The sequence below is a fragment of the Enhydra lutris genome, unplaced genomic scaffold (genome assembly GCF_002288905.1).
Source record: "Enhydra lutris kenyoni isolate GAN:26980312 unplaced genomic scaffold, ASM228890v2 scaffoldscaffold5, whole genome shotgun sequence".
In the NCBI taxonomy this organism is placed as follows: Eukaryota; Metazoa; Chordata; class Mammalia; order Carnivora; family Mustelidae; genus Enhydra; species Enhydra lutris.
In genome coordinates this window covers 40,285,331-40,573,688 of record NW_019154089.1, presented here as the reverse complement: position 1 = coordinate 40,573,688, position 288,358 = coordinate 40,285,331, and the positions used below count along the sequence as shown (strand labels likewise).

Genomic DNA, 288,358 nt, shown 5'->3' with positions numbered 1-288,358 from the left:
GGAAGGAAACCTCCTTCCTCCATACCCCTCCCTTCCACCCACTACTATATTTCATGACCTCAAATAATCCCCAAATCTGGGGAACATTAGTAGAGCTTCTCCAGCTGAACCCCCCACCCCCACTGTCTCCAGTAGGTAAAGATAGTGTCTGAGGTAGCAAATGTCAAGGTTTAGAGAGAAGAGCAATATTCATTTTTAATCACAGAGATATTCCATATGAAATAAAAGGACCATTGAAGGAGTCCTGTATAAATGTCTTAAAAGCACAGAACAATATCCTGGGTGAGGAAATGATAAATAATAAGGCATTCTGCTACTCGTTAAGGGACAGAAGCCTCTTGGACACCATTAATACTTTCAGCATCTGCCAGAGGAAATAGAGGGCTTTGTAAGGGACAAGATGTTTTTTAAAGGTGGTGGTAGGACTGAGCAGATGTGTGTCTATTCACTGATTATACTACAGTGAAATTTAGTGAATAAAGGTTTAATAATTAAAACTCAGGCATAAACAACATATATCAAACACAATTTATCTAAGAAACTAAAGAGATAGATTCAATTCAACTCAGATACTTGGTTCTAGTACCCACTGTGCAAATAATGCTGTAATTAAAAGTTATCTCTTAACCTTTGGGACAACCTCCAGAATCTCTATAAAATGAGACTTCTTGTAGATAGTTTTCAGACTTTTGGATTAAGGGGGGCAAATGAACTCCACAAACAGAAGTCAGTCCTTCCTTCACAAGATGGGAAGTAAGCTACCTGAAGAATTTATATAATGACATGGAATGGCCTTTGGTAGGTACTTTCGCAAGGCTCACTGTCTTAGAGTCCAAAAGCAGCAGCATGGGGACAAGCCCCTGAAATTCCTCAGAACTAATAAACTATCCTGGGAATGGTCTCACAGTCCTTCTAAATGTGGATAAGGGAATCAGCAAAACTGAGGACCTCTGGAAACACTGAGAATTGTACTTTTTTCTATTCTTACCTCTCTGTTCCTATCAGAAATGACTGTTAAACCCAAAATAAAGCATTTTGGGGTGGAAAACACCCTAAAACTGGGGTTCTTCCATCATCATAAGCCTGCACCTACAGAGTCCAACACTATCCCTGTTTTGAGTATGAAAAGGAGAAGAAAATCTAGTATACCTGCAGTGAATTAATTTCTTCATTAGAAAATCATTCAGTCTGAGTCCTCAGAGTCCAAGTTCCTGGGAGAAAATTAGTAGGAGCTTTAATTCTTTAGGACTACTAAGGGAAATTTAAACCATTACTGCCCAGATGCTGTCTTGTTCTGGACCCATCCCTAGTGCCTTTGTAGTGTGACTGACTTCTTTCCAGAATCTGGCTGGATAGTGAGGGAAAGTAATTTGATAACTACTGAAAATTTTTTTATTAAGATCAAGTGTTCTCTCAGGGTACTTAGCCCTCTCTCAGTGATTTAGTGATCTAATTTTTTTTTTCTTATCTCAAAAGCTAAGCTTGAAGTGTGACTCTTGAATATAGTTTTGCTATTTCAAATAACAACCACAAGATAGCAGAATAGCTTAATTTGAACTCCATCTGGTTAGGTAATAGATTCCTAGCTGATTAAAGCAAATCAGGAAAGGTGAAGAAAATGATTATGATGTGGTATAGGACAATATAAAATTAAAATAAACTTAACTATTTTTAAAATAATTTTAAGAATTGAATGCATAAGTGCATTATTTCTAATAGTCAGCCCAAAAAGGAATATTATATAGCACTATATAAATTGCACAAAGTGAATACTTATTAATATAATAATGGTCATTAACATTAGAACCCCACTTTCAAGTCATTAGAGACGAAAATGATGCAGGTATACTTATAAATCTATGTGTTTCTAAATGATTCCCAGCCCTTATTATTCTGAATGTCTCTAAAATTTGCAGTTTAATTATAGAATGAATAACAACAACAACAAAAGGAAGAGAATATTGTGTTAAGAACTTTTTTTTTCTTAACTACTTCAGCAAAAAAATATTCTCTAAGAATATTTAAATAGAATAAAATGTCTCATCATAATCGTCATGGATGATTCTTCACAGAGCTGCACTACAAACATGTCTCAAGAATCCTAGCCAGTCCCTGGAGATTCACAGAGCTTCCTTCACATCTCTCCAAGAGCAGAGCCTGAGAAAACAGATGGGTCTTCATCTATGGCCCTGAGGCCAGCAGTCCCAGCCTCTGGGAATAGTCAGGGGAAGAGTTTCAGGGCCAAGGGCCCTTCTCAAAAAATCTGCTTCCTTTTACCCAGAATTTGAAGTGAGGCTATAATTCATGCATCATTGGATATGTTGCCTCTCAGTAAATTACTGAATTTCCCCACCAGGATCAGTACAGAAAAAGAAATTGAGAAGATTGATATGGGGAAGAAGGCAAACCACTTACGGGACACATTCATTAGCAGAAGTTAAGTACTACATAAGGTGTATTGGTGCTATATGATATAATTATGGAATGAAGTAAAATGAGTATCAAATCAAACAATTAGACTTGGTCAATGCTAATGAAAGAGAGACACTAAACTGTAACTATGCCTGTAAGAATAAATACTTAATACCATAGCTGGAGATATAAGTATTTAAAAGGCACAGTCTGTTGGGAAATGATGCAAAATATTTTCTTAGTCTAAGGATTTTTGAAAATTATTTGTGAGGATGAATAAATCTCAACATGTTTTTTAGGAGCAAAGTAGGAATTCAGGAAATACATGTTGGAATGACTATACTCATCTTCCTTTTTATTTCTGTCTCTGAAAAGAATTGATTTTCCAAAAATAAAAAAAGAAGAGTTAGAGAATCATAGGTGGGAGTAAGGCACGAGGAGATCTCACTCTGTTTTTAGCATTACATTTTTGAATACATTATTTCTCAGATATACACTGAAAAAGTTGTCTTCAATTTGTAGCTCATAATTAGGAAAGATTTACAGATATCATGGTTACTCCAATATATACAACAACTGTCTTCCTTCATAACTCTTCCTTCCTTTCCTGTATAGCCTAGAGCATGAGAGATGAAATTAGCTTCCCTTAAGCATAAACCTTTTATTCACAACATATAAAAAGATGACAAATCACTGAAAAAAAAAAAAAAAGTTAGGCCTGTTTGTCCTTGAATCCTATCCAAAAGCCATATTATATTTTCACCTAAAAACCAATGAACCTCAAATTTTATCTCCATGTCAGACTGCTCTCCTGACACCTGTATTTCTTTGTTCACTTGCTTCATGGACTCCTCAGTCTGGATAGTCTAGAGACTACAAAACTTTAAGGAACAAATGAATTTATATGTGTTCTTGCCAAAGCATCTCCTCTTTAGAATACCTTTCTTCATTAATTCCGTTACCATCCATTGACCAATCATGTATTGGATTCCTTCTCTTCATCTTCTCTGCCATTGCCTTAATTTAGGACTTTATCTCTCTTACATACATATCTCTCATACATACAACAACTTTTCAAATTACATTGCTGCCTCCAATATTGAATCCTTTCATTTTTCTACCGAAGAATTTTCTGAAAAATAAATCCAAAGAAGTTACTCTATTTAAAACTCTTAATACTTCCCCTTCAGGAGAAAGCCAAAGCTTCTTAGAATGATATACAAAGTCTTCCATGTATTCTTGAAGTCTTCATGTCTAACCTCTTCTCTTTCCACTCCCTTACCTTCTTTATGTATTAATTACCTTGTGTTCGAGACATTCAGAAATATATGTAGTTTTCCACTAAGTTCCAATAAGTCTATAGGTCACTGTTCAAACTCTTCATGCTCTTTGGGTATAGCACTATTTTCAAACTTCTGGGTAAACACTTCCTTCAAGTACTTTAACATCTAGATCTCTCAATATTTCTTGCTCTACTAAATTTTCCCAAAGTCACCCACTTAGTATATGTGCTGCCGAAGCGAGCACAAGTCACCCGCTTAGATTTGATTGCTCTGTTCTTTGTATCAGACTGTATCTAGAAAAGAATTCCAATACTGTATGCATAACAGTTTATTTTAAAATAATTTTTGAGTGTCTTCTCTATTAGACTCTGAAATTCTTATAACAGAGAAACATGTTCTCTTTTTTTCCCTTGTGTTCACAAAGCTTTGGAGAGTGATTGGTAGGAAAGAAGCATTACAAATTAAATTTAAAAGTACTTCAGAACTGAGTTAAAGTATATAAATGCTATGATTTTTAGGTAATCATTCTAGATATTGTGTATTGACATATCTACATTATACTACACTTAAGGATCTAATGGAAGTCTCAAGCTATGCATGTAAGTAAAAATATAGCAAGATAGGAAGCAATATTACTGTGGGAAATCAAGGAAAGATTTTTTTTTTCTAAAAAACAGGACTAGAGGGGCACCTGGGTGGCTCAGAGGGCTAAGCCTCTGCCTTCTGCTCAGGTCATGATCCCAAAGTCCTGGGATTGAGCCCCGCATCGGGCTCTCTGCTCAGCAGGGAGCCTGCTTCCCTTCCTCTCTCACTGCCTGCCTCTCTGCCTACTTGTGATCTCTGTCTGTCAAATAAATAAATAAAATCTTTAAAAAAAATTCAGGACTAGAAAGATTTCATAGGGAAGAGAAAATGGATGTGGGAATTAAGAGAGTCATGAGGCCAAAATCCAGGCTGAAGTTCACCAACTTTAATTGGAATGAATCAGGATCCTCAAAGTTTTATAAGCATGAAAATGAATGTTCAGAGCAAGGCTTCAAAATGATAATTTGATAGCAGTAAGTAGGAGAAATTCAATGAAAGCTAGATACAAAGAGGCCATTTAGAGAATTATAGTAATATTCCAGACAAACTGTTCTGAGGTACTTGATATTTGAATCCCAGAAATGGAGTTGCAGGTAGAAAAGCAAAGAAGTAGGAATAAACTTGGGATGTTTGCAAGACAGGATCAGTGAAACTTAGCAAGTTATTTCATTCAGAGCCAAATAAAAGGGATACACACCCAAGAACAATTAGAAGTTTTAAATCTGAAAAATTGAAAGTATAGTGATACCATTAATAGAAACAAGGAATACAAGAAGAACTTTGAAAAGGAAGATTACTTCTGTTTCTGTCACATACTTAGAGACAGTGGTACACCAAGAAAGGATGTTCAGTAGGCAACTGGAAAGCTATCTCTAAAGTCAGAGAAAGATTGTGACTGAAAGTACAATTTGTTCCTTCATCTAAGGAAGATATTTAAAGACACAAGAATGAGTATTCATGTGAAGGGATAAAATGTAGGAAAAGAAGAGGTTGAGAAAGAAAGTTGGGGACAACTTACATATAAGAGACTGGAGGAAGAAAAGAAGCCAGAAGAGGAGAAAACAAAACAATCATGAATAATTTATGATGATTTATACTTAAAGCAAAGTATAAATATAAAAAAGCCATTGACAAGCTCTAATGACATTGAGGTATGGAAGTTGTGCTCCAATGAGATAGCCATTAGCTACTCATGCCTATTCACATTTAACTTAAATTTAAAATGTAGTTTCTCAGTTGCATTAGTCACATCTCAAGTGTTTAGCACCGTATGTGGCAAGTGGCTTCCATTTAAAAAAATAGTGCAAATATAGAAAAAGCCCATCATGGCAGAAAGTTCTTTAGACAGTGTTCGGTTGAGGAATATAAAGCCTGAAAGAGAGGTGCCTGAATGGCTCAAATCTGTTAAGCGTCTGCCTTCAGCTCAGGTCATAATCCCAGAGTCCTGGGATCGAGTCCCATGTTGGGCTCCCTTCTCCCTCTGCCTGCTACTCCCCCTGCTTGTGCACTCTCTCTCTCTCACTCTTGCTCTATCTCAAAAAAATAAATACAATCTTAAAAAAAAAAAAAAGACTGAAAGAAAAGTCCACATGAAAGCAGTCTTTGAAGGGATTTAAGGGCATTGGCTTTATAGTTAGATCAAGACTAATTCCTCCCTATTCCATTTACTATCTGTGTGGCCTTACATAAATCACTTAATCTCTTTGTACTCAGTTCCTAGCACTTACCTCCTAGATGTCTTTTCTAAGGGACTACATGGTACTATGCATGTATTTTACCACAATTCCTGGACCACAGTTAGTCTTCAGTTAAGGGGAAGTAGCAACAGCAACGGCAATAGTAGAGATCAGAAGGGAGAGAAGAAGCCAGACTGCTGAGAATTATAAAAAATATAGGTGTTCTCATATATGGCTGCAGCAGGCCTAGACCAGACCTTAATAAAACAGAAAGGATGGCAAATTATGCAAGTAACAGTTTGGGAGTTCTTTAAAAATAAGTGCCTTAGAGGATGCATGAGCATAAAGGATGACATAGAGAATACATGAAGAGGGAACAGATAGGCAGAAAGCTGCAAGGTTGTGTAAACATTACTTTCTAATTGAAAGGATTTATTGAAGGAATTATTGTATTATCTATGGGAGATAATCTCACACAGCAGTGTGGAAATTGGCTAAAGGAACTTTTATGGGGGAAAGGCAAGAAGAGATCAAAACAGAGGCAGAAGGTATGTCCCATTGTCCCTGTTTTGGGGGCAAGTGTTGGTTTTATTTCTAAACTCAAAGTTCATTAATAGTTGCTGCCTGAAGTCCTATTTTGAAAAGATTCTGAAGCTGTATCTGAACTCTCTAGGGAAGGATACATGAATAAAGAGCACTTCTGCATGGACATAGAAATGTCACCTGAAAGTCAACTCTACATGTGAACCTGATACAGTTGGTTTCAGGGAACTAAATGGTCACAGCCAAGAAAGAACTTCCCTTGGATTTTCTATCCCTGAAGATCTCCTGCTCCTGGAACACAAACTAGAAGGGCTTAGATTCTTCCCTTGGAGAACTGTACTCTAGAGTCTCACATCCATGTAAGGGATAAAATGTAGGCCATGCCCTCTTCCTTCCTTCACCAAATACAGGGTAAGTTCCCCAAGTGCTCATTCCCCACACTTTCAGATGAGATCTTCCTGACGGTCTCAGTGCAAAGATAATCCCCATTTGCTCTCTAAGTCCCCCTGAGGCACCTCTGGCCCCCACCCTGGTGAATGTTGACATTCTTTCCACATACCATTCACAGCCACTTAAGCTTTGAAAGGCAGAGAGCAGTTATAGGCCCCATGCACTATGTATTTCTGTATGAACTTGGAGTATCTACCAATCATCCGCCAATATATTTGACACTGGTGATAAAATGATGAAGAAAATGTCATTCCTAATTTTAAGGCAATTAAGGTCTTGCACATAGTAGGCACACAATGATTTCTTTAGTTTCTTTTTTTTTTAATTTAATTTTATTTTTTCAGTGTTCCAAGATTCATTGTTTATGTACCACACCCAGTGCTCCATGCAGTACGTGCCCTCCTTAATACTCACCACCAGGCTCACCCAACCTCTCACCCCTTCCCCTCTAAAACCCTCAGTTTGTTTCTCAGAGTCCACAGTCTCTCATGGTTTGTCTCCCCCTCCCATTTCCCTCTCCTCTCCTTCTCCCAGTATCCTCCGTGTTATTCCTTATGCTCCACAAGTAAGTGAAACCATATGATAATTGACTCTCTCTGCTTGACTTATTTCACTCAGCATAATCTCCTTCAGTCCCCTCCATGTTGATACAAAAGTTGGGTATTCATCCTTTCTGATGGCTGAGCAATATTCCTTCGTATATATGGACCACATCTTTATTCATTCATCTGTTGAAGGGCATTGGCTCTTTCCACAGTTTGGCAATTGTGGACATTGCTGCTATGAACATTGGGGTATATATGGCCCTTCTTTTCACTACATCTGTATCTTTGGGGTAAATACCCAGTAGTGCAATTGCAGGGTGATAGGGTAGCTCTATTTTTAATTTTTTTGAGAAATCTCTACACTGTTCTCCAAAGTGGCGGCAAAAACTTGCATTCCCACCAACAGTGTAAGAGGGTTCCCCTTTCTCCACATCCTCTCCAACATTTGTTTCTAAATGAACTGAGAAAATAATGAGGGTTTTGACTATATAAAAGGGATGTTAATTTCAGTCATTATGCATTCTTTTATGTATATTATACCTAAAAACTGCCTAGGAGGTGCCTGGGTGGCTCAGTCGTTAAGCGTCTGCCTTGGGCTCAGGTCATGATCCCAGGGTCCTGGGATCTAGCCCCACATTGGACTCCCTGCTCAGCGGGAAGCCTGCTTCCCCTCTCTCATTTCCCCTGCTTGTGTTCCCCCTCTCGCTGCATCTCTCTCTGTCAAATAAATAAATAAAATCTTAAAAAAAAAAACAAAAAAACTTCCTAGAACAACAGTGATTATGCTCATTATTAAATATGTCCAGATAACCTAGTTGTAAATGTATTTGATTAGATCAAATGTATGAATTTTGCAGATTCCCTTAATATTTTTTAATCATAATCAAGTAGCTCCATACTTGGAAAAAGAAAGGAGAATATTGGCTCATGCCATACTTCTCAGTCAGTTAAAATCCCGGCATAGTTGTTCATGTTCTATACCCTTCTTTCCCTTCCCAACAAAAATATTCAGTTTTGGAAGAGAAACAAATTCCTGGATTAGGTCAAGTTTTGCCAGAAATATAGTGGCCAGACGTTACCACATATTTAGCTGTTTGGCTTTAATATTTTTCTTCCTTAAATTGAATCATTTATGACAGGTTTATGGGGAACTCAGAGAAAAATGGGAGAATCTGTTTGAATGATCCTGTTCAGTAGAAAAAAGAACTAGAATGAGACCTTTTCTCCTTTTACCTAAAGTATGGCTAATCCTTCTGGTTTTATTCTCCATGATCAAATGACTGAAAAATTAAAGAGTTTGGGAAGTGAAACAAGGAGTGCTTAAAAACTCCGAAAGCTAAAACAGAGACCTCTCAGAAGTTCACTGATCCATTCCAAAAAATCAGGGCGGTGTGAAGTTGAAAGAAGCCTTGGTCCTTAGATCTCAGTGTGTTGTACAGGGGCTGTGAGGCTACCGGAGCCCAACAGAGCCTTTCATTTCTTGCTGAAGCAAATGTTTCTATGTAGATGCAAGAGCTCTGTAAATCAACCAAGCCTTCCAAATCAGTGCCTCAACTCTCTCTCTGTTTATATACACTAGGCATATGCTTCCTGTGACCACTTCAAAAGAAATATAACTTTCTTAAATATTATTTAAGTGCAGGACCATGGCTGTGAAAGAGAGAAAGTATAACAGACTTTGAATCTTTTACTACATGGGTGGAGAAAGAAGGAAGGAGTGATTGAAATGTTACGCTGACCAGTCTAGGAAATGGGTAATAACTTGTGATTAAATGCAGATGTTAACCTGAAAAATTCAGTCAATCACAGATATTAAACATGCCTGGAAGCTATAAAAAAGCAGGGAGTAAGCCAATGAATAACATTTCATTGAAGGTCTGTAGTGACACACAATTCACACTGGGAAAAAATGGTCTAAATTTAAATTACTTCAACTTTTCCATCTTGTATAAATGTTTATGTACAAATGAACAGACCATTACATGGACTAGTAACCAGGGAACACTGGCAAATTGAATAAATCAAAATCAGAATAGAAAGAGCCATGAATGACAGGTGTATAAGTAGCACTTGGAAAGGAACAAGCTGAAAAATATTCCATTTGAGTAAGCATAAACCGCACTAGAAACATTATAGATAGGTTTTAAAATCCAGAATGTCTGTTATATCTAAAGATAATACAATAGTATAGAAAGCAGATTACAATTTGCCATAAGTGGCATTTCATAGCTAATGAGCTAGGCATTTCATAGCTAATACTCCCTGGCCTAGCACTGGACTTGGCACATAATTGACACTCAATAAATGTTAGTTCTGATTTATTGTTAGTAGTATTCCTCAAAATAAAAAAAAAAAATCCACATGTTATAATAATAAGAGAACTTCAAATAGAATTCCAATAAGTAAGCATAATTGTAACTATTCTATATATAAATGTGTGTGTATATATACATATTATATATAGTTTCTCTCTCTCTACACACACACACACACACACACACACACATATACACACTTTTTTTTTTTTTACCAGCAGTCACCACTTTTTGCCATGCCCAGTGCCAATTTAACATTGTTAAGCAACTATATTTCAATTGGAGCTCCAGTGAGTCTCTCATTTATCATTTTCAACTGCTGATGTATCACTTTTACCAGCTGATTCTTCAAAGCCCAATTATAAATGCAGTCAGGAGTTAGGTGATAGGATAGAATAACCACAGGTTACAAAGTGGCTTTTTTGAAAACACAGCTGAACTATTTCCTACCATATTTGCTTTCCAAAGCAGCTTATAAGATTCACTCTAGCAAAATGTGGGAATGTCCCATATCCATATGACAACAACAAAAATGTGTCCCGAGAATTACAATGATAATCAGATCCCATTAGGAAGATTGAGAGAGAATTGCATAATTTTAAATAGTAAACAAGCAAAATGAAAGATATTGGTGTTAAAGAAACCACTGAGACTGAAAACTGAGTTCTTGGTGCCACTGATCCAATTGTTTATATGTTTTTCTCCACCAGATTAAACGATTGACACAGTGTTGTTGGTCTACAGGAAGAGTTTTGTTGAAAGAAAAAGGGAAAGGGTTAGGATTAAGGTCAGGGTTAGGATGGAATTGGTGAAAAAACAAACAAGCAAACAACTGACTGACTGACCATGTAATCGAATATAGAAAGCAAAGAAAGTAGGCCTATAGCAGGTTTGTAAATGGAGTAAAATGGAGTGAAAGTGGTAAGAGTCTCGAGATCCAAGAACAGTGGCTGTGCAAAGTAGCTCAGATCCTTTTACTATGAGCCAAATTAAGCACAAACTGCTAGTCTACAGAATCTTTCTGAGGTAGAAAGAGAGAGAGAGAATATGAAAGGTGAGAAGCCACATTAAGTCTCGTACCTACAGTCCTTAACAGTAATCAAAGAGGGAAATTCCAGTGAATGAAGCACATAAAGATTCTGTGAAATGTCATTTCTTGACCATATTAGTTTTCACATTTTGTTGGGCCATTGTTTGCAAGGCTAGTAATGTTATCGGTTTTTACAGATCAGTTTTCCTTATCACAGGGAAAATGCTCTACAAAAACAGAGGCTGAAAAACACCTAGAAAACAAATCCCACAGGAAATGCCCTGTGTTGAACTGGGAAAATACGAATACCAAAGAGCAGAGATAGCCATTGTCACAACTGGAGCCATACTACAAATTTTGAAGTTTTAGTTTCTCACTCAGTGGTATATATCCATAAACATGGAAATATAAGTAAATGTGTTCAGTTAGAGAGAGACTATTTCCATAGCTTTCTTCCTTTTTATTTCCCCATGGACACTCCAAAATAAAAATAGAATTAAACCTATCTCCTGTAATCCAATTTAAGTTTAAAATATGGTTGGGTATATTCAGGGATGAAATAATGAGCATATTTGAGGCTAAAAACAGTCTGTAATCTCTTCAAAATTTAGTGAAATTCCATCTCTTGTCAGTTGTGGTTTATCCAAGCATCTTTGCCTGAAGATCTCTATTTGATGAGGTGAGTCATTTTGTTTATCACAAACAGGCCTTTTCAAATGAAACACTCTTCTAGGTTGGTTAATATTCTGTCTCCATCACAAGATAGATCTCCATGTTCCTTCAATTTCTGAGACTTTGTGGGTTTTGATGCTTATTTTTAATCTTGAGAGTTCTTTATCTGAAAACAATGATTCCGTTCGAAGGAATGTACTTGGATGCATCATAGCGTAAATTAAGACAGTACCAATGAAGCAACGTGTGAATATATACAAACTAGACTACAAACTCAACAGATCTTTGTACACCAGAAATGCTTTTCATTCAGGAAAATAAACATAATTAAAACCAGAAAAAAATAATTGCTTATAATTCTAGGGTGCCTGGCTCATAGGTGGTCAGTAAAGATTTATTGACCAACAGAGTGAATAGATGAATGACTGAAAAATAACTTGGGATTTATAAATGGATTCATCTGAAGGATCAAAATGCATATAACAGTTAATTTGTTGTACTCAAAGAGAGGAGGTAGGTGCAGTGAAGGTGCTAGATGATGATTTGTAGTATTGTCCAAGTTTACTAACTCAGTAGAAAATACAAAGTAAAACTCAAAACACTCAATTATGATTCTACCTCTATGTCTTTTTAAAAACTTTTCATTTTGAGATAATTTTAGACTACAAGCAGTTGTAAGATAATACACAGAAATTCTGTGGACCCTTTACCCAGTGTCCTCCAGTGCTTACATCTTGCAAAACTATAGTACAAAATTACAACCAAGGAAGTTACACTAATACAACCTATCAGCCTTAAAAATATATGCACTAACAAAAATATGCACTTATTTTTATGTGTATTTAGTTCTATGAAGTTTCATCACATATGTAGATATATGTATCTGCTTAGATGTCTTTTAGTATTTTTAAATTCACTTTTATTTTATTTCAAAGGAATTTCTGCCAGAGAGTATATGAAGTGGGCCTTAAATGGAAGGGAAATGACTGAAATCAGGGAATCAACTACCGGATCTAGATATATGAGTAAACATACAAGAAAAAACTAGGCTAGACTGTCTACACAGTATTAGTTGAGGGAAATGCAAACAACCAGAAAGTTCTGTGCCTGGAATTACATTCCTAAATAAGAAGCCAGTAAGGGTGACATGAAGGAATCAAGTAAATGGCAGATTACAAAAGAGAATAGGCACAAAAATCTAATATGAAAAAGGTGAGTTAGGAACATGTCCAGATGTTAATCAACATGGAAAGATGTACAGGGAAGGATTTTAGGACAATGAAGAAACATACATTCATTCTTATTTCTGTTTTCCAAGGTTATCATGTTCCTTATCCTAATAGTCCCTATTAATTTTACGCCACATTCATTTTAAAGAACTGCTCAGCAAAACCAGTGAGCATATTAAAATAACTATACATAATGGGGCGCCTGGGTGGCTCAGTGGGTTAAGCCTCTGCCTTCGGCTCGGGTCATGATCTCAGGGTCCTGGGATTAAGCCCCGCATCGGGCTCTCTGCTCAGCAGGGACCCTGCTTCTCCCTCTCTGCCTGTCTCTCTACCTACTTGTTATCTCTGTTTGTCAAATAAATAAATAAAATCTTAAAAAAAAAAAAACTATGCATAGCATTTCATAACTATGCAAGGTATGAATTCTATCTTTTTTGAAGTTATTCTTCATGAACATGTGTGCACACACATGCACAAATTTGGAACTGACATCAACTTTTACAGGTAGAAAAATAAACATGTCATGTCAATGTCCTAAAATTACTGATGTCTTTTTTTAGGTTTTTATTTTAATTCCAGTCAGTTAACATACAGTGTTATTAGTTTCTCTCTCCCTCCCTCTCTCTCTCTCTCTCTCTCATTCTCTCTCATTATTTTCCCTTTGCTTGTTTGTTTTGTTTCTTAAACTCCACATATGAGTGAAATTATATGGTATTTGTCTTTCTCTGACTTACTTCCCTTAGTATTACAATCTCTAGCTCCATCTACATCATTGCAAATGGCAAGATTTCATTCTTTTTTATGACCAAATAATATTCCATTTTTATGTGAATAATATATACCACATCATCTTTACTCATTCATTAACTGGTGAGCCTTTGGGCTCCTTGGCTATTATAAATAATGCTATTATAAACATAGGGTTGCATGTATCCCTTTGAATTAGTGTTTTTGTAGTTTTTGAGTAAATACCTTGTAGTGCAATTGCTGGATCATAAGGTAGTTCTATTGTTAACTTTTTGAGGAAACCTCATACAGTTTTCCACAGTGGCTGCACCAGTTTGCATACCCAACAGTGCATGATTGTTCCTTTTCTCCACATCCTCACCAACCCTTGTTGTTTCTTGTGTTGTTGATTTTAGTTATTCTCACAGATATCTTATTGTAGTTTTGATTTACTTTTCCTTGATGATAAGTGATGATGAACACCTTTTCATGTGCCTGTTTGCAGTCTATAGGTCTTCTTTGGAGAAATGTCTATTCATGTCTTTTGCCCATTTTTAATTGGATTATTTGATTTTTGGATGTTGAGTTTTATCTTCTTTATATATTTTGGATGCTGTCCAGTTTTTCTCAATGCCATTGTCTGAAAAGACTATCTTTTTATTTTTTTAAGATTTTATTTATTTATTTATTTGGCAGACAGAGATCACAAGTAGGCAGAGAGGCAGGTAGAAGGAGGAAGCAGTCTCCCTGCTGAGCAGAGAGCCTGATGCAGGGCTCGATCCCAGGACCCTGAGATCATGACCTGAGCTGAAGGCAAAGGCTTAACCCACTGAGCCACCCAGACGCCCCGAGACTATCTTTTTGCCATTGGATATTCCTTCCTGTGTTGTCAAGGATTAATTGACCATATAAATTTGTCTTTATTTCTAGGTTTTCTATACTGTTCCATTTATCTATGCATCCATTTTTGTGCCAGTACCATACTGTTCTGATTATTAAGTCTTATATATGTCTCTTTATTTTCATGTGCTTGAGAGGTAATAACCCATAAAAAGACTACAAGAATTGGAAAAAGGGTATGTTTACAGGAAAACACTCCAAAATATACCTATTTCCCCATATGAACATTGAATGTGAATAGTAGTGATACCTTTTAAATCGTAGCAAAAATAAACATTTGCTCTCCTCTTCAATATTTTTCTTCTTTATAAAGCTATAGATTTATCTCTAAAGTTTTACCTCTATTTTTGGGCACATAAAATCTTGAATCCATGCCATTCCCTAGAATTTTGGTAATGTTTAGATATCCTGACTTCCTTTTTGATCTTGCAGACTTGCTGTATAACAGCTTTGATATCCCTTCCTGGGAAATCTATTCACTTTCTGCCCATATGCCATCTTCCATGGTAACTGATATAAAGCATTTATTAATATTTGATCAATTTCTGCATTTTTTTCTTTAATTTTCCTTCCTTTTTTAAAAAAATAGCTCTATCAATTCTACTTCTGATCTCCAACCATATTTATAACTAACTATTCACATTCTCGAGGGATTAGGCATACGAATTCTTTGAAAGCTAGTACATAGTGCTCTCTTTATATTCCTAATTGAACTATGAATAAAGAATTCTTATAAAAACAAGATTTGGCCCTCAGTTTGGAAGAAACCAAGATAGACAAAATGATATTCAAAGAATGAACTCAATAATAATAATAATAATAAATAATTGATATTTTCTTAATAATTTTGGCTTTCCTGATCCTACACACAAAGGAATTGCACCTATGTATGTATAACATTAAACTTTCAACAAATAAGGAAAAGGGAGGAATTGACACTAAAACAAGATGCCATTCAGATAATACAGGAGAAATCAAAGCAAATCAAAAGAATTGATTTTAAAAGTATACTGGACTCTTGTTGTAAATAAATGTTTTTATGGCTTAAAACAGGTGAACCCAGAATAAAAGGGTTTCGAAGCAGAGTTATCTCAGTACATTAAACATTAAAACACTCTGTTTAAGCATGGAATTCTGAAGGCAAAAAACATCTTACATACTCTTTCCCAACTTTCATTAAAACTGTGAAGCAAAGATTAGAAAAAGCTTTAAATGCCACCCATTAGCCTAGTAGTCAAAATGTCTGCTGAAACCCAGTATCAGAACTCCAATCCTATTTTCTATGTGGATTTAAAATTTAATTCAGATCAGGCTTAAATTTTACTAAACAAACTGGCCCATAATTAGAAAACTCCTGGGGCTCTAATGTAAATAAATTTAAATTTACCTTTTAAAAATGTATGTACAGCCCTGGGTACCAGCAGTATGTAATCAACTGGAGATCGACCTAAGCCCCACAGCGCAAAAACAGGGGTTCACCATGAATCACATTTGTTAGCATAAACTGATCATATTGGTAGTGTGTGGCCTAACACCCCAAGCATACAAAAAAATGCTCTTGTCAGGAAGAATAGTCCAAGGACTCAGAGCTCAACTTTCAGGACCTATTCAAAGGCCAATTCTGAAAAACAGGCCATTCTTAGATATATGGAGGGTTTGAGCAACTCACACTGAAGAGTTAACCCTTTCCCGCACACATTTATAAAATTTAAATATATCAATGAGTGAGTTGAACACAAGAACAGACACAAAGAAAATAGAAATGAATACATTGAAAAACTTATTCAAGGAAATCGCCCAGAATTTAGTACAAAGTTAACATAAGGACACAAAAGATAGAATGAGAAGGTCCAGTGGCCCGCTAGGAAGTGTTACAGGAGGAAGAAATAAAATTAAAGGCTTTCATTTAAAAACTGTGTAATATCAGGACACCTGGGTGGTTCAGTCAGTTAAGCAACTGCCTTCAGCTCAGGTCATCATCCCAGGGCTCTGGGATCGAGCCCCATGTTGGGCTCCGTACTCTGCAGGGATTCTGTTTCTCCATTTCCTTCTGCCCCTCTGCCCACTTCTGCTCTCTCTCTGTCTGTCTCAAATAAATAAGTAAAAAACTCTTTAGAACAATGTGGAATCTCGTAGCAGCCCTTCAAGTCACCAGCTGGATAAGAAAATCAAATCCATATGCAGAGCCATCTAAATGCACCTACAGGCTATCAAATAATAATCTTTAAATTTAACCAAAAAAAAAAAAACAAAAAACAAAAGAAAGAAAGGGAAAAAAAGAAAAGAGAGAGAGAGAGAGATTCATTACCCAAGAAAGAAAAATAATTAGACAACGTATTTTTCATCAGTGGATGTCAGCTAAGGATAGATTTTTAGAGAAGCGATTATTTTATCTTCAAATTATGTTTTCCATTGCCTCTGGCATTCACTATTGGTAGCTTTTAAGAATTTCCCAGTCTAAGTAATATATTTATCCAATCAGTGACTCAGATTACTCGCTTAAAAAAAAAGTAAAAAATAGTAATGCTTACTTTATAAAATAAAATCCAGACATTTTCAAACATACATAGATAAAGAGCTTATGTTTGTTAGGCCTTTATTAAAAGAAATACTAAAATAGGTGATTTAACAAGAAAGAAATTGAAATCAGAAGGATAGAATGCAGGGAATTAAACCTTTTTGTTAAATATGCAAGTATTGGCTATATAATATGTTAATAATGAAATGTGAGGCAATATTAAAACATGTTGAAATTAAAATACCAGATAACAATAATGTGGGATAAATCACAGTAAATAATTCTGAGATCCTTGTATTATATAGATATTATATCAAAGGGGAGAGCGGTAAGGATTCATTTAAATATGCAAGTTAAAATTTAAGATAAGCCATTATTTTAAAATTTAAATGAAATGGATAGCCTATAAACCAGTAGACAACAGGAAAAGAGAGAAATTCTGTCAAAAAGAAAACAAAAAAGGAGTAAACTAAGGGGAAAAAAAGAGGGGAAGAAGTGTTATATAATTATACAGTTCAATAAATTATATTGAAAATATCCAAATGTAAACAAAATGTGGTACACATATCAATGGAATATTACTCAACCATCAGAAAGGATGAACACCCACTATTTGCATTGACATGGATGGAACTGGAGGGGATTATGCTGAGTGAAATAAGTCAAGCAGAGAAAGTCAATTATATGGTTTCACTCATATGTGGAACATAAGTAATAGTGTAGAAGACCACATGGGAAGGGAGGGAAAATTGGGAAGAAATCAGAGAAGGAGACAAACCATGAGAGACTCTGGACTCCGGGTAACAAACTGAGGGCTACAGAAGGGAGGGGGGTGAGGTAATGGGGTAACCAAGTGATGGGTATTAAGGAGGGCACATATTGTGATGAGCACTGGAGTATTATATGCAACTAATGAATCACTGAACGCTACATCAAAAACTAATGATGTACTGGGGTGCCTGGGTAGCTCAGTGGATTAGGCCTCTGCCTCCAGCTTGGGTCGTGATCTCAGGGTCCTGGGATCGAGCCCCACATCAGGCTCTCTGCTCGGCGGGGAGCCTGCTTCCCCCTTTCTCTCTGCCTGCTGCTCTGCCTAGTCGTGATCTCTCTCTCTCTCTCTGCATCAAATAAATAAAATCTTTAAAAAAAAAAAAAAACTAATGATGTACTATATGCTGGCTAACTAAACAAAATTTAAAAAAAATTAAAAAAAAAAAAAAAGAAACTTCCCGATGGGTTGGAAGTTAAATGTGAGAAAAAGAAAAAGAAAAAAATGAAAGAAAATATCCAAATAAAGAAATATCCAAATAAATATCCAAAAAGGCAATAATTATAATGAACTAATTATATCCACTCTAAAAATAGAATATCAAATTTGATTACAAATAAAATCCAGGTATATGATGCTAACGAGTGAGTTTACATGACCCAGTTTGCTTAGAAAAGACTAATAATAAACCACAAAAATATGTAAAAGACTAATCCAGAAATGGGACACACACACATATACACACAAATATATTCTTATGTGTGTTTGTATGGAGTAAGGTTCTTTATCCTTTAAAAGAAGAAGGTTCAGTAAATTGTGGTATATTAATAAGAAGGAGTAATACACAGAAAACTGAATAAATGGATTAGATCTATAAGTATCATAGTAGATCTTCATAACATAACATAATGAAAAGAACAAATTGCTAAATATTACCTATGACATGGTATTAGGTAAATATAAAAAAATCAAACTATTGTTTATCAATCCATATATATGCAATAAAAGTATAACCATATAGACTGACTACACACCTAATTCATGATAATACCATCCCTGGAGAAAGAAGGAGAGAGAAAAAAAAGATTTCAGAGTAGGAAAAAGCTTCCACTTATTTGTAGTGATCTGTTTCTTTTGTTTTAAAAATCTGGGACAAATAGGACAATCCCCTTTTTTTGTTGTTGTTTCTCTTTTACATTATGGGTGCTAACTCAGTTTGTAAGATATTAAGTTTCCTGTCTAGAATTCAAATACTTCTTCATCAGCTCTTCTGACAAGGAAATATTATCAGAAATCTGGGAACCAGGTATATTCTGAGATAATATGTTGATCGTAGGTATCTCCAATATTCCCTAAACTAACTTTAGAGGTTCTCATCAGTCACCTACAACAGTGGTTCTCAATTCTACTAGAACCAACATTCCACCATCTTTTAAACAAATAATTGAGTATATGCTATCTTAAAATAAAATTGTTAAAAAATATAGCCTGCCTTCGTGCAGGGTTTTGAATTGATGTAAAGCCCTAACTATAAACTGAAGAATAAATAAAAATAATTTAAAATAAAACAATACATTTTAAAATATGTAAATGGTCCGGCACTATTATACTTGAAGAGGTAAGGAAGTATTCAGGTACTTAAACCAATTAAGCTCTAAAATAGATAGACATACATGCACACCAACATAACTGTAGAGGTTACATAATACCATCTAATAACATACGTAGTGTGATATTTTAAAGTGATTAACATCTCTTGGTAAAGGCCTAAACAAGGCATTAGACGATCTTCTCTCAATGTATACAGCATTGACATTCTTGGGAAATTGGATGTATACTATAAACTTTAAGTTATAAACTTAGATCAGCAATTCTCAAATGTTAATATGTAACAGAAGTCTTGATAAGACACATATTTCTTGTTCCCACTTCTGAAAGTTTTTATCAGTAGTCTAGAGTGGAGCCCAAAAACACACATTTAAAACAAGATATCAGATGATACTGGTGCTCTTGGTCTGGAGGCCAACTCCAAAAACAACTTAGAAAATTGTAAATATGCTTTTTCACATACATGAATGCCTTATAGGACATTTGAAAAACATGTGTTACCATTTTCTGTTTGGCATGACCATGCCATTGTTGCAAGAATTCTAGCATCCCTGGCACCCACTCACTAAGTGCCAGGGTCGTTGGCCTTCTCAAATGATAGCTCAGGGTTCCAAACACAAGTATTTAAAGAGAGAGACATGGAAACTATCAGTCTCCTTTTTGAGACTCATTAAATTCCACATTAGTGCCCTAGTCAGTATATTTCAAACCGTCCCAAACCTATGCAGCCTCTCTGTGATTCTGATTTAGGGAATTGAGACACAGGGCAATAACCTAAAGTATGAATATTTTGTGTCCCTTTGTTGCAGGCTTTCTTTTTTTTTCCCCACGTCTACAAAAATTCAGCTGAATCACGCCTGTGGTCCACAAAAACAAAAAAAGAAAAACAATTGGTGATTCTAAATCAGTTAGATGTAGTTAGATGTGTAGAGAATTGTCTGTACTTTAAACAAAGAAAAACCTTTGGTTTTCTGCTGTATACTTTTAATCATGTTCTAAGCAATCCTAAGTATGGGTTTGTCACTCCTGAATAAAAAACTGATGGCAGATCTTAGATTTTGAGGGGTCTTGCGAACTAACCAATAGATTATTAACTCTTGAAAAATAGAATGGTAAAACATCTCTACTTTTTTTGGCAAAACAGCAGATTAATTTTTAAGCCAAACCTAAACGAGGCATTTTCCAGAAAGCCACAAACTGTAATTATAATTTTATAATGGAATTTCATCTGTGCCAGTTGGAGCTTGGAAGGAAATGGTGTAGAGTTACTTGTCTCTTTGTGCAGATCGTGTTACAATGCTTCTCAAAGGCTAATCCAATATTCAGTCTGTGTTGTACAGTAACATCTATAGTGAGAAAGGGGAAAGAAAAGCTGAACTGGTCAAATGTAATGTCCTCTTTCATGAGGTCAGCCAATAGGAATTGTAACAGCTAATATACTAGACAGTGGGAATGCAGTAGAGGGTTTTTTCCCTTCTTTCCCAGGAGAAAAAATAAATATAAAGGCAGTCGTTTTGAAATCTAGAAATATCACAGCTGGAAACCCAAAATAAACCATCTTTAATCCCCAGATTCTGTCAGTTGATCTCCATGATCTCCTTGAGACTACAGCTAAAGTAGGACATTAACTTTACAAGAGGTGGCATTCTGATTTGCACCAGAGAATCCCAGTTAGAGGTAACTTGCTGTTTGGATTAAGATCATGGTACACCTTTAAAGTTTAGTATCACTTATAACTATTTAATATAAATGATTTCTATCCATATACATCCTCTTTTCATCAACCTAAATTTTATCATCTTCTTTATTATATCACATAAAGCTTATGAAGTATAACGTGGATGCCTGCCTGAATTACAGATTTCACTCCTTTACACACCCAGCATATATGTATGTCAGTTTACTTTTTCCCCCTACTTAAAAAGGTTCCACTCCAACTCTCATCCTCATGCCTGATGAAGAGTTAATGAGATGTGTGTAGACTTCTTCAAAATCATTGCACAATCAACCAACTTCTCTTCAAAAGCTGTTGTCAACTGCCCTCGTTGCCTTATTCCTGTTTGGAAGCAAAAGGACAACAGACAAAATGAGGGACCAAAAGTTGCATATGTCCAGCCTTTCATATTACTACCAGCCTCATAATAACTGATTATGCATTTTATTCATATGAATGTTGACCATATATTGTGTCCAATGAAGTTGGCCACAAGCAAAATTGACAAGGTAAAGAGATGGTTTAGTAGAACCAAACCATCCCCACCACCATCCCACACCTGTTCCGAGCAACATATGAAATTCCTCTTTAGCATGGTCCTATAAATTAGACCAGTTAGATGAACGTCTATTAAAAGTCTTCCTCTTCTCAAGTATTGATAGAAGCTTAGAGACAACATTATAAACTTATTTTAATAAATTATTCTTTCTGTAACAGTAGTATAAAATTATTTGGTGCTTTCCACATACCAGGCACTGTTCTAAGTAGTTGACATATGCAAACTCCAGTGACTCGAACCAGTAAAATCAGAATCTCTCAGGTGGGATCCAGACATGAAGATTTTTTAACGCTCCCAGTGATTCCAGTGTAAACCCAAGGTTGAGAATGCTAAGAACCACTACTTGAGTGTATCTACAGCGTCAGAACCTAATTGCCCTTAGTAACAGAGTCTCTCTTGCTTTTGCATTTCCTTTTCCTTTTTCTTCTTCTTTTTCTTTTCTGAACACGTAGATAATAGTCTGTAGTTTCCTTCTTGTATTTTATTTAACCCATTCATAGTGTCTTTATCTGGAGCATTTCTTTTCTTATAACTAAAAATAGGCAGCAGGGGGAGTGTTGTGGGGGTGGTCACTACTACGTGCTTTATAGTTTGGACTATGAGAGATTCAATGGGAAGCAGTGTAATATTGTGAAAATGCCTGGGCTCTAAAAGGATACATCTCGTCTTATACTGGAGTTCTTCTGCTCCATGTTATGACCTTAGGGGAATCACTTAACTCTTGTAGTCTTGCTTTCCCTTTTTGTAAAATTGGAAAAATGTTGCCTATTTGTGAGAGCAGAGCTGTATACATATGTAAAGTACCTGGTGCAGAGTAGGTACTCCATGAAGGGCATCTTCTACTCTACCGTAATTATCTTGCTAATTAGAATAAATTCTGACCCATCTTGAGGCCTTCTTTACTAGGTTCTTCTTCCAACTGCTTTGCTGTGTGATGAAGCCCAGGGGCTATTCTCCTCCATGCAGACAAACATCTTTGAAGCTCTCTCTCCATTTCCTTTAGCAGCAGTTTCCCACACTGGCTCGCTGAAGTCACATCTTGGCTTCATACTAACAGTTTTCAATTCTTCAGATTCTTTTGTCTGTCTGTCTGTCTCTCTCTCTCCCTTTCCCCCCGCCCCCTCACATCCTCAGACTTCACTCTAAAAGTGGTCTTTGTTCTCAGGCTCTTTCTGGATACTTCCTTCCTGTTAGTTTTCTCTTCCCTATGCTGCATCTCACTTTATCCTCTCACCATGCTTTCAAATACATAATATGGACACTAAAACTCTTTATTCCAGCTTTTTACTTCAGCTTTTACTTTTAAGATTAAGGCTATAAACCCAATGAATATTTCATGTAGAACACTTCTCATCCTTTATTTGCTGAGGTAGATGTAATAACCAGCAAAAAAGATGTAATAAAATAAACTCAATAAAGAAACTAGACAGAACATATTAAGAGACCCAAATTTATGACTGCTTGGTGAGTCAGAATGTTCTAGAAGATTTGCAAGTTCCCTTTTTATCTCACTTTCCTTAATCTCTTTTCTCAGTGCTGGTTAGTATCGTTCTTTGAACCTAACCTCTGCTGCCTTCCTTTTTTAAAATAGATGAATATTTCTTTTTCTCTATTCTAAGGACTTGTCTTTCATTTTTATCGATTGTGGAATACACTGAAAATGGTGATTCATTGTCCCTCTTAGAGGTTTCTAAATATCACAACCGTGGCCCCATTTTATGCACCAGATCTACTTCTTTTCAATTCTTTTCCTTACCATTCTAGCTAAGAATCGCTGGAAAATCCCTATTACACATGGCCTCCTTTCAGCGCATAAACCTGAGTTCTGTTTGGGAACTTTGACTTAGTCCTGTTGCCTTCCTCTTTTCACCAACTCAGCCATTCACTAAGGAGATGCCAGATGTGGATTTGTGAGGTGTCATGGGTGACGGATAGCAATGAGCTCATATTCACTCTTGAAGAAAACCACATCAGCCTATCTAATGCTAACTGGCTCCTCCATCTTCTCATTTCTAATTTAACCATCTTTTTCTATTTTCTCAATGTTTTAATGTAATTTGTAATCTTTCTCTGTTTATATCCATGCCTCTTATCTACTGGTGTTTCTGCTAAATTAGCTTTTCTTCATAATATGTGAGTTAGCATCTTGTAGATGATTTTTTTTTTTTTAAGGAATCTTTCTCTCTTATCCATCCTATAACTTAAAAATTCTAAAATCTTGTGGGGCGCCTGGGTGGCTCAGTGGGTTAAGCCTCTGCCTTCGGCTCGGGTCATGATCTCGGGGTCCTGGGGTCGAGCCCCACATCGGGCTCTCTGCTGAACGGGGAGTCTGCTTCCCTCTCTCTCTCTCTGCCTGCCTCTCTGCCTACTTCTGATCTCTCTTAAAAAAAAAAAAAAAAAAATTCAAAAATCTTGTGATTTTCACTCCATGCTTTTTGTTCTTTTTCTCTTCCTTTGGAGGACTGAAACATGTACATCTTTATATCTATCTATCTACCTATTGCCCTATAATACACAGACACAAATACATATGAGGGACTGATGGAACCTAAAAGCAGACTATCTTTAAGATAATGCTTGTTGTCATTGGTTGCTGTGAGCCTTCCCAATAGGTAATAGTTCTGTCAATGTTCTTTAAATTCTTAAATGTTTTTCTTCACTAGTTGGCAATTTAAATTACTTAGAAAACTCTGGATAATATCAGTAAAGTATAATTTCTAAGATCTGGAAATTAATTTCCCAAGATTACTAGTCCTCCCCAGAGGTTTTACAAAAGGCACTATTCTTAAGACACAGCTTAATATATTCTTTCTATCTGTGTGTCACCAAAATTGTGGTCAATAGAGAAGCGCAATAAAAGGTCTCTGAACAGGAAATCCCAAGGTGTCAATGGAAAAATTCCAGTTAGGAAATCATAATGTTTACATAGTTTTTTATTTTTTATTTCCCAAATACCGTGTTATCAAGTACAGAGCCGGATCTACACGAGAATGTGCAAAAATAACCAATAACTTGTTAAATGTCAATAATGATATTCCAGGCAAAATGGGTATTTATGACAAGGTCAGTGTCTAATCCGTTAAGTTGTGATCTTAATACAGAATTATAGAATTATTTACAAGTTAAAAAGAAATACATTTGAGGTCATTAAGCTGAGTCATTAAAAACTTTGATCAACAAAACAGGAGAGCCCTTGCTTTCAAAGAATTACTAGAAGATAAAAACAAAGCTTCCAGGCTGAAGAATAGGTGAGAGACCCACTCTCTAAGTCACCCCATCCTACCTATCACTGTGCAGACTTGTTTGAAAATTTCTGATTTAGTCCAATATGTTTATTTTTAAATAAGGACACTAAGCCTAAAAGGGCTCAGTATACCTTACCCAAGGATGCAGAGCTCACTAGTAATACAGCATAAATAAGAACTGTAGTCTCTTAACTTCTGGCCTAGGGGGCTCTATAGCATGTCATGATGTCATCTCCTTAAAAGAGGTCCATTTTAGAAATCATACTTTAGGACATCTGGGTGGCTCAGTTGGTTAAGCCACTGCCTTTAGCTCAGGTCATGATCCCAGGGTCCTGGGATTGAGTCCCACATCAGGCTCCTTGCTCAGCGGGGAGCCTGCTTCTCTCTCTGCCTGCCATTCTGCCTGCGTGTGTGCTCTCTCTCTCTCTCTCTCTGACAAGTAAATAAATAAATAAATAAATAATCTTTAAAAAATAAAATAAAAATCATATTTTGACCACAAAGGTGGCAGTAGTGGAACATCTTGAGATGCTGCTCAAAATTGTGAAATGTGCATTCCAAGAAAAGTAGACAAGGCCCATCATTGTATCTGTGTGTGCCCTGTCCATTCTGTACTCTTGCACTTACATCTTTGACCATATCAACAGATAGGCTGTACAGCAGCTTTTAGCTGAGAACTCTGTGGTTTCATGTATATGGGAACCTATGACTATAGGTATGATGGCAAGGATAGGATTATATAAACACTTGTTATGGAACCATTCAGCTGTATTAAAATTTATGCAAATTTCAATAAGTTTGAGTGATATTTTCAGATATATTCTATAATGACTATTACCGTATAGCTATAATTCAGCCAGTGATAGGAGGCAGCCAACAAATAAACAAATTTCTATAAAATGGATCTGTCTTGGGAGGGAAATATCACAAAGATTCAGGAATACTTCAGTGGGACAAACTACATTTAAAAGGCAATGAAAACTCTTTTGTATCATTCATAATGATTAAAAGAGTAATCTAATTAATCTGAACCCCATTGAATTCAGAACTAATGATACTTCTAATCAATATGCATTTTCTTAGTTCAGGGCTGCTAAGAAATCAATACCATTGACTGAGTGGTTTAAATAACAAAAATGTATTTTTTCACAGTTCTGGAGGCTGGAATTTGAAGATCAGTAGTATGCCAACATGATAAGGTTTAGGTGAGATCTCTCTTCTTGGCTTTGCAGACACTGCCTCTTATGTCCTCCCATGGCCGAGAGAGAGAGAGAGAAAGCAGGAGAGGGCACTCTTTGGTGTCTCTCTTCTTATAGGAAGAATAATCTATTGGATAGGGGCCCTGTCCTTATGAAGGCATTTAATCTTAATCACTTCCGTAAAGGCCCTATAACCAAATATGGTCACATTGGACATTAGGAGTTCAACATAAGAATTTAGGAGAAACACAATTCAGACCATAGCATGCATAATTCTTGTTTAATATAAAACTTGGAATGAATGCCGTAACATGGGCCTTTGATATTTATAGTGTGTATTATAAAATATCTTAATTATTACATAATTATACTGACATCCATATTACATCTCTATTTAAAAATTGTGCAATATAGGAGGAAAGCTATTTTTCAAACATCATGTGGGAATAAATTATTTAATGCATATGTATTTTACAGATTTTCCAGAGCATGTTCACAAATTTCCCTCTTATAGACAGCATATTTTTAAAATAATTTAAAAAAATTTTTTTCTTTACAATGCAAGGCCATCATTTGGAAGACCAAGTTTTACACTCTATTAGTGGAGAATATAAAGTGTGCAGAACTATTTCCTGTATTATTAAGGGACCCCAGATTTAACATCTTCATACTCAAAGGAAAACAAACCCAGAAAAACACAATTCCAGATATTCCAGATAACAGATCTTCTATTGCACTGCTCTACTCTGTTTTTTATTGGTTATCTAGCATATCAAATTACAAAATTTCTTCTTAGCATTCATTTCTGAACCAATCGAATATGGACTAAGTAACCTGAAGTTTCATCCCTGAGAAGAGTATGAATTATGTAACTTTAAAGTTTGTCCCTATATGTTTCTTATTAATTTATGTGTGCTTGTGTGGATGTGTGCATTTGTGTTTATCTCAAGGATCAAAGTTACTAGAAGTCCAGTGATGTGTAGATTCATTATTTTAAGATAATAAAGCTGCATTTAATTCAAATATTCTACATTTCAGGCTTTTCACCAAATGTACTGTATTTATAAGTATACATTTGGATTAACTTAGCATTAAAGAAATGAATGGGACACATTATAGGACTGTGATGATTACTATTGTAATATAATCATGTAAATAGTCCTCCATCCCATTGGGATTAGCCTAAGTACTATTTTTAATGTATGTACTTCCTTTTCTCAAAGACGCTACATATTTAAATAATTTAAACTAAATAAAAGCAAATGTTTTTTGTACAGTAACAAAAATTTGACTAAGCTTTCTTATTACAATAATGCCATTGTATACATTTTCAGTCTTTATTTCATTTCTCCTAAGCTGACTCATGATTTTACTAATAATTTTTAAAGTTATTTTGATAGATTTTTACTACTATTGGTGAAGCTAAGCCCTAAGTTGTATTTTACATATACAATATTTATTTCTTAAGTAACATTCAAGACCATATTAAAATATAGTATGCCTTTGTACCTTGGGAATTGGAGACCATTTGTTCTTTTTCAAAATTCAATATGTACATTTCCAAGAGAACAGAAATTAAAATAAAAACTATTGGTCATTAATATTAATGAAAAGATTAGTCCCAGATAAGTAAGAACGTTTTTTTAAAGAGATTTGGCTAATAGTCTATATTGAGATTTGACTACAACTTCAGATTTCTATGAAGAGTTATACTAGTTCTTCACTAAAATGTTACTCTTATTGAAAAGACTTTGGCCTTGTTTTTCACTCTGCAAACCCAAACCTGGTAGGTCAGGGCACCTATGTTCCAGGAAGATGACAAAGTAAACTGTTAGATAAGTTTCATGGACCATGATTTAATAATAAAATAGTTCTTTTAGATTCTCTCATTGTCACAGTCATTGGCAAAAGCAATGTGGTATAGAAAGTCCTAAACTTAGAGTCAGATGTTTTATTTCAAAGAAATTTGGGAGTATCGAGTAACTAAACTATTCATATCCTTTGACTTACTGTTTTTCTTTTAGGGCCCTATTTTTTAAATATTAAAATACTACGTAATATTAAAACTAAACTCTTTGCACAAGGATAGTCATTGGCATATTATTTACATTATAAACATCTGCAAAAATTCAACTGATACGGCAAAATGTGATGTAAGGCCTAAAATTAAGGTCCAATATCATGTACTGCCTTGACATCTGGTGAAACCAGGAGGATCTCAAATGGCCTAACAACAAGTTCCCCTTCCCATTCTGCTCTCACAGCTGAGGTAAACTAGCCAAACAACCCTCTTCATCAAGGGAACCAAGGCCAGTTCCTGCTTAGCCCTAAGTAGTGGGTTTCAGTTCCCTGCCAACCCACAGAATTATTCAAACAAGCCAGCCACATCCTTCCTTCTGCAGAAGCCAGAAGGCACCTGCCCTTTTAATGCTACAGAGCTGTCTCTCATAGCTCCTGTTCGTTCATCTTATTCTTGAGTGAAACCCTCATGTGGCCTTGTGTGAGGCAGTATCCCCTTCCATCAGGCTGAGTTTAAGTGACTAAGAAGCATTATAAATTTCATCTCTCCAGTGTTGAGTATCCTGTGTTCAGCCATCCCTGTAGCCCTGGGGTGGACTCTCTCCTTTACCTGGGATGACTAGGAGAGGATCAAAATTAAAAATTTACATACACAAAGAATTTGTAGTTACATGGGGAAAATAACAAGTTTTAATAATTACATGGAACTGCAGCACCAAAAATGTACACAAAATACAAACCTAGTTTCATTATAAAAAAAATTTTTTTAAAGGACCAAAAGGAAGAAACTAACATGTTAATAGTAATTTCCTTTCCATAATGAAACTGTTTTTTTATTCTTTTCTACCAGTTTTATTTATCAATTATCTAAATTTAATTTTATTAAATTAATGAAAACATTTTAGATTAAGAAGTCCTATTTTCATTAGCTACAAAAAGTTGAACAAATAGTTATAATTTTTTATTCCCTATTTTTTCCCACAATGAGGGGTATAATAGCACTTTCTAGAGTCACTGCTTGACTCAATTCAGAATATTTTGAGACTACTTTATAAATTCTAATTTATAATAGACATAGGGGCTCAGTCGGTTGGGTGTCTGCCCTTGGCTCAGGTCGTGATCCCAGGGTCCTAGAGTTGCTAACAACACAGAGACAATTTCTTGTCTTTAGACTCTGCTAGCTCTACAAAAAAATCCCATAGTTAGGTAAACTGAATTCAGCCTTCCTCTCCTCTCCCAACTCTTCAGTTTTATGAGGGCCTCCAGATCTCTCTCACAAAAACCACAAAAAGCCTCTCACAATGATGTGGTTATTTTTTCTCCCTCCCTTTTCCTATTCGTTGACAAAATTTGAATTTTTTTCAAGTCTCAGTACATCCTCTTTTCTGTTTTTCAGGATAACAATCGGAAAACTGTCTAAACCATCTTCATAGTGGGTTAAAATCTGTTGATGGGTTGTGTGTGTGTGTGTGTGTGTGTGTGTGTGTGTATTTCAGCAATGTCTTCTTATCACCTTAGTCCAAAGAAAAGAGTCAAATGGGAGTAATTTATTTTATTCTAAATTGTCATTCTATTATGTTCCTGATTACTAATATGAAGGATGTATGGCACTGTAGTGATCAATGTGCCAAATAATTAAAGGTAGCAGGAAACTCCTATCTTGCTCCTGGCCTCTGAATTACAAAGCTTCTCCAGGAGAGTATCAGGATAAAAGTCTGAAAGGGTGGGTCCAGGGTTGGCCCACAACCTGCCGGACTGTGAAGTAAGAAGCTAAAGTGGCCAGACATTTAAAATTAATAGGTTATGTTTGCCAAGTAAATTTAGGAAGAGAGTTAAAAACAAAACAAAAACCTTCTATGTGAATTTAGTCACATACAAAAATGTACCCTTATAAATAAATGTAATTTATTCTCATTTTCATTTTTATATTCTCATTTTCATTTTTACTTGTTATGCCTTCATCTTGGTGACTGTTTGAAAGCCACATTTTTCAGGGAAGTTGCAGTTGCTTCAGAACCTGAGCATGCACTGTGATTACACACTACAGGGTCGACAGCGGAAGCACCGGAAGCCAAAAGCCGTTTCGAATGTTATCGGCAATATTATTTCTCTCTTTTGTGACCAGAATTCAGGTGCTTGTATTCTGCCATAATTATTACTTGACATTTGGAATGGGCTGGAGTTTATTTTTTTTTAACTACTGATCATCAAAAGACTGCATCAATGATAATTTTGAACATCTTAGGAGGCCTGTTTCCATCTAAACTGTTTGATCTTACGTAATTATAGGTTAATACTCTATTTCGAAAGGCCTTGACAACTATCATTCAAGGCATTCACAGATGTACGTGATGCATCATACAGGATAGCTTAGTTCTGGAAAAGCAAGGTTAATAATGATAAATACTAGACCAGAATATATTTTGAGTGATAACAAGGTACAGAATGAAATTAAGTGAGTCAGGGAAAACAAACAAACAAACAAATAAATAATTTCTGGAAACTATTCTGAAGCATCCTACCACTAAAAGGTTTCCTTCACTTAAAAAAAAAAAAATAAGCTTAAAAAATAAAAAGATATCTCAGAACTGAGGGCCATACATGCTATCAGATATGAATTATTTTCCGATTTTCTCTCCTGAATGGGTGTTTGCTTTCATCCAGACCTTAGAAATTAGTTCCCCTCTGTAATTATAGCTGCAGGCTGGGAATAGAGTCTCTCTTTGCCACATGAATACCACCTACTATAACTTACATAGACAAAGAGTCCAGTGGTATTTTTAAGAATATTTTGACTGATTTTCTTTTGTAAAATATTAGGGGGAAAGTATCAAAATCCACAGAAGCAATTTTGGAAGGCATGCAAATATTTAACTCTTTGACTTAAAAACAGCCCCCAGGAACAAGGCCCACCTCAAGAGGACCTATGTAATCTGATTAAAGGGGACCAGGCAGTTCCCCCGCCTCTTTGTTTTCTGGTTCAAAATACCAAACTCACCACTTCGCTCTCCACAGAAAGGCTTTCTATAGTTGTGTCCCAAATACTAGCAACATAAAGTTTTATCAGCAGATGCTTTGGGCAGAATTATAAGCGGTAATGAGTTGAGTAGGACTTTCAACTTTTAAGCTTAGGAGAAAGGAAAGAGTCCTGAGTAAGGAAAAGGATTGGGGCCCTATGGGTGGAAGAGATTTACTTTATCATTTACTTTGCAAAAATATTGGTATATTTTGTACAAGTTTAGAAATACACATTAAACACCACACACACACACGCACACACACAGGCAAACATTTTTTTACATTAATTCAAGAGATAATTCTTCACAAAGATCATCTCTGTTGGATCACATCAGGCTCTAATTATGGACTCACATCAGAATCCAGCTTTAGGCACAACACTTACTTAGGCACAAACACCTGTTACTCTTTCTCAGTCTCAGAAACTGGGACTAGTGTGAAAATTTTATCAGAGCCAGAAATCGGTCAACTTAGACTCATGTATTAAATTAACCAACCAATAAAATTGAACATTTTCCCCTTTTTTCCCCTTCATTTTCTTAGACCTGCAATAGCTTTGGGATTTGGTTTTGCTTCATTAGGGATGTATAGGTGTATCTAGCTGAGCATTTCTTGAGGAAACTACTAATAACATTCTTTTGCTACTGTATCACTTCTTAAATATTCTTATAAAAATGATCAATAGTGCCACATATTTTTGAGGTGGACAAGCCCTCGAGAAACCTTAAGTCTCTGTGCACATGAATATATTAATTTGCATTAAAGTATTTAAATTCCATTTATTCAGATGACAGAGCAACTAACTAAATCTAGAAGAGAAGTCATCAGTGGTGCCACATGTAAAATTTGAGTATTAATGGCAAATTCCAAACTTTACACAAATCTCAGATAATAACTCTAGACCATGCTCATCATGGAAATCCTACATTTTTCTCACACCGCTGCACTTTGACTTATCTTTAAGACTGAACATAGACATGCCCAAATACCAAAGGCATGACGCTTTCATGTTATTTATGGTCTGACCGGGGCAGGAAGTATCAGAAACCTCATGAGGATTCCCTCTGTTGTGTTATTTTTGGCATCATGTTCCATGTTTTTAGAGTTCAACATAGTTTGGAGGTCCTTCTTAAAAGCAGATGAACCCAGTTTGATTGTTGCAGTGTGAAAGTAGGAGTATAGATTATGTACAGGAATGTTACTGCGTCAAGTTTTATTAACATACATAGGCTCTGGGCTTAATTTGGACTGCAGCCTATTTGCTAAACCTAGGTCTATAACTGAGGTTTATTCCTCTTATGCTGTACTGATAGTAGATATGAAGTATATGACAAACTGTGTCTCCAAATTTTTCTGTATTATTGTTGTCAAGCTCAGTATTGCTTGAATAAAATATGCGAGGGAAGGGATGTTCCTGAAACCAAATGATCTTGATAGCCTGCGTGTGTTAAGCATTATTTTTCCTCTAAATGTAAACCGCAGTAGTCCAACCCAAAGGCAAGCTAAGAGCATAGTATGCTATGAGTTGCTCTGAATCTTTTCCTTGTGCATTCTGGTCATAAAATAATGTATTCTCTAACTTAGTGAACCATTGCATCTGTCAGCTGTTATTGGAGAGATTTGACATGACACTTACATGCCTTTTTTGTTCTTCCTGAGTCTACAGACTCACTCCTGTGACTTTTATTGTTACAAGGCATCCTGAACAACACGGTACCAAGAAAGAGTATCCCAAACCACCCATTTAAGAGTGTTTGTGAAGCTTTAGTAGCACAGATCATGTGTTCATTACTGATGCCACTGTAAAGTAGAAGACAGTGGACAAATGCTAGAAAGACACAGTTGTTTTATGATGGAAAGGGTATATAGAGATTTTTTTTATCTTAAAACAAAAACTACCACCTTAAACCAAAACCACCTTTTGATACAAATAGGAATTGCTCCACAAATCCTCCTACACAAACAAATATCTCTCTGTGGTTCTCAAATAGGTTTTTCCCTACGCCTACCCCCAGCCCCCAGGGGACATTTGGTAAAGTCTGGAGATAATTTTGGTTGTCACAACTGGGTGGGTGGGAGATGTTATTGACATCTATTTGGTAGAGGCTAGGGGTGCTGCTAAATATCCTACAGGACCCCCCACTGCTCTATACACACACACACACACACACACACACACCAAAGAATTATCCGGTCATAAATGTCATTAGTGTCAAGGTTGAGAAAACCTGATCTAACTAAAGTTACATAAAAAGTCAGAAACAGAAGCAGAAAGCTCATAGCAGAATGACAAGTCTATAACACCTGGGCAGTCCTCCTAGAATGGACTCGAGGTGGTTTGATTAAATTTAAAATAACCGTTCTTACTCTTGATCTTAAAGCACTGATATAAGAATAGTCAATTAACTCATTAAATCTCTCTTTACTGACTTGTTTCTATGTGTTAGGTAGTGTGATAAATACCAAGGATAAAACAGACATGGTTCCTGCATTCATAGAGCTTATGCTATATAGGGGGGCATTATTTATAAATTCAGTGACTAGAGTTATAGTTACACTTCTAGTTTTCATTCTTTACTCAGTGTGTCTTTGTTTTGGACTCACCATATCCTCGATAGTGGACACAATCCTGCTAGGGAAAATGTAGAAGGTACATTCTCTATGGAGCTTATTAATAACTTCCATGACATGATAAGTGTTACAGGATGCTTTAGTGGCACAAGAAATTAATCTTAGTCTTGGAGAATTGAGTGAGGGTGCCCAGAAGATGTCACCTCTAAGTAAGAACTGAAGAATGCATATAAATTGGATGGGCAAGAAAAGTGGAGAATCAGGCAAGGTGGGAGTGTCTCCGCTAACACAGGGTGCTTGAAGAATTAAGCGGTGAGCCTGGGGGCACCTGGGTGGCTCAGTGGGTTAAAGCCTCTGCCTCCGGCTCAGGTCATGATCTCAGGGTCCTGGGATGGAGCCCCTCATCGGGCTCTCTGCTCAGCGGGAAGCCTGTTTCCCTTCCTCTCTCTCTCTGCCTGCCTCTCTGCCTACCTGTGATCTCTGTCAAATAAATAAAATCTTAAAAAAAAAAACCAAAAACAGGTGAGCCTGACAGGTAAGCGGGGTCATGTCATAACAAAATTTGTATCACATGTTTATATTTGAGCTTTATTCCAAGGACATTTAGAGCTATTAACAGGTGTTAACAAGAGAGACATTATTTGGTGTGCACTCTGGCAGGGTCACTCTGAAAAATAATAAAAGGGAAAAAAGAAACAATGGACACTGTAGATAAAGGTAAAGTGTGTAATTCTAAATACAAGCAGTTGCGTTAAAGCAGTTGAACAAAGATTGTGACCTAGAGTAATGTGATGAGAGGAGGGAGGAGATCACTAGACTTGGGGGGGTGTTTAGGAGGTAAAATAGATAAGACGTGATGGTTGCCATAGATATAGTGAGGGCAGAATTCCAAGATAATGTCATTTCTCTTGCATAAACAAGTGAGTAAACGGTTGCCCAAGACCACGAGTGGGCATATTCTGAAGTCACTGTAAGACGGCTGTTTGACAGGAGGTTGATTGAATATATGCGTCTTGTCACCCCTGCTCTTCTGTTCCCTCAGTCCAAGTCCAAGCCCAAATTGATCTACTTGGCATAGATGAGTGGTAGAAAAAGAGAGCGAGCTAATTTACACAACTACAAATGCATCCTATTCAGTCTTTGCCTCATGCCTAGCCCAGAAGTAGGATGAAGCTACATAAAACCAGAAGAAATGAGAAAGAGCTATAAAACTGGCTCAAGAAAAATATCTGTTGTCACAGGAGCTCTTTTATTATTCGGGGAGAAAAAATTATGTGAATAGGTTTTATTAATTACATTTATACATGATATTTAATTATACATGGCATACCGTATGGCATTCCAGTGGCTGGTTCCAGAATGCTATTTCAGCTCATATAATTTTAGAAAGTTCCCAGAATTATGTTTCAGGACGTTTTGCCCAAGACAGAGGTAAATTCTGAGACTTATAGCTCACTACTTCAGAAATACCTCTATACAGATTCATACTGATCCACTAATGACTTTTTAAAGAAAGGTAGATGGGGCGCCTGGGTGGCTCAGTCAGTTAAACATCAGACTCTTGATTTCAGCTCAGATTGTGATCTCAGGGGTTGTGAGATGGAGCCCTGTGGGCTTCTGTGCTCAACTTGGAGTCTGTTTAAGATTCCATCACCCCCACCCCCCCACCCCGCCCCAACCATGTGCTCTTTCTCTCAAAGGAAGGGAGGGATGGAGGGTGTAAGGGAGGAAAGGAGGGAGGGAGGGGAAGGAAAGGAAAGGAAAGGAAAGAAGAAAGGTGGTTGACCAGTTACGAATTCCCTAAAAATAATAACAACTCATAGTTAGGCATAAGGATAGCATGACATTTTCTTAAAATCCTTCCTCCAAAACAAGAGCTACAATGATAGTGCCATTCTCTTAATATCCAATAACAGTGCTCTATCAAAAAAGGGAAATGAGGTTTATTTAGCATGATTTGGTTTCTGCTGAAACTATGGGGCTTACGATAATTAACATTTTGCTTTTGGAGTATATTCAAAGCCTTGGTTTATCGGTCTATCTAGGATTTTGTCTTGGACCGTCTTGTTATTTTCTCACATCTAACTAAGTGTTTCCGCCCCCCACCCACCCAGTGACAGATTACTAGTAACTCAGCGTCATTTTCTCCCTTGTATATTCTCAACTTTTTTTTTTGAAGTTTAAATTCAATTAATTAACATATAATGTATTATTAATTTCAGAGGTAGAGTTTACTGATTCATCAGTTGTATATAAAAACCAGTGCTCATTATATCAAGTGCTCTCCTTAATGTCCATCACCCAGTTAACCCATGACCTCACCCCCCTCTCCTCCAGCAACCCTCAGTTTGTTTCCTATTGTAAGAGTCTCTTATGGTTGGTCTCCCTCTCTGATTTTGTCTTATTTTGTTTTTCCCTGCCTTCCCCTATGAGCCTTTGTTTTGTTTCTTAAATTCCACATATGAGTGAAATCATATGATAATTGTCTTTATCTGGTTGACTTATTTTGCTTAGCATAATACCTTAGTCAGAAGACTCAGAAACCTGGGAACTGTATTTCCCAGAATCCCTGCCAGCAGTGTCCATCGTAGACAAGAGGCACTCATGTGGAATTTAGGAGGGAAGAAAAAGCAGAAGCCATATTTTTGGTCCTCTCAAGGCTGGAGTATAAAGCCCATGGACTTCAACAGACATGAGATTATAGCAGTCTCTACTTATTACCTGAAAACCACCCTTTTTGGTGCTAGAGACAGCTGTGATCATTGTCAGCAAGTTCCTGCAATTTCTTCAATTTCCTGACATACTGAAAACCGCAAAACTGAGGTAACCTCTCCTCCTGCCCTTATAAAGCACTTGATTTCTATTTTGAATTCTTTAATACTTGCAGTTCACAGAGTGACTTCTGTTTTCCAGACTAATAAATTTCCTATTTAAGACAATGGGAGAGAGCTTTGTGCAGTGGCAGTATCGTAGCCAATGAGGTTTATCCGAGGCACGATTATTGCTAATTAAGACAATGGGAGAGACAGTATAGCATGGTGATTAGCAGCATGGCCTTTCTTTCTTCCTTCCTTCCTTTCTTCCTTCCTTCCTTCCTTCCTTTCTCTTTTTCTCTCTTTCTCTCTCTCTCCCTTTTCTTTCTTTCCTGCTTGTTTGCTTGCTTGCTTGCTTCCTTTCTTCCAGAGATTTTTCCATCAGAAACTTTATTTTGTAATGAATCCAAAGACATTTAGGACTGGTCAAGAGTAGGTGAAAGTGGCTATTTATATCAGGGGGAAATGTCACAAACTAATTTTATTAGCAGTAATGGTGAAGATACTCAGTCTTTCACAGGCAAAAGGAAACATGACATTTAAGAAAAGTCACTTTTTCTTACAACATGGACATTTTTGACGCAGATATTGGTGAATTACTGCCAGATTCTACTTAAAATGCCAAGAACACCCAGAGAATTGTTAGCTGGGTATTTCAGTGTCACTCCTATGCAAGTAACATTCTTCTCTGAGTGTCAGACTTACATCTTCATTCAGTGCTTGGAAAAACAAAAATTACAGGAAGTTTCAGAGGAATCGGGGCAGACAACATGATGATTCTCTGTCATTTATTTTACTTTCCATTCTCAAATTCCCATGCTAAAAAGCAAGATGTAAGTGAGACTTTGTGCCCACCCAAACATTTATCATCTTTGCACATTAAGAAAAGAAAAACTGCAAAAAGTGAAGACAGATGGCTTAAAAAGACAGCTGAACAAAATCACTTACCTAAAAAGACCATAGTACATTTTGTGGTTTGGGTTTGCTAGTGTTCATTTCCTTCCTAAACATCATTTCTACTAATCTTCTTACACATTCTGTAAAAGAGTTCTTTTCAAAAAAGAAAATGAATATTAAGAATCAAAACACCAAGAAGTAAACTTTTTTTTTTAAAGATTTTTTATTTATTTATTTGACAGACAGTAGTAGGCAAGTAGGCGAGAGAGAGAGGAGGAAGCAGGCTCCCCGCTGAGCAAAGAGCTCGATGCGGGACTCGATCCCAGGACTCTGGGATCGTGACCTGAGCCGAAGGCAGAGGCTTTAATCCATTGAGCCACCCAGGCACCCCATAAACTCTTTTTTTTTAATTGAAGTGTAATTGACATACAATATCCTGTTAGTTTCAGGTGTATATCATAATTATTTGATATTTCCGTACATTACAAAATGATCACCACAATAAGTCTAGTTACCATCTGTCACTGTATAAAGTTATTACAATATTATTGCCTATATTTCCTATGCTATAAAATATATCACGGTGACTTATTCTTCTTATAACTGGAAGTTTGTGCCTCTTAATCTCCTTTACCTCTTTTATTCAACCACTCCACTAAACTCTCTCCACTCTGGAAACCAGCAGTTTACTTCCTGTATCTATGAGCTTTTTTCTGAAGAAGCAAACTGTATTTCTTGCTATGTGGTTATTTTCATTCTTCTTTCAAATTAAATGAAAGGTAACCTAGCATATTATATTTGCCTGCCTTTTTTTTTTCCCTTTTCTTTCTTTCTTTCTTTTTTTTAATGTAGGCTCCATGCCCAACGTGGGGCTTGAACTCACAATCCTGATATCAAGAATCACACGCTCCCCTGGCTGAGTCAGCCAGTCTCCCCTGCCTGCTTATTTTTAAATACAAGTTGTAGTTGTTGAATTTCATACTTGTTTGGACTAAGAGGCTTGATATATTTTTTGTGTTCATTGTTCCTAAAATAGCCAAGTAGAAGAATCACAGCTACTTAACTTGTAACAGATATTTATTATCTACTTACAAGATTCAAGAAATGGTTATGGTTACAGCTTCTGGTTTGGATACAAATATGAATAAGCCATAAATCTTGGGCTCCAGAAGCTCAGGGTTTGTCCATCTAGGCATGTCCCGTGTTTCCTATGCCTTTTCTTCAGCAGCCTGGAGCAAAAGATTATACCTAAGGATGAGAAATTTTCTGGCCTAAAGTTACATATATGTAAAGAAAGGGAACCAAAAAACCATTGGATCCTTCAAAGCTTTAGAAGTTTCCCACAAAATTCGTACTGTTTGACACAGCAGCAAGAATGACTAATAGAGGTAGTTAGCAAAACACTAGACATCCCCTCAGATCTTTCTTATTGGCAGAGTTCACTACAAAACTCACAGGAATGCTTACTATTTATTCAAGAGATGTGTGGTATTTCCCTGGGAGTCACTGATTGGCTGGTCTGAGATATTCATTTCCTCCTGCTACATGAGCCAGAAGCAGACGGCCTGTTCTTCCCACACAGTTCACTGGAAGGATGCGGCAGCCAAGGACCTTGGCCTTCAGGACTGATGAGCAATTCCAGGACTGAACACTGCCCTTCTCATTTTTATTTGCACATTTTATTTAATCCCTTACCTTCAGGCCCATTAAAGTACATACTGTGGGTTAAAATAGCAACTTGTACTGCTCTCAGGGGTTTCTCCAAGATACCTCAAGCATTTCCATGCAAAGCTGGTGGAAAATTCTAATTTACCTGGATCAAAGAAGGTCCTGCCACCTTTCAAATATTGCCTTTCAGTGGAACTTTTCCTGCATCCCAGCTGAAAGCTGTTCCCCCAGCATTTCCTATCCCCTTTTTGCTCTATTTCATTTTCCTTTATAATATTTATTGCTTTCTAGCAGGTTATATGTCCTTTTTGTTATTGACTATTTCTCTCCATGAGAATGTAAGTGGGGCATGGATGTCTGTGTCTGTTTTATGTCTTGCTATATCCTCAGCACCTAGACCAGCACCTGCCTATAAGAGTGCTCAATGAATATTTGTTCAAGGATTCTTATCCATAATCTTATACTGAAAACCACTGTGGATGAATAGCATGGTTCATGAACCTGAAAAAGAGTACATAACACTGTGGACCTCTTTCAAGAACACATTTGTTGGAGACAGTGGTATGGTGTATTTGTTAACCACATGACTTAATGTGGTTAACTCAATAGACTATTGAGTTCAAGTTCCATTTGTATGACTACCTGCTATGTTACCTTATCTAAACTTCTGTTTTCTTTCTATGAAATGATGATGAAGGTAGTATTAGGGCTTCCCCTGTTGTAAAGATTAAATGAAGTACAGTTGACTTTTGAACAACATGGGTGTCTGGGGTTCAGACCCCCATGCAGTCAAAAAATCCTCACAGAATTTTGACTCCCCTAAAATTTAATTACTAATAGCCTACTATTGACTAGAAGCCTCATGGATAACATAGTAGATTAACACCTATTTTGTATGATATATGTATTATTTACTGTATTCTTACAATAAAGGAAATTAGAGAAAAGATCATGTTATTAAGAAAATCATACGAAAAGAAAATACATTTACTGTACTATACTATACTTACTGAAAAAAAAAATCTGCTTATAGACAGGGCAAGCTAGGCCAGACCTGGCCCCAGGATAGTGATGCTCTGTAGCCTGTTGGCCTTGACTTCCCAGAGGTAGCTGCTGGGCAGGCCCACAGGTGGTAACAGAGGCTTGGAGGCATAATGCAGCTGGAGGTGTACCACCAAACAATGGCGATTGGCAACTGCAGATGAGTGCAGCCTAGGGGCCAGGGCATAGCCACAGGGAGGGGTATTGACCTGGTGCAGGCCCCAGGCCCACAGATGACTGAGCGTGGAGTATGGTGTCTGTGTGCAGGGACCACACGGCTCCTTGCACAGCACCATTCTTGCCCTTAGGGCTCATTTTTCCACTTCAGCCCAGTCTCCTGCACACCAGTCCTAGGTGATAGACCCAAGGGGCACAAGGGGTAACCTGCAGCTCTGATCTATTCCCGGGCCCCCAGGTGGACCACCCCAAGTACTCAGACAACAGCTGCATGACCTCTATTCCAGTCATCCTCAATTCAGTCCAGTGGAGACTGGTGTGAACAGTTGTAAATAAATGTTTTAATGCTTTTGCTGTCAACTCTTAAAACAAACAAAAATTGTATATAATTGGACCCACGTGGTTCAAACCGATGTTGTTCAAGGGTCAGCTGTACACATTGTGTGCATGACAGTATTGCTGCCATTTCTGCTTATTTCTACTTAATGCAGTGTCCGTATGTGGCCAGGATGTATTTACAATAGCTTCTTTCATTCTGTAGGGCAAGCATGTTACTAGGTAATCTGTGAATTCTCACAGGGAGTGACAGCCTCTTATTCCTCAGGTTGACCTCCACTGCTATACTAACCTACACTCTTGGATCAGTGATCAAACAGGAGGCTTCTTTCATGATGTCCTTTATAGATTCAGAAAAGACTATACTTTATTTCTAGTAACCACCTCTCCCAACGCCCCCATCCCCGGGATTGGGGGGAAACTAGAGTTATAGAATCTCATAGACAAATTCCTTTTAGGTTCATTGAGTCTCTCTCTCATCAACTACTGCTCTTTCCACTCCCACCCCCAGACTGGATCCCTTCCAAAATCCCTCTGGAAAGGTGGTCGTGCAACTTCTGCTTCGTCTCTTGCAACTGCCCTCCAGCTCTTTACAAAAGAGTGCATTTCATATATGCCGGATCGTGTTGTTAGAAGCTCTTGCTCACACTGGATTAAATCTAGCCACTGGCTTAGTTCTGACCTCCAGTATTACCAGAGTAAGATGGCTCCACTTAACATGTCATGCTCATATTTGAGGAAAACCTAGATTTCTCTTCCCTGATGAAACATCCATGGTCCTGGTGACCATTCTTCATGTGGCCAAGTTTCCAGGTCCTTCTTCCTCTTGCCCACTTCCTTCAATTTTTTTCACTCCAGTTATGATCCCCATGGCATGCCCCTCAAACTGTAAATGTGGCATGACCTGTACTGTGCCCTGGAATTTGACCAACCAGGATATGAAAAATCAACTTTTCTAAAGGGTATATGGGCTTATACAGACAGTTTTAGAAACTACATCAAACTCTTGTCTCAGAGCAAGGTTGTCATCAAGTAAAATCCCCAAAGCTGTTTTGTGTGAGCTGCTATTAAGTCAGGTTTCTAGCTTCTTTATAAATGGGTCAGTACCCTGTTTCCTTCTGGTGGTCCAGAGATGTGCTGGACTTACACTTGATTTTCTTCTGACAAACTGTATCCTAAGCTCCAATCACAGGATTGCTTATTAGAAGCTCAAGCTGTAGGTTTGGTGTCGGGAAGAGACAAACCTGAGGTACATCTGAAGGAACTAAAGGAAAGGTCTAAGTTAATACAAAGAACTGATTAAGAATTACTCATGATCCTACAGTGATTTAACAAATTCTACAATTTGGAAGTAAGAAGTTCAAAATCTGTTATGTCTGGTTGGTTGTTCTTACCCTCAAGCCCATGAATGCACTTCAGGAAACCAGTGACCTTTTCCAAAGGCATACAAAATTTAGTGCAAATATGTGTTACTGACATTTCTGGGGAGAGTATCCATAGATTTCATCACACTCATAAAAAGGGGCCCAAAACCAAAAAGAGATTAAGAACCACTATCAACCCCCTTTATTTTAAAGGATTTTTCTTTTAGTGTTATTTATTTATTTATTCGACAGACAAACCACAAGTAGGCAGAGAGGCAGGCAGAGAGAGAGAGAGAGAGGAGGAAGCAGGCTCCCTGCCAAGCAGAGAGACTGACGCGGGGCTTGATCCCAGGACCCGGAGATCACAACCCAAGCCAAAGGCAGAGGCATAACCCACTGAGCCACCCAGGCACACTCCCCCCCACCGGCCTTTATTTTAAAAAGGGCATATTTGAGCCCTGGAGGTGTTAAGAAAATTGTCCAAGGTCACAAAACTAACAGGTAGTAGAGTCTGAACTATAATCAAGGTCCTTCGGATCCCTTCTAAAGCTCCCTTCATTGCCACATGCAATTTCACGAAATCATTAGTGAATAGAAGAAAAAAATATGTATGTGTATTTGTATTTATATATATATGTATGTATGTAAATGAATATGTATATTTAGTACATAGCATTTTACATGTCAACATATTGCTCTATTATATTATTTTATATTTATATTCACGTATCATTGAAAAGAATCTTAGGCATTGCTATTTGACCACAGACATAGCTAAATATATGGCAACTGACACAGGGTAGGGAATAATGTCTTCTCATAGATGTCATGTAATAGCCTTCTTTGTGCTTTGCATCTGATGGCTTGGACATTGCAAACTTCAAAGTAAAAGCTGTACTTCAAAAGATCAAAGGAATTCATACCAAAAGAGTATAAAAATAACCAGCTTTGTTTCATTTATGTATATGGCAGACAGGGCTAGGGACTATGAAAATAGATGCCACATTGTTCTAAGTTAAGGGCGGGTGCCTTCTCTACTGGGGGGGAGTGAATAACAATCCTCTTGTATTTACAGTTTGCTAATTTAACAAATGCTATTCAACAAGAAGGTAAATTTTATATTTTTTAGTTTTATTTTCATGCTGGTTTCAGTTTTTAAATAATGTATCAAGTTCCATTATAAACCTCATGTTCCTGTTACCCATTTTGAAAAGTGTAAGCACCAGTAATAGTCTCTCCTGGTAACTTAAGACATTTTGGACTTCAAAATACTAAGCTATAATATCACCAAATTTACAAAGGTTACAATAAAAATTAATACCAACAACAATATGGAAAACCAAGTTGAAGCCCAGACGTATAATAATTCTAACAATGGTAGCCTTTGTCTTTCAGGGTATACCTGAAACAAGCTATAGATAGAAATAATATCATTGACACTTATCTTATCTTAGTCTATTATTATTTTATTGAGGTCGGAATTACCCAAATCCTCAAAAATGGGTTTCATTTTCAAAGGGATGTTTACCACAGAAAGGTGTTTTTTTAGTCCTTTTGATGTTGACTTGCACATATGTTCAAAGTTTCTCAAATATGAATGATCTTATATCATAGGGAGAATCACAGATTATCAGCAATGGAAAGAATGTTACAGATTGATCATTCAAACCAAGGGCTTCCATTTTTACAGATGTGGCAGTTGAAATGCCAAGCAATTGCAGTTAGAGTAGAATTGACTTAAAGTCATCAATAGGAGTGTCTCTCTCACTTAACTATCACTCCCAGTAATTTGTTTGGAGAATTTGTGCTTCTTGTCCCCTTAACCTGGGCTCCATAGAAAAAGCTTCATCAAAATTTAAACTACGGCTGCCCCTGGTCACTCATACTCCAGGTTTCAGGACACACCAGGCAAGGAAATAAGTCATCATCCTGTGGGGTATTTTAACCTAATCAGCAAGAGCTGCTGTTCCACAATGAGGGCAGGAAAGAATGTGTTTGTCATCCAGCCATCCAGGTCATCTCTTAGTACTCTTTTGTGCAATTATGATGACAAATGGACAAGTGTTATCAGCAATAACCTGAAAGGAACATGGTGACCTGGGGTTCAAACCTTTCAGGGAGCAGAGTCTGGGTCACCCTACCAGTTAATCCACTGAGACCAGCAGAGAAGTAAGCCAAGGATAAGAGGAATCTGTAATGAATAGTAGAAAGGGGAAAGATAGCAGTTGGATCCACTGCAGTGGCAGAGACATCAATCTGAATCTAAAACCAATCTGAAGTATTCTCAAAATTCATTTGAACCAGGTGTATCTGACTAGTTCAAGGAACTGTGGTGAAATACCATGATCATTCTTGAGGACTAAAGCACCTATTTCTCCAATTTCTGACACTGCAAGTCAAATCTTCTCCAGAGATTGCCCTTAAGAGAGGAGACCCAACTTGCTCACTGTTATTCCGCCTTCTCAAAAGCAGCACACATTCAACAAGTGGTTTGCAGTGGAGTATAAAGACCTGGTCGCCCCTTACCCAAGACAGAATTGCGCTGCAGAATCATCCCAGGTTATGTGCCCCAGTGGACTGGCTGAGGCCTTTGCTGAAACTTCACTACAGTCCAATTTCTTCCTCTTTCCTACACCACTTCATTTATTTCTGCTGATTCTAACTCCACTCCTCACTAAATCTCCTTTCTGAGGAAACTAACTTTAAAAAGTCACCCACCTGGTTAGTACTAGAAAAGCACTACATACAAGTTTTCTGATGCCCAGGCAAGTCAATATAAGGCCCCTTTCCCTTTATAATGTCTCCAAGTTGAATCGAAATCTGGAGTTTTGTGCTTGTGCATGCAAAATTATAGATATTATAATTTTATCAGAAGTCTAAGTAACCTGAATATCTCAGACATATGTATGCTTAACACACTGCTGACCACTCCTAATGGGAAAAAAAGAGTGCAGTGGAGTATCCTATGCACTGGAGATGAGATGTTGTTGGGAGAGAAGAAGCAAGGAGTTAAGGGCACCTGCATGGAGCAAATGACCATAACTAGATTTAAATAACCCCCAATTGAATGATGGCAATTTGATTGAAATTGACTAAGTCAAAGGATCTACTTTTGAGTAAATTTATCTAAAAACTTTCAGGTAGAGTGCTTAATTTCCTAATGAATGTGTTTATGCCTATGTTCAGTTAAAATACATATATGCATGCACACACAAGCACACACCACACAGCTAAATGTCTCAAGCATTTGTTTCATTTATTCTAAATAACAAAAATGTGTCTTAATCTAACACAGGAATCAAGGTAACTGAGATGTTAGAGGTTCATCTTTTTTAAGCATTTCCTGTCATAAAGTTCCTCTACCAAATATTTTAAAGCATTTACATTCAATACTTAGTCAAGCAGAGTTCTTCAAGAGTTTTGATAGTATGGTGACCACTTCCAATAAATGATTTATCTTGTTTTCTTTCTTTTAATGAGATATAAGAACAAAGTGGGATTTTTTTAATAAACAGTAATAATTTCAGCCCCTCTGGTTAAAAACTTTCCACTTCATCCTACATTTTTTTAAAGATTTTATTTATTTATTTGACAGACAGAGATCACAAGTAGGCAGAGAGACAGGCAGAGAGAAAGGGGGAAGTAGGCTCCCCTCTGAGCAGAGAGCCCGATACGGGGCTCGATCCCAGGACCCTGGGATCATGACCTGAGCTGAAGGCAGAGGCTCTAACCCACTGAGCTACCCAGGCAGCCCTTCATCCTACATTTTTTACACTCAATGGTAAGACTCTGGTCACATTGGACAATTAATAAGTGTTTGAGAACTTATTTAGAAATGATTGATGTTTCTTCTTCTCCCACATTTTCTCTTGCAAACAGATCCATCAAGATTAGGCAGATGAACTGGGTGAAATTTAGAGATGAATGTAAAGGAAAATTAAGCTACTAGTTCTTTTTTTTTAAGATGGGAAGTTAAAACAGAATTTAAATGTTTTCTCTTTCATTCACAGAACAAGTCAGGATTCTGCGGGTCCCAGACACAGCAGCACACAGGTGGAGACAAGATACAGCAGACTGAAAAAGCCAAACATTTTAATCCTGTACATCAGTCCATACAGGCACATGCTGCATCTCCTGTATGGGTAAGTCTCTTGTCCCTGACCAAAATTACTATAAATTGAGGAGTTAAACTAGGAGAGAGGCTGGTAATATGCAAGAGTGAAAGAAAAAGGGATAGAATGAAGTCTATGTTACAGTATAACTATGCAACCTGAAACACATTCAAGTTTTAATGTTAAAAGTTAGTGGAGCTCATCATCAACTGCATAATATGAATGCCTGACTATGAGTATTACAAAAAGACAAATAGAACTTTTCAACTTAGTGCTTCTTCAGGATAGAAATGTGAGCAAAGTATCTGTCTTATATACATGTATGTTGAGGGGTAGTTTATCAGCAGGAAATGGAGTGGGAAGGCTGAAGAAAAAAGTAGATGTATAAACAACAAAGCCACTTAAAGAATCGACTGAATGCAATGATTAATTTTGTCAATTTGACTGGTCCACACTTGCCAGATATTTGGTTAAACGTTATTCTGGGTGTGTCTGTGAGGTTTTTGCCGATGAGATTAAAACTTGAATTGGTAGACTGAGTAAAGCAGATAGCCTTCCCCAGCGTGGGTGGGCATCGGGCAATCTGTTGGGAGACCTGAACAGGACGAAAGGAGGAAGGGAGCATTTACTCTCTGTCTCACTGTTTTTGAGCCAAGAATTTGGTCCTTCTTCCCTTGGACTCAGACTCAGACTAGAAATTATACCATTGGCTCTTCTGCTTCTCAGGGCTTTGAACTGAGACTGGAGCTATCCCATTAGCTCTCCTAGGTCTCATCTGGACTTTTCAGCCTCCATAATGACATGAACCACAAATTCCTTACAATAAATCGATGTGTCTCTCTATATCCATATACACATATATAAATAGGTAGAGATAGAACTTCTCATATATGTATATATGCATATCCAATTGTTATAGATGTGTATGTAAATTATACATTTAATTTACATAAATGTAAAATGTGTTAAATGTCTAACTATATATATCCTATTGGCTCTGTCTCTATGGAAGACCCTGACTAAGACACTGAAAGAACAGGAAGGAAAAAACAGGTGATCCAGGATAGAGAGTCTGAAATACAAGAGGTAGGGAACCTGTTAAAATAAAGGCCAAGTATCCAAGAGTCAGATCACAGGCACTTGAGCAAACTGTTGAGCAGGTGCTTATAAGCTTATAAGAATATAACTGAGCTTATAAGAATATAACTCTACCGAAACCCAAATGCATGTGATGCAGGCCAAGGAAGATGTTGTCTTCAAAAAAGCATGAGTGAAATGGGATTCCATTTACTTACATCTTTACTTGCATCTTTCAAAAACATTTAAAGAATTTAAGAGCACAGTGCAGTATATTCTCTGTACTAACACCTGTTTCTATTAAATGTCTAGTCCTCACCTTTTTTTAGTCCTCAGAAACTCTCAGTCACTTTACATTCTTCCTTCCCAGGCAATTCGACTACCCAATTTCCAATTACCTCTGACCAGAATCTTCCCCCATAAAATATTCATCCAATCTGCTCAACACCAGGAGTTATTTTTCTTGAGAGAACCTACTGACTTTTTATGCGTGTGTCCTTTATCTCCTCAAATCTAATCATGTAGGGAGGATAGAGAACGTTGTGAAACTTCTAATCATTAGTAATGTTGTCTTCTCCTACTAGTTTAGACCAAGGTTGTAATGGGGATTCTTAGAACATAAGACCTTATTCTTTTTGAAAAATCCTCATCAACCCAGGGCAATTAAGCCCTAATGGTCCAAGGCATCCATTGTATGTGATGAATTAAGTTGTCTCCTACACATCAGGAATGGTACCAACTACTACCATTCTTGAAAGAATTACAAAAATCGTCACTCAAATCATTGTACAGTTTAATTCTGTTATGGAACTGGTTGAGAAAGACTGCTTTAGAGAGCAGATAAAGGTTAAAAGTAATAACTTTTCAATAGGAGCCATATCTTCAGGAGTTAGGACTATCAAGTTCTCCCAGTCCTGAGTACCTGACACAGTGCACAGTATTCTGTAAAAACTTGTTGCACAGGTGAATGAATGATTCAGAACTGGTGGTCCTATCCAGATAAACCTAAGCCCTAAGAGTTAAAGTCTTAAAGTAAATGGACATCAGAAAGCACCTGACAAAAATTCATTTGTACTTTAAACTGTGCCTAGCAATTTATTAGTGACTCCTTGCTTGTATTAAACCATGACTACATTGTACTCCATTATTCCCTCTCTCTGCAGAAAGGTTTAGTTGTGCACCTGAATAGTATGAGCCAGAATACAATGTACCATCAGACAAGGGACACTTTCCCAGGAATGTAGTAGGAGAAAAACACAAAGCCAGAAGGTTTGCTTTTGATGTCCTATTTTTGTCCTGGAACCTACAACACTGTGATGGAAACAAGGTCAATGCTTAGCATTATAGCATTTCTAGACCACTCACTGCTTGCTGTTTAACCCCAGCCATCAGCAGCTTCCAGCAAAACTTCCTGTTGTTTCATTTGCCAGATGCAGTCTGATAAGAGCAAGGTGAGGAGTCAGGGTGAGCCATGCTCTGCTTCTCATTTCTCATAAATAGGGATCCATCTGCATGTAGCATGCAAAAAAGGGGCGCCTGGGTGGCTCAGTGGGTTGAGGCCTATGCCTTTGGCTCGGGTCGTGGTCCCGGGGTCCTGGGATTGAGCCCTGCATCGGGCTCTCTGCTCAGCGGGGAGCCTGCTTCCTCCTCTCTCTCTCTGCCTGCCTCTCTGCCTACTTGTGATCTCTGTCTGTCAAGTAAATAAATAAAATCTTCAAGAAAAAAAAAAAACACAATGAAACTCAAGAAGTTGTGGCAATCTTTTAACCTTCTGTATTTTGCCAAGTTCTCTCACCACATTTTGGAGTCAAGACAATAAATATTCTTTCCTTCTTCCTCTACTCCTCTGTTCCAACTAGCCTGTAGATCTTGGACCTTTAAGATAACATGGGGCTGCAAAGGTAGCACACCTGGATTCTTGATTAAATTCAGAAACATCTGTAATTACAGAAATAGAACATTAAGTAAAAGGAAGGTCATAAACAATGGGATCCTGGAAGGCAGCCAGGCCCTCAGTCTTGAAAAAAGTACTTACCACAGCATAATGCTGATAGCTGGACACAGGTGGAGGACAAAAGGCCGAAGCTGCCCAGCCATCCTGGAATTTCAAGTAGGAGGATGTATGCAGCTTTCCGGAAAGTTCTGCCTCTGTGTGGGGAAAAAACCACTTATCATTCTTTTCAAAAACTGGAATAGACTACAGCTTAACAAATGAGTTCCAGCTGTTTAAAATTCGACTATTACAACAATTCCATATAAGAATATTCCCTAAGTTGGGACCAGGATGATACATTAATTAAGGTTCTGGTCTCCACATTGAAGCCTAAGATATTTAATAAGTGCTAATAATTATATTGTTTGTAACAATCCTGTCTCCATTACTTAAATTGCCTGTAATACCTAAAGTTGTATGTTTTTTAAAAACAAAATGCTTGAATCGCCACCCAGAAGACACTAATCACACTAAAATTATGTGACTCATGGGAAGGCAACAGAGTATAAACTGGAAGAATTCTGCACGAAGATTCAGGAAACCTGTGTGATAATCTCTGTTTTACCACTTGTCGGTTACATGAACTTGGGCAACTCTCTTTACCTCAGTTGTCCAACTATGATATGGAGATGATGTATATGATGATAAAATATCATGGTTGCTAAAAAACAAGTAAACAAAAACATCATGTTGCTTGAAGTCTATTCTAACTAAATAATTCCATGACTTTTCTGCTATAAATTGTACTTTTAATATATGTCTAAAAATTTTATTTTTAATATATTCCTAAAAATCAAGCATAGGCACATGTAACTTGGCCCCTTAAAATTGGTGGGGATTTTCTCCATGATGTGCCTTATAATCCTCCTTAATCTTAATCCTCCTTAATGTGATAAAGTAACAAGGTTTTTCCGGTTTTTCTTTTCCTGGTCTTAGAGTCTGTTCTTATGGGGATGTCGGTTCCTTTTAATTACTAAACTGACCACTTTGTTTCTTTCTTTCGTGTATCAGTTCATATTCTGATAATTCATATGAATTTAGAAGATTACTCAAATAAAGGAGTATTTTGTAAGTTCTAATTATTTGTCAGATATTTCACAAAATGATGCAAATATTATATGTTAAATATTATATGTTAAATACTAATAGTTAGACACCCAGTACATAAAAACATAAATATTTACAATGCACATAGCCCCTTCTGAGCAGAGTGACTAAAAGCAATTTATTCTTTTAAAAAATGTTATTGTCAAATAACTTAGGACCCTACAACCTGGAGACCCTAGACTCTAGACTCTAGAACAACTTCACAGATAGGTTCTCTGTGGGTGTTTTATTTTCCTTTCTTTCTTTCTCTTTTTTTTTTTTTTTTTTTTTTGGCCCTGTTTATCCTAGAAAGCAAGCAAACAAAAAACCATCCACCATGTAAGACCACGCTTCATAAACAGTAATAAACAGAAATGCACATATATAACGTATTAAGAAATAAAGGGTGATCCAAGCCAAATAATAAACCTGATGCATTTTCCTGGAACATCTGTTTGAAGATTGAAGTAAAAGTTTATATGATTGTCTAAAATAACAGAACACAAAATAATTCTCAAATTTCCTATATGCTTCTTGAGGATATACCCCCAAAGCCAGCTTCCTTACAAACTGAAGATACTCATTCTTACTCCTCTCCCATTCAGGGACACTTCAGTGGAGACATTTGGGGTGAATAGATCTAAGGAAATCTAAAAGTATCTCTTCTTGAAAACAAAATGACCAGTGTAGTAGCAAATACACATACCATTTTCTTCAACCGTATAGATAACTTGCATTCTAAGGGGGTGTCCAACTACATATTCTGAAATCCTGGAAGGTCTTTTCACCATTAACCATGTCACTTCCTGCAGGTAGAGATAGTTTCCAGAAGGAGGAGAATAAGAAAAATATCACAAGGACTTTGGCCCCCTTTCTCACTATCTGTCTTCTCAAACAAGATCTAGCTTTCTCTGAAAAATAATTTGCTCACAAATGCCACAGAAGGTCTGGGTTCTCTTTCACTTGTCTCTTCCATATAAATGAAGCTTAGGTCACAGACTTTACATGTCCTGTTCTTTGTTTGGAAAACAGTTCTGGAACAGTAGGTGTAGAAAGCAAAGAGGATTCCAGAGACCAGAGCCAGCTTCACTTTGAGTCAGAGACTGAGGAAAAGACTGTGGGAAAAAGAGCTGGCCTCAGGGCCTTCCTGATCTGACTGCTCTTCCAAGCCACGCCCTTATCCCTGCAGGAAGGAGGGGGCTGAGCCCTGTTGCCACCAGAGAAGATAAACCACAAGCCCTTTGGGCTGGGACAGCCACAAACCCTACCTTGACAAAGACAAAGGATGAATTTCAAAGGGACGGATATGGCAAGTCACCAACAAATCAATCTACGTGTTGTTTTTTATAGGGAAATAGCTTAAACACTACCACATGCTTGTTATACAAAATTCAGACAACATCTAAAAGCACAAAGAAGCAAGTATAAGAAAATCATGTGATTTCAGTATGTAATTTTTTGAGAATCTACTGTGTGCCTGATATTATATAATATGCTGTCAGTACTAACAAAGACACATAGGTTGCTCTCAGGGAATTTATAACCTTGTAGAAACCTGGCATTTGAGGCAGTCTCAAATAGGATGGCCGTAGAGATCATTGATGTATTTCAGCACTCAGGATGTTTGTTGGATCCAGAGAGGTTCGGCTGAATGCCAATGAAGAGGGGGCACTCTGGACAATTTCTCTTACTCGTCTCCAGAAGGACAAAGATTTGTAGAAGGCCGTGCTCTACCTTTTTTTTTTTTCTTTTTTTTTAATGACAGTGAAGAAGCACTGACTCTGAATTCAGTTAATAGCTCTGCCACTCATAGCAATGCAAACTCTCTCAACCCTCTTAAAATGTCTTAGCTTGGGGCACGTGGGTGGCTCAGTCGTTAAGCCTCTGCCTTCACCTCCAGTCATGATCCCAGGGTCCTGGGATCAAGCCCCGAGCTGGGCTCCCTGCTTGGCAGGAAACCTGCTTCTCCCTCTCCCACTCCCTCTGCTTGTGTTCTCTCTCTCGCTGTGTCTTTCTCTGTCAAATAAATAAAATCTTAAAAAAAAAAAAAGTCTTAGCTTATTTTTCAAAACAAGCATAATAATCTCCACCTCAACATTGTGGTAACACGTTAAGCCATTTAATCCTCGTAACAGGTCTATGAAGTAGCTACTTGATTGACACCATTCTGTGTAGGAGGAAACCGAGACAGAGAAAATTTGTGTATCTGGCCCAAGATCACATACATAGTCAGTGGTCTCTAGACTCTGTAGTAGTTAGTCACTTCTGCCTTAATCATCTCCCCTGAGTTAAGTGAAATCCCGATAGCTGCCATTTAAATAATAGTCTGGTGAAGAGAGAGGGAATGATTTTTTAGAGCCTGGGGAACTGGCACCAAAGGCCACACTTTATAAAATCTTAAACAGAATAATAATAATAATAATAGCTGATGGGCTTATCAGCTGGAAAGCATTATAGCAAGTAATGGGAGACAGAGGGGTTATGTGTGTGATCTCATTAATCCTCACAATAATCTGTCAGTTATGACTTGTTCTCATCATTCTATAGATGTGGCAGCTGGGGCTCTGAGGGCTTAGGCAACTTTTGAAATCACGAAGCTAATATGTTCTAATGCTGAAATTAGGATTGGGAGCTCTCTGACCAGACACTGAACTCTTGAAATTAATTTGTTGAGTCAAAATGGTTTGTAGCAGGGTGCCTGGGTGGCTGAGTTGGTTAAGCAACTGCCTTCAACTCAGGTCATGATCCTGGAATCCCAGAATCGAGTCCCCCATTGGGCTCCCTGCTCAGCAGGGAGTCTGCTTCTTCTTCTGACCTATCCCCTCTCGTATCCTTTCTCCCTCTCAAAAAAAAATAAATAAAATATTTTAAAAAGTGGTATATAGGTACGATGAAAAAGAGAATAAATAAAGAAAATAAATGAAAAATCATAGATCATCTCCCCTACAGTGTGAAGTAGTGTGGCTAAGTGACACCAGGATGCCTGGGTGCTGATCCTAAGTCAACCACTAATGAATACACTTCATAGCAAATCACTCAGTGTCTACTGGCTTCTTCAGCGATCAAATGAGAAGGGTACAATAGGTTACTGGTTCTTAATCTCTTGATGGTCATAAACCACTTTCATGCATTCAGTGAGCTCTCTCTCAGATAAAATGTACATATGAACATAAGACAGAAGGCTCTGCATTCAGTTCAGTAGTGACATCATATTATATTTAAGTGTCAGACTTTCCCACTGAAATGTCATATCCATGAGGGCAAGAGACTAGTCTTCTTCATGTCTGTATAGCCAGTTTGTATAACAATACTTGGCACCTCATAGGCTCTCCCAAACTACCAATTAAATATATAAATAGATGAGGTTTCCTGGTCTCCTTGAAGTCAACCCATATTAACTTCAGACTAAGAACCTCGGATTGAATTATTTTCAATGGCTTTTTTGGTTCTGAAAGATCTAAAGTTGAATTACATGAAACTGCCAATACTCTGTTGCTTCTGACCAGTAAAAATGGCAATTTCATGAGCTTCGACCTAACATATTACTTTATAGTTTTACTCACTCCCCTGGTGGCTCTGTGTATGTGCTTTGATATCTGGTGCTGTTTTAGTTCTAATCCTGTTTGTCTGTGACAGCTATTACTCACCTTGCATTTACCACACCAGGAAGCCCAGGCAAGAAGATAAATGTGTAGCATTTCCTGCTTCTAACCTGACTGTGAATGCAAACGGAGCCCATATCTGTTTTACGTACAATAATTTTATTCCTTAATTTTAGTTTCTCCTTAACTTACATTATTTGAAACTTATCAGCACTGATATAGTTGCAAATGCTTCCTTAATGCTTAATGCTTAATAAAAGGTAGCAACTAAACAGGCTAAGACTGGACTTATTATAAGTAAGCCAGACTTCTGAAATAATTGTTAAAATGAGAAAAATTTGTGTTCAACCAGAAGCAATGCTTTTAAAAATGCTCCTCAAGTATTACCTTTGGGTTGGTTAAAGTGTAAAATAGCTATTTCATTGTGCAACTTCTGTATTTGACATAAAACATCCCAGCTAGCATTTATTCAGCATTACAGGTACCCTTTAAAACCTAGTGTCCACTATTCAAACATTGTGCATTATGAATTTTTAAAAGCCTCTAGAAATACCCTACTGTTGAAGACTCTAAGTATTAAAATTTCTTTTAAAAATCACTGAAACAAATAGAATACACTTTAAGGAGTTAACTTGATGCAGCTTAACTACTGTCACAGTATTTCTGAAATATGCTATGCATATGTTGCCAAATTCAGTCTTAACTATTACATACAATGTCAAATGTAATTTATTTGGATTTTTGAGAAAAACAAAATAACAGTATGGAGGTTCTGTTATGGGCTAAGGCCACTCCTACCTCTTCTTAACTGTAAAGATTTAATGAGTGATATTTCAATGAGACTTCTACGAGTCTCCAACTAAGCTACCTCTTTTTCTTCTCTAAAAGAATGTTTCCATTAAGATGGATTGGGGCCCCTGAGTGGTTCAATCTGTTAAGTGTCTGCCTTGGGCTCAGGTCATGATCCCAGAGGATCAAGCCCTGCGTTGGGCTCCCCGCTCAGCAGGGAGGCTGCTTCTACCTCTACCCCTCAACCCGCTCATGCTCTCTCTCTTCTTCACACTCTCTCATAAAAAAAAAAAAAAAAAAAAAGAGAGAGAGAGAGAGAGAAATGGGTTGAAGTCAGGTCAAATAGAATTAAGATTAAAAAAAAAACAAACAAACCCTAGAAAAACTTCCTGTGGAATGGGTAAAAACTCAGAGAAGTCCAGTATATGGCAATGTCTGTCAAATGCAGAGGGAACAGAAATAATGTGATATAATTATTATGACGTTCAGCATGTATTTGCTAAACTGCTGTCCACTGTATTTGTTAGGAAGTCCAAAGTGGGGAAAAAAATAAGTAAAAGATTTTTTTGTCTTACTTTACTAGTTGCATTTTTAAAATATTTGGCTTACTCATTGCTAGTTGGAGGTGTCCAAATAATGATAGAATTGGATGAAAGAAATGAATATCTGAATCCTAAAGCAATTCAAATTCCTGAATGGGGTGTGTGTGTGTGTGTGTGTGTGTGTGTGTGTGTGAAAGAGAGGGGGTATAAAGCAAAAGCAAAAAAGTAGGCAAAAAATTAAAATTACGTACATTGATTCCTCGGTTCAACTTGTAATAGTGAAATTACCACTTTTGAAAAGGTGCTTAAAGGAAAACAAAACCAAAGAGTTTGACTCATCTAACCCAGAATTACCAAACTTTGCAGTTCTTTAACTCTCTAGAGATGCTCGCCTTTCATTAGTCATGGGGAAGCGAACCTGAATCTGTTTTCTAGAAAATGGATTTTGTCAACAGTCCACATAACTCTTCAAGGTAGCTGTTATTGAAAATAATATTACCACATGATAGACTTAAGCACCCATTCTCAGGGAACTTTTAGAGAGAATGAAATGATCAGGGGGAAAAAAGAGATGAAAATCAGACCTACTTGTGAACTATACTTATAAGAAAAACAGTAAGGAGAAACTTGAAATTATTGACTATGATAAAAATTTGAGAATTTTTTTGTTAATTTTAATTATTCTGTTTATTCCCTTTTATCATTGATGAAGTAGTTATCTATAGTTAGTAAAGGTAAATCCAAGTATTATGTTCAGAATTTATTACTGTATTTCTCCAAGGAAATGTCTTTCATAGTAAAAAGTAGGGCTCAGATTGTCAAATTATTTACTTCTTTTATGGGGCCTGTGTTAAAAGGTTTAGAAAACAAGTGGCCCAGGATTTCTTCTAACTTGTACTACTTCTCTCCGATCTCCTTTGAAAATTCTGGAGAAACATAATAAAGTTAATTATTTTCTTTTTGAGCATAACAACTTCGAAAAAAATATAAAAGAGAAGAAGGAAGAGAAGAGCAGGAGATAGAGTTCTTTTCTCCTCTTGAAGAAAACCACAAAAATCATGGAGTTCTGCTTTTCTGAGGTTTTGTGTGAGAAGGGAAAGAGTGTGAAAAATCCAACAATTCCAGAGCCAGAACCCATCTGAGTGATGTCCCTCCTCATTATCTTATCTCCAATGTGAAAGGAAGCAGAAATGAAGACCAGGGTCCTTTCCTAATTAGTAGCCAGAAAACCAGATATAAAGGAAAAAAGACAAAATTACCCTGAAGGAAGATTATTTTAAAAGATATTACATTGAGAGAAAGGTTACTGATCAGTACTCTTACTTACAGGTAACAACAACAACAAAAAAAAAAAGTAGCAAAAGTAGCATAGAAAGCAAGAAGGAAAAGAAAAGGTATTAAAACATAAGCAGCAACCACATGGGTAAAATATATTTATTCAATTGAACTAATAAAATGTGAAATTACAAAGAGGTACTGAAAAAAAGGGAAAAGAAAACACAGAAATACAAAAATAAAAGCAGAAAGAAACTTTAAGTCTTTGTTTCACAGCCAGATTTGGGGCGGGGGGAGGACTATAAAGCGGAAAACTATAAAGTCTCAAAACAATGAAAGGGCATACATAATCTTCAATTTGAAATTGCATAACTACACCATAGAGGGCATCTCAGATGGTACCGGAATGACGTCTTCACTGGTTGGCTGCAGTTGTTTCCAGGTTCAGCTTTCCTGAAGGACTTAACAGGAAAAATTTGCTTCTTTCCCCCAGATCCATGATAATCAAGGTAAGCAAAGTATTTGTCAAAAGAGTGAGCAAAAGAGCCACTAACAGAAGCTTTCCAATTTAGAGTGCATTAGAATCACCTGGGGAGCTGGGGAATTTTGATTCCCATGATCCTCCACTAGGGACACCATTTCATTACCTGAGAATGAGGCCCAGGGATCCCCATTTTTTAATGAGCATCTAGAGTGACTCCAAAGGATGTGGCCCTAAATCTCACCTTGAGAAGCACTGCATCAGAAATTGCTATAGGAATTCCTCTAGTCATATGCTGTCTGTGAAGGTTGTCATGGTGAATGTGAGGCATCTTGGTTGCCCCTCCCCACTGAAAAAGGGACAGGCACAAGTCTTGTTGCTTGTGCTTGGAAAAAGGATAAAATTCAAGGTGTTTCCAGCAATTTGTGCAACTACCAGCAAGCCTTCTCCTTGTTAAAGCCAGCAATTTTGCTAAATTCATCAGACTGTTGCCTTCGAAGATCCAAAGAAATACCGTACTTTGAAAACCATCTTCAGATTATTCTTAAGATTCTAGAAAAAAACAATCTGTGTAAAAGTACATTTTTAGGGGTGCCTGGGTGGCTCAGGCAGTTAATCTTCTGCCTTTGGCTCAGGTCATGATCCTGGAGTCCTGGGATCAAGCCCCGCATCGGGCTCCCTGGTCATCGGGAAGCCTGTTCTCCCTCTCCCACTCGCTCTGCTTGTGTTCTCTCTCTTGCTGTGTCTCTCTCCGTCAAATAAATAAATGAAAAATATTTAATAAAAAAAAGAATACATTTTTAGTAAGTACATGTTTTAGAGGGGAAATATGTTACTTGTTCGAATTACCAGATTAGATTTTAAATACATTTATTGACTTGGAAATTTTTAGAAATGGGATTTTTAAAGTTATTTTTAAAGTTATCTTCAAATAATTAAGATCACACACATACACACACACACACACACACACACACACACACACACACACGGAATATCCTACATATCATTTCTGATAGCTCTCATCTTTTTAAAATTTCTTGCTGCTCTACAACCTCAGAGTTGGCTAGTAAAACTCCCCTGAAGCACAGCAGCCTGCTCACATGCAGTCGTGTTTGTGAGAATCTCCGTACGCTATTGACTGCAAATCAACCCCCCCAGAACACCATCTTGCTTTACTTCTTGGAATAGATTGACCCTTTCAAAATGGGCCTCATGGTTTACTTTGCTCCTCCAGCAGAGTTAAAATGTATTAATTTGCCTCAGACAAATCTGCATATTTGGGGGAGTGACTTTATTATAATCACTCTTCCATGTATATTTAATTGTGAATCTTACTTTTCTTTTTTATTTTACTGTTGAGTACTCAGAGATAGATATTCTCTATAAAATAAAATATGAAGTATTACTAGACTGGGGCACCTGGGCGGCTCAGCTGGTTAAGTGTCTGCTTTCAGCTCAGGTCATGGTCCTGGGGTCCTGGGATAGAGTCCTGCATCAGGCTCCCTGCTTAGCAGGGAATCTGCTTCTCCTCTTCCCCCTGCCCCTCCCCCTCACTCGTGTTCTCTCTTTCTCCTTCAAATAAGTAAATAAAATCTTTTAAAAAAGTATTATTGGACTACTAAAGTCTATTTTTTATGGCCACAATGGCCTACCCAAAATTTCAGTCTTGGTATAAGATGTGTTACATTTTTATGTTGTTGTTAGAGCCTGAATCACATTAATTACTCTTGTCGCAAACTGAAGCTTATATTTATAATTATATTTGTAATTCTTCATGCTATGTAAAATCACCCTTCTCTCTATCTCTCTCTCTCTTCCAATTCAGAGTAACTATAGCAACTGTTTGGCCTGAATACTCTGAGATAGTCTTAATATTACTGTTGTCAGAATCTATATCGTAATGCCAAGCCGCCAATGACCAATTTTTCTTTGGAAAATATAATTACAAAGTCAATATGTGCCTTAAAAATGACTGATTTAATTTGAGCATCTCAAAGGGACCTTCTGCCCCACTTACCCCCTCTCCCACTCTTGGGATCTCTTAGGATGCTGAGCAGGAGCCTGATCTGTTAGGATTGGTGTTAGCCCTCAAGGCCTTGGGATGCTCTTACTCTATAAATTATATCATGTTTCCTGCTTCAGCAAGGAAAGAGATTTCCTGCTGAATAGATTATCCCTTTGTTTCAAAGCTTTCTTATCTCTTGGGTATGTGTCTGCTGTTGTTCTTTGGGTAATTTTTCTGTGACCTGGTCTTGACCTCTGGTTTTCACCTATTCTCTTGTTCCTCTTACTCAGCTACAATCTCCTGTTTTTGATCATTAGTTGCGTCTAACCCCATTATTCTGTCTTTGCTAATCCAACCTTTCAGTCTTAAATACCTACAGCATCCTTATATATAACACAGCCCCGCCACCTGCTTTCAAATTCTCCTCCGCCCTGACCCTCACCCAGACTTTCTCATGCCTCTCTTTTCAGCTTACAATATCCATTCCTTTCCTTATATGTGCAACTCTAAACTTGGGTTTTTTTTCTCCCCTGCCACTTTCCCAATATTCCCCTGATCATTGAAACTACTAGTAACAGAAGTAGAGACCCACTAAGATAGGAGTCTTCTAAGAGAATATATGTAAACCTGCAGGAATGTTGACAGTGAACTTTGAGAAAAATTAGAGTTTAGTTTCAAAAACTGGGGCTATATATGTGAATAAATTGAGGGTTTTTTTTTTCTTTACATAAACCAGTTTAATTGTTTGATTTATTCTTTAGGAAAAAGAAATATCAAGTTAGTAAAAAGACAGTAAAGTTAGTTATTTAACTGACTTGTGGGGGTTTTTAAATCAATTTCTTGCAGGCAATTGGATTAGAAGAGTCACATTTGTTTGTATGTATGTTTCTGTCTCAAAAATACATATAGTGGGGCGCCTGGGTGGCTCAGTGGGTTAAAGCCTCTGCCTTCGGCTCGGGTTATGATCCCAGGGTCCTGGGATCGAGCCCCACATAGGGCTCTCTGCTAGGCAGGGAGCCTGCTTCCTCCTCTCTCTCTCTACCTGCCTCTCTGCCTACTTGTGATCTCTCTGTCTGTCAAATAAAAAAAAAATTAAAAAAATACATATAGCATAACCAAGAGTCTGATATAAGTATATTTTTTAACTATTAAGTGTTAGACAAAATTATCAGCCAGGAATAATCCAGGTACTTTTCAACATTTCTAATTATAAGTATATTCCTATGTGCATATTCTCCTTACTTTATTGCTGTTTCATTTCCTAACAATATCTAGCCTGACCTGCATTTCATGCAAATAAAAGACTACCGCCACCTGCCATTATTTCACATACTCCCAGGGTTTTCTACTAGCTGTCTGCTGAAACAAGAAGTGACTATAGAAGAAAAGATGCCGTTTCCAATGGCATAAACCACTCATAACGAAGAGAAAGCAAATTACACTCAGAATAAATGAACAAAAAATCAGTCAATCAATCTTTCCATTAGTATGGAAAGATACTAATAATCTGCTGAATATACTGATTTCCTTTGAAATATATATTTTTGGAATAGGGTTTTCTCTGGAGGGCTAGAAATACTGTTTGAGGAGTTACTCATACATAGGTGGGGGTTGAAGTCATGGGATTAGGTAAAATTTCTAAGAGACACTTACTAGAAGACACTTAAAAAATCCATGTTGAATTAGTGATAGATAAATTTAGAATAAGCAGAGATTTTCATCATCTTCCTACAATCAAGGCTAACTCTTGAAATCAAAAGGTCAGTCTTTAGCACACACATGCACACACACACACATGCATGAATTATACCAACCACTTAGATGACTTACACACATAAAAAATGGCAGATTTATGCAAGACTATTGAAGAAAAAGGCAAAGTCAAGCCATCATAAACATTGGTGGAGTTAGGAGTAAACTTTTATTAAATTCCTGTGGCAATTGGATATTTTGAAATTTTTAGACAACATAAAGAACCAAAAATAAATGTTCTTGAATTTTATGGATCTTTTTATATGCTCTGTGGATACCTCTCCCCGTACACACACACAACAATGTACAGCTGTGTTCTTAGCTGTACATAGATGTTTAATGGCCTTAGCCCTTAGTAAAATTATAATATGGTTAAAACATACCCCTGGTACTTTAGAAATATGGAATTGAAACTACTTGGAAGTCATTTAATCTGAAATATGAATTTTTTAGATGAGGAAACTAAATATCAATAATCTGAAACAATACCTCAAATCTTACAGTGACCATTCCTTCCTCAATCCCTGTGACATTTTCTTGTTGATGACAAGAAGCAGCTGCCTTTTGGGATTTTCCCTAGGGTAAGGGCTACATCTGCATGTGATTTGTATATGTTCCTCTAAGCTGAAGTGCTGGCTAATTTTAAAGTCCAGATTTGATTTTCATAATGACAAATGCCAAAGGTTTACATTTTCCTCCTGAATGTAGTAGCATTTGCCATTTATTAGCATTAAATGTGCCAGCCATTGGGCTAGGTACTTGATTCATATCATCTCATTTCATCCTTATAGCAATCTTATATATTGGGTAGTGTTTTACAAGAAGAAAATGAAGCTGAGAAAATAGGTATTATGCCCCTGGTAATATACTGAGTAGATAATAAAATCAAGATCTAAAAACCCAGGTCCATCTGATTACCAAGATTTTTCTGTGCTTCTTCCATCACTGGATTCTATTACCAGGGTCCAGGAATAGTAAAGAGGAAACAGAGAGCCAAAGAAAGTCAGAGTCATTACACAGAGTGCTCAAGATGGAAACACCATAGGAGCCAACCTGGCACTGCTACATGGTGGGTTTTCACTGTTAGGAGAATGATAGGTAATGCTGTGCCCGCTCTAATGAAGACGTGGTTGATGGGCAAGAATGGAAAAACACTACAGTAAACTCTCATGATACAATCACCAGGTTCATTTTTACCAGAGAAGAGTTCAGTGGCCTACTTTACCCATTTGATGGGCTGAACAGAATATCTTGCCACAAAATTCCTCTGGTGATCCTGAAAAAGAATAAATATCAATTTGGGATATGATATTGCCTTATTGAAATTACATATCCTAATTTGGGTATTAAATCCAGCATGGACTTTTGTAACAAATTTCAAACCCTGCAAGATTAGGAAATGTTAGCCACAAGTTGTTGGGGACAGCTGGAAAGAAATGACATTTTGGGCTTGAGCAACTTCTTTGATACACACTGACTTGCAGGAGTCTTGAGAAATGGATTCCACCTTAATAAATGCCAGTTGTCAATTTTACATGGAATCTGGAAAGTAATTAAAAATAGCCAGGATTAGATCCAAGGAATTATTTTAGTTTCGGTAGGAGTTGTGAATTTCAGTTTGCCAGTATTCTAAAATGTACCTTGGAATATGACCAAGTGAAGGGAATAATATTTGCCCCTCAGCCTTTTCGTTGAATTCCAGAATCCAAATCTCTGTGAGAACATAATGCCAGCTGACATGCTAAGTTCTGTCACCCCCTGGCTTAGAACCCTTTAGTAGTTGCCCATGGCATTTAGAATAAAACTCAAACCTTAAATGCAAATTTTGTGCCTCTTTCTTATTGCCTCTTCTTCTTTAGTTTTAGTCACTGCACTCATTCTACCGTCCAGTCATAGTCAATTTCTTTCCAAATTCTAGCTTTTCTCCAAGCCTTGGCTCATGATATTCCCTCTTGCTGGAACAGTCCCTGCTTCAATGTTCCCCTTCCCCCATAGTCTCTCTATTACCCACATAGCCACCAATGGCTGGCTGCATCCCACTTCTCAGTTCTCACTCTGACATCATTTTCTTAAGAGCTCCTCACTGATTCCCCAAATTTGGGTTAAGTGCCACCCATAAAGCCCCCATTTTCCTCTGTACTAATAATATTATAATTTCTTGTTATATGCTTTCTTTTCTGAACTTGACTGTAAATTCTATTATAGCAAAGACACGTTGCCAATTATGAGATATTTGTTGAGTGTCCATTCTGTGCTAGACATTTGGGATACCTAGTTTGCCACAGTATCCCAAATGTCTAGCACAGAATGGGCACTCAACAAATATCTCATACAAGCTTGTATGTCTGCCTTGCTCAACATTACATCCTAACATGAGAACATGCTTTTACTCTCAGAAAAGATTTATTTAGAACAGAAATTCCTTGTGGAAATGTCATGGACCTTTTCATTCCCTGCAAATATATGAGACAGGGAAACTTCTAAATGACGACATCTTGCTCTTTTAGAAGGTGGAATCAGAGTCGTCCAGAAGGCAACCATTAGAGTCTGCCGCCTGCCTGGGCTAGATCAGGCAATGCCAATGGTGGAATACTTCGAGGAATCTTTAGAATACTATCTCTCAAGCCCCATATTAGAAATAAGAAAGATATCATCCTTGTCCTTATAAAGCCAGCATGTACCAAAATACCCAGAGCATTAATTCTGGTGGTCTTGATGGCATTTCTTTTTTCATTAATAAGAAAAGTATTAACCAGCACTATTTTATCACGAGGTTATTTTTCTGTATGTGAGCTAAATACTTAATAGAACACTGGCATGGGATAGACATGCCAAGCAATCAGTGAAATCAATTACAAATGAAGCAGTCTAGGAATATCAACTACAGAAATCTGCCATTTCTACCAATAAGTTTAAATTTTGCTAAAGATTCCCAGTTTAGGCTCCATCTAGTCTTATAGCACCTGGACTAAGATAGGCATCTCATTTAATTATTCAAATATATTGATATGTAGGGGCACCTGGGTGGCTCAGTGGGTAAGCCTCTGCCTTCAGCTCAGGTCATGATCCCAGGGTCCTGGGATCGAGCCCCACATCGGGCTCTCTGCTTAGCAGGGAGTCTGCTTCCCCCCCCACCCCCCACCCCCGCCGCCTGCTGCTCTGCCTACTTGTGATCTCTCTCTCTGTGTGTCAAATAAATAAATCTTTTAAAAAAGAGAGAGAGAGAGAGAGAAATTTTGGACTTCTAAATAAGCATTTTAAGTTTCTTTTCTTTCCCAAGTCTTTTAAAAATTATAATGTAGGGGCGCCTGTGCAGCTTAGTCCATTAAGTGTCAGACTCATTAAGTTTTCAGACCCCTGATCTCACAGGTTGTGAGATCAAGCCAGTCTACTGGGCTCCATTCTTAGCAGGGGGTCTACTTAGATATCTTCTCCCTCTGTCTCTCCCCCGACTCACTCTCTTTCTCTCTAAAATGAATGAATAAATCTTTTAAAAAAGTTAAAATGTGGAAGAAGCAGTATTGATGCTACCAGGTAAGTATAAGCCTGGTTACTGACTGAATAGAGCAGAGGATATGACAAACTAAGTATCTGCAAGGGTGAAGGCTCAAAGAAAGTGAGTCAGGTCACTCTTCAGAACTCTTGAGGGTTCAGGGGTCAGGGCCACTAGGCATCAGGGAAGGCAAGGCCCTTGGAGGGACACCAGGCAAAAAACAAGGGGATTATTCAAAGTCTACACACTAAACAGAGGGATCTTTCAAATAAGCAATTATCAATTATAGGAAAAGTCAAAAGTTGTCTGAGAAAGGAACTTAGAATAGCAATGATTATTATTTATATAATCACAATAATGTTAACATGCCTAGTTACTAAAGTGTGTGGTAAAACTATATTAGGAGGCTGAACAGGAAGTCAATAAACCTACATAAAATTGATATGTCGGTTAAGAATATAAATATAGAGGAAGTGGCAGGGGAAAAAAGTATTCTGGGGTAAATCTTATTCTATGAAGTACTCAGGTATCCCAGAAATGTCTCATGACTTGATTTTCTTTAAAATTAATTAATTTGAACTTGGAAAACCTACTGTATGGATGGATGTGAAAATTATTATTAGTTATTATTGGAGGTTTCTTTTCATACCATTCCCTACTGCCTTCCACAATCATATGTGAACTTAGAAATCCTACGTGCAATCTTATTTGTAGGCATTCTCAGGTCTTTGGGACACAATGATAACCATAATACTATCCTTGTCAAAATATTCGTGGTCTCTTAATATCCAAGTCAATTCATTGAATGGGAGAAAATAAGTGTAAATCATCTTATGATATGGGACTAGTATCCAAAATATATAAAGGATTCTCAACAGCTCAACAGTAAAAAGATAACTCAATTTTAAAATGGGCCAAAGAGGGGTGCCTGGGTGGCTCAGTGGGTTAAGCCGCTGCCTTCGGCTCAGGTCATGATCTCAGAGTCCTGGGATCGAGCCCCGCATCGGGCTCTCTGCTCTCTCGGGGAGCCTGCTTCCTCCTCTCTCTCTCTGCCTGCCTCTCTGCCTGCTTGTGATCTCTCTGTCAAATAAATAAATAAAATCTTAAAAAAAAATAAAATAAAATAAAATGGGCCAAAGATTTAAATAGTAATTACCCCCAAAAAAGATAATAAAAACAGATAATAGGAACAATTAATCTTTTGGGGAGTTTATCAAGACCTTTAAGGGTCCAGATAAAAACAGATTCAGAAGGTAATAAATAAAGAATCAAAGGATCTCTGTTTCATCATTAGTTTTACAAAGAACCCTTAGGACATTCCAAAACCAGGACTTTGTGACTAGACATAAAAGTGTAAACCATGCATTCTGTTAGCCTGTCTGTGGCTGCTGTAGTTCCCAGCTTGGGTTGTGCCCCCAGTGAAGCAGCTGCCTAGAGAAACCCTTGACAGATGATCTCTAGGAAAGGAACATGAAGCAAAATACAAACTGCAACTTATATCTTTAAACCTCATTTTAGAAAAGGAAGAGGGTGGAGTTGGAATGTATGGAAATAATTTTGCCTCTGTATGGACTGCACTCAGTGTACTTAATTTCAATGTAAAGAAATGAACTATTGTCTATGTAGAATCCATTCTCTAATCATTTTTGTGTTATAATGTTTTATTTTATTTTTTTATTATGTTCAGTTAGCCACCATATAGTATATCATTAGTTTTTGGTGTAGTGTTCAATGATTCATTAGTTACATATATACTTTAAAATATACAAGATCAGGAAATCATAGAAGACACTTAACATTGCCTTATCATTCTCTTATTTGTTCCAAAATGTTTGTTATAGTTGTTTGGCTATTTTTACTCTCCTCATTGCAATATTTATTTCAACAAATAGATGTGCATCACTTTCCATTCTCTGAAAGGCACTAGTGTAGTTTGTGCTCTTGTGCTCTGACCTTTGAAATAATTCATAATTGAACTAGTGAATGCTGTTCCCTCATTTTCCAACCTCAAAGCTAGCAAGTAAGTGCTAGAATAGTCCATGACCTATAAGACGGAATGCTAAAAAGCTTATAATTATTAGAGAATGGTACTGTTTTCTGCAAAACAACTAGACACTGAGTGTCTTGTTCTAGAGAAAATAAAAAAATAGTAATAAAAAATGATCCTATATAAATATAAATTTTCCTCTAATCCATGACTAAAGTTACACTTTGACTCAGTCAGAAACTAGTTTATCATTTTTCATATTTAATATATTCCTACTATTTTCTAGATAATCTGCTCAATATTTCAGAAATTAGTAAGCACCTCACAGCTTAGTGGTAAAAATAGATATATAAACAAATACATTTAAATTCATTTTAATCACTGTAACAATAGAACCATGCACACAATATGGAGAAGGGAGTGTTTAATTCTGTAGAAATGTGAAGGAAGTCTCCACAACATCAAATTTCTTAATGACTGGCTCATATGGTACCATGAGTCTACCTTTCATAGCAGGTATAGCAAAGATGCAAATTTACACTTATTCAATGATCATTTGATTAATGCCTGTCTCCTCCATTGATATGTAAGTTCCCTTTGGGCACAGAGCAAATCTGTTCTTACCCACTATTAAATTCTCAACATCCAGGATACTATGTACAAAAGGCGATCAATTACTATCTCTTATATATTGTTGAGTATACATAGAAAAAGTATTCCTAAAGGAATACATTAGGATACCTCACTTGGTCTTTGGAAGCAAATTAGGAGTTTTACAGGAGAACTAGGCAAAAAGAGGACATTGGAGGCAAAGGTACAGGAGTACATGCAAAGAGGTGAAGGCATGCGTGCTTGGTGCTGAGGTGTAAAATCCAAGATGTGGTTTAGAGGAACATGTGAGAGGGGGCAAAAAGAGGAGTGCATATAACATGACAAATGTCATGCTAAGCAATTGCAGTTTTTATCTCAGAGATATGATATGGGGAGTCTCTAAACCATTTTAGGTAAATAAGAAACATGACTGGATTATCCTTTAAATGTTAGAAAGACCAGTTTTGTGCAGTTTTAATGCTTGTTAGGATTTTTAGGATGCAAAGAACAGAACTTTACTGGGGTTACACAAGAAAGTGTATTATAAAAATAAGAATGAAAGTAAAAGAACTTTCTGTCACCAGTTAAACAGATAATGTGGAGAAATACTGGTTGCCTTCCATGACTTTGATAAGAGCTATTCCACTGATGTTGTGGAAACAGACACCTGATTATGAGTTAAGGACCTAAGTGGTGAGGAAGAAGTGGAAATACTGAAAATGGGCTACTTTTTTAAGTGGCTCAAAAAAAGGAGGAGGCTTCCAGGCCAACATGATTCCGAGAATTTATGCTTCAAAAAACGCCTTCTTCCTACTATGTAGCAAAGAAGGGTAAAATGTTATACATATACTGATACACACACACAGATGCTTACACATACATATATACACATACACATACCACAACTGTACTCAAATTTGAGATAGATATTTATGTGGGTGAAAAACAGAACAGAGATATGGAAGCAACTCAAGTGTCCATTGATAGATAAAGAAGTGGTATATATACACAATGGACTATTACTCAATCATAAAAAAAGAATGAAGTCTTGATATTTGTAACAAATGGATGGACCTAGATGTTACAATGCTAAGTGAAATGAGTCAGTCAGAGAAAGACAAATACCATATGATTTCACTCATATGTGGAACTTAAGAAACAAAGCAAAAAAGAGAGAGAGAGAGAGAGAGAAATAAATAAAAAAGAAACAAGATTCTTAAATATAAAGAACAGTTGCCAAAGGGAGGTGATGGGGAGATGGGTGAGAAAAAGGGGATTATGGTCACACTTATCATGGGGTGCCTGGTTGGCTCAGTCTGTTAAGCATCTGACTCTTCATTTTGACTCAGGTCATGATCTCAGAGATAAATAGATAGAAATAGAAATAGATAGAAAATAGATATTTTCACATATAGAAAGTCTACCCACATACACACTAAACTCATATAACCCAGCCACATATAGTCACATTCATATATACCCTCACATGCACTTATAAACATATTTATATAACATACAGTTTTTATTCAAGATGTGTTTTAGCTGGCAATGACTGAATCTAGAAGGGCAAAAAATAGGAAAAGCTGATCAAATATGTTAGTCAAATTCATTAATTGTTGACTATCAAAACAATTTAAAAACTTTTTTTAAACCACAAAGTTAAAATTCCAAATAACAATAATGAGGTGATAGGGGTGAAGGGATATTTAATGAATAATTAAGGACCCCTTATGACAGAGAGGATAGAAATATTGAAGAGTAACAAACATTTTTAGATTGTTTTATAATTAAATATACATCCTAAAATTGTAAGTGTAAAGTAATTGTAAGTGTAAAATAATTTCAGTCATGAGCCAGGAAGAGATTTGGCCGAAATGGACTGTTATCACTGATCAAGTTTTTTCTAGATGGAAATGAGGTTTCTCAAGGACAAAGTAGTGGCTGGAACATTCTTAATGAAACACGGGACTACCCTTAGAGTGAAAACTGGTTTTGGCAGAAGATAATAATACACTTCAAGAGAGTGAATTTCTGTCTTCACCAATGAATATATCTTTGGAGGTTGGCCCTTGACTGCTGTAATTGACACTGGATTCTTTGCAAGGACTGTCACTGCAGATGCTAGTGTGGAATCTTTCATAGTTTCCCTCAAGAAGTGGGAATTCCCCCCTAGGACCAAGGTTCCCAGCTTTTGGGTCCTCTTTCAAAGCTATCTATCAGAGCACAGGTCAGCCCTTAGAATCCTAGGTCAGAACTAGACCATCTGCCATTGGACTAAGGTTCCCTCCCATTGTCCTGGAATTTCCTTAGTAAATCAGGCAAAATGGGTCTGTCTACACCTCTCTCACCCCAGGACTCTCATATCAGCTGACCTAACATTTCTCTTATTAAGGCCTATCCTCAGTGATCCCAGGGTGACATTCTATACCTTGCCTATGCTGTTCTACAGAGGGAAGAAAAGCACAAGCTGTTCTCCATCCAGGCTCAGGGAGACCCTCCCTGATGGCATTGCTGGCCTCATTTCATCCCAGACAATGGAGGGAAAGTCTGAACATTTTGAAGGAAGCATTCTAAAGCAGGGGCTCTCTGGGGCCCAGGGCTCCCTCTCCCCAAGTCTAAGGGTAGTACTCTGCAATGGAGACAGTGCTATCAGAATAATATTTAGGAATGAATTCAATCCAAGTTCCCAGTTCTGGTTAGGCTGAATGCTTCCAAGATTCAGGTCTCAGGTTGGCAAGGACAGTAGTCAGTATGTTCCTCCTTGTCCCCCAGTGATATGAGATGGCATGCAAAGCCAAAGGTTGGTTATAAAAAGAAAAAGAAGATACTTCTTCATCAAATTCACTGTTCTTATTTTGCATTATCACAGGATGTTGATTATTTCTGTATTCATGTCCAAGACTCAAATGAATATGAAATAATTATTACCACATCAATAGCTCCCTTTCACTTACTTTGCCTTCAAAAAATTTGCAGGAAGATTTAAGTAAGAAGACTTGACAAGGCAATGTATTTCTAAGAAGTTGTAGCATGCTATAATGGCAACAGGAGGTCAAATGTCAATGATTTTATCCTCAAATGACCTACAATAACTTCCCTGAAATGCACTCCTTGGAATTTGCAATCGTTATGAAATAGAATTTATCATTAGGAAAAAAAACTAACAACAGTGTGTTGGAATAGGATAAACATTTAAAAACTCCAACTTATTTTTAAGTGCAAATAAATACAAAGAAGGCAATAGAACAGTGCTAACACCCTAAACTCTGTTTAGACCTTCCTACGGATAAGTGTTTTAGACAATTTTGCTTTGAGCATTTAAGTTAGAACTCACAATAGTACAATAAAGGAAGTTTTTTAAACAGGTAGGAGATTTCAATTTTAAAGACCCAGCAGCGCTATTCCCCCAGGGAATGGATTTATCAAAAGGGGATGCTTTCAACGGTCTATGGCCAGATACACTGGAGGACATAACCAGGATACTGCTATATATCTACAACCATGCCTTACAGGGACTAAAACTCTTCCAGCTACCCTAATAGCTTCTTCACCTCTGCAACAGACTGTTTGCTCTCCTGTTATGATGACTCAGATCTACCTTGTTTCTGTTTCTGTCTCCTTTGCTATTATCCATATAATACTTTGTATAGGTTTTAAATTCAAACTCAAAGAGAAAGGAGAAAACAGTATAATCTATTAAAAGGAGATCTGGCATTGGAGTCAGAAAATTCTATGTGATCCTGCTTCTAGGCATTATTTCCAGCAAACTGAGCTTCAGTTTACTCAGCTAAATATGGTATATTAATCTTTATCATGAAGAGTTGTTGTACACATTAGATATAACCTTGTTAAACCTTTGGCATAGTACTTGGTATAAGTCCGATCACAATGTATAGTATCATTTATTTTTTTTCCAAATACAATATTTTATTTTTTACTTTATTTTTATTAACATATATTATTTGTTTCAGGGGTACAGGTCTGTGATTCAGCAGTCTTAACAATTCACAGTGCTCACCATAGCACATACCCTCCCCAATATTTTTATTACTATATTTGGATCTGGTATTCTTGGCCCAATATCAACTAGTAAAGGGGTCTATGCTATATGCTCAGATATCTCACAGATTATTAGCCAACTTTTAGGCCTATCAACTGTGGCCAGAGTAAGGGTAATGAGATGCACTGTGCCAGCAATGACTATCTAACTGGGCTACTTAACAAAGTTCTGGAGGGTTTCAGATGTTATCCTAAAGTGGGCTGACACTGGCTTGCAGTTTCATCAGTTCAGTACAACATCTCCAAAAAGACAACCGGCAGCAGGTTTGCCCAGTTCCACTAACTCCTTTGTAAAGAGTCTCAACAGTATGTATGGTTTCCAGGTTGCATTATAATTCACAATTAGACGTTTTTAATGTAAATCATCCAGCCCTGACTGATTCTTTTGAAAAGAATTCATTAATAGAGTAAGTCCCATGAATGAAAGAATATCTCTTGCCAAATTTGACACCCATTCTGAACTGATAAATCTGAGCTTTAAAGGCAAATTAAAATATTTGAGATTTTGTGATCATTTACCCATGACCAAACCTAACTTCCTACTTTGGAGGGAAAAATTAATCTTAATCCTTATATGAAAATCCCCAAAGATTTTTCAGACACAAGTCCTCTTCAAACCAGAAGCTGGAAAAACATGCATAAATAAAAAAAAAAAAAAAAACATGTGGGATTCGTTTCCTTTAAAATGTACATTAATTTTTTAAGTTCAAGCAAAGGTCATTCGAAAAATTCTAAGAGTTGCACCAAGCCAAAAATTTGTACTTCATGTACAAATACCTCAAAGTGTTGTGGTAGGAGGTTCTTGATTTCCAGGCTAAATATATGCAAATAATTTTATAACTGTACTCATTGCCTCTAAAAGATGTCTCAAGGAACGAAGGTAATCTGAAAGCCCTTAGAGGCCTAGGACATACTCATCGGTATAAACAATCCCCAAATATTTCCAAGTAGGTTGGGAAGGACAAATCACCTATGGCAATACTCATCTGGATGGTATAGTGACATCCTACCCACTTCCTCTCCTCTGTAATCAGTAGTAAAATAAGAAGCATTCTCTTAAATTGTACTCTCCAATAGATTTGTCTACAATAATGTAAATTTCCCCATTCTGCATTGTCCAATACAATAGCCACTAGCCATACAAGGAATAATTTAAATATGGCTGGGACTGAGGAACTGAATTTTTAATTTTATTTAATTTTAATTAACTTTAAATTTATACAGCTACATGTAAATGAACAGTGGCTACCACAATGAGCAGTGGAGGTCTACAGAACAGGAATATACTACTTGAACAAATGTCTGTAGTAATAATAGCAATTAGTAACAATAATAATAAATACCTAACATAGTTAAGCACATAAGGCCTTACCTTTTCATTCCTCACTGAGCCAATTCCCACCATCACCCATGCCCTGGGTGTTGGTAGACTTGCTCTCAATAAGTTGCTGTCCTAATAACTAGAAGCAATGACTTAGTGACAAATAGAATGACAAGCATTGGACCCAGGAGCATAAAACATACCAGTTGGTAGAAGTACTGATGGATGAGTTCAGTGGACCAGATGGAAAATCCTATGTAAGGATAGTACAAAGCAGAGAGAATATTATGGACCAAATGAGGGTAGTAGACTTTAAGAGTCAAAAGCCCTCTTGCAAGACAACAGGTCGTATATGATCTTGATGTGCGTCCCAGTCCCAGCTTTAATAATCTCGGCATCCTCCGGAAGGAGGGAAGAAAATGAGCAATTGACAATAAACTTTAAGAAATGTACTGTATTTTGATCACAAGCTGTTGGGTTTCAGATAGGAATGTTTGCAAGTAAGGAAGAGCTTGTCTTTGATGACTTTGGAGTCATACTTGACTCCTCTCTTTCTCTCACACCACACATCTGATCTTTTCAGCAAATGCTACTGGCTCTATCTTTAAAACATATCCAGAATTTAACCACCTTTCATCACATCCATATTGGTCAGAGCCACCGTCCTCTCACAGCCAGATTATTGCAGTTGCCTAATGTCACCACTCATTTCCCTTCCACTCTTGCCCTGTTTTACTCTCATCTCAGAAAAACGTATATTTTAAAAAATAAGTCAGACGATGCCACTGTACTCAAAATCCTCCACTGGCTTTCATCTCTAAATAAAAGCCAAATTTTCTAAATGGCCTGTAGGTCCTTACATTACTTGATTTCATCTTTTAGTGCTCTCAGCCTCAGTCACTCTACTCTAAACAGACAGGATTTCTAAACATCGCAGGGATACTATGCTCATGGCCCTTGTGCTGTAACTTTCTTACCATGGATTCCCACACGGACCTTCTTCCCATCTTTGCTCAAAAGTCATCTTCACAGTGAAGCCTTTCCTGATTACCTTATGTTAAATTCTCTCTCCCCACTACAGCCCCTACTATCCACTTTTTTCTCTATTTATGCTTCATTTTTCTCCATAAAATTTATCACTGTCTCATACACTATTTTTAGCACTTATTTATTTCATATTTCTTTCCATTAATGTAGCTTCCTTAAGAAAGGAATTTTCTTTAGTGTTGTTCATTGCTATATCTCCAGCATGTAGAAAAGTCTTAGTGGCCTGTAGGTCCAGAAATAAATTAATAAAATGAATTAATGAAGCTTTTCAGATAGAGATTTGATTACAGACAAATTTGACAAACCCCTAAAAGTTTATTGTTGGAATACAGTTTGCATGCATTTAAACTATTTCACTTGTCCTCCAATGTCTGTTTTCTCAGTTTCAATTAGCAGAAACTAGCCCACAGCTCTATTTCATTTTTAAAAAAATTTCTCTCCAACTAAGATCCTACTTGGCCATATTCGAAAAATGTAGATGCATGGAATATTACAGCTGGAAGAGGCCTTAGGGAACCTACTCTAGTGTCCAAAAGTATGTTCCCACAATGACTTGACCAAGATTTCCCACCACAAAATTGAATAATGCAATATTTTTTCCTAATTTGCAGAAACAGGAAGATGATAGAGATAATATTCTCAATCAAATTTTTTCTTATGATTTCTCTTAAGATATTGGCACCACAGTCACTTACCAACTAACAAGTACCAACAGATGTCAAAAGTGAATAAGCAAGAAGCAAATAGATAAAAATATAAAAACCCAGAAATAGTTATTGCAACAGCTTTATTTATTATGGCCACATGCAAATGGTTGTGATTATATTTTGCTCCTATCTAGCCAGATTTTCCACTAGTACAATCTCTCCTTAAAAATAATAGAAATCAACCAGAATTTTAATTGCTGACTCTCTAATGTCAAGCAAGTTTGAGAACTTGTGTTCTAGCCTAGCACTTAAATTCCAGTTTCAAACAATTTACACACAAGAGAAATGATTTGCCCAAAGTCACGTAGTTAGTAACAAAAATAGATATTTCGTAAGTCTTTTCTGCTTATCTCTTTCTTCTTAATTCCAACTCTCAAGGATTCAAACCACTTTTTTTTTTATTAGTTCTCAAAATTTACTTTATTATGTAGAGAATATCTACCCAAAAATCTGTTGAGTAGAGTGGAGGTTCCCTGGCACCCAACTCCCTTTCCATCCCCAAACAAGCCCATTTTTCTAATCACTATTTAAGAGAGAGAGAGAGAGAGTTACTAAACTACATAAAAATAAGAAGAAAGGGAAATCTTTACCTCATCTTCTTCCAGACATGGTAACAAGCTGGAGACCTAAGGGTGGTTTCTAGCCCTCAAATAGGTTTTCCTTGAAGAATTTCCACTGAAGAATTGAAAGGGGGAGAGGAGGAAGCCAACATATAAAAATTAGATGATTTCTAATCTTAAAATATTCTGAATTTCTAACTTCTTTTAAAACACTGGAAGACATTGCTACACTAAGCCCATATTCTTGAATAATAATTATAAAACCTATACAGCATGAATCCCTTTATACAAACTAGAGTTTCCTGTTCACCCCAATTCTCTCCACCCTTTCACTAACACATGTCAAGTTTCATTTATCATCTAATTCGATTTGCATTTTTATTTTACTATAGCAAAATATTTCTGTCACCATCAAAAATGAGAGCAAAAATGAGATGTAATGAATTCAAGGAAGAAAATTAGAAGAATCACATTTATTTGGAAGAAATGAAGAGTATCCCTATATGTTTTTATATGCACATGATGTGTACCTGTGGGAAAACAACCAAGATGGATTTCTTCCATACTCCAGTCCATGGCCTTCTTTGAGTTTATGATTTCTGTTTTGTAGTCATGATTACTAACTCACTTCATAGAGAGTAACTGAAACCCACTAGCTTCCTGTTTGTTTTTTCTTCTGAAGAATATTTATTACTAAGGCTGCTAACCCATAGTAGACATATGTGTCATGCCTACTGACTTCCTTGGTCACCACTAACCTATGTCATAAACACACACAAACATCCATAAACTACATGTTCAATAAAATAGCTCTAAACTGTCATTTGCAGAGAAGTCATTCTTGGGGACATTCCTGGGTACTTAGCCCAAGAGCACTGCAATGTAGATTAGCCTTTGAGCCGTGAAGTAATCTGGCTTTTCACTAAAACAACCAGACATGCTCTCTTTCAGATGTTCAGTTTTTAAAAGATTTTTAATTTTATATTTGTAAAATTTCAATTTCTAAATTTTTATGAGATTGGCCAGATAATAATAAGAATTGAAGAGACAGCCAGAGAGAAACAGAGAGGTAAGATGAGACCATGTGGGCCCTTAAGAAATGGTATTAATATTCCCTAAACCTGCCCCTTCTGGCCCGGTGATTGTTTTCTTTCTGAATAAAAGTATTATGCCAAATTAGATTACGTTGTTATAATCAATAGAACCTCATTTACTCAATGGTCCCTTGTTCCACATGGTTTTCTATAGCAGGTCCTATGACCAGAAAATCCACAAGAGTAGGCTTCACGAGTCCTTTAATGATAACAGTGTTAAAATATAACTCAATAAATGACCAAAACAGGCCAAAGTATCCCAAAAATGGTTTAATCAATTTTTCAAATTCAGAAGGTATTTTTCTTAATTGACCTAGTACTACTAACTGGTCAGTTTTCATCAAGTAGTGAGAACATAGTATTGGCATTTAAAGAACGGTTGAAGAACTTTTTTTCGGGGCTTTTTCCCAATTCTGAATCTAGGTTAACATCATCCATGGTGATGTTCAGGTGTATTAAAATAGTTTATGCTATGTCTGCCCAGTTTGGTCACAGAGCTAAATATTTCACTAATTTTATTTTATTTTAAATTTTGCTAGTTATAAGATTCATATACACATCTCCAGAATTCTAGGTTTTGTGAGTCAGCAGGTTGAGAGAAGGTCACTTACAGTTTCATCAGTTACTTTGGACACTGAGGCATGTAGGTACCCCAGATTTGTGATTATCTAGAAAGACCTTGAGGTTTATCTTCCAAGGATTTCTGCCAAAACTTTAAGTGTGTTTCATATTACTGTAACTTAAGAACTTCCTCTGGTAATGGACCTTAATTTACAGCAGCATATGTGCAAATCTGGGTAATCTATGACTCTAGGAAACTTAGGGCATGTTAAAAAAATCAATCTCCATTTACTCAACTCACAAGTCTGGTTTGAATCTGAATATTTTCCTTCCTTAAAGAAAGTCAATGAGTCTATCTTGTTTGGTGTTTCCTTATGATTAAGTTCAATTTGTGTTATTATCTTCTAATATCAGTTAAGAAACTACCATACCGTGATCCTTAAGGGATCTGACAAGTTGATTCTTACAAATCTCCTTAACTCCAAAAATTCCATGATATCAACATATACTTTAAATTCTTTTCAACACATGTTCCCCTCCTATCCAACCCACTACATAAAAAAAAAATAAGCAAATTGTCCATATTTTGCTTGTAATTACTCCATACACTGTAAAGGTATGGTCAGGACTATAAAAACTATGACATTGGTCATTTCCTTTGTCATGTCATGACTTGAACCCAACTTGGAAAACTCATATAATACTTGCCTGATGAATGTGGACACTAGGCATACTAACGTGCTTTTGGACGTGAATAAACCTATGAACGCTTCTTTGGTCTCTTTTGTCACATATTTCCATCATCTCTTTTCATCATCATTTTTTTTATCAAAGCTGTCAGCTTTTTGCTGGCAAATATTTCATCATTCTGTTCTTAAAATACTGCTAAATTTTTCATTCTGCACAGGGAGTCAGGTGGCCACAGTTGATCTGCCTTAGAATATTTCTTTCCAACCTCTAGCTCCTCTTATTTCCCACTAGCTTTTGTGGACTAGTTTCTTGCGTGCTGCAATTCTTATTTGCCACAGTAAAATGTCACTTACCTAACCTCACCCAAAATAGAAGCAACAGACAAAAGAAATACCTCATATGCTGGCAATTTCCTATAACCTACACAAAACCAGTTGATAAAATCCTAAGCAACCTAAGATAAACAAATATTAATACAACTTTGCCCACAATCCCAACTTGATTCATGACTAAAGTGACAGAAGAAACACTATTCTAAAACCAACTTAACTGGTATGTTGCTATGTGTGATCTAGGAATTCTGATTTCTCTGTATTTTCTCTGGCTCATGACATGGCCCTTTTCACAACTGTGTTATGATGTAAAAATTTATATTCTATGTTGGATCCTTACTTAATCTTTACTATTTTTCCTGTCTCTAGCTTAAATCAAAATGTTTAATTTTCATCTTGTGAGTTTCTTTACTATTTTATCTTTTGGTCTTTGATATTGCTTGGGTTCTCCTAACTACTGTGCCTAGCTCGAGGGGCATAGTTTATAATTCCTATAATCCACAGTCACTTCTTGAGGTTCTGTGGAGAAGACTTGGGAATGGACTTTAAGATTTTAAAGAGAAAATATGAGGTAGATGCCAACTGACTTCTGTTTTCAAGATACCCCAAATCTGCAGTGTTCCTAGGCTGATAGGAAGTGATCTCATTTATCACCTCTATGGCTAACTTTGTCAGCCATAGAACAGATATCTGACCAGTTTTCTGGTAGGGCTTTATAGGCATTGATTCCACAAATGAAGTATAATTCTTATTCATTAAGAATGAACTTGCTGTGCCTTAGTAAATGAGACTGTTCCCATAGATGGGAGTCAAGAAAACGCAAGCAATTTGGTTGTATAATTAGTTTGTTCAGTTATATCCTAAAAAAAGGAAGACTGTTTTTATTGTACCTATAAAAATAACTACATTGTTATTAATATGGCAGAGATAAAAAGAGAAAAGAGTAAAATAACTTATTTCTGAATTCAGAAGGACAAAGAGAACAAGAAAACATTTAAAGAATATTCTACTAATTTAATGATTAAAGAACATTAAGAATAAAGAGAAAGGATGTCTAACCTAGGCTGTATCTTTCCTCATCATTTACAGATGGTTTTCTCAGTTCTCAGCTTTCACATGTCAGCTTAGAAGTTTAAGCTTCTGAGATGTTTTCACTGACATTCTGGACTGCATTGAGTTTCCATCGTGTGTACTTTTATTGCACTGCTTACCCCTGATTAGGTCCATTAAAACATTATTTTTAATAAAAATTGAAAATGACTTCAGTGATTGGATGTGTATTTCATTTTAGGCAATAAAATGTAGTAACTTTTAAAGACTTTATTTATTTATTTGAGAGAAAGAGCAGAGGGAAGGACAGAGGGAGAGGAAGAGAATCAAGTAGACTACACTGAGCAAGGAGCCTGACACTGGACTGGATCTCATGATCCGGAGACCATGACCTGAGCTAAAACCAAAAGTCAGACACTTATCCCACAGAGCCACCCATGCACCCCTATAATGTAGCAATTAAAAATGATGATTTCAGTATATTCAATGGTGTCAAAATATGTTCATAAAAAAGAGATTACATAGCTAAATTACATAAGAAAGAACAAGATTACAAGAACACGGTATGCGTAGCCTGGTCAGTTTTATGAATATCCCTGTATACACATAGGCATCAAAATCCATTTTAAAGGCTCTAAACATTCACTTAATGGCAAGACCATTGTTTTTATTTACTGTCTAATTTGTATACTTTACTTATTTTCTAATTTTCATAATATTTATTTATTGTCTAATTTGCATAGATTTATTTTTCCATAAGGGACATAATAAAGGTTAGTAAAGTAAATATTTCCTGAAAACAGATTGATAATTTCAACAATGAAACATGAAGACATTCAATATAAGCACACCAAGATGCTCTGCTACCTATCCTCTTGGTGTAACACAGTCTTAAAATGGAGTATCACAAGATTTGTTTTTTCTGTTCAAGATAATGCAATGTCTTTCCTGTCCCCCTTTTTTCTAGGGAAGGCTAGATTAAAGGTAATCCTCATAAACAGACCTTTTAAATTGAACCCACACATTCTCAAAATATTAATGAATTCCACACTCCTATTTCTAAAGACCAAACATATTTTTCCCATTTTCCTTTATTTATACAAAAAAAGTTGTTACAAGTATAATTTAAGAGACTCTCCAAGCACCAGTGTCTGTCTCTGGTTTCCACCACCAACACCACACCCCCACACCGCCCCCCCCCGCCCCCACCCAAAACACACACTCCCTCATGGACACAGCTTGGAGCTGCTTGGGGGCAGGAAAGTACACTGTTCTGGGAAACAGACAGGACATGAGTCCCTGTTTCACCATGGGCAAAGGAGGCACTAATGAACCCCCCCACACACACACACACAAACAGAAAGTTATGACAAGAACAGTAGAAAAACAAAACAAGAAACAACAACAAAAAATGGGGGGGGGGGTGGGAATAAGACCGAAATAAAAAATAAAACACAAAAACCTTTGATATGAAGGCAGCAGATGGGGAAAGGACATTTAGAAAGGAAAACTGAGGGGAGACAGCAGCAAGGTTGGGGACATCAGGGTCCAATTATTTTGTCACTGGGCCACAATGCCCCTTTCAGGCTCCCTCCTTGAGGCAGCGCTCTCCACTCCAGAGTTCACAGGCCAGTCACCCTCTTCTCTTTAGTCCCCAGGGCAATGCATTGGCCCTTCCAGGTGAGGGGGGGCACGTGGGGCCCTAACTGGGAATCAGAAGAAGGCTGTGGGAATCAAGCCCAACCACCCCTGGGAAGCTGGCAGATTATAGGCACTTCCTTTCCCTCTAATCACACCTAATACTGGGGGAAGCCCTTCCCACCTGGGGGGCATGTGGTGATTTCTACACTCCTATGGCAGAATCCTCAAATCCTGTCTTTCCAAATTGCCAGCTCCCCACCCCCATGGGTTCAAAGTGCAATCCAGTGGAGCCCAAGTTTGGCGGTCTCCTGGGGAGTGGTGTCCCCAGATCTCCTGGGGAGTGGTGTCCCCAGCCGGGACTTCCTGCCCCTCCAGAGCCCTGAGGCCAGACAAGCGGGTGCAGGTCAGTACTGGGAGGCTGGTGCTCCCGACCTGCCTGGGGCTTCAAGCTTGGTCTGGGACTTCATATGCTGGACATATTTTCGTGTCTGTGAACACTTCGCATTATTGTTTTGAATTCTGTCTGGCATGATGCTGAACTCTGAGCATAACCCAACTTTACCTGGTTAATTTTTCTGCAGCTTCAGTTTATGTACCACAGACAAGAAATTAGAAACAAGTTTGTTCATAGATTTTCCTAATTGAGTCTTAGGCATTTCATGTAATAATCAAATTTGTTCACACAATTTTATTTTGTCCAATTACAAAGAACCATTTAGATACAAATCTGAGATAAAAAATGCATCCTAACAAGGCTTGGGAACTCCACATTTAGACTAATACAAAAGATAGAGAAGCCACAGTTTAGAAAAGAAACTGGTATTTTCATATAAGCACTAATACTTTTCCCCCACCAAAAAAAAAAAAAAAATCTATTGTGAAGGGAGAGAGTCAGGATATAACTGGATTGTTGCTCTTCTTGTGGTTTAAAGATTGTTTAACTCTTACATACACATAATTTGATTTTTTAAAGTTACTTTTTTATAATATAACATATAGTATTAGATTCTGAATAAAATGATGCTACTAACCATGGATGCAAATGACTTAAATCTCTTAGCAGTTCCCCTCTCTCCCTACACAGATAGCTGATGGTACTCAGGGCATCCTTTTACTGATCCTTTGCAGCTCTAGGCCCAATGGGTAGAGAGATGGGAAATAAAAGGAAATGACTGTTTAATTTTCTTGTTCTCCCTCTTTCTGCAACCTCCATGTTTTCATGCTATGGCTCATTCTTACTTTATATCCACCTCTGCAAATAACTCACCTTTAACACAACTTACTTCTGGATGTATTTTTTTTTTCTGATAATCATTTTTGTTCCATATCTGCACACACTCACCAGTCTTCTTGGCCAGAGATGTGTATATTCATGCAGGAATGGATAAGGAAAAATTTGTGGCACAAAAAGATTTTATTTGCTTTAAGTTTACTTTTGATTCTGCTTTTCATATAAACAGGTGATACCTATGTGAACTCCGCAAGGCCGTCTTCATTCAAAAAAACACATTAAATGTCATTTTCTCAGACAGGTCTTTTCTGACTACCTAAATGAAAGTAGCCAGTCTATTATAATTATCTGTGTAAAATTTATTACTATGTGACATGTTTTCTTATATATCCATGTATTGTTTATTGTTTATTTCCTTCCAACAAATGATAAGGTTCATGATGGCAGAGACTGTATCTCTCTTATTTACTACCTAAAAATGAGTTGGGATATAGCAGGTGCTCAGTAAATTCTGAAGATTAAATGAATGGATGGATGGATATCTGTGCAAACCTTCCTACCTGAGAGTTGCAGTCACTTAGCTAATAGAATAATGTTTAATGAATATAGCACATAAAGCTAAATAATCTTAAATCTGTACCCAAACCTGCCCTACTATTGTGGACTCAGTCAAAAACAATAGGAGAATAGATATGATTAATAATTTTTAGTAACTTATGGTCAAAAGAACAAAACCATCATAATACAGAATACAGTAGATATACTAACCAACAACATGTAAAATCTTGGTTCTGAATACAAAATTCTATAAAATAACAACCAAATGTGACTTGAGTAAGCTATTAGGTTAAAATGTATTGTTGCCCTGCTTCCTCCTCTCTCTCTGCCTGCCTCTCTGCCTACTTGTGATCTCTCTCTCTGTCAAATAAATAAATAAAAATTTTTAAAAAGGGGAGCACCTGGGTGGCTTAGTGGGTTAAAGCCTCTGCCTTCGGCTCAGGTCATGATCTCAGGGTCCTGGGATCGAGCCCTGCATCGGGCTCTCTGCTGAGCAGGGAGCCGCTTCCTCCTCTCTCTCTGCCTGCCTCTCTGCCTAATTGTGACCTCTCTCTCTGTCAAACAAATAAATAAATAAATAATTTTTAAAAATATATTGTTGCTCTCCCATTAGTCATCAACAACCCTGAGGAAGGTCCACTGTTAAATGACAGCTCACAGCAGAACTTATGTTAAGAGGCAATGATTAAATAAAACAGGATCTTAGGTCTTAATCCTGATTCATAGAAAGTGATTAACTATGTACCTACACTAAGAGTACAGAATTTTTAAAAAACAAAGCCATCCTTGACATGCATGAAATATTAGTCTCTATGCTTGAATAATTTAATAACAAAAGTTTGACTATATTTATTATTTCATATCAATACAGTATATCTATTAAAAGCTATTTGATTTCCTGTAAATGTAGCTCTATAGAGTGATCCAAATAATAAGCAATACATTCAGTGACTGCCAGTTACTTAGTGTCACATTGCATTTCAACAAAAGCCACTATATCCTGTGTGACAGGAAAATGGGTGGAGGACCTTATAAATCAAACTTCCAGAAATCCTTGTTTACAAGGCTGACTTTTTGTGTTACTGTGTAGCTGTCCAAAAGTTTTTCAGCAGGTCATGGCTTTTTTCTAGAAAAGTTATCTTTACGAAACACATTGATAAGTCGTTCCATTTTTATATAACAAAACATCTAAAACATAGACACACACACAGCATGAAAGACTCTTATTCAATTAAAGGTTCTGGAACAGAGAAAAATTTGTATTAAGTGACAAATATTTTTATAGTGGTTTACAATGCTTTTCATGTAGTAGGTGCTTCGTAAGTATTTACTAAACCACTGAATCGAGAAATTAAAGCCCAAGCTTCTCATATACTCTGCTAAATTCTGAAACTTCTTGTAAGTTCCTGAATTTTTAACAAATGTGACAGGTCCTACTGATAAATAGGTTTAAAGGGTTTATTGAGATATATAGCCAGTTTTAAATTATAGTTGCAAACTAAATTTAAACAAAGAAAGCCTTCTACCACCAGCCTGTCTCTGACACCAGATTTCTGCCCCAACCCTCTGATCTGCTGTGTTCTTCTGTTAGTAATTTAGCTTTTAATCAGCATCCTCAAAATAAAACAAAAGCACAGATTTTTATTCTCTTTGCCCACCTCCAGATTTTTCACAATTGGAAAGGTAGCCCCAGATTCCTATTCCTGCATGTGAGCATTTCATGACCACACTTGTTCAGCTGCTTAGAAAACATACTCACTGTTTTCTCCAGTATTTTGTGCTATGAGACAGCAGGTTGTGGGGCCATTAGGTAGCACTGATCTCTCTTACTTCCTTTGATTTGCCTGCGAAGTAACCAGATCTCCCCCTAACATGTCCCCACCCTTACTCTCTATATCCCCAACCCTTTCCCTACTCCAGCACTTAAAAGAAGTCCTCACAGTTTGTGTTGAGAAATGAGCCAGTAAAAATCTGAATTTAAAAACAAGAGGAGGGGCGCCTGGGTGGCTCAGTGGGTTAAGCCTCTGCCTTCGGCTCAGGTCATGATCCCAGGTCCTGGGATCGAGCCCCACATCGGGCTTTCTGCTCAGCAGGGAGCCTGCTTCCTCCTCTCTCTCTGCCTGCCTCTCTGCTTACTTGTGATTTCTCTCTGTCAAATAAATAAATAAAATCTTTAAAAAAAAAAAAAAAAAAAACAACAAGAGGATTTCAGCTGAGATTTTGTGATCTTTCCCTATGTAAATCTTGATAGACCAAATCATTTTTGAGCAGTAGAATCTCAAGAGTGGCTCATTCAATAGCAGAACAATCTAATATCCTTATTCCCTTTATTTGTACCTTTCAAAGTTTCTTTTAAAGCATTCTCTTCTTGTATTTTCCTCTTCAACTTTATCACTGTATTTTTGACATAAGGGAAAGACTATAGAAGGACATTTTTCCAGTAATAGCAATCATAGTATTGGTCATAATCATCTTCATATTTTGAAACTATTTCATTCTTCTAGAGTCTCATTGGATTAATGGTGTCATTCAGTAGAATGTATCAGTTAATTCCATGTGTTGACCACAGTGTTCTCCCTGACTTCCTAGAGATGTGAATTTAAACAACCTTTAAAACATGGAAAAATAAGATTCATTAATAATATTTAATTATTTTCATATTAGTTCATGTTTCCATGATGCATTTTTAGGGGCGATTCCAGTGCCTTTAGCCAAGCAGTTTTCGTTCATAAAATTAGAACCAGGGCTGCACACAAATGTAACACAGGAAAGTTTATTTCAAGTACACTTTTTCACAAAATTGAGGAGTGTATGTTGTCTGAACTTCCAGTGTTAAACAAGATTGAACATTGAATTTGGTTTCAAATATTTTTATTTTACAGAAACAATATTTCAGAGTTTGGGACAAGGGCCCTTCTAGTCTCTATATTTTCATCTAACTGGAATATGCCTATTGGTGCTTTGAGCACAACCAAAGTCCCTGGGAACCTCTGAGGAACTGTTATCAGTCTTGAGGTACAGGCCAATATGATAATCAAAGTCTGTATCTAATTGAAATTAGCTAAGAGGGCTGTAGCCCATCAGAGCAAATCAAACTCTGTATAAGAACCCCCCAGAACTCTGCTTCAAGATTATGGCCTTGACTTTGATTCATCCTCATAAATTAACTCAGACATGGAAAGACTAAAATTAGAGGCGCTTATGAGAAAATTCACACCCCACAGCACCACCACCAATAATTTGGAGTCTAGGGCTTGAAAGCAGGGACAAAGGGAGGCCTTGCCTACTATAGTCAGGTGGCCCCACAGATAAATCATTGTACCAGCCTTTGAGGAAGAAATGCTTTCTTAAGTCAGAGCACAAAGTTGTGAGAAGTCAACTCACCTAGGAAGTTAGGCAGACAGACAAATAAAATGAAATCCTAGAGATGGTGGTTATTCTCCATTTGCTACCCATCCCCAGATCCATTCTTTGCCCTTTTCCACTTTTCTGTGTGTCCCATGGTAGACTGAACCCTATCAATGGCACTACCCATGTCCCCTTGCCCTCTAGAGGGTTAGGCCAATAGGAGCCTCAGGCAGGATGTCGGAGAGAGCACAAGAAAGGAGAAGGTAAATATTTCCTACTGCCCTTCCTGGCTGTCTCTCACCCTAGGCTCTATTGTCACCCCCACTCCACACTACTGGCTGCCTCCTTCTATAAAGACAGCTTCTATTAGACACCCACTCCCTTCCAAGATTCTTGAAAATGCCATCTCCTTCCTTTGTACCTGGAGGCCTAGGAGTGGGAATAGTTCATGGTTCCACTGCCTTCCTGGTTCCCCCAGCCATAACTATATCTTTGAAAACAGCCCCTCTAATGAATCGCATATGAACTCCCAGCTGGCTGTAACTTCTATTATCTGCTGGGTCATATTGGGAGATTGGGACAGATTGGAAGATAAATACATGCATATACATACATACGTACATACATATATTTATATATGTGACCAGAAAGGCCTCATTCCTAATGAGGGACACTTGATTTCTACAGAAAATAACCAGACTACAGAAACTTCCCTTGAAGGAGGTAAGAAATGGAAGTAAGGTAGAGAAAAGGAGAAAGAGCCAGTTTCTTACGTGACTTAGTACAGTTTTTTGGTTTTTGGTTTTGGTTTTGGTTCTTGATGTCTGATGTATGTTTAAATAATAAATAGATTCTATTTCAAATAAAGTAAAGTTAGACATTTTTCTCATCAAAAAATTCTAATTTTCAAATCACTTATATCTTTAAAGTCTAAACTAAGATTTACTAATTTAGCAAATTAAGAACTAAGGCAAACTATAATAATTTTTTTTTCCCAAATCAAAAGTTAGTAACCTTCCCCAAATATGACTATTTAAAATCTGTGTAACTATTTAGGTAAAAATGAGTTCTGGTGCTTTAACCACCTGTGTTACCTAAATGATAGAACAATATATATTGCACACAGGAATCAACTTGTGACAGCATCATAGAATTAAAAAAAGAAACTGAGCAAGCATTTAGGAAATGTTAGCATGTTTAAAAATCACTGAGTTCTTTCTTGAAACACTTCTTTTTCCCTCTTGGTTTCAAGGTTCATCATTTCAAGGTTTATTTTCTAACTGAATATGTTCCAAAGTGTGCTTTATTTTATAAAAAGCTTTTGAGATAAATAATCAGTTCCCACATTATCAGTAAGAGCTGAAAAACATCATCACTGCTGCTGTTGTCATTTCTTGAGGTTTTTATATGCTACTTTTCATTCCAAAAGCGTATAATATGATGTGCACAATGAACAGGAAACAGATGTGTTCCAGAGATTTATTTGAATATTTTGTGTGTATTTACTACAAACAGACAAGAATTAAAATACCAACTTAACATAAAGTAAATTCTCTAAAAATTCTCTTAAAAATGTTCCCAGATTGTGGATATACAGAATTTAAAAATTTAAAAAATTTTTTAAAAAATAAACCTCCAGGGTAAGGTATCACTTTTGGCAATTCCATTCATTGTATGGCTCTGAATTTCGTGAAAACAAAAGTAAATTAGAGATACCTACTCAGACTTCCTAATGGGGAAATTATGAAAATCAAAAACAATAAATAAATGAAACAATTCTCAGTAATTATAAAATGTCATATAAATGACACGAGATCTTTTGTTTTCTTGGTGAATGTTAATGATAGGTCATAACTCATTAAATTTTTTTAAAGATTTGTTTATTTGAGGGATACCTGCGTGGCTAAGTTGGCTATGCATCTGCCTTCAGCTCAGGTCATGATCCCAGGGTCCTGGGATCTAGTTCTGCATCGGGCTTGTTGCTCAGCGAGGAGCCTGCTTCTCCCTCTGCTTGCCACTTTCCCTGCCTGTGCTCTCTCTCTCTGACAAATAAATAAATAAAAATCTTTTTAAAAAGATTTATTTATTTGAGAGAGAAAGTGCGACAGAGTGGCGGGGAGGTACAGAGGGAGAGAGAAAGAGAGAATCTCAGGCAGACTTCCTGCTGAACATGAAATCTGTGATCATGACCCTGTGATCATGACCTGAGACTAAAGCTTTGCAAACAATGGTGAAAGATAATATTGCTTAGATATCTATGAAGCTATAATGTCAAGTCAGTAAAGGAAGCAAAAGGATAAAATATTGCAAAGAGCCACATATAACTTAAGTAGATGAGCATTCTCAACCTCATTGTGTTTCTTCATAGACCAGTGTCATATTGTGAATGATTTGCTAGAATGTGTGTGTGTCTACATGTGTGTGCTTACATGTACATTCATAGTTGCACATGTGTTTTAAACATTAGGATACAACTAGACTTGCTCGTTTACTGACTTCATTAGTTTTTGAATGAAGAACAGTCAAGATTCCTTTTTTTTAAACCATTATAAGAAAATCCCTTGTAGAATACAGAGTCAGTTCAAGTCTATTTCATCTTGTCAACTTTGAATTCCATCTAACGTTTTATAAATAAGACTTGGAATAATTCTTAAAATAAGCAATAGGAGTTAATTAGGGATCACTAGGAGTTGCTTACTTGTTGGGATTTTATTGCCAGTATTTCTTCCCGTTCTCAATTTTAGGACATCTAACTTTATTAAGATACTTGGGAACACAGATTCAATGACAGGGCTGAGAGCAAATGGAGACAGCATTTCTCTGTAATGTTCATTTTGCCCATGATCTTGTGTTCATATCTAGAGATCTTTCTCACTGAATATACTTAGTACTATTTGTTTTCTTGTCTACTTCATGCAAGTACCTTAAGATTTTGTGATCAACAGAGATAATTTAGGTCAATTTTATATTGCTTAATACATAGTTCTAATTAGTAGATATTATTGAATCCATACCTCGACCAAATAGTAAACCAACTACTAACACTTAAACAAACTGTATTTATTTTGGAGAAGGCTGGTAGCTTTTTTCTGTTTATAATCATTGTCAACAAAGTAATTCATGTTGCTCTCTAGAGCTTTTACATGCAATAAGTTGAGAATTAAGAAAGAACGTATTATTTTTCATTTGCCTTGCATCTACATGAATTGCAGCCAGATTCCTGCAGAATACCTTAGACTACAATTTACAATCAAGATATTCTGCTTTAAAATCTCTACACATATTGGAAAGCATAACAAGCAGTGATTGTGAATCACTGATTATTCTTCATACTCCAATGTAGATGCATAGCTTAATTGCTTTTACCAAAAGTTAAAGAAGAAACTATTCTTCGTTAATTCTGCTACTGTGCATGTAGACTAGACTTCTTGATTTCAACCCATCTGTTGTTAGTTAGCACAGTAATATTTTTTTAATAATACCTTTATTATGATAACATAAAATTCACCCTTTTAAAGTATAGAATTCCAGTGGTTTCTAATATATTCAGAGTTGTACAACCATAACCACTATCTAATTTTAGAACATTTTCTCATCCTAAAGAAAAAAAGAAAAAAATCCCGTTACATATTAGCGGTCCCTTCTGATTCTCCTATCCCTCCAGGCCCTGGCAACTCCTAATCTACTTTTCCTTCTTTATATATTAGCCTATTCTAGACATCTCAATACAAATGGAATCACGCAATATTTGGCCTTTTGTTTCGAAATTCTTTCAATTAGAGTGTTTTCAGGATTTACTCATGTTGAATCATGTGTTAGTAGTTTATTCCATTTTATGTCTAAATAATATCCCCATGTATGGATATAGTACATTTTATTTATCTATTTATCAATTAGTGGATATTTGAGTTGTTTCTACTGTTTGATTATTCTGAATAGTGCTACTATGAACGTTTGTGTACATGTTTTTGTGTGGATATATGATTTCAGTTTTCTTGAGTACACACACACACACACCAAGAAGTGGCATTGCTGAGTCACATCGTAACTCTATGTTTAACTTTTTTGAAGAAGTACCTATTTTCTAAACTGGCTTCACCATTTTACGATCTATAAGAATGTTAATTTTTCCACATCCTTGCTAACATTTGTGACTGTCATAATCATCCTAATGAGTGTGAAGTAATATCTTTTTTTTCAATTATGTAACATGTCACTTTAACGTCACTTTATTGGCATTGATTAATTCCAACAGGTATTATTTTATTTAAATTCAGTTAGCCAAGTTATAGTACATCATTAGTTTTTGATACAATGTTTAGTGACTCATCAGTTCAGTATAACAGCCAATGGTCATCACATCATCTGCCTTTCTTAATGCCCATCACCCAGTTATCCCATCCCCGCACCCACCTCCCTTTCCACAACCCTCAGTTTGTTTCCTGGAGTCAAGAGTCTTGTATGGTTTCTTCCATTCAGTTTCCCCCACTACCCATATCGTCCTCTGCCCTATTCCTTATGTTCCACATATGATTGAAACCATATGATAATTGTTTCTCTGATTGACTTATTTCACTTATTATAATACCCTCCAGTTCAATCCATGTTGATGTAAGTGGTAGATATTCATACTTTCTGATGGCTGAGTAATATTCCATTGTATATATGAACCGTATCTTCTTTATCCATTCATCTGTTGAAGGACATCTTGACTCCTTCCATAGTTTGGTTATTGTGGACATTGCTGCCATGAATATTGGGGTGCATGTGCTCCTTCTTTTCACTACATCTGTATCTTTGGGGTAGATACCCAGTAGTGCAATTGCTGGGTCATAGGGTAGCTCTATTTTAATGTTCTGAGGAACCTCCACACTGTTTTCCAGAGTGGCTGTACCAGCTTGCATTCCCACCAACAGTGTAAGAGGGTTCCCCTTTCTCCACATCCTTGCCAACATTTGTTGTTCCCTGTGTTGCTAATTTTAGCCATTATGACTGGTATAAGGTGGTAACTCATTGTGGTTTTGATTTGTATTTCCCTGATGGCAAGTGATGTGGAGCATTTTTTTATATGTGTCTATTGGCCATTTGCATGTCGTGGTTGGAGAAGTGTCTGTTCATGTCTTATGCCAATTTTTTGACTGCATTATTTGTTTTTTGGGTGTTGAGTTTGAGAAGTTCTTTATGGTTCTTGGATACCAGCCCTTTATCTGTAATGTCATTTGCAAATATCTTCTCCCATTCTATAGCTTTCAGTTTTGTTGATTGTTTCCTTTACTGTGCAGAAGGTTTTTATCATGATAAAATCCCAAAAGTTTATTTTCGCTTTTGTTTTCCTAGCCTTTAAACATGTATCTTGTAAGAAGTTGCTTTGTCCAATGTCGAAGAGGTTGCTGTTTGTGTTCTCCTCTAGGATTTAAATGGATTCCTGTCTCACATTTAGATCTTTCATCCATTTTCAGTTTATCTTTGTGTATGGTATAAGAGAATGGTCTAGCATTATTCTTCTGCATTTGCCTGTCCAATTTCCCCCAGTACCATTTATTGAAGAGACTGTCTTTTTTCCATTGAATGTTCTTTCCTGCTTTGTCAAAGATTAGCTGACCATAGAGTTGAGGGTCCATTCCTGGTCTGTCTATTCTAGTCCATTGACCAATGTGTCTGTTTTTGTGCCAGTACCATGGTGTCTTGATGATCATACCTTTGTAATATAGCTTGAAGTCAGGCATTGTGATGTGCCCAGCTTTGGTTTTCTTTTTCAGCATTCCCCTGGCAATTCAGGGTCTTTTCTGGTTCCATATAAATTTTAAGATTATTTGTTCCAGCTCTGTGAAAAATGTCAATGATATTTTAATAGGGATTGCATTGAATGTAATATCTCATTGTGGTTTTGATTTTTCCAGTAACTGTTTAACATCTTTTCATGTGCTTATTGGTTATAAATTGGTCATATCTTCTTTAAATAAATGTATATTTATAAACTTTGTTTTTAATTGGGTTATTTCTTATCTTTTTTTTTTTTATTGTTGAGTTCTTTATATTTTCTGGGTACTAGGTCTTTATCAGATTTATGATTGGTAAATATTTTCTCCCATCATGTAAGTTGTCTTTTTATATTCTTGAGAAGTTTTAAAACAAAAGAAAAGATTTAAAATTTAATAAGACCTAATCTATCTTTTTTTTTCTTTTATTACTTTTGCTATTGGTGTTATATCTAAGAAACCTTTGCCTAACTCAAGGTCTTGAAGATTTACTGCTATATTTCTACTGTGTGTTTTATAGTTTTAGCTCTTACATTTAGGTTTCTGATCTTTTTTGAGTTAATTTCTGGATGGTGTAAGGAAACTTCCTTGATTCCATCATTTCTACCTTTGTTGTTGTGTTAAACAGATATTTTATACTATGATAATTCCCTTGTGTTTTCTTTTACATTTTTTAAATTATTTTCTTCATAGTTTCCCTGGTGATTACAAATAGCATCTCAACTTAAAACAATCTAGTTAAAATTAATTTCAATAGTATACAAAAACTTTGCCCTGATGTAGTCCCACCTCCCCCTTCTTTTGTGCTACTATTGTTATTCAAATTCTATCTTATTAATTACAAGCCCATCAACATGGTATTATAATTATTTGCTCTCACATAGTTATCTTTTCAATATGATAAAAGAAAAGAAACAAAATATGTTTATATTTTCTTCTACAATTACATACTTAATTATCTTTACTGGTGTTATTTCTTCATGTACATTTGAGTTACAATCTAGTATCTTTTCACTTCAAGAATGAAAGACTGCTTTAATGTATCACTTAGAGTAGTTCTGCTAACAATGACTTGTCTCAGTATTTCTGTATGTGAGAATATCTAAATTTCTTTTTTGGAGACTAGTCTTGTTGGGTATGGTTAATATCTTTTTCTTTTAGCAGTTAGAATACATCCTCCTACTCTATTCTGGTCTTCATGATTTCTGAAGAGAAGTCAACAGTAAGTATTATTGAGAACTCCTCATACATCATGAGTACTCTTCTCTTACTGCTTTCATTATTCTTTCTTTTTGGCTTCTGAAAGTTTGACTATGATGAATCAAGGTGTGAAACTCCTTGGATTTATCTTAGTTTGAGTTATTAAGCCTCTTGGATATGAATGTTAATAGTTTTCACCAAACTTGGAAAGGTTTCAGACATTATTTCTGCAAATATGCTTTTTGTCCCCTCTGCTGCCTCTTCTCTGGGACTTCCATCATGCATACATTGGTACATTTGATAATGTCCCACAGGTCTCTGAATCTCTATTTATTTTTCTCAAAGAATTAGCTATATTTTCAAAATTTAGCTGCCTTTCTTGATTTTAAAAAATTGCAACTCTTCGTTTAATTTCAGAGTTTGGAAAAAGTTGATTTTGACAATTTTTGCCAATGTTGTCATGACTTTTATAGAGGAGGAGATATTTGGAGGTGCATTACTTACCCCATAATTCCAGAAATGTTCTTCCTATTGGCAGCTATGTTGTATTCATGGGTAGTCATATGTGGATTGACTCAGGCCATCCCTAAGCCAACACAACAGCTGGCTATGGTTAATGATCCTAGTATGAATAATATATTCTGCTTACTCAACAGCAACCGGTAGGTCCATGAATGATAAGGAGGCACTGAATAGGCTCCTGTGCAACTGCTAGGTGCAGCAAATCAAGCTGTGCTTTAAATTTGGATTGGGCCATGTCTGAATGATTTCCACCTTTGCCTCTGTAGTAGCTTTAGGTCCAGTTTCTCCATCTCAAGCTTCACCAATTTCTCTCCATTCTTATATTCTTTATGACTCTTTTTGACCCAAGGAATTCAACAAATTTCTATAGCTTCTGTGAAAATTAAAACTCACTCATTTGGTCATATATTCCTACATTTTTCTTTTCTTCTAAGCAGGAATTAAATTTTTTTTTAAAAGGCAGTTCCCAGGGGTCGAGGGAGAGAGGGAGGGAAACACTGAATTATTTCTTTGTATATCGAGAGCTCAAGAGACAAATGTAGTATCATAAAAATAGTTTTTTTATACTTCTTATATTTTGTGACTAAAATTATTCTCTGCAATATAAATATATAGTTGCCTAATTAATATTACCATTTTTATTAGCCTGACTAATACACTAATATTAGAATTACTGGTCCTATTACTTTTTGTGGCTCAGATTAATAGCTCCGTAATAGGTATTTTAAACTCTTCTCTTGTTCCCTTGTAGCACATCTGAGCCTACATGAAAGAAAAACTCGGGCAGATCCTTGTATTTAGGGCCTTAGTTTTTAATTTTCCCAGCCAGTTCAAGTTTGTTCCACAATGCTTCCATCTTCATTGCCTACTCAAACTTACCTTTTCATTCTTGCTTTACCCTAGCAGTCTTTGTGGGCTTTTGACTCCCAGACTCTGGTTCTATCTTCTTGGCTGCAACACTTTCCTTTTCTGGAGACAGATCACCTAATTATGGCTCTTTCATGAAAAGCCCCAGGATTTCCTCTTTCGTTGCAGGGCCTTTCAAATCAGTCCTCATCCCACAGAACAAAGACTTGGATATTTACAAGTTCCATGGCTCCCTTCACCCCAACTTTGGGACCAAAATGCTTAAAATGTCCAACATTGGCAGTATATCTTTAATGTTTACATTATCTATCTACTCTATGGTGTCCAACTGGTATATCTAAAAGTTCTTTGGGCATCATGATAGTGGTTTCATTTTTGTCTTCTTTAAATTTCAAAAGAATCACCAAAGATTATTCTTCTAGATTATTTGTTCTCTTTGGTGAGATAAATGTCCAACCTTCCACCTTTATTTTGCTAGTGCATATAATTGTATTTACTGATAATAAACAATAATAAATTTCCTTAAAGAAGGTATTGCATTAAAAATTCAGGGAATAGAAGGTTCACAGTATGCCTCATGGATTTAATATATTTCATTTCCTCTACTACAAAAATTAGAGCAAATCACACCACTTCAGCAAACGTTATGAGAGGAAAAAATTAATACAGAGTAAAAATCATGTTTGCATATGTCACTCAGAACAATGAAAATATTCTATTCTTATAAGAAGTCAAAATTCCTTGGCATCCTTTTAAGATCCATTCAAATCTGGTCAGAAATTCACTTGCATTTCCTTAATTTTATTCCATTCTACTCATCCATTTCATGCTGCCTTTACCTAGAATGCCCATTATCCTTTTCCTCCATCCGTGAAACCCTCTCCCCATTTCCTGCAAGACCACATTTCAGTGCCATCATCCTTATAAAACCCTGTCTTTTTCTTCCTTTTGACTTTATGCTCTGTTCTAGGGCTCATCAGACACAATTAGGAGGATACATTCTATGCATATCTCTAAGTATCTTGTGAATGCTTTTGAGGATAGTGCCAAGCATTTCAACATTTCTGAATCCTGGGAGCCAGAGGACTTCCTGCTGCACAGAGGTAACACCGTAAATGTTTGAATGTTTGAATGAATGAATTACATGTGGACAGATGCTGCAGGCAATAAAAATGAGTTATTGACTGTCTTGGTATAGATTATGGTCTAGTAGAACACAAGAAAAATAGCCACATAATTTGTAAAACAAGCTACTTAAGTGTTACTATTTCAAAGCCAAATAATAGACTCCCTTTCTCTTGATGTGTTTATTTTTTATTAACTACAAGACTATTTCCCCCACATCTATAGTGACCCAGTCCTATTACAAGAAATATCAATCTTCTTGGTTTAATTACTAACTAATAATTTGTTTCAGTCCTGAGATTTTAGAGCCCACCTACTTGCTTTAACTCTTTAAAAACTGGTAAAAGGAAAATGATTAAATTAATTAAATCAACCTGCTCAAATAATCCCAACATTGCCTAATAACTTAAAAAATAGTTAACTCACTTTGCAAATCTGGCATTGCAGCTGAAATGTTACTGCTCATCAGTGATGGTCATTGTGAGTCAAGAGTGCCGTGACTTAAATATTCTTGCCAGGGCACCACCCTGGTATTCCCTCCCCCTGTGCAGCACTAGTGTGTCACTCATGTTGAAGTATACTAATAAGTTTTAGGAGTTTCCTACAGTGTTTAGATCTGTCCTTCACCAGGATTCTAAATTCAAATTTTTTCCTAAGTACCAGTTGCCCAAATGTCTTTGGACCAAGTTTCTGGCATAGACTTGTTCAGGAAATAGGGTGGGAGGAACACCTATTTTATATTTTAAGTGAAAAAACATTCACACAAGAACATTACGCAATAACAACAAAAAAAAAGTTTGGTTGGTGGTGAAGTTTAAGTTCCACATGATTGTGACTTTGTTTTGGTCACAGAAGAAGCAATCATGGGTTCTCAAGTTGAAGTAACAACATTAATATGGTAATTCCACTAGACTGCTTAATTTAACAGGCTTAAAATGAAACATGTCAATGTTATAATTGAGAACAAAACTACTTGTTTTCTCTCCCTCATTCCAAGAGAAAAAAATTAATGGATTTTTTTTCAGTAGAAATTTTTTCAGCAGATTTTCAGTAGAAAAGCAAGTGTTCTACCCATTTTTGCCTCTGCAGAACATAGCCCTGAAGTCCAGTACACAGCAGGAACTTAAAAATTATTCAACTCTGGCGCCTGGGTGGCTCAGCTGGTTAAGCTTCCGATTCTTGATTTTGGCTCAGGTCATGATCTCAGGGTCATGAGATGGAGGCCCATGTCAGGCTCCATGCTAAGCAGGAGTCTGCCTGATGTTCTCCCTCTCTCTCTCTACTCCTCCTCCTATTCACACTCTCAAAAGAATAAATGAAATCTTTAAAATAAATAAAAATAATAAATAAATATACAAAAATTATTCAACTAAACTAAGTTGCTCATATGAGTTAGCTTTGTGAGTTAGCATCACTGTCTTGGAGAGCAATTCCCTGAGTATATACAGAGTAAAATTGAAAAATCTGAATCTTTATGAAATCTTAACAGAAGCAGCTCTAGACAATACCACCTATCCTTAACACCTCAGAGTTGAGGAGGGTGGAAGAAAGCACAATTTGATGCTATACTAAAATGTATTTTAAGCCTCATAGTTAACTTTTTTTAAAACATCATTTTACATTTTTCTTATAAATATCTGTTGTTTTAACATAAAAAGTTTTAAAAAGTATTCATTATTGACTAAAACTATACCACCTTTCTACGAAGGTGGGAGTACCTTATTTATCCTGCAGTTTTGAGAACCCATGATCTAACTACCAAAGATCCATGGCCTTCACCAGTAGCAGAACTCTAGACCCTCTCCTATTCCCAGCCCCTTAGTGAAATGTTCTGTTCTTGTTTAAAAAAAAAAAAAAATCCCCTTTACATCTAGCTAATTTGAAAAGTAAGTCCTTGTTAATGTCATAATGGGTTCTGATGTCTTAATTTATACCCATTTTATTTTTTTTAAAGATTTTATTTGTTTATATGTTAGAGAGAGAGCAAGCGAGCACAGGCAGACAGAGTGGCAGGCAGAGGCAGAGGGAGAAGCAGGCTCCCCGCTGAGCAAGGAGCCCGATGTGGAACTCCATCCCAGGACGCTGGGATCATGACCTGAGCCGAAGGCAGCCACTTAACCAACTAAGTCACCCAGGAGTCCCATTTTATACCCATTTTATTGGGGTATTTTCAAGATAATTCCCTAATACAAAGTAAGGATTCCAAGTGAGGATTCCAGAAATAATAAGAGTCGATAGAGATGGTTTTGGCCAAACACTAACATTCTCTTTTGATGCCTATCAAATGGCATCACTTCCTATGCCCGACAACACACAGACCCTGCCCTATATCCCCACTGTTTAATTTTAATTCTCCTGCAACAGGGAAGAAGAATAATTCATTTCTATTTACTTTAATCGAGACATTTTGCTAAATGCTTCATAAGTTTGTCTCATTTAATCCTCACAATAATCTTCAGAGAGAGGCAGTATTTTTATCCCCATTTTATGTTTGAGAAAACTGAGCCTCACAGAGCTCTGTAACTTTTCCTAGATTACACGGCTAACACGTGGTGGTTCCTGGGCATGAGTACAAGAAGTTTAACTCAAGAACCTACTTACTCCAGTAATTATACTCATGATATATTGGATTACCTCTAAGGAGAATACTTTAGTATAAAATGTATGTTTTTATTTTTGAGATATTAACCAGTAATCCCCAAATCCCATCCTACCTGGCTAGGGAAGGTGGAGATCCATTAGACCAATCTGGGGAGGGTTGGGTATCACCTTGGGCCTGGATGTTCATGTGGGTGGCAAGCTCCAAATGGCTTGAGAGGATTAGACTTCCCACACTATCAAAACAGGTCAAACACGCAAAGATTCCTATAAACCACAGCGTACTTTTGCTTTATTTTATGGATTAAGTACTTCATCAGTTCAGTCCCTAACCTCTCAAGGTACTTCTAATTTTCACCCATATTTCCAAACTGTCAAAAAGATCTGATCAGATTAGATCTAATTTAAAAAATAGACGAGTACATCGTACAAAGTCTAGAGCTTAACATTTGCTGTCAGGTGACCCCATGTAATGACTAGTTTGTCACCCTAGTTTTTAACCTTTCCAAGCCTCAGTTTACACAATAACACATCTTCCTGCCAGGATAAAGTTGGTTAAGAGACTATCTTGCTTGACATTGGTTTATGTTTAGACTTACTGAAATTCAGAAAATGAGCGCTGATTCTAAATTTAATTCTCCAGCAATAGCTGTGTTCTCAATCTCTGTATTTGCATTGATGTGAAATGAAAAAAATTATTAAATATTGCCATAAGATTCATAACACATATAAAAGTTAACTTTAACCACAGCACTAGTAGTGCTGGTTATCACCATTAGTTTGCAAGTCCTAGAGAAGATTTTCAAAAATTTAAATTCGAAGTATTTATGAACCCCCAAAAAGAAAGCTCAAGTTCCCAATAATTATAACCTTCATCATAAGTATGTTTTAACCCTACTTTATTTCAATAAGGTATAATTTTATAATTTCTCTTTTCATTTCTTTCTAATTCAATAATGTTATAACTTTCTAGAGCCCCGCAGATGCATATGTATATATATATACACATAAATATATACACATATATATACACACATATACACATATGTTTACATATATATGCATACTATTCTATGTTTATGAAAACACTGAGCAATTTGAAGAGCTATTTCAGAGGAAATATTTATCATGGTTTTTTAATGTCTAACCGTTAATCAGTATTTGATTATTTTGCAAAGCCCCATGGGCCATACTGAGAGGCATAAGACATAACTGAGACTATAGACGGAGAGATGAGATGCACAGATTACTTGTCAAGGCTTTCCCAGGAAAGGAACAGCTGGAGGCAGGGCGATGATACAGATTAATGAAGATGGGATGGAAAGCCAAACTGGGATATGAGACCACTGAATGCAGGCAAAGGAGTTTAAGTAATGTCAGATGGGTTTGAACTGTGATCCAACATGAAATTTTTCTAGAGATTTATTTGTGCAATTTTGAAAATAGGACTAAGAAAGGAAAATATGAAAGCTGGAAATGGGGGAAAAGTGTTTCAAATATATTTATTAGGTTGTTAATCATTTCATACATAATTAGAACAGGAATTCCTTAGCTCTGATGGGTCACATTACTGAGATTTGATGGCCTTGAACCTCTCAGGGCTGCCCATCCTGTTTTTGATCTTCATTACATTTCTTTACTTTTTGTCTTTTCCAGCCTTAGCTCCTGGAATCTTCTATTTGGTGGCAATCTATTCAATCATTCCTGTGGGCTTCTCCCTTCCCTTCTCTTGGGTTACCTATCCTGTCACCTGTATTGTGTTCTAGGCAGAGTCCTCCTTTGGGTGGCAGTCTTGTCCTGCCTAGCCCTAGTCCTGCTAGCTAGAGATGATTAGTTGTTGCTTTGAATTGTACTGAATTGAATACATTTTATTCCCTCCACCACCTGTAAACACAAATCCACTCAACCAGTCCTTCCCTTTCTTAGAAATTCTCAAAACCATTAAGACACAGCTGCTTTAAACAAAAACAGCAAGTGAAGCTAACATGTGAATGTGGCTCTTGACTCAGGGAGGTTGGACAATTCATTCAACAAGGAAGGGAAGCATTGCAAAGTGTTAAGCGCCTTTTCTGGCCTGAGTCTCTCGGGGTGGGGTAACAATCGCCAACATTTTGACCTGTCAACTTAACTTCCCAATTTTCAGTTCCCTAGAGAGTGGGAGTGGAAGAGGTAGGAGTAACATGAATATGATTTAATGCACTCTTACTTTAAAAAGTCTGTAACAAGAAGAAATAAAACAGTGCCCTGAGTTCTTTATTAGATTCAATTCCCAGTGAACAAACATCCTAATTCAACTTAAACAAAATAGCCCACACACAACCATTTCTAAAGACTGTTTTCCTCCCCTTCATTAACCTCCCTCTTCCTTCTTGCATTTATTTTTCTCCCTTTCTTTTTTTCTTTTCTCCCATTCTGGTTTTTCTCCTTTTCTCTCACTTAGGGTCTCCCCAAAGAAAAGTTTAGCTGCAACCACCGTTTAACCACAAATCACCGTAAGCGAAGCAAACTCTCCATAAGCTAAAGCAAAACCCTCTGCAGGGGCGTGTCTGAATGGACGCTCCCTCTACACACACCCACACTCACTCACTCGCTCACTCGCTCACTCTTAATGCCAGACAACAGCACGCGAAGTTCAAGTGTCCGCAGGAGAGGGAGGTGGGGATACCAAAGTGCTCACTTTCAAAGACAATCTAATTCCTTCTGCGCAATTTAACCCCAGGAAAGCAGCCTCCCCTTAAGGGCCAAGGAGTCCCAGCACTTGAAAGTGCCCTCCCTGCCCTGACTGAGGGAGAGGGAAGGGGTGTGAAGGCGGGGCCACTGGACGGGCGACACCCTCCCGAAGGTCCTGCCGTCGTCGGCCTTCCTGCCACCTTAGGGAGCGCGATCGCCCTCTCAATGGAAGGCAGATGTCCCTTTAAGGTTTGCTTTGCAGCCCGTGGACTTTAGCCTAAACACGAGCCCGCGAAGCTGGCTTTATTTGTCCATGTCTCGGACACAGCCTGGGAGGCTGCCAGGAGGATTTCAGAGAACGAGCGCGCGAAGGGGCGGGAGATGGGGCAGTAAGTCTGGGATATGAAAAGCGTGGAGAGGACCTAGAGGCAGTCGTCGAAAACACAGGAAATTCACTCTTCGGCTTCTGGGCGCCGCGGCTGACCGGGCCGGAGACTGAGACCTAAGGCGGCAGAGTGGCCCAGAACGCGCGGCTCCGTGCTGCGTGCTGCGTGCTGCCGCGTGTTGCCCTCCGATCCAGCGCGTCCTCCGGGCTCTGCGGGCTCCCGGGTCATGGCCCCCCCGACGCCAAGCCAGCCCAGGGGTCGCTGTCGCCTGCTGCTGGCTCCTCACCGGTGAGCGACCCTGTTTTTCTCTGAGCGTCTGTGTGCGGGGCTCTGGGCTGCTTGTGGGTCGGGAGATACCGAGAGCTCCGCGCAGAGAGGCGGAGGGAGCGCCGGCTCACTTTGGGACCTTCCAGGTAGTCTGGGCGGGTCCGAGGACAGAAAGGAGCGTCTGCGTTTTGTTTCGGATACTAGTTTTGATGTGTTTCAAAACCTTTCCCCTCAATAGAAGGAGGGAGATAGTGCTGGAAACTTTACAAGGTAGAAGTGAGTTTACAATTAAAGTTGTTTTGACAGTTTACATTGTATTTTAGGACTTTGCTGAAAGGCATTACCCCACCTACCTACTTATCTACATTTCTTTCTTTCTCTTTCTCTCTCTTTTTTTATTTTTTGGAGGAAGGTAACTAGGGGGCGCCGGATTTATATGCAAAGTTCCTACCTTTAGGTTATTCAAGAGTGGGCATTATTGCATTTTCTTGCTGTCATGTATTCAAGATCTTTTCTACGACAGAATGAGGAAAGAAAGGAAAGCAAGGCAAAATTGCTTTTTGTCCTGAAATGACGTTTCTGTATAAGGAGGAGGAACACTTTGAAATTGAGAAAGAGACAGTCACAGAGCAGATTATTTTTTTAAATGCAAAATACAGTATTGTTACTTGTGTATAAAAGGCATTAAGGAGGGACTTAAAAAAAAACCACTGGAAATGCAAAGTTATATCCAATTTAGAAAAAGGTTGAATCATAGCATTTTCTAAGATTTTCCAAATGATTAGCCCACGGCCAGATTTTACCAGATACTGAGGGGGGAAAGTTGTGATGGTGAAAGAAAAAGGCAGATTGGTGAAGCTTTGTGTGAAAGTAACGTGATTAATGGTTAGGTTAATGATTGGGTTTAGCATATCATCAATATTCAATATTCAGCGTCTTTACTGCTGGCATGCTTATTGGTATTAGTTAATTTAGCATTTTTCCATTAAAAACAGGGGTGATCCTGATTTAGATGCCCAAGCATTGTTAAGTTTTATGGATTATTTGCAAGCAAAATATTTTTTTCACAGCGCGGTGGTATTAACAGAGTTAATTATGAGCTATTGACTTTTCATCCAGACATTTTCCACTACTCAGGAAGTGTCCGGTAATCCAAACAGTAGTAACTTCTGAACAGCTTTACAGCCAGTGAATGGTTTAATTTACCAGCTGCTGTCCCTGCCCTTTATACTTATTTGACCTACGATGCCTCTTCTGCTCAAACTTTTTGGAGGGCGTTTGCATTTTGTTGTCGTACAAAATCTGAAGTTTTCTAACTATTCAAGTTGTACCTTTTGCATTTTACCAAATAAGCAGTCACTATGCAGAAAGTATCAAAGGCAGTTTGCACATCCTCCAAAAAGGACAAGAATGAAACTTTATAAAATTTAATTCCCTTTTGTGTGTGTATATGTGTGTGTGTGTATTATTCAATCATACTAAAATTTAGAATTTATTGCATCAGAATCAATAGGTTCCTCATATGTGCTATATTTATGCCCATTTCACAACACAAGGATCTGAAATTTGACTTCTTCCTCTCCTTTGTGGGTTTTCCAGTCATCATATTGTCAGCTTTCCTGGAAACTCCTCAATTCATAGAATCTACACCTAACCTGTGGTCTCATCACCATACCTGTCCATGCACAGTACCATAGAGAGCTCTTCTTGTTGCAAATCTGTACCCAACTTCTAATTTATCTTCTTAATAACTAATTTTCATTATATATTAGTCTTTGTAGTAAAACAAACAAACAAAAACACTTCCATGGTTCTTTATTGTCTTCAGATGAAATCCAGAATTCTCTACTGACCTCTCAGTGTTTGCCCTAATCCAGCACCCTCTCTCTCCCACTATACCTATATCCATTTCCTATTTCTGTTGTATCAAATTGCTATAGGTTTATTGCATTAAAACAAGACAAATATATTATGTGACAGTTATGTAAGTTAGAAGTATCACTGGGCTAAAATCAAGGTGTGGACAGAGCTGTGTGTCTTCTGAAGCCTGTATCAGGGAGAATCCATTGCCTTGCCTTTTTCAGCTTCTAGAGGCCACCTGCATACCTTAGCTTGTGGCTCCATCCTCCATCTTCAAAGCCAGTAGGATAGCATTTTCACATCCTTCCCTCTGACTCTGCTTCATCATCCAGTTCCTTCTCTAACTCTGACCCTTTGCCTCTTTCTAAAAAAGGATCCTTCTAATTACATTGGACCCATTTGGATAAACCAGGATAAGCTCCTAGTCTTAAGAGCCTTAATTTAATCATATGGGCCAAGTTCCTTTTGCCATATAAGTTAACATATTTACAGATTCTAGGGATTAGGACATGAACATCTTTGGGAGACCATTTTTCTGCCTAGCAAAACCCTGAAATGGAAACTTCGCATGAGAACCAGTCACATTTCCTTATTTTCTACATAATCTTCATGCTCGTTTTGCCACTGTGGCTATGCTCTTGTTGTTATATATCTAGAAAAGAACTCCACCCTTCCTTCCCACATCCCCTGCCATCTAAACAAACTGTCTCCAGACTTCAAACCTGGGTTTTTTTCACGACAACAAATCACCATGCTAATAAACTTCCCATTGGATTAAAAACTGTCTTGTATTAGCTTCTAACCGTATTATAAAATGATCTGTCAACAAAGATTATTATTTTACATATGTCAAAGTCCCAGCAAAAAACTAGTGACACATATAAAGCATTTAACTAAAGAAAGTTTAAAAAAGGACTGTTTACAGAGGCATTTAAAGAACTGACAAAAGATGCTAGAGCACCTAAGGACAAACAATAGTGAGAAGAAAGCATATGAAGCAACACTGGGAAGAGAAGCCATTATCACTCTTAGGCCTGAAGAGGAAGTAGTGTTACTTTGGCTGTGAACTCTAGCTATGGGAAAGGGGCTGTTGGATGGGAGCTGGGGCATAGGAAGAGGAATGCAGCTAGAGCCACAATCGAAGCCCAGCCAGAAGGGAGCAGAAGAAATAAATACCCGCTTCTTTTCCTCCCACCCTCTAAAGTCTTGCCCAACCCTCTCATTGGCCAAGTCCAAATGGCAGAATCAAAGATCCTGGGGACTAGGGTCAGGACATACAATAACAGAGAAAAACTAACACAATGCTGAATGGCACATATTTATTGGGAACATGTTATGGGTAAGGCCTTATGTCAAAAATTTAGCATGTATTATTGCACTTTAATCTCAAAAAAAAGGAAAATTTTAGAACTATTATCCATATATATTAGAGATGAAGAAACCAAAATGCTAAGAGATTAATTTGTCCAAAGTCCCACAACTCATAAATGGCAAAGCCTGTGCTCAGCTTACTTTCTGATCTCAAATCTCATGCTGTGAAATAATATGCCATACAGGCTATCAAAATGCAAGTCCATTTCCTTCTTGCTCAACCCTCAGAATGTTAAAGCCAAGCGTAACTGTCTATGAGACTTTAAAAAGGACCTAATTAACGTTGTGAATCTGATATTTTCATGACTTTTAGGTATATCATGAAATTAGATGTCCCACCCTATATTAATTGTAACTCAAATAACTATCTCTGGATATTAAGAATATATAGAATGACCCCAATTGAGTAATAGGTCTCTTCTTGATAGAAACATTTTAGTTAGCCTAAAAGCAAGGTGTCTTCCTTTGTAAATTTTTTCAGTTAAGATTTTTTTTATTCAAAATGAAGTATGTATATATATGTATATACATACATACACATGTGTGTATATATCGATATATACACATATATGTGTATATATATCGATAACACACATATGTGTGTATATATCGATATATACACACACACACATATATATACAGCCCCATATTTATATCTAATTGAATGAAAGACACCATCAAGGGGCACCTGGGTGGCTCAGTGGATTAAGCCTCTGCCTTTGGCTCAGGTCATGATCTCAGGGTCCTGGGATGGAGCCCCGCATCTGGCTCTCTGCTCAGCGGGGAGCCTCCTTCCCCTTCTCTCTCTGCCTGCCTCTCTGCCTACTTGTGATCTCTGTGTGTGTGTGTCAAATAAATAAATAAAATCTTAAAAAAAAAAAGGCACCATCAATTGAAAAAAATGCATCATTATTTTATTCACTACTAAGGAAAAAGAGTGCTGCCAATCCAGTTATAATTATTAGACTGTTAAATAACTCCCAGTTTCAGAGATGTTGAAAGGTGGGAAAATGTGCATCTGAAAATTACAGACGTAACATACAGTAAATCTACATAGTAATTTTCTATTAAATTTCTTTGTATTTTTAAAAATTGCGTCATAAAATTTCAAACACTCCTGGATACAAATGACACTCTTTCTGGAAACAATGATATGAACCTTCTTAGTTTTTTTCCTATCTGCTACAGGGGATAATTGCTCCTCTATCATCAGCAGCCTCACCAGATCCCAGAAATGAGCTTCATCTGAACACTCTGCCTCAGCAGAAATGTGGCAATAAAGTAATCAAAAATGTTCTAGTTGCATAGGATCAATGACTAGTTTTGGCAAATGCTAAATTTCTGTCATAAATGGTGATTAGTGCTAGAGCTATACACATATGAAGGTACCTAATTTTTATCTAAAGTCTTCTATAATTTAAAAGGAAGATTAAAAAATCAACTAAGTCTTAAAGGAGATTAAAATATATGCACTGGTTGGTATTAAGAATTCACTTTATGTGCAAATATTTTTTTATCCAAATGGTAGATCTCTATAAGAAACAAAAACCAAAAATTGTCCCTTTCCCCCTTTTGCCTGAATTAGCTGAATATTTCTCCCAACTGTACATTTAGCTTTGCTTGTGGTGGTCACATGGGCATCTTTGAACAACCTGAGGTTAGCACATTCCCTTTACATAAATGATTGCATTTATTATTAGATATTCATAATCAGAGCTCTGACTTATTCTGCAAAGACCCATTTTCTAAACAGGCATTATAAAACTGTCATTATACATTATTTACAACATTTTCAGCTCTTTTCCTCAGTAAGATGTGTTTGAAATAATCATTTTCTTACCCAAGCATGGGTATCTCAAAAATTGAAATAGGTTTTTAGAAACGAATCTTAAGAGTAATCTTCTCTTTAAAATTCTAGTAACATTATAAAACAGAATGTTTTCTTAATTTTAAGATGGCAGTGATAAGTTAAAAGTTCTGCATTAAAGGAGAACTAAAAAATATGCATTCTTTCATATGATGACTATGTTTATATAACAATTGCTGTGCTGGGTTTCAGGAACATAGACAAATAAAAGGTAGGCTCACAGTCTGAAAAAGGGATAGATAAAGAAGCAATGATGGGAGGAGCCTCCAAGGTGCTCTAAGCAGAAGAAGGAAAAGATTAGTACGTGTTGCAGGAAAGTTAAGTCTTGCAAAAAAAAAAAAAAAAAAAAAAAAATATATATATATATATATATATATATATACTAGGAACAAGAACATTTATACAGCCCTTACTGCACTAAGCCTAGGGTATTCAAACAAGATTTCCATTCTTCAGGAGCTCATAATTCCTGCTGCTGTGATACAAACCATTTCTAACATACCACTATAATAGCAACAAGAACTGTAATCTAATTCACCAACAAGATACATGAATTCATGTACTAGGGCTGACCTAAGTTTTCCCTGGAGAAGAGATACTAGTATAAATTAATGATACCCAACAGATTATCCATCAGTCAACCTTACTGAACCAGTTATTTTTCTAAGACTGAATAATTATGATCATGTCATTGTGAGCCCTTGCCTCTTGCTTTGTCTGATCTAGATTTCTAGCTTCAGGTCAGGCATTCTTAGAGATATACCACAGTATCTCATGTGTTTGTAGAACTCTACAGTTTACAAAGTATCATAATCTCATTAGAACCTTATAAGGGTTATCAAATGAGAGAGGCAGCATCAAAAACCTGATTTACAATTTAGAATGAAAGCTTCAGGTTTGTAGCTGTTAGGGGACCTAACTAAAGATGCTATAATCTGCTGGAAAGATCATGACTCATGTCTGCTGACTCTTGCTGTGCAAGTATTAAACTTCATATTGATCTTTTACCACTGTAATGGACCTTAGGAAGATTAAAACTCTTGAATACATTTATTTTTCTGTAATTCATTTTCTTACTACAAAATAAGGGATAACAAATATTTAGAGAAGAGGATTAGAAAAGTATAGGAAAGGACCTGGTGAATATTCAATAAATGATAGCTCTTCAAGAAAAACTTAACACTTACTAACATCCTACTGTATGCCTGCCACTGTGATTCTGTGGTTTTTAATATTTATCAGACTTTGAAGAGAAGTAAATTCTACTTAGGTGATCAAGGAGCAACTCAAAGTATTTCTCTCTCCTGGTTAGGAAATGTCCTTTGGAGAGGCAAGCCATCTTCACATTTTAGGGCAATTGGTTCCTTACTCAAAGTTGCTGGGTCTTCTGGGAAGTGGAAGAAGGCAGTCAGAGTTAGAAACTTTAGGAAGGCATTCAGTATGACAGGAAGGTGTGGAAGGAATAGGAAAAGGAGGTAAAGAGAGAGGGAGGGAGAGAAGTCACAAAACAAACTGGCTCTAATTTGTATTAGCGCTTTAGAAGGGATTTTTGTGTCTCCTGAGAATCTCTGAGGAAGATAATTGAGGCGTCAGTGTCAAGACTTGTGGCAAAGTCAGATTCCTTCCTTTCATCCTGGTCTCACCAGTTCTGGGTGGTAAGATTCCCTTTCAGTGCCATATGCAAGTAAGAAAGAGAATGAGAAGATATGTGGGCAGGACTACTCTGTTCACCTCCTCTGGTTTTTGTTGTTGTTGTTGTTTTGTTTGTTTTAAGATTTTATTTATTTGAGAGAGAACAAGAGATCCAGCTCAGGAGCAGGAGCGGAGGGGGAGGGGCAGAGGAAGAGGGAGAAGCAGACTCCCCACTGAGCACGTGGAGCCTGCTGGGGCTCAATCCCAGGACGCTAGAGATTGTGACCTGAGCTGAAGTCGATGCTTAACCCACTGAGACACCCAGGCGCCCCTCCCCATCTCATTTTAACTCTCAGGGAAATTCTGGTGGGCTTTTTCTATTTCTATTCACTGATCTTGTTAAGAGGCAATCCTCACTTCTCAATCCCCTATCACTATAAAAATGCTAAGTGACTTAAGGATTTTCTTTAAAATCAACTTTGTAGCCATTCAGCCGGTTTGGTCCCAGTACATCAGATTTTTTCCACTTCCAGTATCTTCAACTCAATTTAGGCAGTGAAAATTGGGCCCTAAATTTTTGCGACCCAACCCCCAACCTAAACATTTCACAGGCTACTGAGCTGCATAAAGCAGAGACTGCCAATTTTGGATTCTGGGATTCCCAGGACATCAGGCCAAGCAACTGAGCGGTCCACCCAGGGGTGAATTCCACAGATGGTTTCTTTTCTCTCTGGGGTCAGTGCTTTAACATCTGGGTAGTCAGATCGCGCAGACAGGGTAACTAAGCACAGAAAACAGCTGGGCATGTTGCTCTGAGCCCAGACCCACCGTGACCAGTGGTTCTTAGAAACCGTTTCTGGAAATGCCAACTCCAACAGGCGTGTAGCGTCTGAGTGCTGATAAGGCAAGCACAGTTTAGAACTTTAGGGCCAAGCCTGCAATTTTGAGAAATCCTTTTAGTTAAGTTTTGGATTTATCCGGGGCAGAGAAGGTGTACAGGTAGTAACTTCATGCAGCTGGGGGGGGGGCGGATTGCACTCACATACTTCCCAGATTCTGCACAAACAGGTTTGGAAGAGAAAACTTAGGAAATCCAAGTTCAGCATTAAAATAAGTAACTCGCCACCAAAGATTCTAAGCACTTCCCTCTCAGTTTAGTCTTCGGACGCACTTGCCCCTTAGTGCGCCTGCGCCCCCGCAAACTGCAACCCCGCCTCCTCGTTGGGGACGTAAAACGTGCGCCGAGAGGTGGAACGCGGGTTGAGCATGCGCCGTCATTGCATCAGCCGCCGGGTCCGTGCTGGGTGCTGGAACGCCGGAGAAGGGTGTGTTTGCTGCTGTGTCTCTTGCTCGCTTCTGGCGCGGTGTGCGGGAAGACTAGGAAAAGAAGGGCTAGAGTAAGTGTTCCCCTTGGCCGTTTGAGTCGGAGCTAGGGTATTTCTTTCCTGCCAGGCAAGTGCCTGTAGGAATCGGACCCCGCCCCCTTCCCGATCTAGACTCCCTTTTCCCTCCTTGTCCCTTTCCCACTGAGGACCTTCTCCTTTCCTCTTGTTCTGCTTCTGAACCCCCGCGGAGGTCATGAAGCTTGTGAGGAAGGACATTGAGAAAGATAATGCGGGCCAGGTGACCCTAGTCCCCGAGGAACCTGAGGATATGTGGCACACCTACAATCTAGTGCAGGTGGGCGACAGCTTGCGCGCCTCCACCATCCGCAAGGTACAGACGGAGTCCTCCACGGGCAGTGTAGGAAGCAACCGGGTCCGCACCACTCTCACTCTCTGCGTGGAGGCCATCGATTTTGACTCTCAAGCCTGCCAGCTGCGGGTTAAGGGAACCAACATCCAAGAGAATGAGTATGTCAAGATGGGGGCTTACCACACCATTGAGCTGGAGCCCAACCGCCAGTTCACCCTGGCCAAGAAGCAGTGGGACAGTGTGGTTCTGGAGCGCATCGAGCAGGCCTGTGACCCAGCCTGGAGTGCAGATGTCGCGGCTGTGGTGATGCAGGAAGGCCTCGCCCATATCTGCTTAGTCACTCCCAGCATGACCCTCACTCGAGCCAAGGTGGAGGTGAACATCCCAAGAAAACGGAAAGGCAACTGTTCCCAGCATGACCGGGCCTTGGAGCGGTTCTATGAACAGGTGGTCCAGGCTATCCAGCGCCACATAAACTTCGATGTTGTGAAGTGCATCCTGGTGGCCAGCCCGGGATTTGTGAGGGAGCAGTTCTGCGACTACATGTTTCAACAAGCAGTGAAGACCGACAACAAAGTGCTCCTGGAAAATCGGTCCAAGTTTCTTCAGGTAAAAATCTTATCCAAGGATAATTAAGAGTGGGCAGAGGGATTTGTATAAACTACTCTTAAATTTTAGAACTGGGAAAAGTGCAGGAGGAGAAAGTGTTCACTGGACTGCGATTGTAAGTGAGGTAATGAATTGAAAGTTGTTAAACAGCCTGTTTACATAGTAAACTTTGCTTAAGTCCTCAAACATATAAAGCCTTCTTTGTGCTTTTGGCTTTAGGTCATTGCAGGCTGATTAATGGGTACTCGAAGACATTCTTTTGTCTGACTTTGGTAATTATGATTCTAGGTACATGCCTCCTCTGGACACAAGTACTCCCTGAAAGAGGCCCTTTGTGACCCTTCTGTAGCTAGCCGCCTTTCAGACACTAAAGCTGCTGGGGAAGTAAAAGCCTTGGATGACTTCTATAAAATGCTACAACATGAACCTGACCGAGCTTTTTACGGACTCAAGCAGGTGGAGAAGGCTAATGAGGCTATGGCAATTGACACATTGCTCATCAGCGATGAGCTGTTCAGGCACCAGGATGTCGCCACACGAAGCCGGTATGTGAAGCTTGTGGACAGTGTGAAAGAGAATGCGGGCACAGTTAGGATATTCTCTAGTCTTCATGTATCAGGGGAACAGCTCAGTCAGCTGACTGGAGTAGCTGCCATTCTCCGCTTCCCTGTCCCTGAACTCTCTGACCAAGAGGATGATTCCAGTTCTGAAGAAGATTAATGATCGGACCTTATAATTGAGACAAGCTGTGTCCCCATTGTTACATATCGTAGCATCCTGACAGAACGCTGCAAGGCACTTTGTGATTCCTACATGGATTTCTCATGTATTTGGTCACACTAGGTATTTTGTAATTGGCAAGACGTGTTCAAACTAAACAATAAATTAAAAGGAAATAATCTCCATGTACTACCATTTTTATTAATTAGGATAATTTATATAGAAATTATGAGTTATTTGCAGTACTTAAAAACATTTTGTATATATAAGAATGCCTTATATTCTTTGGGATAGGTCATAAAATCCCAAATGTCATACTTTGAAATAATTTTTTTCTAAGGAAAAGCCGTTAAGTATTTCATCATCCTTAGTTTCAACTGTTTATTTTAATTCTGCATAGTGTCCTTGTATGTTGTTTAATGATCCCTTTCCTCCATTTCCTGTACACTTTTTTTTTCTAAGTGATGGCAAATAATTTGTAGACTTTTCTAGAAGACAAATTTAAAATGGTATTTTTCTTAAGAGACTTGTTAAATCAGGCATGGTACAAGTAAACTCTTGGTGGGTTTTTTGTTTTGTTTCATTTTACAATTACTCATACTTGCTTTGGAGGACCATTTAATTCGTTATTTTTAGGTCATAGAGTTTCATTCTGCTAGGGATTCTCAAGATAAGCTATTTGAGATGTCTTTATTTTAAGAATGCAATTAAGGTGTGTCATTTGCTTGTTATATGGCTAATTAGTGCTAAAGCGGAAAGTAGTTCCTACTCTGGACTCCATTTCTTTGCACTACCACACTATATGTATTTATTTGGCTTATCCTAGAAATATGTATTGCTGTCTTAAATTTCTATGTGGCATTAGTCTGTGCTTGCACATTCTTATTGCACTCTCTCTACATACTATTTTAGGAGGTGAGAAGGCCTGTTCAGAAAGTTTAAGTCGCATCATTTGTAGTATGTGATAGTTGACTTGTACTCCAGCACTCTACTGTAATGAGGGAGTTTCTGCTAATACCTGAGAGTTTACAATATTTTCATTATTTTAAGAATTAGGGAGGGATCCTTGGAATGGAATTGCATCCTGACCTTTTACAAAACTCAGTTTAGCAAAATAATTAGGAAAGGCATTATGAAGAAAGAGTGGTAATTCAATTTTTAACACATTGGTACCCACTTGAAATATAGAAATTAAGTAAACTTTTGCTTGTCCTTTTCTGTGTCTGGGCTTTTTCTCCTGGGACAAGTGCAAAGTCTGGGGATTATATATATATATATATTTTTATATATATATAAAAATATATATTTATAAACTTCTGACTAATCTGAGCTTATTTTAATCTGTAATTAGGAATAGATGCTTCCATAATTTCTACATATCTACCTCCTAATCTAAAAATAATTTAGAGTGTCATTTTATTTTAAGTCTGTGGATATTTAAAATACTATGAAGAGCATGTTATTAAATAATTTGGTAGGAGTATAGAAATGAAACTGCTAAGATTCTTAATATTAGAACCTGATTGATAATGACTCATATTACCAGTAAAAGTTTGGAGACTTGGGGCGTATATTGCTCTCATAATCTATGCAGTACAGGTTATTCCTAGTTCTGTTACCTACTGTATTAGAAACAAGGAGAAATAAAACCTACCCATAAATCTGACCATTTTAGGTCATAGATTCTCAAAGTTAGCTGGTTGTTAGCCTGAACTTGGGAGCTTTTGAAACTCATTACCCAGACTGGATCCCAGGCTCAGTAACCTTTCAGCCTTAGAAATGGTTTCTTATAGCTCTCCAGGTGATTCCATTAGGTATCAGGACTTAGAACCACTGATTCAGGCCTTGCAATTCAGAAGTGTGGTCCACGGATCACTAGCAGACTATGGACCAAGACCCTAAGAGCTTGTCAGAAACTGGAATCCAGGTTCAATCCTGGGCCTTCTGGGTTTCAGTCTATATTTTAACATCTTCAGTTGATTACTATGCATAATAAAATCTGATAAGCATAGGCAGGAATTTATTCTCCCTGTACTAATAAAAATCTCTGGCTGGGGTTGCCAGCCATAGAGGAAAAACATTTGAGTCTCAAGGTTGATTTCTGTAGAGTTAATTGGCCAGTATTCAGCTTAACTATCTGTAAAACTCAAAATAATAGTGTATTTTTTTGTCTATAGAGTACTTAAAATATCTTCAAGAATTCATGTTTTTAAAAAGTTACATTCTGGAGGCACCTGGGTGACAGCTGGTTAAGTGTCCATTTCTTGATTTCAGCTCTGGTTGTGAGATGGAGACCTGCATTGGGCATGGAGCCTGCTTAAGATTTTCTCTGTCCTTCTCCCCCTAATACCCCTCTAAAAAAAAAAAAAAAAGTTACATTCTCTACCATTGTCAAGAGTATAAATCCTCATATATGTATAGCGTGAAATATCAAAATAGTGATAGCATATAAAATTTAAAAATTACAATTTTTTTTCTTTTTTACTATTCTCTAAATAATCTTTTTTTTTTTTTTAAAGATGTTATTTATTTATTTGACAGAGAGAGATCACAAGTAGACGGAGAGGCAGGCAGAGAGAGAGAGGGAAGCAGGCTTCCTGCCGAGCAGAGAGCCCGATGTGGGACTCGATCCCAGGACCCCGAGATCACGACCCGAGCCGAAGGCAGCGGCTTAACCCACTGAGCCACCCAGGCGCCCCTTTTTACTATTCTCTAAAAAGCAAAATGAACCATAAGTCTTTGGAAGTCATATTCAGTAGTCTAATTCATTAATATGAATGTCTAATTCAACTGCTATTCATTAATAAAGAACAACTTGGCTACAAATGGAAACACCTGTCAAGGCAATGTTGTACTGTAAATTTCCATTTACCATCAGGTACTTGTAAACAAAGATTTGTTCCCTGCCGCCCCCCCCCCCCCCCCCGCCACCAGCACAATAAATGAGAAGCTGGCAGATTGTTTCATTTTACTCTAGGCATGAAATACATCAAGTTTATTTTGCTATTCTTAGTCCCTCATTTATATGTTATATTTATTTTGCTAGTTTTTATGTCTGGATTGTTGATTCTGGATTTCATTTTCATTTTTCTCTTACATATGAGTTGGATCTTTTTTTACCCAGATGGCACTACAGTGGCTTTGTAAAACTAATTTTCCCTTATCTCTACCTATTTTCTGTTGTTAACTTTATTTTCCTTTTTTAATCCCTGTGAGCCGTTCTCTTAACCTCAAATTATCTTTAACAGAAGTGATTCATGTATTCTGGAACTGAAATTTCTTTCATTGCTAAAAAATAAAAGTACACAGATAGATGGTGTATATGTGAATTCCCCTAAGTAATAGCTGTCACTGGGGAAAGGAGTATTGTGCTTTTAAATCAGATAGTTTTCCAAACAAATAAGATTGGATGTTTGTTTTCAGTATCAGAACATGTTGAATTGCATGTAGAATAGGTATTTCTCTAAGGTGATTCTGAGCGAGGAGAAAGAAACCATTTGCCTGTCTCCAGATCCTGGAAATGGGGCATCTATGTTTATATTATACCAATTATTAAGGGTGTTACATTTATCCATTTGGATTTTAGTTCCTGCTTTGATGCTGGGTTTAAGAAAGACAAGCATGAAAACAAATCACTATTACAAAAGCAACTTGTACAAAGTGTAAGAGAGCACAGTGTTGGAAGGGTCACTTGTAAGAGGAACTTTACAGAGCTGGAGCCAGTAAATCTCCTAAATGGTGAGAAGAACCCCAGAGAGGTTATTGGAAAGAGGAGAGGGGCAGAGTAAGTATACCAATCACATGAGACCCTCTCCATGCCCCAATAAAGAGTGGGTTTGACAATAATGAGAAACCACTGAAAAGTTTAAGCAGGAGGAGAATGGCATGTTTGCATTTCACAAATATAACTGTTCAGCAGTATCAAGGATGAATTGGAGGAGGCAAGACCACTTGTTAAAAGAATGCAAATTAGAAAAACCCTGGGGAAAAGCAATTTTGGCCTGAACAAGGACAGTAACAATAATCCTTGCAACAGGAATGAAAAATCACTAGGCAATATGAAGAGATAGGATCAAAAGGACATAGGCTACAGATAGTTGTTCAGAGTTAAAGAGTAGACTGTAGGGGTAAGTCTCGGATTTTTTTTTTTTTCTTTTTAATATGGGAGAGATGATGGCACAATTCAAAAAGCAAAACAAAATCAAACCAGGAAATACAGGAAGAGAAGCTGACTTGCAAGGAAAAACATTAAATTCAGTTCTGAATCTTTAGGGGCATCTGGGTGGCTCAGTCAGATAAGCATTCGACTCTTGATTTTGGCTCAGTCATGATCTGAGGGTGGTGAGATTGAGCCCCAAGTCCAGCTCCATGCTGGGCATAGAGACTGCTTAAGATTCTTTCTCTTCCTGTGCTCTTCCTTGCCCCCCTCCCAACTCTCTCTCTCAAAAAAAAATTGAGGATGTCTGCAGAACATCTGAAATGCTCTTCCACCAGGTTTCTGTATGCTCACTCACTCAGTCTCTTAAGGTTTTTGCTAAAAGTTCACCTCTGTGAGGTCTTCCAAGCCAGTCTTTTAAAAAAAGATAACTTCTCCATGATTTCTTTCTAAGCCCTTCTTTGTCCTACTTTTCTCTATAATGTAGTTCTGCTTATCATCTGTCTAGAATGGAAACTCCACGAGGGCAAGGACTATGGTTTGTTAGGTTCATTGCTATATCCCTAATGCTAAGAACATTAGCACACAGTAGATGCTCAAAAATATTGGCGGGGGCAGAGGGTGGTAAGTGAATGACAGAATGAATTCATTCAGTCCCTTAGCTAAGAAGTTCCCTTAGAAGGCGCCTGGGTGGCTCAGTGGATTAAATAAAGCCTCTGCCTTTGACTCAGGTCATGATCCCAGGGTCCTGGGATTGAGTCCCACATCAGGCTCTGCTCAGCGGGGAACCTGCTTCCCCCTCTCTGTGCCTGGCTCTCTGCCTACTTGTGATCTCTCTCTCTCTCTCTCTCTCTCTGTCAAATAAATAAATAAATAAATAAAATCTTAAATAAAAAAAAAAAAAGTAGGTCCTTTGTTCATTGTGCACACAGGCCTGAAGTTCAAGAAAAAGCAGTTGGCTGAGGTTAATGATATACCAGTTGTCAGCATGTAAGTAAACTTGAAATCAAAGAGAGAAAAAAATGGCCTCGCAAGAATTAGTAAAGCTAGGGGAAAAGGCCAGGTACAGAAGCATAGGGAAACAGATAATCTCTTTAAATGTTCCTTGACTCTATTATCTATTAAAATCCATCAAAGTATGGGGGCGCCTGGGTGGCTCAGTGGGTTAAAGCCTCTGCCTGCCTTCGGCTCAGGTCATGATCTCAGGGTCCTGGGATCGGCTCGAGCCCTGCATCGGCTCTCTGTTCAGAAGGGAGCCTGCTTCCTCCTCTCTCTCTCTCTGCCTACCTTTCTGCCTACTTTTGATCTGTCAAATAAATAAATAAAATCTTAAAATAAAATAAAATCCGTCAAAGTAGAGATGTTTACATATTTCAGTAATTAATATGGTCAGATAATTATTTTTCCCCCTACAGAGCTCTTTAATGTCCTAGAGATAATACAAGTAGAAGAGCCAAAGTGTTGATTACATAGAAGCTGGGTTTTGAAATTTCCTAAGATAAGTATCTAAATTTGGGGGCAAAAGCCAAATAACTTTTGTATATGGATTTTAAGTGAGTCTTAATATGCATGTATGTTTACAAATTTAGTATTTATAAATTTATAATTTTCTATTTACAAATTTAGTATGTGAAAGTTCCAATTAAAAAAAGGATATAGTAGGGGGTGATAACTCAATTTAAGAGACTTTTTCAGGATATGCATAGCAAAGGAATTATTAGCAAATTCTGTCTCAGGCCAGGTTTATAGCAGTATTACTGCTATTGGACCCTTAACTCCTGGGCTCCCTGTCCATGGCATCTTTGATTTCCCTCAGCACACTTCTACTCCCTGCAGAACCACAATTGTCACAATTGTGGCATGAATTTTGCAATGTTTTGTTTATATTTATTTTAAAAATTGATTTTGGTCAGCCCATACTTTTGTTTATATATATTTTTCAGTAAATGAGTTTCCAAGTAGCAATTTTAGTGAGGACTTGAAGACCAAGTAAAACAAGAATCAAAACTTCAAATAAAGTTCTTAAAACCCTAAGTGAAATAGTTGTCTTCATACTGATGTGTCAACATCTTTAAGGTTTATGCAGAGGTTCAGTTTATGTATTCTAGGAGATGTAGTATTTTAGACAAGTGCTAATCAAGATACTTTTAATTTATTAACATATCATGTATTATCTGCTTCAGGAGTACAGGTCGTGATTCATCAGTCTTACCCTCCCCAATGTCCATGAACCAGCCACCCCATCCCACCCACCCACTTCCCCTCTAGCAACCCTCAGTTTGTTTCCTGAGATTAAGAGTCTCTTATGGTTTGTTTCTTAATGCATTGTGCACACTGCTGATCAACTGGTAGTTTGGAAGTTTAGTGTAAAAATGTTACTGAAAAGTCCTAGTGACTTCTAATGGGAGTTTGAGATGCGAGTGTAATACTAGTGTGTATTAATGATGCCTTATTTAGAAAAGATTCAGAAGTCAACAATACAGCTGCTTAAGATGTTGGGCAGTAAGATCCATAGTAATGGTCTTGGAATTAGGCAGGAACAATCTGAGGAGTTACTTAATGTAGACCTCAGGTAACAGGTAAAGTTCACTAAAAATGAAAAATAAATTGGCCAAATTCAGTAAGGAGCTAGTGTAGGAAAACTATAAAAAGCACTGATAAAAGGTAATTGTTAAGCTGCAGTAGAGATGATAAAATCTTATTTGTCGTTTTTCTTTATATAGCAAGAATTCTACCTTTCTAGGAGTGTTTGATTTAGTATCACCATCAGTATTCTTATCCATATTGTAGAGTGTTCTTTATAGGTTTCTGAGTGCAATCATTTGTAAGATAACCCATTTATATTGCAGTATTTAATCTCTGTATTTTAAACAACATGTCAGTATGTTCTGTTGTGATAAATAACTCTCAGAAAGAAACTGGGATATTGTGAATTTGTTAATTTAAATTGAGGTGAAACTAATGCATTTACTCAAGGAAGATGCACTCTTGTGTGCAATACTTCGGTTGCAAACAAATTTGAGGCTATCGTTTTTGCTCTCAACAGTGAATATATTTTTTTTAAGATTTTATTTATTTATTTGACAGAGAAAGATCACAAGTAGGCAGAGAGGCAGGCAGGGGGTGGGGGGAAGCAGGCTCCCTGCTGAGCAGAGAGCCCGATGATGCGGGGCTCAATCCCAGGACCCTGAGATCATGACCTGAGCCGAAGGCAGAGGCTTAACCCACTGAGCTACCCAGGTGCCCCTCGACAGTGAATATTTTAATTCTCTAATAAGCAGCATCAATATGGGAAAGGTCCTATATTTTCAGGTTCCAGTCACTAAAGTTTGTGACATTTATGATAAATTGTGGGGACTTGGAGTACTGCCTTCTTTTAAGTCCCCTTTCTTCAGCCCTTAACATTCCCCACCTTAAAATCCCATCATTTAGAATGTTAGTGTAATGGGACTGTGCCTGCTTTCCATATTGAAAGAAAGTTAAAGGACTTAGAGCTTAATTTCAGTTTAGGGTGCCACATTGGGTTCAGAGCACCCAAGGCTGAGGCAGAGCTGTGTATGGCAGGCTGCAAACCCAAGAGAAAAATGTCTTTGCAGACACAGTGCCTGGCCATGCACAGGGTTGGCTCCACTGTCCCAAATCCAGCAATGGACAACATACGACAATAAAAGTAATTACAAACTTATTGAGGGCCAGGTCTATGGTAAAATACTTTAGAATGAATTATTTAACTCTCTGAAGACTCCTATGAGAAAGATTTTGTCATTACTATTTTCAGGTAAGAAAACTGAAATTAGAAGAGGTTACATCATTTTCCCCCAAATCACATAGCTAGTGGGTGTGATGAGGTACCTACTCAAGGTATAACCTAAAAAATATAGGAATGCCAGTTCATTCCTTACTTTTATGTTTGGAGTAGATCACATGTGCCTAGAAATGGAAGAATTCTTTGATAACACAATTTTATATAATCAACCAAAGTTTAAGCAATCATTTTATGTTTTTTATTTACCTACCACTATTATTTTTCAGCTCTTTATGAGTCTCAGGAGCTCAAACCTATGGCACTCTATCTAGAATATAAGAATTAGAAAGTGTATGGAAACTGTTACAAGACTATGTAATAAACTAAGCCCCTCAAGCCTTTAGTTAGCCTCTATTATTATTTTACTCCCAGTTTTAGCAAGCTTGTTTAAAAAAAAAAATAAAACCTACTCTGTTAATTAAATCTACAATGTTAAACCTAAACCTAAAATTAAACTACTATGTTAATTCATACATTATTTCAACAAACACATATTAAAATACATACTAAAATGTCTTAAGTAGCAGGAATGATGCTACTCTTGGATATGCAAAAATAAGAATTTTTTCCCTGCCTTTCATCAGCACATTGTATATCAGGGAGAGATGATCCTCACCAAGCCGACGGAGGTCACCAGGGTAAGAAATGAGAGTTGACAGCTCAGGTAGATTCTGAAGCATTATCAAAAGAAGAAAGTCTAGGGCTTAGACTATTTCACTGGAGTGTGAGGACATTACTGTGTTATAGAAACTGATGTTCATATTGAGGAAAAGATTGAATTACATTCTGTGTATTCTGTTAAAAAATCAAGGAAATATAATGTCTTTCAAAAGTATTTTTTTCTAAAGCTATTAAAAGATAGTGGTACTTAAAGAAATCTTTAGCTAGAATGATAGTTCCAGATGGCTGGAGTTTTACTAAACCATGAGAATCTCAATAATAAAACTGAAGTAATTGTTGAAAGAAAAATTCTTGTAAGGAAAAGACTCCAATAGATTTTAGTTATAAAATTTATCAGATAGAGATGGGAGGTCCTGTGAGTTCAAGTCTAAGTTCCAGAAGTTTTATGTCTGGAATTTTTCATCAAGTCCTAGTGTAAACATTGAGTAGAACTTTTTGTTTGACACGGTTATGAAAAATTGCTCTGTGAATATAAAACATTTTAATTTTGTATTTCACCTCATTGATCCTGTGACCATAATTTGTAGTTTTTTTTCTTCCTCTGCAAGTGTACTGTTGACAATGGTAAGAGTCACTTTTTTTTAGAGGGAAGTGCTTTAGGTAGAGAAGAAGATTGAAAGTACATTGTAGTACATGCCTCTGAATCATTTAGAATCATGAAAGGCTAATGCTGTAAGGAGCCTTATCTTATCTGGCCTACTCACTTCATGATATAGATGTAAACTTGAGGCCCAGAGAGGGTCGGTAACTTGTTCAAAGTCACATGAACAGGAATTTTTCATAGGGCTCACCTTCCTGTTTGATCCATTCTATTCCAGTTTCTTACCCATTTTCTTGTCACCAGTGCATACTGGGAGGTGGTGAGGGTTGAGAAACAAGGAATGAATTAGGATCTTAGAATGCTTTAAACCCTCCTTATTTATCAACTAATTCATCTTGGAGCAAAGCAATTTCTCTTTCAGGAGCATCACTGAGACCCAGACGTAGCTTTTGAAGTTCAGTTGTTCATTCCTTGGAGGACTATTCATCTTCTGCTAGAAAAAGACCCTGCCTCCTACCTTTCTTCTTCTGAGAATCATTTCATTCTTCTGACAGCCATTTGCTAAGTACCTACTGTGTCCCAGGCACTCCGCCAGCCCCCAGCAATATAAATGAGTAGAAAAGATTGCAGTCCTTTTCTTACAGGGAGAGCCAGTCTAGGATGGGGAACAGACAGTAAACAAGCTATCATAGCACTGCAGTTTGTGCAGGAACAAGAAATGTGGTAGAATATAGGAACTCAGAGGGTGCTCTTAATTCAGGCTGGCTTCACTAAGGAGTGCTATCGGAGCTTAAACTGATAAATTCCAGAAGCCCACATTGATCTTCTGTTATTTGCCAGAGAGATGAGACAAAGGGAACTGAGGACATTTACCTTTAAAGGCCCTCAGATTTATTTGGTACCTTTTTCTCCTACGTAGTGGTCACTGCAATCTCTAAGCTCTCTAGATGTTAAATATTTACAGTAAAGAGTCAACAAACCTAAGAAGAAGAAACATGGCGAAAGGAGATTACATCACCTCCTACCCTCCAAACTGAGGGGAAAAGGCACAAGTAGAATGAGAAATATGGATCAGGGACCATGACTGAAATGACTTTGAGATTCTGGAACCTTTATATTTTCCATGTTTTTGTTATCTCCTGTTTCTCTGTCATGACTAACAGCAAAACCGTTAATCCAGAAAGGACAGCAAAGAAAGGGATGGTGAGAGGGAGAGCATGGGACGTTATGTCCTACTCCACAGCCATTCTTGGAAGAGAGGATGTCCAAAAGAGAGGTGACGGCAGCTACCTCAGGGAAAGAAAAGCAGACTGCTGGCTAGCTATCCAGAAGGAAGTGACAGGGCACTCGTTTAGGTCTGGGGAGGAGCACTGGGGAAAGGCCCAGAGGCTGGACAGTAGGACGACCTGCTAGAGTCTTTCTTCTTTCTTTATTCAACATTTTATCCACAGTGTAAAATTCAGGGAAACACCTTCAATAAGTATTAACAACTTCTCCCTTAAGTAGTATGTATCACTAAATGACCAATGTGGATGGGGTGTAGTGGAAAGAAAGGAAATTTTCTACAGAAGAGAGAAAAGAACAATAAAAGGAATGACTCTGGGAACAGTCCTCTGACCCTTTGTGTCTCAGTGGTATTCTTAACTGAATGAAAGGAAATGGAGTAACATGTGGAATGTGGGGAAGTATGCAGAGCTGAGGCAAAATTATCTGCCTCATTAAATGTAGCCTTTTTTTTTTTTTTAATTAGTCTGTTATCACTGAAACTCAGATACTAAATTTTTCACTCTGGGCCTAACTCCTTGCCTAGAACTTAAGAGAGCTTTAATAAGTGTTAGAATTTTTCTTATCTTTCTAGAAATTATCCTCACCCTTATCTGACTCCTAAACTTGCTCTAAGTCACAGTAAAATACAGTGGGAAATGGGGTGAGTAGACAGGAAATACAGAGAAAGACAAGACCTTTTGATAATGGTTTGTTATGGATTTACTCTTAGATTTGCATTTGATGCATGGGTTCACATATATTCTTCTGGATGAATGAGAAACTGTCAGAATCAAGAGTATGGTACTTGAGACTGTGGAAAGGATGTTACGTACCAAAAATTACAATGTAAATTTGAATGCAATTTGCTACAGTTACCGGAGATCATATATAAGCATTTGCAAAAACATTGCATTTGTGAACAACCAAAATGAATCACAGCAGAAAAAAATCATTTGGCCATTTTCAGAGGACTCTGTGGCTGTGGCAGGGCAAACATGAGAACTGGCCTGTGAGTCAGGAGATCAGGATGTACCCAGGCCCTACCGTTAGGTTGTGTGACTGAGGAAATCACTTCATTCTTTTGAGCCTCTGTTTTTTCATCAGTAGAATGAGGAAAGGCAGGTGGCCCTTGATTTCGTAGTTGCTCCTGGCAGATCTCTGATTCTACATGGTACAGTTGCAATAACTGCTCGTTATTTTTAAAAGTTGTGTCTTTCCAGCAAAATAAATCTTCAATGGCTCTCGGGTTTAAAAAGAATCTATTTTGCGCCGTATTCCAAAAGCTGCCAGATTTTGGGTTTGGCTGATTGTTAATGAGAGCAGCCTGCTAGGAGCAAATTCCAGAGCTGAGGCTCATTTATTTGGAATGCTTTGCCAAATACTCCCATATTTTCAAAGTTGTTGGGGCCTTTAAACCTGAGCATTAGGGGAGAAACAGTGTGCACTTTATCAATAGGTGCACAAAAATTTTGAAGTTTATATTTTTGAATCATTTGTGACATTCCAATGGCATGCCAAGTTGCATAGTCCTGCCACTTTCCTCCTTGTTATTTTCCTTCCCTGTCAACTGCTTGCTGTCCCGAAGAACTGGATATGAGAAAACACAGGTCTTTATTTCTTCTAGAATGTTCTTTCAGTTTGGCCAGTGGTTCTCAAACCAGGCTGCACATTAAAATCAATGCACATTAAAATCAACCCACATTGCTGACTGTGTTCCACACCAAGACGAGTCAGAATCCTTGGGAGAAGAGCCCAGGCATGTGTACATTTAAAAATCTCCCCAGGTGTTTCTTATCTTCAGCCAGGTTAAACCATGGCAGGTCATCACCAGGAAAGCCAAGGTGGCTTTAATATGTCCTGTGACCACAATGCCAGTCAGCTGTCTGGCTAAGAAAAAGAGATGGAGCATAGAAAAACGTGTGAAATTGTAGATTAATTGTCTCCACTACTGAAAAGGCAACTTCAAAAAGTTGATGAGTGGAATTTATTTCTTTAGCTTTAGTACGTCAGTAAGGTATTTGTCTATACCTTTGAGTATTGACTTGCTATATAATAAGTCCACAGTTCGGACTAATATTGACCAATTTGTGAATATTGATGCCTTTTACATGTGTATATGTTACTAGGAACAGTGAGGAAGGGTACAAAAAAGTAGAGAAACTGAATCTCAGTTCTTGAAGGATGGAACATATAAATCTTAGGATGCAAGAATTTCGTAAGACAGAACCAGGACAGCAAAATCATGTGATGTACAGAAAGTAATAGCTAAAATTGTTGATAAAAGAAAGATATCACAATTGGCTACACTCACTTGGGAAGATGGTATTTAAATATGAGCCGCCTTTCTTTTTTACGATTATTTATTTGAGAGAGAGAGAGAGAATGAGTAGTGGGAGGGGAAGATGGTGGGGAAGACAAGCAGAGTCCCTGCTGAGTAGGGAGCCTGATGTGGGTCTCTCCATCCCAGGATCCCAGATCACAATCTGAGATGAAATCAAATCAGACCCTTACCTGACTGAGCCAGAGTATGGGCCACTTTCTGAATGTCTTCTTTTACTCGGATGGCAGGCAGCAGTGGTAGTAAGAACACTGACCCTGAACTAGAAAATCTTAACTCTACCACAGATGAGCTCCATGACCATGGGCAAGTCATGTTATCTTTGTGATCCTCAAATTTAGATTTATGAGCTTCCACCTGAAAAATGGGAAAAATGATTAAACTTGCCCTATAGAGTTGCAAGGCATTAATGCTATGAGTTGAGAAAAATACCTGAAAATTAGTAAGAGCTGTATTTAACTTAGTTTAATTCCTCCTTCCTTTTGTTTTTTGTTTTGTTTTGTTTTGCTTTGTTTTGTTTTGTTTTTTTTTTTTACTGTATGTACCACCTGAGTACCAGATCGGCTGTGGAGGTATGATGCAAAAGAAATACTTCATGTCCTTTCTATCATAAATTCCTAGCATCTGCCAAAGATGGTGTGAAAACCAGAAAAAGTGGAACCACTCCCTCCAGAGTTACCCTCAGCAAGAAATGGGCTAGCCAGATCATGCTCAGCATTTGTAACATTTTCATTTCTTCATACTCAGGTACATATTCATGTCCTGCCTCATTGCATACAGAATGGAGGTGAAAACCTCACCCGTATAACTGTAATAATCCAATAAAGAAGAGGAACACAGAAGAGCACATTTCACTTTTGAAGTTCATGCCAGGAATAGTAACTCCTCAAGGTGACCACTGTGCACACACAGAGAACACTAGCCACCCAACTAGGCAGTCCTGGCTCAATCTGCAAGAACAGTAGATACTCACACAGCCCCATGATGCTGAGGCTGGTTCTATATCAGGCATGAAATGTCATTAAACTCCCAATCAAGTTAAATTTATGTTAGTTCTTAGGTTAAACAATGTGTTGTCTTTTCCTCCTTAATTTTCATCTTAATTCCTATAGTACCTATTAATTATTTGAATATCATTCCTCAACTGTTCAGTTTTCTTTATCTGGGGCTTCCAGCCATGCATAAGTTATAAACAAATCACAGTTCTCTCGCTATTTCTGAGTCAGTTGCAAACAACAGAAAGTAGTTTTGATAATATAAGTAATAATGGAATATTTTGGACAATGAGGAGACTCAGAGAGGAGAGAGGAAGCCACTATCAAATCCGTGCTACCGAAATGATCTGTGTATGACAATGCAGCTGATGAAACCACTACCCCCAGACAGCCATCTAATCCCCTGGACTTAAAACTCAACCAGAGCTTCTGAGAACAATCTCTAGTGGACAGGAGTAACAGATGGGTTGTCCAGAGGTTACATGTCCACAATCCATGGACCAGAAAGCAGGATAAAGGGCCATTGTATATTTGCATCTCCATCTCCTACATACTCTGGAATTCCACCTCTCCTCAACTAGGAAGAGTGTGTGGAGAGACAAGAGAACAACAAAATGGCAACTAACTATTGCAGAACAGTGGAAGTAAGAGAGCGATCATTTACTAAATCCTTTACCAAGGCAGCTACTGTACTGGCACTCCAGATATAGGCCCTGCAGCCAGACTGGCATTGTTCAAATCCTAGCTCAACGACTTGCTGCAAGAAGCAGCCAGTAGCTGGTGCTGAGCCCATGCTGGAACCATGTCAGTCTGATTTCAGGGCCTGAAGCCCCAACACTACTTCACTCAGTCTAGTCAGACAATTCTTAACACTTACGTTCCTCATCAGAGCAAAGATGACAATTTGATTGGAGAAATCTTAGCATCCTTTTCAGGCTTCATATCCGCTTGGAAAAAAATTACCTAATCATATAAATTAATTGTATAATTGATTAATTATACAATTAATTAGTTAATTGTATTAATATACAATTAATATATATTAATTGTATAATTGTATAACTTTTCTTCCCCCTTTTACCTATTTTTTTTCCTAAAAAAAAGATTCTTTCTAAGAAAAATTACCCTAAATTTTGTGCCTCTTGACTTCAGTTTTCTACTGGGGTCCTGATATTGGAATGGATGTCTGATTCACCAGCAAACACTTAAGAACCAGCCTTAATGATAGATTTAAAATGATGAATCATTTAAATACTCAAAATCAATGTCCCTAAATTTTCAGCCTGGGAAATTGTCAACAAGATTCAGCATTAGTCCTGAGGTATGATGGAAGTGCAAGGGACTCAGAGAACGGTTGGCTTCTATAGTCTCAGGTCTTCTGGAGGTTGCCTCATGCCACTGACACGTCTTTCTTTTTCCCTGGCTAATACTCAGTTCTGGCAGGATATGAAAGTCAGGGAAAAGAAAGGTGATGTTTTACCTCCCCATTCACAACACACACTGGCCTTAGCCTAAATATCATTTTTCAACCCAGCTATTAAAATTCAAGCATGAAAGAAGAGGAGGTAGCAAATATATCCAGATTTCATGTTGGGCATCAAAAGCTAAGGAGAGTAGGCCACAAAAGTTTAAAACAACAAGGTCCATCAGGTTTTTTACTCTCATACAGTTAAATCTAAATTTGGAGGTAAGCCAAAATTAAACATATAAAGCATGCAACAACGGCTTGTCTTCCACCTTTCTAAGGTTTCCAGATTTCAAGGATAGGCAGAACAGTGAATGGTACATACGTAACCTGAAAAGTTATTCATCCTTTGTCCAAAATTCAAACTTAACTTGGTGTCCAGTAACCCTATACTCTCTTTCGCACTGCTGATGTTGACTGTCTTGGGTAGGAGAGTTCTTTGTTTGGACGGATGTTGGGAGAAGCACTGGTAAGTGTATTCCTGTCCAGGACTGGGTTTGGCTCTACTTTGAGCCTTTGTTGGAAGAATGGAGAAGGACTGATTTCTTCGTGTTTGGAAAACACTGATTGAAGGCTTTCAGCAATAGCTCTTATTCTGAACCACAGTAAGAAAGTAATAATAGTAATAGTAATAATAATCTGTGTTATCACTGGCTGCAGATGGGGATTTTCTTCAAAGTAATGTTTTCAAGTAGTGTCACCTGGTGGCTAGATTCCTTACTCTGGATGGAATTAGCACCCTAAAAGCAAAAAGAGATTAGAAATACTTGAGGTGAGGGACATCTAGGTGGCTCAGTGGGTTAAGTGTCTAACTCTTGATTTTGGCTCAGTTCATGGTCTCAGGGTCATGCCCTGCCTGGGGTTCCATGCTCAATGCAGAATCCGCTTGAGATTCTCTTTCTCCCTCTCCCTCTGCCCCTATACCCAGCTATACCCAGCTCACGAGCTCTTTCTCTCTCTTAATTAGTTAATTAATTAAAATAAAATCATAAAAGGAAAACAAGTTCTTGGGGTGATAAACTTATGTCAATTTAGAATCAATTTAGACAGTTTAAAATCTCTCTCAAACCTAACACATTCTAGAGCTTTCAGTATTACCCACTAACAAATCATGTCTGTGGAATTTTTTCCATTAAACATTTAGTCTGATTCAAACCTAGTAAGATGCTAATCTTTGCAAAACTTTTTTTTCCCTTATTTGGCTTTCTTACTTCTTGTAAAAGTCAATCAGAGTTTAATACACGAGAATTGCTGAATGTGGGGGGAGGTTAAAATTGCTGTGGGCTTAGTTTCAGGAGAACTAGGTCCAAACCTGAATTCTGCAACTAAGTGGTTTTGTGACCTTGGGCATCACTGAGCTATTGTGAGCCTCACCTACAGAGTGAGGGTAATACTACTTGGAAATGTGGGTACAATTAAGTTATGGAAACTTTATGTAAGCACTCAGCTCACATAGAAGGTGTTTGATAAATGTTAAATCCGTGGCCTATTATAAGGGAATTGAGTTGCAAGCTTTGTTAGAGCTTCTATTTAATTAAATAAAAAATGAGTGTTTGGGGCACCTGGGTTGCTCAGTGGGTTAAAGCCTCTGCCTTCAGCTCGGGTCAGGATCCCAGGGTCCTGGGATGGAGCCCCACATCTGGCTCTCTGCTCGGCAGGGAGCCTGCTTCCTCCTCTCTCTCTGTGCCTGCCTCTCTGCCTACTTGTGATCTCTGTTAAATAAATAAATAAAATATTAAAAAAAAAAATGAGTGTTAAAGTTTTTATGTCCTTACCAAATAGATATTATCTTTCTCTCAAAGAAACTAAAAGTTTCTTAAGTTTCTGATTTGAAAAAGCAGATATCATTCTAGGTTAATAATAGAAATCTGCAAAAATATGCAATTGTGCTTTAATGCCCCAAAGATTAAAAGTAATGCAATCAGAATAACATTTATTTCATCTGCCAGAATTTTGCCCTGTTTCTTGCTTTTGATTTGTTTAACTACATGAGGTTAAATTGGTACAAGCATGAATGTTTAAAATACTTGTAAAGATGTATTTTGCATATGCAAATTAGAGTGTGCATATTATAAAAGATTGTTACAGCTTTATTTGTAGCAGAGGGCAGCAGCCTTTTTTTCTGTAAGGGGTCAAGATAGTAAATTTTTTCAGCTTTTCCGGAAACACAGTCTCTTTAGTGGTTACTTAACGCCATTGTAGTGCAAAAGCAGCCATAGATAATAGTAAACTAAAGGGCATGGCTGTGTTCCAGTAAAACTTTATTTATAAAAACCGATAATGTGTGGCTTTTGGCTCACAGGACAGTTTGCTGACCCCTAGCCTAGAACATAATATAGAGTATATTTTCCAATTAGGCATAATTAAGATAACTTACTGATGGACAAAATTTATGAATATACATCCATACGTTATTAATCAGTAATTATATAAAAATAACCTTAAGTATATGCACTTATTCCTTGAGCATCATAACTTGCTAAGTTTAAAAAAATAGTGTGGTTTTCCAAGTATATTCAGTTGCTTTGCTAGTAGGTAAATCACAATATAATCATCTTGCATTTCACTGTACTTTTTGAAGTTCTAACCCGGATCCATGTGTACATGCTTTATTGTTTTTCTGTGTTAGGCAAGCTTCAAAATTGGACTCAAATCCATCATTACATGAATGTTCAGGACAGGATTTCCTTCTGCTGCACAAGAATATTTTGTGAATTTCCTGGGAAGTGAATTTCCTGGAAGAGCGTGGCTTACCTGACAGCATCTGAGCCATTGTGTTCTAAGGAATTTCCTGCAGGGATTAAATCCGTTTGGTTTAGGCCTTGGTGTTTTATAACTGTTTCCCACAATCACCTGAAACAATGTCTTTTAAGAATGTTTTTGTGTGATTCCTTCCTCCAGGAAGAAATTGAAAGTAATGAAATGCCTACACCATTAGAGAATTTTGAGAATTAGAGAAGGCATCTCTTTTTGCCATAGTAATATAAGAAACCAACTCAATCCTCAGTGCCTTAACAAAGCATCCAGTATTTACATGTACAGTAGAAAGGCATCTAATCTCTCACCATTTAGAGATTCTAATTTTAATTTTATAAATTCTAATTCTGTTGTATTTTGAGAATATCTAGGAATCAGAAGCTTTATGCAAGAGTAATAACAGGGTAAACACAATTAACTGTCAAAAGAACCCAGATATCATTGGCTTACTACTGACTTTATTTCTTCCATATATCTCAGTCCAGTGTGCATTGGATGGTCCCACTCCATCTTGTACTATGCCACCAGGAATACATACCTCTAAAATCACAGCAGAAGGGAAGAGAAAGATGTAGGTAGGAAACAGCACTGCCTTGGCGGAGGGGACACATTATCATTTCTCAGCATTCATTTACCAGAAATGGCCCATGTGGCTCCCACCTACGTGCAAGGAAGACTGGTAAATATGGAGGAGCACATGGATGTTTGGTGACAATTGGTGAGCCCTGCCACAGAAAAACATTTAAAGCATTGGGTTTTGAGCTGAGTCCAAAAAATCAATCAGATAAAAACTAATAAGAAACCTATAATATTATCTCAGTTTTCATTTGCTTGATTGTGACAAGAGCATATGTTGATAGGGTATTGCTACATTCTTCGTTTCCCTTGTCTAAGGTAGTTGTGTTTAAAATTCTCTGACCTTTAACTTAATGGACAAATGAAACTCTTGTCTAACTATATAATCCTTAATATCTATACCATGAAATATACCCTTTGTATTGATTGCGTACTTACTGTGTGCGTGTGTGTGCGCACGTGCGCGTGTGTGTTTTTTGTTGTTACTCCAATTACAGTCACTACAGGAAAATAATTTTATATCAGTGTGTACTGAATAAGTAAGTATTGGTTGATAAATAGATAAACTCTATTTATATATACTGCTATACACTGGTGAATTTACTGAACTCGGGTTCAGTAAACTTGGTAGCATTCAGTAGCATGAAGACTACAAGTGACTGCCTTTACTTTGCAGTTCTAGACTGCTTAGGGATTTTAGTTTAGTTAGGGATTTTAGTTTAGATTTAGTTTGGCTCTTCAAAGTATATCCAGTGGATCAAAGTGGGAAATCTGTCATGGGATCCCGGAGCCTATATTAAAAAACTATATGTTTAGGCTACTTTCTGCTCCACCACTCCCCCACTTCTGAGTGAAAATGGCCCTATTGAACCTCTTAAAAGAAAAATAAAGTTATTCTGTTCAGGTACGTACTTGTTGCTGTAATAAAATTAGCTCATACACAGTTGGCATACATAGGGCAATGGTGTCACTATAACACATGTCACTATAATGCAGTTTTCCCACCAAGTACCAGCATCTGAATGCCAAGTACACGAAGAGTTGGACACCACAAGTATGGACTAATACAGTCTGTTGCAATGTCCATTCTCCTTCCATTCTTCTTTTTGGCTTACTTTTTTCACATGTGTGATTTCTTGGAAGGGCTTATTAATGGTCAGCCCCACACTCAGTTCATTTTACTTTTGTCCCCATAACTCTACAACCTCAACATTTTCTTACTTCCCTCCATTGAAGCCCTTGTATTTAGCATAGCATTTATTTGTTAGGAATGTAATATGCCTTTAAAATCATGCTTGTATTTTTATTTGGATTGTTAATGGTTTTGTTTGTATTTGGTTAAAAAGTTGTATAGGATTTGAGTAGGCTGCTCCAAATCTATTTTTATCACAATCTGTATTATTTTGACATGAGACTGTAGAAAACATGAGGTTGCTTTTAGGAATGGTTATATCACATTATAGTAGACATGTCTGTATTCTTAAAACTTCGATTGCATATACTTTGTGGAATAGAAGAATGCCAGTTACAAAATTTGTTCTGGGCCTATTTGCAAAGTTCCCATATGGAGGCAGTTTTCTGGTCTTTTATCCTTTATATTTTAGAGTGCTTTAGAGTTCCCAAATGGTGTTCACATACAGAATCTCATTTCAATCCCAGAACAATACCACAAAGATCATTATTAGCATTTCTACTTGACAGACTTGGAAACTGAGGTTCAGAGAGAGAGAAATGTTTTGCCTAAGGTAGACTGGTCACAAAATTCTGACTCTAATTAGTTATTCTGTTCAAATAAACATATTTTAAGTACCTGTTTTATGCAAGGCACTGGAGATACAGAGATAAATAAGATGAAACCTAGTCCACCTCCCGTAGCTTTCCCCCCTCTTCCTCCCATTGATGTAGGGACTCTTTTCAGCTTGGGCTGGGTGGGACCAGATAATTTGCCCCATCCCAGAGAGGCAACAGCCTTGCTAGTTTCCTTGAAGAGCTGACAGCTCAGTACCCTGGCTGCTGTAGACAGGCTGAGGGACACTTTAGAGAGGCTCCTGATCAACAGGCCTCAGCCTGTGGCCAACTGGAAATCCGTCACTTGACTCTGCTCCCTCTCCCGTCCCTCCCCTATTCTAGCCTCTAACCAGGACATTGTTTTACCCATGGAAACACAGCTGCAGACCGAAGAAGGCCTGTTTCCTCTAATCTTTCTGCCTTTTGTGAGCTGTAATTACATCTCAGGATGCACAGTGAAGCAATAATAAACCATTGCTTCATGTGCTCCATAGTGTGGATACAGAGCTGGTAACTCAATGAAGAGCAACAAATTGTCATCTCTGGGTTCCCTCAGTAAACTAGCCATGATGTCTTAGGCAAGATTTTTCAACTGCTTGGGCCTCAGTGTTCTCTCATCATTTAAGGGCACTGTCCTGCTTAAGTGATCTAAATAAGGCTTTTTTCCAGCTGTGGCCTTCTGAGATTCTCAAGGGCATACTTGGGTTTATTCAGCGTATGCTCAAAGCGGGGTTCCAAGGAGCCAGGTCCAAAGAGCTTTATGGTAAGAGAGGTCTCTTAGTTGTGCTTTCCTGAGATCCTTCTGAATCTTAGACATGCCTTACAGCTACATACAGACAGAAAGATGAAAATGAAAGCACCTGATTTGCATGGAGTTTTTAAGCATTTTATTATATTATTTTTATTGAGGTATAATTGGCATATAATGTTATATTAGTTTCAGATGTACAACATAATATTTCGATATTTTTATTTAAGCATTTTAAATTATCATAAATTGAAAAAATTAAAAAAAAACTATTGTAGAAAGTACAGAGTCATTTAAAATACACAGACATTGGGCCCCTCAGTGGCTTAGTCAGTTAAGCACCTGCCTTAAGCTCAGATCATGATCCCAAGGTCCTGGGATCAACCCAGGATGGGCTCCCTGTTCAGCAGGAAATCTACTTCTTTCTGTCCATCTGCTTCACCCCCACTTCTGCTCTCTCTCTCGCTCACTCTTGCTCTCAAATAAATAAATAAAATCTTAAAAAAAAAAAAAAAGGCAGGGGGCGCCTGTGTGGCTCAATGGGTTAAGCCTCTGCCTTCTGCTCAGGTCATGATCTCAGGGTCCTGGGATTGAGCCCCACATCGGGCTCTCTGCTCAGCTGGGAGCCTGCTTCCTCCTTTCTGTCTCTGCCTGCCTCTCTGCATAATTGTGATCTCTATCTGTCAAATAAATAAATAAAATCTAAAAAAAAAAAGGCAGTACCTTTAAAAAATAGAAAAATAAAATACAGTGATATTAATAAAGAAAATAAATATTTTTGAGACCAGGTCAAATTATTTTTGATCAATAAAATATTAGAGAAGATAATCATTTTCAAAATTAATGAAAGGCCTGTATGTAATATTCAAAATACTATCAATTTCATTACTGCACTAAAAATATCTAATCATAAACTTCTAACTGTATGCCTTTATAGTGACACTGAAGGCTATTTTATTCTCTCTGACACCCCAGGCTTTTCCTCATGTAGGAAAACAGAGCTCACGTATCTCCAGAGATCTCTTCTATTTGTAGTTTTGATCCCGTGATACTGCTTAGGCAGAACCCACAACCAGTTAAATGTTTATTTACTTGGTCAATGTTTAGCCTGTGGTTGAGCATTTATATCCTAATGGGGACTGAGAAAGCAATACAGAGTGGTGAAATAAGACAAAGGAAGAAAAATAATTGGAACCAGGAGAAAACATGGGAAAAGGAAGCAGAAAGGATGAAGAGTGCTTTTACCGTTTCTTTTTTGTTTCTATTGAATGCTTAGAAAATAGAATACATATTTGTATGCCTGTAGTAGCTTTACAAAGAAATTAAACATATGAGCACTTGTCTATTTATTCCACAAATATACAAAATGTCATTAATATGTTCTATACTTTCCAGATAGATGGTATGTCAGATGTTTGCAGAGTTATAGCTTGAAGAAAATGTACCCGGTCTTAAGTGCTGTGTTTGTTTTATATTTTCATACTCAATGGTCTGTGACCTAATTTCTTTCAGCCCTGACCATGCTTTGTTCTATGGGTTAAAGAATATATATGCATATATTCACACACACACACAATTATAAATCATGTATCAAAATATATTTAAATATGTACCTGAAGCATCCAAATTTTAATATCTATCCTAATTTGTGTTTCCTTTTGTCTTCCATTGAAGATAAAACAGCGGGGAAGTTGTTCTCTGTTAATGGGCTGATTAGTAACCAAGTAAAACATACTGTACTTTTACCTAATGCAATGGCAGGAAGCCCAATTTGCAGAATATCCAATTACACAATCCTGTATTAGTCACCAAAGAAAAGTATTTATATTTTGTTGTTTTAAATAGAAAAAAAAAGGATGGAAGATTCTTTAAAAAGCAAACTGATTCTCACACATTGAGGGCTTTCATCCATTTAGAGTTTATTTTTATGTATGGTATAAGAGAATGGATGGGTATCATTCTTCTGTACATAGCTGTCCAATTTACCCAGCACCATTTATTGAAGAGACTCTTTTTTCCATTGGATATATTCTCCTGATTTGTCAAAGATTAGTTGACCATAGAGTTGAAGGTCCAGATCTGGACCCTCTATTCTGTTCCACTGATGTATGGTCTGTTTTTGTGCCAATACCATGCTGTCTTGGTGATCACAGCTTTGTAATATAGCTTGAAATTAGGCAATGTGATGCCCCCAGCTTTGTTTTTCTTTTTCAACATTTCCTTGGTGATTCAGGATCTTTCCTGGTTCCATAAAAATTTTAAGATTGTTTGTTCCAGCACTTTGAAAAATACAATTGGTATTTTGATTAGGATGGCACTGAAAGTACAGATTATTCTAGGCAGCACAGACATTTTAACAATGTTTATTCTTCTAATCCATGAACATGGGATGTTTTCCATCTTTTTGTGTCTTCTTCAATGTCTTTCATAAATGTTCTGTACCTTCTAGAGTATAGATCCTTCCCGTCTTTGGTTAGTTTTATTCCAAGTTATCTTATGATTTTTGGTGCTATTGTAAGTGGAATTGATTCCCTTATTTCTCTTTCTACAGTTACATTGTTAGTGTGTAAGAAAGCAACTGATTTCTGTGCACTGATTTTGTATCCTGCCGCATTACTGAATTGCTGTATGAGTTCTAGTAATTTAGGAGTGCAGTCTTTTGGGTTTTCCATGTAAAGACAGGAATCCATCACAATCCTAAAGAACATAGGCAGTAACCTCTTAGACAACGGCCACAGCAACTTCTTTCAAGACACATCTCCAAAGGCAAGAGAAACAAAAGCAAAAATGAACTTTCAGACTTAATCAAGATTAAAAAAACTTCTGCACTGAAAAGGAAGCAGTCAACAAAACAAAAAGGCAACCCACAGAGTGGGAGAAGATATTTGCAAATGACAGTACAGATATAGGGGTGATATCCAAGATCTATAAAGAATTATCAAACTCAACACCCAAAAAACAAATAATCCAATCAAAAAATTGGCAGAAGACATGAACAGACACTTCTCCAAGGGAGACATACAAATGGCTAACAGACACATGAAAAAATGTTTATCATCATTAGCCATCAGTGAAATTCAAATCAAAACCACATTGAGATACTACCTTACACCAGTTAGAATGGCCAAAATTGGATGTGGAGAAAGGAGAACCCTCTTACACTTTTGGTGGGAATGCAAGTTGGTGCAGCTAATTTGGAGAACAGTGTGGAGATTCTGTAAGAAATTAAAAATAGAGCTTCCCTATGACCCTGCAATTGCACTACTGGGTATTACCCCAAAGATACATGTAGTGAAAAGAAGGGCCATCTGTATCCCAAGGTTTATAGCAGCAATGGCCACGGTCGCCAAACTGTGGAAAGAACCAAGATGCCCTTCAACGGACGAATGGATAGGAAGATGTGGTCCATACACACTATGGAGTATTATGCCTCCATCAGAAAGGATGAATACCCAACTTTTCTATCAACATGGATGGGACTGGAAGAGATTATGCTGAGTGAAATAAGTCAAGCAGAGAGAGTCAATTATCATACGGTTTCACTTATTTGTGGAGCATAACAAATAACATGGAGGACATGGGGAGATGGAGAGGAGAAGGGAGTTGAGGGAAATTGGAAGGGGAGGTGAATCATGAGAGACTATGGACTCTGAAAAACAATCTGAGGGTTTTAAAGGGGTGGGGGGTGGGAGGTTGGGGGAGTCTGGTGGTGGGTATTAAGGAGGGCACATATTGCATGGAGCACTGGGTGTGGTGCATAAACAATGAATCTGTTACACTGAAAAGAAATTAAATTAAAAAATGATGGAAAAAAAAGCATACTGTTGTATGTTTAGGGTAATTGAGATGCTTTGTATTTTGTTTCTTGTGGTAAAGTATATGCAAAATAAATTTTACCACTTACCCATTTTATATTTTTAATATAAATATAATATTATATGTAATTTATAGTATATATAAATTATGTATAATTATATAAATTATACATAATTTATATATACTATAAATTATATATAAATATAAACAATATATAAATATATATAAATATAATATTTAATATTAATATAAATTTATATGAGAGAGAACACAAGCGGGGGCGAGGGGTAGAGGGAGCCGGAGAGCAGACCCCCCCCCCCCACATTGAGTACAGAGCCTGATGCAAGCTCCATCCTAGGACCCTGAGATCGTGACCTGAGCCAAAGTCAGGTGCTTAACTGACTGAGGCACCCAGTGCCCCTACTATTTAAGCATTTCAAAGTTATAATTTAGTGGCAGTAAGTACATTTACAATGTTGTGCAGCCATTACCACTATCTATCCATTCCCAGAGCTTTCTCGCCACTCCAAATGAAGCAATTACTCCCATTTCCCCCTCTTCTGAGGCCCTGAAAATGACAAACCTGGTTGATTCATGTTGTAGTGTGTATCGATACTTCATTCCTTTTTATAGCTGAATAATACTATATGGTCATATCATATTTTGCTTATCCATTCATCAATTGATAGACATCTGGGTTGTTTCCATTCTTTGGCTATTATGAATAGTAATACTATGAATAATAATGTACAAGTTTTTTTTTTTTTTAAGAATTTATTTATTTGACAGAGATCACAAGTAGGCAGAGAGGCAGGCAGAGAGAGAGAAGGAAGCAGGCCCCCTGCCGAGCAGAGAGCCCGATGCGGGACTTGATCCCAGAACCCTGAGATCATGACCTGAGCCGAAGGCAGAGGCTTAAACCACTGAGCCACCCAGGTGCCCCAATGTACAAGTTTTTATGTGGACCTATCTTTGGGGTATTATACTTGGAGGTGGAATTTTTGGGTCATATGGCAGCTCTATGTTTAATTTTTCAAGGAACCACCAAACTGTTTTCCCCAGCAGCTACATGATGTTACATCTCCATCAGCAATATATCAAGGTTCTAATTACTACAAATAATTGCTACTAATTACTTCACCCACTTTTAATTGGGTTGTTTGCCTCTTCGCTGTTGAGTTGCTTCTTAGTTTTAAAGGAACTGGACTCCAAAAGGGCTTCAGTTGTGCTGAAAATGTTCCTTTTCCAGATTTGGGTGACAGTTACATGAGTGTGTTAATTTATACCCTTATGTACATGTGTAAAAAATGAGGATTTGTGACCTTTTCTGAACGTATTTATTTCCTAGGGCTATTGTAACAAATTACCACAAACACAGCCTTAAAGGAATAGAAATTTTGGCTAGCATCAAAAAGACAAGATAATAAATGCTGGTGAGAAGTGGAGAAAAGAAAACCCTTGTGAACTCCTGGTGGGAATGTAAATAGGGGCAGTCAATATGGAAAACAAAATGGAGGTTCCTTAACAAGTTAAAAACAGAACTACCCTATGATTCAGCAATTCTACATCTGGGAATATAGCCAGAGAAAATGAAAACACTATGTCAAAGAGGTATCTGCACCTCCATGTTCATAGCAGCATCATTTATAATAGCCAAGATGTGGAAACAACCTCAGTGTTCATTGACAGAAGGATGGATAAAGACGTCACACACACACACACACACACACACACACACACACACACACAGGAATATTATTCAGCTATAAAAAGGGAAGAAAATTCTACCATTTGTGACAAAATGTATGAACCCTGAAGACATTATGCTAAGTGAAATAAGTCAGACTGAGGAAGACAAATGCTGTAGGTTCTCACATGTGGAATATCAAAAAAACAAAATTAACAAACAAAACCTAACTCATAGAAAAAGGGATCAGATTTGTGGTTACTAGAGGTAGAGAGTAGGGGGATAGAGGATTAGGTGAAGATCGTAAAAAAATACAAACTTCCACTGATAAGATAAATAAGTACTGGGGATGTAATGTACAACATGATGTCTACAGCTCACCTTGCTCTATGGTATGTATTGAAGTTGTTAAGAGAGTAAATCAAATCCCATGAGTTCTCATCACAGCAGAAACATTTTTTCCTCTCTCTCTCTATAGAAACTGGAAAGGAAAAAAAAAAAGTAAAAACAAAAACCCAGAAATTTATTCTCTCGCAGCTAGAGGCCGGAAGTCCAAAATCAAGCTATACTCCCTCTGAAGGATTTAGAGAAGAGTCTTTCCTTGCCTTTTCTAGTTTGTGGTAGCTGCTAAAATTTCTTGGCATTTCATGGCTTATAAACACATTTCTTTAGTCTCTACCTGTCTTCACATGTCTTCTCCTCTGTGTTTCTGGTTCTAGGTATCCCAAATCTCCCTCTCCCTTCTTTTATGAGGATAGCAATCAGTGAATTTTAGGCACACTCTAAATGCAAGTTGATCTCATCTCAAGACCCTTAACTTAATTACATCTGCAAAGATCCTTCTTCCAAAAAGGTCACATTCACAGACACCAGAGGTTGGGACTTTGGACATATTTTTGAGGGAACACAATTCATCCCCCTATACTGAACATATGTCATGCTTTAATTAAAAAAAAAATCTTTAAGGAAAAAAATGGCAATTTTTTAAAAAATGTGGTAATCTGAGTTTTTGTGACAAAAGTCCTATAGGTTAGGGAGAGAAAGAAAATCCTATAAATTTGCCACCCTGTAAAGGAGAAATTCTTAATCAGTTTTGAAAAATGTCTTCAATGATTGTGATTCTGAATTTCTCTTTTTTTAAGTTCTTTTAAATTTAATTTTATTTTTTCAGTGTTCCAAGATTCATTGTTTATGCACCACACCCAGTGCTCCATGCAGTATGTGCCCTCCTTGATACCCACCACCAGGACTTTTCAAATAAGGCTTTCAAAGGACATTTATGTGGATTTTTTTTTCCTTTGAGAGGAAGTTAATGAGAACAGTACCATATTCACATAGAGAGAAAATACTTTTTAAGATATTAAAGGATCTGGGGGTTTTTTGGTATTGCCAAGTGCAGGACTCCATTAAAATGTCCAGAAAGCATATCTGTGTATGTCTGTGTGTGTGTTCACACTGTTACACAGGATACACTCTTATTTTTTTTTTTTTTGGTAGTTGTTGTTTTTGTTTGTTTTTGCTTTTGTCAATTATGAATAATTAAATCATTGTTATTGTTGAGACTTGGGCCTTTGACCATTGTGATCCTCAACTTTGGTAGAGTTTGCAAGTGGCTGAGGATTCAGGTCATAAAGGCATATTATCCTAACACTTAGCCCCAGCACCTTTGTATTTTAGTGTGACATGTAGCTTATGACCAACTTTGTTGGAGTTTCATTTCATGCATCAGTTAAATAAATATGTAGTAGAAGTAATTCTTTCTTTTTAAGAATGACATTTGATCCAATATATGAAAAGTTATTTGAGTCCCCAAATAGTAAAAAAAACTGATAATTTTAGTAGTTCTGTGAAAAGCTGTTTTAGTATGAGAACATCCAAATTTAAGAATTTAGACAATAGCCTTATTCAGAAAACTAAAAGCTTCTTAGAAGCCAATTTTCTGGACCCTAATGCTATTCTGCTATCATTTTTTTTTTTTCAGTTCAATCTGTTAAAAAATAGATGACAAAGCTTTGATTCATCACCTTCTCAAATTGTCCCCATTATATGTCTTCAAAGATAAAATTTGGGAGCTCTTATGTGCCCAACTGTATGAATGTTTTGAGTAAGTCCTAAGTATTCACCAGGGAGCATATCTTTAAAAAAACAAAAACAGTTTTTTTCTGTGCTTTCTTTGACAGGCATTTAAAAAAAATAACTTAACAGTCATTTTTAAGTTGATTGGAGTTCATCCAGAAAATCATGACTAGTTGGTAAAAAGTTAAAATTAAGGAAATCCAATTTTTTGAAATTTTTCACAAAGTTCTTTTTGTACTTTTAAAGTAGTAAAAGGCCAAGTATTTTATGAAGTGTCCACACAAATTATATTACTGGTCTTTCATCATCGTATGGAATAGTACTGGCACTCAAGACATGAAGGAAAAATCCGCTTCAGGGTTTGTCTGGGAAATAACTGACACACAACAGAATCACTCACCCTCGCGGTTTTTCACTGTAGGCGCCAGGCAGGGTGTCAGCCCATGGAGGGACAAGCTGGTTCCTCATTCAGCTCTGCCCTCCTCATAAGATTGGCCTGACACAAAGCTGCAGTTATTCTGTAGTGACATCACCACCGTCCTGCCCTTTTGCCTGTATTTAAATGAATTATTCTTATGTTGCATAATGGAAGATTTAGACTTTAAATCTGACCGGGCAACGAAAGTCAGTGTGAGTTCTGTGTCATGTTTCCATCTGGCTTTATTTTTAACTTCTAGTGATGCCTGGAGCACAGACATAAAGTACTGAAAGCATTTTCTAATGTGAAATGTAGTCTTCCCAGGGAAATGTTGCATATTTAATCACCTGCTTAGTCACCTAAAAAGGTGTCACACTTTTTCATAATATGTAAAGGACTACCCAAATTAAGTCCCAAAGGTATCTATTTCCTATTCTCTTTTAGATAGCACAGACCTGGGGTGCCTGGGTGGCTCAATCAGTTAAGTGTCCGACTCTTGATTTTGGTTCAGGTCATGATCTCAGGGTCATGAGATTGAGCCCTGTGTCAGGCTCTGTACTCAGCACAGAGCCTGCTTGTGCCTCTCCCTCTGCTCCTCCATCCCCCACCCTCAAAAAAATCAATAAATAAAATCTTAGATAGCACAAACCTTTTCAATGATTAAATAGAAAGAAAGAAAGAAAGAAAGAAAAAAAACAAAACTAGGATTGTTAAGATTTGTAAAAATTGGCATCCAAATTACAGGAGTCACATTACAGCAATCACTTCTGGCCTGTGGGATTTTTTTTCTTTTTTAACTTCATAAGGTTAATTATTTGATTATGCCTTATGTCTCACAAGTAATTAAAGCTTTCTGAGGGCATGGTTAATGTTTATTTTGCCTCTTAATCACTCATAGTTCTTCCACACTACCTTGCACATGATAGGTGCTTATTAGTGTGTGCTGAATGAATATGACAATGCAGAATTTTGTCACATACATTTATTTACACACTTCCAATCTATATACAGGGCAGGCCAGTCACTTTTTCTCTTATTCAATCTTTTTAAAGTTTTTAATGGCTTTTAGGGGAAAAATAAGAAGGAAGCATTGAGTCAGGTCAAGAGAGCCATCTGTTTTTCTTAGCTACCCTGCGTCACTCTTTTTTTCCCATCCTTCCTTCAGCCACAGTGCACCAATGAAACCGAAGGGGGACCACTAACTGGACTAGACAATATCTCACTTCCCTTCTGTATCTTAGAATTCTCTCTTTCCCTCATCTGGACTTCACTTTCACACCATTCTTCTTGGCAAGAATGAAGCCTATGTCTGTTCCTGACTGTCCTGTTGCATGATCTTCAACACCAAGACAAGAGCCTACAAAAGATGCCAACCTGTTGTCAGAGAGTAGAGTACTTGGATTGGCTGCCTTAGAGTTAATCAACTGTGGCCGGGAGAGTGAGACACCAGATGGTTCATTTTAAATCTGATGCTCATTCCTGGACCATTCAGCCTGGATGTCTGTGTCACTTAAAACATAAAACTTAAAAACATAGCAGCACCATCTGAAACCCTTGTTTGGAGTGAGATGGTTGCCCTAACAAGGTAGTTGCTGGCTTCTGGTGAAATGCAAGGGCCAATTTAAATAATAGGTAAGGTGTCTAATAACTACCGACTATAATATTTTATGATTTAACACTATAGCAGTCAAATATTAGGAAGTCATATTTAATTCTTTGCAGTTTCCCCTAAACTCTACAGTTTGATAGAAGATCAGTTGAACAGATTTTTCTTGCACTATATAACCACTTACTACCTACACTATGTTAGAATAGAGATGAACACTATCACTAGAAATCTGGAAGCATATTTAAATAGTGGTAAATATTCTAGGTATTGAGAAGACCCTTTTTATTCTAACAGAAATATCTAAATCATATATATATATATATATATATATATATATATTTTTTTTTTTTTTTTTCCCCATCCCTAATCCCCTCTGATCTTATTGTTCAGAGTTAAGTTTTGTTTGGTTGTTTTTGGTTGTTTTCCTCAAACTTTTTGTTTGTTTGTTTGTTTGTTTGTTTTTTGTAAGCCATCAAAAATTTTAAAATTGGAGTGTTACCTTTGTGTAGTATCACTAGATGGAAAAGGTGTCCTTTCAAAATCTTTGAAGACAGTAAAATGGCCTTTCACAAGGATAAGTACCATGTAGAACCCTCAGGATCCTGACTATTCCCTTATAAAAAAAAGTATATCCAATCTAGAGCCATTTAATTATCTTTGCATTTTTATAAGATACAAATTTTCTTTAACTCTAAGGTCTTAAAAATTCTGATGTAACATTCTGTAAGATATCATGGGCTCCCTTCTGAGGAAATGTGGTCCTCTATTCCATTGATGTCAACGGGTATGGTCTTCATTGTTGCTATTGATTTGGTTGTACTAATTTCTGCTCCTTTAAAGGTCCAAATAATAATATAAGATTAGAGAGTTGCAAGAATACATGGAATGGTGAGAAACAATGAAGTCAGCAAGCTTTCTAAAGTTGCAATACTTAAGGAAAATTGTCAAATACACATGCTCATTCATCTGCTATAATTCTGCTCTACCCTGTTTAACCTTGCTGATAAGTGTACCACTCCTTGGCATTTTCCCTTCCATCTTTATATGTTTATATTCTCAGAAGTAATGTTCAGTACACCTCTGGCATGCTGGCAGTTCTAAATTGAGTGATGACCTGTTTCTCTTACATCTTCCCTGAAAGCCTAGTGTTTGTGAAATAAGGATGGCCAGTAGAAAATCAGTAAGTGTTACTTGACTTGCTTCCACTTATTTTAGTTAAACGTCTCCCAGAGTAAGGAATTATGAGTTTCTGAAGCAGCACATGGGTCTCTTTCTTAATGTAACTCTTAGTTCTGTGATTTGGATCATCTGCAGTTCTCCAAAGAGGGAGACATAGCCATATAAGTAGTACAGGCCAAGAAACTAGACTGTGGACAAGTACTGGAAAGGAAATAGTGAAAATTCTAGCATGTCAGTTCCTTTTCAGGCCAGTGTATTTGTTAAGCAAATTGGGAACTTAGTATTAACCTCATTTCTAAAATCCTGATTTTTTTTTTTTTGCCCCTAGAAATGTCCACCAGAGTGGAAGATGCAGCTAGTGTAACAAACCATCAAACAGATGAAGTCTACCTACATTTTATTTTGCCATGGGCCACAAAGTGGTATTAGCTTTAACTTCCCTTAACCTTTCGTATTTTTTATTTTCCATATTGCTCAGAAGCAGTCAAACAAACCATGTTCAGGTCTCCACATGCCCTTTTTCACCTTGCCTGCCTCTGAAAAATAGTATCTACCCCTTATCCTAATCACGCCTCCTTATATCTTCTTCTACTGACCCCCCCACCCCTTACTATCCATGTCATTGACTGTGAAGGAATTGTAGAAAATAGGAAATGGGTAAAAATAATTAAGATGATACATTCAAATTATTTTATTTTGTGTGTCTCCTTGCAGCTCCTAAAAACAAGAATAGCATTGTGTTTGTTCTAATTCTGGTTAAGAGATATAAACTTTTTAAAATTAATAAAATTAAAAAGAATTAGAAAAGATATATTATGTCAACACATCTTCAAACATAATGATAATAATACAGAAAATGTTTAGTTCTTTTTTCTCATGAAATACTTTAGACTAGTGAGAAAATTAAAGGAATAACAATAAACATAAGAAAATTAATTATAACATAAACGTAAGAAAATTATAACATAAGAAAAATAATTATAAACCTAAATGTGCCCAGATTTGCAAAATCTAAACATTGTCCCATAGTTGTTTATTTTTCATGAGAAGTAAAACACTATTATGATTTTTTAACAAAGCCCAATAATGAGCAATTCTCTTCGTCATTGAGGCTAAAACTGATTGGGAAACAACAAGGAATCAGAATGGAGCATGGCTGATGAATGAAATTCCCACAAAGCGGATGATCCCTCTACCCCCAACTCAGAGTCTGATATTGAGAAAATAGAACATAGCATTATTTTATTTTCATTTTTGTTTTTCTGTAGGTAGGCTCACTTCTAAGAGAAAACAAGTAAGAGAAGACTGGGCTGCCCATACAGCTTCTCTTTCCAAACTCATCAGTCATTTAAGTGTGAAAGGAGACAGGCATAGATACAGACAGGGAGTGTTACAGCTCACAGAGCTCCCTTCCGTGAGGATGGGGAGTAAACATTTTCCTCTAAAAACATATAAAAAACAACATTTTTATTTCCTTTTGGATCCTATTCTCTTCCTTCTCTTGCCCCCAGTCCACAGGTAACCTCTACTCGAATTTCAAGATCTTTGTATATAACAACTACTCGGTCACTAGAATTACGATTTTAAGTACCAGTATGCTTCCATTTAAGGAAAATATTGGCGCCAGTTCTTGGGGATTTTGATATAACATCTGTATTTACTTCAATTACCAGATACTCTAGGAGACAAATGGAAAGAATGTAAAAGATGATGCGGCTAGATAGGAATAAAGTTTGAATCCAAGGATGTTACTGCTCAACAAATGTTCTAAGTGCTGGAAGATCATCATGGTCTTAGCAACAACAGTTATAGCTAAGAAAACAAAATTGGAGCTATCTTAAAACAGAAAAGAAAGCATCATTAAGTTATCTCTTTCCTCTGAAAAGAAAACAAGCATTCTATTGACCCTTGCCTTCTGAAATATTTCAACATTCCAGGCTACTGAGATTTTTCTTCATCTCTTGTAAACAAACCCATGTCCTTTAAAATACTTTCTGGTTTATTTTCCAATTTTTTTTTTCAGACGAACCACAAGTTATATGTATTTGACTTCCATTATTTTCTCTTGATAAACTGAACAAGTTTTAAATTGGGCAGAGGTACCAAAAGATTTTGAATGAAGAGAATGTTTGGTAGTGAATGATAAAATGAAAACTAGCTATAGTAATTAGCTAGGAAGGGAAAGAAATATTATGAAGAATCATTTTAGTCTAAGTGCTGGTATGTTATTAGGGACATCTAGAAAAATTAGCCTATTATGTGGTATATGAGAATCAGTAAGGCATCTCTACATCCATGCAATTTGAAATTGCCAATTAAAACTACTGGGTAACTCTAGAATGAGCAATTGTTTTCTTATAGACCTTGTTTTTGGTTTCTGATAAACTGTCGAGGTTTGCGTAGTATTTTATTTTGTTACTTAGTTTCATGAAGCCCTTAATTTATTAATGTTAATGATTGACCACTTATGTGTTAAACCAGAAAGTATTTAGACAACCTTATTCCACCAAAAAAGGAATGTTATAAATCTATATACTTTGCCTCCTGATTCTGAGCAATATGGAAAATAAAAAATATGAAATGTTAAGGCAAGTTAAAGCTAATACCCCTTTGTGCCCCGTGGCAAATAATTTTATGTGTGTCCCAAGGTTAAAACCTTGGGAAAAAATCAAGACATTTTTAAAAGTCCAGGCATACTCAATCCTTGAAAAAATACTCTGGTTGATTCAAAGTGCCAGTAGTTACTTTCCAGTATAAATAATCGCAATTTGGGGGTGCCTGGGTGGTTCAGTGGGTTAAAGCCGCTGCCTTCGGCTCAGGTCATGATCCCAGGGTCCTGGGATCAAGCCCGGCATCAGGCTCTCTGCTCAGCAGAGCCTGCTTCCTCCTCTCTCTCTGCCTGCCTCTCTGCCTACTTGTGATCTCTGTCTGTCAAATACATAAATAAAATCTTAAAAAAAAATAATCGCAATTTAATTCAATTGATTTTTTCACATGTTGCAATTTTTCCATTCATTTCTATTCTGTGTTACACATAAGTGTGTTTTCACTTAAACAATTTTAGCTCCTAACTACAAATTGTACAATTAAGAGAGAATGGCTTTGGCTCTTTTTTTTTTTTTTTAAGATTTACTTATTTATTTTAGAGAGAGGGAGAGGCAGAAGGAGAGGGAGAAAGAGTCTTAAGCAGACTCCCCACAAAGCCCCATGTGGGGCTCCATCTCAAGATCTGAGATCACAACCAGAGCCAAAACCAAGAGTCAGATGCTTAACGGACTGTACCACCCAGTTGCCTCACTTTTGGCTCTTTTTATATCATTCGTACATTGGATAACTTGCTAATCTTTTGCATGTTTTTGAGATGCTTTTGTTTCAATCTCAGAGTCACATCTTATCTAGGTATCATATGCATTGTGTCCATCAATGCCTGAGAAGAAAAACCTGAATAAAAAGTTCTACCTTTATTTGCGGATTTTTTTCAGTGAATTATATTACTTTACATATAATTTCTTCTCCATGATATATATGAGCCAGTAACACATTGCCAGTCCCATTGTTTTTGCTAATGTGCACAAGAGGTAGTTTCCTGCATAAGGAAAGCAAAGAGGTAGTATACGCAGTGATACGAATTATTTTAAATTCCTAGTTTCTATTTGAGTTATTCAAACACACAAACAAACAAAAAGGTATAATTCACTCTCTGCAGTGGAACAATAGAAGTATCTGAAGTAGTAAACATGTCTCACACACTCAAACATGTGCATGGACTTCAAAAGCCAATACCCAAGCCTTCCAGAAAAATTGCGCTACCGAATCTGTAGGAGAATCAGTAATACAACCTGTTAGTGCCTAGAACCATTTATTTTACAGTGTGTACTACCTTTTGCCTTCCTGGCCCTCAAAAGTACTTGTTACGCATGCTAACAAAAATAACCTAAAACTGACAATATTTTACTGTCTCACTGAGAAGATATTCTATGTAAATCAATAAAATTTACTGAAAAGTTTCATTAACAAAAATACAACCTTCATTCATACTTTTACATCTCCAAATACTTTGTATCTCACATTTCTATATAAATACTTGAATAAGCTGCAACCTGCTATGTTCTGAAGTGTAATACGCCTTTCCCCATGCAGCGCTCCATGCTGTGTAGTCACAGAAATTAATGAGTTCAGCTCCCAGGATGCCAGGGCAGCTGGAGAACAGAGTTCTGTGCTCACATTGCTTGCAAAAACACACGAGTCGTGTTTCCCACAATGGGGTCCAGGGACCCCTGAGGTTCTGCGGCTTTTTTATCCTGTAAACCACAGAGCCAGAAGATGATGGTGATAGGGTGGAGGCGTTGGGAAACTGAGACTGTTTAAGAATTTCAAGAGAAGGGACAGTCTGAGAAGAGCTGGCAGAGTAGGCAATTATTTGTGGTGGGAGGATATGGGAAAAGAGCAGATGTCTGTAGATACTACAAAGGAAAATAAACACTGTGGAAGAACAAACTTATGTAGAAAAATTTAAAAGGGGGATTTTTAACAAAGGATGTTTGGGAAACACTCCATTGGAGTTTAATATTCTGGGCAGCTTTTACAAAAGGGTACAAGTTCTTACAGCCAGAATGACCTTTATATGAGAAATCTTCATTTCTCTGTTTATTCCATCCTGTTTCATTTAACAAACTTGTATTAAACACCTACTATGTGCCAAGAATTAGGCCTCCTTGCCTCCTTCCCACCAGCCATATACAGATACACACATAAACACACACTCACTTTGAAGTTCAAATACCATTTGTATTAACTGGAAGCCCACAGGACGTTAGCACTAAAGTCAAAACAATTCACTCACTACAGCAAGCTAAAGTTAAAAAGCAACCTCCCATGATGAAGCTCGGAAAATGTTTGAACATCGAGGTGTTTATTTGGATTGGCTTTTCTGGACTTGCTGATAGAGGTAGATATCATGCTGACATATTACATCATTTCTGATGAAAGAACTCTTAATGGTGGGATTGATTGAGCCAGACTTTCCTCTTACATAATTGTATAGGGAAGTTTCAATTGCTTGGAGACAGCAAGTTGGATATGGTATTTTTTCTGAAAATATAGATTCCTGTATTTGAGACTATGATACCATTTCCAAACACTTGTGTTGATGCTACATCAAGGCTCAAGGCTCTAATGTTGTTTCTTTTATTCTATTTTTATTTTCTGTTGTCTTTACCACTGGAGTTCTTTGTCTCATCCTTCTCAAGATTACAATGCTGTAAAAATAATCACTTCTGATTTCAAATCAAGTAGAATTATGTAGTACTATATTTGTGGATAGATCCAGTTACACTATTTATCAAACTTAATCTTGTCTAAAAATATCTTTATTTATTTTAGAGAGAGAGAAAGAGAGAACACACACAAGCAGGGGGAGGGGCAGAAGGAGAAGAAGAGGGAGAGAAGCAGGCTCCCCACTGAGCTCAGAGCCTGATGTGGGGCTCAGTCCCACAACCCTGAGATCATGACGTGAACCAAAACTGAGAGTTGGGCCCTTAATCAACTGAGACACGCAAACGCCTCTCAGATTTTATCTTTTAGGGTAATCATGTATACCAAAATTGAGATCCAACTCACTTAGCCACCAAGAATAATTGAACTACTTAAAATTTCAGATTTATAGCACTGATATTATAAAGATGTTTCATTATTCATTGCAAGTGAGGAAAGGGGCTTTCAGTTTCCATCATCAACTCTTATCATTAAAATGTTTTTCTTCCTACCCCTTGAACTCTCTCAAAGTTGAATATATTTTATTTGAATTTAAGAAAAAGGAAAAGTAAATTTGAAGTGATATAAAATACCTAATGCGTCACATCATTAGTTATAGTGAGCATATATAATTTGAGGAGTTTATATCCATCTGAGCAGGGGTAGATGAACTCTTTCCACCAATAAGCTTTGGCACAGCAAGAGATATAAAAGGTGCCCAGGATGTACCAGCATTCACACTGTGGGGGTGGGGGATGCTATGGGGACTCTGCAGCTCTGCATTACAGAGGTTGTACTGCCTAGGTACTTTCTCTGATTCTCAGGTTGCTCAAGACTGTCACTCAATTAATATGCCTTAAGTCACTTCAGTCTTATCCTATCCTTGGAATAGATTTATAATCTTTGAAATAGGTTAGAGGAGAGTAGATTGTCATTGAAGTAAGAAAATCCTTAACTTGCTATTGGCTGAGACCTGGGTGGTATCATAAATATTCACCACATTTTGAGGAACTGAGATGAGAATCCAAGAGGTCTAATTGGAAGGACGGAAATCCCTGCACTCCTCTTCCTTGGCCAGTTGTTTCACCTGGAAGGCCTGATTCCCTCATCTTAGATTTTCTTTACACATGTCATTGCAGCCAGGTTTAGAAAAAGGAAACTTTCTATGGAAGTGAGTCAATGAACCCACTATCCTGCCACACTGATACAACACATCTGTATCATTTTTCAAGATACAAATGGTCATCAGGATGGGAGCAGGGATCCTCTTCCAAAAGAAAATTCAACTGCCAGATGGTAAACTGAGTCTTTGAATTCTACTTATGAACACGGTTTACTCATTTATTGAATATTCTTTATTGCTACATGTATAAGTTGTATTTGTCACAGCAACCAATGCCTATAAAGCATTTGTAACCTCATTTTAAATATGGTAAGCTGAGACTAATGGAAGTTAAATCACTTACTGTATTTTTTCCCAGCTAGGGTATAAGATCTTAAAAGTAGACGTGCCATCTTATTATGACTATATCTCCAGGACCTAGCATATATTCAACCCAAAGTAAAACCTTGATAAATATTTGTGTGGTAGTTGAATAAATGTGAATAATTACATAAATAATATAAGTGAAAGGGCTCTGTAAGCCTAGGTTCATATATTTCTAAAGATTACCATATTTCTATACAACCAAGGAATTTGTTCTAAAAACCATTAACTATAGAGGCACCTGGGTGGCTCAGTCAGTTGGGCATCTGACTCTTGGTTTTGGCTCAGGTCATGATCTCAGGGTTGTAGGACGGAGCCTTCCATTGAGCCCTGTGTTGGCCTCCTTACTAAGTGCAGAGTGTGCTTCAGATTCTTTCTCCCTCCCCTTCTAACCCTCCCTGCTCACACACACTCTCTTTCTCACTCTCACTCAAATAAATAAATAAAATCTTTAAAAATAAATAAATAAAAATAAAAACCATTAACTATAATAAACAGTTATTATTTCCTATCTTAATATTGTGCCATTTCACTCTTTAAAAATAATAAATATAATATTAATTCCATGATTTCTCCTATGTCCAGATTGGATAAATGTGTAGGAAGTTGTTGAAAGAAAGCAATAGCATTTTAATATCAATCCCTAGCCACCATTTATTTGATACCCTTTTTACTTGGGCTTTTAAATATTCAGAATTCCATTGGCTATTAAATACTTCAATCTGGATATTGCTAGATCAGAATTTCTGGACCACCCTGTGAAACACAGACTTTCTTCATTAAAAAACAAAATATCAAACAGGCTGCAGTGACTTTTCTTGGAACTCAGAGGATGTGTGGAGGAGGAAGGTCTTCTTTGACCAGAGAGTCAGTGCCCTCGGGAGAAGCTCAGACTTTTCCCCCTTCATTCAACTTTTCCTGCCAGTCCTACCCTCAACTACTCAAGCTACGAGATGATTAAGAGCTCTTATGGGCCTTTTGAGGTTCTGTTGACCTGGGTTATTGTTATTATTTTTATTATTATTAATCTCACAACTTCAATGGCACTCTTGTCACAGAAAGTCTATGATTTGACCTGAGAAGCCCAGTGTTTAATTCCTTCTCTGCCACTAGCACAGCTGACATTAGGCCAATCACTTAACCCTTCTAAGGTCCAGTTTCCTAACATACAAGAAGAGAATAGTGGCTGCTGTTCTGCCCGACCACCAGTTCATTGTCTAGTTCAATATCCTTTTTATATGAAAATGTTTGTAAGTGGCAAAAGAATTTTTTGTGATTTATTTATTTATTTGAGAGAGAGAGAGAGCAAAAGAAAGCAGGGGGGAGGAGCAGAGGGAGAGGGAGAGAGAGAAAATCTGGAAGCAGATTGCCAGCTGAGCACAGAGCCCACCAGCCACAGTGTGGCTCGACCCCAGGCCCCTGAGATCACGACCTAAGCCAAAATCAAGAGTCAGCTGCTTAACTGACTGAGCCACCTGGATGCCCCATGACAAAATATTTATATACAGAAAATACCATACAATTGTAGTTTACTTCTCCCTCTCTTTTTCTCTTTCTCTCATTTAGTCGTCTTACACCTCAAATTCCATATTGGGACAAAGAAACTGTGCACAATGATCTCTTTTACAAGAGATACCCTTCAACACCAACAATCTCATCTTCCTCCTCAGTTTTGAGCCCTTAAATATATGACACATATAATCATATTTGAAAGAGAGCAAGCCTTTCCATTTCTTTTCTACCTGAACTTGAATGTTTTGGCTGAAATCTCTCATGATGCTTTATCTAGGTCTCCGCAGGCATGACTTCTCTCCTTACTCCAGTCATCCCCCTCAGCCCCATTTTCTTAGCCATGGCCACTGTAGAAGGCCTCTTCCCAGTTTTGCTTCTCAGAAGTTGTAATTACTTGGACTAAGAGTAGTGTTGCCTTCTACTAACCCTTTTCAGTTTTAGGGATAAGATGTAAAAATTGAATTAATGTGAATGTTTGGGAATCCTGGGAAACTATGGGCAAACTTCTCTACTGTCTTGAGCCTCCTTCTCTTCATTAGCACAGCAGTGATAATAACACTAATTGTAGGGTTGTGGGCAAATTATATGAGAAGGAGCATGTGAAGAATAACAAATAGTAATGTGTTGTTATTCTTAAGGAAAAAAATTCCTCTTCTGCTGGTACATGTAAAATTAGAACTTAATTTTGACATCTGACTATTGTCTATGTTTTATTTCCCATCATTTTCACCCTGTATGGCCCCTTAAGCCACCCCAGCTTTGTTTTTGTTTTTGTTTTTTGACTTCGACAGAGAATAAGTACGATTTTTGCTTTACCTCTGGTACATAAAGTTCCAAGACAACTTGGTATAACAAAATGAGCATCAAACTCAAAGTTTCAAGAAGCTGCCTTCACTGTTTGTGCACTCCTTTAAATTAAAAGAACAAGATGTAAACTATTTTTTTTTAATGTCATCTCCTGTGCTTCAGTCTCCTTGGTGCCTTAGCAAACATGAAAGAGACTGATTTACAATCACTTTGGGCAAATTGCCCGTAGAATTCTGAAGACAGGAAATGAAAAAAAAAAAAAAAAAGTGCAGCATACCCTTCCCCCTCCCCTGAACATTCAACACAACATGTGGAATAAACAAGCCTAAAAAGGAAACCAAAAGGTCTTGGTCTTATAATGAGGAATATCATGAATGGCTTTTGGGAGAATATATACTAAACACAATAAAGTGCTAGAAAAATACTTCAAGAGCAGTGAACTTGAGCCTGATTAATAATAACTCCTTTCACCTTTGGTCTAAAAGATGGTGAGCACTTTTAATCTAGGTAAATTATGTTACCTACATCAACATTATGAAAGTGGGTTACCATATTACAGGCTTACACCTCTCAAACCTTAACAGGAATTGAATTCCCTGGGGATCTTGTTGGGATGGAGATACTGATTCAGGAGATTCGAGTGGAACCTGAGATTCTGGATCCCTCGCAAGCTCTGGAGGATGCAGATGCTGCTGGTCTGCAGGCCAGTTGTTTTTCCATCATCTTCTTCAACAAAATCATTGGTGTGGTGTTCTGGTCCTTCTCTATAGAATAGTCATATTCAGCTTTGGCAGTTTTGATCCCAGGGGAATTTATCTGTGTCTGGAGACATTTTTGATCTTCCTAAGTCAGGGAGTACTACTAGCATTATGTGGGCAGGGACCACAGATGCTGCTACAACACACAGTGTTCACTTTCATAACAAATAATTTTCTGGCTCAAAATATTAATAACACTAAAGTTCTCAACTAAAGTTGAGAAATCCTGTTGTAGACCTACTACCTTGTATATCTCTCATATCAAAAAATAATCTGTTACAAGTTTTCAAAAAAATAAACCTGTGAGAGAAGGATCGGAGCATGTACTATTTAGTTTGGAGTAGAGTGAACAGTGTTTAAAACTGTCTTCAAATATGTAAAAGGCAATTATGCAGAAGATGGTAACCAGCTGTTCTCCATCACACATGAAGTAGGAACAGGAAATGTACACAAATGGGCCTATGCTACCCATCCATTCTTTTTCTACATCTTCCACACAAGCCAGGCAAGTCTCTCTATGATTTTACAACCATATTTGCCCCATTCTATGTCTCATCACTTGCAGAGACCCTCCCAAATTCTTGGGACATATTTTCTTCTCACTGCCAAGTTGAATCTCTCCCTTCCTTTAAAAATCTAACTTGAAAATTTCCATCTCCATTAAGTCTTTCTTAACTAAAATGAAAAAGTTGTCAGTTTACCTCTAACTTCAACTGGTACGCTTTCTCCTTCAGTGTTTATTCTACAAATATGTTATTGCCCATCTGTGTACAAGGTGCTAGATTTTGAGAAAGGATAAGAAAGAGAAGAAGAGAGTCCCTGCTTTTAAGAATTTTCCAAACTGGAGGAGGGGGGGGGAATCACACACAGATAATTACACAGATAATTACAATGTAAATAAAATAATATTTAATAATTATTTCTATGAGGGGCGCCTGGGTGGCAGTGGGTGAGTGGGATCAAGCCCCACATCGAGCTTTCTGCTGAGCAGAGAGTTCGCTTCCCTCTCTCTCTCTACCTGCCTCTCTGCCTACTTGTGATCTCTGTCTGTCAAATAAATAAATAAATAAATATTATTATTATTTCTATGAGAGATATTCAAAAAATGAAAGAGGAGTATTTAGTAGTTAAAAAGATTATTTCCAGTTGGAAAGATCAAGGAAGACTTTATAAATAGGTATACATAAGTATCTTTTTTCATGAATAGGTATACATAATTTTTTTTTTTAAAGAACAAAATTTTCTCTAGATTAGGTACAATTCTGTGCAGCAAAAAACCCAATGTTAAAATTGAAGGTTATGAATTAAAGCATAGAATGAATTTGAGTCTGGATTTAAACTATATCTATGGAAGAATTTATAATGAGTAAGGAAAGATAATTTTTCAGGATGTGTGTAGCTGTATCATGGTTTTAATAAAGAATGGTGAATTTAATTACATCTGAATGTACCTTATGATGCTTGTGATTTTATAAGGGAGTGCTCTTTGGGACGAATTCTTAGTTGCATCTAGGAGAGGAATGCTTTGTAACTTCACAACTATACTTCAAAAACGAGTACCAACCTTGGAATTTGGCACCATCCATTTGACAGAATTTGGCACCATCCAGAACCCTTTTAGGAGAGAGTCTCTCTTGTAAAGGGTTTTCATTACCTGAACTTTAAGGAAATTGAAGAGAATTAACCCTCATTGAATATCTAGTGTGTGTCAAGCACTGAGCAGACTCTTTAGATACGTCATTTGATCTAGATATATCATGGACAGCAACCTGTGAGTGTATCACCACCAACACTAACTATAAGGAGGTTCTAGCATACTAGGATAAGCTTTCTGTCCACCGCTTGATGGAGAGAGAAGCAGAACAAATCTCAGGCCTGCTTCGGAAGCCATTTCTGGGTGAAGGCAATCAGCTTGCATTCCTTTTGGAAGCAGTAAGGAGAAAGCTTCCCCTCCTGAGGATTTAAATGGTGATTCTTGCATCCTTCATAGTCAAAACAGGAAAATGAAGTTGTTTACATTGCATTAGTGGCCTTGATTCACTGTAGGGCTCATTACTGGAAAGCTATCTGTAACCACATTAGGCATATCCAAGCATGAGTTTCTGCCAGGTCTCTCTCTCTCAGATTCTGAAGTCATTAGCTCTGGGAATGGTACAACTACTAAATTTCTATAGGGTTTTGTTTGAATGTTAGTACTTGTATTCTTCAGTTGTTATTTGCAGTCAGTAATATAATTAATACCATAAACCTTTCTTGCAGTTCTCATTTTTTGAGCATTATTGCTTTTTGTAACAAGAGCACAATTGTTAGGCATGCCTTCCATAATTCAAAACATGATGGAATCTTAGTTAACTCTGTGTAACTGGACTTTGTTTTCCCTCTTAAAGTTGTTCTAGGCTTCTGCGTATCATTCAATGTGGATGTGAAAAATTCAATGACTTTCAGCGGCCCCGTAGAGGACATGTTTGGATATACTGTTCAACAATATGAAAATGAAGAAGGAAAATGGTAAGCCAGTTGATTTTGTTGTGTTGTCATTTAGTTTTTTTACAAGGTAATGGAAAATATTATTTGGTTACAGTTTGTTTTATGAATGAGACTTCAACAGAATGAATCATGCATGGTAGAAAATGCAGTCTAATCATTTGGTAATGGAAACTGACAGAGTTAAAAAAAAAAAAGGAAAAGGAAAATTCCTTGGCAGTACTCAAGGAAGTGGTTAGTGATTTCTGTTGAAGCCCCTGTTGACCTCAAGAAGGTCCTTGTCCAAAATAGTCATTGTTCTGCAGTTGTTATTCTGGCAAGAGTTCTTTAATTGTTCTCACTCCAGAGTAGTTGAATGTCAGCTGAAAGAATTGGGAGGCAAATGAGATGCTATCTTTAAAGGGTTAATATCACTTCCATAAGATATTATTGGGCTTATATTTTTGGTGATTTACTGACCTCCTGAGTTTGGTTTACTGTTTATAATGAGCCTTACTGAATTTCTTTTATACACTTACAAGCCCATTCGTAATGATTCACTTCACTTCAGGTATGATTTTTAAAGCATATTTGACTTGTTGAAAGTTACACAAAATTAATATTAAAGCTCTTTTACATTATATTTAACATAATTTTAGTGACCTTTTTTATTAGAAAAAAACAACAAGAATTTGTTAAAATTTGCTTCAGTTTAGTAACTTAAACTAAACTATTCTTGCAACTAAAAGAATAAGCAAAAAGGGATCTATGCCTCCCAGGACAGCAATAATCTATCACTCTACTATATTGCACAAATGAAAAAATATGGATTTTTTGATGTTTCACTCTATCTTTTAGACTTAATTTGATCATAATCCCCCCCAAATGATCAATAGTAAGAATTTGAGTTCTCACATATTCTGTGTAAAAATATTATATCCTGGGTACAAACTAGATTTTGTGGAGGTGTTTCAATGTCTCTTTACAAATATCTTAGATGACCCTAATAATCTAATAATAGCATATGAATTCTGTATTCTTTGTCCTACCAGCCAATACTCTCACTTACCACCCCACCTGACCCCATTTAAGGTTAAACAGGTGAAGTCATCACTCTAGACACCAGTTTTATTCTTTTAGGCATTATGCCTGCAATTCAGGGAGCTCTGCCTCTCAGAGACTAATGTGAGTGGACCAAGCATAAGCTGTAATAAACTGAAACTTAGCTGTCCACCTGGGTAGCTCAGTCAGTTAAGCATTCAACTATTGATTCCGGCTCAGGGTTGTGGGATCAAGCCCCACGTAGAGCTCTGAGTTGGGCTCTGCGACGGGCCTGGAGCCTGCTAGGGATTATCTCTCCCTTTGCTCCTCCCCACCTCTCTTCCTATGCTCCTCCCCATTTGTTCATTGACTGATGAATGGATAAAGAAGATGTGGGGGGTGTATATGTACACACACACACACACATACACACACACAAACACACAATAGAATATTACTCAGTCATCAAAAGAATGAAAAAGAATGAAATCTTGCCATTTGCAACAACATGGATAGATCTAGAGTATACTATGTTAAGTGAAATTAGTCAGAGAAAGACAAATACCATATGATTTCACTCAAATATGGAATTTAAGAAACAAAACAGATGAACATAAGTGAAATTAAAAAAAAAAAAAGAGGGCAGTGGGCAAACCATAAGAGCCTCTTAACTATAGCAAACAAACTGAGGGTTGCTGAAGGGGAAGTGGGCAGGGAATGGGCTAAATGTGTGGTGGGCATTAAGGAGGATGCTTTGATGAGCACTAGGTGTTATATGTAAGTGATGAATAACTAAATTCTACCCCTGAAACTAACGATATGCTATATGTTAACTAATTAAATTTAATTTAGAACTTGAAATAGTAATAAAAGTGCTAATCAGTATAACATAGACTATAAATTTAATAGGAATTAAAAGAAGGAGGAATTGACTCTTGACGCTTGAACTGAGTCTTGAAAGATGACTTAATTTTTAATAAGAAAAGAAGTAATGCCACTCCAATCTGGGAAGCCACATAAGCAAGAACATAGATTTGAGAAGTGAGTGTGTTGGTAAGCAAAGAGAACTGACATAGGGAAGGTAGAGACAAAGGGTAATGGCAGACCTGAGAAGCCAGACAAAGGAACTTGGACCTAAGTAGAGGGCATTGAGAACCACTGTAGGTGTGGAAATTACATAGAGATTGGATTGGAGAAAAAAAGTGCCTGAAAGCTGGGAAATCTATAGGAAAGCAAAAATAGCAATCTGGTGCTTAAGAGATGAGGTCCCAGGCTAGATTAGAGAGAACTGGAATAAAAGAAAAGTGCATCCAAGATAAATTTAGATGAGTCATTAAGGCTTGGTGGAAGTTTGGAAATGTCAAATGGAGATGTAGGAAGAGTCAAACATAGTCCAGAATTTTTACACTGGATCATTGGAAAATAGGTAGCCATTCAGAGAGAAATATATAGGAAAGAAAAATAAGTTTTGTCACGAAGTTGGTAAATATAGCTTTAAACAGCTTGAGTAATGTCTGGATAGTTGGAAACCCTAAATGGAATACAGATAAGAGGGAGAAGTTAATATATTAGAGGAGATGTTTAGAGGCCAAAGACTGGTTTTGGTTCCCACTTGCAATCCTGTGAATTGCCCAACATTTAGCACTGGGCCTTAAACCTAATACACATTCAGTGATTATTTGTTGGCTGAACAAATGAATCTAATTTAACTCCCTGTTATCATTAGTGAAAAAACAAGCACACACACACAAGTAATGTTAAAAATGGCTCTCCTATGACTATTACCAAAAACACAAAAGATAAGTGTTGGCAAGAATGTGGAAAAAAGGAAACGTTTGTGCACTGTTCGTGGGAATGAAAATTGGTGCAGTCACTATGGAAAAAGTCTAGAGGTTCCTCAGAAAATTAAAAATAGAACCACCATATGATCCAGCATCCCATGTCTGGGTTAATATTCAAAATAATTGGAATCAGGATCTTGAAAAGGTATCTGCACCCCCGTATTGACTGCAACATTATTTGCAACAACCAGGATTTGAGAGGAATCTAAATGTCCATCGACTGATGACTAGATTTTAAAAATGTGTCATATACATACAATTGAATATTATGGAGCCTGAAAAAAAAGAAGGAAATCTTGCCTTCTGAGACAACATGGAGGAACCTGGAGTACATTTTGCTAAATGAGATTAGCCAGACACAGGACAAATACTATATGATCTCACTTATATAAGGAGTCTAAAATAGTCAAAGTCATAGAAGCAGCATGTAGAATGGTGGCTACCAGGAGCTGGGAGGAGGGAAAATAAGAAAGTATTAGTCAAAGGGTATAAAGTTTTAGTTATGCAAGATGAATGAGTACTAGAGATTTACTGTACAGCATACTGCCTGTAGTTAATAATACTGTATTGTATACTTAAAAATTTACTAATAAGGTAGATCTTATTAAGTAATCATGCCTATCTAATAAAGCCCTACTGAAAACTCCGGACACTGAGGCTTGAGTGAACTTCCTCCACACTGATGGTCTGGAAGGGTGTTGTGTCCTGAGGACACAAAAACTTCACATTTGGGATCCTCCCAGACCTGTACTATGGTCTCTTTTGGGGAACTCATCTTAATTTGTATCCTATTATAATTAACTAAAATCAGAAGTATTTAAAAAAAAGAAGGTAGGTCTTATGTTAAGTGTTCTTTTTTTTTTTTTAAGATTTTATTTATTTATTTGACAGAGAGAGATCACAAGTAGGCAGAGAGGCAGGCAGAGAGAGAGAGAGGAGGAAGCAGGCTCCCCGCCGAGCAGAGAGCCCGATGTGAGGCTCAATCCCAGGACCCCAGGATCATGACCCGAGCCGAAGGCAGAGGCTTAACCCACTGAGCCACCCAGGTGCCCCATGTTAAGTGTTCTTATCCTGAAATAATAATAATAACTAAGAGGACTGGAGGAAACCTGTAGAAGCAATAGATATGTTTATGGCATAGACTGTGGTGATGCTTTTACAGGTGTATACTTGTCTCCAAACTCATCAAATTGTATACATTAAGTGTGTACAACTCTTAATATGTCAATCATATTTCAATAAAGTATTTGGTTTTGGTTTTGGTTTTGGTTTTGGTTTTTTATAGTGACTTCCACAGGGAACTGTAACTACTTAGGGCCAGAGCTGAAACTAGAGCTCATGTCTCTCCACTCCCAGTTCAGTGCTTTTTTTTTTTTTTTAATTAGAACTATATTAAGAAGTAAATGCCAATAATTACTATCTTTGCAGTTTTAGACTTTTACATGTTAATATACATGTGAGAATTTGTGAACGTTTGAATGTATAAGGATGTCAGATCATTTAATTCCATTCTGACATTCCGTATTTAAAATGATTTTATATAATAAGTGTGAAAAATCAGAACAACAAAAGTGAATTTAAAAGTAAACAAACCACAAAAATCTAAATGTCCAAATGCTTAAGGATGGTTTGGTAGCAGCATATTGTTCTAAAAAGATCCAGCCACTGGTGATGTAAAATAAATTTTAAAAACATGTTTGGATATTCTGTAAGTGTTTATAAAATTAGATAGGATGCAGACTTACTTTAAGAAATGCACTATGGAGGGGGCGCCTGGGTGGCTCAGTGGGTTAAGGCCTCTGCCTTCGGCTCGGGTCGTGATCCCAGGGTCCTGGGATCGAGCCCCGCATCGGGCTCTCTGCTCGGCGGGGAGCCTGCTTCCTCCTCTCTCTCTCTGCCTCTGCCTACTTGTGATCTCTATCTGTCAAATAAATAGATAAAATCTTTGAAAAGGAAAAAAAAAAAAAAAGAAATGCACTATGGAATAATTGACATATTTGAGAGAACATGGATTTTGTTACTCAGTTTTTCTCCAGAGGTGGGTACCTTTATAAATCATATTTACCACTCAGGTTTTGGAAGCTCATCAACCTCAGATTTTTTTAAAAAAATCAATCTGACCCATATTACATCTTGGCTGAAGTTTGCCTAAAGAAGGAGGCAGGACTACACTTGGTTTGTTACAAGTGTAGTCTGTGCATTTGAAAAGCATTACTTTAATTCTTCGGAAATAATTAAAAGTTAACCAAAAAAGGCAGCCTTATGTCCCCTTTACCTTTCAAAAGTTTACTAGGAAGTGTAATTTACTTTATAGACTTGGCTCAGAAACCACATGTTTTCTCAGTATCAGAACACATTATACCTCTGATTAAGATCAGCCGTTGTTCGTTATGACTAGCATGAGCTGAAACATCCAGGTAATTGCAATGTGGTTCAGAAAAATTCACAAAAAACAAAATGAGTTTAATAATTTTGCTTTGAAGAGAAGAAACTTAAATGTGCTCAGCCATTGCGCAAGCTTTCCAGATTTAGTGGTAATCACCAGTACGGCAAACTGTCCACCAGTGGGAAAATATGGGTTGTTGTCTCAGGGCTTTCCACTCTGTGGCTCCTTTGCTTCGTTCCTTTTAATATGTGCATCAACCCTTTTAACTGCTGTTCCAGCAACCATTCATTCAGTGACTTCAGTGGGCCTGCCTCTCAAGGTAGGTTTTCATGATGCAGATACCTTTCTAGTCAATCCTCCACCCAATATATTTCAAAATATGTTGGCTTCCTGCCTTTTCCCTAGAGGACCCTACTTTATGCCAAGTAAGGTTTACCAGTGAACTAATGTGACTGATGATCACTTTCCAATGTACGTGTGTTTTAAGTAAGGCCTATTCAAGCTTGGGGTAAAAAGACTTTTCAAATGTTCTATCACATTTTCTCTTACAATTTTAATATAATATTTATTTTCCATTGTTTATAATATCTTTTGAAGTTGAAATTTCCTCCTTGCTAAACTTGTCATTTCTTTGGTGCACCTCATTTTCACCCCTAAACCTTTCACGACTGAAAGTAATACAACTAATGAGGCCACTATGTAATTTCATTCTCCAAAATGACCAAACACTCCATTCATTAGGGGGAAAAAAAAAAAAGGCTGGCTAGCAGGGGTATTTGGCACTCTGATAGTGACTTTGGCTTGGACATGAAAAAAGAGGTGAAATGAGTGTTCATGAAATAGTATAAATATGAGACAATAATCTCTAGAAAACTACATTTTTCAGAGGAAAAATCATAAATAAGTAGAATATTTTCTTCAAATAAGTAAAATAATGGTTATGATGACAAGAATGACTATTATGAACAGCAAACTTTTCTCAGGTTACTAAATTCTATTATAACTAGAGTTTTTTCATGAGAACAGAGCATAGGATGAACTTTTAGAATAAGTGAATAAGAATCAGAATTAGTCATTTTAGAATGAGTGTAGTAAAAATTATTTCTCTTACTTTAATGATCTTTGAGTTCATCAGGTGTTTCTCTAGAGATCAATAATGAGATCCAGAGCATTCTTTAATCCTCTTACTCTACACACAGATCATTGCAATAGGGCCATAGAAAAAGCAAAAATTGAATAGAAATAAAATTCAATGAGCTAAAGCAAACTTGCACTAAAATTTGAAATAATAGTATCTATATTTCATGACACAATGTGTCTTGGGTCTTCACAGTGACCATATGGGTTGGAGCAGATATCATTGTTACCATCCTCATTTTCTAGACAGGAAACTGGGACTCAGAGAATGAACTGCCAAGAATTCAATATAGCAAGTATGTGTCAGGGCCAGGACATGGAACACCAGCCTTCTGACTTTCAGCCAATTCTGTCCTGTGACAACAAGGACTCTCTGGTACCATGACCTGTGGAAATGCCTCCTGTGTCATACCAAAGGCATATATGGCGTTCTTCTAAAGCAAAACATTCAACCTCTAAAATGGAAAAGACTTCACAATTAGGACCTCTTAGTTGGTCGCATGAGTCATAAATTCCCAGTTCTTATTCAGATTCTTAGGGCATTTGATATAATCATTAATTCATTCACTTAGTAAATGTTTACTGAATACCTCTTTTGTTTCGGGCACTGTTATAGGCCTTAAGGGTATATGAGTGAACAAAATAGATAAAAATTCCTGCTATTGTGAAGGTTATATTCTACTGGGGAAGAAGGGAACAAAAACATGAATAATAAATGTAATAAACAGGTAGGTTATATCATATGTCAGAATGTGATAAGGATATGAGAAAAAAAGAACGGGGATTGATAGATAATGGGGATTGAGATAAAAGATAGATAATGGGGATTGAGAATTCTGAAGATTCCTGAAATTCCATAAAGACTATACTGATACTCTTCTAGGATCTTATTATTTTTACACAGCTGGGGAAAAGTGAGACTTACTTCAGTTTAAGTAATAAATATATGTACTTTTCAGAGCTGCAAGCTTGATGTCAGTAAAATAGCTCCTAGGAAAACACATGAAATCATTTTAGATCACATTCCCGATAACCCATTTTTTACCACTCATCCCAGCTCTCGTGCTCCCTGTCTCGATCCTGGCCTACTACCCTACCATATTCTGAGCTCTCACACCTCAGTGCTTGCTTATCCAGAACACACAATGGGCCATGACTCCAGTTTCTATTTCAGGTTATTTCCAGTGATAGCCATACTATAGGGGCTTTCCGTTGCCCTAGAAATCAAATATAAACTACAGAGCCTTTCCTTTAAAGTCAGCTGCGTGCCACTCTCAACCTTCTTGCTCCAGTGTATACAGAAGATCTACACTGTGTTCCCACCACCTGGACCTTCTCTTCACCCTTGTTTGCAGCACTTGCTCTCCGACTTTCAACTTGTGCCTGGGCTGCCCACGATCTCTCTCCTCTCCTGTTTTAGAATCCACAATAACTTTACCATTAACATGCCACCCAGAACTCGTTTTTCATCAATTATCCGAGTTTTTCCCTCGTTAATGTGTCCTAAACAAATCAGTACTCTTCCACACACTTATAACTTGTCTATTTGGATGAAGGGTCTTTGGAGGCCTATATTGCATCTGCAGCGGAAACAACTTTCAGAACATCCCTGAACTCCTTTTTGCCTGAGGGGCTGTCTGATTGGTCCACATAGGCCCTGTCAGTTTAAATCTAAATTAAATTTCCACAAGCCCACCAGCTGACCACCTCTCTCCCTAAATCTCATGAGATGGCAATTGCTGCTATTTTCAGAGAAGGAAGGAAGGAAGTTAAGGAAAGAAAGAAGGAAAGAAGGGAGGGAGGGGCCCTAGATTAAAACTTTATCCTCCCTTCCTGTTTTCAGTTAGCTCTTGGTATATAACGAATCATCTCAAAACTTAGTGAGCTCAAACAATATTGTTTATTATTTCTCAAGAATTTGAGGTTTGCATAGGTGTTCCCCTGTTAACTGGGGAACTGCATGAATGCTCATCTGGTACCTCAGCTGGGACTGGAGGGTCTAAGATGGTTTAACTCACATGCCTGGCATTTCATGCTGTTGACTCAAGCACTGCTTCTCCCCCATGTGGCCTCTCATCTTCCATTAGGCTAGACTGGATTTCTTCACAGCATGTGATCTCAGATTTCCAAAAGAGTGAAGTGGAATCTGTAATGCATTTTTTTTTAAATTATTGAAGTATAGTTGACATAAAATGTTACATTAACTTCAGGTGTACAATGTTTTGATTTGACAATTCTATACATTACTGAAGCCTCGGGAGTCACAGCGCCATTTCTGCTGCCTTCTATGCATCAAGTAAGTCCCAGTTTGGCAGTAGGAAATACAGATTCTGTCTTAGGGAAGGACAGTGAAGGACAATGTCGCATTGCAAAGAATATGAAAAATTTCCAAGTCATCTACTCTGGTTTCAAACCTCTGAATACTGAGGCACCCAGATCCCTGCCTAGGGAATCAGTGGCCTTTCCTCATGTCTAAGACAAATTTTTCCTTCTGGATTCACCCCTTCTACCAGCTCAGGGGCTCTGCCCTCTCTTCTGTAATAATAGGCTTTCTCATATTACTAGTTCTTTCTCAACATCATTTATCAATATATGGATGCCTTCTATAATAAAATTAAACTCACTTCAAACCCTTGATGGTTTGCCTGGGGAAAAAAAAAAAAGCCCACACATATTGACATGGCCCATCTCCCTCATTTTTAGCCAAACATCTTGAAATAAAGTCTGTTCTGTACTCATGGCTCCCATTTTTTATATTCTTTCTGCTTTGGCTTTTGTGATACCACTGTTTCCTGATTCTCTCTCTCCTTCTCTGGACACTCCTATCAGTTTTCTTCCTTTGCTCATTAAAATCTTGTGGGTTTTTTTCCTACAACTCTCTTTTTACTGTGTACTCTCTTAAGGCGGTAGTATTTATGCTTGGGGCCTCAACCATGCTCAGATATGTTCCACGTGCTTTCTGAGATGGCCACCAGCAAGACTGAGCCCAGAGGCCTGTAGAAATAACCTATTATCTGGCTAAAATTAACAAGTCAGGAAATGATAGATGCTGGCGAGGATGCGGAGAAAGGGGGATCCTCATACACTGTTGGTGGGAATGCAAACTGGTGCAACCACTCTGGAAAACAGCATGGAGGTTCCTCAAAAAATTGAAAATAGAGCTACCCTATGACCCAGCAATTGCACTACTGGGTATTTACCCTACAGATACAAATGGAGTAATCCAAAGGGGCACGTGCACCCGAATGTTTATAGCAGCAATGTCCACAATAGCCAAACTATGGGAAGAACCTAGATGTCCATCAACAGATGAATGGATAAAGAAGAGGTGGTATATATATATATACAATGGAATACTATGCAGCCATCAAAAGAAATGAAATCTTGCCATTTGCGATGACGTGGATGGAACTAGAGGATATTATGCTTAGCGAAATAAGTCAATCATAGAAAGACAACTATCATATGATCTCCCTGATATGAGGAAGTGGAGATGCAATGTGGGGGGTTTGGGGAGATAGGAAAAGAATAAATGAAACAAGATGGGATCCGGAGGGAGACAAACCATAAAAGACTCTTAATCTCACAAAAAAAAACTGAGGGTTGCTGGGGGGAGGAGGGTCGGGAGAGGGTGGTGGGGTTATGGACATTGGGGAAGGTATGTGCTATGGTGAGTGCTGTGAAGTGTGTAAATCTGGTGATTCACAGACCTGTACCCCTGGGACTAATAATACATTATATGTTTATAAAAAAATTTAAAAAATTTTTAAAAAATAAAAAAATAAAGACTAGCTATAGTAAAAAAAAAAAAAAAGAAAGAAAGAAAGAAAGAACCTATTATCAGTGCACTCTACTGGCTTCTCTTCTCTCTATCATTTTCCCCACCTCCACCTTTGTGTGGGCTTAGAATTGCCTCCCCAAAATCTACCTACCCCAAAGTCTTTGTCTAGGGTCTGCTTTTGAGAGAACTCAGAGTAAGACAGCTTATATTCTACTTATAGAATTGGTTCTCCCTTCTTCTCCACTTCCTAAATTCAGGTCCTGTTTTCTTGTCTGGGTCTAGAAACTCTTACCTTCACTCTCTGAGTCTAATTTGCCCCTTTCCCAGTTTATTCACAACACTGCAAACAGATAAGCTCAACACAGCTTTTGATCATTAAAAGCATGAGTGGTTCCCAACTCTCCCCTCCATATGATAAACCCAAAGTTCTCAAACCAGACTCTAGGAATGTTCATGATCTGGACACTGTTTGGCTTGATAGGCTCTACTTCCACTCCAGCTACGCTGAGCTACTTGAACTCACCAAAGGAGCTGTTTCTTCTTGCTCCTAAGACCTACTGATGTTGCACGGAGTTTTGACCTATCCAGTATTATAATAGTCCATTTATAGTTCTGCTTCCCCCCTAAGTTTTAAGCAACCTAGAAAAATTCTATTAATTCGTATCCCTAGGACCTAGTGTATATACTGGGCTGTAGAATGTTCTTAATAAACATTTTTCAATCTGCCTAGCCTCAACTTAAATATTTTTCATAATAGTGGGCTCCCTACTTTTCTCTAAACTCTCTTAACTATTAAGTTAATTTAATCAATCACATTACAAAAAGCTTTGAAAATATTGGGGAAAGAACACTAACCATAATTTCCTTAATATAATTTGGTTTTTTGATGAACTCCCTTTTGATCTATGTTTTACATAGATATAGTAGTTCCATTTTACAGATGAAGAAACTAAGGCACAGAGGGTAAGTGACTTGTCCTAAATCATATAGCTAAGTAAGTGACAAAGCCATGGTTTGAATGCATGAAGTCTGGCACCAAAGGTCATGCTGTGTTTAATGGAGAGGATTAAATTGCTTAGTATATGGAAAGCGCTTAGAACAGTATATGGGAGAAGGTATAGATTTAATAAGTGCCAGCTGTTGTTGTCATTGCTATTATAAGGAGTACATTCAATGTAATTTGGTATCATTCACTTTGAATTGTCATAGGTTTTCACTAAATGAGGCAAATTTTTACTTTGAATTAGATCATAAATGATTTTAATATCACCATGTAATCTCATTAACTATTATTTTTAATGATTGCAATATTCTATAGAATGGCCCTGCGATACTTAGTTCTTGCTGTTGGCTATATTTTTTCATTTTTTATATTATATATAACACTATGAGCATTATTTTTATGCATTAAGCTTTTTCTCTTAATTTAGGCCACTTTTTTAGGATAGATTTCCAGAAGTAAGAATTATGCATTAAAAGGTTTAAACATTTTTATGGATATTTATGCATGTCAAAAATAGCTTTACAAAAGCATTATATCATAGCTATATTTTAAGGATCCTGTTCAACAATTCAATATTTGCATGTTATAAAACATTTTCATTACTACTTCCTTTATCCAAAGAATTTCCACCAAAAAATCCCATTTCTTTTCACTATAAGAGACTTTCAAATATTTAGATTTCTTTTTTTTTTAAGATTTTATTCATTTATTTGACAGAGAGAGAGATCACGAGTAGGCAGAGAGGGAGGCAGAGAGAGTGGGGAAGCAGGCTCCCAGCTGAGCAAAGAGCCGGATGCGGGCCTCCATCCCAGGACCCTGAGATCATGACCTGAGCCGAAGGTAGAGACTTAACCCACTGAGCCACCTATGTGCCCCTAGACTTCTTTTTAAATACATGCCTTCAACACCTACACTCTTGTGGAACCTCTCAACTTTCCTTCAGATTATATACATATATATTTATGCTAAGCATCCCCAACTTTCCCTCAAGTATCTCTGGTCTGACAAAATTACCAGACACTTAACCATCTGAGTCATAACTCCTAAATACATTCTATTGTGCCTATGTCCCTCTTAATTTGGAGATTACAGACATGGTCTGACAGTGCAAAGCACAGAGGGGTGATCACTTTCCTTGACCAGGGCATCTATTTCCAGCAATGCAGCCTGAGGTCACATTAGCATTTTTGATACTAAAATACACTGTTGGCTCATGTTTACTGGTTATGGACAAATCCCCCATGTCTTTTTTACATGAACTCCTATTAAGTCAGGTTGCCCACATCCTGTATTCATGTAGATAATAGTATGCAGCTAAGTGAAATTATTTACATAGTTTCATATTAAGTTTTAACTAGTTTATTAAGTTTCTTGTTCCAGAATGTTGAGACACTTCTGATTGCACAAATAGATATATTGGTTTACTTGATGCATAACCTTATGCCTTCCGTATCTTCACAAAAGTCATAAACAAAGATACAGGCTAAGACAATCCCAAGTACATTCTTATGGCACATAATTAAAGTCCTTTGGTTGATAGTAATCAGCATCTTTGTATATAGCTTTTCAGCCAGCAGTGAATCAGCAGCTGTGAATCAACCCAGGTGCCTTAACACTCAACCACATTCATCTACCCTGTTCCTGAAGATATCACAGGAAACTTTGTTAAATGGCTTCCTTGGACTGAAATAAATCATGACTATATTTCTTCATTAATTATTATTAAAATGATTCTATAATTCTGTCCAAAAAGACAGTAAGTGATTTTAACCTGGGTCCACAACTATCCTTATTTTCTAAGTGCTTACAAACTAGTATATACTAATATTAAATCTTATGATAATCAAATGTTTATATTTGCTGATTTCTCTATGAATTATCAGTTCCTCATAGGAAAAAGTCATTTATACTTCCATGTATGTTTTCTAAACTAACACAGCAGCAGGCTTAAAAATAATTACTATTTTAGCCCCCAAATAAAATATATAATAAAGTAATATATAATACAATAAATAAAACATACTGGAATCTCTCCTCTATATATCTTAAGGCTTTTTAATACAAATCAACCTGCAATTTGAAGATACTCAGATTATCTTTAATAACATTACATTAGGGGGCGCCTGGGTGGCTCAGTGGGTTAACACCTCTGCCTTCGGCTCAGGTCGTGATCCCAGCGTCCTGCCATCGAGCCCCGCATCCGGCTCTCTGCTCTGCAGAGAGCCTGCAGCAGAGAGCCTGCTTCCTCCTCTCTCTGCCTGCCTCCCTGCCTGCTTGTGATCTCTCTCTCTGTCAAATAAATAAATAAACTCTTAAAAAAAAATAACATTACATTAGTAACAGAGGGTAACAATCTGATTATGTCTATGAGAATTACTGTCATTGTCACAGAACTCGTCATAAAATAAAATAAAATGTTTCCTTTTATTTGAAAATGTTAATTGAGTTATTTAACTTCCAGGGTGCTTATTGGTTCTCCTTTAGTTGGTCAACCCAAGAACAGAACTGGAGATGTCTATAAGTGTCCAGTTGGGAGAGGCAAACCCTTACCTTGCATAAAGTTGGATCTACCAGGTATGTAAAGTCAAAACGCTAGAGTCCGATCCTAAGTTATACCCAGTATTCTCATTAAAAATAAATTTTAACTCAAGAAAAGATTGCAAGAATCTGTAAACATTCTTCATTTCTTATCATTCAGATTCACATAAAATGACATTTTGATTCTGTCTGCCCTTCATTTGCTTTAGAATTCATGATAAAATATCCATAGATTTAGAAATAAAAGAACTTTCCAAATAACCCTGCCCATTACATTGTCTCCACAAAATTGAATTGCTTCTTTTTCAAAAGAAAATAGAACAGGAATTGTAATATATAAATTCTTTTAAAGAGAATAACACAAAGCAAATTTACATAGAAATAGATATGTTGGATAGAAATATCACTATAATTAGAACATGACTAGAAAATTCCTACTAGAACTATCCAAGAATTAGAATCCTATCAGTGTTCTATACAGTGTTAAAACCATTAAATTAATATATATTTTACAAGTTTAATTTCAAATATTGCGTTTTTTGGTTTTCTTTTTTTCAATTTCCTATTTGTTTGTTTATTATAAATATTTTTCCTTTACATTCATGAGCATAATTATAATAACTGCTTTAATATCCTTGCCTGGTAATTATAACATTTGGAATGTCTCAATATTACTTTCCATTTTTTACCTTTCTCTTGAGGCTGAGTCATATTTTCCTGTTTTGTCTTGTGTTTAATAATTTTGAATTGTATCCTGGATTATACTTTTGAGTTAGAAGTGTGGAGATTTTAGATCTTTTATGTGTCTTTGAATACTCTTAACTTTTTGGTTTAGCAGACAGTTTACTTGGCTGAACTCAATTTCCAAACTGCAGTGAGAAGCAGTCAAAATCTCTATTCAGGTCTTCGAATTGTAGCAGAGCTGTCTGAAGTTTACCCTGAGCATGCACAGTTCAAGTCCTTCACATATATGGACAGAACATACATGTATATGTTGGAACTCTCTTTTTGTGGTTCTACTTTCCAACATAGATCCCCCTCACTTGGCAGTTGCTATCATTACTCTAATTTCTGTCCTCTGTTTCTTCAAAACATTAAGACATTGAGTTTTATTTGCGGTTTAGCCACTGATGAGGGTCTTCTCTTCGGGGAAAACAAAAATATAAACAGGAAACTCACCCAGTGCTAATCTTTTCTTACAAGTACATACTTGCCTCCAGTTTCTGTCTGCTTTTGGTTGCTTTCCAGTGCCTTCAGATGGTTGTTGCTTTTTTTCTCCTTTTCCTAGAGTTATAGTTGTTATTTGCAAAAGACTTGTTCTGATAGGAGCTACTCTTTCATTACTGGAAACTGTAATAGAGTTTTAACATTAGCATGGAGATTTTAACTACACCAACAACAGTGGAGAAGTTCCTGCTATAGTCCCTGTCGTCCCAAGAATCCTCATCCTGGGTCTACTCTAGTATAAAAAACTCTAATCCAGATTATTTAAGACCAGTGTAGACAGTAGCCCAGTTGCAGGTGCTTTCAAGGCAAACCAGACTAAATTCTGGGACAAAGACCATTGTCAGAGTAGGAAGACAGTGTGACCATTCAAGAATCTCTGCTTCTATTCCCCACTTGAAGTTATATATAGTCTTAGGTAGGAAAGACTTCTCAGCATGACCAGTGAGATAAATCTTTCTTGAACCTGAGTTTTACCACTTTCAAATATTTCAACATTCTGCTAAGCAGGGTTTAGAAGATTTTGATTTTCCTGTCCAAAGTTGTTGTTTTGTTTTGTTTTGTTTGTCAGAGAGAGTGAGCACAGGCAGACAGAGTGGCAGGCAGAGGCAGAGGGAGAAGCAGGCTCCCTGCTGAGCAAGGAGCCCGATGTGGGACTCGATCCCAGGACGCTGGGATCATGACCTGAGCAGAAGGTGGCTGCTTAACCAACTAAGCCACCCAGGCGTCCCGTCCAAAGTTTGTTTTGTTTTGTTTTTCAATCTGAATAACTGGAAATTCTTGCCAATTTTGCCAGGTTGGCATGCTTCAAAATCCAATGTTCTTATCTTGAATGTCAAATGGTGTCCCTTCATTGTTTTTCTTCTATCCAGATGTCCTAACCACTGCTCATTCTTGCTCCAGTTTTCTTTGTTACCCTCATGATGTCTCTATGATGGTGAAATTAATGATCATAAACTTATATTTGAGGGTTTTTTTTTCTCCTCTACTACTCACTTTCCCTCTTGTCAGAAATCACGTTTTATCATTAGTTATTTATAAACATATAGACATAATATGCAAGATAGGTATGTAAGTTTACATTATACTTATAATATATGAGATTAAATATTTTATTTGTTTTAATTAGCAAAAACGTGTGAAAGGCTATCCCACATTCTCTCATTGCCCCAATCGTTCTGCATTCTTTTACAGTTCAACAAAACTATTTGAGACAGTTATCCAGACAAAGTTTCTGGGATATAAGCCAGGTTTTCAGCCTTAGCTTTTTCATTATATTCCTTAATAATACTTTGAAGACTATTTAGTTGAATCAGAACAAGAATGTGCTATGATATGAGCAAAACAAATAGGATGTCTTAATGAAAAGACACTTAATTATACTTTATTTTCCACCCTCATAAAATTTTATTCTATTTTTAGTTAATACATCAATTCCCAATGTCACGGAAGTAAAGGAGAACATGACATTTGGATCAACTTTAGTCACCAACCCAAACGGAGGGTTTCTGGTAAGAAAGCAAAGAGTTGGTTAATGAACCAGGAATGTTGTCATTGCAAGTCTTTATAAAAATCTGTTATATAATTTTTAATCTTATGGTTTTTAATTTTTAAAAGGCGTGTGGCCCTTTATATGCCTATAGATGTGGACATTTGCATTACACAACTGGAATCTGTTCCGATGTCAGCCCCACATTTCAAGTCATGAACTCCATCGCTCCCGTACGAGGTATGCATTTTATGCAATGTTCTTACATGTTTGAAAAGTCTAAGCAATGAATGAGACATGTGTATACAGAGGAGCATACCAAACAGCATGAAGTATTTTCTCAGCTACCAGCATTACCAATTTAGGTAAATGTTTGCTTTGCCAATATATAACCAAACCCCACTGCTATTTTTGGAGCTGATTATTAGTGTAAATAACCTTTAACAGAGTCTTGTTTAAACATCATAGCTAAAGCTGTCACATTGTTTTTATTTAAAGGGTGAGTCTCTTTGAAGAAAGTAATCTCATTTGAAATACACTCAGAATGAGAGCAGTTATATAAAATTCATATTGAGAAAATTTTCAAAGATAACTCATACAGTGTTGATTAAAATTAAGTAGAGATGAGTTTTTACTTGGTAAGAATTGCAAGCCAATTGCTATTGAATGCAGTAGTATTTCCCAGCTTTATTTTCCTAAAACTAATTTTTCTGATTATAAAAGCAATGCGTCCACTATGTAGACTATCAGCTTATTTTTTTTTTTTTTAAAGATTTCATTTATCTATTTGACAGACAGAGATCACAAGTAGGCAGAGAGGCAGGCAGAGAGAGAGAGGAGGAGGCAGGTTCCCCGCCGAGCAGAGAGCCTGATGCGGGGCTCTATCCCAGGACACCGGGACCATGACCCGAGCCGAAGGCGGAGGCTTTAACCCACTGAGCCACCCAGGCGCCCCCTATCAGCTTATTTTTTAAAATGAGCTTATTTCAGCTGTGAAAACACTCCATACACCTTCATACTATCTAAAAAGATAAACTCCAAATTTACACAGTTGACTCCTTTTGTTACAGAATGCAGCACCCAACTGGACATAGTCATAGTGCTGGACGGCTCCAACAGTATTTACCCCTGGGAGAGTGTTACAGCTTTTTTAAATGACCTTCTTGAAAGAATGGATATTGGTCCTAAACAGACACAGGTATGTGACTACGCATTTTGACTTCTATTGTTCTAAAGATAAAAATGCACAGATTTTTAATAATACAAAATACTCTGAAAATAAATTAATCAATAAAGCTAATATTCAGGATGAATTTTATATTCTATATCTCTGAACTGGAAGACCCTGCTATTTTCTAAACAGAAGATATTATGAAAGCTGCCATTTCTAATGCTCTTGGAAAATATTCTCTATAAATCTCTGTAAAATCATAATTATATAATGTAACCACCTTTGGTAGTATCAAAAAAAGGTTTCAGAATTTGTGGAAACTAATCTAACATGCCAAAGAACACATCATATTACAATCTCCTTTCTCATATTATATAAGTAAATTCATAAGTGACCACAAGATATCACTTAAGGTCCATTTTTTCTCATATTTAATAATGTCTTTTCTTAAGCAAAAGCACATGCTCCATGTTTTAGGCACAGTTAAGTTGAATAGTTGGTTTGCCTTTTTTTTTTTTTTATTTCTCCTCATGAGTATCTGTTTGTAAACACATCCTCTTTATTGCCATTAAATGAAAGTTCTTGTGTGACTCTCCCACTTTAGACACTGAGTTTGGGTTTAACTAATATAATGTTAATTAAACATTTATGGCCTTAAAATATGGAGATGACAGTGGATAACAGGCAAATTAAATGTCAGAGTGAAGTCAGGGCCTTGAGAGCAGAAATTAGCACAGGAGTCAGAGTCAAAATGGTTGTTGCATGGTTTAGAGACTGCAGGAGAGCACAGGACACTTTAGCACTGCACATGCAGACCAATGTCTTTCCTTTCGTCTCTGAGAGCTCTACTATTGGAGAAATTTCTGAGGCACTAAAAAAGTGGTCTGATTGCTTTAATGTTTGCCACATCCACACATAGTGCAGGACAGTTACACAGATATGTGTGTATATATATATGATATGCTTGTATATGCTTCTGTATATGTATACTTATAAATATAAATATATATACACATATATATAAAATGAATTTTCCCAAAAGGAGGTAGTTGAAGATTGCAAATTTGATGCAGACCTCAAAGTGAAATTCGAGGCTGGTTAAGTAAGAGCTAGGTGAGGGGCAAGACTTTGTATATCCTACTACAATAAAGAACATCTTGCAATCAGTATAAAATTATTTTTTTTAAATATACCTTTATGCATCACAAAATGTAATTTTCCTGGATGCAAGTTTCTCATTTGCAATTAATCTTCCCAAGTGAATTACCAGAGGTTTGGAGAGGATATTGTATCTCCTCTTGCTTCAGGGCATAACGCAGCCTTTGTCCTTTAAAAGACCACTCCAGAATTGTGACTTGCTCCTCCATCAGGTCCATTCCCCACCCCCCCTTCTGAGGACCCCTCTCTCCCCTCTTTCCTCTCTTCCCTTATCCTTTCTATCCTTGGTCAATAAGATTTCATAGAGCCATAAAATTAAAGCTGGGCAGAACTGTTGAGGTAATTTAGCCCCAAATCTCAATTTATGGAGGGGGTGGGAGAGGCTATTATGGTTTCCTGCTTATTGATGACAGATCAGAAACTGTAGCTTCCCAACTGCAGTCAAGCTCTCTGTCCTCGCTGAGACCTCTGCTTCTGGAGAAGTTTCAGAGCTGTCCTAAATATTAGGTCTCTAGTTCTTTTCATTTCATCATGACTGTCCCTGTCCTTCCACAGCCAGCCCCATGGCACGGTCTTCCCTGACCCGACACACCTGCCATGAGATGGCTGGACCACAGCTCTGTCCTCTCTCACTACCTTCCCCATGATGTACTTTCTTCCCTTCCACCTGTTTTGCCCACCCCATTTGCTTCCTTATCCAGTCCTTCCTTTCCAAATCTAAGAGTAGTCTTGGAATAGTTTTTAATTTCTAGTAATTTTTAGTCATCTGGAAATTTTATTTTCTTTTAAACCCATCTATCTGTTTCACCATAAAAAATTATTTATCTGTAGCTGTTTGTGGACATTAGTGCAGCAGTGACATGTTTGAAGTTGCTCCACAACTTCAAGAAGGAAATCTACAAAACTCTCTTAGAAAAATAATCACTGCCTCAGTGGGGATCTGTGCCAATGACTCAGTTTTGTAAAGAAATAGGTAACAATCAGTTGCTTACATGCCAAGCCATTCTGCTGCAATTTTGATGTTTCTGTTCCACTAAGACCGTAATTAATTTTATATTTCTATAGTGAAAGTCCTAATAGAGGAGCTGTTCTGCCAGCCACCAGTGGAATTCTAGCCTGCTGGGGTGGGCTTTATAGAGTCCTATGTCTTTGTTAGGAGGAACAATCACTCTATTCAGAGCCATAGAGGCCAGCCCTTAAGGGTTCAGATGCTACCAGCGAATGGGAGGAAAATGAACATACTCCAAGACAGAAAAGTCTGGTCACATTTACTCAGTTCTGGGACCCCATTCCACAGAGGGGATATTTCAGAATGCAATCCTGTACACTGAGTCGTTTGTGATATCTGCCGATGTCACCAAGGAAGCCTTCTTCCCAAGGCGAAAGGAGCTTCTTAAATGGCTGAATTTTTATGTCACATTTTGCTTGTATAATTCATGGTGGAGTTTAGCCACACTCCTTCATTCATTTACTCGAATGTTTTTCCTGAGGGTTTACAGTGTACCAGGCTCTGTGCTAGAGCTTGGACAATCGTGGAAAATAAGACAGACACCGCCACCGCCCTCACAGGGCTTCTGTACGATGCGGTGTTTCTCCAAAAGTGGCTTGTAGAATTTCTTTTTCCAAATCCCTGAGGTGCTTGGGCTATAGCCCACATTTTTAGAATCAGAGTCCCTCAGGGTGGGGCTATGGAGCCTGCGTTTCAAGTAAGCAAGCTACATGATTCTTAAACATGGTAAAGTTTGAGAAATACGAGATTAACGCATTATTACATATTGATGTGTATGTGCATCTGGTGCCTCTCTAGATACAGACTTTATATCATCTTTTAATCCTTTTTAGTGACCAGCCAGTGCTTTGCTGTGATATAGTGGGCCCTTAATGAGACTCTGTTGAATAAATGTATATATCATAATTAATGCTTTAAAAATTTTTTCTCTTATAAGTGGACATTTAATGAGACACTTTTTCTGTAACTGGCATTATAATATTATTTTAAGGATATTACTTTATACTTCGGGCTTTAATGTTTATACTTCAGTATTTTCTAATCTTTTTCTGTTTTGGCTTCAGTTGTATTGATGATTTGTAAGTAATTATCTAAATGAAATAGATTGAAAAGAACATATTTACTAAGCCATCGATTTGCTAATCTGTATTTAATAGGGTTTTGAGTGTAACACATTTAAATTCCATTTAAAGTTTGACCTTCCTTCAGTGGATTCAGAAAAGAAATTTGTTTGTAGAAATTTTGGAAAAATACTTCCTCTTCAAAGAAATGTGTACTGAAAAGTGTGGTTATCTTTCATGTGGTCTTATAGTAATTCTCTCCAAAAACATAATTTATTTTAAACAACCATTTTTTCCCCTGACTCATTATAACATAATTTAATTAAGTTTGGGTTGTTTTGTCTTTTGTTTTTGTTTTTATTTGTTTCAATTAAAGAACCCAGTTCTGCTTTAAGATTGGCAGAATTTGCTTCTGGAATTTTTCCTCCCAAGTACTTAGCCTCCACCACAGGGCGTGGTGGCGTGCACCTGTAGTCCCAGCTACTTGACAGGCTGAGGCAGGAGGATTGCTTGGGCCTAGGAGTTCTGGACTGTAGTGTGCTATGCCAATCGGGTGTGCGCACTAAGTTCATCATCAATAAGGCGACCTCCCAGGAGCAGGGGGACCACCAGGTTGCCTAAGGAGGGATGAACCTGCCCAGGTTGGAAACGGCAGAGATCAATTAACTTATCCTCCCTGCCTTCATTCCTGAAAGGGGAAGATATAAAAATAAATTGTGAGAGAGGCTACAGATAGAAAGCTAAGAGCTGGATGGTGAATTCTTAGACTCCTCACCCACCTCAAGGGTATAAAGGAATTAAAAGAGAGTTGAGGGCATTTGTGAAGATTTCTCTCTCAAAAGAGCCTAGTGAGAAAGACTTCAGTGGGATCAAGCAGTGAGCCCAGTGTGTCCACTAAAGTTGGGACACACAGTTGACTAGTGCCTGACCCCTGCCTGAAATACCTAAGGGGTGAGACAGCAGCCAACCAGCTCCTGACAGGCAATCAGATGAGAGGTAGCTGCAGTCGAATTGGCCTGCAGGTCCAGGATCCGTGAGTACAAAGAAGTGTGTGTTTGTGAATCATCGTGGAATCATGCTAGGTCCTGTTCATAGACTCTTCCGGAGGTGAGCAGAGCCTTCTGCAAAAAAAAGCAGAGGACATCCCTGATGTCTAGGGACTGCAGTAGTAAAATATATTCACTCAGACAAGGATGTAAGTAAAGGGAAATCTGCAGAGAACCCGCATGAAGGCTGTTAACACCTTATAGCATCTGATCCATCTCAGGATAGCACCAGTCAAGTAAGAATTCCTGTATCCTTTATTCATCTCCCCCACCCTTGTTCCTGGAGAGATCAGAAACTACAGCTAACGATCTAAGGGAAGGTGAGTAAAGAAACAAAGAAACAGCCAGTTGTGCCCCTTTGCCAACTACATGCTTCTCACCCACTATAAGTAAGTAAGTAAGTAAAGGGAGCAGAGAAAAATTAACTACAAATCAACTTCGATATTTTATCTTCTTGAGTTTGTTTTAATTTAGGTTGAGCTATATGAAATTGTTGTTATTTGATCTTTTTTTTTTAACCTAGAAATATAGCAATTTCATGTGGTACAACCTAAATTAAAATACAGTTGACCCTAGAACAATGTGAAGGTTAGGGGCACTGACTCTCTGCATTGTTAAAAATCTGCATATAACTTTTGATTGCCTGAGAACTTAATTATTAATAGTCCATATTATTATTAATAGTCCATAATATTGGAAGCCCTACCAATAACACAAGTAATGGATGAACACATATTGTATATGTCATACATATTATATACTATATTCTTACAATAAAATAAGGTAAAGAAAAGAAAATGTTATCAAAAAATCATAAGGAAGAGAAAACACATTTACAGTACTATACTGTTTTTACAAAAAAAAAAAAAAAAAAAGGCATGTATCCGTGGACCCACACTGTTCAAACCTGTGTTGCTTAAGGGTCAAATTATATAGGTCTTTTTTTTAAACAAATATTTTAAATTTTACATTCTGACTATACCTCATGAGTCCTTGTTTATTATATTGATTATAGTCATGCACTTAGTACAACATGTAAAGATGAAATATAATAGTCTATTCTCTGCAGTCATAGATTTGTCACTTAGTAACTGCATGTATTGAAAGGTAGTTGCAAAGATGTGAAAGTAGTTGTCAATACAATGAAAAAAAAAACAAAGAAAGGAAGGAAGGGAGAAGGATGGAAAACAAATAAAAAAGCTTACATTAAGGAGTGCACTTGTGTGATGAGCACAGAATAATGTGTGGAAATGTTGAATCACACCATATTGTACACCCGAAACTAATACAACACTGTATATTAACTAAGTGGAATTAAAATAAAAAAACTTAAAAAAATAAAATGTCCGTATGACAATTAGTATACATTAGGAAATTGCAACATGATGACAAAAAGATCAACTCCAAATAGTTACTCAAAATTTCTTCCATGTTTCTGTGTGGCCCCCCATTAAGACTTTTGAAACATAGTGAAGGAAATTTTTTAAACCAGTTTTTTACCCAAGACAGAGTAAAGGCTATAAAATTGCCTTTTAAAAAACCACCTATAAAAACAAACCTGAAACACTCTGAGCTTGCCATAAAAGATATGATGGTGTAAACATTATGGAGGCCTTATTGATCCTCAATACCTTAACATAATATTGCTTTTAATAATAAATGAGAATGATATAAATATGCCAAATACGAGTGCATTACCCTAAATAAAACCAGTAAATTGTGAGGCTTGATATAAAAGTGAAATATACTAATGGAACAATGTCTAGGTTGTTGCTATCAAGAGTGTAGCATAACATTAAACCAGGCAAAATGAAAGAGAGAAATTAATTAAATTTTAGGAATATTATTTATCTTTCTTTTTACTGCACATTTTATGGCCATTTCCCTAGAAGCCTTAAATATGAGGTCTGATTCATTGTTTCGAAGTCTGAAAAGAAGCCTGACTGCACCTTGCAACTGTCTCCTTGTCAATCAGGCTATAGTTTCTAACAGTGGGGCTATGAGTGAGGTGAATCTTCTTGATTACTAACCACCCACTCTCCATTTTCCCCTACTTCCATGCATAAGTCACCTGCGTTGTCTTTCCAAGGTAAAGTTCAGATCATAGCATTTCCCTGGACAAAAAATCTATCTCTGCCTGCTGAATAATATCCAAGCTCTCCCATGGATTATGTGGCATCTGTCACCTGGCACCAGTCACTGCCGCTGCCCCCTGCCTCCCTGGTGCTTTGTTGCCTCCCTTCTTGCTCTGCAACCACCCCTCTTCTGGCCTTCCCTGAACACGTCATCCGTGTCCACATGAGTCCCTCTGTCCAGAGATACTTTCTCCACCCCAGGCCCTAGGTACCAGGTAAACTTCATACACTCAGTTCCGATGTCACTTGCTCTGTCACTTTCTACCCCTGCTTCCCATGAACAATTCTTTCTCCTCCCATGTTCCTGTACCCTGTGCTCACCCTTCATTTATTGCTCTCATCAGTTGGTAGCACTACTCTTTGCTTCATGTGTCTGTCTCTCCTGGCAGACTATGAATTCCACTTTGACAGCATGGTGCCTTAATTCTTTTATTTATGGCATACAATTTAGAGTGTTAGGTGTTGCCCAACACATAGGAGATAAGTCATTTGGGTTGGGAAAATGTCATTGCTGGGATTGTTCTCTTTGTGTTAAAAATCATTGTTGTAATGACCTCCTTCTCTCACTCTATTTCATGAAATCATTGAGCTAGAAGTACTTGTTTGTGGGGCTGTCCCCACAAACACCCCTTTACATTAGATTTCAGGTTTTTCTTTGCAGATGTTCCATTCCTAGCTCATTCACCTCTCATTCTGATTTCTGCCACAGTCTTCTGTCTCCTCAGATCCTTACTTTTACTCTATCTTTGCATTTTTGAATTTGGATGAGTTTCATTGTGGCAGCATCCAAGAGGACAGCTAAAGACACCCTTTTCCTAGGACTTATATCTCTCATCTATCAATTTTATGTTTCTGAGGACTCATTTCATCTCCTTGGAAACCAGTCTCATTTATGTCCCTCTCCATAGTGACAAGAGGTTAAGCATGGTTTCAGCTAATGTAGCCTCAGAATGGCCTGTGCTGATGGTTCACTTGGACTGCAATCTGTATTATTACTACATCATACTCTGACTTAATTACATTAGAAGCATATTACAGGGCAGGGCTTTTGTACCATAGTTTGGTAAAAGGAAAGAGAAAATTGGTCAGACACAAAGCCTGAGCTCTTTTCATGTTAAACAATTGTGCATCTTACAGAGAAAACTTCATTATTTTACCCTATCATTATTTCCCTAAAGAAGCCATTGAGTTGGTAATGTTAATTGTTGAATGAAAGCCCAGAAACTTAGTTTGTGCTAGAAATAAAAATTTAGGCACTGCCGTTATAACAGTGACTTCACAATACAAAGTAATAACATAACGCTAAATGAGAAAATAATTCCATTCCTTCATAGCTCTTTGACTTAATACACTTGATAGCTATTTTGTACACTTCTTTCTTAAACTTCTTTGTCATTCTGCTGTGACTTGAAGCTTCATGAGAGAAAAATGAGAAGGCCCTCCTTTCAGTGATTTCTTTTATATTTCTCACATTCACTTTTCTCCTCTTTCTTCTCGACCCCCCAAAAGAAACAAAGCCTCTTAGATAATTAATTCATTGTAATTCAGCATATATATATGAAGTATCTTATTGATTGAATATTATGCTAGATGTCATGGGCAGTTTGAAAAATGAATGAATGAATGAATGAATGAATAAAAACTTTGTCCCTGAACTCAAAACACTTCCAACTTAGAAATGAGATAAAATCTTATATTTGGGTAACTATAGTACATGATATTGTATCATGACTATAACAAAGGTAAGTGAGGCAGAACAATTAATTGATCTTTGCAAGTAGGTAACAGTATTGTAAAGAAATGTTTTCCAAACTGTGTTGCTTAAGGTGTTGAATATGTTCCTCACAAAGAATATTCTGTTAAATAACAATAAAATGTACCAGGTCTTCCAATTCATGGTTCACAATTCATGTTTTCATATTAAAGATTCTAAGAGCACTTTCATTTTTTCTAAATATTTATTTATTATGTTAGAGAGGAGGGGAGGGGCAGAGGGAGAGAGAAAATCACAAACAGACTCCCACTAAGCATGGAGCCTAATGCAGGACTCAATCTCACAACCTCGAGATCAGGACCCCACTTGAAACCAAGAGTCGATCACCCAACTGGCTGGGACGCCCAGGCACCCCCTGAGAGCACTTTCAAAAGAATTTGCTTATGAGTCAGAGTAGAGCAACTAGGGACAGGAGTAAGTGGAAAGCCTTGGTCTTTTGCATTTGAAATTTGTGGCTTTGTTTTAAAGTTAATATAAATAGCAGAGGGAGAAAGAAAGGCGGACAAAAGAGATAAAGGAGGAGAGACAGAGAGGATGTAGAAGGGGGTTTTGCTGTAAAGATACATATTAACTTTGTGTTACCCATTGTTTTCCAAGATTTCTTGGCCATGGAACTCCTTAAAAAATCATACCTAGTAACATACAAAAGGATGCTAGTACTCCCTAGGAAAGGGGTAAGGGAATATTAGTCCATGGCTTAGCAGAAGGAGGATTATAAATCTCATGTTTAAATAGAAGGTTTGAGTCAGTGTTACAAACCTCTGGTTCCTGTAACAGAATCCTCAGCCAGTTGTGTGCCTGATCTATGCTCTAGCCTGAATTTTAGTTCTCTTTGGTCTTAGACTATAATTATATACTTGTATCTTTTGTTTACTTAATCAGGAAGATCAAACTGTATCTCCCTAGGAAGTAGAGGCTTCTCTTCCAGGTGTCTCTGAAAATGAACCGTGCTACTTGTGATTCACGCACTCCTTATCAGTGTTTTTACTATCTTCCCGTACTCTTACTGATGTCGTAAGCTACTGTTTTTCCATTTTCTGTACATTAAGCCTCTTGCTTCTTTTAGCTGCCATCCCTGCTTACTTACTTCCATTCAGCAAACATGCCTAGAATCCTTCTATGTCCAATACTCAACAGTGTTCTACTTAGCTTCTACCCTCTGGTTTTGGTATCATTCCAACAACTGAAGCAACTGGCTGCTTCAAGTTGAATATGACGATTATGGGCTGTTTTTATTTTTCTCAATTGCTAGAATGATTTCAATTCCTCATCATTTTTGACATATTTTCCAAGCTCCAGACAGCTTTGCTTTCTCCCATTCTACATTCATAACCTATTGTGTGTTCTTTACCTGGGTATGTCACTCAGGAGGCTACGTCATCTTCCCTCCATGAGGCCTTTCAATGTGAGACAGTAACTGTGATTGTACTTCTCTCCTCCAGCCTCCTTACAATGTATTCCTCACTTGGCTCACTTTTTATCTTGCTATTTAATCATCACCTTTATTTGATTCTGTTGCATATGCTCATATATACAGTGTGCTCGTATGAATCTGTTTTTACCTGCCTTAAATATACACTAAGCTGAAACGGAAACCGTTATTCACTGAGTCTCATCCATACTCAGCAAAGCATTACTTATATTTTTGTGTGTGATTTTACCATTTTCCTGGGATGAGAATCAATAAATGTCACCCTTTTTATGGGGAAGGCAGAGCAGGCCTTATTCGGCCTGTTTTCTAAGGAAATATGTGGCCCAGTAGCAGCCAGGGTCCCACACTATGTCATTTCCGAGATCTGAGTTTCCACTGTCCAGTCTTCTCATTTCCCACACTTATTTTTGTCTCCCTTTTTCTGCTTATCATTATTTCCCTGCTATCTCAATTTTCTACTTGCTTATGTGAAATGTTACAGTCATCTAGTAAGAATTTATGCGGGTCAACTGTAAGCAAAGCAAAGCAGTGGTGTGGGATAAGAGATACCAAAAGCTATGACATAGTCCATGCTCTTTACCCCTCTTTGCCCCTCTAGAACATACAACGTAGTTGGAGAGATAAAGCACGCATACAAAGCAGTTGAGAAGAATGCTGTACTCACAGGAGAAAAACAGATAAGTTTGCCTCAGGGCTTGGAGAAGAGCAACATCAGTATGAACTAGATTGGTGACTAGGTGGGGAAAGTTTTGCAGAGAAGGTGAAGCTTGAATTGGATCTTCCAGAATAGGTAGCAAAAATTGAGTTTTGTTAGAGGGATGAGAAAGGGTAGGACAGCCCCTGGGACTGGGGAATCCTAAAGTTGAGGGAGAACAAAGAAGGTGCAGTCAGGCTGTTGAGTGACTGCAGGTCAGGGAAAGAAAACTGAATTTTACCCTACAGGTCTAGTATTTCAAGGAGCACCTTGAAGTTTTATCTGTTTTCTATCATACACAGAATAAAAATTCTCCTTCAAAGTGTATTTCAAAGTGTATCTTTCAAGTATATTGGTGTAGTAGGCCATGGAGAATTATTAGAGATTTTTGAACAAGGAAGTTATGTGATAAAAGCAGAATTTCAAGACACTTAGTCTTCCATGAATATGTAGAAGGAGCTGAGGAGAATGGAATCAGAGGGAGAGTGAGAGTGGAGACACCAAAGATTGCCACAATCCAAGTTCAAGGCAGTGAGGTCTGGCCTGGGCCAATGAAGAAATTCAGAAACAGGGATAATGGATCACATGAAAAGAGGTAGAATATATGGAAATTAAACAAGGCTGTTTGTGGCATAATATTTGACATTTGCAACATACTTTACATATCTTATAAAACCTTCTATGAACTATTGGATTATCTGGACACCAGGAATAACAGAAAAATTTTAGACTTTTGTTAAGTCAGAAATCGGTGTTTTATATCTCCTCTCTCCCTCCCTTAAGTCTGGTTTCCCAGACACAAACTCTGAGAAAATGAGCCAAGTGACAGTGATTTACCAAAGGGGTGCTTTTAAAAGAAAATGGTAAGAGACTTGGCAGAAGCAAAACAGTAGCAACTGAGGACCACCAAGGGTGTGATTTCAGGTGAAATCAAGACCTCAGGCTGATCTGGAAGGGAAGCTCCAAGTTGAGTCAAGGGCAAAACAGTAGCAACTGAGGACCACCAAGGGTGTGATTTCAGGTGAAATCAAGACCTCAGGCTGATCTGGAAGGGAAGCTCCAAGTTGAGTCAAGGGACCGGTCTTTCACTGCCTGGATTCAGACATTGCTTATGGAGAGGAGGGAGAAAATTTCCAGACACTTCTGGTTCTTTGAGCCTCTGGGGCAAAGCAACTCTAGCAGTCCAAGGGCAGCCAGTCGTTTGAAGAGACTGTCAGGTGGAGTTGTTAGAAGCAAAATGAAAGAAAGGGTGAGGTAACTGGCAGTTAAAAAGTCTCTAAAGAATAAACTTACAAAATTGAGATATATGTTAAGTAGGTAGAGAAAGAGAGAGAGAAGATATAAAGCACTGATTTCTGATTTCCCAAGGGGCTAAAATTTTTCTGCTATTCCTGGTGTCCAGGTAATCCAATTGTTCATAGAAGGGTTTATAGGATATGTAAAATGTGTTCCAAATGTCAAATATTATGGCACAAAACAGCCTGTTTGCCTCTTTTCATGTGACCTTCTCCCCGTGTATCAGTGTGATACTCTCTTTCTCCTGAACAGTTAAATCTTAGGACTAGAATTCGATGGAACTCAATAAATGGAGCAAAGTGCATTCATTAGTACAAAGGAGTAGGACTGTTGGGCAGTGTTATGTGCAACCACATTAGAGATTCATGGCCATAACTTTAAAGTGAGACCAGTCTACAAGTTGTGTGATTTCTGTGTTGAAACATTTAGTGTCACAGAAGCATGCAAAGAAAAGGAGATATTTGGACTTAACCAGAGTTGGAAGTTAGCCAAGTGAATTAATGGAGGGGAAAAAGGTTAAAGGAGTTAAAGTCTGCAAGTAAATGATTATGGTGATGGACCATGGAATCTAGGCTAAGTTAAAAAAAAAAAAAAGTAGGATTCTGAATTAATTAGAAGTCTTGATGTGGTGAAAGAATTGATGAATTAGATATACTATGTAAATGAGTTTAAGTTAATGGCCAGACAGAAGAACACTTGAAATTGAGATGGAGGTACTGCAGTATTTAGTACTTAGTATTTAGTACACCCGGAGGTACTGCAGATGGAGGTAGCAGCATTTAGTAGAAACTAGCAGGTTGAGGTGACAGAGAATGCAAGGGCTTTAGGGAGGTGTGTTTTGGTAGAGAGGAGGTTGAGTGATAGAAAAAGCCCTGGGATAAGGAATTCTCATCTTAGACTAGACCCTTCTCTGCCCCTTCACCATGAAGAGTATTCTAAACCTAAATTCCTCATTTATAAAATATGGTACTAATTTCTGTTACTATAATCTGAATAAATTAGGAAAAAAGGTTTTTAAAAGCATTAAAAATATAAGATACTACTCTTATTTAAGTATGGTGGCCTTAATTGCTCCAAGATGTCTAATGTACTCGAGAAGGTAGCTCAAAGATAATAAAAAAATATTTTAAATTGGAAGGTTCTCTTATTGGTTTCTGAAAACGCCAGAGTATACTTCTGGCTTTCAAGAAGACACAGTAGTGGAAATGTATCTGTTAATCAAACATGTAATTAAGCCTGAAGATTTCTGACAACAGTGACATCTGCAAAGGAGGCTGGAAAGTGGATGTCGATCCCCTTGACACTTGGAAATAGGATCAGACTTGGAAATAGGATGAGTTTGAAGCAAGCATGAGGCAACTTTATCAATGGACAAACTACACAATTGCCTAGGAAAGAAGGCAGCCTTGTCTCAAATAGCTTCCCCAGCCCAAGAAATGTAGTGCCCAGAATTTCTTCATTAAGACATTCCTTTGGGTGTAGAATCCTCTGAATCTTGAATTTTGGGGAGAGAAAATTAAACAAAAAGTTATCTTCGGTCACAATTCTTGATGTAGATTAGTCTATTGGTTCACATCAACATTTAAAGAAAGGTATTAAAAACAAATAAGAAAAATGGGCATCTCTAGGGGAGAGGAGAGGAATATGGAGCAAGAGAAATCAAATCTGAGGACACCTTACCCTCTGTATCATTTTACTCTAAGGTGGCTTTGCAGTTAGCTGCCCACATTATCCGGTCTATGCAAAAGACAGAGTGAAAGGAGGGAGGAAAAAGAAAGGGAAGACAGAGAACATGAAACGGGATGGTGGTGAGAAGGGATGGCATGAGAGAAATGAAACTACATCTGAGCTAGATAAAGCCTGAAGTACATATGTGCCCTCCCCAGATACATGCCCCACTTATTACTCATCCAGACTCATCTTGTTTCACTTCCCCTCACAGCCTGGTCCAGGCTTACTGACTTCCTTTTGGTTCTCAGGACATCCCTGCTTTTTGCTCATCTCATCTTCCGGACATACAGATTCCCCTTGTGTGGACCCCATCCTCCCACTCAGCCTCCATCCAGGATAGGTTTCCACCCTCCTTGCACCTTTCAGTCTTAACTTGAATATCACTTCTAAGAGGCTTTCCCTGAGCCTCTCCTGAAGTAGGACCTTAGGTTCTCCTTGCTAAGCAGCTTTTCCAGTACAGCCCTCTCCACAGTTGAACATGCATTGGAATGATCATGGGTTGAAACTCTATCTCTGTCTCTGTCTAGTTTAGAAGCTCCATGAAGGCAGAGAGCAGGTCAGTGTATAGCACCTTCTACACCCACCCCCAAGGCCTGCCAGGCCCATTCAGTAGAAACTATTGAAGAAATAAACCAATTGTTTGAGAAGTTTAATAACAGCACTATCATTCTTGTTCTCTGGGCTGTGACTGTCCACATGTGGCAATGGTTATTGCTGTCAAAAGAGAAGGATTTGTGTACTGATGAATTTTTAAACTCATGAATTGATGAATTTTAAACTGATTTTTTAAACTCATGAATTGATGAATTTTAAACTGATTTTATGATAAATGATAAAATCATTTTCATGATTTTAAACTCATGAAACTGATGAATTTTTAAACTGAAAGACAAAAATGTATATCTGATCCACATCTTTAAAGAAAGAAATAAAGAAAGAAAATTGATAATGGAACATTGCTAGATGGCTAACTCACAGTGGCTTGGTATTTCAGGTTGGAATTGTACAGTATGGAGAAAATGTAACCCATGAGTTCAACCTCAATAAATACTCTTCAACTGAAGAGGTACTTGTTGCAGCAAATAAAATAATCCAGAGAGGTGGCCGCCAGACTATGACAGCCCTTGGAATAGACACAGCCAGGTATGTGGACTAAAAAATAAATCAAAGTAAAAGACTGCAAAAATAACTACTCACAATCAAGCCCTTTGAAGTGTTGATTGAATATTTACCTTGGCAAGATTTAAAGCCATCTTTTTAAAAACTAGATCCCATTGATTAGCTAATAGGTTTAGGACCAAGTTTTTCTATGATATAGTCTCCCCACCCTTCATATTTTTCCTCTTATTCCGAAGGTTGAATGACGGAAAAATTCAGTCACAAAAATTGCTATAGTCTGCTGCGTCATGTTCTTGGGTACTAAGACATAATATTAGTGAATATCTTTTCCCTTTGTTCTTTGTTTACAGTTTCTAGGAATCTCATTTTTTTAAAAAAGGATTAATATTCATCCACTTCTACTCAATAGTATTTATGTCCTAGTATGTCCATAATTTTACAGTACCTGGTTTAGGGCTATTGAACTCTCAAGTAACAGTTTTTAAGAAGTCAAATTCAATATTGCTGTATTTGAAAACATTTTCAGTGCAAAGATTAAAAGGAGTTGTAAGAACTTCATCATTCATGCACGCTTTCTTCCTTTCTCCAAATCTCCTCTACTTTACGTCCCTTTCTTCCTCCTACACGTCCGTGGAGAGCACATGTCCACTCTGGTTGAACTTCATTCTATGAGAAGCTACAGAACTCTCCTTCAATTACAATGTAAAACATTATTTTCTATATTTTTGCCAACTGCCTTCAACTCTTTCATCTCTTGCTATTTTTCTTCCTGATTTGCCTTTAAAGCTAGTAAGGTTCTGAACAAAAACTAAACAATACCAAAATCACAGGAACTCTAATAAAGTTTGACTAATATTAAGGATCCTTCTGTTAAGTGTCTTCAACTTTTGGACTCTCATCTGGTTTTAAAGAGCTAATTAGCCACGCTCTCATTTCACCTGCCTGCTAAGATCAGTATTTTAAGGGGGTTAAAATAGTTAATATGGATATTCTAAAGAATGGGTTGGATATTCAAAAATTTAAAATTTTACATGCAGCATTGGACTTGTAAGTGTTAGAGAAGCATGTGGTTCTACTTACATGGGGCTCAAGAGAAAATAACCACAAACAGATGGGGTAATTTTACATTTACCTGCCTGTAGGATCACCAGTTTGCATGCACGAAGAGTGCACATGTTGAGGTGTACTGAATGCACCCTCTTAAATAATTGACTAAATGTGACTGCACATTCAAAGTAAATCAAAGTGTTCTTTAAAAGCTCTGAGCCTGTAGGGAGCTGTGTATTTTCCAAAGGCAACCACTTAAGAGTGAATATTCATCTTTGAAAACTAACTGAAGAATTTTGCTTCTGCATAAATACACTCTAAATACCATGACCCTATATGGTTTTTGCCTACATGTTTCACAAAGGTTCTAGCTGTAGGACACATAGTTTATTGAGTTTTGTATATAAATAAAACTCCATAATGGTATTACTAAGTATCCTTCTTGTATATTAGTTTTTCACATTGAAGCATATTTTTAATTGTTCTTTTGGCAGGGCCAGTTACAAACAGTATTTTTAATTTGTTAGAATGCTTTACTTCTATTTTCATTGGGTGTTAGTATTTGGGGGTAAATGGCAATTTGCTGAAGACATTTGAAACAGAGAGAGTGTACTCAGGAGTTCTGCCAGTGGCTACTCTTACGTTATATAAAACCAACCCTTGTTTAGATCTACCAGGTTTTCTTTAAGTGATCCTCTAAGGAGTTAGGATTGTAAAAAGGATCAAATCTTATATGATATCCATATCTGGATTTCCTTTAAAGACTGGACTTTAACATCTGTTTTCACCTTTGTTTGTACATATAAAGAAGTCAGAAAATCTATCTGTATAGTGTAGAGGGCAGAGATATGTAGTTCCCTAATGGCCAACTTTTTTTTTAAATAGCTTCTTTATTTTAAAAATTATAACAAAAATTTAAAAATGTAAAAAATAGTACAACAAGATCCTATGTACTCACCAAACAAATCAGCAATTGTTAACATCTTCTCATATTTACATTCAACCCTTTCAAAGGAAAATAACCAGAGATAAAATCCCTTTGCCCACATCACCAAGATCTTTTAGCCTGCTCACAGATTACCTACTATTGTGTGTCTACAGTAAAACTAATGTATATTGTGCAAACCGTTTGGAAGGTTAGTTTAAGAGAAGTGTCTTTTGGGCATATCAAAAACTGCAGCTGTTTGTCCTCATGACCAAGGAAAAATATTGAAAGGGATAATTTAGCATAATGATTGCTGCATTTTATACCAAGATCTGAAAAATATTATATGAAATCTTTTCATTGTTTCATTCCTAAGTAAAATATACTTGACTCCAGAAAGGAATGTGAGTGAGTAAAAGAAAATAGAGGAAAAATATGCCCGTGTGTGTGTGTGTGTGTGTGTGTGTGTGTGTGTGTGTGTGTAGAAGCACAAAACAACAAAAATTGTTAATTTCCCTTCTCTTCCATCTCTTTCCATAAATGCTTTTTGAATTAAATAAAAAATTCCTTTTTTGCAGTTAGGTTATAGCATTTTCACTTTCTTTTTGTTCCACTTTCTTCCACCCCACACCCAGCAACCACAAACAGATGGGGTAATTTTACATTTACCTGCCTAAAACCTAGTTCAGACCACAACTTTCATAGGTACTCCATCCATTTTTGTGCCCCACAGCCCTCCTCTATCAGCCACAGCCATCAGCAGTCTTTCATTGCTATGTCCAATTTTCCTCCATATCTAAGAACACTCTCAAGCCTTCACAGCCATACAAAATTCTGTTTTCTCCCATCTCCTCAACTCAGCACAGAGGACTTCCATATTGTTCTATAAACATCAAAGTAGATGTGGTGGAAGTGAAGACAAAGCAAAAGCTTCTGCCAAAAGCAGAAGAAAAGATGAGTGTTTATGGAAAAGAGTGGCTGAGCAAGTATTTAAGATCTGAACTTCTCCAGATCTGATGTGTAGTCCAGTCACACCTTCCCTGAGAAGTTTCCAAAGAATGAAATACTGCTGCCCTTTGTATATGGGATATGTGATGATTAGTAAAATGGTGACCTCTTTATCATCTGGGAGAAATCTAAAACTATTACAAATAACAATCATCATGCCTCCCAGCTTGAATAATGGTTGTGAATGTTGATATTGGAGGGACAGCACTGTTCTAACTAGAGTTGTCAGTGTTTTTCTTTCATTTACCATTTGCCTAACTTTGGGATGGTGTTTTATTTGCTTCTCTTTCCTCTGTGTTCACTTCAGGAAGGAGGCTTTCACTGAAGCTCGGGGTGCCAGAAGGGGAGTTAAAAAAGTCATGGTAATTGTGACCGATGGGGAGTCCCATGACAACCATCAACTAAATAAGGTCATCCAAGACTGTGAGGATGAAAACATTCAGCGGTTTTCCATAGCTGTAAGTATATGGCTAGAGATGGCTTTCAAACTCTGGTGTGAAGATAAGAGGTGTGTACATATGATTATTTTATGAAAGTTACACAAACAAGGTTGTAAAGGAGAATCTTCTCCATTTGAAGGTAAACTCTGTGGGGGCAGGATTGGGTCTTGCTCCCTTTGTGTCCTAGGGAAGGAAGGACAAGAGTAAGAAAGAGACAGAAATAGGAAAGGAAAAAGAAGTGCAGAAAAGGAGGAGAAAAGGACCCTCGTCAGGGGAAAGAATGCTGGAAGGATGGAGGGAGGAATGGAGGAAAGGCAGAAAAGAGGGAGGAAGGAAAGGAGAAAGTGGAAGGGAGGAAGAAAAAGGAAGGGAGGAAAAAAAGGAGGAAACTGAGAATGTGAAAATAAATACATTGCCTGCAGAATAATCCAAGATGGTGGAGGTATAGGAGACTTTAGTTTCATCTGGTCCCAAGAATTCAGCTATATAGCTATTAAATCATTCTGAACACAAACGAACTCAACCAGATATCTAAGAAAAGAATAGCTGCAGCTCTACAAATAGAAAAGTGACCACTTTCTAGAGGAAATACAAGATGAAAAAACTAACCTCAAAAAAGAGAACAAGAGGCAGTACTGACTACCAGGTACTTAATCAGTATGGATATAAGTAAGATGTCAAGAACTAGAGTTCAGAATAATGACTAAAAAGATATTAGCTGAGCTTGAAAAAAAGCAAGCAAGACCCTAGAGAATCCCTTTCTGGAGAAATAAAAGAACTATAATCAACTCAGAATCAAAAAGTTTATTAATGAGATGTGATCAAAAATGGAGGCTCTAACTGCTAGGATAAATGAGCTGAAGAGAGAATTAGTGATATAGAAGACAAAATGATGGAGAATAAAAAAGCTGAGAAAAAGAGAGATAAACAATTACTGTATCACAAGGGGAGAATCTGAGAGATAAGTGATATCGTAAAATGAAATGACACGTGAATAATTGGGATCCCAGAAGAAGAGGAAAGAGAGTGGGGAGTGGTGGCGACAGAACGTATATTTACGCAAATTATAGCAGAAAATTTCCCTAATCTGGGGAAGGAAACAAGCATTCAAGTCCAAGAGGTATAGAGAACCCCATTTAAAATCAATAAAAATAGGTCAACACCATGATATATAATAGTGAAACTTGTAAATCTCAGAGACAGAGAGAAAATCCTGAAAGCAGCTCAGGGACAAAAATGTCATAACCAACAAAGGTAGAAACATTTTGTTGGTAGCAGACCTATCCACAAAGACCTGGCACACCAGAGAGGACTGGCATGGTTATTCAAATTGCTAAATGAGAAAAATATGCAGCCAAGAATACTGTATCCAGCTAGGCTGTCATTCAAAATAGGAGAGATAAAAAGCTTCCGGGACAAACAGAAAATAAAGGGATTTGTGGTCACTAAACCAACCCTGGAAGAGATATTAAAGGGGATCCTTTAAGCGAAGAGAGAGCCCAAAAGTAATAAACAGAAAGGAGACAGCGACAATCTACAGAAACAGAGACAATCTACAGAAACAAGGACTTTACAGATAATACAATGGCACTAAATTCATATCTTTCAATAGTTACTCTGAAAGTAAATAAGCTAAATGCCCCAATCAAAAGACACAGAGTATCTGATTGGATAAAAAAAACAAGACCTATCTATATGCTGTCTGTAAGAGACCCATTTTAGACCCAAAGACATCTCCAGACTGAAAGTGAGGGAATGGAAAACGATTTAGCATGCTAATGGACATTAAAAGAAAGCTGGGGTGGTAATCTTTATATCAGACAAATTAGATTTTAAACCAAAGACTGTAATAAAAGATGAGGAAGGACACTATATCATAATTAAAGTGCCTATGCAACAAGAAGATCTAACAATTGTAAATACTTAGGCCCCTAACATGGGAGCAGCCAACTATATAAACCAATTAATAAGAAAATTAAAGAAGCACATCAATAATAATACAATAATAGTAGGGGACTTTAACACCCCACTCACTGCAATGGACAGATCATCTCAGCAGAAAAGGAAACAAGGGCTTTGAATGACACACCAGACCAGATGGACTTTACTGATGTATTCTGAGCTTTCCATCCTAAAGCAACAGAATAGACATTCCTTTTGAATGCACATGGAACATTCTCCGGAATAGATCCTATACTGAGTCATAAATCAGGTCTCAACTGGTACCAAAAGATTGGGATCATTCTCTGCATATTCTCAGACCACAATGCTCTGAAACTAGAACTCAATCACAGAGGAAATTTGGAAAGAACTCAAATACAAGGAGGTTAGAGAGCACCCTACTAAAGAATGAATGGGTCAACCGGGAAATTAAAGAAGAATTTTTAAAAAATGGAAACAAAGGAAAACGAAAACACAACTGTTCAAAACCTTTGGGTTGCAGCAAAGGCAGTCCTATGAGGGAAGAGTATAGCAATGCAAGCCTTTCTCAAGAAACAAGAAAGGTCTTGAATATATAACCTAACCTTATACCTAAGGGAGCTAGAAAAAGAACAGCAAATGAAGCTTAAAACAAGGAAGAGAAGAGACTTAATAAAGATTAGAGCAGAAGTCAATGAAATAGAAACCAAAAGAACAGCAGAACAGATCACATCAACAAAATTAGGAGCTGGTTCTTTAAAAGAATTAATAAGATTGATAAACCTCTGGCCAGGCTTATCAAAAAGAAAAAAGAAAGGACCCAAATAAATAAAAGCATGAATGAAAGAGAAGAGATCACAACCAACACTGAAGAAATACAAAAAATCATAAGAACATATTATGAGCAATTATATGCCAACAAATTAGGCAATCTGGAAGAAATAGATGCATTCCTAGAGATATAAACTACTAAAACTGAAACAGGAAGAAAGAGAAAACCTGAACAGACCCATAACCAGGAAGAAAGTTAAAGCAGTAATCAAAAATCTCCCATAAACAAGAGCCCAGGGCCGGATGGCTTCCCAGGGGAATTCTACCAAACATTTAAAGAATTAATACCTGTTCTGAAGCTGTTTCAAAAAATAGAAATGGAGGGGAAACTTCCAAACTCTTTCTATGAGATCAGGATTACCTTTATCCCCAAACCAGACAAAGACCCCATTAAAAAGGAGAATTACAGACCAATATCCCTGATGGACATAGATGCCAAAACTTTCACCTGGATACTAGCCAATAGGGTTCAACAGTACATTAAAAGGATTATACACCATGACCAAGTGGGATTTATTCCTTGGTTACAAGGGTGGTTCAACATCTGCAAATCAATCAACATGATACACTACATTATAAAAGGACAAGAACCATATGATCTTCTCAATAGATGCAGAAAAAGCATTTGACAAAGTATATATCCTTTCTTGATTAAAACTTTTCACAGTGTAGGGATAGTGGGAACATGCCTCAGTATCATAAAAACATATACTAAAAACCCACAACAAATGTCATTCTCAGTGGGGAAAAACTGAGAGCTTTTCCCTAACGTAAAAAACATGGCAGGGATGTCCACTATTACCACTGTTGTTCAACATTGTACTAGAAATCCTAGCCCCAGCAATCAGACAACAAAAAGAAATAAAAGTCATCCAAATCTGCAAAGAAGTCAGACTCTCACTCTTCGTAGATGACATCATACTCTATGTGGAAAACTCAAAGGACTCTACCCCAAAACTCTAGAACTCATACAGGAATTCAGCAAAGTGGCAGGATGTAAAATCAATGCATAGAAATCAGTTGCATTTTTATACACTAACAATGAGACAGAAGAAAGAGAAATTAAGGAGTTGATCCCTTTTACAATTGCATCGAAAAACATAAGATACCTAGGAATAAATCTAACCAAAGAGACAAAGGACCTTACTCAGAAAACTACAGAATACTCATGAAAGAAATTGAAGAAGACACAAAGAAATGGAAAAACATTCCATTCCATTCTCATGGATTGGAATAATAAATACTGTTAAAATATCTATGCTACCCAGAGGAATCTACACACTCAGTGCAATCCCTATCAAAATGCCATTGACATTTTTCACAGAGCTGGAACAAATAATCCTAAAACTTGTATGGAACCAGAAAAGACTCCAAATAGCCAGAGGAATGTCAAAAAGAAAACCAAAGCTGGTGGCATCACAAAGCCGAACTTTCCATTTCCTCCCTACTTCATAGTCCCTAACTGTGCAGCCAAAGTGAAGGAGCCAGCAGCTCTAAAATGTTTTCTATAATTTCGTTTAAGCTGGACAAGAAGGGGAAAAGGATCAGAAAACAAATTTCATTTAATTCCAAGGAAAAGCTTAGCCTGCAATTGATAATGTAGAAGATATTACATACAAAGTACTGTAGCTCTTTGTGAGCAACTCTGTATCAATATAAAAACAATCTATTATTATTAATATTAGTGTCTCAAAAATGCAAAAAAAAAAGAGGCGATAGAGTGCTTTTTACCTCTTAATAGTGATTTTTTTTTCCTAAATCAACTTCTAATAGTTCCATGAACTGAGATGACTCAATTTCATGTTGCCACCCCATGAAGAGGGACATTTAGAAAAAGAGAAGTAAGAATTCCACCTTTCAAATGGAAATATGGAAAATAATTTAAATTATCATGCATATAGCACTCTGTAACCTGGAATAGTTTTTGGTTTTTTTTCTGTGTCCTAGATACATTTCTTTGTCCTTCATGGCACCCCAAAGAGAGCAGGGAAACTTTCCTTTTCCCATTTTATGAATGAGGAAACCAAGGGACATTAGGTTTCATGGCTATAGGCTACATGACCAAGACTCTAGAAGCCCTTTGACTTACCATATGTACCACTGCCCTGGGCTGTTCTTCCCCAGCCCCCAATCTCTCTTTCTTGCCACCACAGATATCTGGAAGGTGCAGGACTGTCTTAACTGTTTTTACTCACTTCTGCAGACTTCCAAAGAGCACCGCAGTCTTCTCCAGCCCTTGTACCTGAGCAATAAGACCTAGCATAAGACACTAAGCCTGCCCCATAGCGTTATAACCTTAAACAACAACAGACCCATGGAGATTTTCTAAAATGAGAAGAAGGTGGGGAGAGTAGAGAAGAGTATATTTTGGAGCTAGAAAGAACTTTGCTCACTTTCTGCCTTTGTGACAGTGGATAAGTCACTTAATACTCTAAGCTTCAGCTTCTTCATCTGTAAAGATAAAGGGTAAGTATTGTTTTTCTCTCTCTCAGATAAAGAATCAGTGAGATAATGGCTGAAAACATCTAGCACAATGGCAGGCTATGTAACCAATAAATATTATTTTTCTTAAGGATCTTCAACTAGAGGAGTTTACAACCATGAAATAATAAAATCATGGTGCTAGAGATAAATTGTGTTGCCCCCCCTTGCACAGAAACCTTCAGAGATTCCCCCATGGACTCCCAAACCTTATCTCAGCTTCACTAACAACTGTGTACAACCTTCCTTTCACTCTCAGTTCCATAGCATGTGCCCTCAGCCTAGGAGGAGAGAGTCTTCTTAATATAAATTGATCTTTTAAATAGTCCAGGAAGCAAAAATTTCAGAACTATAAGAGTTTAACCTAAGTTGTTTTTCAACAAAATCTTTTGTATTTACTGTAACAATCAGCTATTACACATAATGGTTTTCCAGCATTTCATCAGAGAGGTTTCCTCCTTTCCTTTCAAAAGTATGATCAGTGAAAGACATCCTGCCCCACTGTAGGAAGGGAAGAAGAAGAGTGATTCATCCCTGATAAACTCCCAGAACACAAAATTGATTGACTGACTCCCAGGGACAAGGTGACTGTATTTATTTTATAACCAAGATGACTTGCTTATAAATAAGGCAACTTCTGATTACAACAATATTTTTTTTCTTTTCAATTTTTTTATTTAAATTCTAGTTAGGTAATGTACAACGCAATATTGGTTTTAGGAGTAGAATTCAGTGATTTATCACTTACATATAACAACCAGTGTTCATCCCAAAGTGCCCTCCTTAATCCCCATTACCCATTAACCCATCCCCCTCCCACCTCTCTCCATCACCCTCCATTTGTTCTTTATCTTTAAAAGTCTCTTGTGATTTGTTTTCCCCTTTTCCCCCTTCCCATATGTTCATCTGTTTTGTTTCTAAAATTCCACATATGAGTGAAATCATATAGTATTTTTCTTTCCCTATCTGACTTATTTCACTTAGCATAATACACTCTAGCCCCATCCATGTTATTGCAAATGGCAAGATTTCATTTTCTTTTTTTTTTTTAAGATTTTATTTATTTATTTGACAGACAGAGATCACAAGCAGGCAGAGAGGCAGGCAGAGAGAGAGGGGGAAGCAGGGCAAAACAGTAGCAACTGAGGACCACCAAGGGTGTGATTTCAGGTGAAATCAAGACCTCAGGCTGATCTGGAAGGGAAGCTCCAAGTTGAGTCAAGGGCAAAACAGTAGCAACTGAGGACCACCAAGGGTGTGATTTCAGGTGAAATCAAGACCTCAGGCTGATCTGGAAGGGAAGCTCCAAGTTGAGTCAAGGGACCGGTCTTTCACTGCCTGGATTCAGACATTGCTTATGGAGAGGAGGGAGAAAATTTCCAGACACTTCTGGTTCTTTGAGCCTCTGGGGCAAAGCAACTCTAGCAGTCCAAGGGCAGCCAGTCGTTTGAAGAGACTGTCAGGTGGAGTTGTTAGAAGCAAAATGAAAGAAAGGGTGAGGTAACTGGCAGTTAAAAAGTCTCTAAAGAATAAACTTACAAAATTGAGATATATGTTAAGTAGGTAGAGAAAGAGAGAGAGAAGATATAAAGCACTGATTTCTGATTTCCCAAGGGGCTAAAATTTTTCTGCTATTCCTGGTGTCCAGGTAATCCAATTGTTCATAGAAGGGTTTATAGGATATGTAAAATGTGTTCCAAATGTCAAATATTATGGCACAAAACAGCCTGTTTGCCTCTTTTCATGTGACCTTCTCCCCGTGTATCAGTGTGATACTCTCTTTCTCCTGAACAGTTAAATCTTAGGACTAGAATTCGATGGAACTCAATAAATGGAGCAAAGTGCATTCATTAGTACAAAGGAGTAGGACTGTTGGGCAGTGTTATGTGCAACCACATTAGAGATTCATGGCCATAACTTTAAAGTGAGACCAGTCTACAAGTTGTGTGATTTCTGTGTTGAAACATTTAGTGTCACAGAAGCATGCAAAGAAAAGGAGATATTTGGACTTAACCAGAGTTGGAAGTTAGCCAAGTGAATTAATGGAGGGGAAAAAGGTTAAAGGAGTTAAAGTCTGCAAGTAAATGATTATGGTGATGGACCATGGAATCTAGGCTAAGTTAAAAAAAAAAAAAAGTAGGATTCTGAATTAATTAGAAGTCTTGATGTGGTGAAAGAATTGATGAATTAGATATACTATGTAAATGAGTTTAAGTTAATGGCCAGACAGAAGAACACTTGAAATTGAGATGGAGGTACTGCAGTATTTAGTACTTAGTATTTAGTACACCCGGAGGTACTGCAGATGGAGGTAGCAGCATTTAGTAGAAACTAGCAGGTTGAGGTGACAGAGAATGCAAGGGCTTTAGGGAGGTGTGTTTTGGTAGAGAGGAGGTTGAGTGATAGAAAAAGCCCTGGGATAAGGAATTCTCATCTTAGACTAGACCCTTCTCTGCCCCTTCACCATGAAGAGTATTCTAAACCTAAATTCCTCATTTATAAAATATGGTACTAATTTCTGTTACTATAATCTGAATAAATTAGGAAAAAAGGTTTTTAAAAGCATTAAAAATATAAGATACTACTCTTATTTAAGTATGGTGGCCTTAATTGCTCCAAGATGTCTAATGTACTCGAGAAGGTAGCTCAAAGATAATAAAAAAATATTTTAAATTGGAAGGTTCTCTTATTGGTTTCTGAAAACGCCAGAGTATACTTCTGGCTTTCAAGAAGACACAGTAGTGGAAATGTATCTGTTAATCAAACATGTAATTAAGCCTGAAGATTTCTGACAACAGTGACATCTGCAAAGGAGGCTGGAAAGTGGATGTCGATCCCCTTGACACTTGGAAATAGGATCAGACTTGGAAATAGGATGAGTTTGAAGCAAGCATGAGGCAACTTTATCAATGGACAAACTACACAATTGCCTAGGAAAGAAGGCAGCCTTGTCTCAAATAGCTTCCCCAGCCCAAGAAATGTAGTGCCCAGAATTTCTTCATTAAGACATTCCTTTGGGTGTAGAATCCTCTGAATCTTGAATTTTGGGGAGAGAAAATTAAACAAAAAGTTATCTTCGGTCACAATTCTTGATGTAGATTAGTCTATTGGTTCACATCAACATTTAAAGAAAGGTATTAAAAACAAATAAGAAAAATGGGCATCTCTAGGGGAGAGGAGAGGAATATGGAGCAAGAGAAATCAAATCTGAGGACACCTTACCCTCTGTATCATTTTACTCTAAGGTGGCTTTGCAGTTAGCTGCCCACATTATCCGGTCTATGCAAAAGACAGAGTGAAAGGAGGGAGGAAAAAGAAAGGGAAGACAGAGAACATGAAACGGGATGGTGGTGAGAAGGGATGGCATGAGAGAAATGAAACTACATCTGAGCTAGATAAAGCCTGAAGTACATATGTGCCCTCCCCAGATACATGCCCCACTTATTACTCATCCAGACTCATCTTGTTTCACTTCCCCTCACAGCCTGGTCCAGGCTTACTGACTTCCTTTTGGTTCTCAGGACATCCCTGCTTTTTGCTCATCTCATCTTCCGGACATACAGATTCCCCTTGTGTGGACCCCATCCTCCCACTCAGCCTCCATCCAGGATAGGTTTCCACCCTCCTTGCACCTTTCAGTCTTAACTTGAATATCACTTCTAAGAGGCTTTCCCTGAGCCTCTCCTGAAGTAGGACCTTAGGTTCTCCTTGCTAAGCAGCTTTTCCAGTACAGCCCTCTCCACAGTTGAACATGCATTGGAATGATCATGGGTTGAAACTCTATCTCTGTCTCTGTCTAGTTTAGAAGCTCCATGAAGGCAGAGAGCAGGTCAGTGTATAGCACCTTCTACACCCACCCCCAAGGCCTGCCAGGCCCATTCAGTAGAAACTATTGAAGAAATAAACCAATTGTTTGAGAAGTTTAATAACAGCACTATCATTCTTGTTCTCTGGGCTGTGACTGTCCACATGTGGCAATGGTTATTGCTGTCAAAAGAGAAGGATTTGTGTACTGATGAATTTTTAAACTCATGAATTGATGAATTTTAAACTGATTTTTTAAACTCATGAATTGATGAATTTTAAACTGATTTTATGATAAATGATAAAATCATTTTCATGATTTTAAACTCATGAAACTGATGAATTTTTAAACTGAAAGACAAAAATGTATATCTGATCCACATCTTTAAAGAAAGAAATAAAGAAAGAAAATTGATAATGGAACATTGCTAGATGGCTAACTCACAGTGGCTTGGTATTTCAGGTTGGAATTGTACAGTATGGAGAAAATGTAACCCATGAGTTCAACCTCAATAAATACTCTTCAACTGAAGAGGTACTTGTTGCAGCAAATAAAATAATCCAGAGAGGTGGCCGCCAGACTATGACAGCCCTTGGAATAGACACAGCCAGGTATGTGGACTAAAAAATAAATCAAAGTAAAAGACTGCAAAAATAACTACTCACAATCAAGCCCTTTGAAGTGTTGATTGAATATTTACCTTGGCAAGATTTAAAGCCATCTTTTTAAAAACTAGATCCCATTGATTAGCTAATAGGTTTAGGACCAAGTTTTTCTATGATATAGTCTCCCCACCCTTCATATTTTTCCTCTTATTCCGAAGGTTGAATGACGGAAAAATTCAGTCACAAAAATTGCTATAGTCTGCTGCGTCATGTTCTTGGGTACTAAGACATAATATTAGTGAATATCTTTTCCCTTTGTTCTTTGTTTACAGTTTCTAGGAATCTCATTTTTTTAAAAAAGGATTAATATTCATCCACTTCTACTCAATAGTATTTATGTCCTAGTATGTCCATAATTTTACAGTACCTGGTTTAGGGCTATTGAACTCTCAAGTAACAGTTTTTAAGAAGTCAAATTCAATATTGCTGTATTTGAAAACATTTTCAGTGCAAAGATTAAAAGGAGTTGTAAGAACTTCATCATTCATGCACGCTTTCTTCCTTTCTCCAAATCTCCTCTACTTTACGTCCCTTTCTTCCTCCTACACGTCCGTGGAGAGCACATGTCCACTCTGGTTGAACTTCATTCTATGAGAAGCTACAGAACTCTCCTTCAATTACAATGTAAAACATTATTTTCTATATTTTTGCCAACTGCCTTCAACTCTTTCATCTCTTGCTATTTTTCTTCCTGATTTGCCTTTAAAGCTAGTAAGGTTCTGAACAAAAACTAAACAATACCAAAATCACAGGAACTCTAATAAAGTTTGACTAATATTAAGGATCCTTCTGTTAAGTGTCTTCAACTTTTGGACTCTCATCTGGTTTTAAAGAGCTAATTAGCCACGCTCTCATTTCACCTGCCTGCTAAGATCAGTATTTTAAGGGGGTTAAAATAGTTAATATGGATATTCTAAAGAATGGGTTGGATATTCAAAAATTTAAAATTTTACATGCAGCATTGGACTTGTAAGTGTTAGAGAAGCATGTGGTTCTACTTACATGGGGCTCAAGAGAAAATAACCACAAACAGATGGGGTAATTTTACATTTACCTGCCTGTAGGATCACCAGTTTGCATGCACGAAGAGTGCACATGTTGAGGTGTACTGAATGCACCCTCTTAAATAATTGACTAAATGTGACTGCACATTCAAAGTAAATCAAAGTGTTCTTTAAAAGCTCTGAGCCTGTAGGGAGCTGTGTATTTTCCAAAGGCAACCACTTAAGAGTGAATATTCATCTTTGAAAACTAACTGAAGAATTTTGCTTCTGCATAAATACACTCTAAATACCATGACCCTATATGGTTTTTGCCTACATGTTTCACAAAGGTTCTAGCTGTAGGACACATAGTTTATTGAGTTTTGTATATAAATAAAACTCCATAATGGTATTACTAAGTATCCTTCTTGTATATTAGTTTTTCACATTGAAGCATATTTTTAATTGTTCTTTTGGCAGGGCCAGTTACAAACAGTATTTTTAATTTGTTAGAATGCTTTACTTCTATTTTCATTGGGTGTTAGTATTTGGGGGTAAATGGCAATTTGCTGAAGACATTTGAAACAGAGAGAGTGTACTCAGGAGTTCTGCCAGTGGCTACTCTTACGTTATATAAAACCAACCCTTGTTTAGATCTACCAGGTTTTCTTTAAGTGATCCTCTAAGGAGTTAGGATTGTAAAAAGGATCAAATCTTATATGATATCCATATCTGGATTTCCTTTAAAGACTGGACTTTAACATCTGTTTTCACCTTTGTTTGTACATATAAAGAAGTCAGAAAATCTATCTGTATAGTGTAGAGGGCAGAGATATGTAGTTCCCTAATGGCCAACTTTTTTTTTAAATAGCTTCTTTATTTTAAAAATTATAACAAAAATTTAAAAATGTAAAAAATAGTACAACAAGATCCTATGTACTCACCAAACAAATCAGCAATTGTTAACATCTTCTCATATTTACATTCAACCCTTTCAAAGGAAAATAACCAGAGATAAAATCCCTTTGCCCACATCACCAAGATCTTTTAGCCTGCTCACAGATTACCTACTATTGTGTGTCTACAGTAAAACTAATGTATATTGTGCAAACCGTTTGGAAGGTTAGTTTAAGAGAAGTGTCTTTTGGGCATATCAAAAACTGCAGCTGTTTGTCCTCATGACCAAGGAAAAATATTGAAAGGGATAATTTAGCATAATGATTGCTGCATTTTATACCAAGATCTGAAAAATATTATATGAAATCTTTTCATTGTTTCATTCCTAAGTAAAATATACTTGACTCCAGAAAGGAATGTGAGTGAGTAAAAGAAAATAGAGGAAAAATATGCCCGTGTGTGTGTGTGTGTGTGTGTGTGTGTGTGTGTGTGTGTGTAGAAGCACAAAACAACAAAAATTGTTAATTTCCCTTCTCTTCCATCTCTTTCCATAAATGCTTTTTGAATTAAATAAAAAATTCCTTTTTTGCAGTTAGGTTATAGCATTTTCACTTTCTTTTTGTTCCACTTTCTTCCACCCCACACCCAGCAACCACAAACAGATGGGGTAATTTTACATTTACCTGCCTAAAACCTAGTTCAGACCACAACTTTCATAGGTACTCCATCCATTTTTGTGCCCCACAGCCCTCCTCTATCAGCGACAGCCATCAGCAGTCTTTCATTGCTATGTCCAATTTTCCTCCATATCTAAGAACACTCTCAAGCCTTCACAGCCATACAAAATTCTGTTTTCTCCCATCTCCTCAACTCAGCACAGAGGACTTCCATATTGTTCTATAAACATCAAAGTAGATGTGGTGGAAGTGAAGACAAAGCAAAAGCTTCTGCCAAAAGCAGAAGAAAAGATGAGTGTTTATGGAAAAGAGTGGCTGAGCAAGTATTTAAGATCTGAACTTCTCCAGATCTGATGTGTAGTCCAGTCACACCTTCCCTGAGAAGTTTCCAAAGAATGAAATACTGCTGCCCTTTGTATATGGGATATGTGATGATTAGTAAAATGGTGACCTCTTTATCATCTGGGAGAAATCTAAAACTATTACAAATAACAATCATCATGCCTCCCAGCTTGAATAATGGTTGTGAATGTTGATATTGGAGGGACAGCACTGTTCTAACTAGAGTTGTCAGTGTTTTTCTTTCATTTACCATTTGCCTAACTTTGGGATGGTGTTTTATTTGCTTCTCTTTCCTCTGTGTTCACTTCAGGAAGGAGGCTTTCACTGAAGCTCGGGGTGCCAGAAGGGGAGTTAAAAAAGTCATGGTAATTGTGACCGATGGGGAGTCCCATGACAACCATCAACTAAATAAGGTCATCCAAGACTGTGAGGATGAAAACATTCAGCGGTTTTCCATAGCTGTAAGTATATGGCTAGAGATGGCTTTCAAACTCTGGTGTGAAGATAAGAGGTGTGTACATATGATTATTTTATGAAAGTTACACAAACAAGGTTGTAAAGGAGAATCTTCTCCATTTGAAGGTAAACTCTGTGGGGGCAGGATTGGGTCTTGCTCCCTTTGTGTCCTAGGGAAGGAAGGACAAGAGTAAGAAAGAGACAGAAATAGGAAAGGAAAAAGAAGTGCAGAAAAGGAGGAGAAAAGGACCCTCGTCAGGGGAAAGAATGCTGGAAGGATGGAGGGAGGAATGGAGGAAAGGCAGAAAAGAGGGAGGAAGGAAAGGAGAAAGTGGAAGGGAGGAAGAAAAAGGAAGGGAGGAAAAAAAGGAGGAAACTGAGAATGTGAAAATAAATACATTGCCTGCAGAATAATCCAAGATGGTGGAGGTATAGGAGACTTTAGTTTCATCTGGTCCCAAGAATTCAGCTATATAGCTATTAAATCATTCTGAACACAAACGAACTCAACCAGATATCTAAGAAAAGAATAGCTGCAGCTCTACAAATAGAAAAGTGACCACTTTCTAGAGGAAATACAAGATGAAAAAACTAACCTCAAAAAAGAGAACAAGAGGCAGTACTGACTACCAGGTACTTAATCAGTATGGATATAAGTAAGATGTCAAGAACTAGAGTTCAGAATAATGACTAAAAAGATATTAGCTGAGCTTGAAAAAAAGCAAGCAAGACCCTAGAGAATCCCTTTCTGGAGAAATAAAAGAACTATAATCAACTCAGAATCAAAAAGTTTATTAATGAGATGTGATCAAAAATGGAGGCTCTAACTGCTAGGATAAATGAGCTGAAGAGAGAATTAGTGATATAGAAGACAAAATGATGGAGAATAAAAAAGCTGAGAAAAAGAGAGATAAACAATTACTGTATCACAAGGGGAGAATCTGAGAGATAAGTGATATCGTAAAATGAAATGACACGTGAATAATTGGGATCCCAGAAGAAGAGGAAAGAGAGTGGGGAGTGGTGGCGACAGAACGTATATTTACGCAAATTATAGCAGAAAATTTCCCTAATCTGGGGAAGGAAACAAGCATTCAAGTCCAAGAGGTATAGAGAACCCCATTTAAAATCAATAAAAATAGGTCAACACCATGATATATAATAGTGAAACTTGTAAATCTCAGAGACAGAGAGAAAATCCTGAAAGCAGCTCAGGGACAAAAATGTCATAACCAACAAAGGTAGAAACATTTTGTTGGTAGCAGACCTATCCACAAAGACCTGGCACACCAGAGAGGACTGGCATGGTTATTCAAATTGCTAAATGAGAAAAATATGCAGCCAAGAATACTGTATCCAGCTAGGCTGTCATTCAAAATAGGAGAGATAAAAAGCTTCCGGGACAAACAGAAAATAAAGGGATTTGTGGTCACTAAACCAACCCTGGAAGAGATATTAAAGGGGATCCTTTAAGCGAAGAGAGAGCCCAAAAGTAATAAACAGAAAGGAGACAGCGACAATCTACAGAAACAGAGACAATCTACAGAAACAAGGACTTTACAGATAATACAATGGCACTAAATTCATATCTTTCAATAGTTACTCTGAAAGTAAATAAGCTAAATGCCCCAATCAAAAGACACAGAGTATCTGATTGGATAAAAAAAACAAGACCTATCTATATGCTGTCTGTAAGAGACCCATTTTAGACCCAAAGACATCTCCAGACTGAAAGTGAGGGAATGGAAAACGATTTAGCATGCTAATGGACATTAAAAGAAAGCTGGGGTGGTAATCTTTATATCAGACAAATTAGATTTTAAACCAAAGACTGTAATAAAAGATGAGGAAGGACACTATATCATAATTAAAGTGCCTATGCAACAAGAAGATCTAACAATTGTAAATACTTAGGCCCCTAACATGGGAGCAGCCAACTATATAAACCAATTAATAAGAAAATTAAAGAAGCACATCAATAATAATACAATAATAGTAGGGGACTTTAACACCCCACTCACTGCAATGGACAGATCATCTCAGCAGAAAAGGAAACAAGGGCTTTGAATGACACACCAGACCAGATGGACTTTACTGATGTATTCTGAGCTTTCCATCCTAAAGCAACAGAATAGACATTCCTTTTGAATGCACATGGAACATTCTCCGGAATAGATCCTATACTGAGTCATAAATCAGGTCTCAACTGGTACCAAAAGATTGGGATCATTCTCTGCATATTCTCAGACCACAATGCTCTGAAACTAGAACTCAATCACAGAGGAAATTTGGAAAGAACTCAAATACAAGGAGGTTAGAGAGCACCCTACTAAAGAATGAATGGGTCAACCGGGAAATTAAAGAAGAATTTTTAAAAAATGGAAACAAAGGAAAACGAAAACACAACTGTTCAAAACCTTTGGGTTGCAGCAAAGGCAGTCCTATGAGGGAAGAGTATAGCAATGCAAGCCTTTCTCAAGAAACAAGAAAGGTCTTGAATATATAACCTAACCTTATACCTAAGGGAGCTAGAAAAAGAACAGCAAATGAAGCTTAAAACAAGGAAGAGAAGAGACTTAATAAAGATTAGAGCAGAAGTCAATGAAATAGAAACCAAAAGAACAGCAGAACAGATCACATCAACAAAATTAGGAGCTGGTTCTTTAAAAGAATTAATAAGATTGATAAACCTCTGGCCAGGCTTATCAAAAAGAAAAAAGAAAGGACCCAAATAAATAAAAGCATGAATGAAAGAGAAGAGATCACAACCAACACTGAAGAAATACAAAAAATCATAAGAACATATTATGAGCAATTATATGCCAACAAATTAGGCAATCTGGAAGAAATAGATGCATTCCTAGAGATATAAACTACTAAAACTGAAACAGGAAGAAAGAGAAAACCTGAACAGACCCATAACCAGGAAGAAAGTTAAAGCAGTAATCAAAAATCTCCCATAAACAAGAGCCCAGGGCCGGATGGCTTCCCAGGGGAATTCTACCAAACATTTAAAGAATTAATACCTGTTCTGAAGCTGTTTCAAAAAATAGAAATGGAGGGGAAACTTCCAAACTCTTTCTATGAGATCAGGATTACCTTTATCCCCAAACCAGACAAAGACCCCATTAAAAAGGAGAATTACAGACCAATATCCCTGATGGACATAGATGCCAAAACTTTCACCTGGATACTAGCCAATAGGGTTCAACAGTACATTAAAAGGATTATACACCATGACCAAGTGGGATTTATTCCTTGGTTACAAGGGTGGTTCAACATCTGCAAATCAATCAACATGATACACTACATTATAAAAGGACAAGAACCATATGATCTTCTCAATAGATGCAGAAAAAGCATTTGACAAAGTATATATCCTTTCTTGATTAAAACTTTTCACAGTGTAGGGATAGTGGGAACATGCCTCAGTATCATAAAAACATATACTAAAAACCCACAACAAATGTCATTCTCAGTGGGGAAAAACTGAGAGCTTTTCCCTAACGTAAAAAACATGGCAGGGATGTCCACTATTACCACTGTTGTTCAACATTGTACTAGAAATCCTAGCCCCAGCAATCAGACAACAAAAAGAAATAAAAGTCATCCAAATCTGCAAAGAAGTCAGACTCTCACTCTTCGTAGATGACATCATACTCTATGTGGAAAACTCAAAGGACTCTACCCCAAAACTCTAGAACTCATACAGGAATTCAGCAAAGTGGCAGGATGTAAAATCAATGCATAGAAATCAGTTGCATTTTTATACACTAACAATGAGACAGAAGAAAGAGAAATTAAGGAGTTGATCCCTTTTACAATTGCATCGAAAAACATAAGATACCTAGGAATAAATCTAACCAAAGAGACAAAGGACCTTACTCAGAAAACTACAGAATACTCATGAAAGAAATTGAAGAAGACACAAAGAAATGGAAAAACATTCCATTCCATTCTCATGGATTGGAATAATAAATACTGTTAAAATATCTATGCTACCCAGAGGAATCTACACACTCAGTGCAATCCCTATCAAAATGCCATTGACATTTTTCACAGAGCTGGAACAAATAATCCTAAAACTTGTATGGAACCAGAAAAGACTCCAAATAGCCAGAGGAATGTCAAAAAGAAAACCAAAGCTGGTGGCATCACAAAGCCGAACTTTCCATTTCCTCCCTACTTCATAGTCCCTAACTGTGCAGCCAAAGTGAAGGAGCCAGCAGCTCTAAAATGTTTTCTATAATTTCGTTTAAGCTGGACAAGAAGGGGAAAAGGATCAGAAAACAAATTTCATTTAATTCCAAGGAAAAGCTTAGCCTGCAATTGATAATGTAGAAGATATTACATACAAAGTACTGTAGCTCTTTGTGAGCAACTCTGTATCAATATAAAAACAATCTATTATTATTAATATTAGTGTCTCAAAAATGCAAAAAAAAAAGAGGCGATAGAGTGCTTTTTACCTCTTAATAGTGATTTTTTTTTCCTAAATCAACTTCTAATAGTTCCATGAACTGAGATGACTCAATTTCATGTTGCCACCCCATGAAGAGGGACATTTAGAAAAAGAGAAGTAAGAATTCCACCTTTCAAATGGAAATATGGAAAATAATTTAAATTATCATGCATATAGCACTCTGTAACCTGGAATAGTTTTTGGTTTTTTTTCTGTGTCCTAGATACATTTCTTTGTCCTTCATGGCACCCCAAAGAGAGCAGGGAAACTTTCCTTTTCCCATTTTATGAATGAGGAAACCAAGGGACATTAGGTTTCATGGCTATAGGCTACATGACCAAGACTCTAGAAGCCCTTTGACTTACCATATGTACCACTGCCCTGGGCTGTTCTTCCCCAGCCCCCAATCTCTCTTTCTTGCCACCACAGATATCTGGAAGGTGCAGGACTGTCTTAACTGTTTTTACTCACTTCTGCAGACTTCCAAAGAGCACCGCAGTCTTCTCCAGCCCTTGTACCTGAGCAATAAGACCTAGCATAAGACACTAAGCCTGCCCCATAGCGTTATAACCTTAAACAACAACAGACCCATGGAGATTTTCTAAAATGAGAAGAAGGTGGGGAGAGTAGAGAAGAGTATATTTTGGAGCTAGAAAGAACTTTGCTCACTTTCTGCCTTTGTGACAGTGGATAAGTCACTTAATACTCTAAGCTTCAGCTTCTTCATCTGTAAAGATAAAGGGTAAGTATTGTTTTTCTCTCTCTCAGATAAAGAATCAGTGAGATAATGGCTGAAAACATCTAGCACAATGGCAGGCTATGTAACCAATAAATATTATTTTTCTTAAGGATCTTCAACTAGAGGAGTTTACAACCATGAAATAATAAAATCATGGTGCTAGAGATAAATTGTGTTGCCCCCCCTTGCACAGAAACCTTCAGAGATTCCCCCATGGACTCCCAAACCTTATCTCAGCTTCACTAACAACTGTGTACAACCTTCCTTTCACTCTCAGTTCCATAGCATGTGCCCTCAGCCTAGGAGGAGAGAGTCTTCTTAATATAAATTGATCTTTTAAATAGTCCAGGAAGCAAAAATTTCAGAACTATAAGAGTTTAACCTAAGTTGTTTTTCAACAAAATCTTTTGTATTTACTGTAACAATCAGCTATTACACATAATGGTTTTCCAGCATTTCATCAGAGAGGTTTCCTCCTTTCCTTTCAAAAGTATGATCAGTGAAAGACATCCTGCCCCACTGTAGGAAGGGAAGAAGAAGAGTGATTCATCCCTGATAAACTCCCAGAACACAAAATTGATTGACTGACTCCCAGGGACAAGGTGACTGTATTTATTTTATAACCAAGATGACTTGCTTATAAATAAGGCAACTTCTGATTACAACAATATTTTTTTTCTTTTCAATTTTTTTATTTAAATTCTAGTTAGGTAATGTACAACGCAATATTGGTTTTAGGAGTAGAATTCAGTGATTTATCACTTACATATAACAACCAGTGTTCATCCCAAAGTGCCCTCCTTAATCCCCATTACCCATTAACCCATCCCCCTCCCACCTCTCTCCATCACCCTCCATTTGTTCTTTATCTTTAAAAGTCTCTTGTGATTTGTTTTCCCCTTTTCCCCCTTCCCATATGTTCATCTGTTTTGTTTCTAAAATTCCACATATGAGTGAAATCATATAGTATTTTTCTTTCCCTATCTGACTTATTTCACTTAGCATAATACACTCTAGCCCCATCCATGTTATTGCAAATGGCAAGATTTCATTTTCTTTTTTTTTTTTAAGATTTTATTTATTTATTTGACAGACAGAGATCACAAGCAGGCAGAGAGGCAGGCAGAGAGAGAGGGGGAAGCAGGCTCCCCGCAGAGCAGAGAGCCTTATGTGGGGCTTGATCCCAGGACCCTGGGATCATGACCTGAGCCAAAGGCAGAGGCTTTAACCCACTGAGCCACCCAGGCACCCCAATATTTCATTTTCTGATGGCTGAGTAATATTCCATTGTGTGTCTATGTATGTGTGTATATGTGTGTGTGTGTGTGTGTATATATGTGTGTATCTCATCTTCTTTATCCATTTTGATAGAGTGTTATATCTAAAATCTATAAAGAACTTATCAAAATCAACACCAAAACACAAATAATCTAGTTAAGAAATGGGCAGAAGACACAAATAGACACTTCTCCAAAGAAGACATCCAGGTGGCTAATAGACACATGAAACGATGCTCAACATCACTCATCATCAGGGAAATGCAAATCAAAACCATAGTGAGATACCATCTCATACCAGTCAGAATGGCTAAAATTAACAACACAAGAAACAACAGATGTTGGTGAGGATGCAGAGAAAGGGGAATCCCATTGCACTGTTGGTGAGAATGCAAACTGGTACAGCCACTCTGGAGAACAGTATGGAGGTTCCTCAAAAAGTTAAAAATGGAACTGCTCTATAATCCAGAAATTGCACTACTGGGTATTTACCCAAAGGATACAAAAATACAGGTGCCAAGTGGTACATGTACCCTGATGTTTATAGCAACATTATCAACCATAGCCAAACTATGGAGAGAGCCCAAATTTCCAACAATGTTCTTTTTTATTTGGGATACAGATGTGAAAAATTAAAATACTTCATTGTTTCTTTTTCCCCTTGTTGTTACTATAAATTATCTTTTGCCAATTACTATCGATCCATTATTACCTCTCCTTACTATAATAATTGCTATAACTATTTTGATCTCTTCTGTGGTTGAGAATAATTCCATAGGTCCAGACTTCACTCAGTGATACTGGCCACAGAGTCTATAGCTAGTCTTTTCAGTGTGCAAAAGTGTATGCCCAGTTTATCCCAGACAACTGGATATCAGAAGTTCTGTCATTTGTTCAGCTTCCTCCCAGAGAATATAGTCTGGCTTTCCAGGTACCACTGTAGCAGGCAATGATCTGAGTAAGCCATCAGCAGCATTGACAACATTAAAAAAACTTCATTGGAAAGCAGATACTGTACCTATCAATGAATGACTTAATTTTAAGTGAAGCTTACATCACTTTTACTGGGTATCTGGCTACATATACAGTATTTTTTGTCCTTAAGTCACTGTGTTCCCTTGGTTGGATCCCTAGTTGATAATTCATACTTTCCCTCCCATCTGGTCAAAAAGCAGTCTCATAATTGCATTGATTTTCCTAGAGAATCATAATATCCTGGCTTCTTTTCCTGTTTTAATCAATGAATTATTGTTACATTGCTCTTCAATATTTTATAAATAATGTATAGGAAAATTTCACTTCAGCAAGAATTGTTATTTTCCCAATTCATGTTTCTTCTCCCTAGTGAAACTTGTATTTTTTAGTTTGTGTCAAACTAGGAAATAAGACAGTTATTTTATTTCCTCTCCTTGTGCATTCACACAGAAAGGTTTTAGGCATTTCTGAAGCTACGTTCATGCTTCACATGGATCAAATATACTTGGGGGGTCTGCTCCTATTATCACCTGGGCTGTTCTTCCTACTCAATTTTTTTTTTAACTTAACCATTTGGTCCTGAACACCACAAAGGTGTGTTTTGGGGAGACAATACCCCAAAATAATTGACTGTTGAAAATTTAAGCGTTCTATGATAAAACTGCAAACATGACCCATTAAACTCTCAGATTTGGTGAAGGTCCTAAACTGGTATGTATTCTACATGGTCTGTATTCTGTCACCTGAGGATACTAGATGTTGCCAGCAGGAAACTGTTTTACATTCATAGTCTATTCTTAGATGATAATGGCTGGGATATAATGACTGTGAAATGTGATCATTTACAGCATTCAAATGAAAATAAGAGAAGTTAGAAAGTATTTTAGCATTTCATTCATTTGCACACAGAAGACACAGTAGTCCATGTAAATGTATTACATACTTTACATTTGACACATCTGCCTCAAGGGAACTTCAATTCTGAATGTCTACCTGAGGTAAATATTAACAGAATACCAAATGCTGGGGCTTGACATATTTGTACAAAGTGAAACAGAAGTGATTTATAAGTATTATTTTGTATTCTTCTCATTCATAGAAAATAATGTTTCTGCAAACACTGGATCCTTGGGTGAAGGATCAAAATACATTTCTGTTTTCGTTTCTTATTCTGTAATACAAAATAGTTCAAACTGCAAGTCACAGTACTTCCTAGGAATTACTGTATTATATCTCCTTCAAAATACACACTCTCATGCTCCATTTATGTTTTATTATTTAAGTATGTCACTTGGGCATTTTTCCCATTGAACTTTATCCAAGTTCACACAGAGCACTAAGTGTCTGATAACATTTACATCACAATTAAGAATCTCAACCATTATGGTCCAAACATCTTTACAATTTTTATGTGTATTTTCAAATGCATCACTTCATAAGTGAAATAGAAGTTTACATGTCAATGTGACAGTGAATCTAGAATATGTTCAACAGGGACTAAGGGGGAAAGATGGTGACTTTCCAGCCAAGGGTGTCAAAAACTTCTAAGATAAATTAGGTAAAACAATGGGGACCCAGAGAGCTTCACATGATGTAGAATTTGTATGAATCTAAAAGAAATCCGTACATAGCAAAACTGCTGACAAAAGAGGAACCTAACAGTATGTGAGAATACCAGGTGTAGAGTGAGGTGTTGGGCAAGAACCCAGTGATCCTGAAATGGACACATAGGTGTGATGGAGGCTCTGGAGGCAGGAGACTGTTTCCTGCCTTTTCCGTGCTTTCCCTGGGGCATGTCCATCTAGATGTGGGGAAATACTCAACTATAAGACAACCATCTTAATTGTTTTTAAGTATAAGAAAGAATTTGTTCAATATAATAAGAGCAAGTGGACCTTGAGTTTTCACTCCCTTATCTGGACAATTCTCTACGTTCATTTCCATTAACTCTCTTCCACCATCAAGTAGCTAAAGTGGGAAAAGCACCAGTGGTCTCCGTTCAAATATAACTATTTCTGATGGGTGTCATTTGCTTTTCAGCCAAGTAGACAGGGTCTGAGTTTTTGTGTTCTGGTGCAATTTTTCAGACTCCTGGCATTGACCTTCCTACCTAAACCTGGACAAGTAGTATAGAGTTAGGTTCAAAATCAAAAGTTACCCAAATAGTGTACTGATTTCCTTAGAGCCAGCTCCAGTTTTCCTAAATTGCCCACTTTTTCAAAGTAGCACAAAGTTCTTCACATTGCGCCTCATGAACACATTTTACAGGTAGATGTGGAACTAAAGAACAGACAAGGGCCTCAGTGAAGACCTGTGTGTGCTGATAGGCGGTATTGCTCGAGACTCCTCTCGGGTATTCCCTGGGAATGGGGTGAGGGTGTGAGTCAAGCCAGGGGGAGAAACCAGGAATAAATCCCCCAGCACCTTCTCACTAAGGACAACTCCAGAGCTGCTATCTGAACTGCCTGCCTCACTAGCTGGCACACAACTCTTGTGTTCACATTAACATTTAGGGTACATTTTAATGATTTAGTTACTAATCTAAACCCTCATGCATTTTATGATTCAAATAAACAAGTATGTGGTAGATCATAAATAGCAACACCTAAAACAGTAATTTTAGCTTTTTTCTAACTATAAGTGAAAAATCATATCCTTCTTAATAAGAATACCAGTTTTAAAATCTACCATTTTGAATCTGACATTTATCCATGCAGATGCCTAGAACAAGCAGCTTAAGGAGAGTGAGGGGGGATATGGGTGCTCAGAGGAGAGAGGCAGGTGTCTGTGGGAGGGGGACCCAGTGAGGACCAGGACTGACTGGTGCCTCCACCTATGCCAGCCCACCCATGTGTTCAGGATCCAACCAGTCCATAATGCTGAACTGTGTTTGGGGACTACTGCAGGTCTGTGTTGCAGTGGGACTTTGAAGGCACCCTAGAGTCTCAGTTTAATGATGCTAGACAAATCTATGTCATGATTTAAAAATGGAAAGTGAAGCTAGAAATTTCCAGTAGCTTCATGGTCACTGGAGGTCATTGCTTTTCTTGTCCCCAAGGAGTAGAATATTCTAAAAATCAAGCAATAGCACAAAGCTGAAGACCTTATCTTTGTTTTTTGGATTCCAGGAGCACAGAATTGAATTAATCATGATCCTTGGTTTAGGAGACCTCATCATTTGTGAAAGCATGGCCCACTTTATAGGTTTCCATGTTTATTATTATACCTATATACATATTTTAAGTATCCAGTATAACTGTCTCTGGGCCTGACTACATTCACCACCTGGCATCCTCTACCTGATAACCATCAGCCCAAATACTATACTCATCTCTTGTTCTGCTTTTCTAATCTCTTGGTATCTATACATAGCTAAAAAAAAATTCTAAGTCTTCCTTTTGTTAACTTTATAAAAAGCGTGTCATATTGTATATAGTATTTTAAGACGTTTAAAATTTAATATTGCTAAGATTCATCTGTATTATTACAAGCCATCAAAATTCATTTGTTTTTTTAATTAACACGTGCAATAAAATGCAGAATTTCAATGTGAAAATTATGTACAAAGTGAACAAATTAATGAGTTTAGATAATTGCATACACCCATGTAACTGATACCTCAATCAAGATATAGAACATTTCCATCACCCCCCAGAAAGTTCCCTATACTTCCATATTTTTAATACTCACTTCTGTAGTAACCACTGGTGTGACTTAGACCGCCACAGCTTAAGTAGCCTATTCTATCTTATGTAAATGAAATCATATAGTATATACTCTTTTGTGCTTAACTTTTCACCCAACATAATGATTGCCCATGATATATTGTGCATCAGTCATTCATTTTTTTTAATATACATTGTATTAATCTACCACAATTTGTCCCATACTTTATATGGACATTTGGTTTGTTTCCAATTTGGGTGCATCTACCCAATGGAATCCTACTAGCAATAAAAAAAAAACCTGAACTTCTGATATATGGGACAACATTAATGATTCTCAGAAGCATTCTGCAAATAAAAGAAGTCAGGCACAAAAGGCTACATGCTATATGAATTCATAAATACAACATTCTGGAAAAAGCAAAGCCTTAAGGACAGAAAAATATATTGATGTTTGTAAGAGTTAGGGGTTGGAAGAGATTGACTACAAAGGGGCAAGAGGGACACTGATAGAAATGTTCTACATCTTGGGGCACCTGGGTGGCTCAGTGGGTTAAGCCTCTGCCTTCTGCTCAGGTCATGGTCTCAGGGTCCTGGAATCGAGCCTCGCATCAGGCGGGGAGCCTGCTTCCTCCTCTCTCTCTGCCTGCCTCTCTACCTACTTGTGATCTCTCTCTCTGTCAAATAAATAAACAAAATCTTTAAAAAAAAAAAAAAGAAAAGAAATGTTCTACATCTTGAAGTGGTAGTAACACAACTGTGTGGGTTTGTCAAAACTCAGAATTGTATAACTAAAAAGGGTGAGTTTTACTGTATATAAGTTATATTTCAGTAAACCTTACTTAAAAAATAAAATAGGTGTTTGAGAAAACCTGCTAAGACAATCTAAATAATTACAGTGAACTATAACAGATAATTCCTGCCTTTCTTCTCTATAAAAAAGGGTGGGGGGGGAGGGGTGTCCCTGTCTTGAGCATTTGGTTTCAAACAGGAATCCCCTGATTGTTTCTTTTCTAGATTGCCAAGTTAGATTACTATCTACTTTGTCATCTATTTAAAAAATATATGTGTGGGACTGCCTCTTGGTAAAATTATCAGGAAGAACTGCCTCTTCAAGATCAAGTAACTCACTTGCTAATTGCTTTTGCCAGCAAATGGCGGTGGCATGGGCTGGAATAATACCAGAGACATTCAGAAACTGTAGCTTACTTTTGAATTGTCAGACTTTAAAGATGGAGCTGTTCGTAGAGGGTATTATGCTTAGTGGAAAAACAAATTATGCTTATTTGACAGAGAGAGAGATCACAAGTAGGTAGAGAGGCAGGCCGAGAGAGAGGAGGAAGCAGGCTCCCTGCTGAGCAGAGAGCCCGATGCGATGCGGGGCTTGATCCCAGGACCCTGAGACCATAAGTCAATCAGAGAAAGTCAACTATCATATGATCTCCCTGATATGAGGAAGTGGAGATGCAACGTGGGGGGGCGGGGGTTGGTGGGGTAGGAAAAGAATAAATGAAACAAGATGGGATTGGGAGGGAGACAAACCATAAGTGACTCTTAATCTCACAAAACAAACTGAGGGTTGGGGCAGGGGGAGTAGGGAGAGGGGGGTGGGTTTATGGACATTGGGAAAGGTGTGTGCTATGGTGAGTGCTATGAAGTGTGGAAACCTGGTGATTCACAGACCTGTACCCCTGGGGCTAATAATACATTACATGTTTATTAAAAAAATTAAAAAATTAAATAATAATAATAAAAAAAAAGATAGAGCTGTTCCTAAACAGGGACACAGAAATGCAAGAGAAGAAACTTCCACAAACATACAAGATTGCCCTTTATGTTTTCCTACAAGAATTATAGTATATAACAATATTAAGGAATCTACATATTCTGAAGATTGTTCTTCCAAGAATGTGGAAGTACATAAAAATTGCATTACATTAAGGTACTACACACTTTCTTGTTTATTGACAAAATGCCTGGGATCCTTATTTAACACATAGAATTTAAAATACATTCTTGCCATTTTGTCGTGTCTTAGATTCTTGGGAGCTATAACAGAGGAAATTTAAGCACTGAAAAATTTGTGGAAGAAATCAAATCAATTGCAAGTGAACCCACTGAGAAGCATTTCTTCAATGTCTCTGATGAATTGGCCCTAGTTACCATTGTGGAAGCTCTGGGAGAAAGAATATTTGCCTTGGAAGGTATGACTAGTTCTTATAATCCTGCATGTTCTCTCTACAGGGTAAACTCAGTGTAATGGGGTTTTAGTATTTATTCCTACTACTATATGGCTCATGCACTTTTCCTGTGTCAAATAGCCAGCATGAAATAGTGCCTTTTATGTAAATCTTTCCCCGAGATGGCTATCTCACATTGCACCGTGTCTGTTGGCAGCTCTCTTTGTAAGGATGTGCGGGCTGAAGGAAGGCGATGGTCAGTGTAGACTCACCAGAACAAAAATGTGCCTGCATGTGTTAGTCCTTTTCTGGGACACAGGTTTAGAAAATGGAGGCACTAGCTCAGGTTTTCTTTTTTCATATGTTTGTGTTATTTGGGGCTTCTGTGGAACTGTTCTTGTTTGCAGTAACTTCGTTGTTCATTTATTTTCTCCTTTTTTGCTTCTTGCCTACTTTAAAGGTCTTTATGGAACTCTCTCAACTCCCACAACAGTAAAACATTGCTTCACTATATTTGTCTAAGTCATAATTCTTTTTTGTAGATTTTTTTCTTTGATTTTGCAATGACGATTGGCTACTGAGGATAATGAGTCATGGCATTCCTTCCTCTGCCTTTGGTAGATGTCAAGTAACAAATTACTTTGAAACTAGCCTTTGCCTGACAAAAAAAAATAAGTCTGGAATTGTTATGCCGGGAAAACTGGGAAAAAAAAAAGCCTCTTTTTCATATTCTCTGATAAGTGGAGCCTAAAAGAACATGCTTTTTTCCCTTTTTCCAGAGAGTTCTACTCTTATGCCTCATCCAAATTCAATGGACCCTGTCCTTGTGAGGACACATGGAACTACTGTTGTTTTCATCTTAAACACAGAAATTCAAAATCACATTGTCAGTCATCCTGATAGGACCTGATAATGGGGAACAGAAAGATAAAATGAGAAAGACATAAGTAAAACAAGGTAGACCACTTTGATTGAGCATCAAATGACTAGGAAAATGCAAATAACTGACCAATGACAGAATATTAAAATGTATAGAAAGGAAAGAGTCACAAGGCGTAGTGTATTTATTATCATGGGTCACTAAAGGGGAGTAAAGTAGGCCACCCCCAACTCTTTCACTTTAACACGTAGATTATTTTGAGCTGAAAGTAATCAAGACCCAGCAGACTCGGGAAAAACTTTAACCTCTTCCTTAACTAACTAAAAGAATTTACACAAGTGCCCTGGCTCAGAAAAAGAGCTATAACCAAGGACAACTTTTTACTTGGAAAGACCTATCTGCACGGCAGGGCAAACTTCTAATTACTAAACATCTGTGCTTCTTATGTCCTGTGAACTGCCCTCCTCCCTTTGAGGTCCCCTGGTACCTATCCCAGTCCTTAGGTCAGGAGGGCATGTAAGTGTCAATTGCCTCCACTTACCCTTCCATCTCATATTTTGGGGGGATCCCGTATGAAAATAAATTTATTTTTGTCCGGCTAGTCTGTTTTAGGTCAAGTTAATTATTAAACTAGCCAAGGAACCTGGAAGGGAGGAAGGGAAAATTTTTCCACTTCTGCATGACCTAGTGCACATACATATAAGTAGAAAAATAAAACAAAATTTCACAAAATCACTCTTATTATATACAAAGCACTCTGATAGTTTCTCATTTTCATTTTCTCTTCTCTTTCAATTAAAAAAATGCTGGTGATGACTCACCCTGCTGATTTCGTGACTGGAACAAGACCCATAAGTGACAGATTTGGTTTAGATTTGATGAGCAGCTACAGCCCATGCAGATTTCATTTCTCTGCTTCCCTTTTGCCCTGGCTGCTTTTCTCCTGTACCCTTGGAAACAGACCACTTGAATTACTTATCCATCTGAAGTCGCAGCTGCTTTTAAATAACTTGGCTCTCCTGCGTTCTTTGCACAAGTCACTTTTAAGTGGCTTTGGTCTCACAGTAGCTATCCCAGTGTCATTTTCTAATAGGCCAGACCATAAGCTTTGCTGGTCTCAGGGACATATACAAAGTTTTCCAAATCATTGTGTACTTTTAATTTTTAATAATGTGATCTGGTAAGTCAATAATGTGATACATGATAGGAAAGAAACAATCCATAAAGACTATTTAAATGAAAATGATTTAGTTACATTAGATAGTTAAGCATAATACAGTTTCAATTTTAAACCTCATCTTAAGTAAGCAAATAAATATAACCTTACAGAACTTGTAGAAATGAAGCCTACATCAGCAGTTGTGGGAAGAGGAGCCCAATTTGCCTTAAATTACATTTTTGTGTTGCTTCTAAACTAACCACAACATGAGTTAAAATTACATGCTGGAATGCCTGGAAACTGTAAGAAGTCTGTATATTTAAAAGCAGAATTATTTTTTAAATGCCCTCAGATTAAAATGTCTCCCACATCTTTATTGCTGCACTTTCAGGCCTAACCAAATGCAGTGTTTTGACTAGCCTGTTTAGGATTTTCTTCATAATGACAGCAGAAAGGATTTCAGTTCCTTGTTACTTGAGAAGTGTCCACTTCCTATCAGCATTTATCTTTCGATGGTAAATAGCAGTGATTATGAAATTCCTGTTTGCCACAGACAGCGCCACCTAGTGATGAGAACAGGCCACCAACCTGACCAATCAAAATCAGAAAATGGTCTCTCTCCCTTTCCCAGCAAATGTTGGGGAAATTGCTGAAATTCCTAAGCACATGCTGAGCAGTGGGGAGAGTGGTTATCTCAGTACTCATGAACAGTCCTGGGAGGAGTTGACAGCAAGAAGTTCAGAGATGTGCGAGGTGCTATTTCCATGAGGACAGTTCAGCAGGCAAAGGGTCACACAGCTCCCTTCTCTCTGTTCTCAGCTATAAGCAGAACAGCATCAGGAGAAGGTACTGGAAATATGCAGGTGTTTGCTGCTGCTCTCTTGCAGTTGGCCTTGCGAGATAAATAAAAAGACACCATAAAGCATTGTGGACTTAAAAACTTAAAATGCCCTTCAGTCATTAAATTCACATAATTCATATGTGAAATTAAAACGATACATTTGAATTCTAGATTGATATCCCCATTTAACCTAGTCCTAAAAAGAGGCAATCACTGAAGTATTTGTTAACAGATTTATGACAGCAGATTGCGAGTAAATAAGTTTGATTTCACAAATTTAATTATTCTCATGCCTCAATGAAAAGGCAGACTGGCTGTTACAATTATGCACTATTTTTAACTTATTTGCAAAGCCAAATAAATCAGTAACTCCCTACTAAAAGTAAATGAATCAACATTCCCGCAATCCCCTTAGGAGGTTGTGGCTTTGGGTTGGTGAATATTTTGAGAGTAGCACATTTTCCATGGAATGCTCTGATTATCTTTGTATCTCAATAAAGAGCCTAAAAATGGGTATAGAATCTTGCCCATAGAAATCCTCATTAAAAACTTTTCAGATTCAGGGAGCTCTTAGAAAGCTAAAAAGATCTCATGCTTGCTACTGAACCTCATACAGACCATTGACTAAAAAAAAAGGGTACTGACTCTTAAAAAAAAATATGTGATTGTACAGCATGTAGCCTAGAGCTCATCAAAAAGTTCCTCCCAATTTGTGAGCGATATCTACCACCAGAATTTAGAGCAAATACAAACCCAAAACTCTTCACCCTTCATCAAATAATGGAATTCTAAGAGGATTTGTTGCTGGAAATACAGGTGGGGCTGGTAGAGTCAAGAGACCTCTTTAGATATGTGAATAAAATTATTTCAGCCCAGTAACACAGCAGGTGAGTTTAGCCTAGTGTCCAAGCAGGATCCCCATAGTGTGAGGGACAGACAGAGGTTTTCAACTTCAGTACTTTCAACTTTAACCCCCTGAGTCCAAAGTGCCTTATCATCCCCAGGCATCCACAATGTAAGAACAGAAGCATGAATGGATTTTTCTCAACTTCTCCAGCAAGGGTGGGGAAGCCATCGGTCAAAAATTTAGACAGGGCTCTTCTGCTAACCTTCTCTGTCCTCCACCCAGCCCTACCTAGGAATTTTGGGTTGAGAAATGTGTGGCTGAACATACCCAGAAGATGTTGGAAGTTCTGGTTGGTACAGAGCCCAGACTGTAATTGGCCTCTGTCTTCTTCAAATCAAGAGTATACTAACAGGTGTTTATCTTTCTGTTATAGCTACAGCTGACCAGTCAGCAGCTTCATTTGAAATGGAAATGTCTCAGACTGGCTTCAGTGCTCATTATTCACAGGTACATTGACCACTCAGCAGAAAACGAAGTATCTTTTTTTTTTTTTTTTTAAGGTTTCCACTTCCAAAAGCAATGCCCAGGCATCAGCGTTGTAAGTACAACTAGTAGTTCATGGCTTGAGCAGTTATTCCGACCGTGATGACGTTCCTAATCCAAATAGGAAAATGACATTTCACAAACTTACTAGGAAAACAAGTTATTTCACACAGTTCATTACACTGTGCTAATAATTTTGCATAAAACATTTTGAAGTCTGCCTTATGTAATTATCCATCTGGCTAAAAAAATAGTTGCTAATGATATGGAATGTATCTTTTTCTTAGTTTCAGTGTATTCAAAGATCTTACTAAAATTCCATGATCAAGACCTAGGTTGTTTGGCACCTAGAATTAAGCAGACAGGCATGATTAGGAAATATATCATTTGTGGTTGATGAAAGAAAAATGCATCAGAGTCCATGCAAAGGAATATTGACATTTCAGTGGGCAAATTGTACTGTATAACTTAGGGCAAGTTACTTACTCTGTCAAGTTATTATTGTGTTATTATGAAAATTATGAGTTAATTATGTAAAGCACTTTGACTGGAACCTATCACACTGTTAATGCTGTGTTCTTACTATTTTGTTAAATATCATTTGTCTTCTCTATTTGGATATAAGGACTGGGTCATGCTTGGAGCAGTAGGAGCCTATGACTGGAATGGAACAGTCGTCATGCAGAAAGCTAATCAAATCATAATCCCCCAAAATACGACCTTTAACGTTGAGTCTACCAAAAAGAATGAGCCTCTTGCTTCTTATTTAGGTAAAGTTTGGATGTAATCGATAGAAAATTATTATGTTTTATTTTTGGTTTTGTTTTTATTTTATTTTTAGCATTATTTGCTTATATTTATATAGGCTTACTTATAATCACATAAGACATATCACTTCAAGATTTAGACGTTTTATAGAACTCATGAAAGTTCCAAAGCAGCCTTAGTTTCTGAGCAGTGGTCAGAATAATAGAACATGGAGGTCATGCTCTCTAAGAAAGCTCTCTAGTACAGAAATGATTTAGGCTAATATGTGTACTTTTTGAGGTTTCCCTGTGTCTGGTATTCTCATTAATGTCAAGAAGAGCTTTGCACTTGGTGGATAAGAAATTACGATAAAAAAGAGAAACCTTGATTCAGCTAATAGCCTGAAGATCAGACTCCTATTTTCTCTGATATATCCTATATTATTGGTTTCTTTCTAAGGGTACTCATTTTGCGGGAAAAAAAATGTTAATTTGTCTTGATATATAGCTTCTTCTTTAGTAGTTCTATTAAATCAGACAAATGTTGAGATGTAATACCATCTTGTTTTTCAAAGACTTGTCTGGAATAAGGAGGCATATGTCTGGTATCACCTTGTTCTAGATCTGTACCGAGCTGCCTAGGAGATACCAGGGAACTAGTCTATCACTAAATGATCTCGGTAAACCATTAGGAGGGACTAGGATGAAAAAAATCCTCAGGGTATGATTTCCCAACTCCTTACTCATTCAACAAATATTTGACCGGTACCTATTTTGCCCCAGGCATTGTTCTCAGTGCTGGGGGTGCAGTGGTAAAGAAAACAAATACATTTCACTGTTCATATTTTACTATGTTAGCATTCCTCTCTGGGATCTTTCTGTCCTAGAGACAACTCTTTTTCTCTCTCTATTCCAGTTTCTTTCTATTTTACAAGGATGGTAGGAGTGGGTCTTTACTGGTAGGTCCATACATCTCCTTATTCAAGGACACATCTTAAAACTGTAGAGGCAGGGGCGCCTGGGTGGCTCAGTGGGTTAAAGCCTCTGCCTTCGGCTCAGGTCATGATCCCAGGGTCCTGGGATCGAGCCCCTCATCGGGCTCTCTGCTCTGCAGGGAGCCTGCTTCCTCCTCTCTCTCTGCCTGCCTCTCTGCCTACTTGTGATCGCTCTGTCAAATAAATAAATAAAATCTTTAAAAAAAAAAACTGTAGAGGCAACAAGACTTAAGAAAAAATGAAAGGCCTGAGGGTTTAAGATAGTTAAAAATATGGCAGTAAGCAGCAAATATAATGTGAGCACTCAAACCCCTTAACACATGTTGAACTGCATTCATGAAAGTCTAGTTTATTTCTCATAGAAGTCCTATTCCACTCTGCCCTGGTCAGACATCACACATTACAAAAGAAAATACCAAACTAGGTTGTGCTGATAAAAGATAATCTAAAGGATACCGACCTGGAGACAATTCCTTTCTGTCCTTCCCCACCCCCTACAAAATTTGAAGAAGTTGGTTAGAAACACTGTACACTGCATATTTTTTAAATATTTGGAGGATTGTGCTATAACATACAGAGGTTGGACTCAATATTCATATACATTAAAAGAAATCTTAGCATATGGTAAACATCCAACTTCCCAAATTAAGATGTTAAGAAAATAGAAAAATGAGGTCACAGCTCCGTATGACAGATCTGAACTAGAATCTAGGTCCCTTGATTCTTATTCCAGTGCTCATTTCACATTTAAAACATTTACAAAATTAAAGATATGGTATGAAGTCCACAGAGTTGTGTGTGACATCTTAAGACGTTCACACATTGGGGCACCTGGGTGGTTCAGTCATTAAAGCATCTGCTTTCAGCTGAGCCCCACAGTGGGCTCCCTGCTCAGCAGAGAACCTGCTTCTCTCTCTCCAGCTCTCCCGTGCTTGTGTTCCCTCTCTCTGTGTCAAATAAATAAATAAAATCTTTTAAAAAAAAAAAAAGAGGAAGAAGAAGAAGAAGTTCATACATTTTGGGGCAACTGGGTGGCTCCATTGGTTAAGTATCTGACTCTTGGTTTCAACTCAGGTCATGATCTCACAGTTCTGGGAAGTCCGCTTCAGATTCTCCCTCCCGTTCCCCTCTTGCCCCTCCCGGCTCTCTCTAAAATAAATAAACTCTTTTTTAAAAAGCTCACACATTTTGAGGTGCCTGGGTGGCTCAGTTGGTTAAGCGTCTGCCTTAGGCTCAGGTCATGATCCCAGAGTCCTGGGATCGAGCCCTACATCGGGCTCTCTGCTCAGCAGGGAGCCTGCTTTCCACTCCCTCTCTCTGCCTCTCTGCTACTTGTGATCTCTGTCTCTCTCTGTCAAATAAATAAATAAAATCTTAAAAAAAAAACTCACACATTTTAATAATACTATAGTTTTTTTTATATTCTGAATTATTGTTATGTGATAAAATTCCTTAAAACCAAATAGTCTTAAGAATCCTAAATCTATTATTCCCTGAAATCTTAGATTTAAGTTTGCTTAAAGCAAGCTTAGAGAATTCAAGACTTAAAGATATCACTGTGAGCAAGAAAAAAACTAAGAAAACCTTCATTTGTAACCACAGTATTTATGACATATGATTCCTTTCTGCCCAGAAAAGGAAATTTGGGGGTATGTTGTCCACAATGTGCTTAGATGATTTTATATTTTAGAAACTATTTCATTAGCTTAATCACAAGTTAACACATTAAGATATTTTGCCAACATAAAGTTTAAGATAATAAGATTTCTTTTAAAATAGAAAAGCACCCAGAAAGGGGACAGGGAAGAAAAATAGCTTTGTACCCCAAATATTAATCTAATTCTGAAATGGAGCTTTCAAAATGTCTGCTTGTGTGAGTTACAAATTAAGAAGAGTCTGAATGTGTTAGTCTGAAATCTGTGTGGATTACAAGTTGTTAGGCTGTGGAAAATCTTATGGAGGAAACAAAGTGATGGGTAGATGCTCTATTACCAAAAAAAAAAAAAAAAAAAAAGAACAAAACAAAAGAAAAAACCCTCATACTAATCAATAATGACCAGAAAAAAGTAGAAACAGAAACTGTTGAACTTCTCAGGATATAGTCACTCACTTAACAACCCAGGAACTGCCTTAGGCCAATATGGAATTAGCGAGTGATTTTGTTGGTGAGAACACCACCGAAATCTCATTCCCTGCCTCCTCCACCCACGGTCTGCCCCTTTCTAATCATGCCAGACAAATTCAAGAGAAAAAGTAAAGATAGGAGGCAAATGCACGAAATCAAAGCAGAACTATACCTGTTTCCCATTACCTCACCAGCTCCGAGCACTTTTCCCAAGGAGTGAATTATGAGAGCTGACAGGATCTATTTTTATCTTTATATCTTTATATTTTATCTTTATAAATCCATGAAGCAGGCTGTGCTATGAATTTTCCTTTCTCTTCAATTTTGTACTTTTTTTTCTTCATAAAGCAACATTAAACTTAGATATTTATAATTATTTTCCTTTCAAGAAAATTAAACTTCACATAGCCTTCTTTCTCTCTCCCTCCTTGTCTTTAGACACCTGAGTTTCCATCAGTAGCCACCTAACCAGTAGATACTGTCCTTGTGCAGACTTCAGTTAATAGATGTACCTATCAAGTGCAAATTATCAAACTTAATTAAACAAATAGTCACAAAACCCCAAGCCTCAAACAAAATTTTTAACTTTTTTTTTAAAGGTTCATTTATCAGTTGGCATTTATAGATCTGTAAATGAAAAAAAAAAATCAAAGTATACTAACACTCTTAGGCCAATCCTTTCTTAATATTTCTTAGTAGAGTGACATGAAATAAAACAGCTTTTGTTTTGCACATTCTTCTTTTCTATTTTATTTATGTATAAACATGACCTTAAAGTTTTTATTTTTAAGCAATATTGTGGTTAGTAATGTAAGTACTTGTTTAGTAACATTTCTTGTTTAAAAAAGAATGGTTTACAATTTATTATGTATAATTTTTTTAGGAGCTCAAAGAAAGATGAAGAAATGAGAATGTAAGAAAAATATTCATGAAGGAAAAATGCCTGAGGAATGTGTTTCTTTAGTACTTGTGAGATTAAACATGTTTTAGTATAAAAAACCTTTGAAACTATTACCCTATACTAAAATACTTGGAAAATAAATTTTCCATATAATCCTTTTCTTCGTAAGAAATACTGTTCTGTGGAATTTGGAAAAATAATCTGCCCTCTGCTCCTCTGCTGATGGGCAGATCTGGTTATTAGAACATTTCTTCCTTCTGTAGAGTTGAAATGTGCACAGGGTAATTTTTATTATTGATTTATCTCTGTTCTCTATAGACACAAAGAATAAATTTAATTCTTCACTCAAAAATTAATAATAATCTGCCTCAAAGACACACAAAAAGTGAAAGCCCAGTTAAAAAGAAGAATGTCAAATCTCACTTTTTAAATTTAAATTCCAGTTAGTTAACAGACAGTGTAATATTAGTTTCAGGTGCACAAATAGTGATTGAGCATTTCCATACATCACCCCGTGCTCATCACAGCAGGTGCGTGCCTTAATCCCCATCACCTATTTCAGCCATCCCCCCCCCACCATCCACCTCCTTTTAATCAAACAAATGCAAATTAAAATCCCAGCAAAGTATTATTGTTAGATTATGTTCAACATCTATTAGAACATTCACAAATTTAAATAATAGTATTGAGACCTAAGGTTTGGGGGAGAGTTGATAAAACTAGTCTGTACTTTGGCTGTTCATGGAGTAAATTAGTGCAAATGTTCTGGAAAAAATTTGCCAGACACTGAAAGAATTGAAAATTTGATCCAGTAATCTATTCCTTGAAATTTATCACCAAAAAATCCAAAAGAAAAAAATTAAATGTTCAAGGATGCTTTTGCATAATATCAAAAAATTAAAAACCACCTAAAAATTCTACCATTTCCTACTAGGTTGGAGTGGTCCTGTGGTAGAAAGGTAATCCCTTGATACCTTAACTCAGAGAAATAAACATCAACAACTTAAAATTACTACTTAAAAATCTACCACAGCAGGGGTACATGGGTGGTTCAGTTGGTTAAATATCTCACTCTTGATTTCAGCTCAGGTTGTGATCTCAGAGTCCTGAGATAGAGCCCTGCCTAAGGTTCTACAATGGCCATGGAGCCCGCTTAAGATTCTCTCCCTCTCCTTCTGCTTCTCCCTCCACCTCCCTCGTGCACACGTGCATACACACACTCTCTCTTTAAAAAACAAATAAATAAAAAGAAATAAAAATTTACAGCAGCAACACAGAAAAGGCTTACATTTGCTATGATTCCAAATGCATAAAATTACTAATTTTGTAAAATAAATAATACATAAAATAATAAAATAAAATTAATAATTATTATAATTATTAGGTTCTATAAAATATGTCTAGGTAAAGTACAACTGATTTATTACAAAATGGTGAATTGGGATTATGAGGGATTTTTTGTGGGTTTTTTTTTTTCTTCTTCTGTCATCGTGGTTATTATCATTTGTGCCTTTAAACAATGAAAAACCGAGGTTGGGGGGCTGGACAAAGCAGTCACAGTAGATAATCAGAGAGCATGCTAAAAGCTTCTACAGAGACAAACTTCCCTTCAATAAAAAATAAATATTTTCAAAAAAAGAAAAATCTATATAAACATATAAAAATGATTCTCCCAGCCATTTAAAGTGGATCTTAATTTATTCTGTGCAGACTTTAAGGGGTCAAATAGTATATCTGATATCTGGCATCTCTCTTTTGTCAGGTTACACAGTGAACTCTGCAACTGTTTCTGGAGATGTGCTGTACATTGCTGGACAGCCAAGGTACAATCATACGGGCCAGGTTGTTATCTACAGGATGGAAAATGGAGACATCAAGATTCTCCAGACACTCAGTGGAGAACAGGTAAACTTGAAAATTATTGTTTTAATTTAATCCGTGTATACTCTATGTAAATTTAAATTAACCCTCAATTGTCCTAAACTTTAAAAAAGAGAAAATACTGGGACGCTTGGATGGCTCAGTCAGTTGAGCACTCATCTTCAGGTCAGGTCATGATCCCAAAGTCCTAGGATCCAGGCCCACACCAGGCTTCCTGCTCAGCAGGGAGTCTGCTTCTCCCTCTTCCTCTGCTGCTCCCCTGGTTGTGCTCTCTCTCTCTCTCTCTCTCTCTCTCTCTCTATCAAATGAATAAATAAAATCTTTAAAAAAGAAAAAATACTTTCATAGTCAACATCAACCTTAAACAGGGCCCAGTGTTAACTTCCTTGCAGAGATTAAAATACCTACATCTTTGGCCTCAGGACCAAATTAGTTGCATGGATATGGAGGTAAGATGGATGGATGATGATGTAGATACAGGTGTACAAATATATACATATAAAGAAAAAGATCTAAAACATTAAGAAGCAGGAAAATGCCAGTGGCATAGACAGTAAATGCAGAAGGTGGAAAAATTGTTTCAAGCTAGGATTGGTGCCAAAGTCTTAATATGAGAGAAGATTTGTGCTAGTCTAGAAGGAAAGATAGACTGTAGATAGGTAGAAAGAGCAGAAGAGCCAGTTAAAAAGATAACTCAGACCCCAGCTGTGTGAGATTTTGAATGGCAAACTAAAGAATTTGGATTTTCTCCTGGAAGTAGTGGGAAGTTATGTAAAATTTAAAAATTCTCATTAGATGATATTGAATAATAAAAGTAGTTTGAGAAATTATACATCCAATATGCAAACATAAATATATGTAAATATTTTTTAACTGAAACATCTATGCTGTTGGTTAGTATTGCATTACAGTCATTTGGGCTTCACCAAATATCCCAGCTCACCAGACTGCCCTTATACCCTCCTCCCATCACCAACTACTCCACAAGGCAGGGCAGCAGCAGCCTTCCTCCCCTGCAGGTGTACCCATAGCTGCCCAGTGCAGAACAGCTTCGGTGAGAGGAGACAGACACATCAGGCAAGGACAGAGATGCCCTCTCTTTAATCTTTCATAATGACACCATAGACATAGCTGCCAGGGCTTCTGCTAAGGGCGTGCGGTTGTCAGAGTCATCCTGGGAAGCCCAACCTATGTTAGCTCCATCAGGTATCTGTAAATCCCCACAGCCTAAATGCAACGTCCCAACCAGAGATTATTTTTACCACTTTCGATATTGCTTCGTAATATAATTGAACTCCTTTCCCCCACAGATGTCCAGGAGAACAGAGTTAGAGCGAACCAAAAGTAAGAGCCTCATATATAAAGATTCTCATTTGTATAAAATAATAAAACTTGGTGAAAGGGTTTTGTTAGCCCTTTGCCCACATTCATAATCGGAAAGTGCATGAACAATCTAAAAAAGGCTAAGGTGAGGAGAGCCTAAAATGATGTATCACCAATAAAAACGGAAAAGGAAGGAGTGTAGTAGACATAAATAAGGAGGAACTGACAGGGTTGTAAAATGAAGCATTTTGTATGACATTTTGGGTCTGATATCACTCTGTTAATTGTCTACAAGACAGGAAGTGAAAATTTTGTGAAAAATTGCTCATGAAAGTTAATGATTTAAATTATAAATGATTTAAGTTTCAAGCCTGGGAATCTGAGAGAAAGGTGGCACCATTATTAGAATGTCAGCAACTCAAGCAGTGTAGATACGTTTTTTAAATGGTATTTGGTTTTACAATTCCCTGTAACAGTGAGCTCAAATTCAAATCATTATGGGTGTCAGGAACATAAAGTAAATAAATAAAGCTACTACACAGAAGACGGCAGGAAGTGGTGGGAACCATGGACTGGACAGCTCATGAGCCATCTAAACATTTACCTCCCACTCAGCTCCAGATGGCTATTGTCATGGGGGAATGAAGCCCCAAGGTTGCTAGATCTTACAGTATTTTATTTGTGTTTGTAATTAATCCAACTTTAGGGGGAAAAAAAAACAACCTTTTAAATCCTTTATAACCTATGAGGAGAGGACATTCAAAAGCCAACGTCTAGCAGTCGTCTGAGTGTCTAGCAATGTCTAAGAATGAAGACCTGGAGCCTTGAGAGGAAGATAGAATGAAATTTGCAATTTTCAGTAATAGAAATGTTTGGAAGGATTGGCCATCTAGAAAAGAGAATGGGGGAAGTGCAGATCTTAGCTTAGGGGACACCAAAATCTGGGGCACGGGAGGAGGAAAAGGAACCAGCAAAGATGAAAACAAAGGGTGGCCTATGATATTATGGCAGAATCAAGAGAGCAAAATTAAAATCATGGAAGCCAAAACAGGAAGTTTCAATAAGACAGTTATCAAGAGCATCAAATATTAACACAGATCAAAATTTGGAAAGGTTATTGCATTTAGATAATGAAGTGTAAGTCTCCCACATTTCCCTAAAATATATCCATATCTTTAAAAAACAAAACGTTGCTGCAAGGGGATGGTCCCCCTGCAATCCTTTTATATTTTTTATCTTCCACAAGTGCTAGGACAAGACTTAGCCTTTTGTTGAGTAAACAATTTTTTAAAAAATATTTATTTATTTGAGAGAGAAAGAGAAAGAGAGAGAGCATTGTGGGGGAAGAGGAGAGGGAGAGAGAGAGAAGCAAGCGCCCAATGAGCAGGGAGCCGAATGCGGGGCTCGATCCCAGGACCCTGAGATTGTGACCTGAGCTGAAGGCAGAGGCTTAACCGACTGAGCCACGCAGGTGCTCCAGTCCTTTTTTTTTTTTAGATTCAATCAGCCAATTTATAGCACATCATTAGTTTCAGATGCAGTGTTCAATAATTTATCAGGTGCATGAGTAAACAATCTTCTAAGTCTACAAGGTGAAATCCTTGCACTAGTATCCCAAGACAAATCAGTTCTTCCTATTGTATTTTATTTCATATTTTTCATACATATATACATATATGTATCTATTTCATAAATACATATAAATACATGTATTATACATATAAACATTATATTGAAGCCATCCCAGAATACCTTTTATTGTTTAATCTCATTTTATTTCCTTAAAAAAATCGTGGTGCATTACTTATCTTTTCTACTTTTCGGGAAAAAAAGAATGCTAGGATGAAATCTAAAGGAAGCCATTTTTCTTACACTGAGGCTGCACAATCTGTGACAGCTGTTCACCCTCAAGGGTGGGTCTGCCTGTTTACTAGCCCCCCCACAAGAGCCAATAAAGAGCTCTCAGGTAGAGTCCATTTCTATATTTTATTTTTATTTCTATGTCTGTCTAAATCTCAAATACTCTTCTAGATTAGGATAAGTAAAAGAAGTGCAGGCTTTTAGCTATCTTGAGAATTTCCAATGTTCATCAGACTATTTTGTTTTGTTTTGTACCCTAGATTGGTTCCTACTTCGGCAGTGTTTTAACGACGGTTGACATTGATAAAGATTCTAATACCGACATTCTTCTGGTTGGAGCTCCCATGTACATGGGAACAGAGAAAGAGGAACAAGGGAAAGTATATGTGTACGCTCTGAATCAGGTAATGGTAGCTCTGAGTTTGGTAGAATTTCAGGAATAGCTCTTTCTTTCTTCCCATTTCAAATAAGTAACGCAGTTCCAATTTTGTGCTCACTTTGGAAAAAGGAGCAAAGAATTTTTCAGGGCCTCTTTACCCCCACCAACTCCTCAGTTTTTTAATGAACATTTTAGAATTCTAGTAAGGTAGTTCAAACTGTTAGATGTTTTCTACTTGGAGATGTGAGCTATTCTTTTTTAGCAGAAAATATAAAATAAAGATAAGTTTCATTAAACTGCTAAACAAACTCACAGGGCAGCCCTTTATCGCTCCGGCCTGGAGGTGTTGGGAACATTAACAGTTAAAACTGCATTAGGTACATAAGAGACTCTTAATCTCTCAAAACAAACTGAGGGTTGCTGGAGGGACTTGGGTAGGAAGAGGGTGGTTGGGTTATGGACACTGGGGAGGGTATGTGCTATGGTGAGTGCTGTGAAGGGTGTAAACCTGGCGATTCACAGACCTGTACCCCTGCAGCAAATAATACATTACATGTTAATTAAAAATTAAAAAAAAAAAAAACTGCATGAGCTGTCAAAACAGTTAAAGTAGGGGAAGCAGAGAGACTATGGAGTTGTGTGTTTTAAGGCCATGACACCAGTTTCAGCAAACTTCTATGGTCTTTGGAATACTTCAGTGGACTGGAGTGAGATTTTGTTTGCCGCTCCTGACTTTAGACATCACATGTTAGGTGAAATAATTCTTGATTTCTTCATTAGAAGAGTTTTTTGTTTTGTTTTGTTGTCTGTAGCAAAGTCAGTATTCACCTATTTAGCTTTTTAAATTCTTAGAGTCTCTCCAACTAATTTTTTAATTCATAAATTATATATCTTTCATCCTATCATGTTGTTTGCTTCCTCTCATCAATTTTTTTGGTCCAGTGCTGTTTTTTTCCTTTTTTCCTAGAACCTATGTTCCTGCCCATCATTACTAGCCCTGTCCTTACTGAGTTTGCTGGGCTTTTTTGTTTTTTTGCTCTAGATAGCTTTGGGAAAAATTTGGTTTTTGGATAGAGTAATTTCCTTTTTGCCCTATAAAGGAGACTATATAGAGACTTTTCAAAGAAGCAGATTTGGGATGAAGGAAGAATAAAGACCTGAACTAAGGATTTTAAACATTCAGTTCTTTGGCTTTAAAAACATTCTGGGAGTCCTCTACTCACCCAGTTGCGTTAAAAAGAGAATCCATTATAATCCTCAGTATGCCTTCTTCCCCACTTCTACAGTCTGTTCTTTAAAATCTTTAACTTGGCTCTCAGATAAGGACCCTTTTTAAGAAATTTTACAAACTTTCCTATTGATGTACAAATGGTTTTTAACAGTAGTGATTTAGCATGTACTTAAAAATTTCACTGTGCTGTAGTAATGATAGAAATCCATAAGTATCCTGTTTATGTTTCTTCCAGACAAGGTTTGAATATCAAATGAGCCTGGAGCCCATTAAGCAGACTTGCTGCTCATCTCTGAAGCACAATTCATGCACAAAAGAAAACAAAAATGAGCCATGCGGGGCTCGTTTCGGAACAGCTGTCGTTGCAGTGAGAGACCTCAATCTTGATGGGTTTGATGACATTGTGATAGGAGCACCCCTGGAAGATGATCATGGGGGAGCCGTGTACATTTATCATGGGAGTGGCAAAACTATCAGGAAGGAGTACGCACAAGTAAGAAGTTAAACCTACACATTCCCAACCTTAAACGATAAGTGGGTTCAATGCTAGGCTTGCTTCTTGTCTTGCTTCATGAGTTATTTGATTATTTTTTCTTCTGACTTTATTGGGAAACTAGATTTAATTCTCTTTTAAGGTTTCTTTACAGGATCATTATTTTGTATTTTATCCTTTTATCTAGTTTTGGGTTTTTTTGGTCTTTTTTTTCTGTTGTTATTTGCCGAGTCTCCATGATCTGAACTCTCAGAATAGTCAAACACGAACCAAAAAAATGAACACTTTTTAATGATATGATTTAACAGTTGCAGTGTGCCTGATCCTAAAAAGAGGATACCACTTTCTGAATAAGAGAATAATAATGATATGATTTAGCGAATAAAGAAGATGAGGTTATTGTTTTTATATTCAGTATCTGTGTTATAATGAAATTGCATAACATTTATGTTTATGAATTAAATTGGTATGTTTTTGTGAACTGAATTTGGATTCCTGAAGGTTTATAATTTCCTCACAAATAATCCCTCTTGGAAAAAAATCTGAATAACTAAGCTTAACTTGCAGGGGATTTTTGTTGTTCTGGTTTTAAATTTATTATCAGTTAATGGTTCTAATCCATAAATGCAATTTTTTCCTGCATAAGAAAAATACCATGGGGCGCCTGGGTGGCTCAGTGGGTTAAGCCTCTGCCTTCGGCTCAGGTCGTGATCCCGGGGTGCTGGGATCGAGCCCCGCATCGGGCTCTCTGCTCAGCGGGGAGCCTGCTTCCTCCTCTCTCTCTGCCTGCCTCTCTGCCTACTTGTGATCTCTCTCTCTCTGTGTCCAATAAATAAATAAAATATTTAAAAAAAAAAAAAGAAAGAAAAATACCAATTTGCAGAAGCATTTGATGCACTATAAAAGTAGGAGAGTTTAAAGGAATTCTTCTAATGTAATTGTCTGTTTTTAAGTAACCATAAGCAATTAGGCATTGAACTACTTATATAACATGAAAAGAAAATCAGAACATCAATTATTTATTTTTTATAGTTGTTCTTTTTGTACTATAGTCAACAGAATTCTCAAAATCCATTCAAGTGAAGTTGTACTTTATTTTTCATAAAGTCATAATGACATTAGTGAGACAATAAAGTAAAGGGCATATTTTAGTAACAAACTTCCATCCACTTAGTAAATTATCTGTTTTCAAAAAATTCAAAAGTCTTCATGGTATTACTTAACTGAAAACAGGCAAGGTTAACCATGGGAACATGACGGAAGGAGGAACTGCAGGGAGGCATTTCTTTCTTATGTTCTGCCACTTTATTCCTTCACTATTAATCCTGAAAACTTACTGAAATGTTGTTTGCAGTAGAAAAAAAGAGGATGTTTAAATCATTAATAAGAGGATAGATTGTCATAAGAAATTTATTTTGTAAAATGGTGGTTAGTCGAAGTGCAGCTTTAAATAACAACAAAAAAGAATATTACACCTGAGTTTGCTTAATTATTGGCAAAATGCTTTCCCAAGGATAGGTGAGGATGTGCTCGCTTGTTTCCATAGTAACCGGAGGTGCTGTTTGTGTATGTGATAATGCAGAATCAAACTGAATGAGCTCCTCCAAGACCAATGAGGCAGATGTTTCTGGTTCGTTTGCTGAAAATAAGGAAATACTTCCCAATGAGCCACAAACCTTTCAGCATGAAAAATGTTTCCATTTGGTTTGCCTTATTTGGCTTCTTAATTTATGGTTTTCAAGAAGACCTCAAGTTTAGGGAGGGTCTGTCAGTCCTGTCTGCTTGCCATCAGGTTCTATTAAAGTATTATCAGTTTGAACCAAAGCTAAGTCAGGAAGTACGAATATTAAACACATTCTGTGCAGGTATGTGCACAAATCACTCATCAAGAACTTCACATTCATTTGTACCTATTGAGCTTATAGTGCCCTTGACTTTAGCAAAGAAGATCATATACTGGCAAATGTATTTGATGGCATGTGCTATTTACAGCTACCCCACCAAATTCAGTAAACCCCAAACTGACCCCTGTGACAAACTTCTGCTCCCTCTCTTGCATGTGTGATGTGTTTTCAAGGTTCCAGTATCTTTAAATATCTCTGCGTTATGGGACTGAGTGGGAACTAGAAAGGAGAGCCAGTTACTCACAATGTTTTCCTTGAGCATTAGACAAGATGACGTTATAAAATTTTTTTCCCCTTTCTCTGGTGTCAGTAACCCTGGATTATTTTGTCTGCACTATAAAAAGAATAACCTTTGGTAACAACTGAGTAATTCAGCTTGTCACCACATGAGGGGCTTCTTAGGCGGGTTTCCAAAAGATCTTTAATTTTCATTTTTTGTTGCCCAATCCAAGTTCTCAGACTTATTTGAAACTGTTTTTGAAGAGACACTTCTGGCATAAAAACTCTCTGTTGGGACTTTCACAGCGTATTCCATCAGGTGGAGACGGCAAGACACTAAAATTTTTTGGCCAGTCTATCCATGGAGAAATGGATTTAAATGGCGATGGTCTGACTGATGTGACTATTGGGGGCCTTGGTGGTGCTGCCCTCTTCTGGTATGTATTTTAATAACATCCAATTCATCGGGTAATACTTCACAAATAGCTTCATAGCTCAGAGTATGATTGGACCTCCTGTCATACCAAATACCTGTTTTCTTTTGTACCCCATTATTTAGATTAAAGTTATGTAGTTAAAGAAGCTGAAGGAGTCATCAAATCTTAAAATGGAGAAACCATATTAAAGGAACAAGTAGAACCACCTCTTAATTTGGGGTATTTATTATGTGCTTGGTGCTAAGGTAGATATTCTGTTTTAGGGAGCAGCATAGGAAAGAAGAGGGCTTCATAGAGAATTATATAAACAAGAAAACATGCCTAACTTTGAGCAGTTCACAAACTTTTTAAAGATTTTATTTATTTATTTGACAGACAGAGACCACAAGTAGGCAGAGAGGCAGGCAGAGAGAGAGAGAAACAGGCTCCCCACTGAGCAGAGATTCCCATGCGGGGCTTGATCCCAGGGTCCTGGGTCCTGGGATCATGACCTGAGCCGAAGGCAGAGGCTTTAACCCACTGAGCCACCCAGGCACCCCAGAGTAGTTCACAAACTTTTTAGGGTAATTGACTCTTTACTCATTTACCTAATATGTATAATTAGATAATTGTGTATCATTGTCTGTGTTTTTATTATAAATGCGTATATATATAACATATGCAATATATATTATATATATATATATAATATTTTTACCATACCATACAGAGATGGTAACTGCACTTATTGTGGTGAGCATAGCATAATGAATACAATTATTGAATCACTATGTTACAAACCTGAAACTAATATAATATTATATACTCTAGTTCAACTTTAAAATTTGAAAAGAAATTCTAACTAAAAATAGAGATAATGTTTAAAAACTTATGGTCAAATAAAAATTGTACACTAAACTATACACAGATAATAATCATTATGTTAAAAATGTCTTAACTGTACAGTAGGGGGAAAAGAAAACTGTAAGGTGGTGCCTAAGAAACGAGAGTGCTGGGCAGCACAGAGCTATGACTGTGGGGAGGGCTCACCCAGGAGCAGGGCTCCACACCAGAAGTCACCAGTGTCAGCAACAAAGGATACAGTTTAAACTGTTAATCCTGGATTAATGTATTATGATAACCTTAACTCAAAAAATATTTAGTGTAGTCACTCTCCTATTAAAAATATATACATTATGGGGCACCTGGGTGGCTCAGTGGGTTAAAGCCTCTGCCTTCAGCTTAGGTCATAATCCCAGAGTCCTGGGATCGAGCCCCACATCCGGCTCTCTGCTCAGCAAGGAGCCTGCCTCCCCCTCTCTCTCTGCCTGCCTCTCTGCCTACTTGTGATCTCTGTCTGTCAAATAAATTTTAAAAATCTTTAAAATATATATATATATATATATATATATATACACACTATACACACACACACACACACACACACACACATTATAAGGGCAATTTTTACTCTCCAGTTTTGTTTCAAAGATTTCTTAAAAAGCTCTGAAGACTTATCCTCTTTTATCCCCAGTCAGTGCTTTATCACTGAGGGGCCAAAATGGCAGAGTTGTACCCTGTGATTGCCCAGCAGAAGGGACCAGACCAACAGACAGGGACACGAAGACCAAGATTTACGATGCCAAAGGAGGGACTGAGAGTGGATATAGATGGCAGGCAATAAACAGAAGCCCACCCCAGTCAGGGACTTTCAGGAACAGATATGGAGAGCCCCATTTTGTGGAATAAATTGCACCATAACCCCTTTAAAGACCTTGTTGGGACAGAGGGATGTGCGGAGGAAAGTGGTCAAGGCAGCCTCATTCCTGAAGGATCCAAACTACTGAGCAGGGAATTAGACATGCTAGTTCATTGCTGGTGAAAGAGTAAAGTGGTTAAAATGCATTAGAAGGTATTGCCAACAAGTGTTAAAGAGCCTTAGAATATTCATACTTTTTAACAAGGAATTTGCTACCTAAATTTTTAAAGATTTAATCTACATTGAAGATATATAATCTTTAGAGTCATCACAGCACTGTGGTAGTAACTATTTTTTAAAAAAAATAAATTAATGAAGGACCGAGTAAATAGATTACAACACATGCATATGTTGGAATAGTATATTGCCATTAAAACTAACGTTCCCAGAAAAATACAGATATTGGAAATCTGTTCATTATATTATGATGCTTTAAAAGTATGTATGGATGTATGTGCATGTGTGTATCTCTCTATACACACACACACATTTATACATATACAGATATATTCTTCTACAGAGAAAAAGAAGCACATCGAATATTAATGGTAATTATTGCTGAGTGGTAGATTTACAAGTGATTTCTGTTTTCTTTGTTTCCTTTTTTTATGTTTCCCTGTCTTCTATGGATAAGATGTTTAAAATAAAAATAATTAGAATATTTTAATGCAAAAGAAAATCAAAGACTTATGTATTCACGAGATACGTATCCATAGTACCTGTACTTGTCTGTACAAGTATTACAGTGCACAAGAGTTGTCCATGGGCCTTGGGACTCTTTCCAGATTGGGAACAAACTCAAAGATTCCCAAAATACGGTTTTGGTTCTGAGGTTGCACCTGAGCACGTGGTTCCATCTTCCTTCCGTCACAGGCAAAACAGATTTTTGACTTATGAACTGTAAGGAATGAAAAATAATTTTCCTTCTAGCCTTTTGAGCTCTTGGCTGACACCCCTGTAACAAAAGACAGATTAACAAGAGAAAAACAAGTTTATTAACATGCATATACAACAAGAGAAAAACAAGTTTATTAACACGCATACCCCGTGTGTACATGGGAGATACCCAAAGAAAAATGAGTAATTCTTTGAGGTGGCTTAGAATTCGGACTTAAATACCATCTTATTAGAGGAAGGGAAGAGGGTATGTAGGCCTCCCTGGGGAGAGAAAACACTGCACGCACTCTGCTCATGCACATGTTCTCTCTCACTCTCACTCGCTCTCTCAAATAAATAAATAAAATTGTTAAAAATAATAAAAAATAAATCTTTTAAAAAAATCAAAGAAAGTGAATCCTGCGAGCCCAACTATACACAAAAAAGAATCCCCATCAGTGCTTTCGCACTGCACTCCCATAATGATGGCATTCATTAAATATGAAGATGGGGGAGTAATTGTCATTGTTTCTGTTTGTAGGTCCCGAGATGTGGCTGTAGTTAAAGTGACCATGAATTTTGAACCCAATAAAGTGAATATCCAAAAGAAAAACTGCCGTGTGGAAGGAAAGGAAACAGTATGCATAAATGCTACTGTGTGTTTCGATGTGAAACTAAAGTCCAAAGAAGACACGATTTTTGTAGCTGGTAAGTGTCTTATGTGTACCAAGTACTTTGGGGCAGGAGAACAATACATTTGCTCCCACATGATGACATCCACTAAGATATAGTATTTTCCCCGATGGTAGGGATCTGCATATCAGATTTACCCCTGTGAACGTGTTGAACCTTGAAAAAAATATCTACTGAAGAGAGAATATGTTACAGAACCCAATAAAATCTGGAGAAGAAACTATATGCTTATATGCAATGGTCTCCACAGTCCATGGTTCCCCTCTGGCTCTCCCATTTACCACAAACTACGATGTGCTAAAAACAATAATAATAATACCAGTTCAGAAGTAGAGTTTGGACGTTGGGCTCCCTAGGAGCCCAGTTTTCCTTCCTGTGGGTTTTCACAAACCCTCTCTTTCTTCTCCTGCCCTCTCTTTACTAAGACTGCTATTGCAAAGGACGTGAATGCTTTGCCACCCCACTTTCTGAGATCTCTTTGCTCCACTCGGAATGTGATCCTGGTTTTTGAGCATCAGACATGTGTGTGTGTGTTCTCAGGCACAGTCTAGGAATGTCCTCCTCCCTACACATACACTTCCTGAGGTATTTTTATAATGATATTGAAATATGTTGGAGTCAAAACTGTGGAGGTCATTGGCTGCAAAAGAGTAATTTACTCTATAAACTAAATGTAAATAGAATATGAAAAATCATTAATCCTTAAGATCTGTTTTTCTTAGTTTGCTCTTCAAGCATAATTGTGCTCTCCAATAGCCCTCTGACTAGTTTTAGGTATAGAAATATAAAATATGATTTACATTTCCACATACAGCATTATTCAGTCTCATTTATTTTTATAAAATAAGTGATCAAATAAGTAGAATTATTGCCTTTTTAGAAAGTATAGGTTTAACTTGTTTTTTATTTTGGTACACCTATTTTATGAAACTTATTTGGTAATCTTCTTTGATTACATGCTTTGAAGAGTCTGAAGTGACTTTTTCATAAAATATATAAGAATTCATTAGTGTATATTTTTCTGTCTATTGAAATAAAATCAATATTCTAAACAGGGCTTCAACATTGCTAAACTAAAAAAACAATTTAAGTGAAAACCCAATAAACCCATGCATAATCAGAAATTTAGTTTCTATGTTGGTGTACATGTTGTATGAGTGTGTGGGTGTGCATATGTACGCACACAGAGAGAGAAAGTAGTTCTGAAGGTTATCATGACTGGGACTACCATTGTACTATAGTAGTGTAGATAAGCTGAGTAATAGAAACTTTCTGTTGACTGTTTGCTCAAGAGATTTTTCTATAATGCTAATTTAATGAACTGAACCATATGAAAATCACCCCAGGCAAATATTTCTGTCATTTTATTTCCAGATATGCAGTACCGCGTCACACTAGATTCACTAAGACAAATATCACGAAGTTTTTTCTCTGGAACTCAAGAAAGAAAGATTCAAAGAAACATCACAGTTGAAGAATCAGAATGCACTAAGCTCTCCTTCTACATGTTGGCAAGTAAATCATATGTTATAACTGCTTTATTCCAAATCAAGAATAAAGCATAAATGTCTTATTTCAAGTCAATCTTATGATTTTTATTTCAAAGTGCACATGATGAAGTAAACTTCATTTATTTGGTCACTTTATCAGAAAATCACAGGCCTGATCTTCTAATTTCCAGATGCATTTCATAAAACCATCTTTCATCTTCCCTGTGTGTGTTATCAGTTATCTGTATATTATGGGATAGTAGAAGGCACATGGCACTAGTTGATAAGAAACCTGCATTCATTCATTCATTCATTCATTCATTTTTTGCATTCATTCACTTATTCTTTCAAATTGAAAACATCATTTAACTTTTGTGGGCCTCATCTGTCAAATGTGTATTACATTTGATGTAAGTGCTTACATGCCCTGAGGAGAAACTGTTGGGCCATATGTTTTTTGGGGTCCTTTCTTGTCTACTGAACTATATGTTTCACTCTTTGACTTTAAATCGAAGAGAAAAAAATCTGCTATTTTCTATCATCCACAGGCTTTGTGCTACCTAAGTTTCTTTCTATTACACTAATAAGGGAGGCTTGGGAAGCAAATTATTAATCTCCAAAGATGGCTAGGAAGCCAGTTTGAACCATTTAAATACATTTTATTGAGTCATTATATAAAGAGAGAATGTTCCCAATAAGGGCAGGAGTTTTTTTTAACATTTTCTTATAATGCACATGATACTTAAAGAAAAAAAAAAGAGGGAAGAGTGGATATAATGACAAAATACTGATTTTAGTGACTGAGACAGACTTGAGATTTATACATGATCCTGGAACTTTACAGGAAAACAGGCCGATTTCCCCCCACATCTGATTTATTTCTATATTCTTGATGTATTCATATTCTATATTTTTTAAGATATTATAGTCAGGGAAGGAAACATCCCTATTAGTGTACTGTATTTTTCTTCAGTGATTTTCAAGTCAATATTCCCCATAGTATATATCAAAATTAACATATCTATCAACACTAAGATCAATCTATAATCAGAAAGAAAAAAAAACTGGAGTTATCCTCCTATTTACTTCATCAGAACTGAGCATTTAGGAGTTAGAACTTGTATAAAATTTGAAAGGGTGTGAAACCAGACCATGCCCCTGCCTTCAACCTGCTAGAAATCACTTAGTGTATATTTGTCTAAAATGTAGAATTTAGCTATGTGTAGGCACTTGGTAGTAAAAGGAATGATCTAGTTTCAAAATTTCTAAAATTCTTTTAGATTTTAATAGATACATTGACATTTGTTCTGGAGTCAGTCAGCCAGGATGGAATTTGTCTTAAAGCTTCCCCACATTCCAAGTGATTTTGACCAAGTTGTTTAGCCTCTTAGAGGCCCAGGTTTTCATTTGTAAAATAGTGACTATAATAGTTACTCATCTCGGAGGACTGTTGAAATACTTCTCAATAATGTGTGTAAAGCTCATAATCCCAGACATGCCATAAATGATGGCTGGTACTCATGATATTATAAAACAATATTGGGGCGCCTGGGTGGCTCAGTGGGTTAAAGCCCCTGCCTTCGGCGCGGGTCATGATCCCGGGGTCCTGGGATCGAACCCCACATCGGGCTCTCTGCTCGGCGGGGAGCCTGCTTCCTCCTCTCTCTGTCTCTGCCTGCCTCTCTGCCTACTTGTCTGTCAAATAAGTAAATAAAATCTTTAAAAAAAAAAAATATTGATTGCATTCATATCACTTACATATCATTTGACATTATAAAATTCTTGCAACTCAAGGCATATATTATACTAATGAAATTCAACTCAATTTAAAGCAACTTTGCTCATTTGAGGTTGGAAGTATTACATGGCAGTTTTTAGCTCAAGATCTCAAGAGAAAAGATGTTCCTATGCAAGGAGCCCAGGGTGGTATACGCTGCCATGGCAAAGTATGGCACATCCTATTACTACAGCAGGACTGCTGAGAAGCTGGGTGACTCAACTGGTCATCCAGAAGCCTTTGCATTCAGCAGTGTCCCTTATCATGGTAGAAGGCAGTGTCTCTCCAATGAAGCAAAAACCTGATGACATCGTGTCCGATCAGGTGCACAAAAATGTTCCAGTAACCCTGACCTACAGGGGCAGAAGAAGGAAGCCATAACAAGGTCAGAACATGCAGCAAATATGATACCAATGATAAAATATGTTATGTTTCAATCTGTAGGACAAGCATGACTTTCGGGACGCTGTAAGAATAACTTTGGATTTTAATCTGACTGATCCAGAAAATGGGCCTGTTCTTGATGATTCCCTACCAAATTCAGTACATGAATATGTAAGTTGGATTTTTTTTTAAATTCAGGATGCCTGCATGTGAACATATTGGGGGAAAAAAAACCCTAAAACACATAGATACATACATACAACCCTAACTCATTTTTTTAAAAAAGGAATGAGACTCTTCTAGACTTTTCTCAACTCTTCGGCTTCCTATTGTTGGAGGAACTTACAAATAGCACCTATTTTTATCTCCCCTAAATTTAGGACCAATTGAAAGAAGGACATGGGTTAGCCTACAGGAATTCCCTTTATTACTAATAAACACCGGGTTTGGTGTTTATGGCTTAGGCATATTGGGTGTCCTCCTGCTGAACAAGGCTTAGACCACAGATAACCAAGTGCATCATCAGCAGTGCTCATCAATCTCAGGCCTCTTTCAAGGGGGCCCACCTCATAAAACTTGCAGAATGAAGATAGAGAGCAAGAATGTATGGCTCCCATGGGCACAGTGCTGCCCCAAGAGCAGAAGAGGTGGGAAGAGCTGTATTCACCCCACTCCTGCTTCCAAATCCACAGAGTCCATTGTCTTGCCCCTGAGAAAGAGTGAGTGAGCAAGTAGAAAGATGGGGTGGCACCAGTGGAGCAAACGTTCGGGGTGGGGAATTCGTTTTCTCTACACCCGTATCTTTTGCTTTCACTTTCCTCCTTTCAAGAATAGTGATTGGGTGTCTTATATGTACCAAGCTTCAGAGTTTACAGTCTAACCTAGGAAACAGGTATTAGTTGGATTAAAGCATGTGGTCTGGAGGAAAATTTAATTGTTTGATGGGAACTTCTGCCTAAGCAGACAGAAGTTGTGACATTTAAGTTGAGACCTGAAGCCTAGGAGGATTTTCCATCCTATTCACAGGAGTGGAGGGAGCAGTGTTTTATGCACAGAAACATGTGTTAAAGGTCTGAGGCATAAAGGAACTGTACTAAACTCTCTAATGTGGCTGAAGCTGAAGAGCGAGGTGGGAAGGTGACGTGGGATAGGGAGGGAGGCATAGGAAGGAACCAGGTCGTTCTGGGCTTTATGCTACTGCACAGATTATCTTGAAGCAATGGAATGCTGTTGGTAGTTTTAATTGTTTCAGTGATAGCACTGGATTTATATCTTTTTAAGGATTACTCCAGCTGCAACGTGGAGAGTGATTGGAGGAACCATGGTTGGAACAAGAGTGGGTGCGGGAGACCACTTAGGAATCTGTTGCATTAGTTCAGGGAAGAATAAGCATGGCTAGACTAGAGGTGACGGTGGCAATGGAGAGTTGGGACATGCTTAGAAGAGCGGTAGAATGGAGAGCTCTTAGTGAAGGTTTAGACAAGAGGGTGGGCTTAATGGGAAGACAAGTCAAGGAAACTCTAGTTATGTGGCTTGACCATTTTTTACCTCTGAGCTCTATACATTTCTAAGGTTTTTATTCTTTTCAATAGAAAATCTCATAACGGGGGTTGAGTGTTGAAGTGTTCTCTCGTAGATTTAGATCTTAGAGTACTTGACTTGATTTTTTTAAAGATTTTATTTATTTATTTGACAGAAAGAGAGATTACAAGTAGGCAGAGAGGCAGGCAGAGAGGGGGAAGCAGGATCCCCGTCGAGGAAAGAGCCCAACACGGGGTTCGATCCCAGGACCCCAAGATCATGATGTGAGCCGAAGGCAGAGGCTCTAACCCACTGAGCCACCCTGGCACCCCTTGACTTGATTTTTTTGAAACTATTCTACTCTGGCAGACTAAAGCCAGCAAAAAACATGTGTGAAAACTGTGCGTTCTCTAAAGGACTGAAAGAATTTATATTCAGAAGTTTATTATTTTTCCCTATAAATTATAGGAATAAACTTAAAATTCCTCATGACTTCTGCAGTGGAGTCTGTTCTCTTTATGAGTTGCTTATCTTAGTTTGGCAATATGTCACTTCACCAAGCAGGTTAATAAGTAATTTTCAATCATGCTTAACTAAATGTTGAAAAACACTTTCCTGTGACCATTTTCAGATTCCTTTCGCCAAAGACTGTGGAAACAAGGATAAATGTATCTCGGACCTCGCCCTGAAAGTATCCACCACAGAAAAGGACCTGCTTATTGTCAGGTCTCATAACGATAAGTTCAATGTTAGTCTCACAGTCAAAAATAAAAAGGACAGTGCCTATAACACCAGAACCATAGTGCACTATTCTCCAAATCTAATTTTTTCAGGAATTGAGGTAAACTTTTAGTTTTATATTTGCTTATTCTTGTAATAATCATTTATTGAGCCGACTTTTCCTGCTACTGAACTAATTGTTTTTATTGAGTTTAGAAGAATAGAGAGCATTTTGGACAAATTATTAGTACTTACTAATGGTGAAAGTATGAAATTTTTTTTAAAAAGTTTTTTTTTGATGAATGTCTTTAGAGATCTATGACTTTTCTTAAATTCAGTATGAGGATAGGATCACTGATGTATCAAAATCATACATTTTATAGAGGCATTACATAGCTGAAATTGAGACAAACTCAAAGAAAAATATAAACATAACAGAGTCAAGACAGTTGAACAGAGGTGCAGAGAAAGGAATGTATGTATGGAACAAAAAAAATATTTACATGAAGAAAAATCATGATACCATTTCTCATTTTCTATGTAAAATCCTTACATTGGAAAGAGAGATGTTAAATTACAATGTGTCATTTTCATAACAATTTTTTTTTCATCTTGGCAATAACATACAGCTGCATAAGATGCTATATCAGCAATAATTAGTACTTCCACATTTGAATTTTGCTTTTAATTCTGATCTCTGAATGAATCCCCCTTATTTACAATTCTGTCTATATGTAATGAATTAGTAATATGTATGATTCACATTAAAAACCATACCCTTATTAATGCAATGTTAGAACTCTATTGTCCAGTTTGTGTAAATTCAGACTTTCACTGATATTTCTCTCTATTTATTAGGATACCACTTAAGGACATGACGACTAACAGAGGCTTAAAAAATGTCCTCCATTACTACCACATATTTTAGATTCAGTAAAGAATGTTAATTGTAAATCCAAATGTGCAAAGTGATGCTAGAAAAATGTTACCACTGAATTTTTCTCTGGAACGTGGACTATATTAAAAATCATTGCCAGTATCCTCTTCAGCTAACTTCATGGCTTTGGTACAGAGGGAGGACTATAAAAATAAACAACGTGTCTCCCCTACATCTATTAACAATAAAAACAGTAATAATAATGACAACCTTTTCCTGAGTCATATTATGTTCCAGGCACTGTTCTAAGCATTCCACTTACTCAATTCTCATTAAGTAGATAGGTATTTTTGTACTACAGAGATTCTAAGATAAACCCTTTCAGTCACATTTTAACTTTGCTGTAACCGCATTATACAGTTGATATGTTTACTTAACTGGCAGCATTTCCCCTCCTCTTATTCGTACACAAAATACTGGCGAGTCTCCTACTATTCAGTGGCATTTACAGTTTGATGAAATTGAGTATGACTGACCTCACTTAACAGAAAATCAGGCTCAGAGAAGTGAGCCTTTCTCTTTGACAAGGAGAAAGCGAATAGTGATGGAGTCAGAATTGAACTCCTGGTGGTCTCAGGTCCGAACCTGTGCTTTTACCACTGAGCGAAACTCTTCCCATGACAGCCACTCACTGTGGGCTTCCATGTGGCAGTCTGGTATGTGTGGACTATTTCATCCACCCTATGTGGTGCATGCTGTTAATACATCCATTGTGCAGTGGGACACCTAGACAAGATGTGATGTGCTTTGCCTTTCAGTCTCCCTCAAGTAATGTTTTCAGATTTCCCATGGATGGTGAGACAGGGGATCCCATAATGCTGTGACTCTCCCAACTAAAATGAGAGACAAATCTTATCAAGGCAGGGTCCAAGGCACAGCTGGGAAAAATCTGGAAAAACCAAGCTCAAGTATTTCACCTGTGTGTCTGCTCTAATTCTGCTTACTTTTTCTTCCAAGGCTATCCAAAAAGACAGTTGTGAATCCAATCATAATCTCACATGTAAGGTTGGATATCCTTTCCTGAGAAGAGGAGAAGAGGTAAGCAGATTATAAAACATACATGTGGCAACTGGATATGAAAAATACTGTGCTCAAAGTTAAATGTATAAATCCCTCTAATGGTATTTTAGGATGATGCAGATGAAGAAGGTTGAGTTCAAGATTTTTGAGATATTGGAATCAAGAACCAACTAGTGCACGAGCCAAACTCAAACGCTAAGACAAAATTTAAAATTATACTTGATATTTTATCCAATAGTAGTAGGCTTTTCTGGTCTGTAGACAAAACAAATCTTTCAATTTTTTAGAATCTTTTAGAACTTTGTATAGAAACTCTTTTTTTCATTTCTCTCTCCCTTTTAAATAATATCCTCATTGATATATAATTCACATACCATAAAATTCACTTATTTAAACTGTACAGTTAAGTGGGGTTTTGTATATTCACCAAATGATGAATTCTGCAGCCATCACCACAATCAATCTTAGAACATTTTTGTATCCCCAAAAGAAACTCTGTACACATTACCAGTTACTTCTCTTTTTTTCTCCTCTAATCCCTCCCCCAATCTCAGGCAACCACTAATCTACTTTCTTTCTTTATGGGTCTACCTATTCTGGACATTTCCTATAAATGGAATCATACAATCTGTGATCTTTTATAACTGACTTTTTTCATTTATCATAATGTTTTCATGGTTCATCCATGTATAAGCAGTTCCTTTTAATTTCCAAATACAATTCCATTTTGTGGATGTAACATATTTTATTTATTCATCTATCATTTGTGTTGTTTTCGCTTTTTGGCTACTATGCATAATACTACGAATATCTGTGTACAGGTTTTAGTATGGGGATGTTTTCCATTCTCTTAGGGTGGAATTCCTTGGTTAGGTGATAACTATGTACAATATTTTAGGAAGCTGCAAAACTGTTTTCCAAGGTGACTGCCCCATTTTCCATTCCTACCATCAATATATGTCTTTCTTCACATTGTTACTGCCTGTGATTTTGATTTGTTTTTCCTTAATAGCTAATGATGTTGAACATCCTTTCATGTGCTTACTGACCATGTGTATATCTTCTTTGGAGAAATGTCTATTCAGATCCTTTACTATTTTTTAATTGGGATGTCTTTTTTTTATTATTGAGTTGTGAGAGTTCTTCATATATTCTGCTTTCAAGTCACTTATCAGATATATGATTTGCAAATATTTTCTCCCATTGTCTTTTCACTTTCTTTTTTTCAAAGATTTTATTTATTTATTTGACAGAGAGAGAGAGCACAAGCAGGGGGAGCAGCAGGCAGAGGTGGGGAGAGAAGCAGGCTCCCTTCTGAGCAAAGAGCCCAATGTGGGGCTCTGTCCTGAGACCCTGGGATCATGACCTGAGCCAAAGGCAGACGCTTAACCAACTGAGCCACCCAGGCACCCTTGTCTTTTCACTTTCTTGATGGTGCCCTTTGAAACACAAAGATGTTTACTTTGATGAAGTCTAATTAATCTATTTATCCTTTTGTCCCTCATGCTTTACTAACCCAAGATCACAAAGATCTACTCCTATGTTTCCTTCCAAGAGCTGTATAGTTTTAGCTGTTACATTTGGGTCTCTATTCATTTTGATGAACTTTTGTGTATTGTGTAAGAAGGAGAGGGTCCAACTTCATTCTTTGCATGTGGATATCCAGTTGCCCCACACCATCTGTTGAAAATGTCATTCATTCCCCCATTGAATTGTTGTGGCTCTTTTATTGAAAGCGACTTGACCATAAACATATGGGTTTATTTCTTGATTCTTAATTGTATTCCATTGATCAATATGTCTGTCTTATGTCAGTACACTGTTTTGATTACTGAACTCTTTTGCAATCTTTGCAATCTGAAAATGTAAGTCTTTCAACTATGTTTCCCTTTTCAAAGTTGTTTAGCTCTTCCAGGTCCCCTGTATTTTCATCTGCACTTTAGGGTCAGCTTGTCATTTTTTGCTAAAAGGCCAGCTGGGAGTTTGATAGGGATTACACTGAATCTGCAGATCAGTTTGGGGAGTATTACCATCTTCAAGATATTAAATCTTTGATCCATGACTATGGGATGTCTTCCTATTTATTTAGATCTTCTTTAATTACTTTAAAAAATGTTTTATATTCTTCAGAATACAAGCTTTACACATCCTTTGTTAAATGTATTCCTAAGCATTTATTCTTTTTTAATGCTATTTTATTTTTGTTTCTTTCTTTTCTTTCTTTTTTTTTTTTTTGAAAGAGAGATAAAGTGGTGAAGATGGGCAGATGGAAAGGGAGGGAGAGAATCTTAGACAGACTCCACACTCAGCACAGAGCCCAGCATGGTGCTTGATCTCATGGCCCTGAGATCATAATCTGAGCTGAAATCAAGAGGCAGATGCTTAAACCACTGAGCCACCCAGGCACCCCTTTAATGCTATTTTAGATGAAATTCTTTTCTTAAATTTATTTTCAGATTGTTTATTGCTCATGTATAGAAATACAAATGATTTTTTAATATTGATCTTTTGTCTTGAAACCCTGCTGAAATTATTAGTTCTAATGGTTCTTTAGAGGATTCCTTAGGATATTCTATATATAAGATCATGTCATCTGCAAATAGAGGCATCCTTCCCAAGCCAGTGCCTTTTATTTCTTTCTCTTGCCTACATACCCTGGCTAAAACCTACAGTAGTAGTTGAACAGAAGTGAGAGAGTGCTTTCATGTCTTTTTAAAAACAATATTTGTTTCCATGAAAAACAGAATAGTTATCTCCTTGAATGATAAACAACATATTTGCATATATTTTCATTGAAGGTTACTTTTCAGTATGAATATTTGCTCCTCCATTCATATTGAGTTAATGAGGGAAATATTGAATCAAAGTGATGAGATAAGAAGATATTTTACTTACTTGACTTAGTCTTTTAAAAAAAGATAGAAATACCATCCCAATTTCAACTTCTTCACATTATAACATTTTTTAATATAAAACTTCAAAATAGATCTTTGTCACCTTTATCACATATCCTAAAAAGATGACAAACACTGAGTTAGACATCTGGAAATGACAGAGTCACATATCTATAATGAAGTCTTTCAGCTCCTCTTTTTGCAAATGAGAATTCAGAAAGGTCTTTTCCCTTCACACATACGGCATGGCTACTAAGGACTGAAAAAACTACAAATGACTGTAATTATCATTGAATTCAATAAACCATTTTAGCTATGAAAATAACTAGGTGTACCACTTTACTTTAGGAACCTCATTATCAAGCCCATTTCTTGACTATCTCAAATGAAATTTATTGTGGAATTACATTTCTTCCCTAAAAATCTATAAAACATATATCATATTTTAAAAAATATACCCATGATTCCTCTATTTTGACATAGAAATAGTGAATTTCAACTCATTTCTACTTCTTCCTCTGACCACTTTAATTAACCATGGAATTATCTCCATTTCTTTAAGAATAATAATATAGCCTGTGTTACGTTTCAGCATTTAGAGATATTAATTGCAATCTTAATTACCTTTCAATCACTTTTTTCTTTCTTTAACAAATCCTCGCTGCTTAGAGTAAAAGCTTAAATCAAAGCATCTCATGCCATCGATATAGAGAAGGGAAGATAATTTGCAAGGGATTTTTGCATATGGGCTTTACACTTAAAATATACTTTGACTTCAAGATCTAAATCTATGATTTAAGCATTTCAGGATCATGTCAAAAGAGAATAGGCACCTTCTTCAACCCTACTTCTCTGCTAGTATCTTCCCAAAGTCTGAAGACTCACCAAAAATGCCAAGACTTAAATGTTCAGGCCAGTCAGGGGTCTAATGAACAGGCAGGAAAAAAGGACCTCAATGAGAGACAATTTGGCAATTGGACCCTTTGTGAAGTATTATAGTTCAAACCCACCCAGTAATCTCCTATTAGAATTATGATTATTATTTCAATGCAAGAAGCATACTGCAGATCTGCAGATTCTTAAGAAAAGATTTTTTTTTTTAATGTAACCCAAAATACATGTGGGAAAGAAAATACAAAAGAAAACTCCACGCATAATGCGGTACAACCATGCAAATCTCATGACACCTGAATTCTAATCATCCCTTCCGTGACTGGGCCTAAATTGATTAAAAGAGCTTTCAATATCAAACTCTGTCCTGTCTGGCACTTAATCAGAAAAGTAAAATTTTAAGTCTCTATTAATTATGCACTTTGAGCCATCTTTTTGGCTGGCCAAATTCCAAAACACTCTAGTTAGCACAAACCAAGATTAGTTTTCAGAATAGGAAATACAGCTTTATAAAGATTATTATGAGGGGTCTTGGACTAGAACTTTGCTGAGGACCTATTTCTTCAAATAAGTAATCTGGTTTCTGGCCTGCCTGTCAGTGTTTATGAAGAGTCCTAATTATATAGTTTTTATGCTCAGGCATAGTTTTTAAAAATAAGTTAACCTGTATCAGAATGTTGGTATAACAAAAACGTTTTCCTTAGGTATTATTTTTTAGGTATTAGTTTTTCTTAGGTATTAGGTGTTAGTTTTTCTTAGGTATTATTTTAACTATGCAATTTGTAAGCAAAACTTACTACATTATTGTTATTAGTATAGTTTACTTTATTATAAATAAGTCTTTTATTTTTTTCCTTTTGTTTTTACTCCTTGAAAGCCCAAAACTTTTTTGTACTATCAAATTAATGGACCCACGTAGGTTTTCCCCTATTTTATAATGAACATATATAGATGGTAGAAGTTTACATATTAAAGAGGCTTTAATTATGACTATTTCATAATTACATTGCTTATGGTTGTGATCTGGTAGAAAATGGTAATATAATACATAGAATGTACCTTCATGGTAATAGTTGATGTAGTATAAATTATTTTTATTAATGTGATTTGAATAAAGTGTTTAAATTCATATTAATATATAAAGCATATTTCATACTTACATCTAAAAGTTTTATATGTATATCTTGTTCTGTTTTTGAGATGTGATTAGGTTTTATTTTCTTAGGTAATATTTCTTAAATAACTTTGCAGTTTCAGTCTAGGTAATATCATTAATGTAATTAAGTATTTTGATCGATGTAAACATTTTACTACTTTATCTGTTACTAGACTAAAAATATTTTTATTTCATAGGTTACTTTCAAAATATTATTTCAGTTTAACACATCTTATCTCATGGAAAATGTGATCATTCACTTAAGTGCAACAAGGTTGGTTGATATGTATGCATGAGTGTATGTGTATGTAAATGTATAAGTAATTTCATTATTTAGAATATTTTGCTTTATAGACTCACTAGAACTTCTTACAGCTTTTATGAGAGACCAGTAAAAGTAAAAGGAATGAACCCCCTTACTTGACAAAAACATCCTTATGATTAACTTAAAATAAGAAATTTAGAATTAATGCACCTACCAATATTAAACCATTGATTCTATGAGCTGTAAAACATTTTGTAATCACACATCTCTTATATCCGCCAAATTGCATTTAAATTTATTTAAAAATTTTTACAGGATTGCTATTTTAACTTGTACTGGCAGCCTATCAAGTTCAGCTGGATCATTAAATGGATTTAAAGTTTTATGATGCCCTTTTGTAGTTTAATACATTTTATCCAAATCAGAGCTTCTGAAAGATATCACCCAATACTCATATAACAAATAACAAATAACAAAAGGCTAATAAGGAAACTGAAATAGTGTCTTAGCTTTCTTCTAAGTATAATCACCCACTGGACCATAAACTCCTTGAAATAAAATTCTATCTTTTGTTGCTTTATTCCCCAGTATCTAACATGGTGCCTCACATCCAATAATTGCTGAGTAAATATAGAATGAATGAATAAATGAGAAAATAAATTAATGGGTAAATGAATTCTGTATGCTCAATTTAATCCAGCTCAATAAATATTTATTTGACATCTACTAGAGACAAGATATTGAATTCATCACTATAGGGAATATAAAAATTAATAAGGACTTAAACTTCATGGAGTAAACATTAAATAGGCAAAGACTAATATGTAAATTATTATAATATAGGGTACAACAAGGAAAATTCATTAGAGAAATAAAACCTGTGTATCAGAGACATAATAGAGGTTAAGTTATATCTACTTGGCAATGAGACCCCAAGAAACCTTTATCAAGGAGATTATAAAGAAGGACCTTAAAGGTTGGGTAGCAATGCATAGGTTAGTAAATGGAATTAGGTAGAGCATTTTAGGAAAAGTATACAGCTTGAGCAAAAACTCAATAGTGTACCACTAGACCTACTGAGGGAATATCAGGTAATCCATTTTAGCTCAAATATAGAGAATACAAAAAGGAGTAACAGAAGATAAACAGGGAGTGTGCATCCCACCATGTTATGGTGAGTATTGAATGTCAGAATGAGGCATGTTTACTTAACTAAGCAAACCATAAGGAGCCAGAAAAGTTCTTGAGGGGTGAAGTTTATATACAGAGCTAGCTGTTTCTTAGGAAGACTAATTTGGCCACAGTAGGGAACAGGTAGGAGAAGATGGGACCAGTCATAGCAAAAGCCCTGTCCCACAAATATCTATAACCCAAAGGAGGGTGCTGTTTTTGCTCTGCTCTAGCTCACACCAAGCCACTTATCACACTTGGATATGGCAAAGCCATTGAGAGGTCTTCATTGGCCATTCTGCGAGACCAAATGCTAGGTGCTTGGTCACTTGGTGGAGAGGGTATGTGTGATAAAAATAAGGAAAGCTAACATTTATTATTTCCTACATCTAGGCACAATGTTGAGCACTTTACATGTACTGTAATCATTATTTATTTATCACTTATGATAAATTCCCATTTTATAGATGAAGAAACCAAGGCAAAGAGAAATTAAATAACAATACCATGCATGCTGGCCCCAGAGCCAGTGTTGGTAAATGTTATATCCCTCACTGTGCTTTTTTTTAACGCATGGGAGTATGAGATATGCATATGCATGTATAAATATGCATGCCTTTACATAATGTATAATTGAAATGACAACTTAAGGGAATAAATCTTTAAGAAATAACAAAAGCATCAAATAATAAGCATGGAAAGACTATTAAAACAAGAAGACCAAAGATTTTATATTGACTTTCCACCATGTAAACCTAGTCATGTCTCTTTGTGAGGTCTTCGTCTGTGAGGAATAAATAAGAATCACTTTGTGATCTCTGTTAAAAACACAAATTCCTAGGTCCCAACTCAAACCTACCTATTAAATCTGTATTTCAAGGAGCAAAGCCCAGTAATCTGTGTATTTAATGACTGAGCCAGAGTTACTTATCCATAATCTTCATAGAAGTTTGAGAAACCTTGGACTGTATCATTCTGGTTTTCAACCCTAGCTACAATTCAGAATCAACTTGGGAAATTTAATAATACCCATCTGTGACCTCCCTCCCCACCCTGACTGAACAACGACAACAACAACAAAACAAAAACACAAAAACAAGAATTCTACTCTTTTATAAAGCTTTTGTTTAGTTGCCAAGAAAAGCTTGCCTTTCAAATGCTCAGAAATGTCTCTAAATAGTCAGTAGTTTCATGATTTGTCTGAACATGCTATGTATTTTCTAGTGACAGCGAAGAACCTCCTGAAGCCCTTTCTGATAATGAAGTAAACATTTCTATCCCGGTAAAATATGAAGTTGGACTTCAGTTTTACAGGTAGGAGGAAACTGCATTTTTATGTTGATGCCTTTCTACAAACCCAGTGGTTCTCAAAGTGTGGTCCCTGGCCAAGGGCATCAGGAGCACCTGGGAACTTGGGCAAATTCTTGGCCCCACCCCCAATCTACTGAATCTGATTCAGTACTCTGGGGCCCAGAAATCCGTATTAAACAGGCCCTCTGGAAAATTTTCATGCCCTCTAAAGTCCCAGCATGCTAAATAATCTTATATGTGAGGTGCTAATGATCCTGGATTGCGTTAGCAGTCCACTCTAAACTCATTACCAGTCCAGTCTAAACTCTGATGACCTAGAAGTAATTTACAAATGCTAGTGTTCTTAGAGGTCACCAGCATATTTCTTAGCCCTAATTTCTTGTTGTGAGGGATCTAATCAGCCTGGCCATTCTGGACACACTAGATTAAATCTTTCTTATTGATGAGGGCTGTTTACTTCTTGCATTATTCATAAATTGTCCTTTCCCCTAAGAACTTTCAATCTATCCAAACACAAATCATATTGGCTATGTTTCCCACTACAAATTCCCTTGCTTAAGCAAGACTCCAAGCTTTTGCTAAAAAAAAAAAAAAATATGTGCAATGTATATAAAAAGTATAAGAATCAGGGGCGCCTGGGTGGCTCAGTGGGTTAAGCCGCTGCCTTCGGCTCAGATCATGATCTCAGGGTCCTGGGATCGAGTCCCGCATCGGGCTCTCTGCTCAGCAGGGAGCCTGCTTCCCTCTCTCTCTCTCTCTGCCTGCCTCTCTGTCTACTTGTGATCTCTATCAAATAAATAAATAAAATCTTTAAAAAAAAAAAAGTATAAGAATCAGAGGCAAGTTTAGTCTAAAAGTCTTATTTTATTAATTTATTTTCTATGGCACTTTGCTTTTTCTGATAACAACAAAAATGAGAGGATCATAGGGTATATATACAAATAGATTTTGTATATATTACTTAGCCTCTGAATTCTATTTGCTGTTTTCTATCTGCTATTATCCACTTCTCTTGGTACAATGGTTTTTGCCAAGAATTTTTCATTTTATTAAAATAAAATTTTGGCAAACACCTATATATTTTTATTATACTTCATTCCACCAAATTCATCCAAAGAACATGGAGAATTTGTATGGGAAAGAATGAATTTTTAAATTTAGCAGTAAATATAGGTCTTTAATATGAAAAGCTTAACATTTTTTTAAATCTATTTAAAATTCAGCACTACTAAAAATATTAAGTTTTAGCCTCATTATTCACAAAATATAAATGATATTAGTGAATTAATAGAAACTTTCGCTTGGTAACAATGAAACTTTTATTTTAAAGTTGTATATATTTTGACATTTTAAGGCCAAATTAGCATCAGTGACTTACTGAACTAAATTATATAGTCTTTCTCATTCTCAGCCTCCTCAAAGAAGTAATTGTAGGTTTCAGGGTAAAAGAATTGACCTCTTACTTGAAATCTCTACAAGTACTTTCTGTGGGATTACCTGGTATAAAGAAAGAAAAAGAGTGAGGTCAAGTAAAAGTTAAACTTTATTGTGTTTTGTTTTTTTTCTTCCAATTAATTCTAAGCTCTGCAAGTGAATACCATATTTCAATTGCGGCCAATGAGACAGTCCCTGAAGTTATTAATTCTACTGAGGACATTGGAGATGAAATTAATATCTTCTACTTGGTAAGAATCTACCTCTAAATTAGTATTGTCAAGGAGTAATTTATAAGCTTATAAATTAAATGAAAGTATTCACAGACACATAGAAACATATTGATTCAACAGTTAATCTCTATATTCCAGAATATTTTTTTATAATTTCACTATTTTGAAGCAATTTTACTCAAAGAATTATTCATAATTATACTTTGAAGCAATTTTAAAAACTAAGGCACAAATTTCCTCCTAACACATGCTTCGGTTGACCTCCTAGAAAAAATAAATTTATAAAACCAAAGAGACACTATCTATAAACCTATAGACTTTATTTACATTATTTTTTCAGTATGAGTGAGAAATGCACTTATAAAAAATAATTATGACTATTTCAGAAATTGATTACTTCAGATATCTTGGTAATATTTTACTTTACTCAACAAATAAATACATATCTCATTCTCCTCATTGCTGCCTTCCATAGGTATCATACTATAACTTTTGTTCCTCCTACCATATCCTTAAGTGATGTTTTCTATTACAACAATTATTTTTATCTTTCAATTCCTCATAATGAATTTTTCCTAACCATTATAGCAAACAATTATGGAGCTGAACCAGACTTTCATTTTAGGTAATGCCTACTTACAGACACAGACTAAAGTTAACATTACTCAAGTAAAAGAGGGTCCAATTCAAATGATGGATTTAAATATGTATTCAGAAGTATGAAATAATACAACATTATTATATGTGAAAATAGTCTCAATCTCTTTGGGAATTGCCAACAGTGGAAAAGGAAGTTCTCTTACAAGTAAAATAAATGTATCCTCTCAAGATTCATTCCGTTGTTTTTATCTGTGCTCTTTGCTAAAATTTCTATGACAAGCTTATGGTGGAAATTAGCATGAATGACAATCACCTTATTACTGAAATTAATTTTTGAAATTTTGGCTGCCAAGTTCTTCTAGCCCTATTTGCTTTTCCTAGATTAAAGAATTCAACAAAAACACAAGGAAGGAACAAAGGAAGGAAGGGAGGGAGGGAGGGAGGAAAGGAGGGAAGAATGAATTTTGAATATTATAGATCTTCATATGGTTTACTAGGGTCCAAACTTGAAACAGGTACTCTTAAACTATTATAAATAATGCTGATATAAATAACGTTGTTAAGAATATCCCTGACCATAATTTTTTTTATCTCATTATTTTACTGGTATAAAACTTAAAGTTGGAGTAATGGAATTGAAAAAAAAAAATGTGAACATTTTCTTAGGTAAGACCCATGAATGAATTTACTACTAGAAATGTACCATAGAAAATTATTGGTGATACAAAGATTTATTCTCGGAGATACTCTTTTTTTAAGTTTATTGGTTTATTTATTTGTTTGTTTGTTTGTTTGTTTACTTATTTGTAAGTAATCTCAACACCCAACATGGGGCTCAAACACACGACCCCAAGATCAAGAGTCACATCTTTCCCAACTGAGCCAGCCAGGCACCCCTGGAAAATACTTTTACCAGTGTCATTTATAGCAGTTTAAAAATTGAAACCTGGGAACAATATAAAAGTTTAACCACATAAAATTGCTTAAATAAATTATCAGATAGTTATTAAAGGGAGAGACAGCTAAAGAGGACACATTTTAGATTTTAAAAAAACTAAATTCTGCTATTTACTAGCTCTGTGACCTTGAAAGTTCTTTGTTCCCAATTTAACCTTGTCTTCTTATAGGTTAAATAGGGATATTAAGAGAATCTACCTCATACGGTTGTTAACAATGTTAAAGGCAATAATGCAAATAAGAGAATTAGCATAGTGTCTGGAATATAAATAAATATTGAACATAAATAAATATTGATATCATGGTTATTATTAAGCAGCTAATGAAAGTCATATTCTCAAGGAATCTCTAAGTTTATGGGAAAAGACCATGACAATACATTTTATAAATGGGGTGCCAAATCTTGTATTTATTATGATACAAATTTTATAATGTATACATATATGCAAATGATCGGTAAATTTTACACTAAAGTGTTACCAATGTAGTAGAATTGTAGAAAACTTCCAGTTTATTTTCAATATTTTCAATGTTTCTGTAAAGAACATTGTTTTTAATCAGAAGAAAATAAATGTTAATCGCAGATTACATGATTTTTTTTATTATTTACCAGAAAACAGATGGAATTAGAGTGGGAGACCATGGCAGGCAAGTTTAAGGCATATTACAATAAGAAGGGACAAGAGTCAAGGAGCATGCTTAAGAGGCCAGGCACAGCTGGTCAGGAATTCCTAGAATTCCAAGATTAAGGGATGCATTTCGTTTTTGGCAACCACAGGGAATTGTTTCAGATCTGTGTAACTCCCAGTCCAGAAGGCTCAGTTAGATAGATCCGTTGGATTTTCTGGCATCTAGATTAAGGAGCTCCCTACTCACCTAGGAATTCAGCCTAAGGAAGATGTAAAGAAGGTGTAGGTCCTGAAAATTATGCTTGAGTGGAAGAAGAGAGGCCCATAGCACCTGGTTGCTCCAATTCAACCTGTGAGGACTTTTGAATAGTAAATTCAACTTCCTGATGAATTTCATCCTGCCTGGCTTTCCTTCCCTATGTGCTACACTCACCATTGGTGGCACGATGTGATATTCAGTGGGAATTGTAGTTTAGTAGATAAAAACATATAGGCAATGAGAGAAGAATCAATGTGACTCTCATCCAACTGGATTATCAGTCATTATTGACACAGTAGCCCTAGCTAGAGATAGGATAGTGAAAGGAAGCGGATGGTATTCTGGTTTGCCTGTGCAGTAGTGGCAGATGCCATGTGGCTGGGCTGAGAAATGATTTGTGGGCCTAAGGGGTTACAGCAGACTGGTTGAGGCAAACAAAATAGGCTCACCTGTGCTGAGTGGGTCGAGTAAATGTTCTCCTTTCTTCCCACCTCCAAAAGACTAGGAGGAAGATGATGAGCATAAAGAAATTTAATTCTGACTTTTCTTAATCCCAGTCCTATTTTGGGAGTGGGAAGATGAAGGAACAATATACATTATAGCTGATACATACGGCACTATTAAGCATCCCTATTTTATTCTTGTTTAATCATGCCAGTTCTCTGTCCAGTGCCATAAGCTGCCTGCATGCACTTTCAGATTCAAAATATTATACAACTTAAATCAGTTAAGGACAAATGTCCTACCGAATGCAGAAAGGGTGCTGTTGGAAGAGGAAGAGAGGATTAATTTTTATTTTTTTTTCCTGTAGATTAGAAAGAGTGGACATTTTCCAATGCCAGAACTTAAGCTGTCAATTTCATTTCCCAACTTGACATCAGATGGTTATCCTGTGCTATACCCAAGTGGATGGTCGTCTTCTAATGTAAGTCATGTGTGCCTTGGAATGACATCATAATTATTATCTTCTTCAATTTGTATTTAAAGCCTTTTGTTTTGCATGCCACTTGTGATAAAGAGCTTTACCAAAATGACCTGGAGAAGAATTTAGAAAATTTTAAATAATAATAATAATTTCCACTGGCTATTTAATAGATGCATTAGTTTCCTACAACTGCTGTGGTAACAAATTACCCCAAGTGGGTGGCTAGAAACAACAGAAATTTATTCTTACTCAGTGCTGGAGGCCAGAGTCTGCGATCAAGGTGCCAACAATGTTTGGTCCCCCTGAAGGCTCACAGGGATGCCTCTCTCCTAGCTTCTGGGGGCTGCTGTCACCCCTTGCATGCCTGAGCTTGTGGGAGCGTAACTGCAGTCTCTGCCTCTGTCTTCACATGCCTGTCTTCCTTGAGTTTCTGTGTCTTTGCCTCTTCGGTCTCTTACAGCACACTCATCAGTGAATTTAGAGCCCATCCTAAATGGAAGGACCTCATCTGGAGATCCTTAATTACAACTGCAACAAACCTGTTTCTTTTTTTTTTTTTTCTTTCAAAGATTTTATTTATTTATCTGAGAGAGAGGGAGAGAGAATGAGCACAGGAGCAGGCGGAGGGTCAGAGGGAGAACCAGACTACCTGCAGGCAGGGAGCCCCAAGATGGGCTCGATCCCAGGACCTGGAGATCATGACCTGAGCTGAAGGCAGAAGCTTAGCCAACTGAGTCACCCAGGCGCCTCCAAATGACCCTTTTCCCAAATAAGGGCATGTTCCCAGGCTCCAGGTGCTAGGACTTGGGTCTTTTTGGAATACTTGTCAATCCACTGGAGTGGATTTTAGATAACTACTTGTTGACTTGTGCCTTAACATGTTTGTTAGAGCTTTAATATTTTTGAGGTGATCAAACATCCCTAAAAAGAGACTTCTTAATTGCTCCTAAGCAATTTAACAGCTGCACGTAAAACAGTAAAGCACTTTTTTACTCACTTATCCCAAATAATAGCAGTATCACACCTATTTTGTACCTATAGCTTTGAATGAGTCAATGTGATAAATTGTGTTGGTTCAGTCTCTAAGACAGAAAATCACAATGAATGTTGAAGTAATGCATGCATATTATCAGCATTTGACAATCGGTCTTCTCTTCAGAGAATTTTTTTAAGTTAAAATATTCTCAGAAATCAAGAGTAAAAGCAGTGATAGTTGGATTATGATATTTAAATGTTGCCCTAAAAGCAAGGTAAAATTCAATCTCTACCATTTCTGGGATGCCTGGGTGGCTCAGTCGGTTAAGCCGCTGCCTTCGGCCTGGGTCATGATCCCAGTGTCCTGGGACCCAGTCCTGCATCAGGCCCCTTGCTCAGCAGGGAGCCTGCTTCTCTCTCCACCTCTGCCGGCCTCTCTGCCTGCTTGTACACTCACGCTCTCTCTCTCTCTTTGACAAATAAATAAATAAAATCTTAAAAAAAAAATCTATACCATTTCTCTCTAATACAAAAAGGCAGGTTAGTGAGGATGTAGAAAGACTAAAATACTTTTCCTATTACTTACTGACTTCAACCTTATTACCTTTTATTAAGGCTGTAGAGAGTTTGGATGAACAAAATGTTTATTAGAGTAAGTCTAGAAAAACAATCTAAGAACTAGCTGTCTTATAAACATGGCATCTTAACATTTATAGGGCTGCTGATTTACATCGTCTTCCCACATAGACCCAGTATCTTACCCTTGGTGGTTAGAGACTCCTGAAATATTATTGGATGAATACACAAATACAGATGAAAGCTCATCTCTTTTTTTGTTTGTTTCACAAACCATCGTATGAGCCATCATATTGAATAACAAATGCCAACCCTTTTTTTTCCCCACCATAGTTTTAATTTCTTTTCTCTCTCTCTGTATTATGGGAATTTACAACTAATATTTGATGAAAACAATAAATGAATGAGCATGTTACACGATAGTAAGTTCCACTAGCACCCTTCCTTTTCGATAACAATCTCCCTGATATCTATTATAATTCAAAAGTAGCATGCTAACAGTCATTATTACCTGGGAGTTGGTGTATATGGCTACTACAGAATAGCTTCTTCCATATTGCACACTCCTGAAGATGGATCTTTCATCTGTGACAATGGCTGTCACTCAGATGCTTCACGTTATTATACCAGGTCATTTTTCCCTCTGACATCTGACATTGTCTGATAAAAGAAATATTCTCACTTCTTAGAATGCGAACTGCAGACCCAGTAGCCTTCAGGACCCTCTTGGCGTCAACTCTGGGAAGAAAATAATTATATCCAAACCTGAAGATCTCAAAAGAGGCACAATTCCGGTAAATACAGATAACCAAGACAAGTACTAGTTTTATCTCATGCCTTTTAAGTGAATAGATTCAATATCAACCTAAAAATAGCTATCTTGTAAAATATCTTCATATGGTATCTTTTTGTCAAATGACAAAGGTAATAATATGTACCTCTGATCATTTAAACAGGACTGCAGTACGTGTAGATTTGCTACCATTACATGTAATTTGATTCCTTCTGACATGACCCAAGTGAATGTTTCACTTATCGTATGGAAACCAACTTTTATTAAAGTAAGTGATTGCATTGTTCTCTGCAATTATTGAATTATTGAATTATGTTAACCAGTGTTTGTTCATTACTTAGTATATACCAAGTACAGTGCTTCTGTAGAAAGAACTGGAAGTGTAAAAATATGTGGTTCAAACCTGGCTCTACTTAACCAACCAAGTGGGTCTCATTTTCCTTGTTTATTCGTAACTAAGTTATCTCCAAGGTGTGCTTCCAGATATATACTTTTGTTTTCAGTCTCTTTTATAATTTTTTTTGTACCTCTAGAAATAAACACCTATACAGTATCAAAGTTTGCATTTATCTTAACACTATAGAACCCAGTTAAGGGACAAAGAATTATAGAGAGACAGTGCTTGACTCCTTGACACCATTATCAACAAATAGAGCTAACACATATTGTGGATTTATTGTATTAGATCAGACTTTACATATATATATATATGTATATATGTACACACATTTATATATACTATATAATACATAATTTATATATATATGATATATGCACACACATTTATATATACTACATAGACACATATATATACTACATATACTATATATATATATATACATATATATATATATATATATAAAACAGGAGGATTTTTTTAGCTTCTTATAGTCATATCTGTCTGACAACAAGCTACTTTAAAACTTAATCCATTGTATTTTGTATGGTTTCTTTCTCTCATAGAAGTGTTTGGTTAATTATATGAAATTCCCATTTTTAAGGTTTGATCATAACCTAAGTTACAATTTTCATAAGTGAAAAATATTAAGTTGCAATTTTTATAAGTTATAAACTTTTGGATATTGGCAATTTTGTGTTTTATCCTACACAAGCTCCTATATAAACTTCATTACCAGAGTGTAGTTATTTCATATCTAGCTGTATGAAAGGGGGCAGGGTTTGAGGTTTGTTTTTACTAAGGATAAATCTGAAGAAAATGATTTAGAAAATTGTTGCATTCTATAACAAAGACCTAAGTGACAATTTGAGTGGAGAGAAGAAGGATGGGTCGTCATTTGAAACCACCAGTTCCATTTGGATGTTAGTAAAACCAGTGTTTTTAAACCTCTCAGGAAAATCTCAGTTTTAAAAATTGCACTGCTTAAACATGACTAGCTCTTACTATGATTAACATAATATATTGAAAATAAATTCTGTTTGCTTTTCAGACACGTTTTTCTAGCTTAAATCTTACTGTAAGGGCAGACCTTCAGAGTGAAAATACATCACTGATTTTAAGTACTGGCAATCAAAAAAGAGAGGTAAGAGCAACTCTAAGTTTTGAAAACATTATACATTTCACTCTGAATTTTGTGACATAATGTTTTATAATTGCTTATAGAACCTAAAGCAGTGACTAGCTAGTCACTAAGTAACAGACACTTTTTGCTTCAAATTGTACTTAATTAACTTCAAGTGTGATTTCAGTCTTCTTTGTAAGAAACTGGGAAAAACCATGATATTTACAATTAACATGCCATGTTTGACTTTACTGCTTGTAACTATCACAATAAATTGGTGTTTTTACTTTCCCCTTGATAACAAAAGATGCATTTGTAATTTTCCTCCTTAAAAACTGACGTTATAAAATGCAGTTGATATCTGAAGAGCAAATTTGAAAAACACTTTATAGAAAGTGACTGTACACTTCAGAAATAAATGTAAAATTTGAAAGGTTTTCTTCATTTAGTCATTGGGAATTCAGAAGCAAAAATGAAATATTATTCCCTCGTACAAATTCACACTTCAGTCCTTGGGAAAAGCAAAATTGTTTGAGGTTTTCTCCCTCCTGCTTCATTATAAAATAAGGCCAGAATACTTGTTACAGATGTGGATATGTAAACATTTCTCCTCTTTTCATGGGGGAGTTTAAATATCCCATGTGGATAGTATGAGTCATTAATTTTATTTGGAAGCTCCTAACATTCAGATATTATTTAAAATTTTCTTATTTCAAATTAATACTTATTTCAAGTAGTTCCAATGTCAATGACCCCTGGTAAAAGAATATAAGCATATAATATTTACTTACATTATAAAGAATACTGATAAATGCAAAGTTATTCCACATGCAGAGAAGCCAAAATTTTACCAGTAAACACCACCCCCAAAATGAGTATGAATAATATTGTAAAAGAGTACTTTTGATTCCTAGATGTGTTTCGTCGAAATTTTATAATTAGCTCTCTTTCCCCTAAATGTTAGTTTAAAACTCCCCTCGGAACTATCATTCAACATTTTATCCTAAAAGAAAATTATACCTACATTGTTAAAATTACTAAAAGTGATCATTTTTCAATTGCGTCATCTTAGAGAAGTCACTGATCCCATCCAGATTTCAGCTTCTGCATCTGTCAGTTCAGGGAATTATTTTAGATGTATTTAAAATCTGTCCTAAAAGATCTTATTCTGTACATATGTATACTCTTGCCAGCTCTGCGTTCCCAAAGCATCAGCAGTGACCCACAGGGAGCCATCTGAATAGTTTGTATCAGTATCCAATATATGTAAATATCTCCCCATTCCCTTTTTTACCTCCAGTCTTCCCTTTAGCGTTAGGAATTGAGATGGTCCCCGTGACAAGCCAACATAGAAACTTGAACTGTTACTCATCGTGAGATCTACCCTGAATTAGTCTTTTTTCTTAGAAACCTAGGGATGAGACCCAGGGCAGACAAGTCTCACCATGGTTTGGGGGCTACATGGAGCTCCATTAACCTAACTAACAGCTTTTTACCTCAAAGTTCTCCTTCAGTTAAGACCTAATGTATAGACTGAAGATCCGTCGACTGGCAGAGACAATGCCATCTAATAAAAAGCACATAGGGCTGCATATATGTGCAAAAATTTACGTTACCTGTACACTTGAGATTTGTACATTTTACTGTAGGAAATTTTTATATAAATTTGTAGACAAAAAATAAAGCACATGAAAATTAGAATTAGAAGAAGACCTGCTCAGGTTTTTTTATGTCAGCAGCCTGTGGTAACACTCCAGCCTAAACCTTTACGGTCATGATAATGCACTAAAGTCAATCAATAAATCTTCAAAATATATATAATACTTTGGGTTCTCAGTGAGTTAAATGCACCTCTACTCCCAAGCACTCTGATTCATAGACAGTTTGCTCTTTATGTATGCATTTCTAAAGCATAAGATTATAAATATTGGGGGTAATAACAAATTTGACATGCTTAGAGATTTTGAATAGATAAAGGGCATTTATAAATGTAAACTCAAGGTTTTCTCTGTAGGTAGTAATCAGATTAAGTACATTGTTTGGTAGAAAATTATAGCCTGCAAGAACTCAATGTACCAGGACATATAATAGGTGTTTATCAATGTTAACAGTCTTTTTAAATAAATTTCAGTTTGCTGTTCAAATATCCAAAGATGGACTGCCGGGCAGAGTGCCATTATGGGTCATCCTGTTGAGTGCTTTTGCTGGATTATTGCTATTAATGCTGCTCATATTAGCCCTGTGGAAGGTAAGCACCAAAGTTCTTTTGACTTTCTATTTCAAGTATCAACAGCAAAGTGGTGAAATAAATTATCATTTATCCATGCTGTGTAATATGGTATTACACAGCCATTAAAAATATTGAGATGATAACCAAGCCAAAACAAAAAAAGAAAAATGTATATTGTGCACAACTCAATCCCAGTTTTGAAAAAGAAAAAAATAATTAAACAAATCCAAAAATCATGATGGATCTCTCTGGGGATTAGGATTGCAAAAGACCTTTATCTGTCTATAACACTGAGATTTGTAAATTAAGTATGCATTACTTTTATAAGTAAAGAATGAAAACTCTTCTTTTATAAAAAAAAAGAACAAAATGAGCTCTTATGTCAGTTTAAGAGTATATAAATAATAGAATGGTTAAGATGAGCCTTATCCAAATACATATATCTATATATCTTAAAAACTGAGACTTCTTTAATATATGAAGAAATATGCCACGTTCTATGTAATAGCTGTGTGTCTGAGTGAGAGAAGGTAAGTTCATTAGTCAGTTGATGAAAGAGAAATCTTACTGTTTCACTGACTCCTATTTCAAATGCTCTTGTAAAACTATTTCTATTCGGTAAATCCATATATTTACGTAGATATTTTGCTTATACTGAGATGTGTGAGATTTTTCAAACTCTCAGCTGTATCCTTTTCAAATTAAGCAGAACTAAGATGATAGCATTTACACAAATTTAGTAGAGAGTAAAATCCTATCAAAAAGTTGAATTTAATGTTTTTTTCCAATGAAACATCAAATTGGTATTCATTCTAACATCATACCATCCTATATTTTACCAAATTGTTTTATTAAATAGCTAAACTCTGTTAAAAACACAGGTTGTGGTTACATATTCATTTTTCTAATACCTGAGCAGCAGAACTCTCTTTTAATCAAATAGTTTAAATAATAAATTTTTGTCCCACAAATTGCCAAAGGTTGCTACCCTTTTCGACTGGCTTACAACGCCTAACTTCCTCTTTTGGGGGGATTACACTCAGGAAGGATGATAAACAAAGCCATGTTAAAGGTGTAGATCAGTAGCATTTAGTTTCGTGAACAGAAACGGCAGCTTTTCTCCAGCAAAGTCTCGATAAGACAGAATTTCTTGCTTTCTCAAACCTCCAGCTTTTCCTCCTACTCCAGAGGGTTCAGTGTTCCGTCTGTAATACCTGGCTTGACCACACCGTGGTCCCCAAGACCTGGCTTAGTGATGTCGAGGCTGTGCTTGAAACAAAGACTTACTTCTTCACTTCCGTGCACCTCTATTCCAGAGAGCATCTTACTGTTGATTTCTTTCAGTGTGCTTTTCTATTCTGAGCACTGCACTTGCCCATGCAGTTTAGGACACAGCTGACAGGGATCTTTTTACACTTAATAGACCCTGAGCAGAAACCTTAAGATTATCCCTTCTTCCTCCTTCTTCCAAATGTGACTCTGGAAGTTCATTGAAACTCCCAGGCTCCATACAGGGAACAAGCCGAAGAGTCTTCCTGTATTTGTGACTCTATTTCAAAAAGCGCTGTCTTTTATATAATTTGTCCTTGCAGTACACGTAGTAGAAATTAACGTTTTTCAAAATCTTAATGGTAGCTTGCTGTAGTTAATATTGAAGAAAGAAGGCTTTGAGGAGACACAGGTTTAAATAGATGGAGAAACACCTTCTGGAATATAGTACCACACACTGAGGGAGAAGCCCAGTCAGGCCAATATGACCAACAGAATGAAATGAGACTCAGCCCACAGAGAAGCCCTAAGAAAGCAAAACCTTTTTCCTTCTTAACTTGATTTCATACTGATGCCTGAAGTTTCATCACTAATGATTTATTTACTAACCCCTGAAGGTGTATTCCTTTTCTAATATACATATCCTTGGTGACTGTGGATGGGAAATAGCACCACCATTTTTCAGTCTTTTATATATTAGTTAAATTTATTCACTCAACATTTATTCCATATTATAGTCAGTAAGCACGTCATTTCTACCAGGTACTGTTGAATCTGGCCCTTTGCCATAGGGTTTTGAAACCAGGGATAAGCATAAATAAGATCTAGCCTTTACTGATAAGATGGAAAGGCAGAGAAGGAAAGTGAAAGTTGTAAGTCTGGGCACTGAAAACAAACAGCTTGTTTTTAATTTTATACAGTATTGGCTCCAGCCAGTTTGAAGCTATGTCCTGTATTCACCTAGTCTCCAGTCTTATGACCCAACTTCACTAACAACCCACGTTAATAGAATTAGCTGAGCGGAAAAGTTCAGATAACACAATTAAGTTTTTTTTTAAAGAGTTTATTTATTTATTTGGCAGAGATCACAAGTAGGCAGAGAGGCAGGCAGAGAGAAAGAGGGAAGCAGGCTCCCAGCCGATCAGAGAGCCCGATGTGGGGCTCGATCCCAGGAACCTGAGATCATGACCTGAGTTGAAGGCAGCGGCCTAACCCACTGAGCCACCCAGGTGCCCCCACAATTAAGTTTTAAAATAGAACACTTAGGGGTGCCTGAGTGGCTCAGTCAGTTGAGCATCCAACTCTTGATTTCAGCTTGATTTCATGATCGCAGGGTTTTGAGATGGAGCCGTGCATGGGGCTCTGTGCTCAGCAGGGAGTCTGCTTGGGATTTTCTCTCTCCTACCCTCTGCCCCTCTCCTCAACCCCCACTGGCGGTCTCTCTTTCTCTCTCTCTCTCTTCTCAAATAAATAAATACATCTCAAAAATAAAAAATAAAATAAAATAGAGCATTTAGTATATGAAAGCAAAGGAAGGTTGAAAAGATGCAAAAAGACTTGAGAGGGAAAGGATGAGACAGAGAGAGAGCAGGGAGGGACAAAAGAGAGAAGTCTTATATTCACCACCTGTTCCTGTGAAAGCCTTGTCTGATTTATTTTCAGCTCAGGACCTGCAGGCACAAGGTAAGGGGCCTGATACTTTGTGAATCCAGAACTTTTATTTTTGGCTCAAAGGAAGAAACCCTGAGACATAGAGAACTGCCATTTGAAGAGGATACATTTATTGTTTTTTCATGTTTATTTACCTGTTGTCACCTTTTCCTCATCTACCACCAACTAGATTCTGACATAATGGAAGACATAAAGCTGTGTCATGGTGGAAGACATAAAGAAGTTACCTTCTTTAACTTAAAACTGCATTTTTGAGGGGAGGGGGATGGGGGGATGGGTTGGCCTGGTGGTGGGTGTTAAGGAGGGGATAGATTGCATGGAGCACTGGGTATTATACGTTAATAATGAATCTTGGAACAGTACATCAAAAACTAATGACGTACTGTATGTGACTAACTTAACATAATAAAAAATAATAAAAATTTCTTAAAAACTGCATTTTTGACCATTTATCCCATATAAGCCCTCAATTATTCAATAATGATTTTTTAAAATATACCATTCCCTTGCAAAATTCACCATAACTTCACTATTAAAATAATATGGAGGTACCATACTTTCAAAGAATTAACTCACTGCCTGAACTATTATAATCTGCTCTGAAACTTCAAAAAAAATATATAGACTTAAAAAATACACTTCTCTAGGACCCTTAATTTCCGTTTACTTAAAATACTCACATTTTAGATGAGATTATTACAAAGGTCCCTTTCAGTGCCTATACTTATTTTTATTATAATGTATAATAGGAAATAAATATAACACTTACAATTTTATAATGATCCAAATTAAACAGTATAATAAAAAGTCACCCACATTCACCCCTATGTGAAATTTCTTCTATGATCAGTGAGTTCCTTTTCATCTCCAAATGATACAGCATGTTTTCAAGAGGCACTTCCTGTCAAGCCTACAAAGGCAGATATTCTAACACATTTAAAATTAATCCAGACAACTCCCGTCTCCCCCACCCCTCAGCCATGGTGTATGTGCCAGATTCCCCCACCTCCAATGACCTCAATTTATGATCATCAGTTAATTGATGGAATTTCTCTGCCACATCCCTGAAAAAAAAGGTAATGACAAAGTGCCATTCAGTGCTAGCTAACTCTAGTTTGTATGTCTTCCCAAATATTTTCCCAGAACCTCTAAGTTAGCTCACCACGTGTACTAGTTTTTACTAGGAGACATGATATATTTAACCAACAAAAAAGTTTAAAATGAAGCAATTTAATAAATATCATTTCTTGACATTCAGTATTACTTAAGAGGTCAGTGAAAAAAAATCTCAATTATATTATCTGTATGCCCAGAAGCACTGACATAGTATTAAATTTTATCTAAGGAAATTACTATTTATTACCTAAATTCAAATAATTAATTGTGTTATGCTTGGTATTTTTCCAACAGATTGGATTCTTCAAAAGACCACTAAAGAAGAAAATGGAGAAATGACGTATTTTACAGGAGAAAAAAATAACAATTATTCGATTATCTATCCTCAGGTTTGCCTCGAATATGTGACAAGAAATTTAAGACATAGTCACATAACTTTATGTACTCCATCAGGGATTAATCACTTGGAAAATGACAAATCAAGGAAGATCCAAAAACAATACCATAAAGATATATTTTATAAAATGATGAAAAATATTTTTAAATAATTACTCTGTGTTATTTAAGTAAAATTACAAAGTGTTTTGAAGATGAAGAATAACTTGTACAAATATGTTTATATATTAAATCAGCATCCAGAGTATTTAAGAAATGCATAAAAAGATTTTTATGATCATTGATATATTAAGCTTTTTCCATTGATTCCTGATGGATATTCACATTCAGCATGATAATCAACATTTGTAAATGACAAGAAAGGGATTAACTGAAAAAGATCACTTCTCTCTATTCAAATGAGAAAATTTTCCTCTATAGAGTATATATAAAATATGGACTGAAAATAGAATTAAGTCATACAGAATACATTCAACATCTTTGTGTTGGGTTCTGTACTTGGAAAGTCTTTTGTGTTTTTGTTTGCTTGTTTGTTTTTCTCCCAAAGTGTTTGGAAACAATTGAGCTGATGGAAAATGAAGATAGATTCGTTTAAAGACAGCTCACTGAATGGATTAAGCTTTCACAGAACATGCTTAATTTTGACAGGAGCCCTAAAACTCAAAACTTTCATGCTGAAAACAGCACTTCACAGCAATTTTGTGGGGCATACCAGTGATTTGTAATGAAAAGCCCTGTTGTGTGTGGGATATGCTAAGATGGTTTCTGAATGGAACGTGACAGCAGATGCCACAGAAACGCCCACCTCATCTTTGCTGGGTAGCTTTTGAACGTTAGGGGTCCAGGATGTAACCAAAAGTAGGAGTTTTCTCAACTCCTTGGCACGTGGTTCATTGAAACCCTCAAGCTGTGAGAGTATGTTTATTTTTAATTTTTTAAAGGTATTTAATTTTCCAAACACATTTCTTATTTTTATGAAAGGCAGCATTCTATTATAATATTGCATTTTTACCAAGAAGCCACTGTTTTTTTAGTGTGTGGCATATCAGTATTTAAATAGAACTCTAGAAATGTATTTTAAAGAATCTTAGGTTTGAAACCTTGCACCAAGAGAAAAATATCTCACCTCTGTATGAGCTTCTTTGCTCCTGAAGTAATCATTATGGTGCATCGGACTCTACTGTAGCACAAGCTCGTAGGTTGCTCTGCTTCTTAGGAAAGTAACAATGGATGAACGTATCATAGCCGCATGTGTGAACTACTGCTGTAAAATTTGCTGATATTCCTGCAACAACTCCATCTCTCCACCTGGCTGACCATCACAAGACCAGCACCTGCCCAGCACCTTACACAGAAAGTCCTAGACTCTACTTTTCTCCAAAGCATCAAATCAAAGGAGAAATTAAATGCCATAGGTTTAATTTTTAAAACTAATTTCCAAGTAATTCTACGAGGACTCAGAGTCGGCTCCCTCGTGCCTGTCTGCATCTACATCTAAGATCCTGATGATCAAAATCATGCACCTGGGGAGCGCCCCGGTCATCAATACTAGAAGAAAGGCTCAGTCCATCCAGAGACGTGATATCCTCTTGCCGGTCGTTGTTCTGAAATGTCCACTTCGGGAATTTCCTTCATTCCCACAGCCTATCTCCAGGTTCGGAAATCATTCTTCCTACCTGTTCTTTCTTTGCCTGACAAAACTCAGGTCTCTCTTATTCTGAGCCACCGCACTGCACAGCCTATTGGCAGCTCAGCTCCAAAATCAGCACATTCTTAGAATAAATCAAACAGGTAAACTTAAATTCACACTTGGCCTCTAGGACTGGTAAGCATCCTGTTTCAGTGAATGTGCACATTTCAACCAAATACGATGTTACAGGAATGTGCACATTTCAACCAAATACGATGGTAACCCGGAAGGGAAAGATGGAAACAATGGCATTTTGAACTTGTTAGAAAAGAGATGAGGAACCATTGGGACAGATCAAATAGCTACGTATAAGCCTGGCACAGTTTTTAACAGAAGTCGTTCCCAGTTTTCAAACAGAATGTTTAATGAACCAGATATCCCTTTTCCCTAGTACTGTTATTTGTTGGGCTTTATGTGTGTATGTGTGTGAGCATCTGTATGTGTAATGTGTAAACACACATGTACACACACACACATACACACGAATGGACACAAAGCAAATACAAAATACCTCAGTAATACCAAATGGCAAGGTTTGACAAAATGACAAAAAAAATAAACACAAAAGCTACACCAACAAGAAAAGTTTGATTCATCCATTTTCATTAATTCATTCATTCATTTTCATTAATATTTGCACAGTTCTGCAACTATCTAAAAGAAGTAAACGTGGAAGTTTTGACTAAAATAATAAATCAACAGTACGAATGTTCTAAAACATAGTCAATGATTAAGAAATATACCAAACTCTAATCATTTTATTCTAAAGCACTTAATAAGAGAAGTGAGTGCTATTTAGGACTATGAGTTTATGCCAAAAACTTTTTTTTACATTGGTATTTTATAAAATTGATTATTTCTTTCATTGTGAACTAAAATATGTATGAAGTCCCTTTCCGGAACTTAGAATGGTATATTGGTAAATTATTCAACAACTAGCTCTCCAGGAGGAAAGAAAATCCCTGATTTGTATCATTTGCCAATTTCCATGATTTAAATAGTCTTGCCATGGCCATTTTCAAGCTACCAATATAACCCTAACCAGCTTGCAAAATTCCTAAAAATTGATCTGTCAGTTCCCACGAACCAGTATAAGCTGATAGATAAACAGATAGATAGATACAGAAATACAATGATATAGAGATATAACATGTTAGGCATATATAATGCATAAATATACACAGTATAATCATCTTTCAAATTATGCTTTAAATGCTCATCTCAAGCCCAGCAGACATAATTCTATCCCTCATTCTTCAATTTCAATTTCTAGAATTATAGCCTTCCTTTAATATTAATAAAATGATAAAAACTTTCAGGAGAAGCAAGGAGTTGAAAGCAAGAAAATATAAAGGGTGACACCATGAAAATCAGACTTTGACAGCCACAAAGAAACTTTTACTTTCTCTAGGAATCCAGAGCCCTGAAACAATACTGTGAAGGTTCATCCTTTGCAAATATTTGTAATATCTATGATCCAATTTGAAATTCAGTGGTTCCATTTATTCAATTATTTTCTCTGAGCCTTAAAGTCATAGGCAATTTAATCTCTGAATATTTCCATGTCATCAGTATGCTTGAAATGAGGCTTGTAGGGGAAGATGTTTTTGCAAAATTTGATGCTTCCTCAACCATAATAAATGTACCTACACAAGCAAATACCTGTAAATACCTATAGAGATATTCTCTTTTCCTTTTACAAAACCAATATCTAGATTCAACTGGAAAACAAATATCTGCTCCAAAAGCAAATGTGGTTGCACAGTGTTTGACCAAAGCTGGGTTGTAGCTGCCGTGGGAAGCTGTGCCCACATTCTCCCCAGGCATCCCCTGCAAGGGCCACAGCTTATAAGGGGAACAGCCACCCCTCCAGCTCCCGGCAGTGCGCTTTCAGAGATGTCTTTGTCAAACATGTGGTAATCTGCTCCATGAAAATTAACTGTCTTGCTTGGCACAACACTGAGAAAACTAGGGAAGACCCAGGCTCCAAGCATGATTCATGTGCTTGGTGCAGTCACGTTATTGTTCAACTAAAGAGGCTTCTGGCAGCTCCTTTTCTTTTTTTTTTTTTTACAAAATAATATCCTTTGCATCCTTCATTTAGTTTCAGCGCTTCTCAAGTCCTGTACATTAGTCATCTCCCTCCACCCCACCACCAAGGGAGATTTTCCAGAAGATTATTGGAGAAAAACCTGTTTACATGTCCTCTCTGTTTGCTGTGAATACCAGCTTCAGTGAACTGATCCTTTATACAGAATTTCAGGCCTCAGGTCTTCTGTGACACTATAAAGGCATGTGACATGATATAGGCATAATGTAATAGGGACAAAATGCCTTGTACTTCAGAGAAGGAATATCTTTAAATTTGCCAACCTTTGTGGGACGCTGTCAGCATCTATGCCAAGAGTTGAAGGAAGGGTTTGTAGGATGTAGCCATCAGCACCCCACAATCTCCATCCTTACCCATGGACATAATAATCCAAAAAATTAAAAGAGGGCTCTAAAATCTTCAGATTTTTTTAATGCAAACACAGCTTCAAGATGAGTCCACTTGGCAACCCCTTTCATACCAAACGACTATCCCTAAACCTCTCCCACACAGTACTTCTGATGTTAACTCTGCTGTGCATTACAAAAGGGCTCAATTCTGCTGTTTCCCAAATGGAAGCGCTATTGTGCAGTATCTTATGTAAAACAATAAAAATAGAGCTAACACCTAACATTGTGATCTGGTGAAAAAGTCAATATCCTTGATCCTCATATTTTTTTTTTAAAGATTTTTATTTATTTTTTTGATACAGGGAGAGAGAGAGAACACAAGCAGGCAGAGTGGCAGGCAGAGGGAGAGAGAGAAGCAGGCTCTCTGCTGAGCAAGGAACCGGATGCGGGACTCAATCCCAGGACCCCGGGATCATGACCTGAGCCGAAGGCAGCCACTTAACTGACTGAGCCACTCAGGCATCCCCCTTGATCCTCATATTAAAATTTAACCTTGAATTTTAAAATTCAAGTAGCAGCCTTTAACCATCTACCTTGAGGAAACATGAAGAAGCCTGTGTCAGCTCCTAAGCCCCAACCGCATTGTCCCCTGCGACATCTGGCACCTGGAGGTCCAGGTCGTAACTGATGGGGATGGATACATACTTCTGCCTCTATGAACGGCCTGAGCTTAACCCCTGAATTCATGGCAGTCCAGATCAGCCTGGCCCCACCCCATATCAGATATACATGTAAGCACTTCTTGCTGAAAATTTGCCATACTGAAAAATACAATGCAAGGTGAGTTATCATTTCAGACGTACTCTGCTTTGAGGTCAGAGTCTTTTTTTTTTTTTTTTTGCCTTTTTAAATATATCAAAACCTTTCCCCCATAACTAATGAGTGCAGAACTTTACCTAAGACTTCCTTGCACTTGCCTCCTGCTACTGGCTGGAGAATATCCATGCTGAGGACTGACAGCAGGATCCAGAGCCCATTTGCAGTATCTTTCTTCCTTCTGCCCTCCAGTCAGTCTCTTCTATTCTCAAGTGCACACTGGGGATGTTTTGTTTTGATCTGGAACTTCTTGGCAAGGCCATTACAAGCCTCATGCCCCTTGCAGGACCTTGCATGGTTGCATGTTTTCTGGTGAGTTGAGACTTGGAAATCCTTTAATTATCTGACACACCACGGAAACCCTGGCAGTACACTAGGGACGAGTGACATTCCCAACTATGATGATATTTGATTTCACCGTACTTCAAGTCACATCTTTAAGAAAAAAAAAAAACAAAAAAACTAAGTGGAATTTTAGAAGCTCTTCTGCAGAAGACGGAGACTCAATGCTTAATCTTTTATTTTAGCGTGATCTGTGCATATAGATGGAGGACAAAATTTTAAAGAGAAATCTTCCAAGTATCACAGAATGAAAGCCAGGTGTCCTCTTGAACAATTCTCTATTGCCATTACTTGCTCCCACCCCCATTTTTAAAGCAAGAGATTGAATGAGGAAAACTAAACATCATTGTTCCTCCACAGAGTCGTAGCCAAGCAGAAGGGAAGACACACCCTCACACAGAAACTGATCGTGGCTTTCTGAGACATTGTAGCGTGGTAGGTCCAGTGCCAGGTGGCAGGCAGTCTTCCTGTCATGCCCCCCTGAGGCATCTTGCATGTTGAGAGACAGAAAAAAAAAAAAAAATGGTGGGGGAGAGGAAATGAAGCTATTTCTCTTTTATATGTACATCCTTCCTCCTCAAAAATACCACAAGCTTCCTTAGACCACATTGTACCCACACACCATATTAACACATGTACTTTGCACGAGTAAATTGTTGATTAAATAAAAATATATTCTTACTTGCTTATTAGCTAGGGCTAATTTGCTAGAGTTTAGTACACTTTGTCTCAAGTAAAAACAATCCTTTGAAGCAGCAACACATCAGATCTTCTTCATACTGGAATCATTTCGCACCGGACATCCTGATACTTCGCATTTAATTCCGACACCTCTTGGCCTTATTGCAGGATGCAACAGCTCTCTCTCTCTCTGCTTTCTTCATCAGGAAACATCAGCCGGTGAAGAGAATGGTCTAATTGTGTATTACTACTGTGTGGGTGTAAAATTGTTAACGGTGTGAAGAATCGTATCCATTTGATTAAAAAGAAAAATATTGTATATAATAACTACTGCCCTGAAACATGTCTCCTATCACTCTAATAAAGTTTTCAGCATGGCCTGACATAAGGTATATTGCATTGTGTATTTTTTTATTTACCTCAGAATAAACCTATTAAAATTAATAACTTGAGGGTATGTGCATTTCTGTAAGACTTTTATTGGACAAACTCATTAGACAAAAGTGTTTTCATCTCCTCCAGAGCAAACACCTTTGTTGACTCTATTAATTTATTAGATGTCTAACTTAAACCCATTTTTAAAAAGCTGTTTTCGGGACGCCTGGGTGGCTCAGTTGGTTAAGCAGCTGCCTTCGGCTCAGGTCATGATCCCAGCGTCCTGGGATCGAGTCCCACATTGGGCTCCTTGCTCATCAGGGAGCCTGCTTCTTCCTCTGCCTCTGCCTGCCATTCTGTCTGCCTGTGCTTGCTCTCTCTCCCTCTCTCTCTCTGACAAATAAATAAATAAAATCTTTAAAAAAAAAAAAAAGCTGTTTTCAGGCAACAATCATTAAAGTGATAGAGTTAGAAATAGCTGAGAGAGTAAAAGAATATTTTGAATATCAAATATATGGTATATCCTGTACACTGATTTGAGGTCAGAGGTTTGGTATTTTGGGTATAGTTCTTTCTTATCTTGTGCATCAGCTGTGTATTTACGTCAAGGTAAAGGAGTATCCTGTCTTATCTATGAATTTTTTTCTAATGATTCAAAGAAGAATGGGATTGCTGTGATTTAAGTACATAAATTTTATCCAAGATTAGTATTTCTTCCAAAGGTCCAACTTTTTTTTAGCTCCTTGGTAGGTTTTCACTTTGATGGTCTAAAAGGAAAAAACAAAAGCAAATAAAGTGTGTCTGTGGTGTTTCCTGTATAAAATATAGCAATGTGATTAGTCTTTTGCAAACTTGACACAAAAGCCACAGAATCTGTATTACCACATATCTTCTGCTAATGGGATGTTTTAAAAATAAATAATCTGTTGTAACAATAAATTAGACCACATGGAGAGAAACAAAAAAAATCCTAAATGAAAAAAAAAGTTAATTTCTTTATTTAGCCTATAATTCAAAGAAATATAATTTTTAATATATAAGGAAGAGCTAGAAGAAGATATAAGAAGGAGTTTTAGTAGTAATCACACATGTTCATCTTGCAAATGTTTTCATCCTCAAACCACACTGTAGGATGACTGAGGTACTTTTACAGAAGAAACAGGCAGACTTATGAGGAGATTATTTACAAGATCTTGTACTAATTTTTGTCAGCACGTCTCCAATGCCCTGTCTTTTCTCTACACTGTGAGAAGTAGTTTTTCTGCCAGTTCACCCTTTGCCTAGGATGAGAATACACAGTGGAGGTACTAAGTAAAAATCTGGATATATTCACTATAAAATAAATGGCCTACATCAGAATTTATTATTTGTGAGGCTTATAGCATAGACACAAACTTCACTTTCCTATCCCTTGTGGTGTCTTTTTTACTTTTATAAAATTAATGTAATAATCTGCCGGCAGAAGTTAGGAATAATATTCACCCAACAGAAGTGATCAATGAGGACTGGTGGTAAGTTCTATTTTCTTCTTTACAATAGTTATACTATTTGACCTGTTTTTAACAAATGAGTATCCACTTTTAAATCAGTAAAGAATTAAGGTAAAAGGGAATATGTGCACACTGTAGGAAATCTGAAAAACAGAGGAATAATTTTAAAACAGCCATAATACCAGATATTACTAACATCAAATTGTCCTTTTTCTGGGCATACATGCTTATTTTTTACATATTTCTATTTTGATATGCTTGATATCACAGAGAACATGGTACCCTGTGCCCTCTAAAAATATTACATTCTATTTTCAATTTTTCTTTGATATTAAAATGGCGATAGCCATCAAATTCTTTCCTTCACTCTGGAGCTGACAATAAAAAAATATATATCCCCTCTCACCTTCTCTCTAAGTTAATAATCATTATACACACATATATATGCCATAGTAGAATTCTCCATAGTCCAGATGTCAAATAATTACTTTTTTTACCTACTTCTTCAAGCAGGGGTGGGATGGGCCAGACAGCAAGGAGTGGATACAGAAAGATGGGAAAGAATTTGCCACGAGAGACAGTGGACTTTGAGAGACAAACTGAGGGTTTTTTTTGGGGGGGGGAGGTGAGCCTGGTGGCGAGTATTGCGGAGGGTATGTATTGCATGGAGCACTGGGTGTGGTGCACAAACAATGAATTTTGGAACACTGAAAAAAAAATTAAATTTAACTTAAAGAATAATAGCAAGTGTGGCCCCACTGGTTATGCAAAATCAACTGGGTTATTTTGTTAACAATCCTGGAAAAAGAAAGAATTTTTGCCAGAAACAAGAGCTGTCATTGTTACATTAAAAGCATTACAAACAAATGAAGACGGTGAAGGGGAAACAGAGGAACAAACAAAACAAAAGGGATATAGAAAACACATAGCAACATAGCAAATGTTACTCCAACCATATCAAAAATTATGCTAAAAGTGAATGGTCTAAACACTCAAACCAAAAAGCAGAGATTGTCAGTCTTATAAGAGAATAAGGTCCCTCTAGAAGAGACAGACTTCAGATTCAAAGGCACAAATCAGTTGAAAGGGAAATGATGGGGGGAAAAATATGTCATGCCAACAGGTACCATAAGAAAGCTGGAGATAGCTGTATGAATATCAAACAAAATGAACATCAAGATGTGGAAAGAGTATAATCTTGTGAGAAAGGAGATCCCTGGAATTCTTCAGGATACAGAAATCCAGGTTTATACTTGAGTTGAATCTGATGTCTTGCAGATTTTCAAGGACTCATTGGTGGCTGAAATGAAACTTTCTGATGGATTAGAGCAGAATCATGGAGTCGTTCCACTCTGAGAGTTGAGTCTTAAATTGGTGTGTAGGGTCCTTGACCTGCACAAATTCCAGTTACAATGGTCCAATTCCTCCCTTATGGTGGGAATAATAGGGCAAGCACCATTGTCCGTAGGCACCCAGGCTGCCAGCCACTTCACACATGAATGCAGGTTGGTCATGTGCCAGTGCTCCAGTTCGTATTTGACTGGCAAGAACTGGCTTGAATTAATAAAAGCAGCATTGAAACATCTGCAGGTTCCATCTTTAGCTTCCACTTTGCTCAGCTATTTTTTTGTTATTGTAGTATCTCTCAACTCAACCGAGCATGTGTGGCAGTAATTCATAAGATACCACAATCCCGAATGGCATTCCAAAAGTAAGAGTGGAAATGCCTCAACCTGGTAAATAAAGAATAGTACCCGGAATTGGTCATCAGACTATAATTAATGGAGCTGGAAATTAGCCATGCTGGAGACTCTTAGTCCTCGATGAAATGCCCAGGGCTCTTTAGTTTCACACACTGAATCTCTCGTTTTCTATTTTCTTCCATCCTTTACTCTCAGACTTTTATATTCTACTAGCGCCCAAGTGCCATCTGCTATTCCTTTTCATTCACTTTTTAAACCCTTTTTTTCATTCCTACCCATCCTGCATACCTCATCATTACAAGGTGGGGAATTCTGCAAAGATTCCAATTAGTGTATTATTTGACAGCATGGCAGCTTTTCACCTTCTAAGATGGACCATATCTACATGAATGTACATTGTATGTTTAAATGAAGTGTCATTTGTATTCTATAAGAGCTGTAAGAATTGGCACATGTGAAGCAGATAGTTTTGAAGGGAATTGATGGGGCTGGGTGAAGTCTCCCATTTTTCTAGAAGCAGAAAACAAAGAGGAAGAAAATCAACGTTTATTGCCTACATCCCACATGCCAGGCAATTTTCTTGTATATTATCTCATCACTAACACCGTGGTGATCCTATTATTATATTTGTTTTACAGTTGATGTAACTGAGACTCACAGGAATTAAGGGGCTGCTTCAAGGTTATAAAGCTCTTAAGTGGTGATGCTAAAATAAAAACCAAGTTCTATCTGGTTCCAAGGTCATTTCCTCCAAGAGCAAGGATTTCAGAAGTCATGGGAAGAGAAATGAAAACTGGAGATGGAAGAGAACACACATCGATCTTTGTAGTAGTTGGCACATAGTAGGTACTCAGAAAATATTTGTTTATTATTGAATGAATGCAAGAATTGATAATCTGAGTAAAGTTTTATTTATCTAGCTATTATATTTCTTTGGGAGGAGAACCATGAACATATAGTATGGTCACTAATCATAGACTCATAGATTTGAAGGCAATTTAAAAGTCATCCAGTACTGGAAATTTCTCCACAATGTCCCTGATAGTATGTCCCAACCTATTTCAGGCTCTTCCAAGAGTGAGGTTTTCACTACTCCAGCTAAAAACCTTGCTCAGCTTTCGAGAGGCAGTAATTGTTTGAAAGCATGCCCTTATATCTCAAATTCTAATATTAACTCTGTATTAATCAAAGTGTCAGTTCTTTTATCTAAATCTTCTTTAACCTATTAATGGTATCTTAGCGTATTAAGTCCCACAAACTTACTACTTCTTGTCCAAAATAACAGTTTAATTTTTCTATCTCCATATTATTTTAATATCTAAAATTGGCTCTCAAGTTAATGTCTGTCAATTTATTTTCCTTCTACCAACTGTCAGGACTCTCAGATGACTATTTTAACTTAACCAAAAAATTTTTTAAAAACTGAAAAAATTGGATATTAGGATATTAAGATCATTACTATGTGATAAACTATTTTAAATTCAAGACAACATATGACAGTGCAAACTGCCTTTACTTCCACTGACTAAAGGAAATATCCATTCTCTTCAATCAATTTTTAGTCAAGTCAGACAAATGTGCTTACACTGAAAATGCCTTTTAAAGATGTAATTAAATATGAAGAATTAGTCTCTCTTCTTTCGTTTCCTAGACATTGTGGCATAAACATTCACATTTTGTTTCTTAACTCATATCCTAAGTTTGCTTCCCCCAGAGCTCTTCCCTATATGGTGTTTCTGTAGCTCAGATTTTACCCCACCTCTCTCCCTTTCTATAAACATATTCTGTTTTTATTTTGGATTTTCAAAGTTTTAAATCATGATGATTCTGATATTTACACACAGCAGTTTATCCTTTTCAAATCAGTAGCTCTGCAGGTTGCGAAAAATGTACAAAATCATGTAACCATCACCATAATCAAGATATATAAGGTTTCTGTTGCCCTAAAAATTTCCACAAGCTTCTTTTTAGTCACTTCCTCTCCTCATCCCCAGCCTCCTCAATGGAGCTGATTCCTATCCATTTAGTTTTGCTTTTTCCAGAAGGTCATATCAGAGGATTCATAAAGAATCTGCCTTTTTTATCTGCCTTTTCTCATTCAGTATAACTTGTTTGTGATGTGGCCATGTTGCTTCTGTATCAGCGTGTTCCTTTTTACTGCTAAAGAGTATTCCATTGTATGGATGTATTTTATGATTATGATATATTTATTAGTTTTTGTTGTCTTTAAAACTTATGGGGTGGTGACGGGGTTGGGGGGATTGTGATTATATTAGAGTTGGCTATTTTTTTTTTCCTATGAGACAATATGGCCTTGAAAGGCAACTATGCTTAGTACTCAACATAATTACATGCCTTGTATTGCCTGAGCTGAACTGTACTCAGATTTTATATGCTGCATGAACAACCTGATAAATATATGTAATTCCTTTCCTTATAAAGCAGTTTTGAAATACCGTATCCAAAGTATAATTTGGCCACCTCATATAGTGGAAAGAAAACGAACTTTGGATTCGGGGAGACTTGGGTCCATAGGCACACTCTGATGTTGCTAGCCTCATTGCTTGGATAAGTGTCCTGACCTTGGCTTTCTAAGAATGAGCTTCTTCACTCACACAGTAGAGAACATAACACCAGCCCATAAGTTGTGATGAAAAGCCAGAATAAAAAAAAGTGGAATAATAATACATGTGGCATTCTCAGCACTTGGTAGACAGTAAATAGTTATCTCACTCTCCTCTTCTCAGCTCCCTATCCTGAGTAGTCACTTTGGTATACATGGATTTTTAATTTCTGCAATAATTTAGGGCAACAATGTAAGGTTTTTCTTTTAAATTCAAAATAACGTATTTAAACTATCTTAAATGCTTTGTTGTAATTCTTCCTTTGGATGACAATAAGTGATTATTTTTTAGTCAAAAATATGCACAGTTTCTTTTTGTCCCAGTTTATAGAACATACATCTATATGGTAACCATGTAAAATAGCAACAGCTGGAGTTTGTTTTGTTTCAAGTTAAGTTATATATTAATGTATAGAAACTGACTCCGGAACTGGTTGACCTAATCTTTTCTGATCAGCCTTGATGTTTGTCACTTATCTTCTTCATCCACATATTCATCTCTGTAACCTACAACCCAAAGATGATAAATACAGGAAGTTCTGCTGCTTTGCTACAGATACAGAGAGCCAATAAGAGGAGCATATAAGGTAACCCTAATTTGAGAGGTGGGATGGAAAATCGACTATAATAAAAAATAAAAGGAGGGCACCTGGGTGGCTCAGTGGGTTAAAGCCTCTGCCTTCAGCTCAGGTCATGATCCCAGGGTCCTGGGATCGAGCCCCGCATCGGGCTCTCTGCTCAGTAGGGAGCCTGCTTCCTCCTCTCTCTGCCTGCTTCTCTGCCTACTTGTGATCTCTGTCTGTTAAATAAATAAAATCTTTAAAAAATAATAATAAAAAATAAAAGGCAACTTATACACAGTGATACAACGTACTGAGCAGATGTGTGTAAATCTTGGATTCTCACCCTGAGGCATGCAGTGATTAGCCTATAGCATTATAATAACATTTCTCTGACTCAAGTCCTAGCCAAAAATGCATCACTATCTTTTACTCTATCACTGGAACATTAGTACCATTTTGCTTTGTAATCCTTTTACTATCCACCACCCCCTCCCCACACACACACACTCCAGGATTTAGAACTGACATCTTGTTTTACTCAAATTAATCTTGCCCTTTGGAAACCTCTTGCTTCTTGGATCAATGTTTTACACCTTACTCTCTCCTAGGGGTAGTTCCTTCCCTGGAAGTCTCGTAGCTCAAATGGATATGTGGTTCTGCCAGACTAACCCTCCAATTTCTGTCTGGGTCCTCAAGTTACCTTGCCTTCTATGAGTGCCTCCTCTGTGCCCTCTAGTTGAAGGACACACAAATATGCATGCATACATGAGCACACACACACCCCTACACAACTGCATTTTTTAAAAAATCTTTTAAGATTATTTTTAAAATGTACTAAGAAATATGTAATGTTAAGACTTATCCAACAGAACAACTTAAACGTGCAGTTATTGTATGTCAGTTATAGCTCAATGCACCTATTAAAGAAAATACAAATATAATCACTATTACAATCTTATACTTAAAAATATACACATAAACATATTGAAGGAATTTGTGCTGGGCTGAAGCTGAGTTTTAGTCATATATGTCATGTGGAATTATGTAGCTGGGGAAGGAGAAAGCAGAGAATGGAAAAGAACAGAAGCCAAATTGCAAGGAAATATGGTGGAAAAAATTTCTGAGTCAGACTCAAAAAACAGAGCCAAAGGTCAAGGGGAAATAGTGTTTCTGGATAAATGTGGTAACTTGTTTGAACACTTGGTGACCCAGCTACTCTGGATCCAGCTATGCATCCTGGGGGGACTGGGGAAGGAAGAATGGCCACAGGTAAATCTGACTGGATCTTGTAATGCACTGGGGCATGAGCAAACCTTCTGGGAATTCCCTCTAGGAGAACTGTAGTCTAAGGGGAGGGGGGGGTAGCAGCCTCCTCATTTTAAGGCAGAGTCCCAAGCAAACCTGGCAACATGAAGACTGAAATCATCATAAATTGTTGAAATGGAAAAGGATCGGTGCCCATTTAGTGGTAAGGGAGAGCACAGGCCTCAAGCAGCAGGGGCCAACAGCAACTAGCCCTGATCTCCCTGTGCATGTGTGGAAGTCATAACCCACAGACATAAGAAATAGTTCATGGGTTGAGGGTCCTACTTATAAGTGGGAACAGTGAAAGGAAGACACTTGGGCATTTGCATGAATGGGATCTCATCTGCACTCAGAGACTGGCAAGGCTGATGAGTTTCAGTTTATAACTGTGTGAAAGCCACTACCTCTATGTATATGTCATGGGCCAAAACTCTAAGAAGAAAATGAACTATGTTACCATACTATACCATGTGAAAATGTATGATTTTATAGACTTTAAAAATGTTAGGCCTCCATGAATTTAAGCCTTGAAACATCTTCACTTACCTTTAGATCTAGAGGTTTTTGATAGAAGAAACCACTTTCCACATAACTGTACTTTTTAAAAGGTTCATACCAAATCTAAAGAAACTGTGCCTAAATGTCCTTTCATTCCACTAAACGGCATAAACCAGACCAAACTTCCATATTCTCTGCTTACATAGCTCATACTATTTCATCTATAGCAAGACTCTGGAGATAATATCTGATAATGAGATTTCAAGATCATAGAGGACAGCCGGGTAACATGTTGGTTCCCACCACAGGGCTAGGGCCATTACTTTACACTTGATAGGTATGTGTTAAGTAAATGAATAAATGAAAAAAGTGATCATTTTGCAAGATTCTTAATTCAAGTGAAGGATCATGTTAGTTATAAAAATGTAAGCGGGCAAGAGAGCTAAGAAGTCATAAGGAGAATTATGTGGAGAACTGAAAGACAAATACTAGAAGACCGTAAGACGGATCAAATTTTGTGAGCCAGGAATACAAGTTTTGCTTTCTCATATAGCATAATAGAGGACATAGAAACCAAAAAGATTTAATGGTTAAGACTGAGATTCCTGCCAAAACCTAAGTTCCTAATTTTTTGAGGCTCTCCCATCTTCACTGATTTCATTCTGTTGACGTATAAACAAAGCTCATTGACCTGCCAGTCAAATAAATCCTAATGGCAAAATTGGCTCCGCTTGACTTTGGTTTTATACATTTGAAATGTGTTTCCATCTAAAAGGACAGACTCCAATCTAACTGGCACAGTCAAAATTACTTCAAATAAGAATTACTGTGATTCATAGGAAGCACTAAAAGTTAAATTGCAAAATGGTTCAGAAAGAAGGAGTCTTGGCTTCAGAAAAGAGTAAAAGCTACCTGCAGAATCAAAGATTGTGTATTCTTGGCAGAGGACTTAAGAAAAAAAAAAAAACGGTCGTTGTGAGTGGTCTTATGAGTGTGTCAAACTGAAGAAGATCATGTACTGAGTTAAAATTAGGTCTCATAGGATCAAGACTAGAGACGTGCCATGGAAACTAAAGACACTTGCTATTTGAAAATAGAAGGCCATGGAAGTGATGAGAAGTTAAAGAGGAAGTAAGTCCCCAGGTAGAGCATGGAACAGGTCAAGCAGGGAGGCAAAGCCAACTCATACCATTGCTCCAAGTTGTATAAAATGGTCTGTGCTTTTGCTTTTTCCAGTCTCTACTCTAGATCCCTGAAACCACGCTGTAATTAATTCACACCTTTGGGTTCTTTGAAATTTCCTCATATTCTTTCAATTCTTTGACTTAGGCTAGTTTATGTAGGATTGCTTTTTCCTCCTTGAAAAGTACAGTCATCTCTATCTATTATCTCTAACTGAAACATCAAAGTTTTCCAGAGACAGCAGAGTCACAGATAACAAATACCTGGCTTGATCCATCATATAACACATTTCTTTAAAAAAAAAAAAAAAAGGAAAAAAAGAAAGCAACAGCAACAAAAAACAAAGTTCAAAAAAATCCTGAAGTACATGTGAACAATGTTTTCCCTTTGTTGAGCTTTTCCATGTTCTAAGAGATAAACTTCCTAACTTCTCCTTTTCTCTGGCTCATCTTAATAATTAGATGTTAGTTTAATAATTGTGTTTATTCATTAATGGAAGAAACATTTACTGACTACCAGCTATGTATTGGGCCCTGTTTTGGGGACTGTGAGTAAAGTAAATGAGACATGGTCACCGTCCTCAAGGATGTCCAACAGGAAAAATAAAAATAGAAAATATTAGGAGGACACCAGGGAATTTCATGGAATGGGCACTCAGATCTCTCAAATGACTCGAAACAGAAAACAGAAAGAGAAAATGAACTAAAACAATCCCTCTATTACCTTCTCTCTCTCTCTCTCTAATTTATTCATGCCTCAGTGTCTTGGTCTCTCCTTTCTGTTTTCTAGGAATAGCTGTTAATTGGCTTTTTCTAGGCTCATTAAAAAAATTGCTGCCCCAAGTGAACATGAATTCCTAGTCCATGTGCTCCTCAAAGACCTTCTAGAATCTTCGTACCCTGAATACAGCTCTCGAGGAGAAAATCTAATCAATCCAGTTAGGGTCAGGTGTCTCTCCATATACTAGGAGGCAGGGTGACTCCTCGAGGGAGGGAAGTCAGCTCCAAGCCAACTCCATGGCAAACTCCAAGAACAACCAATTGCTCTGCATGTCTGCCACACATGAAAACAAATATGGACAGTTAATCCTAGTAGACCCAGAACAGAAGTATGAATAAAATGCATAGATGAACTGATGGTTCCAGGGATCTGAGGAATACTGAATTATTCTAGTTTTGTTTACTTGTTTTGTTTTTAAGTCGGAAATGTCTAGACATCATGCGACTTAACAGGTGCCAGGAGACACGTAGGTAAGTCAAATGCAATGGATTCTGAACTTTACTCAGTCTTGTCATAGATTTACTGGGTGACATTTGAGGAGTCATTGGTTACTGCTTGGCAAATTTTCCAGGAATAACATAGAATTTCACATTCCCTACCCTTTCTCAGGTCTAGGATGAAGAATGTAAAACTCTTCAGAAATTCAATTTAGTAATTATTTTTAGGAACTATTTGCCAGGAACAGGACTAGACACTTGTGATGTAAACGTGTAAGATTTCAGAGATCCAGTATTTAAGTGAGAAGGTGAAGTATACACACGTCACTAAATTTAAGCCATATTGTGATACATACAAAAGAAAGCGTTTTGTAAGAGAGACAGCAGAGGCAGGTTGAAGGTCAACTGGAAACTTAAACAGTGGAGTGCTTGAATTTCATCATGTAAATTTCTAAAGATTTTCAGCAAATCAATTCTGCATTTTGGAAAGAGAAATGTGATGATAGTATAGAGTGGGTCAGAGACAGGAGAGGAGGAAGCACAGAGAGATTGCATAGGAGACATTGTGAGGAAAGATCAAAAGAGCTTGTAACCAAAGAGAGTAACAATGCACACAGAAAGTACATTAAGGATAAGGACAGGATTGATAAAGTGTGGTGGCAGGGAGGCCTGTGGTAGCCCTGAGGATGGGAAGCAGAGGCTTCTAGTTTAGGTGATTGTACATGGGGGAATGAGATAAACAAAGAGCCAAATTGGAAGCTACAGAGAGGTCAGAGAGAACTCAAGGAAAAATTCATCTGAGCCTCCTCCCTGAAACACTCCAGCCTAGAGTTGGAAAGAAAAGAGTAGAGAGGTCTCGCTCTATCCCTTGGCAATTCTCAGAACGTGGCCCCTGGGTGTCTCAAGATGCTTTTGATGGTAGGTCGGTCAAAAATATTTTCATACTAATACTGATTCATTATTTGCATTTTTCATTGTGTTCACCTCTGCATTATGGTGCAACAACAATGATCAGTAAGAGTAATCATTGCATTCTTTACACTAGACACTCACAGAGGAAAAATGAAAGGGAGGGGACAAGGGGAGCAATAGAAAGAAAGGAAAGAGGAAGTATGGGAGAATAGGACGGGGCGGGTGGGGGGGAGCAAGGGAGAGAAGAAACCAGGAAGGAGGAGAGAAAGAGAGAAAGGAGGAGGGAGGGAGAGAGGAAAGATAGAGAGAGCTAGATTCACCTAAGAATGTCCCTGACATGGCACCTGGGTGGCTCAGTCAGTTAAGCATGGTCATGATCTCAGGGTTGTGAGATCGAGCCCCTCATTGGGGTCCATGTGTGCTTGGAGCCTGCTTGGGATTCTGGCTCTCCTTCTCCCTCTGCCCTGACCCCGCCCTCCCCTGCTTGTGCTCTCATGCACTTGCTCTCTCTCTGTAAAAATCTCTTTAAAAAAAAAAAAGAAGAAGAAGAAGAAAGAATGTCCTTGACAAAGCAGTAAAAATTAACTACCTTCATTAAATCTCAACTCTTGACTACATGTCTTTTAACTATTTTGTGTGAGTAAACCTGGTAATACACATAGAGCACTTGTGTTGCACACTGAAATAAGATGGTTGTCTGAAGGATCTGTAAAATGACCTAGCCACGTTTTTCATGGAACACCAGTTTTAATTGAAAGAACAATTGATAGACAAACTATTATTATTCAGACTTGGGTATTGGATAGACATTTATTAAAAATGAACGAAGTGGGGGGCACCTGGGTGGCTCAGTGGGTTGGGCCTCTGCCTTCGGCTCAGGTCATGATCTCAGGGTCCTGGGATCGAGTCCCCCATCGGGCTCTCTGCTTGGCAGGGAGCCTGCTTTCTCCCCTCTCTCTCTCTGCCTGCCTATCTGCCTGCTTGTGATCTCTCTCTGTCAAATAAATAAAATCTTAAAAAAAAAAAAATGAACGAAGTGGGCCTTTCATTTCTCATAGAACAACTGATAGTATGTACTGCCAATGATAAAATTCAAGCTTTCAAATGAAAATTAAATTTTGGAAAATGTGTATGTGCCAGCATGAGTTTGACAGTTTCCCAATATGTAAAGACTTTTCTGATGAGAGAGTTGACGATATGATTTTTTTGGTATTGTGTACTGAAATGTGTCAAT

The 288,358-nt window shown here is 37.1% G+C and overlaps 2 protein-coding genes across 2 annotated transcripts; both read left to right on the top strand.

The window, feature by feature from the left end:
* Window positions 1-99,991: 99,991 nt before the first annotated feature.
* Window positions 99,992-269,382, top strand: LOC111140770 (integrin subunit alpha 1). The gene is made up of 30 exons (XM_022492960.1): window positions 99,992-99,999; window positions 100,118-100,284; window positions 154,122-154,242; window positions 167,848-167,960; window positions 170,571-170,659; window positions 170,766-170,877; window positions 171,708-171,835; window positions 186,139-186,287; window positions 189,551-189,701; window positions 215,897-216,062; window positions 220,199-220,272; window positions 220,934-221,078; window positions 226,838-226,980; window positions 230,400-230,543; window positions 231,985-232,242; window positions 234,672-234,802; window positions 237,958-238,124; window positions 239,484-239,620; window positions 241,821-241,931; window positions 243,913-244,122; window positions 245,896-245,976; window positions 251,097-251,173; window positions 253,559-253,648; window positions 255,228-255,330; window positions 258,569-258,682; window positions 260,923-261,027; window positions 261,190-261,294; window positions 262,475-262,567; window positions 264,678-264,794; window positions 269,127-269,382. The coding sequence occupies exons 1-30, from the start codon at window positions 99,992-99,994 to the stop codon at window positions 269,169-269,171; spliced, it is 3,654 nt and encodes a 1,217-aa protein (XP_022348668.1). The 3' UTR covers window positions 269,172-269,382.
* Window positions 108,298-110,195, top strand: LOC111141007 (pelota mRNA surveillance and ribosome rescue factor). The gene is made up of 2 exons (XM_022493320.1): window positions 108,298-109,297; window positions 109,586-110,195. Exons 1-2 carry the CDS (start codon window positions 108,572-108,574, stop codon window positions 110,015-110,017), a joined length of 1,158 nt encoding a protein of 385 aa, XP_022349028.1. The 5' UTR covers window positions 108,298-108,571; the 3' UTR covers window positions 110,018-110,195.
* Window positions 269,383-288,358: the final 18,976 nt, after the last annotated feature.

Excerpts from the sequence above, each read along its gene's own strand:
- LOC111141007 (XM_022493320.1), top strand. The coding sequence starts at position 108,572 with ATGAAGCTTGTGAGGAAGGACATTGAGAAAGATAATGCGGGCCAGGTG. Across the intron at positions 109,298-109,585 it reads ATCGGTCCAAGTTTCTTCAG|GTACATGCCTCCTCTGGACA; the intron begins GTAAAAATCTTA and ends TTATGATTCTAG.
- LOC111140770 (XM_022492960.1), top strand. Across the intron at positions 154,243-167,847 it reads GAAAATGAAGAAGGAAAATG|GGTGCTTATTGGTTCTCCTT; the intron begins GTAAGCCAGTTG and ends TTTAACTTCCAG. Across the intron at positions 170,660-170,765 it reads ACCCAAACGGAGGGTTTCTG|GCGTGTGGCCCTTTATATGC; the intron begins GTAAGAAAGCAA and ends AATTTTTAAAAG.